Here is a 288,358-nt window from a genome sequence, read left to right as displayed (position 1 = left end):
GGGATCTACATGGAAGGTCTTTGGTGTATGCATGATCAATGGTATATGAAATAATGGAAATATAGTATCCAGTGCCTTTAGTTAATAAATTAGCTTATTAATGATAAGTAATTTTCAAAACATTGAAAAATGGAATTCAAAAGAGAATATTGAAAATTAATGAGTCAGATTAACAAATACAAAATTATAACTGATTAAAATTGGTTATAAGGCCAAGATAGCAACTGCTTAACTGCACTACACATCCCCAGGAAAGAAAGGCAAGACATTAAGGGTTCACTGGGTCTTTTAGGGGACAGTAATCTCCATTATATTGCCCATGGGAGGGCACAGAGGGGGAAAATCAGGTAATCACTGATTCCCTTGTGGGTGGGTAGCCCACATCTCCCCCCAGACGGCCACAGTACCAACAGTCCCAGCATGAGGAAACTCCTGTACTTACTGTAGGAAAAGGGACCTAGGCCAACATAGTTCCACTTGCCTCACATCAGGGTTGATCGCCCTGATACCCTGCCCACAAGTGACCTTGGCCAGGCTACACCTGCTGGCCTATTGGAGCTCAGGCTCCCTTGATCAATTTGCCCGCCAAATACATGCCACAGCCGATCCCTGCTGAGTCAAGCTTAGGCTATTCACTTACTGCTCCAGCCTCCGCAAATTCATGTGTAAGCCCAGGCCCATTGCAACTGCCCATGCAAAGTCAGGCTGTCTCTGTCTGTCCTTGAGCTAGTTCAGGTGCCAGCCCCTCCCTGTCTGCTGCACAGGCCGACCACCATTGTCCTATTGTGGATGAGCTCAGACCACTTCCAGGTCCCAATGTTTTACCATGCCAGAGATTGGGCTGCTTCAGTGCTTGGTGCCTCAATGTCCCTCCTAGCATGAGTGCAGGCAGCTTTGGCACATTACTGTGTGAGAGCTCAGGCAACATTGGTGTCCCTGCCAGGCAGGAGCTCAGGCATCTTTGGCACGTGAGAGCCAATGCCCAGGCTGCTTGGCATCTGCCTCAGGCTGCTACAGCTTCCCACTGTGTTTGAGCCCAGGCTGATCATCCACCCACCTCCTTGCCAATACACTGTGATGGTAAGAACACAGAGCAAAAGAAATAACATGAAAAACCAAATGCAAGAAAATCCAGTTAGATCACTCAGTCCTACAATGAACATCTCTAATCAAAACATAGAAGAGTCATTAGGATCAGAACACCAAAATGAAGCTATGAGCAATGCAACCCTGACCAAGCTACTGGTAGAACTTGCAGAACGGCAACAAAGAACCAATAATTGTGTGGATGGTGCCATCACTAGACTAGACCTAATAGATAGGAAAATGGAAGGAGTTCAAAGACAGTTAAGAGATATGAGGAAGAATGAAAAAAAAAAAAAAAAAAAAAGGACCTCAAAAATCAGCTGGAGAGGCTAAATAAAGACATAAAGAAATGTAAGGATGAATTCCAAGAAGCATCAAGAAAATCAAAAAATTAATGTGAAAAGGGAGCTGGACAGAGGCATGGAAATTATACATAGAAAAGTAGTAGAAAATGCAAACCTAATTGAACAAGTCCAAAACCCTCTAGAAGCTCTCAAGAATAAAGTCAGTGATGTGGAGGAGAGAAACTCTGATTTGGAAGACAATATGGAAGAAACAGTTCAAGAGTCCAAAAATTTCAGTAAGCCCAAAAGTTTCTGTGAACAGAACATGAGGGAATTGTGGGATACACATAAACGTCCTAATATCAGGATCATTGAAATACAGAAGGAGAAGGAGAAGAAATTCAGACCATAGGCATGGAGAACTTATTTAACAAAATAATTAAAGAAAACATCCCCAGTCTATTAAAAGAAAGGACCATCAATATAGAAGAAGCTAACAGAACTCCAAACAGACTGGACCAAAGGAGAAACTTTCCAAGATATATTGCCATTAAGACTGTAAACACTGACACCAAAGAGAAAGTCCTAAAAGTAGCTAGGGAAAAACAGCACACAACTTTTCAAGGTAACCCCATCAGAATCACTCCAGACTTCTCAATGGAAACCCTGAAAGCAAGAAGGGCCTGGAATGAAACACTGTAAAGTCTAAGAACCTATGGATTCCAGCCCAAACTACTCTACCCAGCAAAAGTATCCCTAATAATGGATGGTGAAAGAAAAACTTTCCATGACAAAACTCAGCTCTACAATTATATGAACATAAAATCAAACCTACAGGTTTCTTTTCAGGAAATTTTTTCACAGAGAAGAAACAAATAATCAACCTCAAATACCAATAAGAAGCAGATCTCAATACTCACAGTGGGCACAAAAAAACTCAAAGTCCATGAAAACACCAACCCACATATATCATCACAATATATCAGGAAAGAAATCAAATCTCGCAGTCATTACTCTAAATATTAATGGCCTTAATTCACCAATCAAGAGACACAAGCTAACAGGTTGTATCAAAAAATTAGACCCCTCAATATGTTTTGTTCAAGAAACTAACCTCATGACTAAAGACAGACATTTCTTAGGGTGAAAGGGTGGAAAATAATAATCCAAGGAAACGGGAATAAGAAATAGGTAGGTGTAGCTATATAAATATTGGATAAAATAGACTTCAAACCAAAAATAATCAAAAAAAGACAAAGAAGGCCACTTCCTACAAATGAAAGGAATGATCCCTCAAGAGGATATTACAATCATAAACCTGTATACACCAAACACAGGGGCACCACAGTTCATAAACCAAAACCTACTTGACAGTAAAACAGAAATAAGCACCAACACCATCATAGTTGGGGACTTCAATATGCCATTATCAATAATAGATTATCCAAACAAAACTCAACAGGGAAGTAAGAGAGCTCAACAAAACCATAGATCACTTAGACCAAATGGACATCTACAGAACTTTCCATCACAAATCCACAGACTACACATTATTCTCAGCAACCCATGGAATATTCTGTAAAATAGATGACATACTGGGTCACAAAACCTGCCTCCACATATTTAGGAAGATTGACATAATTCCCTGTATGATATAAGATCATAATGCTATATTGCTAGAAATTAACAACAAAAGACCCACCAAGAATCCCAATGGCACCTGGAAACTAAACAGCACCTTTTAAACCATAAATGGATAGTGTATGAAATAAAGGATGAAATTGCAAAATTTTTGGAAATGAATGACGATGAGAACACATCATACCAAAACTAATGGGACACAATGAAGGCAGTCTTCATGGGAAAATTCATAGCAATCAATGCCTTCATAAAAAAGACAGAGAGATCACAAATCAATAACCTAACCATCCACATAAAAGGCAATGGAAAAGCAAGAAAAATTCAACCCAAAGAGCTCCAAAAGGAAAGAAATAATAAAAATCAGAGCAGAAATTAATGAATCAGAAACTAAGAAAGCAATTAAGACAATTGACAAAACAAAGAGCTGGTTCTTTGAAAAAAAAAAAAAACAAGATTGATAAAACCCTGGCCAAATTGATCAAGCAAAAAAAGAGAGGCTTCATATTAACAAAATTTGAAATGAAAAAGGAGAGATCACAACATACATAAGTGAAATTAGGAGAATCATCAGGATTTACTTCAAAAACCTCTACTCCACAAAACTGGATAATGTGGGGGGGGATGGGTAAATTCCTGGACCCATACCATCTATCAAAGCTAAATTCACAGCATGCTAATCTCATTGAGATTGAAAAAGTAATAATAATAATAATAATAATAAAACCTTAAAAAGAAGAGTCCAGGACCAAATGGCTTCTCAGCTGAATCCTATCAAACCTTCATGGAAGAACTCAAACCAAACTTCCTCAAACTGTGCTACACAATTGGATAACAATATAAGCTACCCAACTCCTTTTATGAAGCTAGTATCACCCTAATTCCAAAACCAGGCAGAGATGCCACAGAAAAGAAAACTACCGGCCTATTTCCCTGATGAACTTGGATGCGAAGATCTTGAACAAAATCATCACAAACCAAATCCAACAACACATCAAAAGCATTATCCACCTTGACCAAGTGGGATTCATCCCAGGAATACAGGGATGGTTCGACATACAGAAATCTGTCAATGTAATACACCACATAAACAAGATTAAACACAAAAATCACATGATCATTTTGATAGATGCAGAAAAGGCCTTTGATAAGATACATTATAACTTCATGATCAAAACAATGGAGAGAATTGGCATGGTTGGTTCATATCTTAACATAATAAAGGCAATATACAAAGCTCCTTAGGCCCAAATAATACTTAATGGAGTGAAACTGGAAGAATTCCCGTTAAGATCAGGAACAAGACAGGGTTGTCCACTCTCATCTCCGCTCTTCAGTATAGTACTAGGAAGTCCTAGCTCAAGCAATAAGGAAGGAGAAGGAAATAAATGGGATACAATTTGGAAAGGAAGAAGTGAAGTTAAGTTAGCTCTCTTTGCTGATGATATGATTGTATGTAAGAGACCCTAGAGACTCCATCCCCAAACTACTGAAGGTAATTGACTCCTACAGCAAAGTAGCAGGATACATAGTCAATGCATAAAAACCAGTAGCCTTTCTATATGCAAAGGACAAAGATACAGAGAACGAAATAAGGGATATGGTCCCATTTTCAATAGCAACAAAAAAAAAAAAAAAAAAATATATATATATATATATATATATATATATATATATATATATATATATATATATTGGAATAATGTTAACCAAGGAAGTGAAAGATATATACAATGAAAACATTAAAACACTCAAAAAAGAAATTGAGGAGAACTTGAGAAAATGGAAAGACCTCCTATGTTCCTGATTAGTCAGAATTAACACTGTTAAGATGGTAATCCTACCAAAGGCAACATAAATATTTAATGCAATTCCAATTAAAATGCCTACAGTGTTCTTCAAAAGATAGAAAAAATGATCTCAAATTTCATATGGAAAGGCAGAAGGCCTCACATATCCAAACATATCCTCAATAAAAGAAATACCTCTGGAGGCATCACCATACCTGATATAAAGCTATATTACAAAGCCATAGTAATAAAAACAGCATCGTACTGGCATAAAAACAGGAGTATAGACCAATGGAATATAACTGCTTGACCCAAAGTCCAGGAGCACCCAGACTTTGGGACAAGCAATTATAGATATTTGATATTTGACAAAGGCCCTAACAACATAGGCTGGAAAAAAGAGAGCATCTTCAACAAATGGTGCTACACAAACTGGATAACCATATGCAGGAAACTGAAACTTGATGCACACATTTTGCCATGCACTACACTCAAGTCCAAATGGACCAAAAACCTCAATATAAGACCAGAAACTTGACTACCACTGGAAGAAAACATAGGTAGTACTTTCCACGATTTAGGAATGTAAAAAGACTTCCTGAACAAAACCCCAGTAGCTCATGATCTTAAACAGTCACTCAACCAATGGAATCACATGAAGCTGATGGGTTTCTTTACAGACAAGCATACAATAAGCAAAACCAATAGATTACCTACAGCATGGGAGAAAATATTTCCTTGTTATCCAACTGACAGAGGCTTAATCTCTAGAATCTACAAAGTGTCAAAGTGTCAAAAAGAAATTAATAGAAACATAAAGGAAATGGAGGAGAAACAACAAATAAATGAGCTCAATAGTTAATGGGGCCCAGATGTCCCTAGAGGGGAGGTGGTGATACCAGTACTATTCTCATGGCTAGCCTGAAAACCAGTTTCAGGGAAATGGTGACAGACACTGTGGTCACTCAAAGCTTATCAAGCCATAGATCTAGAGTTTACAGAGAAAGAAACACTATATCAGATCTCTATCTTGCCTACTAAAGGTCAGAGAGTATCACACAAGAGTGGGTGGAAAGATTGTAAGAGCTTCAGGGTTGGTGGGAATAGCCTGAGGCAGTGTTTTTCCCGATCTTGCAGAGACTGATCAAGGCTTCTTGATTCCCACAATGGAAGCAAGTAGGCCTACCAAAGTCTTTCTGCAGAATTGGGGCAGGAGTGAGGAGGTCTATGAGTGCAACCTAAAAGGGTCAATGGAAAATATTAAGAATCTGATTGAGGTCTAGTTACTAAACCTTGATATTCATCTTTCTGATCATAGTCTTTTTATATCAACTTGCATGCTATTCTTATATCCATTTTCCATAGCTTTCCTTAGCCTTCAAACATCTCAAGAATGCCCAGCAATTCTAGACTACCCAGTAACCAAACCTAGAATTAATCTCCCTGTCTTGTAAATCTTAATATTTTCCATTAAATGAAGGTTTCCCTTGAGATTGATGTTGCATAGCAAGTAATTATAAAACAAATAAAATGCTGTCTACTCAATTATACTGTACACTTCGTGAGGAAAAAAATCAATGATTTTGTTTCTATGTATATGTGTAACTCTCAATACATTTTAGTCATCTTTTAAAGTAATTATCACTCAATAATGTATATGAGCCACCTTCCATCTACTTCACATTGTGCTATTCTTCATACTAAAAAAAAAAAAAAAGTTTAGTTATTTTATATTTAGTTGTTTGGTATGTCAGCATCTCACACACAGTAGGAAGCAGGAGCTATGTATATTTTCGGTGCTATTTTTTTGCTACCATACATATTTAAAAATGTGCTAGTAAAAGGATGTTATGATATTTTTTCTTGCATGCACATTCCCAGGTATCTCTGATTTCCAGCTGTGGCTGTAATACTTCCCAGCAGGCTCAAATCTAATTTCACCTGAGAAGTATAACATAAAGTTGGTCTTAGTGTACACTGTACTCAGAGCTTCACTATGTGCACACTTTCTATGAGCTAAAGATTAGAGTGCAATTATTTCTTTCTAAACTTTAAACTTTAACAAAGTTTTAGCTATTGACCTCTACTATGTTTTGTTTTTCCATAATAACTATATAAGATGAACATTATTATTTCCTTGGATTAGACAGGATTTTAAATCTACTGCAGTTGAAATTAATGACATATCAAAGCTCTAGCTATATACAACTGTAACTGTATTTTTAAACTCACATGACTCTAGGAATGGTATTTTGAACATAACTTTTTTTTTCAGGTTTTCTTATAGAATATTTGAATATCCAGCTTCCAGTTGCACAATTGAATAATTATCAACTTAATATCTAAAAAATATTGGTTTTAAGAAGACTGTTCAATTGTGGTAGAATACTTTTCCTAGCCTTTCTGAAACATTGTAAGTTTTATACTTACTTTTCCTTATATCTTTATTTCCTGAATAATATGACTTATATGATCAAATGATTTGAAGCAAATGAATTCTTTCACATAATTAACTCTATAAAAATATGCTTTAATCTAAATCTCCTACTTGGAGGTTAAAGGAGTGCATTTTTAAAAATATTTCTGCATGACATTGTCATATGCCTTTTGAAAGCAATACAATTTTGTGACTAAGAATGCAATACCCAAAGATTGACTCATATTTGAGAAAACAAGCTAACCAGGTGAACAGATGAATTGAAAATTCTCAAAAAAATTACTTTCAAAGAAAGTAATCACAAAACTGAAAAATATATAATTTTATACCTAAGAGTATGTAAAAGGTTAAGAGACTATGCAAATATCTCAAAGTGCAAGAGAAAATAGAAACCAATGAAATCTATGAGGGATGTAATAGTCAAGTGGAAAAGAAAAACTAATAATATTCAATAAGTACTTGAAATCATTTAAATTAAAACTTAGGACTGGAGGGATTGTGTTTGGAGCAATAGTTAGAAGTAAAAATGGGGTGCTGTTTGGAGCAGGAGTTAACAGTAAAAATGGAGCACTCACTCAGCAGCAGCAAAAGCACCACAGCAACCAGGGCCGTGACCAGAGGCCAGCTGTGCATTAATATGCAAATGAGCCAACCATAAGGTGGCTATCAGCAGCCAGGATGACTGAGGAAAAAATAGTTATATAAACCACAGGAAAAGCTCAGAAAATTGTCACTCATCTCAGAGAGGCAGACTCCAAGTCTCTGTGTTGATATTCCCTCTGCAGCCTGACACTGAGTGGACAGAGCAGGACCCAGACCAGATGCTGCCCAAGGGGCAAGTGAGTGCCCCAGGGGGTTAGGCTTCTTGAGAGGATGAGAGAGAAGGGGATCTGAACTAATTAACATATGTAAAGAGTAAATTAAGTGTGGAAACTGAGTTAACATAATCCTCCACTTGAATACTAAATTTAATGCTCATGAGAGATTACTTACAGGTTAAAACACTAGCCTGCAAAGCTAAAGTCCCAGGTTAAATTCTTCAGGACTCCTCTAAGGCAGATGCACAACATGAAATTCATTTTCAGTGGCTGAAGGCCCTAGCATGCCCATTCTCTCACTATTTGCCTCTCTCTCTTCAATAAAAATAAAAATAAAAATTTTTTAAAAAATTAAAAATTAGGGCTGCAGAGATGGCTTACCAGTGAAGGCATTTGCCTACAAAGCCAAAGGATCCTGGTCTGACTCTCCAGGAGTCTTGTAAACCAGATCAAAAGGGAGCACATGCATCTGGAGTTTGGTTACAGTGACTGGAGGCCATGGAGTTGTCATTCTCTCACTCTCATTATCTTTTTCTGCCTCTTTCTCTCTCTCAAATAAATAAATAAAAACATATTTTAAAAATAAAATTAATTGCTAGGACAGAAGGAAGGATAAATTTGTATAAAGCAAATAGGGCACTGAGGAAAGATGAGTAGGAGAAAGCTGGTTGAAGTGAGTCAGAATTAAAAAGTACATGTAGAATGCTAAGAAAGAACAACTATATGTCAGTGCGCACATGCATTGAAATTGATTTTTCTACAATAACAGTTATTATAATAAAGTAATATTTCTGATTCCCAAATAAAGATTTTCAACATAAAATTTTATAGGAACATAATTCATCCTATACTCTTCACTAGAAAAAGGGATCATTTGATGTTTTAATTTTCATGTCCACTTTTCTTAATAAATGAATATAATTATAAGCATTCCATATTAGTAAAATATTCTAACTTTTCATCCTCTATCTAGAACAAATTTTATGTTTTAAAACTTTAAATATTAATTTAAATCTAAGAATATAACGACACTAATAATTATTATACCATGTTTTCTTCTAAGAAAAGTACATAAACAATTGGAAAATAATTTTTATATAAATTTAGAGTACTCAGTGGTGATATCAAGAAGATAATTTTTGACTTTTTTATTAAATGTAGATATACATATCAACACACATAGAAGTATATTCACTATGAAACCATGTATGATAAAAAAAAAAAATTATGAGAGGTGTAGTGATCTGGAGTGGGTAGGCCAGACCTATTTCTCTCCCTGCTCCCACAGCCTAGGTCTGAGTTCCTTGGGCGGTCAGTGTGTGGGCTGGGGTGGTGGTCTGGAGTGAATGGGCTGGACCCATTTCTCCTCCCTCCCACAGCTCAGTACTGAGGTCCCTGGGTGGTCAGTGTGTGGGCAGGTGAGCACTCTGTTGTGAATAGTCCAGACCCATTTCTCCCCACTCCCAAAGCCTGGGTCTGAGATCCCTGGGTTGGCAGGGTGTGGGTGGGCATGGTGAACTGAAGTGAGTAGGCCAGACTCATGGCTGCCCTCCAACAGCTTGGGTTGGAGTTCCCTGCACAGTCAGTGTGTGGGTGGGTGGGGTAGGCTGGAGTGTGTAGGCTGGACCCATTTCTGGTGCCCTGATGCAGCCTGGGACTGAGTTTCCTGGTTGGCCAGAGTATGGGGTCCTCCCACTTCCTCAGTCTATGTTGCCTGCAATGGTCCATGTCCTAGAGGGCTCAGCACTAAGTAGGCCAGATACCTGTTTCCTTACTTCTCCTAGTCCCCTGGTCCTGGTAAGTCCCATTGTGCCTTGCTCAGGGAGGCCTGACTTTTTTGTAAGCTCTGGAATCAGACCTTTTGCTCTGGTATCTTGACTGGACCAACATCCTTGTTTATGTGAGTCAGAGGATGAATGGACCAAAGGACACAATTTGCTTCCTCCTCAAGCAGAGCACAATAACCAAACTTCAATAAGGCATAAAAACTATAAAGGCCAACGGGCTGGAGAGATGGCGTAGCGGTTAAGCGCTTGCCTGTGAAGCCTAAGGACCCCGGTTCGAGGCTCGGTTCCCCAGGTCCCACGTTAGCCAGATGCACAAGGGGGCGCACGCGTCTGGAGTTCGTTTGCAGAGGCTGGAGGCCCTGGCGCGCCCATTCTCTCTCTCTGCCTCTATCTGTCTTTCTCTCTGTGTCTGTTGCTCTCAAATAAATAAATAAATAAATTAATAAAAAAAAAAAAAAAGCAGGTGCCATCATGCCTGAGCTGTTAAAAAAAAAAAAAAAAAAAAAAAAAAAAAAAAAACTATAAAGGCCAAGAAAGCATGAAACCACATAAACCACCACAACATGGCAGGTATTAAGTCAAACCTCACAGTTATTACCCTAAACATTAATGGTCTTAATTCACCCATTAAGAAACACAAGCTAGTGCTGGAGAGATGGCTTAGTGGTTAAGCACTTGCCTCTGAAGCCTAAGGACCCTGGTTCGAGGCTCGATTCTCCAGGACCCACGTTAGCCAGATACACAAGGGGGTGCACTCCTCTGGAGTTTGTTTGCAGTGGCTGGAGGCCCTGGTGTGCACATTTTATCCCCCCCACCTCTGTGTGTGTGTGTGTGTGTGTGTGTGTGTGTGTCTTTTTCTCTCTGTCACACTCAAATACATAAATAAAAATGAACAAAAAATATTTTAAAAAAGAAACATAAGCTAACAGGGTGGATTAGAAAATTAGACCACCACAATCATCTGTGTTCAAGAAACCCACCTCACCACTAAATATAGACAACTCCTTAGGATGAAAGGGTGGAAAATGATATTCCAAGCAAATGGAAATAAGCAAGTAGGTGTAGCTATACTTATATTGGATAAAATATATTTCAAACCAAAGTAATAAAAAGAGACAAAGAAGGCCACTACTTATTTATCAAGGGAATGATCCAACAAGAGTATATCACAATCATTAATCTCTATACACTAAATACAGATACACCACAATTCATAAAACAAAACCTACTTGACAATAAAACAGAAATAATCACCAACACAATCATGGTTGAGGACTTCAATACTCTACTATCAGCAATAGATAGATAATCTAAACAGAAAAAATAACAGGAAGGTAAGAGAGCTCAACAACACCATAGATCAATTAGACCTAATAGGCATCTACAGAGCATGCTACCCAAAATTCACAGATTACACATTCCACATTCTTCTCAGTGGCCCATGGAACCTTCTCTAAAATAGATCATATAGGATCATAAAGCCTGCCTCCATATATTTAGGAGGATCAACATAATTTCCTGCTTGATATCAGATCACAATGCTGTATTGTTAGAAATCAGCAACAAATGATACACCAGGAACCCAACTAACTCCTGGAAACTGAAAAACTCACTCTTAAACAATAATTGGGAGGTGGATGAAATTGCAAAATTTATAGAAATGAATGACAATGAGAACACAATGTATCAAATCTTATGGGACACAATGAAGGGGATGAATCACTGCACTAAATGCCTTCATAACAAAGACAGAGAGATCCCAAATCAATAACCTAACCATCCACGTAAAGGCATTGGAAAACCAAAGGTATTCAACACAAAAACGTTCCAGACAGAAATAAATAATTAAGATCAGAACAGAAATTAATTAATTGGAAACTAAGATATCAATTAAGAAAACTGATGAAATGAAGAGCTGATTCTTTGAAAAAATAAACAAGATTGATAAACCACCTGGCCAATTTGATCAAGTGAAAAAAAAGAAACACTTCAAATTAACAAAATTAGAAATGAAAAAGGAGAGATCACAGCAGACATAAGTGAAATTGGGAGAATCCTCAGGACTTACTTCAAAATCCTTTACTCCACAAAATTCGATAATATGAATGAAATGGATGAATTCCTGGATACATACCACTTACCACAGCTAAACTCAGAGCAGATTAATCTCCTAAACAAACCTACGACAAAAACTGAGATTGAAAGGGTAATCAAAAACCTCCCATACAAGAAGAGTCCAGGACTAGATGGCTTCTCAGCTGAGTTCTATCAAACTTTCATGGAAGAACTGAAACTAATTTTTCTGAAATCGTGTCACACAATTGGAGAACTGGGAAAACTACCAAATTCCCTCTATGAAGCTAGTATCACACTAATACCAAAAATAGACAGAGATGCCACAAGAAAGCTACGGGCCTATTTCCCTGATGAACTTAGTTGCAAAGATCCTGAGCAAAATTCTCACAAATTGAATTCAACAGCACATCAAAAACATTATCCACCTGAATCAAGTAGGCTTCATCTCAGGAACACCAGGATGGTTCAACATACGGAAATCTGTCAATGTAACACACCAAAAAAATATGCTTAAATACAAAAAAACACATAATCATCTCAATAGATAAAGAAAAGGCTTTTGACAAATTACAACTTCACTTCATGATCAAAACATTGGAGACAATAGGCATGTATAGGCTATATCTCACTATAATGAAGGCTATATATAAAGATGCTAAAGCACAAATAATACTTAATGGGGAAAGACTGAAGGAATTCCCAATGAGATCAGGAACAACACAGGGGTATCTACTCTCACTCTGCTCTTCAATGTAGTACTTGAAGTTCTAGCTCAAGCAATATAACAGGAGAAAGAAGTAACAGGGCTACAAATTGTAAAGGAAGAAATTAATTTAGCCCTATTTGCAGATGACATGATTCTATATATAAGTGACCTAAAGACCTCCATCTCAAAACTCTTAATAGTTATTAACTCCTTCAGTAAAGTTGCCAGATATGAAATCTTTGCACAAAATCAGTAGCCTTTCTATATGCAAAAGACAAAGACGCAGAGAAAGAAAGAAGTGACATTTCCCCATTTTCAATAGCATCAAAAGAAAAATAAAATACCTTGGAATAACTTTAACCATGGAGGTGAAAGATATTTATGATGAAAACATAAAGACGCTCAAGAAAGAAATTGAGGAGGACTTAAAAAAGTGGAAAGACCTCCCATGCTCCTGGTTAGGAAGAATTAACATTGTGAAAATGGAAATATTACCATATGGATTATATAGAGATTTAATGCAATAGCAATAAAAATCCCAAGATGTTTTTTCACAGAGATGGAAAAAATGATCTCAAAATTCATATGGAATGGCAGAGGCCTCAAATATCCAAGCAGATCCTCAACCAAAGAAACACCTCTGGAGGAATTACCATACCTGATCTAGAGCTATACTACTACAAAGCCATAGTATTAAAAACAACATGGTACTGGCATAAAATCAGGAACATAGAACAGTGGAATAGAACTGAGGACCTGGAAATTGGGTCAAGTAACTATAGCTACTTGATATTTGACGAAGAACCTAACAACATAGATTGGAAAAAAGACAGCATCATCAACAAATGATGCAAAACAAATGGGATAACCATGTGCAGAAAAATGAAACTTGATCCACACATCTCAACATGCACAAAAATGATGTCCAAATAGATCACAAACCTCAATGTAAGATCAGAAACTCTGCTACTACTAAAAGAAAAAAAAAAAAAAAAAATAGGAGGAACTTTCCATGATATAGGAGTTGGACAAGACTTCCTGAGCAAAACCTCAATACTCAAGACATTAAACAATTACTCAATCATTGGGCTCTCAGGAAGCTGAAAAGCTTTCTCACAGACAAAAACAATAAGCAGAGCCAATAGATTTGCCACAGAATGGGAGAAAATCTTTGCCAGATACACATAGGACAGAGGCCTAATTTGTAGCATCTACAAAGAACTCAGAAACTTAAACAATAAAAAGTCAAACAACCCATTCAAAAAATGGGGCAGAGAACTACACAGAGAATTCTCAGAGGAAGAAATAGAAAAGGCAAACACACCTTTAAGAAAATGTTCAGCTTGGCATGGTGGTGTAGGCCTTTAGTCCCAGCACTCGGGTGGCAGAGGTAGGAGGATCACCATGAGCTTGAAGCCAGCCTGAGACTACATAGTGAATTCCAGATCAGCCTGGGCTAGAGTGAGACCCTACCTCACAAAGCAAGGAAAATAAATTTTTTTTCAACATCCCTAATAATCAGGGAAATGCAAATTAAAATAGTTGTGATATTCCACCTTACCCCAGTAATGATAGCAAACACTGAAAAACTATAATGGCAACAAATGCTGGTGAGGTTATTGAGAAATAATAACTCTCTTTCATTGTTGGTGGAAATGCAAGCTGGTACAACCACTATGGAAAGAAATATGGAGACTCCTGAAAAGGATGACTATAGAGGTACCACCCATACCAAGTTATTCCCTTACCGGGCATTTACTCTAAAAGCTCCAAATGTCAGCTCAGAGATATTTGCTCAAACATGTTTCTAGCTGCTCAATTCATAATAACTAAGAGCTGGAATCAACTCAGATGTCCATCATTAGACGAATGGATAACTAAGATGTGGTATATGATGGAATTCTATGCACCAGTAAGGAAAAGTGACACAATGAACTCTGAAGAAAAATGGTCAAACTTAGAACAGACCATTCTCAACAAGTTCACCTAACTAAAGAAAGACAATCGTCACATGGTCTCACTTATGTGTGGCTCCTAACCTAAATCTGCCAATGATCTGATACTTAATACACATCTAGATGACTAGACAATAGGGATGGTGGGATGGGAGGGGAGGGTTAGAGAAAGGGGTATGTGTTACAAAATACTGGACCCAGATGTAAATGGTACCAAAATTGTTACATCATGAAAGACATACTGAAGAGTCAAACTTTAATCAGATTCTAAGGGACAATACCTGATTCACAGGGGCCTGGAGAGGGTATTATAAAAACTATCCTCAATATTCTCCTATTTTTCTCTCTCTCTCTTTTCTTTCTTTCTCTTTTATGTTACCTATGTTTTTCTTCCTTCTTCTCCCTTGACACTGACCTGTAACTCCCAGTACCAGAATTCTGTCAGAGTACTTGATGACCCATCAAAGGTTAATAGTAAGACGCTACTGCTAAAGGCACCATATGCTGTTGGAATGGAACATGAAGCAACCTGGCTGGAAACTGGAAGAGATTCAATCCCCAGACAGTTAGCTTTAGTGCCAGAAGTTGTTACATGAGTGACTGGGGGAAAATGACCAGCATCTGTCTAAGCAACTCATAGTCTAAGCTACTCAACAGCAATCAACCTGACATGATGCTCACACAAGTGCAACAGTTGCATGCAGTCATGGTGGATTACTAACTGCTCTTGATTTGGCTAACAGCTCTGCTCAGTGGAACAGAACCCATACTTGGAATGGGAAAACAAGTTAGAACCATATCCAAAAACAAACCTCCTCTCTAATATCCAGCTCCCACCATAGTGGGCTACAAGAGGGCCTACATCTATTAAATTCTCTCTAAAATAATAATGGTATCCATGTATCTTGCACTGACCTCACTCTCCACTGGAGAATTTGCTTCTCTTTTTCAGATGGACACAGAACCTGAGGAAAGAATCAGCCCATTGTACCCCACCAGGACACCAGGTGAAGCCATAGAGTTAGTGGGGTAATGAGCAAGAGATGCTTTCTTGGTGAGCCTGGTACCAGCACAAGGGTGAAAGAGACAGACACAAAGAACACTCAATGCATACCAAATCAGAAATCCAGAGACAAAGAGACGCAGAGACTCCCAAGACCTCCTGTCACTGAAATAGACCTAAAATGAGCACAACATGGCTCAGGGAAATTCACAAAAGAGGGGGCAGAAAGATTGTTAGAGCCATAATTTGGGTCATTATGCACAAAGACATAGCCTCTCCCCCATAACTGAAGGCCACCCCCACGGTACAATACCCATAATCTGCAGGGGGGATAACAGGGAGAAGGCTAATGATCATGGCTGTACACATGGCATATACATAATTAATAAAGATATGTATATATAATAATTAAAAAAGAAAAAAAAATGAAAGAACCTAATGATTAGAAAAAAAATACCAAGTAAATTCATAGTAAAATACAACTTCACATGCTGAGGCTTGTGAAAAATGTCTATAATCCTAGCTCTCAGCAATCAGAGACAGGAGAATCAGCAAAATTTCAAAGCCAAATTATTTTATATGGTGAGTTTTGGGATAGTCTTGGTTAAATAATGAGGCTTTGTCTCAAAAAAGAAAAAGAAAACAAACAAACAAACAAACAAAAACACTCAAACTATCACAGAAAGATTGCTCTTTGCAATAGAAATAGTTATTGGCAAAATGACTACAGACAGTAAGTACTGGAGGGGATAATTAAGGGAAACCTTGCACACTGTTGATAGGAAAGAAAGTTAGTAGAGCCACTGTAGACAACAGTATAGAATGTAGAGATTCTTCAGAAAATTGTAGCTACCATATGTTATAGCATGTATCTATAGACAATGACATCAGTATGTCAAGAAGACATCTGTACTTCCTTGTTCACTATGGCAATTTTCACAAATGTGAATAAGTAGAAACAGTATAAAGAGCTGCATTGATAAAGAAAATATAAGACAGGGCTGGAGAGATGGCTTGATGTTTAAGCACTTGCCTATGAAGCCTAAGGATCCCAGTTTGAGGCTTGATTCCCTAGGACCCACATAAGCCAAATACACAAGGTGGCCTATGCGTCTGGAGCTTGTTCACAGTGGCTAGAGGCCCTGATGCATCCATTCTCTCTCCCTCTCTGCATCTTTCTCTGCCTGTCACTCTCAAATATATAAATAAAATTAGCAACAAAAATGTAAGACATAAACATAGAGGTCATAAATGAATAAACCCTGTCATCTATAAATGTTCTAATGAAACTGGAAAATTAACTGAAATAATCCAGATAATCCAGACACAGGAATGCAAGTACTTTATCATCTAACTCATACATTTTGAGTTCATAAAAGGAATTGCTCAGGAGAAGCTGAGGAGAATATAGTGAAGAAAATAATAGGGAAAGATATTTAACCAGTAATAAGTTGCAGTTAGACAAGAATTTCTAGTGTGCCATTACACATTAAATATTAGTAACTTTAAATCCCTGTGCATTCTAGAAAGAAAGAATAAAGTCATGTGTGCCATAAAGCAAGCATAAATACTTCAGAATATAAATATGGTTAATATGATTTAGACATTGCACATGGTATGTTTACCAAACTACCACCGGTTATCAACCATTGACAGGTGCAAGTTCTTATGTGTCAGTTACAAATATATTTAAGGCTGGGGCGATAGCTGTATCTGTGCTTGTCATGCAAGCATGAGAATCTGCACTCTATTGCCAGTACCATGTTGTAGTAGTCACCTTCTCATTGTGAGATGAAATGGCCTAATGGTAGCATCTTTTGGAAGGAAAAGTTTTACTTCAGAGATACAAGGGGAATTCACTCTAAAAACCCAGTAAACTGGTGTTCAAATAACAAATAAACTTCTAAACCCACTCCCAGAGACATACCTCTTCTACCCTTCAAAGGCTCTACTAGCTGGAAGCCAAGAAGAAGACTTAATCACAAACACTTAAAGCTATGAGGAACACATTAACTACTACATTGTGCCCCATACACTAATAATCATATCATGTTGCACATGCATTATGTCCAAATTTAAAAGTCCAAATAGTCTTCCCAATACCAAGATGTTTGAAAGTCCCAGTGATCCCAGTAAAATAAAAGCACATACTACATATTTCTAACACATAGTGGTATGGAGTGAACACCACTGTAAGGTGAAGGCATAGCATGGATGATTGGGTCACTGCATGATACAAAAATCAGCATGCCAAGTATCAAGTCCTACAGCTACATGTATGCCAACTGTGTTTTTAGACTCCAAAAAGGATTTCTGTTCCTCTTAGCTATGCTGCTTGATTTCTATGCAGAACCACCAAAGCCAAAGCCAGCAGCTTTCCCTGGCAGATGTCCCACAGTCCTGACATCTCCAGAACTCTCAAGTTTCCATTGCAGTCCAGGCCTCATCTTCAGAGCTCCATACAATGCACTCATAGGGCTTCCTTGTAAAAGAGATTTAAAAAGCTGCATTGATAAGTTAGTTACATAATCTTAAAGGTCAAAAAATAAAATCAGACAAAAAAATATGAGAGCTAGTATTAATTAGTCAGAATTTGAAGTAAATAAAAAAATGAAAATTTTCATCATATCAACTATATAGAATAAAAGTTGTGCATATAGTAATCTTTCAACATATTTACCCAATGATAAAATTTGATAAAATATTACTTATGTTAATTATTTTCATACTGTAGAGAGATACAAAGAACAAGACAATCCAAATATATTTTATATTTGAACAAAAAGTCTTTGCAGTGCTTTGAGAATGAGTCTACACTTGCCAACATTATTAATAAAAAGATATAATATTTTGTTTTCAATCATTATGAATTTCTGAAAAAAACAATTATTTAAACAACCTGATTATAAAAGGGATCAATTTTAACTTTCCTAGCCTAAAATATTTCTGTAATTTTTTTAACCCATACATTGCAAATCATTTATTTTATTAAAAGCAAATTCTAAATGTTGGAATAAATTTTGGAAACATTTATCTGTATGATGTAAAACATAAAATATTTAGGTAAGACAGTGAAAGGAAGTGTTGTGTTAAAAATAACACAGTAATAGGGGCTGGAGAGATGGCATAGCGGTTAAGCACTTGCCTGTGAAGCCTAAGGACCCTGGTTCGAGGCTTAATTCCCAGGACCCACGTTAGCCAAATGCACAAGGGGGCACATGCGTCTGGAGTTCGTTTGCAGTGGCTGGAGGCCCTGGCACGCCCATTCTCTCTCTCTCTGTCTGTTTGCCTCTTTCTCTCTCTGTTTGTTGCTCTCAAATAAATAAATAAACAATAAAAAAATTTAAAAAAAATAACAGTAATATAAAGTAGTTTTGGATATTATTGAATGAATAATAATCCCTTTCCTAGGGAAAGCTGAATATTAACATGATATCAGTTCTTCTTCTACTAATTTAACATAATGTGAAGTAGTACTCTTCCGGACAGTTACTGGGGAAGTCCAACAATTGAAGTATGCTAATAATTTTCAAGTTTCTTTATATTCAACATAGTTTTGAAGTAATTGTAATACAGTAAGCATGATCATATTACAATGCCATGTCAATTCAGTCTTCCTCATTAGAGTGAGGGAACATTAGGGCTCTTTGGCAAGTTGTGAGTATCCTTGGAAGTAGGAGGAGGCTTTGACCTGTGTTAAGTGTAAAGAGACTGAGAAGAATCTATCAGCTGGCAAAGGGGGAAACCAGTCATAATAGTGGGAGTATATTACCAAAAGATGACATTTTTTTCAGAAAATAAATGAATGAACTCATTAAAAGAGCTGGGTTGAATCTGTTATAGTTACTGCCCAACAATTTTCTGGAAGAGATAGGAAATGATTATTAGAAAAATTTGGCTGGAGAGATTATTCACTGTTTAAGGCACATCTTGCAAAGCCTTCCAGCCTAGATTTGATTTCCCAGTACCCACATAAAACCAGATGCAAAAAGCAGCACATGTGTCTAGAATTTATTTGCAATAGCAAGAGGACCTGGCATGCCCATTGTCTTCCCTTCCTCCCTCTCTCTCCTGGTAAATAAAGAATTAAATAAATAAATAATATAATTTACGGAAAATAAACATTCTTTATCTTTTTCAAAAGAGAGTGAAGAAAAGTTTACTTATATTATAATAAAGACACTCATTAATATACTGAGAATCATCTTAGAAAAGAGATTTCAGGGAAACTAATGTTAACAGGGAATCAAGAGTGCGTTTCTAGTCCTAGAGTGGTGGCACACACCTTTAATCTCAACATTTGGAAGGCAGAGTTAGGAGGATCGCAGTGAATTGAAGGGCATCCTAAGATTACAAAGTGAATTCCAGTTCAATATATGGTAGAGTGAAACCCTACTTTGAAAAACCAAAAAACTAAAAAAAAAGAAAGAAATAAAAATATTGTTACCATATAAATCACAACTATAAAATAAGAAAGCAGCACAAAGTCTCACAGAAAGAATAGAATAATGTTCTACTTTCTTACATGGGAAAATATTACTAAATAAAGGAATAACTTTTTTTTTCACTTAAGAACAATGATAAGAGTACTCATGAGTATAGGAATATATAATGAATTAAATGTAATGAGTTATACATTTTCATACAGCAATAAAACTATACAAAGTTGAATGAGTTTGTGCATTACAAATACATGTTGGGAACAAATAACAGATTTGGACTATATCACTATACATTAGTTTCATGTCGCTGTGGGCAAAATGTCTTGTAGAAACAGAGGAGAAATTTATTTGGACACACTGTTTCAAAGCATCTCTGTGGGTAAGGCATGGAAAAGTTTAAGGTGGACAAAGCTTGTGGCAGTCTCCTCTCCTCTTGATGGACCAGGAAGCAGGGCAAAGCTAGACTGAAGCCATCAAAGGACTTACTTCACTGGCCTACTTCTAATAGCCGGGTCTCATGCCCTAAAAATCTCTAAGTATTCAAAGTATTGCCAGAAACAGCATGTTGAGCTCTCAATACAAATTTAATATTCAACCATAACATATGCTATCTAATTTATGGGATAGGTATCAATAATATAGACATACAATTTATCACTGTGGATGCTGTGGCAGGGGAATTCCATGAGTCTGAGGTAATTAAGTAATTAGTTTAAGAAGGTGATACTTTATATACTGGAAAGATCCCTTTAATTAGTTGACTATAAAACATTACTTTAGTGAAGTTATGGGATTAATGATGGAATCAGAAAACTCCCCCTGATGATAACAACAGACGTTGGATGCCAGAAGGTGGATATGAAGAAAAAAATTGGCCACAACTTCAACAAGAAACTAGTTGAAGTGATAGCTTGCTTCTTCCACTTCCTCACTTCTCCATTTGACCCTATGCCCATCCTAAAGCTTTAAAAATCCCCAGTAGAGTATAACACAGATAGCTCTCTTCTTTCCATGGCCATAGTGTAGCTAGCACCCAGGAGGACCCCCACAGGCTTGAATAAAGCATGTTCTAGATATTACGATTTCTGTCTGCTTTCTTTCAATTCCTTTAAAATCCTTTTCCTAAATATTACTCACAGATGTCTGTAAATAAAGTAAAATGGTAGATCAAAATTTTAAGATAATAAAGACAATATGGTTACAGTGGGCAGAAAAGAGAGGAGGACAGGCAGAGTGCTTGTGAAGGAGCAGAATGTCATAGCTAAGTTCAAGGTGTCAACTTGATGGTTGTGATTGCTGGTGATGCACTATATGTAAATATGTTTTGTGAAAGTGTTATTAGAAGAGATAACATTTGGATCAATGGTCTAAAGGTTTTATTCACACTAGGAAGCCTGGCCTTCCAACTCCAAGATTTTGAAGAGCAGTTTTCAAGGTTTACAGGACTTTGGTCCTGGACTCAGCAATATACAAATAGATGTAAAGTTGTCAGAACAGAGAAGCTCCTACATGTCATGGGTAAGAGAGAAAATAGGTGAGAAATTATATGGTATCCAGATATTTAAAGTTCAGAGAAAAGGGCAAGAAGTGGCACGGAAAGCTAAAAGGAATTGTCTGAAAGGGCTTGGCATAGAGGAAGTCATAAAAATATAATAACAAGAAGGTCAAACAAAGACATTATTTCAAGATACAATAAAAAATATCAATGTGTCTCATGTTCCTGAAAGAAAAAGAAAAGAAATGAAAGTTGAATATTAAGTTTTGTAACACAGAAATAATTTTTGACCTTGGTAAGACATTTCAATCTTATGTGAGGAAAAGAGCTTAGGGGAAAATATGGAAAAGTAGAAATACCATATCTAAATATCTGCCAACATTTTAGGTATCACAAAGTTCAGGTTGGAACAAGTCTGTTTTCAGTAGAAGTGGAAAGGAAGTAAAATTAAGGATACATATTAAAGGGAAAGTTGGGTCTTCTATCACTGTCCCAATATGTCAAGCACAGGAAAAAGAGTTCAGGATGATGGATGAACTGGGTCTGAATGCTTGGTAGAAATACAGGGGTGTTAATAGAAATGCATGGCTGTCTTGTGACATCATTAAGTAAAATTGAAAATGTAAGGCAAGATTCTATTTTTGGAAGAAAAAGAAATTATAAGTAATGCTAGTATTGGGAATATTTTAGTATCTACATTCTCACATTCTTTCAAAGCAAATCAGATTTATATAAATATAATTTTATAGTGATATATTTTAGAGTAACAACTAATTAAAATTAAATAGTGCTACATCTTTTTTCTACACAATAAGACTTGTTATTACTAAATTAGCCCTTTGTCCAACCCACAGAAGTAATGCTTTCCACTGCCCAAGACTGAATCAGAAGGAATCAAAGAGGGCATACTAGAAGCCCATGAATCAAATAAAATTTGCTCTTCAACTACAAAAATAAGTTTTCTATCTTTAGTATTTAACATTACATTTACTATATAGTGATTGTTACCTTTTATTTAAGCTGTTTCTAAGTGAATACCTATAGCTTAAATAAACAGTAATTACTTTTGCATTGAAAACATTTATTTTGAGAATCACAAATTACAATTATATTTACATTAAATTTGACAGGGATTTTGGAATTGTTATCACATCAACAGCATAATGTACATTCTATCATTTTCAGTAACCATTAAGAATTATTTATTTCTACAAGTTAATTTATAAAAATTATTAACTCATTTGAAAAATGCGAGCATAGCAAGAAATCTTAATTTATATTTCCTAAATTTAATTCTAATATTTAAAAAAAAATATTTATAATTCATAACCATATAACAAATTTTATGGAGTTAATTTCTATTTTAAATTTAGGTACAATCAATTTGATCTTATTTATTATTGGGTATTAGGTAATAATTTTCCTTTAATGTAATTTACTAGTTTATTAAGTTGTTTATATTTATTTTATGATATTTACAATAGCATTTTAATTATAAAGGAACATTCTATTAAATCAACCTTCACCAAGTACTTTTACTATTTACTATTGTGTTCAACAACTCTGTACTAAAACTCAACAGAAAACAATTAATCTTTTTTAGTTTTAACAGTGCATTAATAGATTTTTATAAAGGATTCATGACTAATTCATATAATTCAATAAAAGAGTACAATTATATCTTCTTTTTATGTTGAGTGAAATGCTTTTATAAGCCATGTGGAAAGTGATTTTCATTCTTTATACAAATCTAATTCCTTGTAAATTCCAAATATGTTAACTGTATTTTTATAATTAGTGTTCATATTTCATTTATCATCTTGTATCATATCATTTGCTAAGACTTCCTTTTACCTTTTTCCTTCTTAAAAATATTTTTATTTATTTGTGTGTGTAGAGAGAGGGAAAAAGTAAGTACGAGTGTGCCAGAGCCTCTTGCCACCACAAGGGAACTCCATGCACTCCTCGAAAACCCTGGCTTTGAATGGATACTGGGGAAGAGAAGGCTGTTAGGTATTACAAGTGGTCTTTAACCACTGAGAAAACTCTCCAACATACTTTTTTTTTTTTTCTTTTTCCAGTAAGAATTTTAAAAGCATGGTTGTTTCATGCATATTGCATGTTTTCATTTGTGAATTCTATTGTAAATATACTTCTTTTCATATAGTTTTTATTACTTATAGTTTAAACTTGGATTATTTATTTTTCCTTATATCACTGTTATTTCATAATTAGTAAACACCACTGGATAAATATTTCTAGGGATTTGTTTGTTAGGTAAAGTGCTTGCCATGCAACAAGCATGAGGCCCTAAGGTCTAACCCACAGTAGCCAGGTAAAATGGCAAGTGCAGTGGCATGTAACAGTAAGACCAGTGCTCAGCAAGTGGAGAGAAAGGACCCTGGTTTCATACTATCTAGTCAGATTGGTCAGATTATTGATGTCTTTGTTCAGTTCGAGACCCTGACTCAATAAATAAGTTGGAGAGTGATTAAAAAAAAAAAAAAAAGAAAGACACATGACTTTGACCTCTGGCCTCCTAAACTCACATGTTCTCAATAAAACATAATCACACTTTCAGCACAAATACACATGGGAGAGAGAGAGGGAGAAGAGAGAATACATCTTTGTATAAATACAACTTTGTGAACGTGTTTGGCTTTATACAATTGGCTTAAGTGGTTGAAGCAGTGCCTGGCTGTGTTATCTAGGATTGTGACAAACACAGGATTCTCCAGCCTCAGTTTCCAGAGTGCTAGAACTAATGGCATGAGCTCCCAAACCTGCATCTGTAGGTTTTATTTCTGCTGACACATTTCATCAATACAATTTTTTCCAATAATTTTTTGTTTCTTCTTTTTACTGTTATACAAATGAGATACACAGTAAGAATTATTTGCTCTTTCCCAACACTTAAATATATTGTGAATATCTTTATATTTCCCAATATTGATATTTTATTGTGCAAATAACTTCTCTGCTTTTAAGGAATTAATGAAAATTTGCCATTTGTTTTTCTTCTTTGAATTTTTCATGTATATGCATAGTGTATATTTTTGTCATATATACCCCCACTAATTTCTTACCCATCTCCAGCTCCTACTGAACTGGTTTGTCTTCCTACCACTTATGAGTGGCTACACACTGAAGAAAATGTCTCCACCACCAGAAAACACTGACATTTGCACCTCAGGGCAGCTATTCATGAGTCCTTTTCCATATTACAACATAGTTACTGAGCCTATGTTGTGCAAGTCTTTTGCAGGAAACCACAGCTGCTGTAGTCCACAAGTGCAATGGCCATGTCATGTCCAGAGAACAGAATCCTAAAGCAAACTTCTACATCCTCTAGCTCTTGCAATAGTTCTGTATCTTCTTCTCCAAAGATTTTATTTTGGACAGCCATGTTATTAATCTTCCAAATATTCAATGTACATAGGAAACAAAATGAATGATCACCATAAAATAATGTAATTTATGGCACAAAAATTTACATAATTTAAAGTATTACAAAATTTAACAAAATTATATTGATGGCTGGTACTTCACTTATATTTCATTTAGTTGTAAATAAATTTCGAAAAGTGCTTTCAATATATACAGATCTGTTCTCTTGCTCAGTGCACGTAGAATTATTATGAATTAATAAATTGCAAAGTTTCATTGTTGCTTTATTAAAACATGTTCTCATTTTTATGGCTTTTTAACTTGCCTGATAATATTATAAGCAATTTTGGTTTTTAAATTTATTTTTAACTTTTTGCTTACTTTTACAAGCAGATATTTTTCAGTAGATGAATTCCGTGCTTAGGTGTCAACTATTAATTAACTTAAAGTCTGTGCCCAGAGAATATTTTAGTGTACTCAATAAATTCAAACAGCAGATACCATGAAAATAATCCAACTGCATCCTATACCATTTCCCTTTTCTTGATATTCAATGTGTGCACAACACATGGTAGAAATGTACCCCTTAACTAAGACATACTTTTGGAAAAAATAAAATCAAAGAAAACATTTTGGATAGCCAAGAGGAAAACATGTCCATTATGGCATAATTTACAGGGGAATGGGTATCAATCTAAATTACAATACTGTAAGCGATAACACTGTCATCAGAGGTTTGTGGATATTAGCATCATTATTCCTAAGAGCCACAGTCAGGGCACGTCTGATACTGCCTGGGTAGACAGGCCTTAACTGTCATTTTGACCTCATAAACATTTTATAAAACATGCTAGCTAACAGCAGTAGGTATGGAGAGAATATTATAAATTATTCTCGTAGAGTTTCAGATAAATAAATTAATTTAATAATTATAAACATTATATATTATTAAATTAATTATTAAATTATTTATTAATTATTAATTATTATTAAATTATTAAATTATTAATTATTAAATTAATTTATTTTTATTGACAACTTCCATGATTGTAAACAACATCCCATGGTAATTCCCTCCCTCCCACCACTTTCCTCTTTGAAACTCAACTCTACATCATATCTCCTCCCCTCTCAATCAGTCTCTCTTCTATTTTGATGTCATTATATTTTCCTCCTATTATGATGGTGTTGTGTAGGTCATGTCAGGTACAGTGGAATCAGAGATATCCAGGCCATTTTGTGTCTGGAGGAGCATGTTATAAAGAGTCCTACCCTTCCTTTGGCTTTTTCATTCTTTCCATCACCTCTTCTGTGATGGACCCTGAGCCTTGGAAGGTGTGATAGAGACATTGCATTGCTGAGCATGCCTCTGTTACTTCTTCTCAGCACGGTGATACCTTCTGAATCATCCCAAGGTCACTGCCACCTGAAAAGAGAAGGTTCTAACCAAAAGTGAGAGTAGCATTAATATGTGGGTATGAACATTAAGAGAAGTGCTCTCTGGGCATTTTGATGAGCACACTATACACATTTAGCAGCAGATGTTACACCCCTAAGGCTTATGACTACCCCTACTGTAGGTTTTCGGTATCAGAGATGTATTCCCTACCATGGAGTGGGCCTCCAGTCAAATTATAGGGCAGTTGGTTCCCCCATAACAGATGTGCCACTATTGCACCCGTTGGTGCTTTCTCTCACTCCCATTGAACTGCATGCAGCATGGCTTTTCTCAGATTTCTGTCAGTTGGTCTATGTGGACGAGGTTTTCAGCTCAGTTCCAGAAGGATTTCTCACTAAATTTGTAGCCCAAGTATGTGGAGTCTTTAGCAATAGGGTCATACTATCTATTCCTGATGGGAAGCCAAGGGCCTTGGAAATGGCTTGTATTGTTTTGTGGGCATCAGGGACCTCCCTGGCCAACAACTCACTGGCAGGTATCCCATCCCTGGCACTGAAACTTTTCCAGTAACAATCTATGATTCCTGAGTGTTCCATTGTTCAAAAGAAGTAGATTTCCATATGATTTATGCCCTAAATTTTTATTAGCCCTCCCTCCACCTTTCCTTCACTCGATCCCTCTTCCCCAGACCTCATTTAGGCCTTTTTACCCCCATTAATCTGTTCTTCTGCTTACATATATACAATACCATCCTATTAAATCCCTCCCTCCCTTCCTTTCTCTTCCCTTTGTATCTCCTTTCTAGCTTACTGGCCTCCGCACATGAGTTTTCTTCCTACTCATACTGAAGTCCAATCATTTGTAGCTAGGATCCACATATGAGAGAGAACATTCAATATTTGGCTTTCTGCGCCTGGGTTACCTCACTTAGTATAATCTTTTCCAGACACATCCATTTTCCTGCAAATTTCATAACTTCACTTTTCTTTGTATTGTGTAAGTTTGCCATATCTTCATTATCCACTCATCAGTTGAGAGACATCTAGGCTTGTTCCATTTCCTAGCTATTGTGAATAGAGTGGCAATATACAAGACTGAACAAGTATCTCTAAGGTAGTGAGACGAATTTTTAGGATATATACCTAGGAATGCTATAGCTGGGCCATATGATAGATCTATTTTTAGTTGTCTCAGGAACCTCCACACTGATTTCCACAATGGCTGGACCAGATTGTGTTCCCACCAACCACGTAGAAGGGTTCTTCTTTTTTCACATCCTTGCCAGTACTTATGGTCATTTGTTTTCATGATGGTAGCCAATCTGCCAGGAGTGAGATGGAATTTCAACAAAGTTTTAATCTGCATTTTCTGATGACTAGGGATATAGAACATTTTCTAGATGTTTATATCCCATCTGTATTTCTTCTTTGAGAACACCCTATTTAGTTCTATAGCCCATTTTTTAATGGGTTTGTTTGATTTCTTATTATTTAATCTTTTGAGTTCTTTGCACATACTGGATATCAATCCTCTATCAGATGTATAGCTGCAAAAATTTTCTCCAATTCTGATTTTTTTATTTGTAAATATTTTAGTTCTAAAGACAGATATATTTGAATATTAATCATGAAAATGAATTAGAAATGTTCAATACTTTGTATCTTCTCCTTAAAATACAAAAATATGTTTATTAAAGCATATAATGCTCATATCTCATATACCATACCTCAAATTACGGAATCAGAATGAATGAAGTGAATTCATTGTTCAGTGATTAATTGGAGCATCACAAGACATGTACTATTAATAAATTCTGATGCAGTATCAGACTTAGGAAGCACAACTCACATATGTAGTTGAAGAAGCAGGTGCATAGCCAACATAGAGACTTTTGAAATGACTGTCACAGTTCGGATGCACTTTCTGGAGAGTTTAACTTAATAGACTCAGTTTTCCAAACCAGAAGTAATATTCTTAGTATTCATATGAATCTAAAATGAACTGAATTGGGTAAGGAGAATACAATATCTCAGCCATCATCTTTAAATACTGTTTAAACAAGGAGCAACAACCCATTAAGAATTACTGTGATGGCCCATAGGACTGTGGATAAAGTATTATATGGAGTTATACCACATCATTTTATGACAAAGATGGTTGGAATATGCATGTGCATGCTCACACATGCAAGCACATGTACACACACACACACACACACACACACACACCTAATCACCTATGAGAATTCAAGACACTACTCAAGTACCTTACATGCTTATGTTTGTTGTGAAGACCAGGCAGCTGACTGAATTCCTTTAAAACTCTTCAATTCATGAGAGAATTTTCAATGGAGAAGAGAGGCTTAAAGTCAGGAAACAATAGCAAACATGAGATATTAAAGTGGAGTAAATACTCTCACTACTCTTCAGTTGTTATAAATCTATGTCTTTTTTAAGATGAAAGAAGGAAAATTCTGGTTAAAAGGTGAAGATGGGGGGAAACAAATACAAGACTAAATCCATATTGAATTGGTACCATTAGACATATTTACCCTTAGAGCAACCAGATATCTCAGCTACTCAAAGCCAACACCCTAACAGAATGTACACATCAGTGTAATAGTGGCATTCACTTTCAGTGGGCAACCAATACCTTTCTGATTGGCTAAGAGATCCACTCAGTGTAAAGGAACCCATATCTGTAATTGGGAATCAGATCAGAATCCTTTGGAGACAAAGATTATGCTTTCCTGTGTCAACCTCTCACTAGTCTTTGGCTAAATGAATGATTGCATACATAAAATTATCCCTAAATTAATAATGCTTATCCTATTTAAACTATGTTGACTGTTGCAATCTGGTTCACATTGCTGGTAGAAATCACCCAACCAAGAACAACTTCTGGGAAAAAGAGATTTATTTTGGCTTATAGGCATGGGGGGAAGCTCCATAATGGCAGGGGAAAATGATGGCATGAGCAGAGGATGGCATCCTCTCCTGTTCTATAGTCCACCTTATGTGCCAAACACTGGCAAGGGGAAACTGGCTATAATACCCATAAGTCCACCCCCAACAATACACTCCCTCCAGGAAGCATTAATTCCCAAATATCCATCAGCTGGGAACCTAGCATTCAGAAAACCTAAGTTTATGGGGGACACCTGAATCAAACCACCACATTCTGCCCCTGGCCCCCACAAACTGATAACCATACATGATGTAAAATGAAATACATTCATCTAACTTTAAAATTCACATGGTTTTTATCAATTCCAATGATGTTCATATATCCCCATAGTCCAAGACCTTTTAACTGAGACATAATACCAAAAAAAAAATAACCTCATAAAACCCATAATTGCACAGAATAAATATTCACAACTGCAAAAGATGGCATTGGGCATAGCAAAGAAACATTCAACCAATACATGATTTAAAACAACCAGGACAAACATCAAACTCTGTACCTTCAAGTCCAACAACTCTAGCCAGTGACAAATCTCCAAGTCCAATAATTCTAACCAGCAACAAGTCTCTGGCATTCCAATTCTGCCCTTCCAGCTAGGCTCCTCACAGTCCTGGAAAACTTCATCTGGGCTGGTAGCTCTCCTTGGCAGCCATCTTCTGGTCCCGGCATCTCCACTGTGCCTCCACTGCAAGCCACTGTTTATCCTCATGGCCCCATGGGGTCTCCATGCAGGCATCCAGCAAACCTGCTTCTTACTACTCATGGCTATTTCCAAAACACAAGACTGTGTTGCAAACTCAATGGTCCCCTCTTTCCTGCATTCCTTATACTCCACAATACCAGGTAGGGGGGAAATTTGTTAATCCAGGGGGGAATAAATCAGACTTTGAAGAACAGGACACTCCTTGAGCACCCAGGCCCCTTCAAAAGAATCAACATTATTCCTGTTGCCCCAGTGCAGGTCAGCTAGCCCAGTCTCAAAGGTTGTAATCTCTCAGTTGCAGCTGAACAGGCAGCAGTTCACCCAAAGAATTTTCTTTCTGTGCCATATCCCTCTGCTCACAGCAGTTCATTTCTATGCAAAGCAACCCTGCACAACTTCCCAGGACATGGGCATAAGAGCAAGCTTCTCACACAAATGGCTAGCGCAGTCCAAGCTAAGCTCTTTCTCACCTTCATAAGCTAAACCTCACAGTCCATAGTTCTTGCTGCATTCAGGCCTTTCAACTCTGACCAGAACAGTCCATCAAGCTGTACTTACAGCACTGCAAGATGTCTCTTAGACCAAGGTTTCAAATCTTCCCACATTCCTCTTGAAAATAAGCTCCAAAAGGCCAGTGCCACACAGTCAGGTGTCTAGCAGCAACCCCACTCCTTGGTACCACTTTACTGTTGCAGTCCAGTTCACATTGCTGATAGAAATCACCCAACCAATAGCAGCTTAAGGTAGAAAAAGAGGTTTGTTATGGCTTACAGGCTGAAGGGGAAGCTCCATGTTGTCAGGGAAAAATGATGGCATGAGCAGAGGGTGGATATCACCCCTTGGCCAACATAAGGTGGAACATAGCAACAGGAGAGTGTGCCAAACACTGGCAAGGGAAGACTGACTATAAGACCCATAAGCCCGCCCCCAACAATACGCTCCCTCCAGAAGTCTTTAATTCACAAATATCCATCAGCTGGGAACCTAGCATTCAGAACACCTAAGTTTATGGGGGACACCTGAATCAAACCACCATATTGACTTTACTCTCCATTGGAGAATATGTTATTTTTCAGAAGGTAGCAAGACCTGAGGAGATAAAATGCCTCTCAAACTTCAGCCAAGCCACAGTTGAAACCATTTAAGAATTAGGGACATGATCATGAGTGCTGCTTCTATGCTGAACCAGAAAATCACACTTAATTGTAAGAGACAGCCCTCAAGGATATTCAACACATACCAAAGCAGAGAGCCAGGGATTCCTAAGAGCTCATCACTGAAGTAGATTTACAACTCACCCACCGCAGCGCCAGTATTTTTGAGGAAGAAGGGGCACAAAGATTGTAAGAGCCACAGTTTGAGACATCTTGCCCAGATGTATTCCCTCTCCTTCCCCAACACTCAAAAAAAAAAAAAAAAAAAAAAAAAAACCTGACTACTACTCCCACAAGCTGTAACCCATAAACCCATGGTGAACACCTACAACCCCATTAAGGAGTGTCCCCAAAGGAATGGGGACAGGGACGAGAGAAACGTGGGTACCAACACATGATGTGTCCAAACAAAATATGTTGTTGATAAAAGAAAATAAATGGTATAGCTAGAAAAGTGGAGCAGAAGTGGAAGTGTGGTAGGGACACTCATCCAAAGCAATATGCATATGCTCATGCAATGCACATGCCATAAGGAAACCTGCTATTCTGTAAACTAATTAAAAAATTAAAAATAATTTTCTATATAAAAATAAACAAGTACATCCACCTAATCATTGTGCAATAAATGGCAAATTAAATGTTCAAACATAACTTTAAAAATAAAGTCCCTTATCAGTTAAAAGAATTTCATTTAAGAACAGTGATGAAATAACCATGTTTTTTTTTTGATAACTAGCTGTTTGAATTGTTTTCCTTATTAACCCAGTCCAAAGAGGAGGTTCATAGAAGATTAAGATTTTTTTTGTTGTTTTGTTTTATTTCTGTCCAAAACCAAGGGAAGATAATGCTGAAGGGAAAAAAGTAGTTAAAAAGAAATAAATTAACCTTTTATAAATGTAATATTTATAAGTCATCCAGAAACTTCTAAGCATGTGATTTAAGTTTTCACATTTAACCTTCTTCTCTTGACGATAATCTTGGTTGGAAAATAAAAATCTGTAGGTGTCATTTGCATGGTAACATATAATTGCCTTATTATTGTACAGGTCACTTATAAAAATGCTGAGTACACATGACAATGATGCAGGACTCTTATAATACCAAACAGACTTCTTAATTCATTCATTAAAGCTTGCTATGGATGTTGAAACATAGTTAACACAAAGCTCATAATGAAAAATGAAATTTATAAATTCAAAAGACAAGTAAGAAAAACAATGATCAAACAAGAAAATTGACAGAACAAATTAACTGGGAAATTTGTTCCACTATCAAACAGAAAGGAACATCTTGTACAAACATGCGTTTCAGAAGTGGCTCTTTTATTAAGTATCACCATAAAGGGCTGGAGAGATGACTCAGTGGGACAGAGAAGTTCTTGTATGAGGGTTTGAGGAGACCTAAGAAACCACTGGAATTCAATCCCACATAAACATGGCCACACGTGTCTGTAACCTGTGTTCTTTGGGTAGCAGAGATTGGAGTATCACTCACACTTGTAAAATACAGCAAGATCTGGGATCAGTAAGAGATTTAGGCTCAAGTAGGATGGGACAGAAGACACACCAATGGTGATACCTGATGTTTGCCTCTGGTTGCTGAAGGTGAGTGTTCCTGACCTCCAGCACAGGTGTGTGCACAGGGTGTCTCATAGTCATATACACAACATGCATCATACACCATGCACAAATACAAACCACAGTGCATACATTTGTGCACAGAAATTTGCCAAAAATATTTATGAGTAGAGTTTATTCTGAACCTGCTTATAAAAAGCAGTTGGATTTCAGAAACAGTTTTCATATTCATTATTATCTTTAATAAACTATATTTTGGGTTTTTCAAGGTTTTTTGTAAGGTACAAAATATTTGGAGACAAGAATGAATTCATTTCTTATACCTTCAGATGTGTACCTAATTACATCCATTATCTCACTTGGATCAATTCTCCCAGTCCTTATCATCCCATGGCTGGAGACATGACTGATCTGGTTGCTAAACTGGAAAAAGGAACTGAGTATGCAATTTTTGTAATCTGAATCTTAGTGGAAGTACTCAAATACTATCACTTGGTCTCAGCTCAACATAGGGTCCCTAGAACATTCCTAGGCTTTGTATGCTATGCGGTAGCCATTTCCTCATTTGAATCAGTTCTTCCTAGAAAGGAAAAGGCCATTCTGACTCAGTAAGCTAAGGGAATATACAAGGCTCAGGGAGCTAATGGTAATGGCACTTAGAAAGCTCAGAATGCCCATTAAGTATAGTTGATTTATGGTGCTGTTGAGATCTTTTATTTCCCTGCAGATTTTCTGCTTGGATAATCTGTCTATTGAGGATAAGAGAGTTTTGAAGTCTCCACCTATGATAGTGTTGGTGTTTATTTCTGTTTTGTTGTAAAGTAGGTTTTTGTGGTACACCTGTGTTTGGCACATATACATTTATGATTGTGATGTGCTCATGTTGGATCATTCTCTTGAGAGTAAGAAGTGGTCTTCTTTGTCCTTTAGGTTACTTTTGGTTTGAAGTCTATTTTATCAGATACTAATAGAGCAACACCCACTTGTTTCTTATTTCCATTTTCTTGGAATATCATTTTCCATCTTTTCACCTTGAGGAGGTCTTTAGTGGTGAGGTGGGTTTCTTGAATACAGCTGATAGAAGGTCCAATATTTGATCCATCCTGTTAATTTGTGTCTTTTTATGGGTGATTTAAGACAATTACCATAGAGTAATTGGTGAAATGAGCAAGGCTGCTGTTTTCTTGGTGAACCTGGTACCAGCACAAGGGTGAAGGGGATAGACACAGAGAATACTCAACTCCTAGAGACAGAGAGGCTTCATAGACCTCATCACTGAAGTAGACCTAAAATGAACTCAGTACGATGTAGGGAAATTTGCAGAAGAGGGGGTTGGAAAGACTGTTAGGGCCACAAATTGGGACATTACGCACAGAAACGTTGCCTCTTCCCATAACTGATGGCTACCTCCACAATACATGACCCACAATTGCCAACAAGGAGAGTCCCTTCAGAGTGGGGGAGGACGGGGAGGAGGCTAATGATGGTACCAGCATGGCTGTTTACACATTTAGTATATACATAACTAATAAAGAAAAATATATTTAAGGTTATAACTGTGAGGTTCGATTTAATCCCTGCCATGTGCTATTTTGCTGTCCCAAAGTCACCTAATAAGCTCAATAGCTATTTGGCCCCTATGCCACATAATAATGTTATATAAAGTTATGATGGATCTCTTAAAGTTGGGAGATTCAACTCTGTCTGACCTCTAGTCTCCAGTATGTTCTATAAGCATCAAAATGTGGATTTCACCATTCTGAACCCATATATTCAGGCAAAATATAGATGGTAAAATATATGATTGAAGCAAGTGAGTTAATATTTGATACCTTGCTCTGTGTGTGTGTGTGTGTGTGTGTGTGTGTGTGCGCGCGCACGCGCGCGTGCGAGTGTGTGTGTGTGTGTGTGTTTACATTTGTTGGAGTAATATATGTGTTTGATTATGGTAAGCTGTATGTTTGTTATGGTTGTTCTTAGAGTAAAACTACTAATCAGTTATAGTTGGCATGTTTGTGCTTTCAGGTTTAATGTGTGGCTAGAGTCATCCTAAGAGAAAGGTCAGAGATATTCCTTCAAATGCTTGTCTGGAAATGTAATAAGAGAAGTTGGCTTAGGGATTCCATTGAAGCTTTAAATGCAAGGGTGACAACTCAAAAGCATTTATGAGGGGACATTGCATGCAGGAAGACTATACCTTCCAAGCTCTTGAAGGAGAGCAGGACAAAGATTGGCCCAATATGGGTGTCTTCATGCAGAATGTATGTGAGGACTGATGAAATTTGGTGCAGGATGAAATCTCCCTTGTGTATGTTGAGATGCAGGGTGAATATGTGTGCTCTTTATTAATAAGGTAAGTAGCATCATCAGAATCTACCAAAGTTAAAGGCCCTGGCTTAGGTTCAAGCTTTCAGGGAAACATGTGACTGGATTATACTGTGTTCAGGGTCCCCTCAGTTTCCTTGTTTAGAAAAAGAAAGCAGGATGAACTGGAAAATCCTAAAAGGCAGTACTTTTGATATTATTTTCTGGGACCAATATAATTTATTATTATTTATATATGATTTTCTTTGTGAAAATAAATTTCAGATAGCATTATTTTGTTAAGATAGCCTGCACTTAGTACATACATTTGATCCTAAAGATTTTGAGTTTCTGAAAGTAATCACTTTTGCTAATATAATGGATATTGAACAAATTGAATGGTGTGTATGATGATGGGCATCATTGCTTTAATGTGGTGAAAATAATTCAATGCACGTTCTTATGAATAGTTTTAGATGGACGGTTGTTCAATGTTGATTTTTTTTCATGGGACTTTTGATTTCTTAGAAGATTAACACTATTCCTTGTAAAATGTTCATGTCTAATTACTTTGTATTGCTTCAATAACCTTGTCCATATTGTGCTATTTTTATGTTTAGTATTAGCTTTCAATAATCTTGTTCATATTGTGCCATTTTTATGTTTAGTATCAGCTTTAATTTGGTATTTTGATTTCCATCTGTTTTTAAAATAAACAACTTTAATTTATTTTCTACATTTAAAATTTCAAGATATTTAGAAAACAACCCTATTAAAATTATACCCTTACTGGTTAGACAGATATTATGATGCAAATAATGTAAAAAGTAAGGTAGAAAATATGAAACAATCATGAAAGCTATAAGAAAATTAACGAATAGTATTCCTTTTAGGTACATTACTTAGCATTTGAGAAAGTTATATTTGAATGCAAAATAAACAAGGTGTGTAACAAAATGAAGACCTCAAAAGATTGTTCAGTTCATTTTTGGTCTGCTTCAGTGCTGAGGTGTTGGGGGCATCTGAGGCTCTGGCTCTCTGAGTTGGTAGGAGTTGATTTTTCTCTGCGTTGGTCTCCTTCCCCTTTGTGCTGGTATCTGGTTCATCAGGAAAACATCACCCTTGCTTGTTTCACCAATTGTCCTTAGTTTCAGTTGGGCCCCTTTTGAGGTATGTTGGGGCAGCTCTCTCCATAGGATCTGCATCTATAAATGAACCCAACATGGCTCAGGGAAATTTTGTGGAAGAGGGGGCGGAAAGAATGTCAGAGTCACATATTGGGTCATGATTTGCAGAGACATTTAGCATACCAATAACTGGGGACTAACCCCACAGTGCAAGACCCATTTACATCAACAAGGAGGGTCTAATGGGAGGGGGTAGATCATAGATGAGCCTAAACAATGGTACCAAACTGCCTGTATTTGATGAAAAGAAAACTAATAAATCAAATTTTTAAAAAAATGCAAAAAAATACAAAAAAATAAAGTTATAAAAAAGAGAATTGTAAAAAAAAAAATTGTTCAGGAAATTTTACTATCCTGTTGCATGTTTTAATTAAGGAATAGTTATGCTTACTAATAAATATATTATAGTTATTTTACTTTAAAGATATATATATATATATATATATTTACATATATGCATATACTATATATATCTATATCTATTTATCTATCTATAAATATGTATATTTATATTTTTTCTAAGCATTTCTAATTCACAATACTAGTAATTCACATAATTCACAACATCAAAATTCTTTGCTACTCTAGATATTTTTTATTATGTTTTCTTTTACAGATGAAAATAAAGACAGAGGTACAAGGCAGTAACACTTTATTTCATATGACTGGGTGCAGACAAGGTAGGATTTTTTTACAGTAAACACTATTTTTTTTACTTTTTAAATATTTCATTTATTTATTTATGAGAGGGAAAGAGACAGATAGAGAGAAAGAATGGGCACACCATGGCCTCTAGCCACTGTATATGAACTTCAGACTCATATGCCCCCTTGTACATCTGGCTTATGTGGGTCTTGGGGAATCAAACCTAGGTCCTTAAGGCTTCACAGGCAAATGCCATAACCTTTAAGCCATTTTCCCAGTCCCTTCTGTAACCACTATCTTATCTTTCCCTCTGTGTTGGAACTAACAGAAGAAATAAAGGTTATGTGGGCAAGTACACATGAGAAAGAACAGAAACAGTATAATTAAGTCATAAAAAAGAGCCATGGAAGAATTATGATTAGTGAAAATACATGATTTACTATATATTTATGAAGAAACACTTTGGTTTCTCAGTAAAGGACAGATGAAACACACAGAAGTGTGCTGAATTGGAAATGCTGCCTGAAATTGATACATAATTTAGATCATTACATTAGTTTAGATGAAGATTATAATGGGAGAAAGATTATGGAAATTACAACCACATAGTGCTATGCTGTCTAAGTTTCTTCAGACTCCCTAGAAAATGTTGAAAAATAGAAAATAATTAGCTCAAAGAAAATATGATATAAAATAACATATTTATGAAGAAACAAAACCTGTAGCTATTACAAATATAATTGCTGCACCTCAAAATTCATTACTTCAGAAAATATGTTTAACATTTTCAATAGGATAATTGTTTAGTATAATAAAATTGTACTATTCAACAAACTTGAATACTTTAAATCAGAAAAAATATCCTTAAGGAATTCATGTTTAAGTAGAAATTTGAAGCCAATTTAATTTTATGGTTATGACAAATTTAAATAGTAGCATATAACCAGGGTTGCAGTATATTATCTACAAAAATAAGTTCTTACTACATATTTTCCTTAAATTAGCCCTGGAGGAGCCCAGTACTTGGAAGAAGAGACGTCTTATGTATGGTACAAATGAGAGAAGGGAAGAAGGAACTGCTTGGTCTTACAAGAGCCAAGGAATCACAGCTAACTGAGCCTGTACTGCTGAGTTTGGTCATGGTGTATTAGATGTAACTGTGCTCATTTGGATTCTGGGAAATATCAAAGTGATGTTTAAAAAAGTCAGTGTCTTCAAAATTAATCAAATTACATGTCACAGTACCTACCAAGCCACATCCAAAGTTTTTCTATGGCAAAGAATTTGTAGACTGTCTTTCACAATTTTTATTATTTTCAAATGGTATCCAGAAAAGCAAATGACAGGTAGTTGCTCTCATTTTAATAGGTCAGCTTTTTACTTACCACTGCATCTCTGTGCAATACAGGCCCAGAAAAAGAATGAAGACCTGTTTCTGTGTAACTTAATACAGTGGAGAAAATTATAGACATTTTATCATCAAATCAAATATAACAATTCATTGATTTACTTTAGATATTAAGGGAGAGAGAGAGAGAGAGGAGGGAGGGAGGGAGGGAGGGAGGGAGAGAGAGAGAGAGAGAGAGAGAGAAAGAGAGAGAGAGAGAGAGAGAGAGAGAGAGAGAGAGAGAGAGAGAGAGAGAGAGAGCGCATTGTGGAACAATGCAATTTGATACAATTCAGAATTTTTTTTTCCAGAATAAAATGGGGATGTATTAGTGGATTACATGATCTCAAATAAGTGACAAAAGAAAGCAACAATAACATAGAATAAAATAACTAAAATAGACATACATATGTTTCATCAGATATCCTGAGAAATTGAGTGTATGATACGTTCATAATCAGGCAAACTTCATAAGGAAGGTAATTTTAAGTATAGAAAATGGAATTGGTTAGATGTTCTGAGAGGTACATTCAGTAGCTTGGCACATAGTGAAAAATTTTACTGAAATGATTTTTTGAAAAAATTTTAATAAATAACAGTGTTTAATGTCAATATTACCACCTGATTTATACATGGTGTGTCTATTTCAAATATTTCAAATATGGTATTAGAGTATATTACATACTCATACAATTGTTTTGGTAATTATATAATTACTCTCATGCTAAATTCCATTTTCTTCGTTCTTCTTTTGAAGACATAGCATATTCCTTCCACATTTGATATTCTCTTGAATATTATGAGAAACAACAACATACTTAAGAGAACAAATCATAAGGAAAGAGGGCAGGTAGGTGAAGCATATATTAAACAGACAAGTTAGAGATGCTGCGTAGCTAAGTTGAGTTGTGTAGTATTTTGCTTCCATCACAACAATGAAATCTGAAACTGTAGGAGAGCGAGGCAAAGGGCCGAGAGAGGTGAACCGAGATGTGATAGGCTTGAAGATGTAGAAGTTTTCTTACTCTTCATCCATGCCATATGACCATATTATTTTCTTCTAATGCTTTTATGGATAAAGATATAAATGGTTTTATTATTATAAGACTATGTTACATACATGCATTCCTGAGGGAGCATACAAGAAACAAAGTTCTAATGAAATATATTCTTATATTTACTCTTTGAATAATTTTACAAAAACTGAACACAATTTCATCATAAACATATAATATAGTAACAAGTACTATTATGGTTGGGACACAAAATCCACTCCCCCAACACTATCATCTGGCTTTACAGATTAAACTCATGTAAGAGGTTGACCTGAAGAACGTTGATGATTGTGGTTTTTTGGCCACTTCCTGTTTCCTTCTGTCTTCTTTCTGCCTTCCATTAGGTATACAACTCCTGTATACTCCCACCTGCACAATTCTCTTCCTCACACTTGCCTCAGGAACATCAAGTCACCAAGGGTTGAACATTCTGAAGCCAAATAAAACAAATGCTTCCCTTGAGCTGTTTTGTTAGGCATTTGGTCATAGAGACAAGAAACTAAAAGTACGAACATAGTTACTAACATTGTGTTTTTGATGACATTTAGAAGTGCCACACTTATAAATCTCAGCAACATACACTGGATCACATCCTTTTCCTCCATATTTTGCCTTTGAAGATGAAGCCTGTGTTTTCAGATTCTGATACTTCACTTGACAATTCCAGAGTTTATATCAAAGAAAACTGCTTTCCGTGTCATTACTTTCTTCCTACAAGAGAGCTTTCTAAGATGCTACTTGAGCTATATGTCCATAAGTTATGTTGAATATATGCAAGATAAATGGCCCAAGAATGAAAAGGATGTAGAGAAACTCACTCTTCCATAAATGAATGAGACTTATGATTGGTGAAGATGATGATAATTATCCTTTTTGGAGATGTAAAAATTGATCAAAGATATGCATCAATTCTATGGCAGATCCATTCCCCCACAAAGAACAAATCTCAAAGTGGCACTATGGGTTAGCTGACGCTGGGGTTTAAATCTTGAACTTCCATGAAGACAAATGTGGTAAATGTCTTGGTCCCATTCAAGTAATATTTGGAGGTATGGCAAATTTTAAGAGGTAAAATCTTGTAGAGATCTTTAAGTCATTAATCCATGGCCTCAGAAGAAATAGAAGGACTATGACCTCTTCTATTTCATTTTTTCGAGGGGGGAGGGGGACTTTCAAGGTAGAGTCTCCCTATAGCTCAGGGTGACCTGCAATTTAGTTTCACAGTAATTCTCCTACTTTTGCCTCCAGAGGGCTGGGATTAAAGGTGTGCACCAACACACCTGGCTTTCCTCTGCTCCTTTGGATTTTTGTTGAGTAATTGAATAGCTCTACCCTACCCCACACTCCAGCCATGAAATGCAGCCTTGCTGAAGACCTAAAGTAATGTGGCAAACCACTATAGTATAATTAAACAAGCATTTTTGCTTATAAATTTAATGTCTCGGGTTATTTTGTCATAGCAATGAAAAGTTGATTAACACAACATGTAATACTTATTCTCAACTTTCCACTTTAGTGTTACCCTTGAAAATAACAACCAAGATGAACAGAATGGAGATGTTGTTTATTTGAAGCTTTATTCCCAAAGATTTACCATTTGACTTCTCTGGTGAGAACATCTACTAAAAGGTTTATAATTATTGACTGTCACTCATGAGCATATAGCAGCTATGTTTCCAAAATATGGCCTACACATTATGGGGACACCAACATTCTATAATGGATAAAGGGAGGGGCTGAGGCACTTCCTTTCCGTAGGAACTAAGGATGGTTAATGGTTGCTGAACCAGGGGTGTTCAGTCTCTTCCATGGAGGACTGGAATGGGATTGGAGGTTGGTAATTTGGGATGCATATTTTCAAAATGCAAGATATATGTATGAAAATTAGTTAATAAAATGGAAAAATCCACAAGTACTAGAAAAATGGTGAATGATGCCAGATATTTAAACATCAAATTAACTATTCTCCAATAATTCTTTCAAAAGTAAGGGAGAGAAAGCTGTACCAAAGAAATCACAATACGAGCTGGGCATGCTGCCAAAAAACCAAAAGGAAGAAGGAAAGGAAGAGTAGACTACAGTCAAGTATCTCTTATGAAAGTTCAAGCAAAATATTCGATTAAATGTCATTTCTGGTAGGAAGTTAAAAAGAATTAGTCACCATGGGAATTGTGGCCAAGATATGAGGATCAATGCAGTCTACCATTTTAATATACAATGTTAACAGGATAAAGAAGATCAAAACATAAGTACACAAATTAATGCAGGTAAAACAGCCTTCAGTGATCATGGAAAAATTAATAAACAGCAATACACAGCTCTATTGACTTGTAAAAGGTATCAACAAAAATTCCACAACTAATGTTATTAATGATAAGGGAAATATCTTTCCCACTAAGAAAAAAATATACTATTGCCCTTTGTATACAACATTGACCTAAGGTGTAAGGGTGGGCTAATTAAACAATAGCATGAAACAAAAGCTATCCATGCTGGAAACAAAAGTAAATATCTAGCAGCAGGGTATACTAAACATAAAAGTTCTCTTAAGAATCAAAAAATAATTAAAAATATCCATTAGCACTAAAACTATACCCTGCCACTTGTGTTTACATGATACAAAGTCAATAGCACTTCAGATCTACTATGATAATAACATTAAAATGTGTAAAATAATGAGTGGTGTGTAAAAGTATGAGAAATCCTATTATATAGATGTTGATAATGCAAAATGTTAAAGCTTCTATAGAAAATAATTAGGGAATTAATTTCTCAGTGAGTGAGACACAGTTAGTCACTGCATCACTCTTAAATTCCATTCCTAGAAATACACTCCAGGACTGGAGAGATAGCTGAACAGTTAAGGAATTTGCCTATGAAGCCTACAGACTCACATTTGATTATCAGAAGCCAGATACACAAGATGGTGCATGTGTCTGGAGTTTATTGGATGTGGCTGGAGGCCCTGTTGCATCCCCCCCCTTTCTCTCTCCCTCTTTCTGTCTCTCAAATAAATAAAATTAAAATAATAATAATAAAAAGAAATAGATTCCAAAACTAAATATTGGAAAATTTCTTGCATGGCTTTTTCAAGCAGATTTATTCATAAAACTCAAAGTAGAAACACCACAAATATTTACCAGCACATGATCAACCATCTATAGCCATTCAATGAGCAGCTATTCAACCACAGGAGGAAGGTATCAATGCATACTGTCATATGGAGTCATGGTCAGAAAATCAAGCCCCATACAAAAGATGTCTGATGACTTCATCAAAATGTTAAGAATAGGTAATTTCATGAACACAATGGTTACCAGTATGTGAAGGATGGAATTTAGAATCACTGGGTAATGGTCTCTTATTGTGGTAAAAATTTCTTTCAATTAATATCATGGGGATACTATTTTTTAACCAAGCAAATATGGTAAAACAATTGATTATGTGCTTTTATGCCATGAATTTTTTTCAAATTTATTAATTGGCTATTATGTTAATTGTACTAATCACTATTACTTCTATCTATATGACCTCTTTGAAAATTTATTCTATTTCCAGTAGCCATAAAGTTTAGAAGGAGGGCCATTGTCTTCAAGTCTGGCTATCCTAGTCATAATGTGGAGATCCACTCTATGACTTGGTGATTATTGCCTAATATGGTTAGTGCTACATTTTTTTTTTCATTTTTAAAATCACAATATCATTAATTGACTAATTTAGAGACAAGACCTCTCTGTGAAACCATGACTGTCCAGAAACACACTATGTATGACGAAGCTAATCTCAAATATTCAGATCCTAGTGTCTTTGCCCCTGTACAGCATGCTAGACACCCATGTCACTGTGCTCTGCTTAAATGATGTAATATAGGAAAAACGCCATGTTAATACTGTGAGATGCTCAACAAATTTAGCTTAGCTTACTGTTGAGAGACATGATTCTCCTTTCTCATCCAATGTGGTTTTATGCATAAATATTTATCCTGCTTCTCTAAATGTTATTTTCAAAAGAAATTATTAATTATTCATCTTCCTTTTCCATTGCACTTATATAGTTATATTTTTCCTATAATTTATATATTTATATATGATTAATACTTATTTGCCAATTCCTTTTTGAATGGTTAGAGATATTCAGTGGCTGCACCTTATCTAGTTATAGTAGCTTTCTGGAAACAAACATCTTAAAGTCATGTGGTTAAAAACAAAAATGGCTCCCAGAAATTTGAAATACTCCTGTGTACAAACATTTATATTTAATAGAACCATAACTTATATTACAAATAATTAAGTCTTTTGAAATTGTATTCAATGGGAAATTAAATTGCATTTCACACTTTTCACCAGCATCAATTATAAAGATCCTCAAATCTGTACGACTTCTAGAAAATGTATGTTTAAGTAGGCACACAAAAAAAAGACAGAATGTGTCATTTGTCTCTTGGAGAACAAATTTTTTATGTGGACAGAAATTAGACAAACACATTTTAAACTTTTTATTGACAACTTCCATACTTTTAGACAATAAACCATGGTAATTCTTTCCCTCCCTCACTTTCCCAACACAAATCCACCCTCCATCATATCCCTTCCTTCTCTCAATTAGTCTCTCTTTGACACTGATTCTGGGTTCACTAAGTTAAACTTCTACTTCCAAGCTTAGAGAACCCTCATGCAAATAAATGATCTTTGACAGTGGAGTGTCAGACAGGATAATTAAGAGTTTAACATCATCTATGTCAACAGGAGGAGCTTGAGGCCAGAATAAATTTTATGGGACCCTTCTCAGGAAGAAAACTGAATAGCAAATAAATAAATAAATAAATAAATAATCTACTAAAACAATTCTTTGGAACCTTTTTGAGATTGTTTTGCAGAAGCAAAGTATAAGCACATAAGTATAGCATAAGCATGAGTATAAATGTAAGTATAAGCATATAAGTATAAGAATATGAATAACTGATAAATTATAAGGCTTTGCTTTATTTGGAAGCATATGGAAAATAAGAGAACACACTCTTCCCTGAATCCCTCTTTTAGGCTTCTTTAGTAATAAAGTCCTATAATTGTGGATATATACATTAGAAGTCACTGTTTTGATATTCATAGATAGAGAAAAAAATCTAGACAGTTTCCTACATTTATGAAACTTGAATCTTAAGGAAATATTCCTTCTTACACAATACAACATTCTGCATTAATGCTTCAACATTTAACACTCATTTTTCTTTATTCTTTTACAAGTTCCTCCCTTTTCTTTCTTTTTTTTTTTCATTATCTGATCTGGAAATGTATTTGGCTTTTAACAAACAAATGAATCATGGCTAAACTGCTGTCTACATTCTCCCCTTGTAAGATTGGAAGTGATATTAAAGTGGAATTTCATGACAGAACTTATATAAGCAAAGAATAATCAACATGCCCTATGACTCTTTGTGCTAGTTTTAAACACTTGATGTTTATCTTTATATTGCACTGAAATTTGCCCTTTCTTAGAAGTTTGTTTGCCATTTTACCACAAAGAAAATGTAGAGAAATTTGTAGAGACATATAAAACCTTTCACATAGAGCATTACTATGCTTTAATTGTCTTTACCAAGCTGATACCAGTTACTTTCAGTGTTATATTATGGAAAGGAATACCTATAGTCCATTCACAGTAATAAATCTGTTGGTGAACTAAGGTTGGTACCACAAACACTGCATCATTAAGTATGGCCATCATGTTTTGGTATAAGTGATCATATTACACTTAATCCAAAATTTCAATAGTTTTTCTAAAACTATTTTATTTATTCATTAATTTATTTATTTGAGTGAAAGAGAGTGAGAGGAAAAGAGAGACAGGCAGATAGATACAGAGAGACTGGGCACCCCAGGGCCTCTAACCACGGCAAAGGAAGTCCACACACGTGCACCACTTTGTGCAGATGTTTATGTGGCTTATGTGGGTACTCGAGAAGTAAACCTGCATCCTGACACTTTGCAGGCAAGCACAATAACTGCAAAGCCATCTCCACCCCACAATGGGTTTTAGAGTTAAGGATTTAAATTGAAAAGTAATAAAAATTCTAGATTTAAAATAAATAGTAATTAATACTCTAGCTTGAGTCTGTCACATAATAGAACCCTCTAGAGATAAGGAATACTCATGGGTGCCTTCCTTAACCCCTCTCTGTTGAACTCCTTTGACTTGCAATGTTCTCTTCTGAATTAAGCAAGTAGTCTTTAGAAACACAGGAGATCACATCTAGGAGATCAACCACTATACAAGACTATAGGAATAAAAAGCAAATGTTGAAAGCCAGATTTTTTAGACAATATTAATTAGAAATTAACATATTCTCTACTGGGAGGAGCTCTAGAGACTCAAGAAATCTAAAATGTCTGAGAAAAAATTGTAAGACCCCTTCTTAAGTCTATATGACTGGAAAACAACTGCTTTGAGAGAACATCTGAGTCGAACTATCTGAAAGTCTTGCAGTGTTCTCTAGACTCTCTGTAGGCCTGCAGTGAGCTCCAGAGATGCAACTTCCATGAGCCAACTCCTAGGCTAGGCTTTTTGGTGATGAGGTGTCTTTGAGTCATCCACTCTCCTGTAAGAAACTCCTCACCCTGATCTGTAAGTAATTCCAATTATCCCATTGGTTCAGTAAAACTGATTTTGGAGTAATCATATGTTTTCTCTATAGTCTATGCCTAACCTTGCATGAATAGATGTGTGTCAACATATCCCCAGGCATAAAGTTTCATGTGGCATTCATCCAAACCCCATAAATAATAGAAACAACACTTGTATTAAACAAAATATTGGATATGCCTTAGTAAAGATCATGTGCTGTACAGTCACAGCTATTGCTAATAACCTATAATCTTTTCTGAGATACACTGAGGAACTTACTGTATTTTTAAATTAATACTAGACACAAGGAAATCATTGCAAATGAAAGATATGTTTTCTTTAGCCTTCTCTAATTTAAGAGATGAAGAATGTTAAGGGTAAATATGTACAACAGTAGATCCAACTTCAGGGCTGGAGGGATATAGAAGCCTTCAAAGCCTAATGAACTGATTTGATTCCCTAGCACCCATGTAAAGACAGATGCACAAAGTGGTACATGCTTCTAGAGATTGTCTGCAGTGTCAGGTGGTCCTGGTGCACCCATTTTCTCTCCTTTCTTCTCTCTGTCAGAAATAAATAAAAATATTTTAAAATATCTGTATACCCAATTTCCTATTAAGATAAGTATTTACCTGACTTCTTCCACAGTGCAGCAGAGCTGTCTCCACATTTCTCTTTGGCAGATCAAGTCAAGAAGGCAGACTACACTTTGTTAAAGCACTACTTATTCCATGAGAGAAATGTAAGTAGGACTGCCAGTGAGGCCAACTAAGGACAATACTGATTCAGAAACACTGTAGTTGTTAGACTTAGCCATGACTTCCTGTTACCTATAGTCTGGGAATGCTACTAAGACCAATAAGTATTGACTGGAAGCAGAATCTAAAGTTCTCATGATCATGACTCTCCCTAACCTACAGTCTAGTCACTTCAAAATTAAAAGAGATTAAAAGGACAAGCTATATTGAATAAGGTCATGTTTCAAATAATGAAATTAGGTAGGTGTGGTGGTTTGATTCAGGTGTCCCCCATAAACTTAGGTGTTCTGAATGATAGATTCCTAGCTGATGGATATTTGGGAATTAATGCCTCCTGGAGAGAGTGTATTGTTGGGGGCAGGTATTATAGCCAGATTCCCCTTGCCAGTGTTTGGCACACCCTCCTGTTGCTGTGGTCCACCTTATGTTGGTCAGGGGGTGATGTCCACCCTCTGCTGATGCCATCATTTTCACCTGCCATCGTGGAGCTTCCCCTTGAGCCTGTAATCCAAAATAAATCTCTTTTTACATAAGCTGATGTTGGTTGGGTGATTTCTACAAGCAATGTGAACTGGACTGCAACAGTAAAGTGGTGCCAGCATGGGGGGGGGGGCACCCCTGTCACCCTAGCCCTTGGGAGGAGGACAGAAAAGGGTCTCTAGGATATTTTGACCAGCCAGTCTGTCTGAACTCATGAGCACCTCCATTACTGACAAACCATTTATCAAAAAATAAGGGTGAGTAGTTGGGGAGATAGCTCAGCAGTTAGTTTGCTTCTGGCAAAGCCTTCCATCCCATGTGCAATTCACCAGCCACCAACTTAATCCAGAAGGACATTTGGTTCTAGTGACAAAGAGTCTGACATATGAGACACTTACATACAAACATACACATATACACGTGTGGGTGCAAATGAATGAATAAATAATTTAAATGTAAGAGGTATCAGGCATGATGACTCGTGCTTTAAATCCTAGCACTTAGAGTACTGATTTAGGAGGATAACAGTGAATTGAAGGCCAGCCTGGGCTACAAAGTGAGTTATAGGTCAACCTGAGACTAAACTTGATTCCCTGCCTCAAGAAAATTATGAATTAATGGTTAGGGTTATTTGAACAATGGACTGTATGTGTGTGTGTGTGTGTGTGTGTGTGTGTGTGTGTGTGTGTGTATATATATATATATATATATATATATATATATATACATATACATAATAATATATATATATACACACACACACATACATATCTATCTATATCTATGTATGTATATATATATATATATATATATATATATATATATATATATAATGTATGTGTATATGTAGGTGTATGTGTGTATGTGTATATGTGTACTTGTGTATGTGTGCATGTGTATGTGTGTATGTGTGTATATGTATGTATATGATGTCATTTTGAGTGGTCTGATTAACTTTGTTTTATGATTCTAAGAATAATAAGTTTAACTCTATCAGAACAGACATTATAGTTTCAACCCATTGAAAGTTATTCATGCACATTCATAATTCAGATGATATTTTTTAATTTTTTTATTAACAACTTCCATAATTACAGACAATAAACAAGGATAATCCCCTCCCTCCCCTCTTTCCCTTTTGCAACTCCACTCTCCCTAATTTGCTCTTCCTCTTGCAATTAGTCTATTTTATTTTGAAGTCACATCTTTTCCTCCTATTATGAGTGTCTTGTGTAGGTAGTGCCAGGTACTTTAAGCTCTATGGGAGAGAGAAAACTCATAAGTGGAGATAAACAACAGTGGATACTGCAAGCTTTACGTTTGGCAAGCCAGGCCAAATGAGCCAATGGGTGCAATACTGGCATGTCTGTTATGAGGGAAACCAACCACCTGGTAAGCACTTCTCTTGATGTTCATACCAATATATTAATGCTATTCTCATTTTTGATTAGAGATATGTATACATATGCATACATATGTTATGTGTACATAACAGTGTGTATACAGCCATGTTGTACCTTTGTTAGCCTCCTCTCTGTCTTCTCCCCTACACAGGGACCCTCCTCATTGTAGAATGTAGGTCATGCATTGTGGGGATAGCCATCAGTTATGGGTAAGAGGAAATGTCTTTGTGAATAGTGTTCCAACATGTGGCTCTAACAATCTTTCCCCCCTCTTCTGCAAATTTCCCTGAGCCATGATGGGTTTGTTTTATGTCTACTTCAGTGATGAGGTCTTGGGAGCTTCTGTGTCTCTGGATATCTGGTTTGGTAGGAGTTGAATGTTCTGTGTCTATCTCCTTCACCCTTGTGCTGGTACCAGGTTCATGAAGAAAGCAGCACTCTTTCTCATTTCCCCAATTGCTCTTAGTTGCAGTTGGGACCCTGGTAAGGTGCAATGGGCTGTTTCTCTCCTCAGGATTTGCATCCACCTGAAAAAGGGAAGCAAATTCTCCAATGGAGAGTGAAGTCAACACCAGATAAATGGTGGGAACTTGATAGTGGAGAGTGGGTTCATTTTTTGGATATGGTTCTGACTTGCTTTCCAAGTCCAGTTATGGGTTCCATTCTACTGAGCAGATCTGTTAGCCAAATCAAGAGCAGTTGATTTCCCACCATGCCTGTGTGCCACTATTGGACTTATGTGAGCATCACGTCAGGTTATTTGTTGCTGAGTAGCTTAGACCATGAGTTGCTTGGACAGATGTTGATCATTTTCCCCAAGTAAGTCATGTAACACCTTCAGGCACTAGATGAGCTGTCTAAGGACTGACTATCTTCCAGATTCTATCCAGATAACTCCATGTTCTGTAGGAACAGCACTTGGTAGAATTGAAAAATTTTTGGAAGAATATATTATATCCAAATAAGCATACTTTAAATATTTTAAAGAAATAAATTAGAAAATCATATGTCCTTTATATGTATTTGTATTTTATATTAAGTATTTCCCATTAGTGTAAATATTTTTAGTATTTTTTTAATTAAATAAAGATATCAACTAATAGGTTGAATTTCTTGGATAAGATCACCAGACAGTGATTTAGATTTATTCTTATCTTAAAGACTTATTTTACTAATCAAAAAATTTATAGAGTCAAATGATAATGAGAACACAACATACCAAAATCTGTGGGACACAATGAAGGCAGTTCTAAGAGGTAAATTTATAGCCTTAAGTGCCTATATTAAGAAATTAGAAAAGTCGCAAGAAAATGACCTAATGCTTTGCCTTAAAGCCTTGGAAAAAGAAGAACAAGGCAAACCAAAAAGTAGTAGACGGGAAGAAATAATAAAGATTAGGGCAGAAATTAATGAAATAGAAACAAAAAGAACAATCCAAAGAATTAATGAAACAAAGAGTTGGTTCTTTGAAAGGATAAACAAGATTGATAAACCCTTAGCAAATCTGACCAAAAGAAAGAGAGAAGAGACACAAATTAATAAAATCAGAGATGAACAAGGTAACATCACAACAGATTCCAGAGAAATTCAAAAAATTATAGGGACATACTATAAAAGCATATACTCCACAAAGTATGAAAATCTGAAAGAAATGGATGATTTCCTTGATCTATATGACCTACCTAAATTAAATCAAAATGAGATTAATCACTTAAATAGACCTATAACAAACATGGAGATCCGAGCAGTTATCAATAATCTCCCAACTAAAAAAAGCCCAGGCCCGGATGGATTCACTGCTGAATTTTACCAGACTTTTAAGGAAGAGCTAACACCATTGCTTCTTAAGCTTTTCCAGGAAATAGAAAAAGAAGGAATCCTACCAAACTCCTTCTATGAGGCCAGCATCACCCTGATACCAAAACCAGGCAAAGATAGAACAAAAAAAGAAAATTACAGACCAATCTCCCTCATGAACATAGATGCAAAAATTCTCAACAAAATATTGGCAAACAGAATACAAGAGTATATCAAAAAGATCATTCACCCTGACCAAGTAGGCTTTATCCCAGAGATGCAGGGATGGTTCAATATACGCAAATCTATAAATGTAATACATTACATAAGCGGGTTGAAGGACAAAAATCACATGATCATCTCATTAGATGCAGAGAAAGCATTTGACAAAATCCAACATCCCTTCATGATAAAAGTCCTACAGAGACTGGGAATAGAAGGAACATATCTCAATATAATAAAGGCTATTTATGACAAGCCTACAGCCAACATATTACTAAATGGGGAAAAACTGGAAGCTTTTCCACTAAAATCAGGAACAAGACAAGGGTGTCCACTGTCTCCACTTCTATTTAATATAGTTTTGGAAGTCTTAGCCATAGCAATAAGGCAAGAGACACACATAAAAGGGATACAAATTGGAAAGGAAGAGATCAAGTTATCATTATTTGCAGATGACATGATTCTATACATAAAGGACCCTAAAGACTCTACTAGCAAGCTGTTAGAGCTGATCAAAACCTACAGCAATGTAGCAGGATACAAAATAAATACACAGAAATCAGTAGCCTTCGTATATGCTAACAACAAACACACAGAGGATGAAATCAGAGAATCACTCCCATTCACAATTGCATCAAAAAAAATAAAATACCTTGGAATAAACCTAACCAAGGAAGTAAAGAATCTATACAATGAGAACTTTAAAACACTCAAGCGAGAAATTGCAGAAGACACTAGAAAGTGGAGAAACATCCCTTGTTCCTGGCTTGGAAGAATCAATATCGTGAAAATGGCAATCTTACCTAAAGCAATCTACACATTTAATGCAATCCCTATCAAAATTCCAAAGGCTTTCTTCACAGAAATAGAAAAAACAATCCAAAAATTCATTTGGAATCATAAAAAACCTCGAATATCTAAAATAATACTGAGCAACAAAAAAGAGGCTGGTGGTATCACCATACCTGATTTTAACCTATACTACAGAGCCATAGTAACAAAAACAGCATGGTACTGGCACAAAAACAGACATGTAGATCAGTGGAACAGAATAGAGGACCCAGATGTAAGCCCAAGTAGCTATAGCCACCTGATATTCGATAAAAATGCCAAAAATACTCATTGGAGAAGAGACAGCCTCTTCAGCAAATGGTGTTTTGAAAACTGGATAAATATCTGCAGAAGGATGAAAATAGATTCTTCTCTCTTGCCATGCACAAGAATTAAGTCCAAATGGATTAAAGACCTTAACATCAGACCGGAAACTCTGAAAGTGCTAGAGGAAAAAGTAGGGGAAACCCTTCAACATATTGGTCTTGGCAAAGACTTTCTGAATACAACCCCAATTGCTCAGGCAATAAAACCACAGATTAACCACTGGGACCTAATGAAATTACAAAGATTTTGCACAGCAAAGGACACAGTGAAAAAAGCAAAGAGGCAAGCTACAGAATGGGAAAAAATCTTCGCCAGCTATATATCTGATAGAGGATTAATATCTAAGATATACAAAGAACTCAAAAAGTTAACTAATAAGGAATCAAACAAGCCAATCAAAAAATGGGCTATGGAGCTAAATAGAGAGTTCTCAAAGGAAGAAATACGAATGGCATATAAGCACCTAAAAAATGTTCTACGTCACTAGTCATCAGGGAAATGCAGATTAAAACTACATTGAGATTCCATCTCACTCCTGTCAGATTGGCCACCATCATGAAAACAAATGATCATAAATGTTGGCGGGGATGTGGAAAAAAAGGAACCCTTCTGCACTGCTGGTGGGAATGCAATCTGGTCCAGCCATTGTGGAAAACAGTGTGGAGGTTCCTAAAGCAGCTAGAGATTGATCTACCATATGACCCAGCTATAGCACTCTTAGGCATATATCCAAAGGACTCATCTCATTTCCTTAGAAGTACATGCTCAACCATGTTTATTGCTGCTCAATTTATAATAGCTGGGAAATGGAACCAGCCTAGATGTCCCTCAACAGATGAGTGGATAATGAAGATGTGGTACATTTATACAATGGAGTTCTACTCAGCGGTAAAGAAAAATGAAGTTATGAAATTTGCAGAAAAATGGATGGACCTGGAAAGTATTATACTAAGTCAGGTAACCCAGGCCCAGAAAGCCAAGCGCCACATGTTCTCCCTCATATGGGGATCCTAGCTACAGATGACTGGGCTTCTGTGTGAGAATGAAAATACTTAGTAGCAGAGGCCAGTAAGTTGAAAAGGAGACATAAAGGGTGGAGAAAGGAAGGGAGGAGGATACTTAATAGGTTGATATTGTATATATGTAATTATAATGATTGTAATGGGAGGTAATATGATTGAGAATGGAATTTCAAACGGGAAAGTGTGGGGGTGGGGAGGGAGGGAACTACCATGGGATATATTTTATAATCATGGAAAATGTTAATAAAAATTTAAAAAAAAAAAAAAAAAGACTTATTTTACTACCTTTGTAACATCCAGAAAGGCCATGTAAATGCTGCAGTTTGTTAAGTCTTTTTATTTTATTTTATTATTTTATTTTATTTTATTACTTTTTGAGGTAAGGTCTCACTATAGCTCAGGCTGACCTGGATTTCATTATGTCTTCTCATGCTGGCTTCGAACTCACGGCAATCCTCCTATCTTGGCCTCCCAAGTACTGGGATTAAAGGCATGCACCACCATGCCTGGCTTGTTAATTGTTTTTTGATTTACTTGAATACTATGTTTTCTCAAATAGGATCACTTTGTTTTATAAGAACACAATCAACAACTATATCTTCATGTTTTTTTTTTTTTCTTTATTTCTTCCTCTATTCTCCTTTAAAAAACTAAAATAAGACTTCCGGTTAAGATGGCGGCGTAGGTACCACGCCAAAGCAGCCTAGGGGGGAAAAAGACCAAAAAAACTCAGCAAAATACACGCTTTTACTAAAAATTGAGGTGTATAGGAAATTGAGGCGGCAGCGGAGAAGTAGAAGAGTTATAGAGCATCCAGAGCCCGCACAGGCGGGAAAAGTGGCTCCAGCGGCTCAGGCAGCTCGGTCAAACGCCGCAGCCGCGGCGCAGCAGAAAACCGCCAGACCAGCTCGAGCTGCAGGAAAAGCCAGGTGCGGGATTTTCCCCTCACACCGCGCTCTCCGCAACTCGGGAAACGTGAGGGGAGAGCGGCAGCGAGCAGGGGAGGAGAAGACCGTGAGGTAGAACACGTGGAGCAGCGAGACAAATAGAGCAGCCGCCTGAGCCCAGCTCCAGCGAACACGGCAGCGGCCTGGGACCCGGCCACGCCAACTTGGGCTGACAGCGGGACCCAACCAGGAGCAGAGTTCGGCAGGAACTTCAGCGGCTCCAGCACCGGTACCAGCGGCCCCAGCAGCAGCAGACCCAGGAGCGGCAGCGGCAGCAGATCCCGCAGCAGCGGCTTCGGGGGGAACAGCGGACACAGGAGCGGCAGTGGCAGCTTCAGCAGCGGTGGTGGCTCCGGTGGTGGCAGCTATGGGAGCAGCAGAGGCAGCAGCAGCGGCTCGGTTTGCCCCGTAGGAAAAGCAAGTGCCCAGCTCCAGAAATCAGAACAGCAGCCCGACGACCCAGACAGCAACTTGACTGAGACCAAAATCACCCAAGGTAACTGGGATTGCACCAGGAAAGGGTCTCACTTGGTTACAAGCTGGCTTGGATCCCTCAACAGACCAGAAATCTAAACCTCTTTGTTGATAGAAGATCTGGTCATTATAATAACTACTCTTGCATACATACTTGGGGCTGTTTTTGACTGAATGTGTTTACTTAAATTTTAGAATCTACCTGTATTTTATTCCACTCAGCCTGCTTGAATACTCCTATAGCAGGGAATCTCAACCCCTAAGAACATCTTTATAGATACTCTGAGAGTCGTAAGAGCCACACCTAATACCTTAAGGTCCTACCCTGAAAATATATTACATCAAATCAATTGATACAGCTAAGAATACACAGCTAGCTAGAAAATCCAAGCATTAACTTAATCCAAGATGCAAAAATATATACATTATAACACAAGAAACACTAAAAAGCAAGATGATATAAATCCACCTAAAAGTATTAATGCATCAGAAATGTCCTCCAGAGAGAAAGAGTTAGAGGAAATGCCTGAGAAACAGTTCAAAAGAATAATTATAAATATGTTCAAAGAGGTCAAAGAACACATGAAAACAATCAAGGAAGAAATCAAAGAGGAAATCAAAGGAATCAAAGAAGAGGCAGGACACCAATTTAATGAAATAAAGAAGGCAATACAAGACATAAATAGGGAAATAGAAATAATAAAGAAAAACCAGTCAGAATTACTAGCAATGAAGAACACAGTTAATGAAATAAAAAACTCTGTAGAAAATCTCACCAGTAGGATGGATGAGGGAGAGGACAGAATATCTAAGCTAGAAGACCAGGTGGCAGACCTAATGAAGTCCAACAAAGAGAAAAACAAACTTATAGAAAAGTATGAGTGGGAATTTCAAGATATTCGGGACACTATGGAAAGATCCAATATAAGAATTCAGGGCATAGTAGAAGGAGAAGAACTCCACTCCAGAGGCATAGTAGGCATCTTCAAAAAAATCATAGAGGAAAATTTCCCCCTAATTGGGAAAGAGGTGCCAATACAGATACAGGAAGCCTTTACAACCCCAGCCAGACAAAACCCAGAAAGAACCTCCCCTCGCCATATTATAATCAAACTTCCAAACACACAAACCAAAGAAAAATTATTGAAAGCAGTTAGAGAGAAAAATCAAGTTATCTACAAAAGCAAGCCCATCAGGATTACAGCAGATTATTCAACACAAACTTTTAAAGCCAGAAGGGCTTGGAGTGATATATTCCAAGTTCTGAAAGATAACAACTGTCAACCAAGGTTACTTTATCCTACAAAGTTATCCATTCAAATAGATGGAGAAATAAAGACATTCCATGACAAAAGCAGGTTAAAGGAGTATTTGAAGACAAAACCAGCTCTACAGAAAATACTTGATAGAATCCTCCATGCTGAACAAAAGGAAAAGCACACATATAAGGAACCTAGAAAAAACAAGCTATACTCAAATACCAGTTAACAGAAGAGAGCACAGATAGAACCAGTAACACACACACACACACACACACACACACACACAAATGGCAAACATAAATACACACCTTTCAATAATACCTCTTAATATCAACGGTCTCAATGCTCCAACGAAAAGATATAGATTTGCAGACTGGGTTAAAAAGCAGGATCCTACAATTTGTTGTCTCCAAGAAACTCACCTTTCTACAAAGGATAGACATTATCTTAGGGTGAAAGGTTGGAAGACGGTGTTTCAAGCAAATGGGCCTAGAAAACAAGCAGGGGTTGCAATCCTAATATCAGACAGGGTAGATTTTAGTCCGACATTAGTCAAGAAAGATAAGGAAGGTCACTTTATACTGATTAAGGGCACACTCCAACAGGAGGACGTTACAATCCTAAACATATATGCACCAAACATGGGGGCTCCCAAATTCGTCAAACAAACACTATTAGAACTAAGGTCACAGATAACACCAAACACAGTGGTGGTGGGTGACTTTAACACCCCACTCTCATCAATTGACAGGTCATCCAGGGAAAGAATAAACAGAGAGGCATCTGGACTAAATGAGGTCATAGAAGGAATGGACCTAACAGATATATACAGGACATTTCATCCAAAGGCTGCAGAATATACATTCTTTTCAGCAGCACATGGAACATTCTCTAAAATAGACCATATATTAGGACATAAAGCAAATCTTAACAAATTCAGGAAAATTGAAATAATTCCTTGCATTCTATCTGACCACAATGGAATTAAACTACATATCAGTAGCAAGAAAGGCTATAGAGCATACACAATATCATGGAAACTAAACAATACACTACTAAATGATGTGTGGGTCAATGAAGAAATCAAAAAGGAAATCAAAAAATTTATAGAGTCAAATGATAATGAGAACACAACATACCAAAATCTGTGGGACACAATGAAGGCAGTTCTAAGAGGTAAATTTATAGCCTTAAGTGCCTATATTAAGAAATTAGAAAGGTCGCAAGTAAACGACCTAATGCTTCGCCTTAAAGCCTTGGAAAAAGAAGAACAAGGCAAACCAAAAATTAGTAGACGGGAAGAAATAATAAAGATTAGGGCAGAAATTAATGAAATAGAAACAAAAAGAACAATCCAAAGAATTAATGAAACAAAGAGTTGGTTCTTTGAAAGGATAAACAAGATTGATAAACCCTTAGCAAATCTGACCAAAAGAAAGAGAGAAGAGACACAAATTAATAAAATCAGAAATGAACAAGGTAACATCACAACAGATTCCAGAGAAATTCAAAAAATTATAGGGACATACTATAAAAGCATATACTCCACAAAGTATGAAAATCTGAAAGAAATGGATGATTTCCTTGATCTATATGACCTACCTAAATTAAATCAAAATGAGATTAATCACTTAAATAGACCTATAACAAACATGGAGATCCGAGCAGTTATCAATAATCTCCCAACTAAAAAAAGCCCAGGCCCGGATGGATTCACTGCTGAATTTTACCAGACTTTTAAGGAAGAGCTAACACCATTGCTTCTTAAGCTTTTCCAGGAAATAGAAAAAGAAGGAATCCTACCAAACTCCTTCTATGAGGCCAGCATCACCCTGATACCAAAACCAGGCAAAGATAGAACAAAAAAAGAAAATTACAGACCAATCTCCCTCATGAACATAGATGCAAAAATTCTCAACAAAATATTGGCAAACAGAATACAAGAGTATATCAAAAAGATCATTCACCCTGACCAAGTAGGCTTTATCCCAGAGATGCAGGGATGGTTCAATATACGCAAATCTATAAATGTAATACATTACATAAGCGGGTTGAAGGACAAAAATCACATGATCATCTCATTAGATGCAGAGAAAGCATTTGACAAAATCCAACATCCCTTCATGATAAAAGTCCTATAGAGACTGGGAATAGAAGGAACATATCTCAATAAAATAAAGGCTATTTATGACAAGCCTACAGCCAACATATTACTAAATGGGGAAAAACTGGAAGCTTTTCCACTAAAATCAGGAACAAGACAAGGGTGTCCACTGTCTCCACTTCTATTTAATATAGTTTTGGAAGTTTTAGCCATAGCAATAAGGCAAGAGACACACATAAAAAGGATACAAATTGGAAAGGAAGAAATCAAGTTATCATTATTTGCAGATGACATGATTCTATACATAAAGGACCCTAGAGACTCTACTAGCAAGCTGTTAGAGCTGATCAAAACCTACAGCAATGTAGCAGGATACAAAATAAATACACAGAAATCAGTAGCCTTCGTATATGCTAACAACAAACACAAAGAGGATGAAATCAGAGAATCACTCCCATTCAAAATTGTATCAAAAAAAAATAAAATACCTTGGAATAAACCTAACCAAGGAAGTAAAGAATCTATACAATGAGAACTTTAAAACACTCAAGCGAGAAATTGCAGAAGACACTAGAAAGTGGAGAAACATCCCTTGTTCCTGGATTGGAAGAATCAATATTGTGAAAATGGCAATCTTACCTAAAGCAATCTACACATTTAATGCAATCCCTATCAAAATTCCAAAGGCTTTCTTCATGGAAATAGAAAAAACAATCCAAAAATTCATTTGGAATCACAAAAAACCTCGAATATCTAAAATAATACTGAGCAACAAAAAAGAGGCTGGTGGTATCACCATACCTGATTTTAACCTATACTACAGAGCCATAGTAACAAAAACAGCATGGTACTGGCACAAAAACAGACATGTAGATCAGTGGAACAGAATAGAGGACCCAGATGTAAGCCCAAGTAGCTATAGCCACCTGATATTCGATAAAAATGCCAAAAATACTCATTGGAGAAGAGACAGTCTCTTCAGCAAATGGTGTTTTGAAAACTGGATAAATATCTGCAGAAGGATGAAAATAGATTCTTCTCTCTTGCCATGCACAAGAATTAAGTCCAAATGGATTAAAGACCTTAACATCAGACCGGAAACTTTGAAACTGCTAGAGGAAAAAGTAGGGGAAACCCTTCAACATACTGGTCTTGGCAAAGACTTTCTGAATACAACCCCAATTGCTCAGGCAATAAAACCACAGATTAACCACTGGGACCTAATGAAATTACAAAGATTTTGCACTGCAAAGGACACAGTGAAAAAAGCAAAGAGGCAACCTACAGGATGGGAAAAAATCTTCGCCAGCTATATATCTGATAGAGGATTAATAACTAGGATATACAAAGAACTCAAAAAGTTAAATAATAAGGAATCAAACAAGCCAATCAAAAAATGGGCTATGGAGCTAAATAGAGAGTTCTCAAAGGAAGAAATACGAATGGCATATAAGCATCTAAAAAAATGTTCTACGTCACTAGTCATCAGGGAAATGCAGATTAAAACCTCATTGAGATTCCATCTCACTCCTGTCAGATTGGCCACCATCATGAAAACAAATGATCATAAATGTTGGCAGGATGTGGAAAAAAAGGAACCCTTCTTCACTGCTGGTGGGAATGCAATCTGGTCCAGCCATTGTGGAAAACAGTGTGGAGGTTCCTAAAACAGCTTCAGATTGATTTACCATATGACCCACCTATAGCGCTCCTAGGCATATATCCAAAGGACTCATCTCATTTCCTTAGAAGTACATGCTCAACCATGTTTATTGCTGCTCAATTTATAATAGCTGGGAAATGGAACCAGCCTAGATGTCCCTCAACAGATGAGTGGATAATGAAGATGTGGTACATTTATACAATGGAGTTCTACTCAGCGGTAAAGAAAAATGAAGTTATGAAATTTGCAGAAAAATGGATGGACCTCGAAAGTATTATACTAAGTCAGGTAACTTAGGCCCAGAAAGCCAAGCGCCACATGTTCTCTCTCATATGTGGATCCTAGCTACAGATGACTGGGCTTCTGCGTGAGAATGAAAATACTTAGTAGCAGAGGCCAGTAATTTGAAAAAGAGACAAAGGGTGGAGAAAGGAAGGGAGGAGGATACTTAATAGGTTGATATTGTATATATGTAATTACAATGATTGTAATGGGGAGGTAATATGATGGAGAATGGAATTTCAAACGGGAAAGTGTGGGGGTGGGGAGGGAGGGAATTACCATGGGATATATTTTATAATCATGAAAAATGTTAATAAAAATTAAAAAAATAAAATAAAATAAAATAAAATTAGAGAGAAAGAGGCAGACATATAGAGAGAAAGGGTACATCAGGGCTTTTAGCCACTGAAAACAAACTCCAGACACCTGTGCCACCTCATGCATCTGGCTTTAGGTGAGTACTGGAAAAGCAAACCCAGTTCCTTAAGCTTTGCAAGCAAGTGCCTTAAACACGGAGCAATCTCTCCAATCCTTTTTCTCCTCATTTACTTTTCACTTAAAAATACAGAATGCTTCACAGATTTGCATGTCATCTTTGCTCAGGGGTCATGCTAATTTTTTCTCCATGGTTCCAATTTTGGTATATGTGTTGCTGAAGTGAGCAGAATTTATTTATTTTGAAACATCACATTTCTGTACTGCTGAGGCTGATCTGAAATATGCTATACAGAACAGGCTGGCCTCATAGTATCAGATTCATGGCAATTTTCCTAGCTCTGGATTTCAAATACAAGCAGTATAGTTATATAGCAACATAATCAGTCATCTTCAATTTATTTATTTATGATTAAGTTGAACTTTGAATGGACATATCATGTGTTGGTACCGTCATTTTCCTCTTTTTGGCCGCATTCCTCTGAGGGTCCTCTGCCGTGGGATTGCAAGTGTTCACCATGGGGTTGTTGGTTATGAGTTGTGAGAGCAGCTGTCAGTGACATTTTTAATTTCACTGAGTTCAAATGCTGTATACAACACATTTTCCATACAGTCATGCAAAACCATCAGTACTAGAAACAATCACTACAAGCTCTAAAGAGAATATTGACTTGTTTTCCATATCATGGGAAACATTTTAGGTCATTAAGGTAGTTATTGTGATAATCAGTATTTTGTATTGTGAATATGCATTTGCTAAATAACTTTCATGGCTGTGTGTACGTAATATGTCTTTACTGAGATTTGGCATTTTAAGGAACTACTTTGACAGGGTGGTCCAGTTTAAACTTATTTTGGAAGGCTACAGATATAGTTCATTTATAAAGCACATATTTAGATTGCTTGATGCCCTGGGTTCTATAGCAAGCTCTACAAAGATAAATTTCAAACTCTTCCAAGGAAGAAACCATAAGTACTTGCCATCTTAATTAAAGTTTATTTCATCATTCAAACACCTCAGAACTGAGATGTCTTGAGATATATGCAAGCGTTGAAAGACACCATCAAAATAAATGGTTCTTATTAGGTAAGTTAAATGTACAGATCAAGGAAATTTCACAGAACTTGCCGTCCCTGTGGTTATTTTTAAAAGATATTTTATTTGTGTCATAACAAACTGTCATAGGAAGCCAGTTTTGATTAAAGTGAACAACACCCAAGGAAGAACAAATGTTCTTACTCTATTCCCTGCTGACATTACAAATATACTGAAATCTGAAAAGCGAGCATGTTTGAGTAGAATGAAATACTCCTTTAAAATAATAAATATGGGTTAGATGGTGAGTGAGGAAAACTAAAATCACTGGAGCCTTATGAAAGTCATATAAGAACCAGTTAAACTCAGAAGAAAAACAGCACATAGAGACATGTCATAACAGTCCTCATTTCTTAAGCCCCAATTTTTTAAAAATACTAATTTATTTATGAGAAGGAGAAAGAGTAAGAGGGAGAGAGAAAGAGAGAAAGAGAGAGAGAGAGAGAGAGAGAGAGAGAGAGAGAGAGAGAGAGAGAGAGAGAGATGGAGAAAGAGAATAGGCACACCAGGGCCTTCAGACACTGCAAATGAACTCCAAGTGCATGTGCCACCTTATGCATCTGGTTTATGTGGGTCCCAGGGAATCTAATCTTAGTCCTTAGGATTTGCAAGCAAATTCTTTAACCACTAAACCATTGTAATGGTTAAGTTTTATGTCAATGTGATTTCTTTAAGAATTCACAGAAGTTCCTCCTAAGTGGGTCTCTGGGGTTGCTTCCAGGAAGGATTAATTAAAGGAGGAATTCTTCGTCTAGAGTGGGCAGCCCCTCTTTGTGGGGGGAAGGGTTTCTAAGGAAGCTCTGGGAAGGAAAGTATACCCTCTCCCATCTGGCTGCCAGTGCTGCTTGCTTGCTGCTTTCCAGAGCAGACTGAAGTTCAGCATGGACTGAAGTTCAGCATGGACTGAAAAGCAGTGTCTCTCCAGAAATCCTCCAGGCCTTCATTGCTGGATTGGGATGGTTGATGCATCCAGCCTCATGGACTGAGCAGCTACCAGGTTCCTTGCCTTTCAAGCCTGCAATATGCTATTGGACTGCCATAAACTAACCCAATAAATTCCCTTTTGATACAATTCATTCTATTGATTCTAGTCCTCTACAAAACTCTGATTAATACAGATTGTGGTACCAGATTCCAGAGAAACAGAATTGTAAGGACTGATTTCCCTAGTGGGCTTGGTGCTCTCTGGTGTTGCCTTTCCAACTTCAGTTCCACCAAAGGCTCTACTGGTAATAAAGGAGAGGGCTTTTACTGGCAATAAGGACAGCACTTTTACCAGTAACAAAGAGGGCACTAATAATCTATGGTGTAAACTATTTAAAGAACTCATGAGATAGATGCATTTGGTGATCTGGAGTCATATTTTTTAAAGAGCAAGGAGTTTAGTGACTCTGTATCTAGAACTTTTTAATATTTGTAGAAAAATAAGATGAATGATGATGCTGGATAGTTTCTTCTAGCATCTCTGGATAAACTATTAAGACAAAAGCAGAAGCTCAGAAAGGAAATTTCCAAGCTTAATATGCACATGCATCATCTAAATGTTTCTAAGGGTTCCCAGGAAAAGAGTCTCCTCTCTATCCAGAATAGGGCTCAAATTGCAGAAAACCAAACCCAAGCTCTGATTGTAAGATTGGCAAACTTGCAATGTAAGCTCAAATATCAGCCTCACATGCTATCAGAATTTAAAGTGAGTGCACTGATTGGAAAAGAGTGGGATCCTGTGACTTGGGACTGGGATGTGTGGGAAGATCATGAAGAATCTGGAGACATTGAACTCTGATTCTGAAGAAGGTGTTTTGCATGAGAATAAGATCTCTTTTCCACTAGGGACAGTTGAATCCCCACCCCCAACCCCTGAAGTATTTTCCTCTCCACCCTTGCCTGAGGGAATGAATTCTTCTTTGAAGGACCAGCAATGACCCTCCCTGCAGTGCCTATCCATCTTTGCCTTTAGACCTATAACTATACATAATGCTAGGCAGACCACTAAAGGTGAGATAGAAAGCATGCCTGAAGAGGAAGTGAGGTACAGCCCTAAAGAACTTCAGTAATGTTCTGACTTGTACAGGCAGAAGCATGGGGAATATGTGTGGGAATGGATTTTTATGGTGTGGGATGATGGAGAAAGGAATATAAGATTAGATCAGGTTGAATTTATTGAAATGGGCCCATTGAGCAGAAATTTCAGACTTAACTCTGCAGCTCATTCCATTTGGAAGAGGTGCCAAGAGTTTATTTGATTGGCTGGCTGAAATATGGATCCAAAAATGGCTTACTATAACTGAGCTCCAGCTGCCTGATACCTCTTGATTTAATGTTGATGAAGGGATTAAAAGGCTCAGGGAACTTGGAATGCAGGAGTAGATTTGCCATGTAAACTCATCTTTGCCCCCACAATGGAAGCATCCAGAAAATGTGTCCTTCACTGAGACTATAGAAATGCATTTGTGAGGGGAGCACCAGCATACTGAAAGGTACCAGTAGTTGCCATAACATGTAAAGAAGACATTACAGTGGGAGCCACAGTTGCTGTATTAGATGACTTAGTGTAATGGGGAAATTGGGGTTCTGAGGTGCTTCTTGGAATCAAAAGCCCTGAGTTTATATCTGCAAAGTAATCAAAAAATTAGCAATTCCAGTTTCAAGAAAATAATTTTTTTAAATGCCACAGTTTATTCAGATTTTACAAAGAGGTGCAGAAAGGGCAAGGCTAAGAGGTAAGGGCAGATAAAGTGAGGAAAGAAAAGTACACTAGATGGAGCCCAAAAGGCCATGTGGGCCACATGTAGCTCAGTAGTCCATGTGATCAGATATCAATCTTGGGGGAAAATGTGGAAAAAAAGAGAAAAGAAAGTTCAAGGAGCTCCTGTCATGTGGAGATCTGGAGGTGATAACAATCCATGTGCATAGTAAGGGCTAGTGGGCCCTCCCGCCTGGGCCTGAGTCTGAGCCTGGGCCAAGCCAAGGGAAAAACTCACCCACAGTTTGAAATTCCCATGTGATCAGAGAGAGTGCCTGTTCTCCCCTTGCAGCAGTATATATAGCCTTAGGGTGGTAGGTTATCTTTTGGGCCAGGTGAATTAGAGGGCCAGCTGGTTGTTTTGGACTAGGGGTTGTCTCAGGAAGAGATTAGCTCTGGCACCATGTTCTGGGGAATGAATTTGACCAACCACAGTGTTTAAATCATGTGAAAGACCTCCCTCCCAGGAGGGGTCCTGTCTGTGGACAAACAGTTCTACGGAAGTAGGCAAGAGAGATAAGAAATCAGATCATCTTTGATTTCTAGCAAGTGCAAACTTTCCTGCCTTTTTCACTTGCAGTGGTCCATTCACTCTAACTCTACTCCACCTTCATTCTCCCCTCTTATGAGAAAACATTGTAACTGCTGTTAGAGGACAAGGAGTGATGACATCAGATCATTAACTATTTCTACTTGAATGGGCCACAAAGTTGTGGCAGTTATAGAGTTTCTCCCAGAGAGGTGTTGGCCAAGTAATTTTTTCTTCTTTTGGAAGCCAGGAGGACTTATTTCTCTTCAATTTTTACTCTTCAGAATATATAATTTTTTTTGGATGGGGGGGGGCTGTCTTTGTATCCTCTAAGATCAGGAAGACAGGTGACTTACCAGTGGGCCAGTGTAGAAGTGTTCCATCATCTCCAGTGGCCTCATGGCCTGGGAGCACAGACCAAAATATTGGCTTTTTGATTCAGTGATTCCAATTGGCTTTGGCTTCTACACAGGTGATTAATACACTTGGAAAGGATGTTACACCAATCTGGAAAGTCATTTTATTCAACCTTTTAAAATTTGGTTTTCCTGTAGCAGCATAGGCCATATATGAGGCATAGAAACTAGGCACATCTTAGTCTTTAGATATATAATAGTTATAAATACAGATACAACCCTGTTATCAGACTTAAAAACAATATAGATCTAACCAATTAATTTAACCTAGAAATTGTCAACAAAAAGACAAGCAACAGTATAAAGTCTTAGCACTTGTGTTTGAACACATCTTTGATTAGTCCAGATACCTATGTTGGTACTAGTTATCCACAGGACATTGGAAACAGATCTACAGAGCTTGAAGTTATTTCTATCTGATGAGGACCATTGTTTGAGCATGAGGCTTGTGGTGGTTTGATTCAAGAGACCCCATAAACTTAGCTGTTCCTAATGCTAGGTTCTCAGCTTATGGAGATTTGGAATTAATGTCTCCTGGAGGTGCTGTATTTTTGGGGGCAGGCTTATGGGTGTTATAGCCAGTTTCTCCATGCCAGTGTTTGGCACACTCTCCTGTTGCTATTGTCCACCTTATGGTAGCCAGGGGTGATGTCCACCCTTCTCATGCTATCATTTTCCCCTGTCAGCATGGAGCTTCCTCTCAAGTCTATAAGCCAAAATAAATACCTTTTTCCCAAAAGCTGCTCTTGGTCAGGTGGTTTCTGCCAGGAATGAACCCTGACTGCAACAGTATACTTGGTACTGAGAGTGGCATTGCTGCTAGACACCTGAATATGTGGCATTGGCCTTTTGGAGCTTAGTTTCAAGGGGAATATAGAAGGATTTGAAACCTTTCCCTAAAAGATGTCTTGCAGTGGTATAATTACAGCTTGATGGACTATTCTGGACAGAGATGGAAGACCTGAATGCAGTAAGGACTATGGACTGTGAGGTTTGGCTTGTGAGGGTGAGAAAGAGGTTTGCCTATACTGGGCTAGAAGCAGTTTGTGTGAGAGGCTTACTGTTAAGCCCCTGTCCCAACAATCTATACAGGGATGCTTTGTGCAGAAATAGACTGATGTGAATAGAGTGATAAGGCACAAAAATGACAACTTTTGAGATTGGGCCAGTTGGCATGCCCTGGGGCAACAGGAAGAGTATAGACTCTTGAAGGGACCTGATTGCTCAAGGGGTGCACAGTTCTTCACAGTCTGCTTTATTCTTCCCTGGATTAACAAATTGGCAAATACCGGGTATTGTGGAGTATAAGAAATGTGAGAAAGACAGGGTTATAGAGTTTGTAACACAGTCTTGTGTTTTAGAAATGGCCATGGGCAGTGCGAAGCAGGTTTGCTGGATGCCTGCATGGAGACCTGATAGAACTGTGAGAATGGACTCTGGGTTTCAGTGGAGATTCCAGGACCACAAAATGGCTGCTAAGGAAAGCTGCCAGCTATAGATGAAGTTTTCGAGGACTGTGAGTAGCCTAGCTGGAGGGGTCGAGGTAGAACACCAGAGACTTGTTGCTTGTTAGGATTATTGGATTTAGAGACTTGTTACTGGCTAAAGTTTTTGGTCTTAGAGCTACTGAGTTTGATACTAGCCCTGGTTGTTTTCAATTTTGTATTGCTTGAACATTTCTTTGCTATGTCCAATGCAATCTTTTGCAGTGTGAATGTTTGTTCTGGTTCTTTATAGTAGTATGGCTCTGTTAAAAGACCCTGAATTATAGCAATATTTGAACATATTTAAGATTGATAAAATTTATGGAGGCTTCCAAAGTTTGACTGAATGCAATGTGTTTTAAATTTTCTATGGTTACCAGCTTGTGGGGTCAGGGGTGGAATGTGGTGGCTTGATTCAGTTGTACCCCATAAACATAGGTGTTCTGAATGCTAGGTTCCCATTTGATGAGGTGGGCTTATGGGTGTTACAGCCAGTTTCTCCATGTCAGGGTTTGGCACACTCTCCTATTGCTATTGTCCACCTTATGTTGGCCAGGGGGTGATTTTCACCCTCTGCTCATGCCAAATTTAAGTGTTTTTAGATATCCTATGTCATTTCTACATACAAACACTTTCATTCACATACTTTAACATTATAATTTTTAAGAATTTTAAGAAACTTTCTATGTCCAACATTGAAAAGTTTCTTCCCAATTCCTTCAATCATCTCATCTGAACCCATAATTAACCATTGTCTTATACGACTATTAAGAGAAATTACAGAAAATTGATTAATCATATTGCCCAAAGAGTTAATTTTCTTACTGTTGGAAATTTGTAGAGAAACAGCCTTACCAGAAATGTTTACAACTTCCTCAGTATCTATGTCACCAAAAATCTCTATTTGACAACCAGACTTAGAAATGTTTTTATTAGGAATAACTAAAGCATTTTTTGTTTGTATGTTTTTGCCTTGAGGCAAAACTTGAAACTCAGGCCAGTTATTTCCTTCTTTTAAGTAACAGGGCACTACAATAGGCTTTAGTTAAATCTCATTTTAAATACAAAATAAAAAAAATTGAAAAATAACTTGAAATAATTCAAATGCCAACAAAAACTTTAGGAGAGACCTGTTGGACTATTGGGATTAATAAAGATATCTATAAAAATCTTATTTGTTTAAAGCCAAAACAAAATAGAAAATGTCAGGCACAGTTCAAATTAAAATTATGTTTAAGCCGGGCATGGTGGCTCAAGCCTTTAATCCCAGCATTTGGGAAGCAGAGATAGGAGGATTGCCATGAGTTCAAGGCCGCCCTGAGACTACACAGTGAATTCCAGGTCGGCCTAGGCTAGAGTGAGACCCTACCTCAAAAAACCAAAATAAATAAATAAATAAATAAATAAAATTATGTTTATCAAGCAATTTAAAAGCCACACAGTGTTAAAATGTGGGGTCAGGCTATCATTGGTGATTCTCCTTTCTCAGCTTCCCAAGTAGCTAGGATAATAGGCCTGTGCCATCAGGCCTAGCTCATTTCAGTGCTTGTAATACCAGTAGTAATAAATAATTTACAGTTATGCAAAGACATATTCATCATAGAGCACTATAGCAATTAGTGAGCACCACCAGGCATATCTTTCCCATTGTGTCCCTATCCTGAGGCAAAGACAGCATGATTACTTCTCACACTCAGTCGACATAGTTTCAGGCCTCAGCTCCATAGGTGGGAGAAAGAATGTGGTTGGGACTTAGGCCTGTTGAGAAAACCTTTCCAGCCATTAGGCTTGGGGCTTTCCTGAGCATTTTTAGTCACCTCTCATTTAGGCAGCCAGAGACTCACAGTCTCTAGCTGGTCACCACCAGGTCTAGGGGAGGCCACAGTTTCCTCTGAGGAAGGATGAGACTAAGCTTAATATTAAAACTTTGGGGATTGTAGGAGTTTCCCTTCTTGAGGGGATCCAGCCACCCTTCAATCAAGGGGCTCAGGATCTATAAACTGGCTTATGTCTGGAAACTGGTTAAGAGGCCTTGATTCTCTTTCAAGAATTCAAAGTGGCCTTTTGTTCATTTCCTCAGGAACTTTTCTACTTTGGCCCTTGGTACCTTTTTGGGAGGTGAGGCAGGGCCTATGTGGGTGGAGAGCAAGGCACAGCCTTAGTGATAACAGTTATGGTACCAACCTCCATGCAAGTCAGGTTTTTCTCTCAGGGAATCCAGAAGCGGTCAGATAAGGACCTTCCCCTGCGGTGCTTAGCCTTGCACCCACGTTGGTGACCATATCACACTCACTTTATTGTGAGCTGATATGTATAGGTCTGAATCCTATGTAGCTCCTAAAGGAGGGGTAGCTATTTGGCCAAGATAGGTAGAAAACAGCGATAGCAGAGGTGTAGAGGACAGCAGTATAGTAAATAAGTACAGAATGTAAAACCAAGGGAGAGTGACAGCTGCAGGTGGTAGGTCTTCAGTGGCAACGCCTCAATCAGCCAGCTCCAGTCTGTGATATTGGACCTGTAAAGGCTGCATCTTAATGGCTTTAATCTGTTGACATATAAAAGACATAATTTTAATCATAATAATGGGTCTGATTGTGAGTGAGAGGATTAAGATAAGTAGAGGTCCTTCCAGCTTTGTCCTATTAGGAAAAAAAAGGAGATTTTCTCAGGGAAGTGTTTCTTCCTAGATATGTGAGATGTCAGTGGAGAATCATCAGCTTGTTTTACAAGTCTCTCTGGCAGCCATCTTGCAGCATTTTCTTTGGTGTCAGACAAGCATACTGATCCTTGGCCCCAAATGAGTACTGGGTCTGGGCCATTCCATTTTAAAGTTAAAGGATCTTTCCACATGGCTTTGGCAAAGGTATTTTTTTAATTTATGTGTCAAAAGCGATCAGCTGCTGACTTTCCTTGAGCATCAAGGGTTAAAAAGTTTAGGACAAACAGTGTATGATGAAGAATATTTCTTGGAGAGCCTTTTATGGGATATAAATCCCCCGTCTTTAACTTTTGGAGGGTAAATGGACCCAGAAGAGGGGGCCCTCCTGCCAGAACATCCCAATGGGTGTAAAGTCAGTGGCACAAATGACCAGGAGAAGAGGCTTTTTATAAGAGATAAAAGTGACTCTGGCTCAGAATTGTAGCCTGCACGATCTTTAGGGATTCTAGGGCAGGGGCTGTTAATGAGCGGCCTGAAGCAGGATCTGGGTCTCCTTTTAGGATGTCAAACAAGTGTTTAAGCTCACCAGTAGTTAGCTTAAGATAAGGCCTGAGCCAATTGATATCTCCTATGAGTTTTTGAAAATCATTTAAAGTTTTTAGATGGTTAGTCCTAAGTTGAATCTTTTGTGAAGGAATTTTGTTACGAAAAATTTCAAAGCCTAAGAATAAGTAAGGAGGTCTTAATTGAATTTTATCAGGAGCTATCTGAAGATCAGCCCCGGTAAGGGCCTCAGAAAGCTCTTGAGAGCTAATAAGGAGTTCAGTGGGATCAGGACCAGCCAGGAGGATGTCATCCATATAATGAATGATATACAAAGAAGGCCATTTATGTCTAAATGGATCTATAATTTGGGCCACAAATTTTTGACACAGGGTAGGGCTGTTAGCCATCCCTTGGGGCAACACTTTCCATTGGAATCTCTGTATAGGGCCTCTAAAATTTACCACAGGTAAACTAAATGTAAAATGCTGACAATTCTCAGGGTATAAGGGAAAACCTAATCTTTTAGGTCAATAATATTTTTACAATATCCTGCAGGAATTGTTACTGGAGTGGGGAGGCCTGGTTGTAGGGCTCCCATAGGTACCATGGCCTTATTAATATTTTTAAGGTCCTGGAGCAATCTCCATTTTAAGGGCAATTCAGAAACACTCCACTGTGGGGGCCTCTGACCTCCGACCACCTGTTTAGATAAACCTATCATTTTAAAAGTTTTAAAGTACCATTGTTTGCTTAGCCCATCACAATGGAGATTACCTTATCCTCAGTGTTTTTTGACCGAGCAGGTTTCTCTGTTTTAGATTCTCCTTCTTTTTTATCTGTCTCTGGCCATCAGTGGACAAAATTCAGGGAGAACTAGGATAAAGTCTGAGAGAGCCAGGGTATGTCCTATAGTGTATAGCTTGGACCTCTGTGCGAACATTTACAATAGACTTTATTAAACACTTGAAGAAAGGAGGCAATAAGCATAAGAGAAGCAGAAGGCAAACTCCCACAGCTGTAAAGTTGCCTATCCAGGAACTTAGAGAGTCCCAACCAGGCAACACAGACTTAATTGTAGTAAATAAATCATTAGCAGCCTTAGTAGCATCAAAATCAAGATAACTGTTTTTATATAGTTAGAATTTTTGAATGTAAGTTAACCAAATCTAACAAAATGTTATCATGGTGCCAAAATTGAGACAGTTACTTTACATACAATAGAGTAGAATTTGGTATTTTCTGAGCCTAAACAGCCCTTGATAAAGTTTTTGAAAGAAAAATATTATTTGACAACCAATGATTTTGGCTTAAACTTGATAGCTATTGATTTTTATGTACCACAGAAATTTTTATTAACATAAAACAATTTGATGTTTTACCCATGAATTAAATTTGATAAGGTTTAAGTAAGCTATCCCAACAAATCCCAGGAAGATGAAAGTTATTATTACTGAAATTGAATCACTTAAACCTAAGTGATTAAGCCTAGTTATGACCATTCAATAAAATTAGTATAAGTAAGACAGAAGCTATCTGTAAAGTCACAATGTCTTTAGGTATGAATACTTTACCTTTGGAAATTAAACATTTCTATGTGAGCCTTTATCTTTAGAATAGTTAAAACCTTGATGAAAAGAGGAACCTAATTTACTTTACTGAGAGAGTCTTAAAGCCAGTTTTATAACCCTTAAATCATAACAAATTAGCATCAGTGACCTGTTAATGAGTTATTATAAGACTCAGTTTATCTATTTAACATTTTGTCTAGTGAGAGACTTTATCTAACAGATGTGACTTTAAGTGTTCATAAGAAATGAACTAAAGAGAACCACAGTTATATGCTGTATTCCTTTTTCCTTGTCAGAGACAATTGGCCATTTTTGTCTCTAGTCAGAGTCTGCGGGGGACACATGGCTTAAACTTGCATGGGGTTTGAGATAAAGGTGGCTCCATCTGTTTTTTTTTTTTTTTTTTTTTCCAGAGTCCAGCTTTCCATGAATTTAGGTAGCATATGTTGGAAAGCGAGAGCAAAATGAAATTACAGAGCAGGGCGATAAGCATTCTGACATTTCTTTTCTATTCCAAAGTTGTTTGTTTTTACAGAGCAAATTTACCCATTTGCAAAACACAAGGTGATAGACTCTTGTCTATGTTTAAATTGGTTAAACCTCCAATTACACCTGTACTTATGACTTTGTGACCCACCTAACATAGGCATCACCTGTGTCTAATGTAAAATGAATTTAGATTAAGATTATGTACCTATATCAAACTTTTAGAGTATCCTTAAGAGTCTGTAAACAGTTGAAGAATCTCTAACTTTAGGCATGGCATTTAGGTTTAGCTTGAAAATTCATTCCTACATACGCACATCTTTATCCACATACTTTAACATTCTCAGTTCCACTCAAAAAGCATTTTTAACGAGAATTCTATGTCCCAACATTGAAAAATTATTTCCCAGTTCCTTTAATCAATTCATCTCACCCCATCATTAATTATCTTTTCTTTTCCTTTTTTTTTTATTATTCCCCCAAGGGTGTGCACCATTCCTGGAAGTACTGCAATACCAGGTTGATGCGTGGAGTGGACGGAGCAAGCTCCTATTCCAACTCCAAGCTCCAAAAATCCATTTAATATACTGTCCTTGTATAGAGAAGTATCAGATATTAAGCTGATAAGAACAGATACTACATTTGATCTTAGCCAAAAGGCCGAGAAGCAATTATCTTTTGTATAAGGCTATTAAAAAATTACACCAAATTAATCCTATTACTCACTAACAAGTGAATAGTCTAACACAATTTTATGTCATTAATATCAATAAGACACTAAACTAAGGCAAATATTGTTGCTATCTTGAGGTTGGCCTAGAAGTCAGGTCAGTTACCTCCTCCTTATAAGTAACAGGACATTACAATCTTTTTTAAAATATCTGGCAAATTATCAGTTACCTCTTAGAGGAAGTTTTGTTGTTTTTAATAATCCTCTACGTAAGGTGAACTTGACTTAGAACAAATATCTGGCAAATTTATTCCTGTAAGAGATATTTAACTTTTCCTTTTTAATTTCAATGCTTAGGTGTTTGATTTCCTTGAAATGGTTCTCTAGAAGAGAAAGGAATGTCACCTGTGTTCATCTCATCTCTTTAGTCACAGTCACAAACATGACACGGCTAGCAAGCACAATGAACACACATAAACACATACACACACAAAAAAAGAACCAATCCTCCTGATAAAATCAAAAATTTTGCTTAAGGAACTTGAAGCAATCTTAATTCCTTGTGCTTTTTAAATATCTTTTACTATGGCAATTAGCTCCTTTTTACTCTTTTTTAAATCTTTTTTTTTTTTTTTCCTTAACCCATGTTCCCTTTGCCTTGAGAGAAGTATTAAGCCTTTTAACAATTTATGCTTACTTAGGGTCTGTCCCATGATAGAAAAGGAAAGAGGAGGAACGGCAAGACCAAAGGGCAACATTCCCAGATGGAGAACCGGCATGGGGGGTTTCCCCGATGCGCCTGCCTGCAATTTTAAGAACTGGAAGCCACTCTAAGAGCATTTACTGGCTGTTATGTACCCAGTTTTGATGATAGGAAGAAAGGCTAGGTAGGAGGTCATTGCCAATGCCCGAATGGGCTGTTGGGATTCGCACAGGGAGTTAGGAGACTTCAGCCAATGCCAGAGGGTAACCCTGGTCAAGAGGCTTCAGTTGCCCTGTTGCTAGGTTGCAATTCCATGCCAACTGTAAAAGGAGGAAAAGAAGTGCCAAAAGAAAGTCCTGCAGTTCTTGTGCCTTGAAAAAAAATTGACTCAATAGTCTTTACTTTAATTGCCTAAAATTTGTCACTTACCTCAAACTGATCAGTTTTGCAGGCGGGCTTTTCTGCATCAATCACGGTGCAGGTCAGTATTACAGGTGAATTGCCTATAGTGACCTCTATGCAGACCTTCACTCACCCCTCCGATGGGGTGGCGGTCTAATGGCTGGGACGGCTGTCCACTCGAGTGACGCCCAGGTCACACTTCGTACCTTGGGCCCCACATTGGGCGCTACTTGCCCCGGCCAGTGAAGAGTTGAACAAGGACTCAAGCAGAAGCTAACCTGGGTAAAAGAAGACAAACAGACACAAGAAGGAGACCATGCTAGATGTTTGTCACAGCCTTGAGAGTTTATTCTTACATGTAGGTTTATGTAGGGTTGTAGGGGGAAGGGGATGTGGTCAGGGCAAGGAGTTGTAGGGGGAAGGGGACATAGTTATGGCAAAGATCACAGAGTTACTGGTTAAACCACAATACCTTTGTTTCTTCATCAGCTACCGGCTAAATGGGGGAGTGTTTGGCCAGGTGTATGATCCCATTGTTTCTGGTAGTTGAATATTAGGTAAGGAAGTAAAAACTTAACTTGCTATATGGCAGTCTCTGTTAACATGGCTGAGTTTTGGTTCATAGCTCCCAACAACTTGGCCCTTGTTACTCAGAGATCCAGTTAGATACATTACATCTAGTGAAGGGGGTAGACACATTACATCTAATGTAGGGTGACAGGACCTCTGAAGATGAAAAGGGCAGGAAAGTTTACACTTGCTAGAAATCAAAGATGATCTGACTTCTTATCTCTTTTTTTTTAAATTTTTTTTATAAGGAAAGCCATTTCTTTTCTTTTTTAAATTTTTTTGTTTATTATTTTTATTTATTTATTTGAGAGTGACAGACAGAGAAAGAGGCAGGTAGAGAGAGAGAGAATGGGTGCGCCAGGGCCTACAGCCACTGCAGACGAACTCCAGATGCATGCGCCCCCTTATGCATCAGGCTAACGTGGGTCCTAGCGAGTTGAGCCTCGAACCGGGGTCCTTAGGCTTTACAGGCAAGGGATTAACCGCTAAGCTATCTCTCCAGCCCTGACTTCTTATCTCTTTTGCCTAGTTCCATAGAACTGTTTGTCAACAGTCAGGACCCCTCCCAAGAGGGAGGTCTTTCATGGGATTTAGACATTGTGGTAGCTCAGGTTCAGCTCCTGGAACTTGTCTCTTCCTGAGACAGGCCCTAGCCATAACCCACCAGCTAGCCCTCTGGTTCACCTGGGCCAAAAGACAGCCAGTACCCTAAGGTTATAAATTCTTTGCAAAGAGAAGGCAGGTTCTCTCTCTGATGATTTGGGAACTTCCAGCTGTGGGTGAGATTTTTCTTTGGCTGGGCCTGGGGTGACTTAGCCCAGGATCAGGTCCAGGCTCATCCAGGAGAATGCCCTAGCTTTTACTCTCTACATATATTCTTTATCCCTTCCAGCTACCCACATGTCAGGATATCCTTGAACTTTTTTCTCTTTCTTTCCATGTTTTTCCCCCAGATCTGTATTGATCACATGGACTCCTGAGTTACGCATGGCCCACATGGGTTTTTGGGTTCCACATGGTGTACATCTTTTCTCCCCACTTTATCTCCCCTTAACTCCCAGCCTTCCCCTTTCTGTACTCATTTGTAAAATCTGAATAAAAGGTGGTATTTTAAAAATCATTGTCTTAAATCTGGAATTGTCAATTCTTTGGTTAGTTTGCAGATATGAACTCAGGGCTTGTGGTTCTAAGAAGCACGTCAGAACCCCAATTCTGTGATTACATAATGGAGATCTCAACAAAATACCTTGAGACTGATTTTTATACAAATAGCCACATTTTTATTTGGTTTGCCCATCTTACTTTTATGAGCTGCTGACACATTCCAGCCACTGTTCCTATTGGTTCCATGGGTACTCCATATCCTTTGTGCTTAAGTAGTTTCTGGGAGTAAAGAACTCAACACAAATTTTTACTCATTTCTTATAGCTTCACACTGAGGAAGATAGAAACTCAACATAAATTAGATTTATGTTTTCATTTTGCATGTTCTCTCTCTCTTTCTCTCCCTATGTCTTTCTCTATCTCTCTTGACTAACTCTGAAATGCTCTATGACTATACAAAAAATTCCAGGCCTATGCCTGACTCACCTTTCCTTCTTTCATACTTAGATTAGAATGTGTCTTCCTTTTCTTGGGAATACTTAAATGTATCACTTAGCAAGTAATAATGAACACATTGTTAATTAAAAATGGTGTCCATAATGTGTCTTTTCCCTAACCAAAGATGGCACAGACCATGTGACTTTTCCTCCATCAAAGATGGCATCTACCATATGGTCTTCCCAGATGGAACAGTAGATTTTCCTTCTGAACTCTAATTTAATAATCTCTAAGACTAACTTAAGGGGATTGGTACAGGATCACTACACTCCAAGGAGAAGGTGAAACCATCAAGCTTGTGGAAACTTGCAGTTTCCACAGTATTGGCCAAGGAGAAGTCCATCACCTGGCAACTGGCATCAGGGTTCACTGTCTTCCTGATTTAAGGTGATACTCCTGATACATGACAAATATAGCCATCTCTCCAGACAAAGCCCCCATCTTAATTTAAACATGTACCACAGCATATATCAAAGCAATAAGAGATGGAGCTGTATACAGTTTCAGTAACAGTTTTCTACAAATAGGAATATTAAATTCAGAAATAATGTCACTTATGCTCTGAGGTAAACTTTTGATATCATAAAACTTTTTATACATTTATGTGTGAAAAACACTATTCAAAGAGTATGCCCAAAATTTTCTGGTGTCAGAACCAAACATGGGCTAAAGAAGCCTATGAAACACAAGTTTCACAAGACTCCCTGAGGTTATAAAAGCAATAAATATTTGCCAGAGTGGAGAAGACTATTTGGTGGAGTGGTCTAGAAACTCTGCTAGGATCTCCTGGGAGAGACATGGTGAGTCATCACCTATGCTGAGTTTGGCTTCTTTTTGTGATGGTGCTGCCTTTGTGCTTCCCATGTATAATCTCAATTTTCTCTTGATTCACCAAGCCAGGCAGATAGAATTATTTCTTTGGTCCATCATCATTACCTTATTTTGAATGAAAAGAGACATGGAAAAACTTACACAAGTGGCCCTCAAAATAGTAAAATCCTTAAGAATGAATCAAGCTGTGGATAAGAAAGACTTGCTCAGGAAAACTATAAATCAGTATTGAAATAAAAGAAAGGAAACATGTGGAGAACTTCATTTATCTGTTCATTGGTACAGAATCTGCATATATCTTGCAAACTGAGATGGCATTTATGAATTTATATACAAAAAGTTGTGCCAAAATGCTGTAGCCATTAGAAGTAACAGACCACCACCAATACAGCATTTTTTAAGCTTACATGCTACAGCAGTCCTCCCTCCCTGTTAGCATTCCACACTGTACTTGTGTAGCTGACACACAGGCCCTGCCACTGAGAAGTGACTCATGCTGCATTTGATCATCATCCCATTATGAAATTCTTAAGAATTTTAAGCAAAGAACTCCAATATAATTTAATTCCATTGGTCATGCTAACTATGTAGAAATTATGGTCAAAAGTTATTATTTCATAATACTCTAGACAAATTGTTCACACATTTTAGAAATATTCTCTATTGTTTCTGCTTCTACTATTTGTTATAATACATATTTGAGGAACTCATTTGAGTTTTTTGACTCTTTATTGCTTATCCCAAATTCTGAGAATGATATACCAATCTTATTTCCAAATATCCGTGTGTGTGTGTGTGTGTGTGTGTGTGTGTGTGTGTGTGTGTGTTTTCAAACACATTCCTCCTAAAACACTGCTAATATGATCTCTTTGGATATCTTCTATTATAGATGCATGATTGCTTCTGAAAATCTTGACTGTATGAAAGAATTTCACATGTGTGATTCCTCACTACTTATTCTTAAGCATATGGCACTTAGATCTAAGAGTATTTTGCCCAATACCTCTTCTATGTCCTATTTCAAAACCTGAATGTTCCAGATGTTCTCCACAGGCATAATTTTTCCAAAGTGTCATGTTTAAGTAAAAGTAATACAAAGAAGGTTTATATCATATATTCCAAAAAGCACAATAACTTGATAATTTTGACAGCAATGGATATAATATTAATGACAATCTCAGGGCAATCAATGGATCATGGCTATATTCTCAACCAATAGATTTAGAGTCTGGTCCCTAACTCTAGAGTATGTATTGTCTGATAATTCCCTTAAGTTAATTTTTAGTCATTTCCCCCTAAAAGCTTGTATATAAAAATCATTGATTACTTATTGGCCAAAATAAAAGTAATTCCCACATGTACAATATGATGATGACTTACCACAACTCCATCTAGATAACTCATCTTTGGAAAGTTGACCAGTTATTTTTTTAATGAACAGAATGGGAAGTACAGTCTTGTTTTGTAGCTCAATTATAGAGACCAACATAAATATTTCAAGAAATTTAGCAGCTCCAACATATACATAAAGTCAACAATGGGAGAGTGATTATCCAACCTTATCTAATATTATGGATATTCAGAAGTTTTATGTATTTCTTGAATATTATAAGAGTATGGACACTTTATTCATTTATAACTTTTAGCAAAATTCCAAACATATACTAAGCATTAAACTTTCATTCAACAAACTCAAGTAAAGGTGATGTACTTTATAATCTTGTCAGAGGATCATTTCCAGATTTACTGTGAGAACATTTATTTTCTTATGAATTATCATTATTAATCTCATTACCATATATATATATATAATTTGTGATTATGGGTGGCATTACAAGTAGTCACAAAGCTGATGCCCAGAAAAGACAATGCACACTGGATTATAGAAGCAATGGGCTGTGCACAGTTGGTTATACATTGTGGCATAAGTATAAAAAGTAGCCCATGAGATTGACAAACACTTGTAATTAGCACAAATGAAAGTGTGCCTCTAAGGAGCTAATGATGTTTAAGGATGGGATTATGGCCAAATGCACTGAAATCTAACAATGTGCATTTGTTGGACTCAAATATAAAGAGCTCCTTTTCACTGAACCAATTAGTACAAAGCAATTGAAAAAAAAAATGTCAGTCCCAAAGGAGCATAAGCCAAATTAAACAATAATATTTTATGCAAACTACCTACATTAAGCAGATTAAATAGAAAATATTCTTGTTTTTGTCTTTTGTTGGGGCATATATTACATAAATTATTAAAAGACAAACATAAAATCTATTCTAGTTTTAAAAAGGCTAGTAAATGTTATCAAGTCCAAGTGACTTAATGCTTGAATAATCTCAAACTACATGACTATGTCCTGTGTTGATTACCTGATAAAGCCAAATATAGTTTGTTATTCTTAAACATGCTTCAGTTAGTGTTTAAACATTTATAAAACATGTTCTACTCTATTGCAAAATAGTTCCCTGCCAGAGAACTTGTTTTCATCTTCTACCATTATCACTGCTTTAACATTGTCCTTCTCATTATGGAGAGGAAAGAAAGGGATCTATTTTCCAAGATCCTTTTCCTCACTGGATATAATATGTAAGTTTACAAGTGCATGAAATACAGGAGGAGATGACAATGGTGAAGGTCATTGTTCTCTATAAATTCTTTTGGTCAGACTTAATGACAGCCATAGTTTATACATAAGTGGTATAAAAGCTCAGTGAAGATACAAGACTTTTTGTTAAATGGATGTAAGACTGGTGTGGTGAAGTAAGACTATTTGAAGATATTTTTAATTTCTTGATGATAGTTTGATAGCACCTCATAAATGATTTCTTAAATGTCTGAAGTTACAACCTCTACCCAGAACAAGTTTTTCCAATGGGAATCATAGAACTTAAAAAACTGATGCAAGCCCTTGTTGAGAACTGCCATACATTCACTGCTGTTGACATTCCTGTGACAATGTGTGTCATATGTCCCTTCATAAAGAAACACAGGGCACACTCTTGTCCGGTATGTGCAGGGAAGGGCTGATGAATATTTGGAAATGATTCATACATCTATCTCAATGTACCAGGTAAACAAATTACTAAGGGATACAAAACAATGAATTTTTTATTATGAAAATCTTTAGATCCAAAAGTAGATAATCTGAGATTATGACTGATTCTTACCTAGAACTGAATCCCAGTCCAATGCATATGCACCTGGGTCTTATGAAACTCTTGTAGGAAAACATGGTACATAATATAGTTAGAGTATGAAGGTGTTTTTCAAAGTATCTGGAATAATCTAAGCATTTTACATATTCTTATCTCTATCTTTTAGCATAACGGACACTTAATTATTTATTTGATTATTTTTTCTACAATATGTTATAACATGTTTGTGAAAAAAAGCTTAAATAAAACCCATCTCTCCACTCCACTGTAATTCTCCTATAAAGAAGCATTACCATTTTCTTTCAGATTGTCACTATTGTTTTCACAGAATCATTTCTTGCTTTGTATGAGAAATTCCCACTTTGCTTAAAACTAACCAATTTGCATCTGTAAAGAACACTTTATTTACCAAAATATTCAGAATTAGCTTGATTTATTTATTGTGAGTAATGCCTTGGATTGTAATGGTATTTGAGATGTCAGGTTATATTCTGTATGGCAGCATAACAGTGGATTAAAGAGCCAAGTCCTTTATTCTTGTGGAATCCATATTTCCAAAATGAACAGATTAGATTTTATCGGTCCTAATATAAATAAAAAAATAATGAAAATGCAGCCAACTCAGGAAATATTAGGGTTTGTATCTATTACATAAAGAATCCAGAGATTGCACTTCACTCTTAATTAGGGGGTATGTGATAATTTTCTATGCTAAACCATTAAAATTACTGGGGTAAAGTGATATACAGTGGGTAAGGTCATCATAAAAGCAAACAATTTGGTATACACTTGGTTAGTTTCAGGAAAAGTGAGGTCATTAGTTTTTCCAGAGTCCAATTTTTGAGGGAAAGAATGGTAGGATGAGCCACCAAGTGCAGAGCAAGTAGTTTAGGGAATCATAAGGAATTTAGCTTTTTAGTAGGATAGAAGTGAGAACTATATCAGTGTGATAAATTAAAGGAATCTGACCCAACTTAAACTGTAAAATTTTACTAGCAACAGTGTAGAATATATTAGAAGAAGTGTCAACATGGGGCCAGTGAGGAGGCTAAAGGAATCATACAGATGATTGGTAATAGAGGTGATTGGCAATGGTAATATGAAATGAGATGAGGTGGAGGGAGGAAGACAGAATAAAGCTTGGCAATGTTTTCGATTATGAGTGTTTGTTGAAGTTGTGCATGTGTGTGTGTGTGTGTGTGTGTACTCAAGAGAATTAGAAGAAGATGTTCAAATTTAGGTCTGAACAAGGGACACTCATTTACTTTACATATTATATCAGAATTAAATAGCTTCTGTTCAATGATATCATACCAATTAAGGTAAGGGATAATTTTAAAATATTGGAGTGCAAAGAAAGGGCATGTTGGAGAAAGGAAATAGATGCAGTATGGTTGGGTTAATTTAGAAATGAAAGTTTTAGTGAGGAATGAATCCTCTGGTCCTCCACACTAATTGCACAAGGAACATTTACTGAATGTTGGGAGGAATGGGAGTATCTGTAGTCCACGCATGCTTATACTTTTGCATTTCAGAATTATGAGAGTTATAGCAGACTTAGATGTTGGGGAGAGAAGTCACATAAGGAAACTGGAGATAGGATCTTTAATATGTACATAATTTTCATATATAATCAAGATGAGACAAAAAGGCTAAACAAAAACAAAATTTTGGGATGGCATGGGCATGTGAGAGACTATAAGAAGTTCGGGCTGTAGAAAAAGACAGTGTGGCAGAAAGTGATATAGGAAAATCAAGCATGTTTGATTTTACAGAGTCATGGTGAACCACATTGGGGTATCTAAAATGTGTATGAGCTATGCATTGTGAATTCTATATTACAAAAGTTTTGGGGCAGAAGTGTTGAACATCTGTGAGAGAATGACTTCATCTGTGTTGAATAGGCAACAATAAGATCACAAAATAAAGCAATTAGAGATAAAATGGCTTGTAAACATATGCAAAATATCAAATGCATGTTACATTTAGGTGCAATTCAGTCAGCAAATGATGAAAATTATTTGAGGAAACTCTGCTTTCTAATTTTAGATGCTGAGAATAGTTTGGATTACCAGGTAAATATTTAGCTAAGGTTCGAAACATAAGATTGGGTGTGGTTTAAGGGACAGATCAATGATCTAAGCTTACAATACTCTAATATTTATAATAAATTGTTACTTTAATTTTTAATTAACGAGGATATAGTAAGTGAAAGTTCAAATACTTTGGAAATAAGATGAGAAATTCTTATTTGAGGCAATAGAAATGAAAGGGCATGCTTAATATCCTTAGTGGCCTGGTAAAGGAAAACGAATTAAGCAATACTGGGGACTGTGGTACTATAAAGAGAAATTCATGATAGGTGAGAAAAGTTTTAAGAAGTGTCCTTGAAATCTTGAGAACCTAAGATAATATAAGCCATTAAAATGAAGAAAAGCAAATATAAGCAAGTAACCATAACAGTAAGCACAGAGCTCACAAAAATGTTGGCTAATGACTAACAAGTGTGTGGTACAACTAATTGCTCCCCAGCATGGATTAAGTAGAATGCATGCTTCACCTTGTTGTTTAAGTCCTAGAGTCAACACCTCTGTTTTTTAGGTGCTGGGGTGGGAAACAGGGCCTCATGCACGCTGGATAAGTGCTCTACAACTTTTTCTGCAGCTCCGAAGACCAGGGGTCAGCTCATATTGTCTCCACTTTACCCTTGGCTTTCACACCATTTAATCAATTTGCAAAGAGTAACGAAATGGTGACATAAAGGGTAGAATATATAACTTGCATCTGTACTTGCAAACCTTTTTCCTCTTTATTTTTCATCAAACTATATCAGACACCAGACAAAACAAATAAATCATTGTTACAAGAAAAAAGGAGTCTAAAGTGAATGCAATGCAGGAGATTATTTAATGCAAAATTTCATTTCTTTAATCAAAAATAAATGACATTTGGAAGAGTTGCAATTTTAGAGAATAAAAGGTTCACATATACATACTTCATTTGACACATGGAAGCAATAACCTGTTTTACACATGCACACACATACTTGCTTCAGAACTTGAGGAGATTTATCATCATAGTGATTCTGGGTGGACCATTCTGTAAAATATTTCTATGTCCATCTAGTGAATGTCTTAAATTTAATTCTGAATTGGAAGAAGAAACAGAAGGATAGTGACTGAAGTAGTTATTGACTGAAAATAAAGTCTCCTGATAAGGATACTAATCTATTTTTATATCTTTGGATTTTATTATTTCTTTTTAATACCTGTTATTGTGTGAGAGAGAAAAAAGAGAGAGGCAGAGAGTTAAAGACAGAGAGAGAGAGAGAGAGAGAGAGAGAGAGAGAGAGAGAGAGAGAGAGAAAGAGAGAGAGAGAGAGAGAGTGGGGATGGGTACACGAGAGCTTCCTGCCTTAGCAAACAAACTCCAGATGCATGTAGCACTTTGTGCATCTGGCTTTATGTGGGTACTGTAAAATTAAACCCTGGGTATCGGGTTTTGTAACTAAGCATGTTTAATGACTGAGAAATCTCTCCAGCTCCTTCCACTGACTTTTTCAATGGCATTGCTACCATGTTCTTTCTAACACTATCCCTTTCTACTTTTTGCTCCTATACCATATGTGAACTTGTCAAGAACTTGGGACGGTATGTGTTGGAGGTGGGGACATAAAACAAAAAGGAAAGGTGTACATTGAATACAGTAACATCTAGTACATGAAATAATATAGATAATCCATAGATATATAAATTTGTATGTGATGTGGTCATTGCTATTTAGAAATATATTGTTCAGCAGAAGGAAAAGTAAGTAAGCTAATAGTAGAGGACAGTACAATTTATAAAAGTATAGTCATATATTATCCAAAGATCAAAAATAGGAAAGCACTGACATAATTAATTACATATAAACATCTCTAGAGGTGTATTCATAGATAAATCAAATTTATACTGAATATTTCAGCTACTAAATGGTTAATATTTAAGAGATGTTAGTTGTTATGAATAGCAAAAGGGAGAAAATGTATTCCTAAAGTATTCCTACTGAAGTAAAATTCACTGAAAAAAGCTTTTTTAGAATATTCAGAAAGGAAGAGAGGCCAAGAATAAATATAAGCTATAAGTAAAATTTCACTGATATGAAGAAATATTGTGTGTTCCCATAAACTGAAATGAACCACAGAATAGGTTCTTCTTGGCTATTATGAAAGTCCCAATAAGAGTCCAGAATTGAATTGGTGGCATACCCTCTCTTTTCTCTGAAGAAAAACAGTACACTGACCATTTCTGTTTCCTGTTGTCTGCATTCATCACTATGAGTCCAGAGCTGAAGAGGCTGAAAGACTGGAGGTATTAATCAGAAGTCAGTACAACAAATAATGTGTATGTCTTCTAACTGTATTTATTAACTTCGACGTATATGAGTGTATGGTGTGATGTGCATGCATGTATGCATGTGTGTTCACCTGCATGTGGAAGCCAGAGGTTAGGCATTTGGTATCTTCATCTCACCCTCCAATTTATTTACTAAGGTAGGTCTCTCACTTGAATCCATATTTCCTAGTTTGACTAGTCTATTCAACCAGCCTGTCCTAGGGATTGCAGCTCTGCCACCCCTCCTCAGCTCTGATAGTACACAGGCTACTTTGCTTGCCTAACATTTATGTAGTTAGTGTGTTTCTGAACTGTCAGCACATTAGTCCTCATAATTTCTTTGTAAGATATTTATGTACTTCAGAAATCTTCAACTTTTTTGATCATTAAATTTACAGGTTAACACTTTTTTTTGTTTTTTTGGTTTTCAAGGTAGGGTCTCACTCTAGCTCAGGCTGACCTGGAATTCACTATGTAGTCTCAGGGTAGCCTTGAACTCATGGCAATCCTCCTACCTCTGCCTCTCAAGTGCTGGGATTAACACATGTTTAAATAGACTCAGGATTATATACCACTATAGATTTTGATGGGATGGTCAAGTGACTGGCAACAATCTCTTTGAGTACTGACCTTGGGAATGGTTCCCTACTTTACCTTGGCAGTTACACTAATGCAGCCAAAAAAAGGTGGATTGTGAAAGACATGAATATGAAAGACATATTCTCATCAAACAAGCCAGAGGAAATCTACTAAATGAAGAAGTTTGCATTATATTTGAGAAGACAGACAGCCTCTAGATGCATATGTTATATACCTCATGTACACATGCACATGCAAACACACACACACACAAATTCTTCATGCAGAATTCTTTAATATGGATATTTCAATTAGGAGACAAATATCTTGCTTATACATTGGTCTCAGATGTATTAGTAGAAAATACTCTAATCAATTCCTGACACTACCTACATCTCATGGCTCGGAGTGGTTGTTGACTCTGAAGATTCTAGATTGTTATAGTCCTACAGTCATGCTTGATTCTGAGATGGCTGGCTGTTCTCCTTAGATGAGGTCAGTGAAGCAGTTATTTCAACTACTCCATATATGGAAAAAATAACCTACATACTGACTAAGATTTAAATTCAAATTGGAGAAAAACAAGTATCTCAAGGCAAACTGGTTTACAAATGAAAAACTTACAAAAGAAACAATCATTAATTGAATTGTCTGTATATGCTTAAAAATAGATTGTTTAATTTGTATATAATTACAACTGTCCATGTCTCCATGGCAGAGATTTCCTCATATCCCAGAGTTTCTGTAGTGGCCTCTGATGATGTTATGGAGGACTTCTCAAGCCCTCATATTTCTAAACTCTACATCATTTTTAAGAACCGAAAAAGTAGGTACCAAAGTCCATATCCCATTTTCTATGTATGTTGTGAAGTTTTATTGTGTGATTTTTATCAGATATATATATCTGTTGCTTACTTTTAAATGGCCTCTTTCTACTGTACTCTAAGTTCTGCAAAGCCCAAACACTCAAAAAAGATTCTCAATAAATGTCTTCTTTTAAATATCCAAGACAACATTTTATGCGTAAGTACAATCTCGGGTTATAAGTGAAACTATTATGCCACAATAAGTAAATGATTTCTCTGGATATCTACAACTAGGTTTAACATGAGGCCTCTGGATTGAAATTCAGTGTCTCCCACTATGTTATATCTGCTGATGTCATGGTGTACTCAGCTCTGTCCTTGAAGAAGCACTGAACCTTGTCAAGTTACTTGAGCAAGAATGGAGGAAACTCAGGGAGTGAGGGAAGAATATTTTCATGGCTCTGAGTAATATGTGTAATAGGATAATCTTTCTGAAAAAAAGTCAAAAAGAAAAAATTCTTCTTCTTAGCTACAAACTAAAGCAGAATCTTCTTTAAGCTAAATTGACTTTTAATGAACCTAAAACTATCTTACACACAATATGTCCTTTTTCCTCTTCAAAATGAACTATCACCAATGTCAGGACATTTGTATTTGAAAGTAAAAAAAAAAAAACCAAAAAACCAAAAAACCAAAAACTATAAGCTAGTCAATCTTAACCAAATGAGCATATAAATCAGCACATTTGGTAGAAAAGTATATTTTATATAATTGAGAATTAGTATCTGATAATTTAATCCAAATGCCAGCCTCTTTCTGGTAAATGAGTAAACAATGCATTATTTTTTCCTTAATCTCCAGGAATGGGATGCTGACTTTATGCTAAACTTACACATAGATGATATAACCCAAATTAAGTACACTTTTAGAAAGAATTGTTTTTAAAAGTTGATAAAGATAAAATACATATGAGTAGAAAAAAATGACTTAAAAACACAAAAATATACAAGTGTTAAGAAAGAATGTATTAAAATGAAAATAGGGGAATATTTTTAACTTATAAAATCTAACTAAGATAAATTACATAAGCATCAACATTTATGCTTGTATAAATATAATCATTCAAATTAATTAAAATTTAAAGAAAGGATATTCTAATAAAACCAAAAGCTTGATTCAAAGGGTAGCTTTGTCCTTATTTTGGAATTATTGTACTCTTTATGGGATTTTTCAGTTAAATTCATTTGTGTACTTCTGTGGTTGTGTTGTCTCTTTCAAGAGTGGCATTGACTCAGGTCAAGATGGAGCCCAGTGGCAAGTTTATAGGCCACCAGTGCTGCTGCATTTGGAGGTCAATGCTGGTCTGCTGGAGTGGTCTTTCAAGACAGTGCAGAGTTACATGTCTGAACATGACCCTGATCTGTCTTTCTATTGTTGGCTTTCTTTAAAACAATGAGAAAACTTGCTCTTACATGTGCTTTTGCCACCTTGATGCCAGAACTATGTCCTGAATCTTCAGAATAGTGAGCAAAATTAAACTATTTTATAATCTTTGTGTGTTTTGTGGGTGTGGTGTGTGTTTATGCATGTGTGGACACAAGTTTGTACATGGATATATATGCACATATGTGTGGAGGCCAGAGGTTAAAATTTGGTATCTTCCTCAATCATTCTCCACCTTGTTTTCTGAGATAGATTCTTTCCCTGAACCTGGAGATAGATTCTCTCCCTGAACCTGGAGATCACTGATTTAGCTAGAAGAACTTGATAGAAAACTCAATGGATTCTCATGTCTCCACTCCCTGAGCACTGTGACTAAAGATGTATACAAGCATGTCTGGCTTTTCTGTGGATGCTAGGGATTCCCACTCAGGTACTCTTGATTTTATGAAAAGGACTTTATGGCTGACTCAGCATTCTGTTACAGAAATGAAAAAAAAAAAATGACCTAATAAGTACATCAACTATATACAACTGTGTTCAATCTTTATATTCAAATCAACTACAGTGACCACTACTCACCATGAGGGAAAACCTCTAAATAGCATTTTGAATAATATTCATAATTTTTAAGTCACCTTCATTATCAAAACTCAAAGTTCATGAAATACAAACACTTAACCACCACATTCTAGATTATTTTATCTGCTGTCTACATAGACTATCTTCTTCCAAACCAGTTTCTAAGATTTTATCGGTGTTTTAGACAAGAATGATTTAATGGAATTAGGAGTGATGTTCAGGGACAAAGCAGACAGTACTGGAAACTTGTCTCTTCCACTGCTATTACACTCAGTCCTACACACAAGACTTGAAACCAAACAATTCTTCAGACTTACACTGCAGGCTGATCACTTTTTAAGCATTTTTTCAAGAAATCACTGCCATGAACAATGTTTCTCCCAACATGAAGGCAAGACTCTTCAAATTGTGCTTGGCTTGCAATTAGCTGGGACAGTTTCCCCAAGCATTCATCGATTTATAGATTGTACATTGAGTTGACCTTCCTAGACCATGGTCAACATGTGTACTTCTCTTGCCACTGGAAAATGACTTCTCTTGTAATTGTTAGTGTATTGCTCCTACAAGTGTTCTTGGGAAACCTCAAGGAACTTCATGTCCTTTGGCTTGATGATCTAAACAACCTAACAGATTTAAAGCAATGGTGGGTACAAGTCCAGATTGGCCACAATTCTGAAAGCAGGTCAGTAGTTGGCTTTGATGAATTGCCCAAGATCACAAGAAACATATTAACTGGAGAGCTTTTATATGCCCCTTTCGATTAACATGGATCCTGGCTACATATGTCATAGGTTCACTTTTATATACAGCAGTTTTATAGTAGAATGAAGAAGAGGAGGAAAGCACCCTCTAGTTCTGTGTATCTGAATCTTTCCTTCCCAAACCCCAGTTGGGGCTTGATATTTGTTCTCTTAAGAAATAACCACTACCCATTGATGACTTCTCTGCAACTGGTTTCTAAATGTGTCTGAGTTGTGAATATACACTTACCAGGCATCTGAATTTTCTTTTACAGTAGTGCACAGTTCCTTCAAGAAGAAAATATGCTTTTCAGGATGTCTTGAGACAAATACTGGTAAATGGTTTTGGCAAAATACTTTGTTTAATTCAGCAGTGGAAAGTATCTAGCATAACATTCCCAAATGACATAAATTTGGGCTGTTTACTATCATTGCTTTGCAATTATACACTTTACCCAGATCGAGTATATGACAGGCAGGAGCAAAACAGGGAATGAAGGAATCTTGTCCAGTAAGGTGTTAATTGCACATGCTCTGTGGCTATGGTAATTCTTTGCTTATGATACCTTTCATTCAGCTTTTTAGAACACAAATGTTTTCTCCACATGGGAGATTCTTTGAAATAACCATGATATGACTTCCTCGGCTAAGTCAGCAACCATGCATTCTTTTTGTATACTTGATTTTTTGATTTTTTAAAAACTATTTTAATATTTATTTGAAAGAGAGAGGGAGAGAGAGAGAGAGAGAGAGAGAGAGAGAGAGAGAGAGAGGGAGAGAGAGAGAGAGAGAATGAATTGGCATGCCAGGGACTCCAGCCACTGCAAACATACTTCAGAGACATGTGCCGCCTTGTGCATCTGTCTAATGTGGGTTTTGGGGAATTGAACCTAGGTCCTTTGGTTTGCAGACAAGTATTTTAACTGCTAAGCCATTAATCCATCCCAACCCTATATATTTAAGGAGTGAATGAGGAAGAAATGTTGTTAGCTTGGAGAAGAAATATATAGAAGAATAAAAAGTATGTGAGTATACAATCAAGGCTTTTTTGTAAGGATCAGAAAATTGGGAACATAAATATGTAAAGATAAAAAAGCTGAGACATTTTGTACTAGGCAGCATGTTAGCTGTCGTCTGAAGGAATGAACCTCACCCAGATCACTGAGTAAAGCAAGCACTGGCAAGCATTGTAGAAAATTTCTAGATAGTAAATATTGCAGACTTTTAGGGAAGATGTTATGTCTGTCATATAATATTCTTTGCTTTACTACCTCTCATCATTACTTATGAGAAAAAAAATAATTAAAATTCTTAGTGTGAAGGGCTTATAAAATTGGCCAAAGGAAGGACACTACATGCAGTTGCATTGCAGGCAGAAGTTCCTGTACTAATTATCAGGGAATGTATTATATAAGGAAAATATTTAATAAAATTGACATCACATTCAGTAAAATGGCATCATAGGTATGGTACAAACAGTTTTTCTTCAGCAATTCATGGAGTTCAGTGTCTAGAGTCTACATTCTTCACTATGTGGTTATGATTCTATGGAGATCTGAGAAACAGTGAGGTGTAGATGAACAAATAAATGCTGTATGGTAGAAAACAACTATGTGAATGCTTACACTCTTTAAAACAAGTAAATAAACTAGTTTTTCTTTTTCTTTGTTATACAAATTTCAATGTTTGGATTTGATAAAAGCATCTGTCCATTGTTTTTTATTTGTAAAATATGTATCGATAATTCTTTGAAGTCATTGAAAAATAATTTCAGAATCTGCAGTTTTAATTTCCTTCTACAGATTAAATAAAAATAATTCTAGTAGTCAAATCCTAACATGTAAGCTCCCAGTACATCTAGCCTTGTAATTTCTAAGCCAAAGAATTGCTCTGAAAGAAAATAGTGAACTACAAAAAAGATATATCAAAAGTAGAAAAATTCTCAAGCCAGAGTTTACCTTATTTGCTTTATGGATTCGCATTTAAATACTTGGTTTAAGTGAATAAACAGTTGGATACAAGTAAGGAAAGGAAAAAGCATGAAAAGGAAGAATGACAGGATCATCAAGGGTCAGATTCCAAGACCATCCTAATTGTATTTTAAAATTTGATTGGAACATGGGAGGCTTTAGAATAGGTGAGAAATGAAAATATTTGCTGGTCACAGAATACCCAGAGTTAGTTCACCAAAATTACCAGGTCATTCTCTGCCATTTGATAATCCATTTCCTTGGAAGAACTGGGAGGAGATCCTGTCCAGTATCTTCTTTGTCCACTGAATCAAAGCACATTCATTTTTTGTTAGAAAGGAAATGCAGTATAGAAATGTAAGAGCACAAAATCCATATGCAGGCCTGCTGAGGTTGAAGTTTTGAGAGACTAATACAAAGGCAACAGCCACACTAAAACAGAGCTCTGATCCACAGTTAGTGGCTACCAGACCAGAAGGAAGGACCAAAGCCCTTACAGCAGCTACCCAGGATGGCAAAACACATGATGTAGCAATTAGTCTCAAGAAGCCATGTGATAGCTGACAGTACCATGTTATAGCTGACAGTGTTCCTAATTATTACTACTCCTAAGAACCATGGGGAAAGAGACACCTATACTCTCTATATCAATCATCTAAGAATCCCTCTTTAATTGTTTATTTGTTTTCTAGAGACACAGGGATGAAGGGAGAGAGAATGGGAACACCAGGGCCTTTAGTCACTGCAAATGAACTCCAGATGCATCTGCCACAATGTATATCTAGTTTATGTGAAGCCTGGAGAATCGAACCTGTGTCCTTAGGCTTTTCAGGCAAGCACCTTAATAGCTAAGCCATCTTGCCAGCCCAGAATTCCCTCTTTAGTTAACATACTTTTAGACTTAACCATCAACAGCCTTCCAAGACTATGTGAAGCCTTCCCACATGCCCAGTATACACCTTTGCCACTCTTTCCTGTGAGCCTCCATACAATCAAAGTGCTGGTAGCTGACAACCTTTTTGTAACAAGCTTTAAATGAATATACTTTCTTTGCATTTGTGCAGTCTCTATTTTGTCAAACTGAAATAAGTTTAGATTAAACTATCATCTGTACTTGAATGATAAGCTTTGATCTAAAGTAGTCTAAGTACAAAGTGGATTCCAAAAGCTTTTTTTTTTTTTTTTTTTTTTTTGGTTGTTCGAGGTAGGGTTTCATTTTAGTTCAGGCTGACTTGGAATTCACTATGGAGTCTCAGGGTGGCCTCGACCTCACTGTGATCCTCCTACCTCTGCCTCCCGAGTGCTGGTATTAAAGGCATGCACAACCACAACCACACTCAGCTCCAATAGCTTCAAGTGCAAGATAAGCTGTAAACTAACACAAGTGTGTACTCATGGACCTAGTTGGCTCAGCCTCAGCCTCAGCCAACAATAGAGGTGGCATCCAGTGAAGCGAACGCAAAGCCTATAAAATTAAGCTTAAATAAAGCAAAGGTATAAATGTACCAATTGTGTAATATTTACAGGGTATTTACTGTCCATCTGGCCACTGGAAAGAAAAGAAAGAAAGAAAGAAAGAAAGAAAGAAAGAAAGAAAGAAAGAAAGAAAGAAGGAAGGAAGGAAGGAAGGAAGGAAGGAAGGAAGGAAGGAAGGAAGGAAGGAAGGAAGGAAGGAAGGAAGGAAAGAAAGAAAGAAAGAAAGAAAGAAAGAAAGAAAGAAAGAAAGAAAGAAAGAAAGAGAAAGAGAGAAAGAGAGAAAGAGAGAAAGAAAACTCAATACATTCATGACCCAGTCATTCTGAACCATCTTTAGTTTGCGTGTCAGCATACCCTACAACCTTTGAATTCCTCATGTAAACTTGTTCAATTTAGCTAGTGTCAGATGCTATTTCACATAATTTGTACATACATCCTGCTTAGGAGTTGTGTCACTCTGAGAAAACAGTGTTTGTTTACTTTCTTGCTTGATCTCATTAAGTATTGAATTTGTTATGTAGTTTAGGATAACCTAAACTGAGAATCCTCTTGTTTCCACACCTCACAGGCCAATATTACAGGTATTCACCACCATACCAGGCTCAACTCTGAGAATATGGCTCATAATATATATTCTTTCCCTGTGGAGTTTCCATCTAAACTTAATTTGTTCAAATCAGAACTATTGATTACAATCATCTTTATCATGGTCTTTCTCATACCTATAACAAGCATCCATTTATTTAATAATAATTTCCAATAAGATAACTTGCAAAATATTTTCTTACATTAATTTGTTTTGTTAAATTTTGTTTATTCTCAAAGATGTAATCAGTCAAACAAACTATATTTTAACATCATTAATTCTATTAAATCTTCCATCTATCCTCCTGTGGTTAGTTAATATTTGAAAGTTCTCTAAGTATATGTATACTCTAAGTATATGTATACTTAGCATAAAGGTGGTTGGTTGGCACTTGAAAGACTAAACCTACCAGTTAGAAATAACTACTAAAACATTTAAACAGTCTATTTTCCACTAGCTTGGGTACTTTTGCATTTAGATAAGGAATGTTAGAAATAATACTTTACTGGCTTAAAATATTGTAGTTCAGAAATTCTGCAGGAAGTCTTGTTACATCCATTCTCTCTCTCCCTATCCTTTTCTATCTCTCTCAGATAAATAATAAAATAATAAATAAAAAATTAAAGATATTAAACTTCCTATTAATAGGAGCAGATCTTGAGTCCAGCACTAAGGTGTGTGTTGAGAAGCAGCTACTACTTGCTGGTGCTTGTTGTCTCTTGGCAAGGGCTATGTGGTGAGTGAGCCAGCTCTCTCCACCATGATGAAGCTTCCCCTGGACTGTGAAAGCTTGAAATAAATGCTTTTCATACCCTAAGCTACTTCTGGCCCATGTTTGTCCAGCAACAAAGAAGCTACTGGAATAGCTGTAGAAAGGATTTTTGGGTTGAAAAATAAATCTCTGTTATCTAGCAAATTCCTCCGAATTGAAATATTTTCTCCTGAAGAGAGAAAGGAGACTCAGGAAGTCAACAAGTCTGAGAACGTGTTGCAAGACCCCACCATAAGGCTGTATAAAAACAAACCATTGCTTGGAGGGAAACTCTGAGCTTCCTGCAAGTCATGTTGTGTACTCTCCAGCCAGGAGAACTCCAGAGTGGGAGCGTCTTAGTCGTCACCTATGTTGGGTGGGATTTTTGGTGATGCAGCTGCCTTTCAGTCATCTATTGGTCCTGTAAGCAACCTCTCAACCTGCTCTGCAAGAGACCCCAATAAATTTATTGGTTCACCAAAACTGGTTTTGGTGTAATTATTCTTTGATCTGTTCTCCATGCCCTAGCTGGGGTGGAAAGACATGAGTTTGTGCCCCCCCAGGGGTAAAGTTTCTTGTGACAATCTCTCCAATGTAAATAGTGAAAATTTTGTAATTAGCCATATAATAGTTTGTTATTAGGAGTAATATCTGTCTTTTACTATGAATTTTGGCAAGCAACTTCTAATTATTGCTAATATTTCATTGATCTTTAGATATAATACAATCAACCTAAATGAATTTGCCTTTTTTTTTTTTTTCAAGGTAGGGTCTCAATCTGGTCCAGGCTGACCTGGAATTCACTATGTAGTCTCAGGGTGGCCTTGAACTCATGGCGATCCTCCTACCTCTGCCTCTTGAGTGCTGGGATTAAAGGCATGCGACACCTCGTCCGGCCGAAATTTGCCTCTTGAAACATGTTTGACTACAGTAGTTTTACATACATTTCATTTATGTATATAAGCAATATGTTGTATTTAGTTTATAGTGAGAAAGAGAAGTGTATATAAATATTATAGTTGATATTAGTTGCCACATGGGTAATGAGGAAGCAGCTTTCATGAATAAGATCAGTGGGCACAAATTCCTTGCCATTTGCAGCATGTGAATACCCAGGGAGAGTGCATCTCTGAGGAAGGTGTGTCTCTGTGGGACTGCAATTATAGACACCCTTCATGGACTTCCCAGACTTAATCCTCTGAGAATTGAATTTATGCTATTTAAATAATGCAGCTTATAGTAATTAATAGGACAGCCTAAATAGACTAAGATAATAAATATAACAAATTTATAGTCTAGAATCTGATTTATTCCTTCTATTTCTATAGCCTGCATTACAGAAGTAAATCTTATAAAATTTTTATTGTAAACTCTGCATTCCATGTTTTGTTTGTTTGTTTATTTTGTTTCTTCTTGTGATACTGTCTCACTGTAGTCAAGTCTGACCTGGAATTCACTATGTAGTCTCCAACCTCTGCCTCCCAAGTGATGGAAGTAAAGCCTGACCCTTTTTACTTATACTTATTAAAGAGAAGATTCTGTAAAACTACTGCTTTGTTCTAGTATTATTAAAGAAGGTAAATATTACCGGCAAGAAAAAAATGCTGTATTACATACAGTAACTACACCACAGGTATGAACTAAAGAGCAGGCCATTTATAAAGTGACCAATCAGACACTAATACCACGTATAGCTTGTCAATGTGGATGAGAAAGCAAGATGATATTTTGAGACAGTATCAAACCTACAAGTCTTTGATACAAAGACAAAGTAGTTAAAATTATTCATAATTAATTGAAATTTTGTTGATCCAATATTAGAGATGTTTTTCTCATCAAGTTAATTTCTGTAGGAAAATAAGAATAAAAGCATCTGGAAAGTGGTACAAAATTTCATTTATAATTAAAGGATAGCTCTACAAAATTTTTGTAGTGAAAAATCAAAGATCCTCAAGGTAATTTCTCTACCTTGAACTTTTCAATTAAACTGAATAAATAATTTCAGGATGATGAAGTTGTGATAAAATCACAGTGTACTAAAGAAATTACATTCCATCAATATGAATAATAAATTTTGCATATTGTTCTTTTTTGTAATTTGGGGGGGACAGAGAGAGAAAGAGAGAGAGAGAGAGAGAGAGAGAGAGAGAGAGAGGGGGAGGGAAAGAATGGGTGTGCAAGGGCTGCTAGCCACTGAAAATGAACTCTAGATGTATGTACTGCCTTTCATGAGTACTGGGGAATCAAACCTGTGTTCTTAGGCTTCACAGGCAAGTGTCTTAACCACCAAGCCATCTCTCCAGCCCATGATTTTTTTAAAATGAGCAATTAATTTTGATTTTTTACCAAATTTTAACAAATAGATATTTCTTTATATTTATTTTTATATTCCGTGTGTGTGTGTGTGTGTGTGTGTGTGTGTGTGTGTGTGTGTGTGCATGCATACCATGATCTCATGTTGCTTCAAAGGAATGCTTGTCAGATTTATTGAGCTGATGAATCTTACCAGACCTGGTAAACTTTGCAAGCAAGTGCCTTTAACCTCAGAGCCATCTCTCCAGCCTCCAAAGAGAAGTATGTTAATTGAAGTTGTTATCAATCCTAGGTAGAAAAAATATTTTTATTCACAGTTTTATCAAATTTTTGATGTTTTAAATAGTAGGCAGACATACTCAGCATTTGGGACCTTCCAGGTTGTCAACAATCACAGTAACTTTAGGCTTTTCCCCTAATTTTGAATAAACTATTGGCAGAAATAGTAGTCTGATACTAATAATATTATAATAAACTTGGACAAATTCATATTTGTGATAATGGAGATCTTATAATACGATCTACTCATTGTTGTAATAAATTTTATTTGGAAAATCAAAACTAGATAATATTAAAAGTGAAAATTTCATTAATGTAGTATACTTGTGTAGAAATGAATCCTCTTTGGGATACAGTATCCTAGAGAAATAATTGGTATTAGTAACACTATAAATAGTACTTACTGCTGTTCAGACTCAAATAATTAATAGCTTGGAACCAAGTCCATGAGTTATTATCACATCATTTTCATAAAATATTTGTTCACTGTTTACAAACATGTCTTTAGAATTATCTCATTGATAGTAATTTTTGCTTGGTATTTACCACGGCATTTCAGATATGATACTATAAAAATTCATAGTGAATTTTAACCGTCAGATTGGATTGATATTGCCAGAAGAGTATGGTTTTATTGTTATAAAGGACATTAAGCCATAAGGTACAGTGGCTAATGCCTAGAACTCCAGCACTCTAGAGGTATGATAAGAAGATCAGCATGAGTTCAAGGCTAACCTGTGCTATACAATGGGTCTAGATCATCTTGGGCTATTATGAGACTGCCTCAAAAAATAGAATGGAACATTAAGAAATTCAAGCCAAAATATTATTTCAGTGTTTTTCTCCAGCTGTGTTTCCTGGTAGATTGCTAAACCTCTGTTTCTAACGTTGATCTGAGAATCAGCATCAGCACTTTCCTGATTCAAGTGCTAACAAATTAATTAAATGTTTGATATGCACTTACTATATGTCTGTAAGATTCAATTTTTAAAGATATGACATATGTAGATATGTATGTGTGTATTTTCTTAAGTTAAGTAGAAACTTTGTGTGGACACATCATGTGTTGCTCCCATCATCTCCCACCTCCCCATTCAGCTGATTGCCCTCCTCAGTGGGATTGCTGGTACTCACCATGGGATTGTGGGCTATGAGATAAGGGAGCATCAGTCAGTTGTTGCAATGATGGGGTCAATTACTTTAGACATTCTCTTCTACTCTGGGGCTCTTAGAATCATTCCTCTCCCACTTCCACAAAGTTCACTGAGACTTAGCGGGTGTGCTTTAAGTCTACTTTAGTGTTTTGTTTTTAGCAGTTTCTGGGTTCTGCTTTGGTACGTTTTGAGTATCCTCAATGCCTGTCTCCATCACCCTATCATAAGCTCTCAGTCTCACTGTGGAAGCAGAACTCATCTTGCCAATTCTTCTGTGGTTTGACCTAGGTCTTTATGTGAAAGGGGTGCTTTAAGTCCTCAGTTCTTGCTGCCTTCAAAAAAGAAAAACAAGTTCTCCAATGAAGAATGATGTCACCATAGATTAAATGGGATGAGCATTGTTGATTAAGAGTGATTTTGATGGATGTCAGTTGTCTTTTGTCCAAAGAGTAGTGGGAGGTTCTCATTGAAGTCCATGATCTTGGGATCCATAGGATTTTAACTCAGTTCCCAGTTCCAGCTATGGGCTCCTTTCCACTGAGTGAATATCTTAGCCAATCAGAGAGTCATTTATTACCCAACTAGGCTGAGTGCCACTATTGCACAGGTGTGCACATCTTGTCAAGTTTGTTGCTTTTGTACAGCAGTGCCCCTGATAGCACACATAATCTTTGGCCAACCTACCCCAGTAGCTCTCGTAGAGCTTCCAAGCCCTATACAGGCAGATAATCTTGGAAGTGGCTTCCTTCCAGATTCCAGCTGTTCTGTGTGAGCAACATGTAGCGACTTCACCAATAAGGTGCTATCATTTTCCTCAGGCTTTGGCTCAATGCCAGTTGTAAGCTATTTCTAGTACTGGGAATAAGAAACCAGAGCCAAATGTTTTAGGAATAGGCTTCATACCACCATCTCTAGGGTCCTTCATGCCACCAAATCTCTCTGCAGGGTTTTGTCTTTTAGTTGGCTATCCAGGAGAAAAGTTTCTAAGGTACTAGTTCATTTATGTTGTAGTTTTGTGTGTATCTCCCCCTGCCCTCATATTTCCCTTCCACCAAACACTTCAATTATCTATCCCTGAAATTGGCTGTCAGTATTTCTGAAGCTCAAGCTATTCCAGGTTAGGAACCAAGGATGAGGGAGTCCATGTGGCATTTGTCTTTCTGTGCTTATGTGATTTCACTTATTATGGTCCATTCCAGGTCTGTCTGTTTTCCTACAAATTTCATTATATCATTTTTCCTTGCTGCTGAGTATAATTCCATTGTGTATATGTATCACATATTCATTATTCAATCATGAAATGGTGGACATCTAGGTTAATACCAGAGTTTAACTATTGTGAATTGAGCAGCAATAAGCATGGTTGAACAAATATCTCTGTAGTGAAGATTAGAGCCTTTAGGTTAGATACCCAACAGAGGAATAGCTGTGTCAGGAGACAGCTCTGTTTTCATCTTTTTCAGGAGTCTCCATATTGATTTCACAGGGGTTGTACAAGTTTATATTCCCATAAGCAATGAATAAGGGTTGCTCTTTCCCCATACCCTCACCAACATTTATTGAGGGTTGATGTTTTTAATGATTGAAATCTTTACTGGAGTAAAGTGGAATGTCATAGTTGTTTTAATTTGCATTTCTCTGATGGTTAAGGATGCTGAATATTTTCTTAAGTGAGTCTTAAGACTTTTTTTCAATGATAATTCCTTATTCAGTTCTCTGCTCCATTTTTTTGAGTAGATTGATATTTTTCTTACTTAGTTTTTGAATTATTTGTAGATTATAAATATTAAGCCTCTGTCAGTGGCATAGCTGGTAAAGATTTTCTCCCATTTTGTGTGTAGTCTGCTGACTCTATTTATGGTATGTTTATTTGTACAAAAGCTTTTTAGCTTCATGCAATCCCACTAGTTGAGTTATTATTCAATTTCCTGGGTTACTGAGGTATTATTCAGGAAGTCTTTCATCACTCCTCTATCATGGAAACAACCCTCTAATTTTTCTCATGGCAATGATGAGTTTCAGGTCTCATGTTGAGGTTGTGATCCATTTGAAGTTGATTTTGTTTTTGGTGAGATAAGTGGGTCTAGTTTCATTTTTGTCTACATTTTCTATACAATTTTACCAGCACTGTTTGTTGAAGATGCTGTATTTTTGCCAGGGTATATTTTTGGCTACTTTGTCAAAGGTCAAGTAGCTGTAGTTGTTTGAATTAAGGGTTGATTCTTCAATTCTTTTATGTTCCATTGGTCTATATGTCTGATTTTATGCCAGTACCATGCTATATATTTGTTACTATGGCTTGATAATATAGATTTAGATCAGGTATAGTGGTACCTCCAGAAGTGTTTCTTTCCCTGAGTATATTTTTGGATGTCTGTGGCCTTCTGCCATCCCATATAAATTCTGAGATTTCTTTTTCTGTCTCTGTCAAAAATAATGGCTGGACTTTTATTGGTATTGCATTGACTCTGGTGTATATTGCTTTTGTTAGGAATGCCATTTTTACAATATTAATTCTACCTATTCCTGAACATGAAAGTTCTGTCCATCTTTTCATGGCCTTCTCAATTTCTTTCTTGAGTATTTCTAGGTTTTCATTATATAGGTCTTTAAGAACCTTGGTTAGTGTTATTCCAACGAAGGTGTGTTTGTGTGTGTGTGTGTGTGTGTGTGTGTGTGTGTCTATTGAAAATGGGAAACCCTCAATGATTTCTTTCTCTATATATTTATCTTTTGCAAGTGGGAAACCTACTCATTTTTGTGCTGATTTTGCATCCTGCCATTATACTAAAGTCATTTTCACCATTATATGTTTCTTGCAAAGTTAATCAAGTAACTGGTGATGAGAAAACAAATGCTAGGAGAGAAGAATGGCCCTTTTCTCAAAGTCACAATAGGCAGGTTTACTGTCTGGGTGGATTTTCTTTTTGCATCATTTAAGGTATCAGGATCCTGAGTAGAAATGACTGAAGTTTAAAGGTATATGATATTATTAGTGAAACTAATTTAATCTTAAAAGAAAAGATGCCACCTTTTATTAAAAGAATGCCTGCCTCAAACACACCCAGTACAATTTATTTCTCATTAGGGTTGCTTCCAGATATTTTATGTGTGAATATTTTACCTGTAGGGAGCGGGTGTGGCAGCCATTCCAAGATGGTGCCGGGGACGGCTTCCAAGTCATATGATTTGCACCTGACTTCCTTATACACCCCTGAATAGCCACGTCCATGGTGCACACTGCACAGACTCGTTGATGCAAGATCAGACCATCTGACGTTATACTGATGTGTGCCTATTGAAGAGACTTACGTGGCAGACTCTGAGTGGTGCAGGCTAGGGATTTAAGGATGGACTGGGAAGGGCTTGGGGTTCATTTTTTTCTTTCTTTGCATGCAGTTAAGGTTCCTGAATAAACTGCTTTGAGAAGAACATTGTGTGGCGTTGTTCCTTTCTGCTGGTTGGACTGAGAAGCGACGAGTGGTGGCCCGTACAGGGACGTTCAGAACTCATCGCAGTCAGGGAAGCTAACTGGTAAGTTCCCAGGTAAGTGGGATGAGGGCAAGTTCTTGGCAAGAGACAATAAGGTTCCCAATTGAGGGACAAGTTGCACAAGCACTATTGGAAATTTATATGATGTGCTGGAATGCTTCTGAGCATCAATTGGCTATTGTTGCCCTCATGCCTCGGTATGTTCCCTGGCCTGTGGAGGCTCCTTCTGCTGTGACCTTGTTTAGATCTAAAAGAGATTTTGGCATTACTGCAGCCATCATTACAGCCATTGCTGTGTCAGCTACTGCTGCCACGGCCGCCACAGTGGCGTTAACCACTACAGTACAGACTGCAGCTACCTTGAATAATCTGTCAGCAGGAATAGCAGAGGCCTTAGATGTACAAGGTAATGTAAATAGCCAATTAAAAGCAGGTATCCTTTTGCTTAATCAAAGAGTAGATTTAGTCCAAGAACAAGTGGATGTTTTGATGGAGTTAGTGCAGCTAGGGTGCCAATGGCATTATCCAGGATTGTGTGTAACCTCTGTTCCTTTCCATAATGCAAGTGCTGCTGGTAATCTTTCCCGAGAGCTTTCTAGCTATCTTACAAGTAATTGGTCTCGCGAGCTGGATACCAAGCTGAGGGAACTGTGACAGTCTACTGTCCACATAAATTCAACCAGAGTGGATGCCTCTCTAGCTTCAGGATTAACCAATTGGAATCTTCAATCAATGTCTCATCGAAGGAATGGGCTGGACTGGGGGTGGGTGGTTAGCCCTATGCCTGCTCCTCATCAGTTGCCTAGCATTCTGGTGCATATGTAACATGAGAGTTCGTCAACAAAAGAATTAAGCCTTGCTTATACAAGCATTTGCAGTGATGGAGATGGGACAATCTCCTCAAGTGTGGCTTGGCATGCTAGAGAAGTAGTCAAAGACGGGTAAGACTCCCTGGACGTGCTACCAACCTAAGACAGGGATTAAACCAATGCTGTTTGACTCCCCATGACAGGTAAGGAGCATTGTCGCAGGGGGCAACCTAAGACAGGCATTCTCTCTGCCATAAACAATAAAAACAGGGGGAATTGTAGGGAGCGGGTGTGGTAGCCATTCCAAGATGGTGCCCGGGACGGCTGCCAAGTCATATGATTTGCACCTGACTTCCTTATACACCCCTGAATAGCCACGTCTGTGGTGTGCACTGTGCAGACTCATTGATGCAAGATCAGATCATCTGACATTATACTGATGTGAGCCTATTGAAGAGACTTATGTGGCAGACTCTGAGTGGTGCAGGCTAATGATTTAAGGACGGACTGGGAAGGGCTCGGGGTTCATTTTTTTCTTTCTTTGCATGCAGTTAAGGTTCCTGAATAAACTGCTTTGAGAAGAACGTTGTGTGGCGTCGTTCCTTTCTGCTGGTCAGACTGAGAAGCGACATTAACCTGCTGTGAGGAATATGACTTCTGCACTTTAACTTGTAGCACTACTTGCTGCATGAAGGTCCAATCATAGTTATAGTAAAGAACATGCCACAACTATCTTCCTTTTTTTTCTTCTTAGATAATTGGGTTTCCATTTGTCCATCTATGGATTATGCTTCACCACAGCATAAACTGAGATAACAAAAGGAGACTGAGATACACTTACTTAGCCTTCACCCACTGAAATCAAGAATTAAGCTGGTAACTTCTAGTTAAGATGGCGGCATAGGCACCACGCCAAAGCAGCCTGGGGGAAAAAGACCAAAAATCCCCAGCAAAATACATACTTTTACTAAAAAGTGAGGTGTATAGGAAATTGAAGCAGCAGCAGAGAAGTAGAAGAGATCCAGAGCGTCCAGAGCCCACACACGCTGGCAAAAGTGGCCCCGGCAGCTCCGGCAACCGCAGTGGTGGCGGCGGTGGCGGCGCACCAGAAAGCCGCCAGACTTGGCTCCAACCACATGAAAAGCCAGATAGGGGAGCTTCCCCTCACACTGGTGCTCTCCGCAACTCAGGACACGTGAAGGGAGAGTGGCAGTGAGCAACGGAGGAGCAGAACGTGAGGTAGAGGAACACATGGAACAGTGAGAGAACCAGAGCAACTGCGGCTCCCTCCCCTCACCCACTGCCTGAGCCCAGCTCCGGCTAACAGAGCAGTGGTCCCGGGACTGGCCATGCCAACTTGAGCCGACAGTGGGACCCAGCAGCTTCAGCACTGGTAACAGAGGCCCCAACAGCAGCAGACCCAGGAGCGGCAGCAGCGGCAGACCCAGCAGCAGCAGCTTCAGCAGCAGCAGTGGCTCCAGAAGTGGCAGCTACAGCAGCAGCAGCAACAGAGGCAGCAGCAGCAGTGGGCCCAGCAGCAGCAGCCTCAGCAACTGACAGACCCATCAGAGGCAGCTTTAGCAGCAGCAGTTCCAGCAGCAGGGGTGATGATCTGCAGGGCCAGTTGCCAGGCTCAGTTTGCCCCATAAGAAAAGCCAGTGCCCAGCTCCAGAAATCAGAACAGCAGCCCGATGACCAGGCACAACTTGACTGAGACCAAAATCATCCAAGGTAACTGGGATTGCTGCAGGGAAGGGTCTCACTTGGTCACAAGCTGACTTGGATCCCTCAACAGACCAGAAATCTTAACCTCTATGTTGATAGAGGATCTGGTTGTAAAAATAAGTACTCTGGCATACATAATTGGGGCTGTTTTTGATTGAATGGGTACAGTGTTTAGTTAAATTTTAGAATCTACCTGTATTTTATTCCACTCAGCCTACTTGAATACTCCCATAGCTAGGAAACTCAACCCCTAGGAACACCTTTGTAGATACTCTGAGAGTCTTAAGAGCCACACCTAACACCTTAAGCTCCTACCCTAAAAATATATAACATCAAATCAACCGACACAGCTAAGAATACCCAGCTACCTAGAAAATCCAAGCATTTACTTAATCCAAGATGCAAAATATATACATTATAACACAAGGAACACTAAAAGGCAAGACAATATAAATACAACTAAAAGTATTAATACATCAGAAATGACCTCCAGTGAGAATGAGTTAGAGGAAATGCCTGAGAAAGATTTCAAAAGAATGATTGTAAATATGTTCAAAGAAGTCAGAGAACAAATCAAAGGAGTCAAAGAGGAACTTAAAGAGGAAATCAAAGGAATCAAAGAAGATGCAGGACACCAATTTCATGAAATAAAGAAGGCAATACAAGACATAAATAAAGAAATAGAAATAATAAAGAAAAAACAGTCAGAATTACTAGCAATGAAGAACACAGTTAATGAATTAAAAAACTCTGTAGAAAACCTCACCAGTAGAATGTATGAAGGAGAGGACAGAATATATAAGCTAGAAGAAAAGGTGGCAGATCTAATACAGTCCAACAAAGAGAAAGAAAAACTTATAGAAAAGTATGAGTGGGAATTTCAAGATATTCGGGACACTATGAAAAGATCCAATATAAGAAATAGGGCATAGTAGAAGGAGAAGAATTTCACTCCAAAGGCATAGTAGGCATCTTCAACAAAGTCATAAAATAAAATTTCCCCCATTTTGGGAAAGAGGTGCTAATGCAGATACAGGAAGCCTTTAGAACCCCAGCCAGACAAAACCTGGAAAGAACCTCTACTCATCATATTATAATCAAACTACCAAACACACAAAACAAGGAAAAAATACTGAAAGCAGTTAGAGAGAAAAATCAAGTTACCTACAAAAGCAAGCCCATCAGGATTACAGCAGATTATTCAACATAAACATTTAAAGCCAGAAAGTCTTGGAGTGATATATTCCAAGTTCTGAAAGATAACAATGGTCAACCAAGGTTACTTTATCCTGCAAAGTTATCCATTCAAATAGATGGAGAAATAAGGACATTCCATGACAAAAGCAGGTTAAAGGAGTATTTGAAGACAAAACCAGCTCTACAGAAAATACTTGATAGAATCCTCCATGCAGAAGAAAAGGAAAAGCACATATATAAGGAACCTAGCAAAAACAAGTAATACTCAAATACTAGTTAACACAAGAGAGCACAGGTAGAAGCGGAACCACACAAACACACAAATAAAGCAAACATAAATACAGACCTTTCAATAATCTCTTTTTTTTTATTTTTTATTTTTTTTTATTTGAGAGCGTCAGACACAGAGAGAAATACAGATAGAGGGAGAGAGAGAATGGGCACGCCAGGGATTCCAGCCTCTGGAAACAAATGCCAGACGTGTGCGTCCCCTTGTGCATCTGGCTAACGTGAACCAAGCCTTGAACCGGGGTCCGAAGGCTTCACAGGCAAGTACTTACCCGCTAAGCCATCTATCTCTCCAGCCCCAATAATATCTCTTAATATCAATGGCCTCAATGCCCCAACGAAAAGACACAGGTTTGCAGAATGGGTTAAAAAGTGGGATCCTACAATATTTTGTCTCCAAGAAACACACCTTTCTACAAAGGATAGACATTATCTTAGGGTGAAAGGTTGGAAGACAGTGTTTCAAGCAAATGGGCCTAGAAAACAAGTAGGGGTTGCTAACCTAATATCCGACAAGGTAAACTTTAGTCCAACGTTAGTCAAGAAAGATAAAGAAGGTCACTTTATACTGATTAAGGGCACACTCCAACAGGAGGACATTACAATCCTAAACATATATGCACCTAATATGGGAGCTCCCAAATCCATCAAACAAACACAAGTAGAACTAAGGTCACAGATAACACCAAACACAATGGTGGTGGGTGACTTTAACACCCCACTCTCATCAATTGACAGGTCATCCCGGGAAAAAAATAAGCAGAGAGGCATCTGGACTAAATGAGGTCATAGAAGGAATGGACCTAACAGATATATACAGGACATTTCATCGATGCTGCAGAATATACATTTTTTGCAGCAGCACATGGATCATTCTCTAAAATAGACCATATATTAGGACACAAAGCAAATCTTAACAAATTCAGGAAAATTAAAATAATTCCTTGCATTCTATCTGACCACAGTGGAATGAAACTACAAATCAATAGCAAGAAAGGCTATAGAGCATACACAAAATTATGGAAACTAAACAATACACTACTAAATGATGAATGGGACAATGAAGAAATCAAGAAGGAAATCAAAAAATTTACAGAGTCAAACGATAATGAGAAGACAACATATCAAAATCTCTGGGACACAATTAAGGCAGTTCTAAGAGGCAAATTTATAGCCTTAAGTGCCTATATTAAGAAATTAGAAAGGTCGCAAGTAAATGACCTAATGCTTCACCTAAAAGCCTTGGAAAAAGAAGAACAACGCAAAACAAAAATCAGTAGACGGGAAGAAATAATAAAGATTAGGGCAGAAATTAATGAAATAGAAACAAACAAACAAACAATAAAAAAATCCAAAGAATTAATGAAACAAAGAGTTGGTTCTTGGAAAGGATGAACAAGATTGATAAACCCTTAGCAAATCTGACCAAAAGAAAGAGAGAATATACACAAATTAATAAAATCAGAGATGAAAAAGGTAACATCACAACAGATTAAAGAGAAATTCAAAAAATCTTAGGGACATACTATAAAAGCATATACTCCACAGAGTATGAAAATCTGAAAGAAATGGATGATTTCCTTGATTTATATGACCTACCTAAATTAAATCAAAATAAGATTAATCACTTAAATAGACCTATAACAAACATGTCGATCCAAACAGTTATCAATAATCTCCCAAATAAAAAAAGCCCAGGCCCAGATGGATTCACTGCTGATTTTTACCAGACCTTCAAGGAAGAAATAACACCATTGCTTCTTAAGCTTTTCCAGGAAATAAAAAAAGAAGGAATTCTACCAAACTCCTTCTATGAGGCTAGCATTACCCTGATACCAAAACCAGGCAAAGACAGAACAAAAAAAGAAAATTACATACCAATCTCCCTCATGAACATAGATGCAAAAATTGTCAACAAAATATTGCCAAACAGAATACAAGAGTATATCAAAAAGATCATTCACGATGACCAAGTAGGCTTTATCACATTGATGCAGGGATGGTTCAATATACGCAAATCTATAAATGTAATATATTATATAAACGGGTTGAAGGACAAGAATCACATGATCATCTCATTAGATGCAGAGAAAGCATTTGACAAAATCCAACATCCCTTCATGATAAAAGTCCTACAGAGACTGGGAATAGAACGAACATATCTCAATATAATAAAGGCTATTTATGACAAGTGTACAGCCAACATATTACTAAATGGGGAACAACTGGAAGCTTTTACACTAAAATCAGGAACAAGAAAAGGGTGTCTACTGTCCCCACTTTTATGTAATATAGTTTTGGAAGTCTTAGCCATAGCAATAAGGCAAGAGACACACATAAAAAGGATACAAATTGGAAAGGAAGAATTCATGTTGTCATTATTTGCAGATGACATGATTCTATACATGAAGGACCCTAAAAACACTACTAGCAAACTGTTAGAGCTGATCAAAACCTATAGCCATGTAGGAGGATACAAAATAACTACACAGAAATCAGTAGCCTTCCTACATGCTAAGAACAAACACACAGAGGATGAAATCAGAGAATTTATTCCCATTCACAATTGCATCAAAGAAAAATAAAGTACCTTGGAATAAATCTAACCAAAGAAGTAAAGAATCTCTACAATGAGAACTTTAAAACACTCAAGCGAGAAATTGCAGAAGACATTATAAAGTGGAGAAACATCCCCTGTTCCTGGATTGGAAAAATCAATATTGTTAAAATGGCAATCTTACCAAAAGCAATCTACACATTTAATGCAATACCTATCAAAATTCCAAAAGCATTCTTCATGGAAATAGAAAAAACAATCCAAAAATTCATTTGGAATCACAAAAAACTTCGAATATGTAAAATAATACTGAGCAACAAAAATAAGGCTGGTGGTATCACCATACCTGATTTTAACCTATACTACAGAGCCATAGTAACAAAATCAGCGTGGTACTGGCACAAAAACAGACATGTAGATCAGTGGAACAGAATAGAGGACCCAGATGTAAGCTCAAGTAGCTATAGCCACCTGATATTCGATAAAAATGTCCAAAATACTCATTGGAGAAAAGGCAGCCTCTTCTGCAAATGATGTTTTGAAAACTGGATATATATCTGCAGAAGGATGAAAATAGATTCTTCTCTCTCGCCATGCACAAGAATTAAGTCCAAATGGATTAAAGACCTTAATATCAGACCTGAAACTCTGAAACTGCTAGAGGAAAAAGTAGGGGAAACCCTCCAACATATTGGTCTTGGCAAAGACTTTCTGAATACAACCTGTTGCAGTCCGGTTCACATTGCTGGTAGAAATCACCCAACCAAGAGCAGCTTCTGGGAAAAAGAGTTTTATTTTGGCTTACAGGCTCGAGGGGAAGCTCCAGGATGGCAGGAGGGAACGATGGCATGAGCAGAGGGTGGACATCACCCCCTGGCCAACATAAGGTGGACCACAGCAACAGGAGAGTGTGCCAAACACTGGTATGGGGAAACTGGCTATAAAGCCCATAAGCCCGCCCCCCAACAATACACTCCCTCCAGGAAGCATTAATTCCCAAATACCCATCAGCTGGGAACCTAGCATTCAGAACACCTAAGTTTATTCGGGACACCTGAATCAAACCACCACACAACCCAATTGCTCAGGCAATAAAAAAACAGATTAATCACTGGGACCTCATGAAATTACAAAGATTTTGCACTGCAAAGGACACAGTGATAAAAGCAAAGAGACAACCTACAGAATGGGAAAAAAATCTTCGCCAGCTATATATCTGATAGAGGATTAATATCTTGGATATACAAAGAACTCAAAAAGTTAAATAATAAGGAATCAAACAAGCCAGTCAAAAAATGGCCTATGGAGCTAAATAGAGCATTCTCTGAGGAAGAAATACGAATGGCATATAAGCATCTAAAAAAATGTTCTACGTCACTAGTCATCAGGGAAATGCAAATTAAAACTACATTGAGATTCCACCTCACTCCTGTCAGATTGGCCACCATCATGAAAACAAATGATCATAAATGTTGGCGGGGATGTGAAAAAAGAGGAACACTTCTACACTGCTGGTGGGAATGCAATCTGGTCCAGCCATGTAGAAATCAGTGTGGAGGTTTCTAAAACAGCTAAAGATTGATCTACAATACGACCCAGCTATAGCACTCCTAGGCATATATCCTAAGGACTCATCTCATTTCCTTAGAAGTACGTGCTCAACCAAGTTTCTTGCTGCTCAATTTATAATAGCTGGGAAATGGAACCAGCCTAGATGTCCCTCAGCTGATGAGTGGATAATGAAGATGTGGCACATTTATACAATGGAGTTCAACTCATCAGTAAAGAAAAATGAAGTCATGAAATTTGCAGAAAAATGGATGGACCTGGAAAGGATTATACTAAGTGAGGTAACCCAGGCCCAGAAAGCCAAACGCCACATGTTCTCTCTCATATGTGGATCCTAGCTACAGATGACTGGGCTTACGTGTGACAATGAAAATACTTAGTAGCAGAGGCCAGTAAATTAAAAAGGAGACATAAAGGGAAGGGAATGGAAGGGAGGAGGGTACTTAATAGGTTGATATTGTATATATGTAAGTACAATGATTGTTATGGAGAGGTAATATGATGGAGAATGGAATTTCAAAGAAGAAAGTGGGGGGGAGAGGGAGGGAATTAACACAGGATTTTTTTATAATCATGGAAAATGCTAATAAAAATTAAAAAAAATAAATTAAAAAAAATTAAGCTGGTGGCCAAGGGAAGTAGGGAGCTCTGCTTCACCCCAACAGTCCGTGCTCATCTATCTTCATGTTGGTCATCATTTTCAAAAGCTACCATGGGAGAAAAAAAGAAAAGGTTCATTAGAAAAGGTAGCTTAGCCAACAGAAATTTATCCCTCATAATTTTGGAGGCCTGAAACCCAAGATAAAGAGTTGTTAGGATTGACACTATTGTCAAACTTTGCTTCCCACCTTTTGCCTTCTAGTTCCTATCTGCTCTCAATGAGGACCATTCACATGCTTTCTGCTTCTGACACTTTCCTGGTACTTTCCCAATGCAAAGAAACTTTCACAAAAGCTTTTATTATTGTGTTTTCACACTAACTATAATATTACTTGTCACTGTGTATAAAATGACTGAAATGGTCAATGCAAAGGGAGGAAATACTTATTTAGCACATTCTCTCAAAGGATTCATTCCATCATGGTGGGGTCATGGTATAATATTCCATCATGGTGGACAAAAAGCACAATGATCTTATGAAAGAGATCAGAGCAAGGCCTTTTGCTATCATTACTTGGCCAGACCAATACTGTCAACCATGTCAGGATTAGTGCTCTGTGTGGAGGTTAGCTAATGCTTGAAAGGTGTTTTTCCTCACCATCAGTCCTAACACAGTTATTGTAACAGTCACATGTTTTTGGCTTAAAAGAATTAAATTCGCTCTGTCCAGTTGTACCACTAGAGCCAGTAGAAAAAAAAAAATGCTGATAAGGGTTTATCTACCATGTAGAGTAAGAAAGATCCTCATTAGCTTTTTCCACATACCTCTTACTCTGTCAGAGTTGTCTAGACACTGTTTAGATTTCATAACATTTCTGTTTATTGTTTACAACAGTAAATAATTGAAAATTTAAAACAGAAGTTTGTATATGAGCTGTCAACAGCATGTTCTGCTGACAACCCTGAAGACTCTGTCCTATAGGGCTAGAGATGCATGCCAAGGTCACCTGGCAGGCCATATTGGCCACAGCCAATAGGGGAACTGTCATGTTAAGCTGATTCCCTTTATAAACACCCAAAGTGACACCATTAATATAGTTCATCGAATGGGAAATAGGGATAAGATAAAAATATCCTGAAAATTGGCTGAGCAGGGTGGCACAGCCTTTAATTTCAGCACTTGGGAGGCAGATCTAGGAAGACCATAATGAGTTTGAAGCCAGCCTAAGTAAATTTCAGGTCATTCTGGACTAAAGTGAAACCCTATCTCTAAAACCAAAAAAACAAACCAACAACCAAAAAACCTCCTGAAATTCAAAACCAGGAAAAAGATCTTCAAACTAATTTCTTAGATGTTAATAGATACTACGTTAAATGTTAAGAGCAGAACAAGACTTACAGTATCAATGAAGGGGCAGCATGTGCTTCAGACCATCACTGAGAATGAGAGGGAAATTAGCATGGTGAGTAGAGAAACCAAGAGGTCTTTGAAATGGAAAGTATTACAGACTGTCAAAAAATAACCCAAAGGACATGAAACATCCTTTGGGCTTTAATTTCCAAAAGCTTCAACATGAACTTCTATGGCCCACCTGAGCTAGACATTGTCATGGTCCCTTCTGTAACTGTTGGTTATAGGTGGCTGTGATTGGTCCTTTTTTTTTTTTTTTTTTTGTACTCGGTGAATACAGTCAAGTTGGTACCATTGTTAGCCTCCACCCCTCCTTCCCTCTCCACACGGACCTTCCTTGTTGGGGTATATGGGTTGTGCATTGTGCGGTTAGCCTTCAGTTTTGGGTAGGAGAAAATATCTCTGTGTTATGACCCAACATGTGGCTCTGACATTCTTTCTGCCCTCTCTTCACCAAATTTCTCTGAGTCATGTTGGGTTTATTTTAGGTCTGCTTCCATGTTAAGATCTTAGGAGCTTTTGTCTCTGGATATCTGGTTTGGTAGGGGTTGATTGTTCTCTGTGTCTATCTCCTTCTCCCTTGTGCTGGTTCCTAGTTTGAAAAATAAATAAATAAATAAACAGCATTCTTGCATATTTCCCCAATTATTCTTAGTTTCATCTCAGGCACTTTTGAAGTATGATGGGATGGTTCTCTCCTAAGGATCTGTGTCTATCTGAAAAAGAAAAGCAGATTCTCCAATGGAGAGTAAAGGTAGCACTAAGTAAATGTGATAACCATTGTTTTTTACAGAGTTTAGTGGAGAGCAGAGAGCAGGTTCACTTTTGGATATGGTTCTGACTTGTTTTCCCAGCTTCAGCTGTGAGTTCCATTTCACTGAGCAGATCAATTAGCCAAATTGAGAGGAGTTGGTTTCCCACTGTGGCTATATGCCATTATTGCACTTGTATGAGCATCAGGTCAGGTTGTTTGCTGCTAAATATGTTAGACCATGCATTGCTTGGACAAGGCTGAAGACAAGCCTGTATGTCCAGGGACTAGACCTTTTCCCATCCTCACCCCCACTAATCCTACTTCCTTCTCTCTGCTGGGGAAGAGGAAACACTGTGTACCTACCTTTTGGACCCTGTCTTCATGTTAGAAGTGCAGGGACAGCCTGAGGATGGGCAACAGGCAGATTAAGAGACTTCCCAGAGTACCAGTTGTTCTAAAATAAACCTGTCTTGCCCAGAGAAGAGGCCCACTGTCACACCAAGTTCCAAATGTTTTGGCCTCCTTACTACTCCAGGCTCACTCTGCCCTAGCCCCGTTCCACAGCTCCCAGAGAAGGCAAGTCCTCAAATGAAAAAAGACCAACCTGCTTCCACCTGGGGTTCCCATGGCCAAGGGAGCAGGCTGGAGCTCCCTGAGAAGATGGCCACCCCAGAGAGAATCTTTGAAGATGACACTGAAACCGCTAAGGAGGGCCTGTGCAGTTGCTGGAAGGCCTTGCTGGGGAGAATCCAATGCTGACTGAGGAGGCAGTTTCATGGCAGGCCTTCCCAGAACTACCACCTAATCAGGAAGTGTGTGTCCCCAGTGAAAGCAGTGAATGGCTGTGAAGATCATTAAGGGCCCAGCAATCTACAGCACAGTCAGGTGTGTGGACATCCTTGTGGTTGTGCCAAGAAAGGGAAGAAAAGATCCTCCTAAGCAGTCTTCCTGTGACACCTTTGCTGCAACCAGCCTTCTCCCTACTTCTCCTTCAACCTTCCCACCCCCTTGCTGCAAGCTCCCCTCCCTGCTACTCCTTCTGTAACCTCCCACACCCTCCTTCTCCCAGAGCCTTGAAAGAATATGTTTGTGTTCATTTAAAAACAAAATCTGAGCTGGGTGTGGTGGCACACGCCTTTAATCCCAGCAGTCAGGAGACAGAGGTAGGAGGATCACCATGAATTCAAGGCCACCCTGAGACTACATAGTTAATTCCAGGTCTGCCTGGGCTAGAGTGAGACCCTACCTCGAAAAAAAAAATAAATAAATAACAACAACAAAACTGTGTGGAATACATATCTTGGATATATGTTTGTGAAAGTATAGACTGAGAAAGTATATTCTTTTCTATTACAATAAAAATGCCATGATGTGCTCTCTCGCTCGCTCTCTCTCTCTCTCTCTCTCTCTGTCTGTCTCTCCCTCCCTCCCTCCCTCTTGTCTCTCTCAAATAAAATAAGAAAAGAAAGACTGAGAGTGGAAGGGGATATGATGGAGAGTAAAATTGTTTAGGGGAAAGCCAGGGGAGAGGGGATTATCATGATTCATTGTCTACAATTCTGGAAGTTGTAAATAATAAAAAATGAAAGTTAAAATTAAAAAAAAAATACTTTTCTCAAGAATTATCTGCTTAATTTGAATCATTCTAAATCTTTTCCAGCTAAAAATATTCAGACAATTCATTGTTGTCGAATGTTGTCCTTCATGTATAACAACTATCTTCATTTGCGAAGCTGGGTCTTTTGAATTTCCTTCACAGGAGTAGGGAAGGGTAATCAACCCCTCCCCTGGGATTGCAGCTCCTCCTGGCCAGCTGTATGCAATTCTGACTCTGTTTCATGTGGTCTCTCCGGGTGCTAGAGTATATAGTGTGTGGAACATTAACTGAAGGGGGACTCATCCATGAGGCTATAGGGAGGTCTTACTGCATTCATGAAGGCGTGACAGTTTGCAGTCATGTAGCTACTTAGGGGGTCACATCTGTAGATAATCTGATACCTGTGTCATTACTTCTGTCAGTCAGCCTATTAAACTCATTGGTTTACTAAGAGGGACTTTGGTGTTATCACACCTATTATACCTGTACCCTATTTAGAAGACCAGATGCTTGCTTACGTCTCCCCATGTATATGTTTATGTATGAACATGCATAGTAAAGCACATAGTATAGCACTATGTCCCAGGAGATACTTAACCATTATTCTGGGTTTCTGAGTAATTTGAAAATTACTCAGCAAATTACCTACCTGAAAATAATGTATAACAATAATGTATAATAATGATAATAATAATGTATTCATTTTGGAAATTTGTACCATGCAAGTGAGCCTGTTTGTTACTTAAGTTAGCTTATATCAGTTGAAGTTATCTTGACCTCAAGAGATACACTTTCTGAGAGATATGTAGACAGAAGCTAGCTACTGTGGTCAACAAAATCCATGTAAACAAGTGCCAATAAAGTCTGTAGGCAGTGAGACCTGGCTGGTTGGGTACAATTGACACTGTTTGACATGTTTCACTGGCAACATTTCCAGTAAGATGAGCACTGTTTGTGATTCACCAGAGAGGAAGGGAACTCTCCATGAGCAGTAGATTCTGCTCCATGTACCTCTTTTTCTGTCATTTTAATATGCTGACTTTTCACATACTAAAGCATAAGTCTGGCTTTCATAGCTTCTAATAATTTCTACTGGATATTCTAATGCATGTGTAAATTAGATAGTGGCGTTTAGACAGGAGAATGTCAAAAGATGTCAGGAATAAGAGTGGGCTGGAGCAAGAGGATTGCCACGATTTGCCACCCTGGTCTACAATGTAGATCCTGGATAAAACAAAAAGCAGAAACAAAAACAATCAAACAAAAACAGTGAATGACAGCTGGAGAGATGGCTTACTGGTTTAGGCTCTACCTGTAAAGCCTATTAAGGATCCAGGCTCAATTCCCCAGGACCCACATAAACCAGATGCACAAAGTGGAACATACATTTGGAGTTCAATTGCAGTGTCTAGAGTCCCCAGCATGCACATTCATTCTCTCTCACTCTCCCCACATCTTTCTCTCAAATAAATAGGTAAAAATAAAAAACAATGCATGAACAAATACATCAAAAGAAAGAAGGAAGGAAGGAAGAATGAAGGATAACTAGAAAAGGAAGTGGGAGTGGTATTATAGAAAGTTACTTTGTTACCTAACTCTGAGATTATATACATGTGTGTATATTTTGGCTATATAGTTTTAAAAATTCCTGAATTAAACTAACTGTACATATGAAACACTGAGAAAGCATATGGGTATAATGTGAAATGTCCTATGTTCAAACCTTTATGCTACAATAAAAAGTAGTTCATAATCTGAGCACCTTAATATTATTAATTTTATATTAAATGCATTATTTATACCCAATAACTTATTTAACAGTTTTCTTATTAACAGATTTTTATTTTAATTTCCAGGGGTTTACTATTCAGACAATGATGTAGCCAATATATAAACAAATATATTTGTGAATGAATTCAAGTATAATAATGTTGCATAAATAAATGGACATGAATTATTGAGCAAATTATTTTGATTGTTATAACCAAATTGCTTCTATAAATACTTTATAAATTTTTTATGTAGTTATTATATTTTAGCAATATTAACAATAAGTATTTTGTAAGTTTCAGTGTTTTCAAATTCTTTGAAGCAAAGTATCTAAGCTTTTTAAAAGTATACATATTTCTTCAATATTGTAAATATATATTTATTTATATTTCTTTTTTTCAATCTTTGAATTATAGTTTTTTTCTCAATTTTTATTAACATGTTCCATGATTATAAAAAGTATGCAATGGTAATACCCTTCCTCTCCCCACCCCCACTTTCTCCTTTGAAATTCCATTCTCCATCATATCCCCTCCCCATCTCAATCAGTCTCTCTTTTATTTTGATGTCATGATCTTTTCCTCCTCTTGTGATGGTCTTGTGTAGGTAGTGTCAAGCACTATGAGGTCATGGATATCCAGGCCATTTTATGTCTGGAGGGAGCACGTTGTAAGGAGTCCTACCCTTCCTTTGGCTCTTACATTCTTTCTGCCACCTCTTCTGCATTAGACCCTGAGCCTTGGAAGGTGTGATCAAGATGTTACTCAGTACAGCAGTCACTTCTTTCCAACACTATGATACCTTCTGAGTCATCCCAAGGTCACTGCCATCTGAAAAGAGAAGATTCTCTACCAAAAGGGAGAGTAGAGTTAATATAAGGGTATAATATTAAGAGAAGTGTTTACTGGGAAGTTTGATAAGCATAGTATATACCTTTTTTCAGACATCAACAGATGTTACACCCCTAGGGCTCATGACTACCCCTGTTTTAAGTTTTCAGTATCAGGGATGTGTTCCCCCCATGGAGTGGGCCTCCAGTCCAATTAGAGGGCAGTTGGTTTCCACCATGACAGACGTGCCACTATTGCACCTGTTGGATAATTTAGGCTGACTGGCCAATTATAAGGCTTTCAGTGTCCACTGTTGAGTATCTTCACTGTGGGTATCTCTTTCTCCCATTGAACTACATGTAGAATGGCTTCTTCCAGCTTTCTGTCAGCTGGTCTACATGGAGTAGGTTATCAGCTCACTTCCAGAAGGATTTCTCAGTGGCCTTGCAGCCCAAATGTGGAGTCTTCAGCAATAGGGTCTTACTATTTATTCCTGGTAGGAAACCAAGGGCCTCGGCAATGGCCTATAATGTCTTGGGGGCATCAGGGACCTTCCTGGCCAACAACTCACTGGAGGTTTCCCATCCCTGGCACTGAAAATTTTCTAACAATGATATACGGCTCCTGAGTGTTCCATTGTCCAAAACTGGAGGATTCCATATGATTTATTTGCATCCTTTTAGATTTTGATTAGCCCTCCCTCCACCTTTCCTTTTTATTATATTTCAGTATAGGGTTTCATGTAGCTGAGGCTGGCCTTGAACATATGTGTAGTCAAAAGATGACCTCAAACTTATTCTTCTGCTTCTATTCCCCAAGTGATGGAATTAACTACAGGTTAAATTTATGGGTGCTCAAGATTGAGCCCAGGGAGTCACTCATGCTTGGCTAACACTTGCCACTGAGCTATATCTCCATTTTATTGGTCAGATCTTTCAATATTTCCATGATTAAAGCTTGCCTCTGATTTAATGTCTGATTTTAAATTATGTAACTAATATAGCTATCAAAATTTTAATATGTACTTTCTATGTCATATCATTTAAAGAAAGCAATGTTTTTCATATAGCAAGATAGCCAATAAGCAGTGTTCAATGCAGAAGTTCTTCAAAAAGTAGTTATACTTAACTGCTTTTGCAGTATGATAGTTATATTTATGCAAGCATATGTTTTTAGATTCTGGTGCATTGCATTGTACTATTAATGTTCCACATTATATATTTTTTCCCATAATTTGATGTTTGAATAAGGAAATTTATCAAAACCATTAATCATTAGAATGAAACTGGAAATTTTCATACTTTGGTTTAGTACATACAATGGATGTATTTTTCTAATTTAGTACAATTCAAGACTTTCAACCTTAAAATTTTGAGTACTAGTTATGCATTCACCAAGAAGAGTGATTCTATTCTTACGTATATTTGAACACAGAGGAGTTAAATTTCCATTGCCCACAAAGCAGTGTTGTGTTCACCTTTCTCAACAATATGTGGAAGGATATCTTAATCTCTATATGAATCCAAAGGTATATATAACATATTGTATTATGTTTTAAAGACTCGAGAGGACATAATATTGTATTTGCTTTACTTGAATATGGATCATCGATATATTTGAAAGTGTCTTTACATCAGTTCAGTTTCTAAACTTTTTCTCTGAGTAATTTTCTATCATTTTATTTTATTAAAATTTTTGAAATAAAAATCAATCTTTCTAAATTTACAATTTTGTTTTCTATGTATCCCTAGTTATGTATCTCAAATAATTCTCTCTCTCATATATATATATATATATATATATATATATATATATATATATATATATATATATACCTTAATAATTAGTTTGCTCTTTTTACTCAACCAATTATCTCATTTGACATAGACTTTAACATATTCTGATCTAATATAGTTATTTTATTATTTTCCTGGCATTTATTTTAGTATATTGTTCTTGCTTATTAAAACACTTAATTTATTTTCCTTTATTTTATTGTAGTTACTTCTTTAAAAACAAGCTCCTTCTTCTAACTTATTATTTTCCTAGTTTAAATCTGCATCTTCACTGTAAAGGGCTCTTATTGTAATTCATTTCAAAATAGTCCATAAATTATTTGTTTTCTTATTAAGCCCTTAACTGCTAAGCCATCTCTGTGGTCCTCTCATTAACTTAAAATGTACTTTCAAAGGGAGGTATGCATGTTGATATGCATAATGTTTGCTGTCTTGGACTAAAAGCAACATTGCATACTTGAAATTATATAGTTCTAGAAAACCTACCTCCAAAATTTTAGATTATTTGTTATCAAATAAAAAATACATTGAAATTTTAACTAATTTTAACCTTCATGTCTCAATAAGTTTTTACATTGCTTATTGTCATAAGAAAGTACAACAATCTTGAAAAGTAATCATTTTAACTTGAATGTCTTAAAACAATAGATACCCAAGTTTACCATAAAAACTGTCACTTCCTGGCAGGGGTTTCAGATAAACACCTGCTACATATATTGGCAGGTGACACTTAGGTGTGTTTCACATCCTCAAAGAGCTGAATAGCTCATACTGAAGCATTGCCAATCAATAGAACTCCACTTTATAAAACCAATTTTGACATATAGCTAAGAACAGAAGGAGAGATTACTATTTGGGGGGAGGACCAAACTCATGTTTTCTCACCTACGTAAGTGCAAAAAATGTCTTTATTATATATTACTACAAGGCACAGTGATAATACTCTAAGAATAATTAGGTGAGTGAAACTAATATTTTATTATTTTTCTGAACATTTTATATATACAGAGTCATTTTCACTAGTAAACACATCAAATTATTTATAAATTCTGTACATACTTGTAACAAGTCACCAAACTTTTGCCATTATTAACATATGTCTGATTATTTTGAGTATATTTATCTTCTCAAAAATCTTTACACAGAAATCTATTTTGGTAAATATGTTCATAGAGAAACGTTTTACTTTACTTTTTATAGATTTTTACGCAATGCAAATTTTCCCAGAGTGGTGCTTCATGGTTTCTGTCATGTTTCTTCTAGTTGATGTGGAAGTGTTTAAAAAGTGCATTTTAGGTTGTAATTCACAATAACAACTATTTAGTAGAGTAGTAAAAATATGTCTCCTCTAAAATGTTCGCATCTCTCAGCTATAGCTAGCTGTTACTCATCATCATAATTAGCTGCCACATACCAGTAAATTCAAAATTAAACTCTAGGGGAGACTCCAAACTTGAACTCTAAGGGAACTCTATGGGAGACTCTCATCTCCAACTTTATAAATTGCACCAGGCCATACTCAGGATTACCCTAAGATGGTGCAATGACATTGGCTTGAGGTAGAGTAAAATTAATCAGCAGTTTGCATTACTCTTCAGATGGTTTAATATGTAAACATCCTTGCATATGCAAACATTTATAGGTAATTATTCCTTAACAGCAGGTGTGAGTCTATGTGTTTAACCTTTCTATCAACAATCGGGCCTCCCACTCATTAAATATGTTTGAAAGTTTTGTATTTTATTTTTTTTGTGTGCATGACAGCAGGGGTGGGGGTGTGGAAGGCTACCTGTTCTTAATGACCTCACCTGCAGTGGCCAGAATTGAACATAGGGTGGCCACAGTCTTTTATTATCCCAAATGCTTATCTTGCTTTTTTTTTTTTTTTTTTTTGCTTGCTTGTTTTGTTTTTTTGGGTTTTTTGTTTTGTTTTGTTTTCATGAGCTGCTGTGATTCTCCAATTTCTGTTCTCTTATTGGACTGGGATACAGGCATACTTATGTGGGTTTTGCAGAAATGAATTTGTTTGGTCCCAGTCCCTCTTCAGGCTCTCATGATAGCACAGTGACTGCATTAACCACTGTGGCATCTGTCCTGCCCCAAAGGTTTCTTTATCAAAATGTCCGTGTATAATATGTGTTATTCCATGATAGAGAAATGACAGACAAGAAATTGTGAATCATTGTGAGTATGTTATTTTCCTTGTCAGAACTGGATATATACTCTTTCTGTATAGTTAGTAGCTCAAAAATTGAATGAGGATGAAAATAGGACAACATTCTAGTCAGGAAACTTGAGCAATACAACCATGGCCAGGGTTCATATCAATGGTAAGATCAGATTACTAGAATTTACCTCTGATATAATGAGAGGAAAATGACAACTTGCCATAGATTTTCTTATCAACACATATAAACTGATTATAACTAAGATAAAGAATCAGAAAATACCAATAAGTGAACATTCTGCAAAATACATGACAACTTAGGTAACCATCACACAGAGAATATATGAGAAACCAGTGTGACCAAATGATAAACCAGGACTAAATGTCATGTTATATCCTGAGCGAGTGACTGAAACCTTGGAAGGACAATGAACAATTGGCCAATATAAAACAAATGTAAACAGAATGCACATGAGTAGTAATATGAGTAGTTATTTATGAATTTTAACAAATGTATGTCACTAATTTAAGATGTTATTTGGGAAATTTCTGTACTTTTAAAGCCATTATATATTATATAAATTTCTTTCAAAACATAAAGAAAACTCCCCAAGCCCATTGACTCTACTTTAAGAAGACAATATTAGGTTAATTTTTCATGTAAATGGAATAGGTAGTTGTGAAATTAATTAGTTTCTGAACATATTTTAAGTGGCAATCCCAATACGAAATAAATAGACATAATTTTTAGATGTGTTATTGTGAAGATGAAGTCTAAGTGCACAAAATTTAACAAAGCTATATTTATCAGATGTTCACAAACTATTGAGGTACTAAGAATTTTGTGAATTATTGTACTCAGTTATCTTTAGCTAGTAGCCTTCATCTTTCACTTCCTGAAGGGTAAAACCTAGAGAAATGTAAAATGTATCTCTCAAAATCTCTGTGTTTTTTCTACCTTAGGGTTAAATAATGCTTTGATTTTTTTGAAATCCTATACATAGAAATATAACAAAATACACTGTCTCATGCTCGGAAACAATAATCTTTCTTACATCAGATCTAACATACTAGGTGTGCTGAGAGTTATGAATAAATGTAACCTCAACCTGTATCACACTGCCCTCTTTACTGGAAACCTCTGATGACTTCTATTTTCTGTCATACCAGATGAATTTCTGATCATGACATTCAAATTTCTTTCATTTTCTTTCCAGAAATGACCATAATTACTTTTAATTTTTGATGAAAATGTTTTCTACTCTGAGAGTTTACACTGTCCATTTGGATGCCTCTCTTGTTATCATTCTTCTAGTGTTAGTTTTCATTATCTTTGACTCTCTCAGTCTTTTATTACAATAATGCTTTATTTTCCCTAACTAGATTCTGCACTTAGCATTTTTTATCAAAATTCCATTTTGTGTAGTTTAAATAAAATATTTAACTCAGTTATATTATACTTCAAATGTTACTAAAATTTGAATACATTTTTTGCAAAACATCCTATTTTAACTTATTTTCAAATTTCTGCCCTCCAACAAGGAAGTCTTCATGAAAATTTAAAAACCTCAAGAGACACACACACATTGGTATGAATAAATTAAAATGCATTTAGACCACTACAGGGACAGATTTTGTTTTGAGAAAAATTAGTGGATCCCAGAGATGATAGGAAATTATGTTGAGAAGAAATAGTCCAAACTTTTTGAAGCCTAGAGATGGGCCACTGAAAAGCAATCATGGAGGCAGGAAAATTCTCCTTGAGGATTCACTGGGCACCAATCTCCTGTGATCTCCTGTGTAATTTAAAATGTGTGCCTCTAGAATCTGCTCAGACATTAAAAGGAAAGATTGATTAAGTGCCTTTTTGTGCTCTTATATTTCTTTGTTCTTCAATTGTTTATGCTTCCTAATGATCAAGGAGTTGAAGCAACAGGTCTATGTTCTATGGAATATCCCATGGGAATGGATAACTTTAACGATTTGCCCTGAAAAATTGCTTCAAAGAGATGTAAACCTGGATCACATGGCCAACCATTGAATGAGGTCCTGACTTGTGAACTGATTCTTGCATTGTTATCAGATACATTGTCATCTGCCCTACATGATGCATCTTCACCTCACTATCACTGAAAATTAGTGGGTATATAATTTCAGGTAATGATAAAAGTGCAAAAATAACAGAAAAATTCAGAATTAACATCTACTGCCTACCAGCATGCATTTTCTTAAATTACCAAATGCACTTGGTTCCCAAACTGAATGATTTAAAACTTCTCATTCTCGAAACAATGCTATAAACTCTGTAAATTTCCCATGTCTATCACTGTATTTAAGACATTGCAGTGGGCAAATGCCTGTGAGATGAGAATACCACTAACAATAAACATGTCAAATTATTAATACAAGGATCAGGCTGTGGTTATGAAGAAAGATCACTCCTTTCATTTAGCTCTTCCCTCTACTTCACCGCATCTGCAAGAAGTCTAGAGATGTAAGAAGTATACCCAATAATATAGGATTCATTAGATATTTAACTTCTAATATTACTGTTGCCTAAAAATGGGCAATGATATTTGTGTAGGGATGGACTGCATGAGGAGAGTCGAGAGAAGAGGAGCCAGGCTCATGACTACATACAAAGTTCATCAGAAATGCAGGATTTGATGATGTTTGTGGGCATAGATACACATAGAGAACAACAGATGTGTAACTGAATGTCTAAAACAAATACCATATGCAGGATACAATTAATTTTACAATATGATTAATACTTATTTGTGATCTAGGTCTTAGTGTCTGGCTTGGTGTTTTACTTCTCAGTGAGCATGCTAGATATTTAGTACTGAAAGGAAGCACAAAACAAGCTTATTTTAAATCAATTAAACTACTTGTTCTGAATTCTTATCTTCTTTTTCCATAGTTCTAATTATGCTTATATATTGTAGCATCCCTTAAATTGTGGCCAAAATGAATTTCACATACATTGTTCTCTTAGCAACTGCTTCCAAATTATTTTCTTTTTATGTTAAGCAATTTATTTACAGAAAAACCAGCCAAGGCTAGAAAAGCTAATTGTTGCTATTTATTATTTAAATAAACTGGCTTCCCCACATGAACTGAAGTTGAGAGTTATCAGAGAACCAATATCAGATGTCTATGAAGCCTCTGGATTTTTATCTATTCACGGACCTGCATCCTAATATTTTTTTTTTTTCTCGATGACATGCTCTTTTTAAACTAACATTTCTGAAATCTGTATAAACATCAGGGCTTTCTTGTGAATATTCCAGAATTATGTGATAATCAATTTTCTTTGGCAAACCACAATACATAGATAATACAACTTTTCTCTCCCACATCATCCAGCAGAGACACAGATGATTATCTAATTTTAAACCAAGACACTTGGGACAGTATGGACAATCTCATGGGTTAGTGGACACAAGTGAGGACTTCCCACTAACACCGTCTTTGTGCTCACTTACCCAGAACTTTATCTTCACAAGGTGATGTAAACAAACTAACTGTTTATTCAAGATCCTTCCCATAAAGACACATCTTGGCAATTAAGTTAATAACAATAAAATTATTACCAAAATAACATTTGTTTCTAAGAAGAGTGACAAATATGCTTTCAGTTAATATGAAGATGCCAAGTTTAGTAAGAAATTAGTGAATTGATCCTTTTGTATTTTATATGAGGAAATTTGTCACCTGCAAAGCTCAAATTGGTTCTGCAGATATTTCTTTTCTTTTTAAAAATATATATTTATTTATTTATTTAAGAGAGAGAAAGGGGGTGGGGGAATGGGTATACTATGGCCTCCAGCCAGTGTAAACAAACTCCAGATACATGTGCACCTTGTGCATCTAGCTTATGTGTGTTCTGGAGAGTCCAACCAGGATCCTTTGGTTTTGCAGGCAAACACCTAACCACTAAGCCATCTCCCCAGCCCCTGCATATGTTTCTTTAATCAAACTAAGAGAATCTGTGGTTACAAAACATTTAAATATAAGGCAAATTTATATTCACTTCTATAAGTCTGGATGAAAACTATTTGCATAAGCTAGCATTTGGTAGTATACATTGATATTACTATTTTTGATTCTTCTCAGTTTTACTCATATTTCATGATACCCTTCTCAACTCTGTTTTCCTGATGGCTTCCGTGAGTATTCTCCCATGGTTGAAAATTTGAGAAGTAGCAATTGGAACAAATGTAATAACCGTACAATAATATAATATATACAGAACCAACAACAACAACAACAAAACACATTAGATAAGATGGGGATGTGAAAGTAAATATTAGTTTTATCACAAACTATATTCAGTTCTTGTCATTTATACTGAATTTCAACCAAAACAGCTTCCCCTAGATGTCGGCATTTAACAACAGACCACGCTATAAAAGCCAGAAGGGTATACACAGTGAAGCAGTGGTACAAGGGTTCCTCCGATGCTTACATCTTACACCAGGTTCCCAAGTCTATACCTGAAATGAGATGAAAATCTCCTCAAGAGATTTCATCTTTTGGATTTTTAGAAGTGGACTTTTCACATCATCCTCATATGGCAGACATAAAGCATGGAAACAAAAAAGTTAGGAGGTAAGCTCAATTATAGAAATGATCACCAGTGTTAACCTAAATGCTAGTGTTATATTTAAATCTGCTTTTTAATTAGAAGAATGCATTATTAATTGATATATTTTAAAACTTAGTACTGGGTGTTATCAGAAATATAAGTATTATATTTGATTTAGGTTGTTTTAATTAATTTTTATTCACCCATGAAAAGTAAAATAAAGAAAACATGACTCTTTACCTATTGCTAAATATGGTATATACTTCAAGGTTTCTACCCTGTAACAACCTGCTGCATGCAGATACACCTGGCTCTCTGCACCAAAGAATCAACAAATTATGAAACTCTTCTAACTCCTTGGTTTTCTAGTACCATTCTCAACATTCCAGAGCATTATTTTCACCAAAGTCTTTTATTATGGAAACAGTTGAGTAATAAATTTCTTATGAAATTAATGTTACTGTGATTAATCACATCATAGACATCTGATCAAATATTTGTTTAAATGTTACTAAAGTCTTAGTATTTTGTAGACACTAGTGATAAATATAAAAAGTATTACTGTATGAAATATACCATAAAATATTGAGTAATTAATATATTGTAGCATTCTTTTTTTAATAATAGGACAATAAAGTTTCAAAATTAATGATCATATTTATGAAGAAAACTTGTCAACTAATTAATCCTTTGCTAGTGCTAGGGTCTTGTAGAATGGAGAATCCGAACTGGAGATTCATTAAAAAAAGTCTTTCAAACTTAAGATTAGAAACTATCCATTAGAGAAAGTATAGAATCATGAAAAAAAAAGGTGACAGTGACTTAACCAATAAAAAGTATAAAGCAAATGACATGAGGAGAGTTGTAACACATAGCTGAGGAAAATAACCCACTGTGCAACCAAGTAAGTAAAGTGGGAAGAAGTGGTAACAGTTTCATGAGGTCTTTGTTTTCTTGAGCATTTTCTCCTTGTCATGCAGTCAATAATGAATAATAGGAAACTTAAAAAAAAACATAATTAAATGTAATTTAAAGAAAATAAATCTAGAGTTCCATAGTAAAATATGATTTTGAACTATATTCTAAAATGTACCTGGTAGGTATGAAGTTAAGATGTCCATTATTTTAATGATAATAGTCTATCATATAGTAAAAATAACCTTTTATTTCATTGGCAATATATTAACATCACTGACAAAATAATTCTAAACTTTAGTGATAAATATAGCATAGAATAAAAGCAGAGGAACAGGTTATAGGAGAAAGAAGGTACTTTTAACTCAAGGCATCATACAGTCAAATCTTTGACCACTAAATCCATGTATGAATGTTAATAAGACGTGCTTATTTTCTCAAAACTCAAAGTATCATTTCAGAAGATGAGTAACAATGAAAATAATTGTAGTGGAAGGTCAGAAAGAAAGAGAAATAAATGAATATACAGATTAAGTACATCTCTGTGCAAATACCATAACTCCTCTCACTTATATATTTAAGTTAAGCTTATTTTTAATTTATCCATAAATGTAAGTTACATGCATTTATAGAAAGGCATGTGATGTTTTTGAATACATATTGATTATTTAATGTTTAAATTAGGTAAAAATATCTATTTCATTATAGCAACAATTTTCAAAATATTCTTTCCTAGCTTTTTGAAATGTACAAGACAGCATTGTTATCTGTAAACACTCTACCCCACAATAATAACCCAAATCATCTTGTGCCTATCTTACAACTTTTCATTTCTTCCTAGACTCTCTTCACCCAAGCCTTTACCAACCAACCACCATTCCATTCTCAACTTCTCTGAAATCAATAACTTTATAATAGATATTTTAAAATATTTATTTATTTATTTGACAACAAAAGAGGGAGGGAGGGAGGAAGGGAGGGAGGGAGAGAGGGAGAGAGAGAGAGAGAGAGAGAGAGAGAGAGAGAGAGAGAGAGAGAGGGAGACAGAGAGAGAGAGAGAGAGAGAAAGCACACCAGGGCCTCCAGCCATTGCAAATGAACTCCAGACACACTTGCCCTCTTGTGCATTGGCTAATGTGGGTCCTGGGAAATTGAACCTGGATCCTTTGGCTTTGCAGGCAAATGCTTTCTTTCATTGCTAAGCCATCCTGCCAGCCCTGAAATCAATCATTTTAGATTTCACATCTGAGTGAAGTGATGTGTTACTCTTCTTATTCTATTTAGCATATTTACCTCCAGTTCCAGCCATACTGTGGTACATGACAGTGTCTCATTACTTTTAGCAGCTTAGGATCCTGTTGTGCACATGTTCATTTTCTATGTCCACCACGGCATGATCCAGGCTACTTTTGATAGTGCTGCAGTAAGTATGTAGTGACATCAGTATCTTTGACATGCTAAACCATTTTCTCTAAGCTCTATACCAATGATAGGAATTCTGGATCATGTGTTAGTTATATGTTAATTTTTATGTGGTCTTTTCATACTATTTTTCATACTCCCAAGATTGTGCAAGGCTAACCTTTTTCAATATTCTCATTATATTTTCTTGTTATTTGAATGTAAAATACAACCCTTGACTCCCCCCACCCCATCATGGCTGTGAACACTCATTCCTCATTAGGTGGCTGTTGCAGTCCGGTTCGCATTGCTGGTAGAAATCACCCAACCAAGAGCAGCTTCTGGGAAAAAGAGGTTTATTTTGGCTTACAGGCTTGAGGGGAAGCTCCATGATGGCAGGGGAAAACGATGGCATGAGCAGAGGGTGGACATCACCCCCTGGCCAACATAAGATGGACCACAGTAACAGGAGGGTGTGCCAAACACTGGCATGGGGAAACTGGCTATAAAGCCCATAAGCCTGCCCCCAACAATACACTCCCTCCAGGAGGCATTAATTCCCAAATATCCATCAGCTGGGAACCTAGCATTCAGAACACCTAAGTTTATGGGGGACACCTGAATCAAACCACCACAGTGGCTCTTTCTTGGAAAGTTGTGGAAACTTTAAAAAGTGAAACATTACAGAAGGAAGGGGGTCACTGGGGACAGGACTCAAGTTTTAACAGCCTGCCCTCCTTCCTGTCAGCCTGCTACTTACTGCCTCTGGTGTCAGTCTGATGGCCTGACTTCCTCCTGCTGCTGCCATGTCTTGCCAGCTGTGACAGAAGGTATCTCCTCAAAACTGTAAACCAGAATAAACATTTTTCTTCCTTAGATTTCTTATTGTCAGGTGTATTTCATACTAAAGAGTAAAATAATTAGTGTGCACTTGTCATTTTAAAAATACTCATTTCTATTTTGATATATTTGTTCTATTTTTAATTTATCTGAGGTGTATTCATACTGTATTTTATGTTTACTATACCAATGTGCAATCCCAACTACAGTGTCCTAGGCTCCCCTTTTCAACATTCTCACTGGCATGTAGTTTTGACACTGACTTCATTTGCATGTTATTATTAGCGAAAATGAAAACTTTTAATACGTGTACCAGCCACATTTGTATCTTCCTTTGCTAAATGCTTACACAGGCTAACTGACCATTTCTAAAGTCAGATATTTTATTATATCTACTAAGTTTGTGGTATTCTATATATTGGCATTGAATGAACTGTCCCAGACAGTGGTCTTTACTGTTTTTCCCAAACAATAATAAGTTACAATAAAATTCCAGGTACAGTCAAAATTAAAAGTTGTTAGGACCCATGATCATTCCATAAAATGAGTTTTTGATGATACTTAAAATGTAGATAGGTAGATAATGACTTTCCCATATTCTTTTTACTAAGAACATCTTGGGAATATAACAATTTATAGGCTTCCTAACATTTTATATCTTACTGAAACTAATAAAAATTGCTTTTGAACTTAGAGTATGTCATTTTAATTGGCTTAACATGAGCTTTGTTGAATTCCTCAAATATGCAAATTCAAATGAAAAAGATGCATATAAATACAATATAAGTAAATTATATTTGTAACTGACTGAATTGGATATAAAAATTTAAGCATGCAACACTATGATCTCTGAAATAGATGCACTACTTCTTATTGGATTAAAAAAAACAACTAGGTTATATTTATTTTTTCCATATCTACCTTTCCTACCTCAATGATATGGAACTGAAAGAATAAAATGTTTCAGTTAATACTGAATTTGACATTTCTAGGATCACAGAGACCAAACTTTGCTACTAGAAATGGGATGCCTTAACTCCATTCATATGCAGAAATATTTATAGTTTTATTGTTATTTTGTGTTGTTGAGTATCCCAAAATTTTATGCTCATTTCATTTTTGAATTATCAAGAAATTGGCAATAAATGCTTTGATTTCTAACCTTGTAGAAAGACTTCAAATATATATTAAATATATATTTATAAAGCTATTTATGTTATATGTAATATATGCTTATATCTGTATTTAGATAATTATATGCCTATATGAACACAAGTATATACATATATTCACACACATGTAGTTGTGCATTATGGATAATAGATGTGTAAAAGTTAGCAAAATACCTATATGAAAGAAGATAGAATTGATCTTTCAAGTATAGGCAGCAAGAAGCTGTCACACTTTCCTAGGCTCTGTACCTTGTTGAGTACATGTAACACAAACATATCTGACTGGCAGAGATGTCACCTGAAAAATAAGTTACAGATATTTCATAGTGTTATACACACTTCTCAGACAGAAGAGGCCAGCCCTAAATAATGGTGCTATTTGGATAATGTGTTCTGAGTATAGATTAGTATACAAGTAATACTTTATATCTGGTTCTTTGTTCCAAAACATTAAAACTTGACTCCATGCTTTCAGTAAATGAGATGCCTTAAAAAGCTCTTCATTCATGTCTGTGTATTCTTCTCTTGAATGATTTTGCAGTCAGATCACTTCCTCTGTACAGGATATAAATTTGTTTGAATCAAAGTTTTACTATCATAGGAAGGTAGACAAACATTTATTCTAACAGTGTGAAAAATGGACTGAAATTATATATTTTCTCCTCAAAACAATAATTTTTCTTCATTCTTCAGCTGTATTTTGGATGTAGACAATTTGGGAAGGTTCAGTTTAGCTGACAGAAGTGTCATAGCTCTCTAGGATTTTGTGTAAATTAACTGGTTAAAATCGATTATTATGTGAACAGAATTTGAGGAGAAATAAGTTTTTGGAAGGAAGGCCAGTTCCATAAAACTCATAAAAATTAAGAAACACTAGCAGCTTAATTTGTTTTCCTAAGTTGACATAAAATTTGTTGCAGTCAGGTTCCCATTGCTAGTAGAAATCACCCAACCAAGTTCAGCTTGTGGGGAAAAGGTTTATTTTGACTTACAGCCATGAGTAGAAAGATACATGATGACAGGGAAAATGATTGCATGAACAGAGAATGGACATTACCCTCTGGCCAACATCAGGCAAACAATAGCAACAAGAGAGTGTGCCAAACACTGGCATAGGGAAACTGGCTATAATAACCATAAGCCTACCCCCAACGATACACGGCCTCCAGGAAGCTTTAATTTCCAATTGCCATCAACAGGGGAACCTAGTATCCAGAACACCTAAGTTTATGGGGGACACATGAATCAAGCCACCATATTTTGCCCCTGGACCCCATAAACTGATATCCATACATGATGTAAAATACAATGCATTCAGTCCAACATTATAAAGTCCCATGGTTTTTATCAATTCTGATGATGTTCACACATCCCTATAGTCCAAGACCTTTTAACTGAGACATGATACCAAAAAATCCCCCATAAAACCATAATTACACAGAATAAACATTCTCACTGCAAAAGATTGCATTGGGCATAGCAAAGAAATACTCAAGCAATGCATGATTTAAACAGGGCAAAAACAAACTCTGTAGTTCCAAATCCAACAACTCTAGCCAGTGACAAGTCTCAAGAATTCCAATTCCACCTCTCCAGGTATGCTACTCATAGTCTTGGAAAACTTCATCTGGAACCAGCAGCTCTCCTTGGCAGCCATCTTGTGGTCCCTGTATCTCCAATGGGTCTCCACTGGGTCTCCACTGCAACCCATGGTTCATACTCATGGCCCCATGGGGTTTACATTCAGGCATCCAGCAAACCTGTTTCACACTGCCCATGACCATTTCCCAAACACAAGACTAAATTGAAAACTCAATGACCCTCTTCTTCTTGCATTTTTTTTTTAAATTTTCCATAATACCAGGTAGGGTGCCAGTTAATCCAGGGGGGAATAAAGCAGGCATTGAAGAACAGGACACTCCTTGAACACTCAGGCCCCTTCAAACAAGTCTACATTCTTCCTGTCATCCCAGTGCAGGTAAATTGTCCCAATCTCAAAGGTTGTAATCTCTCAATTGCAGCTGAACAGGCAGCAGTTCACCCAAAGATTTTTTTTTTTTTTTCTGTGCCATATCCATTTGCTCACACCAGTTCATTTCTATGCAAAGCAACCCTGCACAACTTCTCAGGACAAGCAAGCTTCTCACACTAACTTCTAGTCCAGTCAAAGCAAAGCTCTTTCTCACCCTTATAAACCAAATCTCACAGTCCATAATTCTTACTGCATTCAGATCTTTCTACTCTGACCAGAATAGTTCATCAAGCTGTACTTACAGCACTTCAAGGTGTCTCTTAGGCAAAGGTTTCAAATCCTTCCACATTCCTCTTGAAAATCAGCTCTAAAAAGCCAAAGCCATGCAATCAGGTGTCTAGCAGCAATCCCACTCCTTGCTACCACTTTACTATTCAGTCAGGTTTGAATAGCTGGTAGAAATCACCCAACCAAGATCAACTTATGGGAAAAAAAAAAGAGGTTTGTTGTGGTTTATAGGCTTGAGGGGAAGCCCCATGATGGCAGGGAAAACTATGGCATGAGCAGAGGGTGGACATCAGCCCCTAGCCAACATCAGGTGGACAATAGCAACAGGAGAGTTTGCCAAACACTGGCATGGGGAAGCTGGCTATAATACCCTTAAGCCTGACCCTAAAAATACACTACCTCCAGGAGGCTTTAATTTCCAATTGCCATCAGCAAGGGAACCTAGCATCCAGAACACCTAAGTTTATGGGGGACAGGTGAATTTATTGAAATTCAATAAGCAATGCAAGGGAAGAACTTTGGAAATAGCGAAGGTAGCTAATAGTAAGTTGACTTTGGATGACATTTAACAAGCATGACGGAAAGGTAAAGATGTGGGAGAAATTTTAAATTAAAGGCTGCATTTAAAGAAATACATATGCAATATATAGTACTTTGCTCTTATAAACAATATCAGGACTTGGGAGTCTTAAGCAGGGCTTAGCTTGGGCTACACAGCAAGACTGGTTCAAAACAAAACAAAACAAATAAACAGAAAATACTATAAGAGAAATATGCTTCTTTATGAATTTATAATTACTTTTCTGATATGGTGGAACAGCTTTTGTTAAATGAGATTCTTATGTAAACACAAGTGCTTGAGAGGGCCTGACACCACCTGAGGTTTAATTTCCAGATCTCACAGAAAGATCTGGGCATATCCACATAAGCCTATTACCCCAATTTCCCAGAGTGGAGCAGATATCAGGGACTTGCCCAGGCTTGTGGAAAATACCAAGCTCTAGCATCATTAAGAGACTCCAGATCAAAATGAGAATGGGCAGAAAAACAGTGTACAGTGCTGTAGAAATTCTCTGGGGAGAGCACTACAACACCAGTATGAGTGAAAGCTGAGTTTATTTCCCAGGGGCCAAGGAGCTTGAGGTAGCCTTCAAATGAAGCTCTGACCCTGAGCTGAGATTTTATTTCCATTTTATGATTTTCATAACCAAGGGGAGGGATAAGTGAACAAGCAAGATGTGACAATTTGCATATCAATTATTTCTGTACTCAGGCTACCCTAACAATGAGCTTCATTTTACTTTGTTTTAGCCCAAACTGTCTTTCCTTCTTATCATCCCTTTGGGCCCTTTCTGGCAATTCCTTCTTAGGGATTTTTCCATCTGCTGACAAAGATAAGTTTTAGCTCCTCAGCAATTAACTCTTACAGTAACTCAGTGAATCAGTTCAACTTTTAGCTTCTTTTCTACAACAGTGGGATACCCAAATTTACATGCAATGAATTTCAGCATTTTAACTTTTTAAGAAGTTTCTAAACTCTGGCACAACCCTTGAGCACAAAGTTTCCATGTCATTTTTTTGAAGCATATCATATTGACTCTGAAAATGTGTCATCAATACATCTTTATGTCATGGGGGATTCACACAATGTAGTGCTATCTGGTTATGTAGTGCTGTCTGGCTATGCTGGTAAATCTATGTGTAATCCTTCCATTATTTCCACCTCCTATTCTGCAAGGTTCCATATATTTTAAAAAGCATGCTTTGGATGATCTGTTTTTAGGCCTGAGCATGAATGAGTTACCTATTCTTTGGAATTTTTTCATCTATGCATCTCTATATTCACTCATACCCTTTCATGAAGGAACTACTGAATTCAAGGCTTCAAGCAGTACCAATTGATGAGAACAAACAGGTAAGTAGTTAATAGTTTGACATGTTGTCCAATTCATATAACCACAGTATTGGGTTCTCCTTAGGGCCTAAATACTAACCCACAAAATTTTTGCAATAATTATAGAATGAGGTATAATTTTCCCCTGTAGAGTGGGCCTCTATTGCAATCAGAGAGCAGTTGGTTACTCCCATAACTCCTACCACTACTGCACAAGTGGACACATCTTCTCTTTGGGTTGATTGTAAAATAGAAACTGTCAACAGTTGGACAGGATTGGTAATGTCTTTCTCCTTTAGAAACTCATAACATCTTCTGGCATGAAGTGAGCTAGCCATTAGGGGATAAGCTTCCAGCTCAGTCAAAACTTAGTTTCTTTACTTCCAGAAAACAAAGAACTTTTTATATTTAACAATAGAGTCTTATTGTATAATTTTGGTGGGCTGCCAAGAGCATTAGCAATAGACAATCTTGTTTTACAGACCTCTACAGACTCCTGGACAAGCAAGTCATTGGAAGGTATTTCATCCTTAACATTGAGATGTTCACCTGAAACTCTATGACTTCTGGAAGCAGTTTTGTCATGTAAGTACTCTTCAAAAGTTTATATTTTAAATTGGCTTCCAGGTATAATGTTTCCATATAACTTCATGTCCTTCATCCCCATCTTTATTACTATATATATGTATTTATCACCTGTTTTAGCACAAGCAAAAAGACATGTATGGGGACAAAATAAAATCAGATGGATAATAATTTTGACAAATGTACTACTCATAGGTGGTGTCTCAGTCTTTGAACATGAGTGGGTGTGACTAAGAAGCATGTATAATGTAGCATAATGAAGTAATGACTATTTTATTTCTATTTTAGTCTTATTATTTTTCTTACTTTTCCAGTTTGAGAAACTCAGAACTCAAGAATGTTCTGTTGTGGCACATTCTTCAATATTACTAAGTGAATTTTAGTTTTCCTGATAACTAGCATGCATGGAATTTACAAGAAGAAGCTTGAAAGTCTCAGTTCTTTATACCAGGTACACATTTGCTAGATTTCCATGTGAACTGGAAGAATGTTAGCATAAACACATGTCTGTACAAGTGCTCAAAGTTGTATGTATTTGTAAGGAGCCTTAAGCAAATTAATTCAATAATATTTATTTTATTGAAGAATAATTAATTTAAGCAGATAGTCTGATGGGCTTCCCAAGGGAAATAATGATGGCTTATACAGTTTTCCCAATGATATTAGAAAGGTTATAATAGGCCAATGTGGTAAAATAATGCTCAGTTATTCTCTCTGTTTATGTCGCCACCTATTTTTTTTCTCCCATTGTCTCCTTTCCCCTATATATATTTTACTAATTCTGCCTCACTCAATTACTTCCTTAAGATAGTTCCTCAAAGACAATATTGCTGGGTATAGCAAGAAGAAACAGTAGGTATAGTGTAAGTCTTGCATGAGGACCTGAATTCAAATTCCTAGCACCTGTATAAAATGCTAGGTAGGGGCTAGGGAAATGGCTTTGCAGTTAAGGCATTTTCCTGTGAAGCCTAAGGACTCTGGTTCAACTCCCGAGGATCCAGATATATAAGGGGGTGCATGCATCTAGAAATCATTTGCAGTGGCTGGAGGCCCTGGCACACCTATTCTCTCTTTGTCTATCTGCCTCTTGCTCCCTCTCTCAAAGAAATAAAAAATAAAAGAAAAGAAATAAAATATTGTTTAAAATTCTAGATATGGTATTGTGTGCATTATAGTTCCATTTCTGGGGAGGCAGAGACAGGTGAATCCCTAGGGCTTGCTGACTAAATAATTTAGTCTAATTACTGAGCTGTAGTTCAGTGAGAGACCCTGTCCCAAATCTGGATACTTAGCTTCAAAAAGGACATCTAAGCCACTCCCTCACCACTCAGAGAACCTTGTGAAAGAGGGATCTGAAGCAACACAAGAGCGAGAGGAGAAGCAAAAGACCTGGAACCAGCGTCATCTGGATATGGCCTAGAATTACTCTCATGAAATTTCAGCAGCCCTGGTTTCTAGGACAAGACTACAACTATAGACACTTTACCACAAATGGAGGAAGGATACATGAGACCCCACCTCTTCCAGATTATCTAATGTTAGCTAATGTTTGCTGGGGAGTGGGGAGAGTCAGGTTAATCAGTGGTGCAGCCAATGGTAAATTTCCCTTTCTACAGTAAATAAGTTTACATCCATTATCATGCAAGCAAACAGCCTTTAGCTTAATGGATGACAGAAATGGCACGAAAGCTTGATGAGGATTGATGGGGAACAAAAGAGTGTTAATGAAAAAGGGAGGGTGAAAAAATAAATTAACTGGGGATATAAGATAAAAATGCAACATATACCTGCATGAAAATGTTAAAAAAGAAAAAAATAATAAAATATATTTTCAAAATACAGTGGAATATAACTAAGCATGACATTCAACCAACATTGATGTGTTTCCTACAATGATGTACATGCATATGAATATACACATATATGTTTGCCCACACAGATGTGGACATACATGCACACAGCTCACAGATATACATGAAAGCCACACATACATGAAAATATCAGAAATGTTGCTCATGTTGAATATGCTCAAGACACTTAGAGTAGGATCTCCTCTGAGTGCATTTAGCCAAGTCACAATCCAACTCAAGTCATATTTTTTCTTACAAATGGCAAAAAGCACGACAGTCTCCCATCTCTCTCTGTGTCTTAATCTCTTTTTCTCCCCTTTCCCTTTCCCTTTCCTCTCACTCCCTCTCCTTCTCTCTTCCCCAACTTCCTTCTTCCTTTACTCACTCTTTTTCTCTCTCTTCTTTTTTTCTCTCAGTTGACAGTTTCCTAGAAACAGGTACTATAATTTTCATTATTAAGTTTATCAACTATGATGGGAATTCATGAGTGCCAATATAGTAGTTAATTTCATGTTAAGTAATATATTCTGTTACCAGGGTCTTTCATAGTCAATATGCGAGCAACGTTCTATTCTGTGTCCAATGTTATTTTAAGATAGCTTAAGATAGCTCTCTCATACACTGAGAAATCATACTCTTACTCCTTTTGTGTTCTTGCTTATGCTACATACTCATGCAAGCCTACCTAGCAGGAGAGATTTATGGTTTCATTTTTACTTATTCATTTCTAGATTTCATTTATTCAGGCCATATGATCATTGCCAAAATCTGAACAGATAGATTAGGTGACTCTATTTCTAGATAATTTTAATATAATACTTTGCTATATGAATTTCACCCAGTTCAACACTTTTTTAACCAGACACTTATAATATTGAGGGGATTTTTAAAATCTAAATTTTACTGAACTCTCATCAGCTTCATAGTTTCTTTAAAAAAAAAAAACAGTTTACTTAGATCTTTACAAGCAGAAAGAGAGAGAGAGAGAGAGGAGGGAATGGGTGTACCAGTGCTTCTTGCCACTAAAAACAAACTCATGTGTTACTTTATGCATCTGGCCCTGTGAGGGCACTGTAAAATTGAACCAAGACGGTCAGGCTTTGTAGGCAAGTTCCTTAAATCATGGACCCATCTCTTCAGCCTCAGCCTCAGCCTCAACTTCAGCCTCATATTTTTCTGTTTTTATGAGTTTTTAGTGTCCTCAGTGCCTACTGCCATCATCCTAGTGAACATTGTCTGGCTACCCATGATAGGACACTCATACTTAATCTGCCTCTTCCTCCATGATGTTTATTGGATCTGTTCAGGAGAAATGGAGATAATTCATCTCATGTGAGGCTTTCAAATTTTTGTTGTCATTCTGATGGGTCCTGGGTCTCTCTGGTATTCAGTTCCATCTGTAAAAAGCAGGCTGTCTAACCAAGAGTGAAATCAGTATTAATCAAAAGGATAAATATCTACAATATGAAGACTTTACCTTCCCATTGAACCATAGAAGAGTGTAAGCTTTCCTCAATTAACCATTTTCTTCTAAGCCATACACTAACTACAGACCCTGAATTTCCTTCCACTGAGCAAACCTCACATCCAATCAGAGAGCAGTTGATTACTTCCATAACTTATGTTTTATTGTTGCACTGGTAGGTTCACCTTGCCTTGATGGTTGCTTTTGTAGCTTGCAGGATCCAGTGCTTGTTCACACAGTTAGTGACTTTTATCCCTAACAGCTTTCATAGCGCTTTCCAGAAAGTTGGCTTTGGCTTCTATTTGAGTATGATCTTGCAATGTCCTGTGACTTCAGATTGTGGTGTCTTCAGCTGTAGGTTCATATCTCTAGTTCTGGTGAGTGACTATCCTTTGGCATTGACTTCATTGTTTTGGAAGCCTCATGGACCTACCTCACCAATAAATTACTGTGAGTGACACAATTCTGGTGCTGAGATTCAGCTGTAACACTCTGTTTTCAGGATAAAGCTTTGTCCCAGCAGAAGGGGAAAAATCATTCTCTCTTTTACACACACACACACACACACACACACACACACACACACACATACACATACACATACACACACACACACACACACACACACACACACACACACACCTCTCTATCTCTCTGCCTCTGTGTGTCTTTTAAAGACAGTGATGTATTTTAATTGACTAATGGAAAAGTAGGTTTCTGGAGTGCTAATTCATGCTAATTTTAGTTTTGTTTGCCCCTCTTCTCCTCTCCCTCACTTTGTCCTGTCCCACCAAGGACCCTTATGTCCCTTGAATCCTGTCCATCCACTTGTATGCTTTGTAACCCTTCCTTTTAACCCTCCCTGCTTCTCTCTATAAGCCTCACACTACTTCCTAACCAGTACTACTCATGTTTACTAGAAAGTAAACAAATCTGATTATTATATGTTAGGAGCCACATAGGAGAGAGAATATAGGGCATTTGTCTTTCTGACACCATGTAACTTATTTAGTACAACTTTCATGGTCCATCAATTTTCCTGTGAATTTCATATTTTATTTTCCTTATCACTGAATATCAACTCTATTGTGTATATGTACCACATCTTTATTATCTGTTCTTCAGTTGATAGGGGTCTGGGATGATTTCACATCCAGTCTTACTGTAAACAGAGCAGCAGCAAATAAGCCTGTGCAAGTATCACTCTAGTAAAGTGTAGTCTTTAGTGTATATGCCCAGGAGTGGTACAGGTGGGCAAAATGTTAAATAGGTTTTGAAATTTTTGAGGAACTTCTATACTGATTTCCATAATGGCTATATAAGTATACATTCCCATCCTCAGTGGATCAGTTCCTCTTTCTCTTCAACTTTGGCAGTGTTTGTTGACATTTTATTTGTTGGTGGTAGCTATTCTGACCCAAGTGAAGTGGAATAACAAAGTAGTTTTAATTTACATTTCTCTTAAGGACAAAGATGTTGAACATATGTTTAGATGTTTGTCGGCCATTTGTATTTCTTTCTTCAAGAACATTCTGTTCAATTTCCTGCCTCATTTTTGAGTGGGTTGATTGACTTTTTTATTGCTTTTTTTTTTTTTGAGTTCTTGGTGTATTCTAAGTATTAAACCTGTGTTAGATGTACAGTTGGCAAAGTGTTTTCTCCCATTCTACAGGTTTTCTATTGATGCTGTTGATGGTTTGCTTAGCAGTACAACAGCTTTTTAGTTTCATGAATCCACAATGGTTGTATGTTTGTCTAACTGTCTGGGCTACTGTGGTCTAGTTAAGAAGGTCATTCCCAATGCCTATATCTTGTATGTTACTATTAAGTAAACTTTAAGAAATCATATGGATTCTTCTGTACTGTGGCTTCTCTACTAAGAGTTTTTGTATTTTACTGACACTTATGCAGTCCATGTTAGTAGTTATTTAAGTAAACTAAATATATTTTCATTAAATGCTTCTTCCACTATTTCAAAAGAGCTTTGAGTAAACCCTTTATGAAAGATGGCAGAATAGGACTATTCAGTTTCTGTTGTTTCAAAGACATGTCAGTGTTAACAACTATATAAGTGCAAACCTATCTTCAAAGGAACTTTTCTAATGTCAGGTCAAGGTAATATATCGCATCTCTTTTCTATGGGTTATAGGCTTGTCTGCACTGCGACAATTTCTCAGGTTTGTCTGATTTTTTTATTTTTTATTTTATTGTAATTTTATTTTATTTTTCTCAATTTTTTAAACATTTTCCATGATTATAAAAAAAAATCCCATGGTAATACCCTCCCTCTGCACCTTTTCCCCTTTGAAATTCCATTCTCCATCATATCTCCTCCCCATCTCAATAAGTCTCCTTTATTTTGATGTCATGATCTTTCCCTCCTCTTATGATGGGCTTGTGTAGGTAGTGTCAGGCACTATGAAGTCATGGATATTGAGGCCATGTTATGTCTGGAGGGAGCACATTTTAAGGAGTCCTACCCTTCCTTTGGCTCTTACATTCTTTCTGCCACCTCTTCTGCATTAGACTCTGAACCTTGGAAGGTGTGATCAAGATATTACTCAGTATACCGTCACTTCTTTCCAGAACCATGATACCTTCTGAATCATTCCAAGGTCACTGCCATCTGAAAAGAAAAGATTCTCTACTCAAAGTGAGAGGAGACTTAATATAAGGGTATGAATATTAAGAGAAGTGCTTACTGGGCAGTTTGATATACATAGTATCTACATTTTTTCCAGACATCAGCAGATGTTACACCCCTAGAGCTCATGACTACCTCACTACCCCTGTTTTAAGTTTTTAGTATCAGGGATGTATTCATTCCCTTGGAGTGGGCCCCCAGTCCAATTAGAGGGCAGTTGGTTTCCACCATGACAGACGTGCCACTATTGCACCCATTGGTTCATTTGGTCTGGCTGGCCAATTATAAGTCCTCCATGTCCACTGTTGAGTATCTTCACTGTTGGTATCTCTTTCTCCTATTGAAATGCATGTAGAATGGCTTCTTCCAGCTTTCTGTCAGCTGATCTACACGGGGGAGATTATCAGCTCAGTTCCAACAAGATTTCTCAATGGACTTGCAGCCCGAGTATGTGGAGTCTTGAGCAATAGGGTCTTACCATCGATTCCTGGTGGGAAACCAAGGGTCTCAGCAATGGCCTGTAATGTTTTAGGGTCATTAGGGACCTCCCTGGCCAAAAACACTCTGGAAATTATCCCATTCATGGCTAGTTTTCTAGCAATGATCTACGGCTCCTGAGTGTTCCATTGTCCAAAACCGGAGGATTCCATATGATTTATTGATATCCTCTTAGATTTTGATTAGCCCTCCCTTCAACTTTCCTTTACTTAATCTCTTCCCCGACCTCACTTTGGGCCGTTTCACCCCCATTAATCTATTCTTCTACTGACATATATACAATACCAACCTATTAAGTACCCTCCTCCCTTCCTTTCTTTTTCCTTTGAATCAATTTTTTAGCTTTTTGCACTCTGCTACTGAGTTTTTCCTTCTCACACAGAAGCCCAATCATCCTAGCTAGGATCCACATATGAGAGAGAACATGTGGTGCTTGGCTTTCTGGGCCTGGGTTACCTCACTTAGTATAATCCTTTCCATATCCATCCATTTTTCTGCAAATTTCATAACTTCACTTTTTCTTTACTACTGAGTAGAACTCCATTGTATAAATGTGCCATATCTTTATTATCATCATCAGTTGACAGATATCTAAGCTAGTTCCATTTCCCAGTTATTATAAATTGAGCAGCCATAAACATGGTTGAGCACATACTTCTAAGGAAATGGGATGAGTCCTTAGGATATATGCCTAGGAGTGCTATAGCTGGGTCGTATGGTAGATCAATCTTTAGCTGTTTTAGGAACCTCCACACTGATTTCAGCAATGGCTGGACCAGATTGCATTCCCACCTACAGTGTAGAAGGGTTCCTCTTTTTCCATATCCCCTCCAGCATTTATGATCATTTGTTTTCATGATGGTAGCTAATCTGACAGGAGTGAGAGGGAATCTCAGTGTAGTTTTAATCTGAATTTCCCTGATTACTAGGGACCTAGAACATTTTTTAGATGCTTATACGCCATCCATATTTCTTCCTTTGAGAACTCTATATTTAGCTTCATAGCCCATTTTTTTTATTGGCTTGTTTGATTTCTTATTATTTAACTTTTTGAATTCTTTGTATATCCTAGATATTAATCCTCTATCAGATATATAGCTGGCGAAGATATTTTCCCATTCTATAGGTTGCCTCTTTGCTTTTTTCACTGTGTCCTTTGCAGTGCAAAATCTTTGTAATTTCATGAGGTCCCAGTGATTAAACTGTGGTTTTATTGCCTGAGCAATTTGGGTTATATTCATAAAGTCTTTGCCAAGACCAGTATGTTGAAGGGTCTCCTTAATTTTTCCTCTAGCAGTTTTAGTGTTTCAGGTCTTATATTAAGGTCCCTCCATGGTAGACTGAATTCCATCTTTAAATGTGGGCCAAAATAAACCCATCCTTTCTTAAATTGCATTTGTCAAATCAATGAGAAAGTCACAAATAAGATAGATTGTCCCATTTCATGAAAATAGAGTATATATGTAATTATTCAGAATCTGCATAGAAAATTTGTCCCCTTTTCTACATTAAATGCCTAGATGAAATCTCATTTCAGTAATGTGCATTTGTTATAAATTGTATTACCAGCTGATAACCTGCCATTTAGGAATTTCCACAGATTTCTAAACTGGTTATTAGGAGCTTTTTCCCCCCTGTTTGTTTGTACTATGTACTTTGATATGTCCCAGTTATTTTCCCCTTTATTAAAGAATTTTTTTTATCTTTAATTTTGTTACTTCATTTTTATGAGTGATAGAGAACAAGTGAGAGATATATAATCTGTGTGCCAGAGCCTCTCGCCACTGCAGTTGAACTCCAGATGTGTGTGCCACCTTGTGCACATCTGTGAACTTGTGAGCATGCACCACCTTGTGCACATGGCTTACAAGAGTTCTGGGGAGTTGAACCTGGGTCTTTAGGCTTTATAGGCATGTACTTTAATTGCTAAGCTGTCTCTTGAGCCACAGATTTTATAATTTTATTTTTTTAATTTTTGTTTATTTTTATGTATTTGACAGCAACAGACAGAGAGAAAAAGAAGCAGATAGAGAGAAAGAAGGGGCATGCCAGGGGCTCCAGCCACTGCAAACAAACTCCAGACATGTCCACCGCCTTGTGTATCTGGTTAAAGTGGGTCCTGGGGAATGGAGCCTCGAACCAGAGTCCTCAGGCTTCACAAGCAAGCACTTAACCACTAAGCCATCTCTCCAGGCCCAGATTTTAGTTTTTGACACTAAAAAATGCTTCAGATACATATAGTGTACTTTCCCAAGCTCTCAGGTAAGCCCTTTCTCCAGAGACCAAGTCTACTTAAACTTAAAAAAAAAAAAAAGGGTGCTCTGGCCACACCATTTCTAAAAGTCATAAATTATACTTTAAAAGACCAGACAGTCTAAGTCCCCAAATACTGTCAACTACTGCTTTTGCTGAAATTTAGCAAAGCCTGTGTTGTTTTGAATAAATTCATTTCATTCCTTGCTCATTTTAATTTAACTAATATCATCTTGCTATCTTCAATCATTTCTTATCATTTGTTGGGGGTAACTTATTTTTCTCTTCTATAAAAAGTTTAGCAAATGTCTTACAGTCTTGTATACATAGCATCACCAGCTCTATTTCCTCATGTTCTGTCAAGGGTATTGGCATAGTGCTGAGATTTTTATGCTCTCAAGATGAAAATGGCTTAGTTTAAGGCATGTTACATTTGTTTTTCAAATAGGTGTCCTTTATTCAAACAGAATTGAACTGGAATGTATTAGATATCTGAGAATTACAGAAAACCTTTTATCTACAATTTAATATTAAATGTAATTATGTCAAACAGTTTACATAAAATGTCATCTAAATTTTATTCCCAATGTGAAAGAAAGTTATAATTATGCATCATAACTTTCTACAATGTTATACTTCATAATAAGAAATAATCTTATTTCTTCCATTGCTTACCATATTTTATTCAAATGAATTGACTTCATTCTCTCTCACAATAGGAGACAAAGAGAACACTGGGTTCTTAAAATTTACTGATCACTTTAAATAAAAATTGAGGTATGTTTGAAAATCTTCCTCTTACCAACCACTCAGTTAAAAACATATTTATCACATTTGTCAATTAGTGGGAGAAACATGTTAGAGGCGAAAGACTCCTTCCTCACCATAAATTTTGATGCCAGGAAAATAATCAAGGGTTCAGAGTAATCTAGAACTGAAGATTCCTGAATGTGCAGACTTGGCAATCTTCTTTTCAGGAAGGAAGCATTAATGAGAAAGGAGTTTTCCTAATCTTAGTACACATGGCAGAAATTGAAGCCCAGTGTTAAAAGCAATCAAATTGAAATGTGAACATACCCTACTCCCCAGTCATGCAATCACAAAAGCCGTGATTTCATCTTTACTTTTCTGAAGTATGGCAAAATGGACATGGAAGAAGCAGAATTCCTTTCTCAGTATTTTTAAAGAAAGATTATAGGGGCAAAATACATATTTACCTCACGGCCAGTTCAATAGTATGTCTGTACATTCAATGCTATCTATCAGTAACAAGCATCTAATACATTCCCCTAAAGTTCTAACATGCATTACAACGTACTTTTAGTATAAGGAAATGACATGTTTTCATATATTTTTTGAATTTTACTATCTTGAGATTTTTCTATATATGCAATTGTTATCCATGTACACACAATAATTTCCTATTGCCTGTATATAATATATATTAGGGAGCCATTGCTTTCAATTTCCCATTTGTTTTCCTCCTAGAGCAACACATTGTCTGAAATTATCTTGTTTGCTTACTTGCATTTTTGTTAGCAGCCACAGTTCATTGAAATATTAATTATATGTGGTTGATATAAATATACTCCCATATCTAGGACAATGTGTGACTAAAAGAAAGGAACCAAGAAATGATTTTCAGTAAAGTATTGAACCAGGAAAGTGACCTGTCAAGCAAACAAGAGTAGCAGAGTTCAAGTATTTGATAACTAGAAGACAGATAGGGAAGCATAGAACATGCGTGCCCAGGTAAGGTAGGTACTCACACGTAAGATACAAATTGCTGCTTACCAGAGCTCTAGGCCCCCAGAGGGAGATTTTACATTTCATGAATGGTTATGAATTAAGAGTGCTTGACAACTTCATTTCAGCCTGACATTTACAGTTAAGAAATAGAAATTATAGCCTTAACTTCATTGAATTAAAAGTTTTTAAAGTGGTGCTGGGCGTGGTAGCACACACCTTTAATCCCAGCACTCAGGAGGCAGAGGTAGGAGGATCACCATGAGTTTGAGGCCACCCTAAGACTACATAGTGAATTCCAGGTCAGCCTAGCTAGAGTGAGACCCTATTTCAAATATACAAAAAAGAAAAAATAATTAAAAGTGGAAAAGAGACAAATAAAATGACAGATGATTATAAAAATATGAGATGAGCAGATATTAGTGGTAAACTTTGGGGTTATGAGGAAAAATAATCTGAACACGAGTTAAGCACAGATTTACATATGCACCACTCACTTTCTTATTTCTGGTAAAAAAAAAAAAAAAAAAAAACCTGAACAGAAGTAATTCATGGAAGGAAAATGGCTTGATTGATCTTACAGTTCCAGAAGTTGAGTCCATCATGGTGGGGAAGGCTTGGCAGGCCAGAGCTAGATGCCATCCCCACCATAGCAGATGTGAAGCAGAAGCACAACTGAAATGTGTGCTAGAATACAAAACCTCAAGGTCTACACCCTACAAGGTGACCCACTTCCTAAAATACATGCTCAAACCAGCATAAAACAGATTTTCAAAATAAATATGTTAAGCATTAATTTCAAATTCATTTTATGAACTGATTCTCATCTTATAAATCATTCGTGTCATCTTCACAGAAACGATTTGGCCCACCTTCTAGCTCTGTAGCTCATTTCAAGCATGTACTGGATCTTCTCTTTGTAATCCCTTCAACTGTTTCTCTTCATTCATTTGGAGTATTTTCCTCTCTATGCTGTATTCTAAGCCATAATATATAATTATCTACTTCATTAATCCTTTTTAATCTATTCTAATCTGTTCTCTGAATCCATTTCCAAATTGGACTTCTAAGGATTTTGATTGTAGACATTGGATTTTGAGTACAGTGTTCAAAATTAATGAGAGCACATACCCCTTTCTTCTTTCAAGTCAGTTATTTCACTCTTTTACTAATTTTCTATGTCTTATTTAAAATTAAAATTTATCATTTAATCCTTTAAACACAGTATATACGACTACTTTAACATCTGTGTGTGGTGGCTCATCCCTTTAATCCCTGTACTTGAGATGTTGAGGCAGGAAGGTGCCATGAGTTTGAGGTGATCCTGAGTTACAAAGTAAGTCCCAGATCAACCTGGGATAGAGTGAAATGCTGACACAAAATACACATAAACAAAATAGCTTTCTGGTTAATTCTATCATGTGAATCACATATCAGTCTATTTATTCAGATTATGACTCCTAAAACTTCATGTCGCCATAATCTTGGTCACTGGCATAGGTAAAAATGCAGAAGAAAACATGTAAGTGCTGCCAGTCACAGTACAGGGCTGACACATCCACGCTGAAACAGGCAGGAAGTACTGAGGCTCCTCAAGGTTGCAATTACTTACTTTTGGCTCCTTCCAGCTTTCATGTTCTTTGTCTTCTTTCTCTTTGGTTTTTATCTCCTCTTTTTCTAAAGAATGTTTGGAGTAAATTAAACTTCAATTTATTGTTCATTTTCTCTTTTAATCTACAGCTGTTTAGTGAAAGCTTTATTTTCAAAAGTCTGCAATAATTTCCACATTGAGTTTTACCTCATATAGTTGATCACCTGAAGCCTATGAGTGTATCCTTAAAATTTATGTTAGAATACTCAATTTGTAAAGGAGAAATATTAAATATGAGTAATTTAATTGGTCTGTAAATTCTCGGTATTATATCCCAGTAATCCAGATGTTGCAGTAAGCTACAGGTCCTTTTCAGCAGCTAAAAGCAACAAAATTCAGATAATACATAATCCTTCAAACTGATTTTCCTCAGATTTTTGAGTATTATGGAAAGGAGATGGAAAAGAAAGGTTTAAAAGGAAGGGGAAATGAAGAGAGGGGAGGAAAAAGGAAGGGACGCTCCTTGATTAACTGATAACCTCAGGCATGTTGATCAGTATGTGATCCCCATTCCATATAGCAGTATCTTCCATCAGTCCTTACACATTGTATTTACTTCAAATGAATTATTCTATTTTCTTTACAAAACAGACAATCATCATTATACTTTCAGGCTTATTCTATAAATAAATAACAAGAAATTACATTATGAAAATACATCCATCCCTTTTGTTCTGTTTCATTTAATTGCCAAACTATTCTTCTTTTGATTTTCTGGGACATTATCCAACACAAAAACAATAATGAAGGTAAAGCATATGAAGATATTTTTATGTTATCTGTATTGAGGGGAGATGAAAGTAGATGTCAAAGTGGGAAATCTGTCGAGAATAATTAACTCCATCTCTTATATTTATTCATTTACTTCGGGCACTTTAAGTCTACTCTTGCACAGGAACTTTATGTGATGTTCCAACAATGAGTTTATGTTACTTTGGTAAAAAAATATATAAAGGATCTGTGCATGTTTTGTTGATTATGTAAAAAAAAAAAGGGGTAACATACTGAAGATAAGACCACTGATTTGAAATCAAATTTGGAATGTAGATAGCAAATAGATAAATTATGCCTTTAAAATGAAATTGCTTTCCTGTAACATTCTGGAATGTTGTATAGGAGATTATAAGTTCCTATCACAGAAAGCAGAGAGAATGATGATGTCACTTTGTAAGTAAAGACAGGAGGACCAGGAATGACGTATAAATAAAGCTGCTAGAACTAAAACTCATACCTATTAATTCTGTCCCCCATCCCTAGTAGAAAGCCATAGTAAAAATATAATGACTCAATAGATAGTTGCAGATTCCCTGGATGGTTTAATGATCATAATATTGTTGTTTTGGTTTTTTTGACATAGGGTCTCACTCTAGTCCAGGCTGACTTGGAACTCATTATGTAGTCTCAGTGTGGCCTTGAACTCATAGCAAACCACCAACCTCGGCCTCCCGAGGGCTGGGATTAAAAGCCTGTGCCACCCTGGCTGCTTCACAATATTAATTTTAATAAGAAGCCAGAAGCCAATAAGAATCTCTCTGATTATTCCTTACTCTGTGTGTGTGTGTGTGTATTTGTTGTCACTAATATCCTAACAAAAGACAAAGGCAGAGGTCATAACAGTGACCAAACTGATATTTTCTAAATTGTTTTGAGTCAGGAGAATTTTTAAGTTTATTTCTTTATTTATTTGATACAGGGAGAGAGGGAAAGAGGCAGAGAGAGAGGGAGAGAGAGAGAAAGAGAAAGGGTGAACTAGGGCCTCCAGCCACTGCAAACGTACTCCAAGCATATGCCGCCTTGTGCATCTGGTTTATGTGGGTCTTGGGGAATCAAACCAAGGTCATTTGGCTTTGCAGGCAAATGCCTTGGCTGCGACGCTCTCTCTCCAGCCAGGTAGTTTTGTTTGTTTGTTTGTTTGTTTTGTAATGCTTCTGCATGTCCATGCCTAGGTGAGTTGAAATGTTACATGAAATGCCACAATGCCACTCTTCTGAAAATCCCTTCTTCCTTGGGAAAATGGAATGCAATGGTAAATCCCAATTGTTAATTCGATTGGCTCTAGAATAACTAGGAAGAAAAATCCCTAGATATGTCTTTAAGGGAGATTTTAGATTCAGATAATTGAGGTTAGAAAGATCCATCCTAGCTTGTGGGCAGTGAATGAAACAGGAAAAAATAGACTAAGAAATGAGCATTCATTGCTCTCTGTTTCTTAACTGTGGATGCAATGTGACCAACTGATTCATGTTTCTGCTCTAGGCCTTCTACACCATGAAGGGCTGCATCATCTTTATCTATAAGCCAAAATAAATCATTCCACCACTAAAGTGCTTCTTGTTGGGTATTTGGTCACACCAACAAGAAAAGTGGCTAATCCAGGGTGTGGTGCATCCATCCCAGCTATAATAGACAATGCTTCCCTAATTCCCAGACAGTCCTTCATTAGAAAAGAGTTATGAACAGGAATCTTCAAAACAACTTACGTGGTAAGAGGAAGAAGACAAGGAACTATAGAGAGGAGTGGAATATTAATGAGCATGTTAATCATTAAAAAAAGTTTCTTAATTTTAAGTTCTAAAGGTATTGAGGAGATGTGATGGAGCAGTGTTTAAAAATAAAACTAAATGTGCTTCCAGGAGATAGGTTCAATGATTAATAAACTTAAGCCTCAATCTGAGTTTTCCCTTCATACTAGTTTCCTTACCTGCAGATAAATCATAATTTATTTTAAAGTTATCAAATAATAGTGCATGCCATGACATAAAGAAGGGATTAGTTTTGCCTTTTTATTAAGTAGCTGGAGGCAGATAGAAGTCATGGATTTTCAGTAGTGAGTGGATCAACAGATGCTGCTGGAACTGCAACAAATATCCATCCTGTGCCAACCATGCCCATACACTATATTGGACAGTGGAACCTCATTACTATTACTATTTATTACTATTGCTATTGCTATTGCTATTGCTATTGCTATTGCTATTACTATTACTTTGCAATGCAAAGATAAATTCCATATCATTTCTTCTGAGAAAGCTTTTCAGAGTCTTGTCTGTATTGATACTGAAGAAAAAAGTTTGATAAGATACCTAAAAGCAAGGTTGTTTGTATTCTTAGACATCAAGTTTGTTTGGACCTCAACCTAAGAACTCAAGGTTTAGTTGAGAATTATATTTCCATCCAATTTCCTAGGGAGAAAATAGTTTTATTCTGCTTTTCCAAGGAATAACATTTCAGTGTAGCTAGTTGCAGATTTATTTCTGTTAAATAAGCATGCATAATTTTAATAATATTAATGTTGCATATTCCATAGAGTCTCACTTTGGTACAAAGTTCTTTGTCATCATAGATAGAAAGAAATGGACACAGTGTCTCCTTTGAATAACAAAATATAAATTCTGAAATTTACAGAAAATTCACTAACATGATGTGTCGTACCTATTAGTAAAATATTTTTCATTTATTTATTTCCATTTGTTTGTTTGAAAAAATTTCGCTATATAGATCATGCTGGCCTCAAAATTGCATTTCCTTGCCTCCAGAAAGCAGAGATACAGGCATTGTCATATGAACCTTATCTTCAAATAAAAATCTCCCTCTTCATCCAAAGCCTACATTTCTACCTCACCCATTCAATAATAAGTTAACATAATAACTAAAAATAACTTAATTTACAATAGCAGTAACTCATTTAGTAGCTATATATCAGTGACTATTGCTGGTATTTGTAAGAGTGCCAATGAACTCTATGTTATATTAATGTATCAAAAAAAAAAAAAAAGAAAGGACTTCTGTTGAAGTACCTGCCTGAAGTACCAAATAAGATCCTACTGCTGAAGACATCAAACGCTACCAACACAGAACATGGAGAGACCTGGCTGGAATCTGGAAAAGTCTGTCCCCAGACAACCCATCTAGTGCTAGAAAGACCTACATGAGACACTGGGGGAAAATGGTCAGCAACTGTGTGAGCAAGCAGGCTTCTAAGCTACTCAGAAGCAATCAGCCACACACACACACACACACACACACACACACACACACACAAAGTGCAATGGTGGCACACAGCCTTGATGGCTTTCTGATTGGTTAAGAGATCCACTCAGTGGAAAGGAACCCATATCTGGAACTGGGAATCAGGTCTGAGTCCTATGGAGACAAAGATTATGCTCTCCAATTTCAAAGTCTCACTAGTCTTTGGTTATAAAAGGGGATATATTCATCAAACTCTTCCTAAATTAATAATGCCAATTTAACCTATGTAGATTTTACTCTCCACTGCAAAATGTTTTGCTTTTTCAGGCTGTAGTGAGAACCAAGGAGATAAACCACCCCTTGCTTCTCAGTCAAGGCCCATCTAAAACTACAGAGGAGGGCCGGAGAGATGGCAGTTAAGCACTTGCCTGTGGAATCTAAGAACCCCACTTGGAGGCTTGATTTCCCAGGACCCATGTTAGCTAGATGCACAAGGGGGCACATGTGTCTGGAGTCTATTTGCCCTGTCTGGAGTTCATTTGCTGTGGCTGGAGGCTCTGGTGTGCCCATTATCTCTCTGTCTCTCTGCCTTTCTCTCTCTGTGTGTCACTCTCAAATAAATAAATAAAAACAAAGAAACAAAAAAATAAAACTACAGAGGAAGTGGGGAGATGAGCAAGCGTGCTGCCTCCATGGTGAGCCTGTCAGGCTAACATAATCCATAGGAAACACTATCCATAGTGGAAGAAGCTGATTTATGCCCATAGACATATACAGCACATAGATACCTCTGAACAACGAGCAAACAGGAACAGCCAGAGCTCCAGCTTACCCTTAACACACCTTATGGTTGGACTACAAATCTGTCCACAGTGATACTTTGTCCAGCAGACTACCAGAGTCTTAAGTAGAAATCTTAACCATAATCAAAAATCCCTGAGGCTATGGGGATATACATTCACATTCTACCCACTCTGCACCTGCACCCACTCATCTACATGATCCAGAATAAATTCAAAATAAATGCTGTGGATACCAAAATTGCACTTAGAGAAATGAAATATCACTTTTAAAATTGGGTGAAAGACACCCTTGCCTGTCAAATAGTAAAATGTCCTTTGGTCGAATGAAGAATAAGCTTAAACAAATTATTCTGAGCCTGATCCTCCTCTTACGTCCCCTTCCTCTCTAACATAAATCCCTTAAACAAAATTTCCTGAGAAATATTTTCTGTAATAATATGAAAACTATCTTCTTTAAGATGACAAATTCCTAGTAGTACTGATTAACACCAGTCTCTTTACTCACTAGGGGTAGTGCAAACCATAAAATTAGAGAATATTGCACCACAAAAAAATACTGAGGATTAATCCTGTTGTTGTTTTTGTTATTGTTGTCTCTTTGTTTGTTTTGAGTCAGGGTCTCAAATATCCCACCAGGCTGATCTCCAACTCACTGTATTGCAGAAGATGACTTTGAATCTCCTTTCCTCCATTACTAGAATGGTGGAATAAGGTGTGTGACACAATACACGGCTCTGAAACGCTGTGCTTTAATCACTAACCTCGGTAAGTCTGTGTGCCACTACTCTGAGAAAAGATATAGCAATTTGTATGTCTGGGAATGTGAAACACATGTACATTTCATTGAGATACTCATTCTCAAATTGTCAGCCATATCTCTGCTACCTAAAAACAATGATCTTGGCTAGTTGTCTTTATTTCTTCACAACATGACCAAAGCTTATGCCTGCAAGTAGTGTTTTTAGTTCACTTCCACGTCTTCTACAGATGAAAAAATAACAAAATAGCCTGCATGAAGAAGGCATTTTTTTGAATAAAGAAGCATGATCGGACCATAACTTTAAAATATTTGAATATATCAACTACTCTTAATGTAGCAATTTTTTCCTTTGTCTTCTTTAGAAATATGTGTTTCACTTTTACCTTATTCTGAGTATTTAATATTGAGGATATAGCTTCTATTTATCTTGCTTTATTTTCTGTGATCCATTTCTCTATGTATTTTACAAATTGATTCTCTTTCCTACTTAGCTGTGATGATTCTTTAAAGCAATGGATTTATTACAAACCCAATGAAAGCTAGTCTAATTAGCTATGATTTTTTAAAATATATATTCAAGTCAAATTGCACTTGGCTCTGTGTGAAAAAAGCAGTGCATGGATTTTCTTCAGCCCTCATCCTTGGGGGCACACACGTTCCATGTCTTCTGGAATGCCAGGACAAATATTTTTTTGTCTTTTTAAGACTTCTTTTGTGTGTACAAAATGCATGAGTCAATACCATGTGTCTTGGCTGCAGAAAGCTAAGAATCTGCTTTGGAATGAGAACATAGCCCTTGGTGAACCAGTTCAATAAAAAGCTTTATATGGAAAATGAATACATAACCTGTGAAATGCTCCACAATTGAATACTATTAAGTTAAACAGGCTTGTTAAGAGTCTTGAAACAATCGTAAGTACTAAGCTGAATTTTTTTGTCACTTTCTTACATCCATCCTCAAATTAAATTCAATGGAAGCTACATGCTTTTGGCTATGGGCAGAATGTGGCCCATTTTGAATAAGAATAGCATCTGCAATTATACTAGCTGAGATAAAAATTAAAAGCTCCATCAATCCTCATGCTTCAGAGCATAAGATTATTACCAGATGGTGCCAGAAAGTTTCTGCCGGGCATGATGACTTGCTAATGGACAGGTGCAACAGGACAATTTTCTCTTGGCGTCCCTCCTCATCATGTCGCCCATACACACAGATGTGCCAAACACAGGGCATCCAAACAAATGGGACATTTGCATTTTACTACGATGAAAAACTCCCGTGACTTAGTCATAATGAGGCTTCAAAAATCCTAACCCAGATGGGATATTTCGACAAAAGCATTCCAGAGTCCAACTCAACAGCAACAAGTTATCGTCTATGTCTAGACTGTCTGCCTTTGTTTGTACTTGTGACCTAACAGTTTATTTAAATACATTCAGGTAAGTAGCATCAGTTTTCAGGAGGAAGGAAGTCAAGATATTAGTCGAACTTTAGAAAATTGTATTCTAGATGTAAAAATTCAAAGGGTTTATGTACATTCATTAAAGTAGTTACTCTATACTTCTTGGTTTTTGAAAAACGCAGAAGAAAAATGATGATTGTCAGAGACAGTTCCATGATGCTGAGATGAACATCCAACAAAACACAGTTTTATGTGATAAAGGGATTTATTTTAAGTTTATAAATCCAGGGAAAGTCCCATCAATGGGAGAAGAAGCTGGCTGCCATTCATAAAACCAAGCAGAGAAGGAAACCACCTCCATCCAGCAAACATCACAAGAACAAACCTGCAGCAAGCAGAACCCCCAGAGCTCAAACCTCTGTGCATAACTTTGAACTAGAATTTAAATCCACACCCCAAACACAATTTTGGGCTGGACTACAGGTTCCACCCAGTGACACTTCCCCCAGCCAGGCAGCTGGAGACTCTAGTTAGAAGCTTTAATAAGACACTTAAATATACAGGAGGCATATATTCAAACTACTACCATGATTGACTTGAAGTATGTGAAAATTCTTCTGTGGAGCTAAGAATGTAAAAGATTAGTAATGATTAGATGCTTTTGTTTATGAATTCAAAAGTATCCCAGAATCAAAGTGCTGTAGTTGAAATATATGACTTTTATTAAAATTGAGTTTGCAATATCAGCCCCTAACAGACAGATCCCTGCCCAAAGATTTCCAGCCCAAAGATATGTGGAGAGACAACAGTTTGAGTTCTGGTGGTTCCTGCTTACTGAAGTTGTTTCTCTGTGTTTGGATGTATGGAAGTAACCACTTCTGCCATTCATGGAATTTTCCTTGGATCTGGACTCTAAGTATAAACCCATTCCTCCCATTAACTGTCTTATTGGATATTTCTTCTAGCAATATGGAGCTAACTCAACCACAGAGCACAACAATAATGACAGGAAAGTTTTCTGTATATAGTCAGTATTGTATAGTACTAAAAGGGATACAATTGCATATATTATAATTTTTGAATGCAAGTACCCATACAGGTTGAAATATAAATATGGCAGAACTGCAAATGTCTAAGTGTGCTAAAATGCCAACATATTGTTATTCATTCATGCAATTTACTAAGAACAGTAAATTGTTTTGTTTGTTTATCTTAAGATAAGTGTATTTGAAGGTTGGCCTCAAACTTGCATTGTAGCCAAGAATGACCTTGAACTTCTGGTCCTTTTCTATCTACTTATTTGTCCCGGGACCTCAGGTGTATGCTACCTTTCTTGGTTCTATTTTGTTTTTAAAAGCTACATAAAATGCTCTGGTACATACTTAGTGATTTTATTTAACATTGTATATTTCAACAATCTTATAAAATTGCTTTTTATTATTTGTTGTGGTATTCTTTAGATCCAAGTGTGAAAAGGAATAGCATATATAATTTCATACATTGTAGAATTAGCAATTTTAGTTGAACCTCCTTGTTTTGGAGAGTGTGGCAGTTTGAATGAATATCCCCAATATATTCACGTATTTGATTCAAGCTTGTAATCTAGAGCCACAGCCACCTGAATGAGTGGGTGTCACTGTGGGTAGATCATAGGGCTCAGCCCTGAAGTAACTCTGAATTCTAGCCTAAGATATACATAGTGTTGGAGTTCTTCCATTATGGGTTCCTGAAGGGTGCTGGTGCTGGTGGTGGTTTGTTTTCTCTCTGCTTGGACCTGTGAAAGTGGGCCAGATTCTTTGGCCATTGTTTAACTTCCCCTTCATGTGTAATTTTCAAATAAATCACTTCTTTCCACCTGACGGCTAGTGCTGCTTACTGCCTTCCAGCATGGACTGCAGACCAGCATGGACTAAAGACCAGAGCAGACTGAAGAACAATGGCTCTGCAAGAAGACTTCATGCCTTCAGTACTGGATTGGTACTGCTGGGGAATCCAGTGTTGGGGACTTAGCAGCTATGAACTTCCTTGATATGGGCCTGAAAACTGTTATTGTTGTATTACTCTAAGATAATTGAATAAATTTCCTTTGTAATACAATTCAATCTATTTCTCTAGAGAACCCTATCTACTACAGAGAGAATAGTATAATGTTAATCCGATTTTAGTGCACAGAGCTAAGTGCATATTCTTGAACTATTTAATCATCTGTTTCTTTTTTATTTATTTATTTTTTTAATGGAGAGCCCAACAGTCTGTACTTTTTATGCAAGGTAGGGGAAGAGAAAGAGCAAGAATTGGCAGGTCACAGCCTACAGCACTGCAACTGAACTGTAAATGCATGCACCCCATTGTGCTCATGTGAGATTATGCTTGCTTGTATCCCAGTATATCTGGCTCACATGGGACCTGGAGAGTCAAACATAAGTCCATAGGCTTCACAGGCAAGCATCTTTACTGCTAAGCCATCTCTCCAGCACAATCATCTGGTTCTTATAATGATAACTTGATGTCAGTGGCTTCACAGTGTCCCTTCTTGCATCTATGTAGGCTCAGTTCTTTGAGGCATTGTTCATTAACATCAATCAGAACATATTTTCTGCTCTACAAATGTAATTTCATTTCCACATTCACCAAGCACTTACCTCATGTTATGTTTGCAACTTTTTTCAATTTGAGAAGCAACATCTCTTCCTTATTGTATTTTCATGAAATTTCATTTTTAGCATAGAACTTAACAATTGCAGCATGTCTTAACTTCTTTCTATACTATTAAGTGTTTCTATCTTTTCACTTACAAGAAACACTTTATGGATCTCTCTGTGAGGTATCTAAACTTCAAACATCCCTAATCTTTTTTTATTATTAATTAATTTTGTATTCAGAAAATACAGTCGATTTGGTACCATTATTAGGATCATTTGTGACTTTCCCCCTCCCCTTGGCCCTTCCTTGTTGAGGTAATGGGTCATGCATTGTGGAGTTAGCCCACAGTTATGGGTAAGATAAAGGTCTCTGCATATCATGATCCAATATGTGGCTCTGACATTCTTTCAGCCCCCTCTTCTGCAAAATTTCCCTGAGCCATGTTGGGTTCATTTTTGGTCTGCTTCAGTGATGAGGTGTTGGGGGGCCTCTGGGTATCTGGATCTCTCATTTGGTAGGAGTTGATTTTTCTCTGTGTTGATCTCCTTCACCCTTGTGCTGGTATCCAGTTCACCAGGAAAACAGCACCCTTGCTTGTTTCTCTAATTTTTCTTAGTTTCAGCTGGGGCCCTTTTGAGGTATGATGGGGTGGCTCTTTCCTTAGGATCTACATCCCTATTCTTGAGTCTTGTGCTAAGGAGGACCTTGTGACTCAAACATAAGTTGAAGTAATGGCATAATTACCCAGACTATTATAAAGCGAAAGAATGATATTCCAAAAGGAAGACCCACCTGATAAGCAGCACAGAGCAAGATGGTGCAAGGTTACATCATGCTATTCAGAACAGCACTTAGAAATTATTTATTTCTTGAGTTTTCTCATACCTGTAATCAATGAGTTTATTATAAAAATTTGGTGTATTGATATGCCACATAAATTTAACACACACTAACTTTCTAATAGAAACAATTAAAAACAAAATTATCCTGCAGACTCTGTGCTCACTGGATGAAGGAAAACTGACAATGTAGGAAGAACAATGAATCCTGCCTTCCCTAGCATGTATAGCTTGCATGGAGACATGTATATTTGACCTTGAACATATGAATTATATACAGCCATACTTTCAGTTTCTGTCACTTGAGTTTGTGATAGAAAGTCTAAAGACAAAATCAGTAATTACAAGATATTTATGTTTTTAGTATATGGAAAAATTATCTTTATTGAAATAGCTAATTTCTACCTATAGCAAATATAATTACTTGAATATATGTCTATTTAAAGGAATCTAATTATTTGTTTATTTTATTTACCTGTGGATTTTATCTACTAGTCTTATTAAGCTTCTTCACAGCATATTTTAAAACCTTTTCTTATCTACAATTTCAGTCCTCCAAATATGCATAAACATATTTGAGCATTTCAAAATTTTAATTCATTATAACATGATTGTTAACTTTATCTAAACCAACACCTTTCTTACATACTTAAGTATGTAAAATCATTTTTTTGCAAATAGAATGTTAACTATGTTTTGAACATTGTGAAATATGATTACTTTTATCATAAATAAATGCAGTTTTTATTCATATAGCTTCTGTTTGCCTTCATGCATTGTGTCAGAGTTCAGTGTTCCCACATCAATGTTTTATCTCTAACACCACTAGGACCAATCACACAATCATTCCAGAAGTAGGAGAGGATAATGGCAGCCTGGTGGTGCTACCAGTACTGCACAGTGGTTTGGAATGAAGTATAGGGGCAGGATTCAGGGACCAGCAAGAAAAGAGGGGTCTCAAGCCTCTTTTCTTGTCACCCTAAATCACAATTTTAAGTGCTGTGCTATAGGACTTATACATGTATTGTTATTTCATTTTTATTAGGTCCCTCAAGATTCTGCAGTAAATACTTTAAAAAGTATATTAATATCTTTAATTTTTGCTTGTTTATAAACATAAACAGTAGACTGTTAAATTATTAGTGCAGTTTGGGCACTGTGATTCTAGAACTAAGTAGGAAAAATGAAATAATAAAGAGAAGGCCCATCTTGAAAGAAGAAATAGGAGGGCTGAAGTGATGGCTTCGCTGTTAAGGCATTTGCCTGCAAAGCCAAAGAACCCCAGTTTGATTCCTCAGGACCCATGTAAACCAGGTGCACAAGGGGCGCATGCACCTGGAGTTCCTTTGCAATGGCAAGAGGTCCTGATGCTCCTATTTTTTCTCTTTCTCTCTCTCCTTCTCTCCCTCTCTCTGTCTCTCTCTCCTTCCATATCTCTCTCTCAAGTAAATAAGTAAGAAAGAAAGAAATAAGAAGCTATAAAAAAAAAACCAAAAAGGTTTGCCATCATGCTCTTCTTACAGCCCAGGGAAGTGAGAAGTGACTTGAAAATAGTGACTTGTATTCCAGAGCTTGAATGGTTTCTCTTCCATTGTGTTATGAAACATAATACATTTCATGATGTTAATTTTTAAAGTTTTGTCATGAATTTTTATAGTAAAATTTTAGATATGTTCAAAGAAAGACTAATATTGTTGGTATTTTTTGTATAAGTACAGGAATGGTGATGTGTTCACTTTGGTTTTAAAACTTTTTTTTCCCATCCACGTGTGGTGGCACATGCCTTTCATCCCAGCACTTGGGAGGCAGAGGTAGGAGGATTGCTGTGAGTTTGAGGCCACCCTGAGACTACGAGACTACATAATGAATTCCAGGTCAGCCTGGACCAAAGTGAGACCCTACCTTGAAAAAAAAGGGAAAAAAAAAAGAACACCTTTTTTTTTTTCCATGTGAAGTTTACACAGCTAATTTTTAAACATACCTTGCTAGCTCTAGCCTGAAGTTTGACAATTTGTGGTGGTTTTGGAAAAATCCATTCAGATAGGCAGATCTACTATATCCAGTTAATTCACATGAAACAATTTATCATATTCCTTTTGGTATCAATCCATACAACTAAATTAGGAAAAAAGTTAGTTAGTTTTGGCTTCCAGACTAATGTTGCTGTTCAAGTATTATAACTATTTTAAAAGGTTCCACCTCCAAAGATTTTTGTGTGTGGTCTGTCATCTTTTTCTAAGTTTGTCATTTTTATACTATTTTTTATATAGAATTAGTATTTATTTGGAGTAGCAAAATTGTTTTAAAATTCACAACTGCAAAATCTATGACTAACTCACTAATGGCTTATTGACAGGTAGGCTTGCTATAGAGTTACAGTGAGTGCATTATACAGCACTTTATTAGTATGGTGCAAATAACTTTTTAAAGCCCTAAAGATTCTCTATATGTATTCTAAGTTTTGAAATTTCATCTAATTATAAATATTATGTTTGTCATACAAATTTGAGTTATATCTAGGTAGACATAAAATATGCAATGCTAAGAAGCATTAACAAACAGCACCTGATACTGTTCAAATCATTCACATTGTTTCATTCAGTTAAAATAATGAATCATTAAATCATGAAGGATAGCAGATCAAATGAAATAAATCAAGGGAATATTATACTAGCACAAGGAAACACTCCCATTTGTAACTCCATTATAAATTAGTTATAAATTCTCTAAATATATCATTTACTAATATAAAATAGATGAATGAGGAGGAGGAAGTATTCATAGTTTGGGCTTGGCTAATTCAAGATTTCATCTCCATTACCCAGGCCTCATTGCCCTCCAGTGAGCCAATTCTACTTCTTAAATGTGGGGTTTATGATATAATGCCTACAATTAACTGAATCTTGAATGCCTGCGTGGAGCCTGTCTGATGAAGCAATCACCTGAATTGAAGATGTGGGCAGTGCCTGAATGCACACAGCTATAGCAGCTGAGTGAAAGATGGCATGTGCCAGCAACTCCATGACATTTCTTTTTCCTCTATATAATAAAAAGGTGTACATGATTATATTACTTAGTCTTTGTGACAATTAATGATAATGTTTATAGATACTTTAAAAACCCTTAAAAATTTAAAAGAATTTTGCTGAGCCATCTTTAATACTATCGATACTGTAGGATGAAATATGGGCAACCATAGGCTTCCTCTAACATCTTTGTATGACCTGCCCTGTTTGGAATATAGAACATTCACCCTAGAAATGTAAATGGATTTATTTGTTTGGAAACAATAAAAGTAGAACCTGTAGGGTAGAGAGATGTCTCAGGGGATCAAGTACTTGTCCCCAACATTCTAGGACCTTACTTTGGAGCATCCATACCCATGTAAGTACCAGGTAGGCTTAGTACCTACTTATAATCCTAACACGTGGAAGATGTAGACAGTATACTGAGAGAAAGCTAAATAGCTTGTGTAGGCAAATATGCAAGTTCAAGTAAGAGACTACCTCAGTAAATCATGTAGAAGTGAGTGAAGATAACCAATCTCTACCTTTGGGCTCAACAAGCACACAAACTTGCATGCACACTCACACAGAGGTGCTTCCACACACATATGATCATGCATGCACACTTGGGTATGATAATACACATGTAGAGTAAATGAATAAATTATAAAATAAGAAACTGGTGGGGCTAGGGAGATTTCTCAGTGGTTAAGGAATTTGCCCACAAAGCCCAAGGACATGGATTTGAATCCCCTGTACCCACTTAGAGCTAGATGCACAATGTGATGCATGTGTCTGAAATTTGTTTGCAATGGCTAGAGGATCTGGTACACCCATTCTTTTCTCTCTCTCTCTCTCTCTCTTTCTTTATCTTGAATAAATAAATATTTTTAAGAAACTGGTGCTCATTAAAATTATAGCTACCACTTTCTACATAAAAATAAGCTTGCAATATAAGAAGTACACTTTGACAGGAGCCAAGTGCTCAGTTTGCTACAGTTGTTAGGACTCCTTAGACCACTAAAGCTAGCACATTTCATCTGTTTAGGGCATTAATTTCACTTATTTTAAGAATTTGAACAGTACAGGCCTAACACAATCCCACTCAGTAACAATCGTATGTTCCTGAATATTGACTCTTTTGATGATTCATTCATTCATTCACTCAATCAATAATCCAATGAGAAAACATGTGGAAAACCTCTTTTTAAAAGATTTTATCTATTTAGTTAGTTATTTGATATCAAGATAAGAAAGAGGCAGATATAGATGATAGAAGTATGATAGGTAGATGATAGATAGATAGATAGATAGATAGATAGATAGATAGATAGATAGATAGATAGACAGATGAGAGAGAATGAGTACGCCAATGCCCCTGGAGACTGCAAACAAATTCCAGATGCATTAACTACCTTGTGTATCTGACTTATGTGGGTTTTGGGGAATTAAACCTAGGTCCTTAGTGTTTGCAGGCAAACACCTTAAACCACTAAGCTATCTATCTGGCCCCAACTTTTTGATTTTTTTTTAGGTAGGTTCTCAATCTAGCCAAGGCTGACCTGGAATTCACTATGTAGGCTCAAGCTGGCATTGAACTCACAGGCTCTTTCTAACTTGGCCTCCTGAGTACTGGGATTAAAGGGATGTGCCACTACTCATGGTGAGGGATAACTTCTTGACAGTCACTATATGCAGATTAATGAAGAGAATATTTTATTTAAAGACCTTAATATTTAGAAGACATAATATAAAGAAGGACTGAAACACCATTTAATAAATATCATTTTAAAATACTTACTTTTATTAGCATATAAAGAATAAGATTTCATTACATTTTATTTCAAACAAGTATTGTATTTTGTATCCCTTCCTCCCTCTCTATTTTCCCAGTTGTGCGCTTCCCAGAACATATCCTCATTTTGCATTCATCATCACATAAGCAGGCAGACACACAGCTCAAAATGGAACACAGTGCTGAGGTGAACTACTGAATCCAAAAAACAAAAACAAAATAAAAAATTTCTCATGAATGAGGTCAATAGCCATGAAGTAAAAGCCAAATGAAATGAAAGCATTACTCTTGATTTTTATCTTATTGTGTTCTTCAATGACTTACTGAGAACATATTTCTTATGTGGAAGAGACAACATGCAAATCACAAAGGCTCATCAAGTGACTGCAAGGTTGGAATAAATGGGCTGACAAAATACTATGGTTCAGGAAAAGTGACATAGAGAACAGCATTGAGGGAATCTAAGTAGTTACAACTAAAAATAAACGAGAGTGTTGAAATCAATGCACCTGTATTGGCTAATGATGAAACATCAAAAAAAAAAAAAAAAGTGGACCCCTGGGAGATGAAAGAGTTGATAATTGATGAAGCAAGGTCAGCAAAAATGGAAAAACTAGGGACTTATTGTGCAAATACAAAATAATTTTTCTGCAGAGAAATAACTCTTTTCAATTTGACAGCTGGCTAGGACATGTTAAGAATAGCAATAAGGACTGGACAGATGGCTTAGTACTTAAGCGCTTGCCTGTGAAGCCTAGGGACCCCAGTTCGAGGATCTATTCCCCAGGTCCCAGCTTAGCCAGATGCACAAGGAGGCACATGCATCTGGAGTTTGTTTGCAGTGGCTAGAGGCCCTGGCACACCCATTCTTTCTCTCTCTCTATGCCTGTTTATCTGTCTGTCACTCTCAAATAAATAAAAATAAATTTAAAAAAAGAATAGCAATAAGTGAAGATAGGATTATTGTATAAGGAGAGGGTAAGGAATTAGCTCATTTTCATTAGCTGTTTTATTTAAATATTTTGAAATGATAAGCCCCTGAAATTGAACATGTCCGAAGATAAAGCAGATCTTTTAGAATATGAGTTCCAATCTCAGAAGTGGCAGATAATAAGAAGCATTCATATTATGGAGTTGTTTTAGTAACCCTAAAGTCTACAGATTATTCTGCATTGATCATCAATTTGCATATGTAGGTAGTGGCCAAATATATGAAAGTTAATACTTACTAAGCCCTTACTAAGTACTGAACTTTTTCTGAGCACTTTAAGTTACCTTCCTTCATTCCTTTGATAAAAGCACTATTACTTTCCCATTGTAAACACGGAAATCAAGACATGCAAAGGTAAATAATTTAATCAAATTCATATTTTTGTAAATTAGAAGAAAGTAAACTCAGTTTACATCAAAAATTTATAATTTTAATGACTATATTCCTATATTCTCTTTCTACCTCAAAAAAGTGCATGTTTCTGCAAATGGGATTACTAGTTGAAATGCAAACAAACAAACAAAAAATAGGTTCCTCTAACAATCTTTCTTCCCCATCTTCTGCAAAATTCTCTAAACTATGTTGGATGTGTTTTAAATCTACTTCAGTGATGGGCTCTTAGCTTTAGTAGTATTGAGTAAACTTATTGTCTTCCTCCTTCACCCTGGCATTGATTATTGGGTTCACCATGGAAGCAAAACTCTTGCTCATCACCCCAATTCCTTTGTGGTTTCAACTGGGGCCAGGCTGAAGTGCAGGGTTAGTTTATCTCCTGAAGTCCTTCTCCAATCTGAAAAGGAGAAGCAGATTCGCCAAGGGAGAGTGAAGTCAGCACAGGTTAAATGAGATATGCATTACTCATTTAGAGAGAATATGATGGACAATGGAACACTCAGAAGCCATAGATTGTTATTAGAAATTTTTTAGTGCCAGGAATAGTATAATTTCCAGTGAGTTGCTGGCCAGGGAGGTGACTGATAACTCCAAAACATTACAGACCATTGCTGAAGTTCCTTGTTTCCTACCAGGAATAAATGGTAAGACCCTATTATTGAACACTCCACATACTTGGGCTGCAGGTCAATGAGAAATCTTGCTGGAGCTGAGCTGAAAACTGTTCTTTGTAGACCAGCTGACAAAAAGCTGGAAAAAGGCATGCTGCATGCAGTTCATTGGGAAAGAGAGAAGTCACCAACAATACTCAACAGTGGACACTGCAAGCTTTAAATTTGGCCACACAGGCCACATAAGCCAATGGGTGCAATAGTGGCATGTATGTTATGGGGAAATCAATTGCTCTTTAATTGGACTGGAGGCCTACTCCATGGGAGGGAATACATGCCCGATACTGAAAACCTACAACAGGGGTAGTCATGAGCCATAGGGGTGTAATGTCTGCTGATGTCTTTCTAAACGTATATACTATGCTCACCAAACTGCCCAGTAAGAACTTTTCTTAATGTTCGTACCCATATATTAATGCTATTCTCACTTTTGGTTAGAGAACTTTCTCTTTTCAGATGGCAGAGACCTTGGGATGACACAGAAGGCACCATGGTGTTGAGAAGAGTGACAGAGGAGTGCTCAGCACTGAAATATCTCAATCACATCTTCCAAGGCTCAGGGTCCATTGTGGAAGAAGTGGCAGAAAGAATGTAAGAGGCAAATGAAGGGAAGGACTCCTTACAACGTGCTCCTCCAGACACAAAATGGCCTGGATATCCATGACTTCACAGTGCCTGACACTACCTACACAAGACCATCATAATAGGAGGAAAAGATCATGACATCAAAATAAAAGAGAGACTAAGAGGGGGAAGCAATATGAAGGAGAGTGGAGTTTCAATGAAGAAAGTGGCAGGAAGGAAGGCATTGCAATGGGTTATTATCTACAATTATGGAAGTCGTCAGTAAATAAAATTTTAAAAACATCATTGTCTGAATAGGATTCTGACCTTTTCCCCATTTCCAGATATGGGTCCCATTCCACTAAGCAGATCTCTTAGCCAATCAGGAAGCTATTGGTTACCCACCAAGTCTGTGTTCCACTATTGCACTTGAGTGTACATCACACCAGGGTGTTTTTTTCTGAGTAGCTTAGACCTCAGGTTGCTCAGACAGTTGTTGGCCACTTTATCCTCTTAGCTCATGTAGTGCCTTCTAGCAATCCATGCCCAGAGGCACTGCCTCTCCCCAGGAATCAACTGTGACCCCAATGAAAAGGACTACCTTCAGAAATAGGGAAGGGATGAGGGAAAAAATTGTTCCAACATGTGATGTTTCCATACTAAGTATGTTCATAATTAATTAATATTTTTAAATGAACATATTTAAGTGTTTGAGAGTAAATCATTCTACATTCTTGTATACCTTTTATCTGAAGTGTCCAGATAATGGTGGATGGTATCTATGATGAAGAATCAGTATTTTGAAAAAAATGAGAGCAGTAAGTATTGGTGTGGGGGGGGGGAGGGGGGGGGGCAAACCAACTGTTGCATGACTGGGCAGCCATAAACAGATTGCACATGAAGGTAAATAGGGCTACAAACACATGATAGTTTCTAAGAGAAGTGTGGATTGATACAGCAAAAAAAGAAAAGAAAAGAAACAAGATAAAAAATGAATCAAATTAACTATGAGAATAATATGGACCACTATAATAATTTATGATTTTAAGTAGAGAAAATCATATTAAAATTCAGATTGTACCTATGAGTATAGGTTAAGACTGTTGAATCAGAGAACATAGAGATCTTATTGGTGGGACACTGATAAAATTAGAGACACAAAATAACTTGTTGTACATAAAAATCATATATTTAAGTGATTCTGTAAAATGACAGAATTTGATTATGTAACTTGTATACTAGTACTCAATAGTGATACTAATGAAATTTTCTTCTTTAATTTTTTAAAAACAAGGAAAGATATCAAGTTTATTATTTTTTTTTTAAATTCAGTTTAGTACAATCAAAGCACACCCATTTGAAGCCAGAGTATTGTTAATAGAAACATAGTGATCAGCAATAGGTAACAAAAGTGCTGTGTACCAACAAATATAATCAAATCATTATTACAAGACTAATCTTAGTCTTTTTAAGCTTCAGATTCCTTGCTGCAGGAAAATAGTAACTTTGGAAGACACTTGATTATAACCCAATAGCAATATTTAATTCTTTTATTCTTAACAGACTTAATTCACCAAAACAGAGATCAGCTAAATATAACATTCACTTGTTAGGAGTCCTCACTCCTAAAGATTTTTTTTTTTTTTTCATTACTCAGCCAACGCCTGTTCTTTAGAGTAGCTGCTAAGAATAGAAGTATGCTGCAACAATGGTGATTTCATCTGCACTTATATGCTCAAGACAGCGATTTTATTTCCTTTGTACTTATTCCCAATAATATAATTGCTGAATATAGTAATTCAAGCTATATTTTGAGGAGCCTCCATACTTGTTTCCACAATGACTATGTAAAGATACAATTCTACTTACAGTACAATCATTTATTACACTTGGACTGGGAATGTAGCTCAGTTGATAAAGCGCTTGCCTAGAATGCATGAAGCTCTGGGTCTCCAGCATTAAGTAAATTGGACATGGTGCAGTATACCTGTAATGCAGCTATACAAAGCTGGAGGGCTGAGGATCATAAGCATAAAGGTCATCAGCTGCATAGTGATTTTTTTTTTATAATTTTTTATTTATTTATTTGAGAGTGACAGACACAGAGAGAAAGACAGATAGAGGGAGAGAGAGAGAATGGGCACGCCAGGGCTTCCAGCCACTGCAAACGAACTCCAGACGCGTGCGCCCCCTTGTGCATCTGGCTAACGTGGGTCCTGGAGAATTGAGCCTCCAACCAGGGTCCTTAGGCTTCACAGGCATGCACTTAACCGCTAAGCCATCTCTCCAGCCCCTGCATAGAGATTTTGAACAGAAAGGGAGAAAGAGAGAGGGAGGGAGATATTACTGTTTTTAACATCCTCTCCAATATTCATCATTTTGAAGCTTCTAGTAATAACTATTCTAGAGGCGTGGAAAAATTTCTCCCTGTGGTTTGAATTCGGATCTATTTGATGATTAGTAACATGTTTGTTTGCTTTTTTCCCCCATAGGTCTGATGACCATTTCTTAGTCTTCCTTGGAAATATCTACTCAGGTTTTGCTGGTGTATTAACCAGAGTGTTGATATTATTACAATGACTATTGAATTTGAGTTTCTTGTATATTCTTGATATCCATTTGTAATATACACATATACATTCATATAATTTGAAAATACTTTTTACTATTGTTGTTTCTCTGATCTGGTGATTGTCTCCTTTGATATCGAAAGAGACTTTGGTTTATTGTACTCCTGTGAAGGCTAATCTTAATATCCTTTGTTTCCCAGCCTTTGTTTATTGACAGCTTTTAGATATGCACAACATACCATGGTCATAATCCTCGCCCATGATCCTCTCTTATCCACCTCCCCTATTCCTCTCTACTGAATCCCTTTTTTTCAACTAGTTAAAACAAGATTGAGAATGACCTAGATTAATAAAAGAAAACACAGAGTGTGTCTTTGAGAGCATTCAAGAATTTTAGAGCATTAAGAGATCATGAGTTCTGATCTAATGGATGGATTAATCCATTGATTGGTTCATAACAAGATTATGAAATTGAGAGGTGGTAAAAACTGGGCTTTAGTTGGGAGAAGTAAATCTCTGGGATCATATTCCCCAGTGATTATATCGTTCTTTGATAACTTTGCTATATTCTCTTTTTGTGATGCCATTATATGAACAACTCTGCTACTCTCCACTAAGTCTGCCTTACCATGTTAGAGTGACACCTTCAAAACCAAGAGGCAAAATCATTTTTCTCAGGTTGTTCTCATAGGTACAAGAAAACAAACTAATAAAAAAATCTCAATTGTCATGGTTTGCTTTTACTGTCAGTGCTTCTGAATTCTTATTCTAAAATCCTTGCTTGCTCTGTCCCATATCATGGAGCAGATACCCTATATTTTCTTCAAACGATATTTAAAGTATTGTGACACACAAAAGAAAGAAAGTTGAAAATAGCCTGAAACAGACTGCTCCAAAATGAACTTTTAATTGAAATAATTGTATACTGTATAGTTTAATCCACTTTTTTTTGTGTTACTCAGTATCGTAGATAGTGCCTTGCTTTTGCCATGTAAGTGTTCTCTCTCAACTTCATGCCCATTCTGATTAATCCATATCTTATACTAAAATCCACTGAACTGTATATTAATCTTATAACTTTTTAATGACAACACATATGTACACAATGTATATTCTATATACCCTGATCAAAGTCCTTTCCCACCACTCTGTTTCCTTCCTGCAATTTCCCCTTCACTGAAGCCCCCCTTATTTCCAACTAGACCCTCTTCTATTTTGATGACAATTTTTCTCTCCTTCATCATTCATGACAACATATTTATGGACCCAATATTATTCAGGCATTTGCAAGTTGTGGCAGTTGTTATGGTGTTTTAATGCAAGGCCATGGTGCTTCTCAAAGACAGTATTCTAAGGCACTTCATTCATCTTTGTGGCTTACATTCTTTCTGCGACCTCTTCTTTAATGGTCCATTTGCCTTGGAAAGTGTGATAGATATGTCACATGAACACTTAACTGTCCCTTCTTCTAACACTGGCAACTTTTGGCTCTCTTCACTAGTCGCTGCCATCTGAAAAAGAATAGCTTCTCTAACCAAAAGTAAAGCAATGCTAATATATGGGTATAAACATAAACATATTGAGAGGGAATTTGGGTGAACAAAATATATCAATTTTGCCAAACAACTAAACCAAAAGAGCTTCTTCTCTATAACTTATGATCTTCACAGCTTATAGGCTTTTACTAAGTTTTAGTAGCAATCATGAAATTCCTTCTGTGTAGTGGGCCACAAATCCCATCAGAGAGCTGTTCATTATCCACAGAGTAGGCATAATATTACTGAATAGTAGCCACATCTTTCCTGGCTAGCCTGGTATGCAGTTTTTAGTGTCCACCAATGCTTAAGACTGTTGGTGACATTTCTCCTCTAGCAGACTGCATAGCACTTTTTAGTATTATGACAGGTAGGCAGCAGGAAAGAGTCTGCTAGGTCAGTTCTCACTTGATTTCTCAGTGTCCTGAAACTGAAGCTTGTGATATCTACAACAATCAGATCTTATTTGGCATTTCTTGTGGGAATCCAAGAGCTTTGACAAGATCCTGATTTGTTTCAGGGGCTTAAAAGACCTCTTTGACCAACAGTTCATTTGAGGGTGTCCCAGTCCTGGCACTGAGACTTTTCTGTAACAAGTTATGTGTTCTGGGCTAGCATTATATACCCTCCTAGGGTATTTCTACTCAAAATCTCTCTTTATAAAACTATATATTTCAATTATCTAACAAATACACGTTTCCATATGGCTTATTCATAGTATTTTTTATTATAGCAATTTTTTCTTTATTAGTTATGTACATACTCTGTGTAAACAGCGCTTTTGGTACCATACCCTTATCCCTGTCCTTCCCCTTCTGCAGGGACCCACCTTGTTAGGGATTCAAGTTATGTCCATGGGGATTGTGCATTGTGCATTGTGAGGGTGTCCATCAGTTATGGGGAAGAGGCAAGGTCTCTTTGTGTAATGTCCTAATTTGTTGCTATTTCTTCCCCCTCTTCTGTGATTTTCCCCAAGCCATGTTGGGTTTGTTTTAGGTCTGCTTCATTGATGAGGTTTTGGGAGCCTCTGTGTCTCTGGTTTGGTAGGAGTTGAGTGTTCTCTGTGTCTATCTCCTTCACTCTTGTGCTGTTACCAGGATCACCAAGAAAGCAGCATCTTGCTTATTTTTACTAAACTTCCTTCTACCTGCTACTCTCATCCACCCCCTTCCTTCACCCAAATTAGGCACTTCCATAATTAATAAGATATTGTGTAACCTGCAGTCAAAAATTATAGTCAAGCAACTTGAGTTAATAATAATATAAATTGTACTCTATACATTCTATAGTAATTACTTTAAGTTATTTTCATTAGTTTTATGTGATACATAAATAAAATACAGCCCACAATGTATCCTACATACAATATAACACCATATTATCATAATAGACTCTTGCATACGTGTTCCTTAAAATTAATTGTTGATTTGTACTTTATGGAAGTCATAATATTTGTTGACTATTCTTCACAAACCATATAAAAGAAAACAGAAGAAGTTCTATAACAGAACTAAGAAAAGATATGAGCAATTATGAACAATTATAGTTCTGTAGGTTTACAAAGCAATGGCAAATTCTTAGTCAAATAATAAATTTTTTAGTAAAAATATAGAACATCAAAATTGTTACCTTTAAAATATGACCAAGTGTTTACATCTTCATTTTGTTAAAAGTGATCCTCCTTACAAAATATTACAATATATTTTCAAGTACAAATAACTTTAAAATAATAAGATTAATAGTCTCTAGTATCCAAGTCTAATATGTATTTGCAAAATAATATCATTTACACTGAAGAAAAAAATCCTCCTCTTTCTGCCTGAGTCACACATCTTACATTTTAAATACAAACTCCAGAAGCAATTAACAGTGGCATCTCTTGCTCTGTAGCTTTGAAGTGGAAAATTAGAATACGGCTAGAGGCTCTGAGCTACATAACAGCATTTTTAATGCTCCGTCTTGAACTATAGATCCTTAGGCAAGCAAATAAATGTGCTATTTGGGTACTCCAGCCTACTTCTAGGAAGATGATTGAATAATCATTTCAGGGAAAATGCCGAAGTGTTTTCCCAGCAGATACTGGTAAGCTCAAAGCACAGCTGCAAATACAAATGCTTTGTCTCTTCCAACTATGACTTTAGCCCTGAGGTTGGATTTATGTTCTTCTTTCAATTCTTTTTGCAAACTGAGATTTAGTACCTGGAGACTGGTTTATGTTTCTTTGAAACTGGTAGATAGCACAGAACATAACCAATAAAAGGGAGCATACCAACTCCTATACACATTAAAATGTTGTATTGAAAGACTGCAATTAAGTTTTTGGTATAGATAATTGAAATGACTCCTAGAACAGCTCATATATGTCTCAGTTGAGTACCTAGTCAGAGAAATGAAGTGGTACATACATAAAACATACTCATCACTGGTCATTATGAATCATGATAAGCTAATCTAAAGCAATTCAATAGTGATAAGGTCAGAGCCAGATAGCTTCATTGGTGATGTTTAGTAAACATCCAAAGAAGAGTGATTATGAACAGTCTTTAAATTCTTGAAAAATTTCTGACCTTCTGAAGCCAGGCAGAGGCCAAAGGAATAAAAGAAAACTGCAGACCAAATAATTTGATGAGCACAAATTCAGGGTAAATTTAATAAAAAATTTAAGAGGACTTTTATAGAAATAAAAAGCTTAAAATTCATGTGAAATATAAATTTGTCCAGATTCCCAAGGTAACCTTGGAAAAGAAGAAGAGAACTTCACACTTTTTTTATATATTTTGTGTTTTTATATTGTAAAAATTATGTTTATGTGTGTGTGTGTGTGTGTGTGTGTGTTAAAAAATTGTAACCAAAACAATATGGAAATGGAATAAAGACATATAGTCCAGGCCTGGAGAGATTGCTTAGTGGCTAAGTGTGTTTAGCAACAAGCATGAGAGCCCGAGGGAGCCTGAGATCACCCAAGTTCGAATGTGCATAACTTATGTGAACAAGAGGGTGTCTATGCATGTCATGCATGTCTATAAAATCCAGTCCTCTGGGAAACATACAGGAGACTCCCCGGGGTTTATAGACTGAAAGCTAAAGAATCATTAAAAGCAAAGAAAAACAAACAGCTGAGTGATGGGGACAGGGCACCCAATGTCTTCCACAACATCAGAACATACATCTGTGTATGCCACAAACACATCACACTGCACATACTAAATAAAATCAAAAGAAGAAAATATGGTCCAATTGAACAAAATAGAGTCTTCTAATAAACCTTTGTATCTGCCATCAACTCATCTTTAATAGTGAAACTGAAAAGAGACAAAAGTGAAATTGTCTTTTGCACAACTGATAATGGGAAAATTGAAGGCTTATGTTTATAAAAGTGGACCTCTATCACATACTATTTATATATTTCAACTAAAAATAACAAATAAAACCATGAAGTTGTAAAACTTCTTAAAAACAACAACCAAAGCTGAGAAGATGGCTCAGCAACTAAAAGAATTTGCTTGCAAAACTTGCTGTTTAATGTCCCAGTAGCCAGTTAAAGCCAGATGAACAAAGTGGTATATGCATCTGGAGCTCATTTTCAGTGGGGCAAGAGATCTGGTATGCCCATAAACTATCTCTCTTTCTCTCTGGGTTGAAGATATGGCTTAGCAGTTAAGGCACTTGCCTGCAAAACTAAAGGACCTTGGTTTAATTCCCCAGAGCCCACATAAGCCAGATGCACAAGAGAGCACATGCATCTGGAGTTTCTTAAAGGGCTGAAGCCCTGGCATGCCCATTCTCTCTCTCTCTACCTGTCTATTTCTGTATCTATCTATCTATCTCTCTCAAATAAAAATAAAAATAAATAGAGGGCTGGAGAGATGGCTTAGCGGTTAAGCACTTGTCTGCGAAACCTAAGGATCCCGGTTTGAGGCTTGATTCCCCAGGTCTCATGTTAGCCAGATGCACAAGGGGGCGCACGCATCTGGAGTTTGTTTGCAGTGACTGGAGGCCCTGCCATGCCCATTCTCTATCTATCTGCCTCTTTCTCTCTCTGTCTGTTGCTCTCAAATAAATAAAAATAAAAAACAAAAATTAAAAAAAAAATAGAAATGAAAAGGACTGGCAATGATGTGGAGAAAAGGGAACATTTCCCACTTCTCATGAGTATGTAAATTAAAGAGTCACTATGAAAATCAGGACACTTTCATCCAAAAAAATATAATGTGAACATGACATGATTATCTAAATTTTAAGTATGTCTCCAAAGGCATTGAAAGCAAGTTTCAAAGAGGCATCTGAGCTTCCATATTCATTGCAGTATTAGTCTCACCTGCCTAAATATGAGTGCAGTAAAATAACCTTTAATGTGAATATAGTAAAATCATAGTATATACATAATATGAGCATTTGTAAAAACAACCCCACTAGTGACAGGGATGGAAACTCAGGACATGACACATGGTGACATAAACAAGATGCATTCCATATTACACTTGAACAGGGATCCAAAAAAGAACAGCTGTAGCTTCCAGAAGCTAGGGAGAGTAGGAGATGGCGCAATGTTGGAAACATGGATAATGATTGTTACATGGGATGATCAAAGCCTGGAGATCTATTTTTAAAACATGGTAATAAACCTTAAAAGTGCACTACACACTGTAATTTTATGAGATGATGGATCTCAATTTTTTTTAACATACACATAAAAATAATGATAAACGTATAGAGGTGATTTCCATATACACATTATATGTATATGATAGGTAGGGTGTTAAATTCATTTTATAATACATGGGTATATAAAATATCAAGTAATTCTCAAGTATGCAGTATTAATATTTCAAATACATTTGAATTAAATTTTAAATAAAGAAAGAAAATTTGTCAATTAAAATGAGAACCAGCATACATGATTCCTCACCCCCATGAAAACTTTGGAAGAATAAAATGTCCATATCTGCTTGGACACATTTGAGTTCTTAAATAATGAGTGTATTAAAGTCTTGAAAATAAAATTAGTTATTTAATGTGAATGTTTGAAGTGTGATAAGTTATCTTACAGGGAAGGAATTGACATTGGCTCTTTTTATTTGCACTGCCATATACATATTGAAACTCAAATGTATGTGAGAATTTTGTTATTCTGGAGTCAGACTGGGGATGTAGCTTAATGACAAAGCACTTGGACTTGGGGTCACCTCATTTCATTTTAGATTCAGTTTTGGGCTTAACGTAACTGTATTTTTTGAGAGGTATACTGTGTATTTATATAGACCACGTTTTTTTCTAGTCCCGTTTGTTTTCAGGATTCCTGGAAATTCCTTTTGGATATGGACTGTGGTTCACTAGCTCTCTAGCCTGTTACTTCATAGTATAGTTAGGCTCTCCTTTTCACCTTGGTTGCTGTAGTTCTTTCTTACTGATGGTACATAGAATAAGTGGATTAAGAGAGTGACAAGCACTGAGATTATTCCTTTGAATCAAATGAAGACCATGTACAAAACTGTAAAATTATTTCTGATAAGCCATTTAAGCATTGTTTATGCCCCTATGTCTTTTTGCTTCAGCTACATTTTATTTCTCCCTTTTTCTAGTTGATTTAAAGTCTTGTCTTCTTTCATATAATTTCTTGAGTAATTAACATGATAATGAATGCATAAAAGTGGCTAATTCATTTCTGTTTAATTGAATTAAGAATTTCATCTACTGGAGTAGAAAATTGATCTAAGAAGCAAATATTTTCTTCTAGTCTCTACTGCTAGTAAACATTTCATTATCAATTTTGCTTATTTTTAATATTGGTATTATTTTAACTGGATTTACCTTAAAACTATCTTGCTTGTAGAACTAGTAAAAGATAAATCCAAAGAACTTATTTTGCTTTAGATTTTGATAATTTATATTAATGTACACATTACATTCCCAGAAGTTTTTATTCCCATCATTTATGTCACTATATTTCCTTTCAAATATATCTAGTCATGATGGTTGAGGAAATTATTTTCACATTTATCTGTTTTGTTTGTTTCTAAGACATCATAACAGTTGTTATCATAATTTTCTGTCTATGAATCAAATATGCATATAATATCCTTACCTCCTCACCTATTATGATAAAGATGCTAAAATAAGAAATATTTATATTGTGTGAGGGGGAGGTAGGAAAAGAGAAAGACACATTTATTTAATTATAATTTTTCTAGGTGTCAAGATTTCTTCAATATACACATTTTGTTTTGATTTGCATAGAAACCTAGTTTTCCTCTTAAATTCTTTGTGCTGCTTTATTTTATAGTGTAGTTGGCAATAAAAGGTACAGGGGCTAAGTTGTTTCATTATTGTAATTGCAAAGGAATACCTGCCATGGGCATTTTATCTCCCCGCAGTCACACCTGAAAGTTCAAAATACCCAGCAGCATTTCAATTGATGTTATATATCTTCAGGATAGGAGCTTAAGGTGTTAGGTTTGGCTCTTAAGACTCTCAGAGTATCTACAAAGGTGTTCCTAGGGGTTGAGTTTCCCTGCTATGGGAGTATTCAAGTAGGATGAGTGGAATAAAATACAGGTAGATTCTAAAAGTTAACTAGGCACTGTACACATTCAATCAAAAACAGCACCAAATATTTATACAAGAGTAGTTATTATAACAACCAGATCCTCTAGCAACAAAGAGGTTAAGATTTCTGATCTGTTGAGGGATCCAAGTCAGCTTGTGACCAAGTGAGACCCTTCCCTGGTGCAATCTCAGTTACCTTTTTGGATGATTTTGGTCTCAGTCAAGTTGCTGCCTGGGTCATTGGGGTGCTGTTCTGATTTCTGGAGCTGGGGACTGGCTTTTCCTGCGGGGGAGCCTGGCAACTGTGACTCTGCAGATCGGCACCCCCGCTGCTGGAACTGCCACTGCTGCTCCTGAAGCTGATGCTGCTGGATTTGTTGCCGCTGCTGCTAAAGCTGCCACTGTTGGGTCTGTCACCTCTGCTGGGTCCACCGTTGCTTTAGCTGCTGGATCTGCGGCTGCTGCCTCTGAAGCTTCTGCTACTGGATCTGCTGCTGCTGGGGCCACTGTTGCTGGTGCTGGAGCCGCTGATGTTGCTGCAAGACCCTGTTTCTGCTTGGGTCCCACTGTCAGCTCAAGTTGGCATGGCCAGTACCGGGACTGCTGCTCTGTTCGCTGGAGCTGGGCACAGGCATTGGTGGAGGGGAGGGAGCCACAGTTGTTCTGGTTCTCTCGCTGTTTCACGTGTCCTTCCACCTTGTGATCTGCTCTTCCATTGCTCACTGCCGCTCTCCCTTCACATTTCTTGAGTTGCGGAGAGCGCTGGTGTGAGTGGAAGCTCCCCTCACCTGGATTTTCCTGTGGCTTGAGCCGAGCCTGGTGGCTTTCTGGTGCGCTGCCACTGCTGCGGTGGTCTGACCTGCCCGGGCCGCTTTTGCTGGCCTGTGTGGGCTCTGGATCTCTTCTACTTCTCCACTGCTGTTATGATTTCCTATACACCTCGCTTTTTAGTAAAAGTGCGTATTTTGCTGAGTTTTTTCAGTCTCTCCCCCCCCCCCGCCCTTGGCTGCTTTGGCATGGTACCTAAGCCGCCATCTTAACCGGAAGTCCCCCAGCAGCATTTCAATACCCAATGATGAGCAACGTGTTAAGGTGGAATATCTCAACAGGCATATATAATACTGCTTCATGTCCCTTCTCCTCCAGGACAGTGGGCTCTGCCAGCCAATGAGACTGGGCACAGCTTCTATCCACAGTGTCCATACTCACTGTATCTTTCTAGAAGAGAACAGATAGCTTTCTTCTGTGTGGTCCTGATGGGAGGTAATGTTGAGGTACATTTATTTTCTGTGGAGTGATCCTATTTTGATGTTCATTGCACATACTTGGTATGGTCAAACTTGTTTAAAGAACTTATCTCTCCCCTGGTATGGAGAAGAAATTAAGCACTTTTAGTGCACCAGTAGTGTTTGCCATGTTCATTATTTGTGTTAATGATCAATTCACCACACTCATATTAGTAAAACCTCCTGACATCCATGTTCCAGTAAATAAGCATACATGTTTGGAGATGTTCCAATTTAACTCCCTAGGTATCAGATGTTAGAATCACACTTCCTTGTTGCCTTGATCTAAAAGACTAACTTAACCAGACTATAGGACACTCGTAATCTATTGTCCCAGCTATCAAGATACAACCACAGCCAGGGAGGTTTGTAAAGGTCTGTACCAGGCTCTTGCCTATTTCGAGCCACAGTGAACTGTAGATGATCCTGCAACCATTTCTACCTAGGGAAGAGTGAAGCGGATTACCCTGCTGTAGCAGAGGGATGCTGTGAGTGCTTGCTGAGATTGTTACAAACATCTGTGATTGGTCCAAACAGTGAGATTTTTGTAAGCAAACATCTGTGATTGGTCCAAACACTGCTTTTTGTGCTATAGAAACAGGCTTCTCTGGTCCACTTTTTAAATTTTTGGGGGCACATGGCTGTCCTGCTTCCCCTAATATAGCAACATCAGGCCAAATAATTCCAATAATTAAGCCTGAATACCTACAGTAACCAAGGGCTGAGGATTCCAATGTCCAAGGCCAACAAACGAGCTGTAACTTGTATGGAGCTGTGATCAAATACTCCAGGCTCGCGATGGGAATGTAACACTACAGGGTGCTACTTCTTACTGCTTGCACTTGCTTACTGCCTTTGATCACTGCTGCCAAGCTCCAACCTCCAGAGACCAGCACTTACAAGCTTCTCCTTGCCTACTCCAAATTTCTTTCCATCTTACTGGTAACAACAATTCTATGGGATTTTAGCATCTTTAGCTAAATGTATGAAAATGATAGGTTATTTTTGTCAATACATTCATTTTTAAATGTAATATTTTAAGACTCCTCTTGAGTACTTTTTAAAAATCTTTTTCTCATATGGATTACTGGATTTGTTGCTTGCTCTCCTGAGCCATATTTCTTTATGTTCATTTTAGACATATTTTAGTTTCTTGTCTGTGTTGCTTAACTTCTTTTTTTAAACCAGGTTCCCATGCCAACCTAAATTCCATTGAGAAGGCATTTCCAGTTTAGGCCTTTTTTAATGGCTATAGTTTTGCTTTATGAATATAGAATGTTTTGCATTTTGAAAATTTTATTCAGTTTCCTTCAACTTTATAAATATATTCTATATCTAGACATTTTTCTGTATGGAGTGGATAACATTTTGATGATAAAAAAGATACAGGAAGAAATGACAGATAAAAACATGGTCTCTAGGGCTGGAGAGATGGCTTAGCGGTTAAGCGCTTGCCTATGAAGCCTAAGGACCCCGGTTCAAGGCTCGGTTCCCCAGGTCCCACGTTAGCCAGATGCACAAGGGGGTGCACGCGTCTGGAGTTCGTTTGCAGTGGCTGGAGGCCCTGGCGCGCCCATTCTCTCTCTCTCCCTCTATCTGTCTTTCTCTCTGTGTCTGTCGCTCTCAAATAAATAAATAAATAAATTTAAAAAAAAACAAACAAACATGGTCTCTATTTGGGAACAGTAGAAGATAAATGAAAGGGGGAATTCCTGTCAAAGTAGCAAGGACAGAAATACTACACTCCTTTTTATGTAGTATGTATCAAATGAAGTTAGAATAGATTGTATTCTGAAGTTTTTGCCCTATCCAAAGCCATTGGGTATGAATAAATTCTTCAAGGAGTTCTTGGAATATTTCTTGGTGAAATGGGTTACCTTGACCCATAATTGGTTTAATTCTGAAAAATTTAGTAAACCACCAAAAATTTAGTACAGTCTGAGAACCTCATTAATGTAAGGAAAAGGTGGCACATTTCCATATAATTTTCAAATGGGTGCTGTGACATGGCCAGAGGCAAAAGCATTTTTTTGTGTGTGTGGCTTAGGGTCTCTCTCTGTGATATGTAATAATTCCTGCTATGACAAAATAAGGAGGCCAGAATTAAACTGAGCTTGGCTGGGGAGCAACCAAAATAGACACAAATTTATTTTTTGTTTTATAATTCCCTGTGTAGTATAGAAAGTATCAATCTAGAGTCTGAGAAACTAGTGTACAGGAGAATTGTTAATAAAGCAGAGATGTTTCATATAAATTAGGAGCAAATTGGCATTTACATATAGCGGTAAATCCTTGGATTACCTTCAGGTCTGATTATCATTGATGAGCTACTATATTTCATAATTACAGCATATCTTTTACTTTCATCAGTTTTGAGCTGGGACATGGTGGTGCACGCCTTTCATCCCAGCACTCAGGAGGCACAAGTAGGTGGATCACCATGAGTTCAAGGCCATTCTGAGGCTACATAGTGAATTCTAGGCCAGCCTTGTTTAGAAAAAGACCCTACCTGGAAAAACAAAATAATAATAATAACAATGAAGCTAAATATTAAAATTGAAAAGTATCTTTTATTGCAATGGGTTAGTTTTATTTTCATCATTTTTTATTTGCCTCTGGAGCATTGAATCTTCTAGCAACCTTTGTTTTAGTCCTTTCTAATCTTCCTACTTTGTTCAGTCTATCACCCAGTAGCCACAGACTTTGTGAATTTTGGAAAAATTAATATATTTCACAAGTAATATAAATATGACTTGGGGACTTGGGGGGCGGGGTTCAAGGCAGAGTTTCACTCTAGCTCAGGCTGACCTGGAATTCATTATGTAGTCTCAGGCTGGCCTTGAACTCACTGCAATCCTCCTATCTCTGCCTCCTGAGTACTGGGAATAAAGGCATGCATCACCATGCCTGGCTAAATATGACTTTGAATTAATAATCTGATTGAATAGTGCTTTTTTCGGTGCCTGTGGTGCTTGTGTATATGGATGTATATTTGTACGTATGTGCATGGGAGCACATGTGGGTATTCTTGGGTACTTTTATGGATGTGCATGTGGCGTCTAGAGATTGACATTGAGTGTCTTCCTTAATCACTCTCCACCTTATATTTTAATTATTAAATGATTATATTTTTTGAGGGAAGTACAGAGCCAAGGAAAGGCACCAAAATTGCTAGAGATTCCATGTGGAGGGCCTGGAGTAAAAGTGTGGAAAGGGTAAAAGAAAGTTCAAGTTGCTCCTACAATGTGGGGAAATGGAGGAGGCAAAGGACGCCCTGTGGAGAGTAAGGGCTGGGGGAGGGGGGTCTTCAGGCTGGACCTGGGCCTGGGCCTGGGCCTGAGCTAAGTCAGCCCAGGCCCAGCTGAGGGAAAAGCTCACTGGCAGCTGGAAGTTCCCCAGTGGTCAGATATCCTGCTGTCCCTGGCAAAGGTATTTATGACCTTATAGTGGTGGGCTCTCTTCCAGCACTGGTGAACATGGACAGCTGGTTGGCCAGGGCTAGAGGACATCTCAAGAAAAAGTTAGCCCTGACACAAAGTTCTGGGGGCTGAATTTGAGCAATCACAATGTTTAAATCCTATGGAAGACCTCCTTCCCTGGAGGGGCCCTGGTTGTTTGCAGAAAAACAGATCTAGGGAACTAGGCAAGGGATAAGAATTCAGATCATCTTTGATTTTTAGCAAGTGCAAATTTTCCTGCTTTTTTTTTTTTTTCCTTCAGGGGCCCAGTCCTCTACACTATACTCCCCCTCTCATGAGAAGACACTCTAACTGCTGTTAGAAGAAAAGGGATGATACCGTGAACTATTCCCTGCTGAGTGGGCCCTGACTTGTGGCAGTTCAGAGTCTTTCTCAGAGAGGTTAACTGTTCTAAAGGACCGAGAAAATGTATTGATGGAGTACAGGAAAATATTCCTGGAAGAAAATATTGACAAACTTATTTTTTTTTTGAAACAATGTTTCTGCACCCAGAGCTCACTAATATAGCTAGTTTAGTTAGCCTGCAAAGCCTAGGGGTGGATGTTCTTGTCTCCACCTCCCACATGCTCAAAGTAAGCCTCTTCCACTGTTCTCAGCATTTTCTGTGGATTGTGGGGATCTGAAACCAGGTCTTCATGCTTATGTGGCAATCATTTTACTGGCGAAGCTACCTTGATTATTTACAGTGTTAACTATTACTTTTGAATTACACATAGGAGATATGATTAGAAGTGCTAAAATGTAAAATATCTTCTAAAAAATAAACAAACAGGGCAGTAGCCTTCTGAATGTGACTTATTCATTTTACTTTAGAACCTACCTATATACATTGACTTCCATCTTCTCTTTCTGTCCATCTTTGTCTCTATCTCTTGCATGCACACACTTACATACACGCACATATACACATATACATATTCATACATACTCTTCATGTCTCCCACTTTAAGACCATGAGCACTGAACTTCTCAGGCAGTAAATAAGGCTGGTCATTGCTCAATTTCTAAAAGCATTCAATTAGGATTATTTACCAAATGGTTTAAGCACTCATTTCAAAAATGGGAATTAAAAAAGCTCATTTGGAAAAAGTTCCAATTATTGCAAAGTAGTCCACCATTCTTGAACTCTGAAATACTTAGCATCATTAAATTTCCTCCTTCAGCAACAAAACACCAGTACACTCATCTGCTGAGTCATTAAAATAGAGCATTAAGAAATGGTGAAATGTTGATTCACTTTCACTTTGCCCTGTAATAGAAGTTGATGCTTAAATTTTGCATCTCATTTGTTTTTGTTCATATTCATGAGCTCCTGGCTTCTGTATACCTTTTAGAGCTTGCTCAGTAACACTTTTTCAGAATTAACTACAAACTTGATAGCATTCTTAATTGACTGAAGCAAATAGTAATGTAGGAGTATCCCTAAAGAAAAACAGTTATCATTATTCTGTGAGTGTTAAGTTCCTCCAATCAAATAGATTTCTATTTATGTTTCTTTTGCTTTCATATATAACTTTCTTCAGAGCATAAGTGTTCAGCATAGTACAATGGTGATTTTTGCAGACTTCCATTCACACATAGTGTCCTGGGCAGTACAATTGATTGGCTAAGAAATAAGGCTAGTATTTAGGTGGAAATTGAGGGGTCATAGTACTTTCTTATATATATATGAAAATCATTGCCAATAGTTCACTCTATTTCCCTTTGGAGAAATGCAAAAGATGGTACCTTCTACATTGGCCATTAATTACAGAAAGTCATAGCTTGGGGAGAAAACTAGTATTACTGCAATCCAGGGTTAATGGGCAAAATTGTGCTCATGTGCCCCACTACATACTTCTGTAGAAATGCTGCAGATGTCTGGATGGGTCATTGGTATTTAATGTAAAAAGAAAAGACAGTTTGGTAACTAAAAAGGCACCACAAAGTCTGTTGAAGAAGAATACATGTTATTTATTCTAATTTTTGCAATATGTGTAGAGACCAAGCACAGGGATTTAATGAGACTTGTGGAACTTGGGAAAGCAACTCATTACTATTAAGGACATTTTATGGAATTGGCCAATTATGAGATGTAAAAACTATACAGAATTTAGTTAGTATGAAAAGGATATGTGTACTACTTTGAGCAGTGAGAAGTGTGATTAAAGAGAAGAGTTGGTGATGGGAGTGAATGTGTTTAAGTAAGATATATATGTGCATGAACATATCTAGGCAAAACATTATATTCTATAATTAATCTATGCTAATCAAAAAGACAACTAATTTTCTAAAACAAAAAGAAAGTTATCTTGCTAGGTGAATTATTCTGCAAATATACTCAGGTAAAACACAAAATTAATTATTCTATTTGTATCCTGAAATTAAAAATGTGGTTTAAAAGTTATATTTTTATCATATTATGCTACCAATAAATATTTCAGATACAATTAAGATTTGATTGCAAAATTGTCACAGAATAGCACCTGCCTTTTTATAATTTTTTTTTCATAAATATTTATAACTGACTTACTGTTATATAAATGTTATTGGTAGCACATTCATCTGTAGTTCGTTTGCAGTAGCTGAAGGCCCTAACACACTCATTCTCTATATACCTGCCTCTCTCTCTCTTTTTCTTTCAAATAGATAGATAAAAATTTTAAAAAACCACAAATGTTTATTTGGTATGAACTTAGAAAATATTTGTATTTTAAAATAAGGCATGTGGGACTTCCTGCCAAGATGGCAACCTCCTAGCTGTGCTGCAAATACCGGGGAAAGAAAAGCAAGACATGAAGAGTTCACTGGGTCAGTTAAGATGGCGGCAGTGATACCACGCCAAAGCACCCTAGGGGGGAAAATAGACCAAAAAAAAAAAAAATAAAACTCAGCAAAATATACACTTTTACTAAAAAGTGAGGTGTATAGGAAATTGAAGCGGCAGCGGAGAAGTAGGAGAGATCCAGAGCATCCACAGCCCACACAGGCTGGCAATAGCAGCCCTGGCAGCTCCGCCAACTGCGGCAGTGGTGGTGGCGCAACAGAAAGCTGCCAGGCTCGGCTTGAGCCACAGGAAAAGCCAGGTGAGGGGAGCTTCCACTCACACTGGACATCTCCGCAACTCAGGAAATGTGAAGGGAGAGCAGCAGTGAGCAACAGAGGAGCAGACCACGAGGTAGAAGAACAAGTGACACAGCGAGAGAACCAGAGAAGCTGTGGCTCCCTCCCCTCCCCCACCGTCTGAGCCCAGCTCCAGCAAACAGAGCAGCGGTCCCGGGACCCAGCCAAACCAACTTGAGCCGACAGTGGGACCCAAGCAGGAGCAGAGTCTGGCAGCAACATCAAAGGCTCCAGCACAGGTAAGGGAGACCCCAACAGCAGTAGATCCAGTAGTGGCAGCAGTGGCAGACCCAGTGGCAGCAGCTTCAGAGGCAACAGTGGCAGATCCAGCAGCAGCAACAGCTTCAGAGGTGGCACCAGCAGTGGACTCAGCAGCAGCAGCTTCAGCAGCAGCGGTGCCTCCAGCAGTGGCAGCTACAGCAGCAGCAGAAGAGGCAGCAGCAGCAGTGGATGCAGCAGCAGCAGCAGAGGCAGGAGTGGCGACAGACCCAGCAGCGGCAGCTTTAGCAGCAGCAGTTCCAGCAGTGGGAGTGCTGATCTGCAGGGCCACACTTGGCAGGCTCAGTTTGCCCTGCAGGAAAAGCCAGTGCCCAGCTCCAGAAAAGAGAACAGCAGCCTGACAACACAGGCAGCAACTTGACTGAGACCAAAATCATCCAAGGTAACTGGGATTGCACTAGGGAAGGGTCTCACTTGATCACAAACTGACTCAGATCCCTCAACAGATCAGAAATCTTAACCTCTTTGTTGCTAGAGGATCTGGTCATTATAATAACTACTCTTGCATACATACTTTGGGCTGTTTTGATTGAATGTGTTCACTGTTTAGTTAACATTTAGAATCTACCTGTATTTTATTCCACTCAGCCTACTTGAATACTCCCAGAGCAGGGAAACTCAACCCCTAGAACCACCTTTGTAGATACTCTGAGAGTCTTAAGAGTCACACCTAACACCTTAAGCTCCTACCCTGAAAATATATAACATGAAATCAATTGATACAGCTAAGAATAACTAGCTAGCTAGAAAATCCAAACATTAACTTAATCCAAGATGCAAAAATATATATATTATAACACAAGAAACACTAAAAAGCAAGATGACATAAATCCACCAAAAAGTATTAATGCATCAGAAATGACCTCCAGTGAGAACAAGTTAGAGGAAATGCCTGAGAAAGATTTCAGAATGATTGTAAATATGTTCAAAGACATCAAAGAACAAATCAAAGAAGAAATCAAAGAAGAAATCAAAGAGGGAATCAAGGAGGAAATCAAAGAAGATGCAGGACACCAATTTAATGAAATAAAGAAGGCAATACAAGACATAAATAAGGAAATAAAAATAAGAAAGAAAAAACAGTCAGAATTACTAGCAATGAAGAACACAGTTAATGAAATAAAAAAAACTGTAGAAAATCTCACCAGTAGAATGGATGAAGGAGAGGACAGAATATCTAAGCTAGAAGACCAGGTGGCAGATTTAATACAGTCAAATAAAGAGAAAGACAAACTTATAGAAAAGTATGAATGGGAATTTCAAGATATTTGGATCACTATGAAAAGAACAAATATAAAAATTCAGGGCATAGTAGAAGGAGAACAATTCCACTCTAAAGGCATAGTAGGCATCCTCAACAAAATCATAGAAGAAAATTGTCCCCAAATTGGGAAACAGGTGCCAATGCAGATACAGGAAGCCTTTAGAACCCCAGCCAGACAAAACCTGGAAAGAACCTCTCCTTGCCATATTATAATCAAACTTCCAAACACACAAACCAAAGAAAAAATATTGAAAGCAATTAGAGAGAAGAGTCAAGTTACCTACAAAAGCAAACCCATTCAGAATTACAGCAGATTACTCAACACAAGCTTTAAAAGACAGAAGGTCTTGGATTGATATATTCCAAGTTCTGAAAGATAACAACTGTCAACCAAGGTTACTTTATCCTACAAAGCTATCCATTCAAGTAGATGGAGAAATAAGAACATTCCATGACAAAAGCAGGTTAAAGGCGAATTTGAAGACATAACCAGCTCTACAGAAAATACTTGATAATATCCTACATGCTGAAGAAAAGGAAAAGCACACATATAAGAAACCTAGAAAAAACAAGCAGTACTCAAATACTAGTTAACACAAGAGAGAGCACAGGGAGAAACGGAACCACAGGGGAAAAAAAAATGACAAACATAAATACACATCTTTCAATAATATCTTTTAATATCAATGGCCTCAACGTCCCAACAAAAAGATAGGTTTGCAGACTGGGTTATAAAGCATGATCCTACAAATTGTTGCCTCCAAAAAACCCACCATTCTACAAAGGATGGACATTGTCTTAAGGTGAAAGGTTGGAAAATGGTGCTTTAAGCAAATGGGCCTAGAAAACAAGCAGGGGATTCTATCCTAATATCTGACAAGGTAGACTTTAGTCCAACATTAGTCAAGAAAGATAAGAAAGGTCACTTTATATTGATTAAGGACACACTCCAGCAGGAGGACTTTACAATTATAAACATATATGCACCTAATATGGGGGCCTCCAAATTCATCAAACAAACACTATTAGAACTAAGGTCACAAATAATACCAAACACAGTGGTGGTGGGTGGCTTTAATATCCCACTCTCATCAATTGACAGGTCATCCCAGGAAAAAATAAACAGAGAGACATGTGGACTAAATGAGGTCATAGAAGGAATGGACCTAACAGATATATACAGGACATTTCATCCAAAGGCTGCAGAATATGCATTCTTTGCAGCAGCACATGGATCATTCTCTAAAATAGACCATATATTAGGACACAAAGCAAATCTTAACAAATTCAGGAAAATTGAAATAATTCCTTGCATTCTATCTGACCACAGTGGAATGAAACTACAAATCAATAGCAAGAAAAGCTATAGAGCATACACAAAATAATGGAAACTAAACAATACACTACTAAATGATGAATGGGTCAATGAAGAAATCAAGAAGGAAATCAAAAAATTTATAGAGTCAAACGATACTGAGAACACAACATATGAAAATCTCTGGGACACAATGAAGGCAGTTCTAAGAGGTAAATTTATAGCCTTAAGTGCCTATATTAAGAAATTAGAAAGGTTGCAATTAAACAACCTAATGCTTCACCTTAAAGCCTTGGAAAAAGAAGAACAAGACAAACCAAAAATCAGTAGATGGGAAGAAATAATAAAGATTAGGGCAGAAATTAATGAAATAGAAACAAACAAACAAAAATAATCCAAAGAATTAATGAAGCAAAGAGTTGGTTTTTGAAAGGATGAAAACGATTGATAAATCCTTAGCAAGTCTGACCAAAAGAAAGAGAGAAGAGACACAAATTAATAAAATCAGAGATGAACAAGGTAACATCACAACAGATTCCAGAGAAATTCAAAAAATCATAGGGACATACTATAAAAGCATATACTCCACAAGTTATGAAAATCTGAAAGAAGTGGATGATTTCCTTGATTTATATGACCTACCTAAATTAAATCAAAATAAGATTAATCACTTAAATAGACCTATAACAAACATGTCGATCCGAACAGTTATCAATAATCTCCTAACTGAAAAAGCCCAGGTCTAGATGGATTCACTGCTGAATTTTACCAGACCTTTAAGGAAGAACTAACACCATTGCTTCTTAAGCTTTTCCAGGAAATAGAAAAAGAAGGAATTCTACCATACTCCTTCTATGAGGCCAGCATCACCATGATACCAAAACCAGGGAAACATAGAACAAAAAAAGAAAATTATAGACCAATCTCCCTCAAGAACATAGATGCAAAAACTCTCAACAAAATACTGGCAAACAGAATACAAGAATATATCAAAAAGATAATTCACCCTGACCAAGTAGGCTTTTTCCCAGAGATGCATGGATGGTTCAACATATTCAAATCTATAAATGTAATTGCATTATATAAACAGGTTGAACAACAAAAATCACATGGTCTTATCATTGGACGCAGAGAAAGCATTTGACAAAATCCAACATCCCTTCATGATAAAAGTCCTACAGAGACTGGGAATAGAAGGAACATATCTCAATATAATAAAAGCTATTTATGACAAGCCTACAGCCAACATATTACTAAATGGGGAAAAACTGGAAGCTTTTCCACTAAAATCAGGAACAAGACAAGGGTGTCCACTGTCCCCACATTTATTTAATATAGTTTTGGAAGACTTAGCCATAGCAATAAGGCAAGAGACACACATAAAAGGGATACAAATTGGAAAGGAGGAAATCAAGTTATCATTATTTGCACATGACATTATTCTATACATAAAGGACCCTAAAGACTCTACTAGCAAACTGTTAGAGCTGATCAAAACCTACAGCCATGTAGGAGAATACAAAATAAATACACAGAAATCAGTAGCCTTCATATATGCTAACAACAAACACACAAAGAATGAAATCAGAGAATCACTGCCATTCACAATTGCATCCAAAAAAATAAAGTACCTTGGAATAAACCTAACCAAAGAAGTAAAGAATCTCTACAATGAGAACTTTAAAACACTCAAACGAGAAATTTTAGAAGACACTAGAAAGTGGAGAAACATCCTTGGAGGAATCAATATTGTGAAAATGGCAATCTTACCAAAAACAATCTACACATTTAATGCGATCCCTATCCAAATTCCAAAAGCATTCTTCTTGGAAATAGAAAAATCAATCCAAAAATTCATTTGGAGTCACAAAATCCTCGAATATCTAAAATAACACTGAGCAACAAAAATGAGGCTGGTGGTATCACCATCCCTGATTTTAACCTATACTACAGAACAATAGTAACAAAAACAGCGTGGTACTGGCACAAAAACAGACATGTAGATCAGTGGAACAGAATAGAGGACCCAGATGTAAGCCTAAGTAGCTATAGCCACCTGATATTCGATAAAAATGCCAAAAATACTCATTGGAGAAAAGACAGCCTCTTTAGCAAATGGTGTTGGGAAAACTGGATATATATCTGCAGAAGGATGAAAATAGATTCTTCTCTCTCGTCATGCACAAGAATTAAGCCCAAATGTATTAAAGACCTTAACATCAGACCTGAAACTCTCAAACTACTAGAGGACAAATTAGGGAAAACCCTTCAACATATTGGTCTTGGCAAAGACTTTCTGAAAAAGACTTCCTGAACAAAACACAATAGCTCAATATCTTAAACCCAACCAATTGGATCACATGAAGCTGAAGAGTTTCTTTATAGACAAGCATAAAATAATCAAAGCCACAGAATGAGAGAAAATATTGTGGGTTATCCAACTGGTAGAAGCCTAATCTCTAGAACCTATAAAGAACTGACAAATCTCAACAGTAAGAAGTCAAACACCCTACTCACAAAATGGGGCAAAGAGTTGAACAAGAATTTCACAGAGGAAGAAATACAAATGGCAAACACTTAAGAAAATGTTCATCATACCTAATCACCAGAGAAATGCAAATTAAAACAAGTATGAGATTCCACCTTACCAATAAGGATAGCAAACATCAAAAAATCAAATGAGAATATATGCCAGCGAGGATGTGGAGAAGCAGGAACACTCATCCACTGTTGGTTGGAATGTAGGATGGTACAACCAGTTTGGAAAGAAACTGGAGACTCCTGAAAAAACTGACTGTAGAGATACCAACAAACCCAGAGATTCCCTTACTGGGCATCTATCCTAAAACCTTCAAACCATAGACCAGAGAGATTTGCTCAACCATGTTTGTAGCAGCTCAATTTGTAATAGCCAAAAGCTGGCATCAACCCAGATGTCCATCACTCAAAGAGTGGATAACTAAGATGTGGTATATCTACACAATGGAATTCTATATAGCAGTAAGAAAAAAATGACACAATGAAATCTGAGGAAAAATGTTTGAACCTGGAAACGATCAATCTCAGTGAACTTATCCAATCACAGAAAAAATTCTCCACATAATCTCACTCATCAACAGCACCTAACCTGAATCTACCCAAGATACCTAACATACCCAGCAAGCAGTTCAAGGACTAGAGAGTAGGATGGGTAGGGTGGGAGGGGAGGGCAATGGAGTGGGTAGGAAACACAAATCTAGACCTAAACAGCAATGGTACCATAAAATTCTACTTCCTAAGAGGCAGACCAAATGGCTGAACCTTCACCTGGCCCTTACAGGGAACACCTGAACCACAAGACATTGGAGAGTGTAGGATCAAGGCTAGCCTTAATTTTCTGCATCTTCCCTCCCTCCCTTTCCCTTTCTCTCTCTCATCTCTCTAACTCTTGTATATTAGTTATCTTTTGTCCTCATTTTCTTAGTGGTCTCTGACCTATAACTCCCAATACCATCATGGGGCTATCATCCACAATGAGCTTTTGATCATAGAGACCTACAAGTTTTCCTAAAAGAAAGACAGATTGCTGTCAGAGTACTTGATGACCCACCAAAAGTAAGTGGTAAGACCCTACTGCTGAAGACACCATATGCAGTTTACAGGTAAAATGGAATGGCATGGCTGGAAGCTAGAAGAGAGTCAGTCCCCAGACAGTCAGTGCATCTAGTGCCTGAAGGTACTACATGGGCAACTGGGGGAAAATGACCAATATCTGTCCAAGCATCTTATGGTCGAACCTACTTAGCAGAAAATAACCTGTTGTGATGCCCATACAATTGCAATAGTGGCACACAGCCTTGGTGGGGAACCAACTGCTCTTGATTTGGCTAACTGATCCCCTCAGTGGTACAGGACCCATAGCTGGAGCTGGGAAACAAGTGAGAACCATATCCAAACATAATACCACTCTCCAATATCAAGCTACCATCAATCATGGGCTACAAGAGGGCTTATACCTATTAAATTCTCTATAATAAAAAGTAAGGGTTATCTCATTTGTCCTGGTGCTAACTTACTCTTTGTTGGAGAATCTGCTTCTCTTTTTCAGATAGATGTAGATCCTAAGGATAGAGCCACCCCATCATACCTCAAAAGAGCCCCAGCTTAAACTAAGCAAAATTGGTGAAACAAGCAAGGGTGCTGTTTCCCTGATAAACCAGATACCAGCACAAGGCGGAAGGAGACCAACTCAGAGAAAAATCAGCTCCTACCAAATCAGAGAGCCATAGCGTTGGAGGTCACCAACACCTCATCACTGAAGCAGACCAAAAATGAACCCAACATGGCTCAGGGAAATTTTGCAGAAGAGGGGGCTGAAAGAATGTCAGAGCCACATATTGGATCATGATATGCAGAGATATTTATTGTACCCATAACTGTGGGCTAACTACAATGCACAACCCATATACCTCAACAAGGAGGGGCCAATGGGGAAGGTGTAGGTCATGGATGAGCCTAATAATGGTACCAAACTGACTGTATTTGCTGAATATAAAACTAATTAATAAAAAAACACAATTTTTATAATATAAAAACATACATCAAATAAAAAATAATAAAATAAAATAAGACATGTGGTTGCTAGGAACATTACCTCTTCAGTGTATTTTTTCCAGAGGCAAAAGTGCACTTTTACTGCCTTAGCCACATAGTAGCTACCTTATCTATTCTTTCTCCTCTCTTGACTATCTGCTTAAAAATATTTTTATCTCTCCTCCATTTTTCATACATTTGAATCTGTTTCATTGCTAAAGATCCATTATGCCCTGGGCTACTCTGTTCATTAGCTTAGCATGTAGCTGTCAATGTCATTACCAGTTGACCAACCAAATAAAAACATTTAATCTCCAAAATTACATGCTTACCAAGTTTCCAGAATTATCACAGCATGTTTTACAAACCTATTTGACATCACCAGAAACATACAATTTTGATACTATTTAAAGTAAAATGATTATCAATTAAGGCTGGGAGTGCAGATCAGTCAGGACTTGGGATAGAGTACTTGCTTAGCACTCTTAAATTCATTTTGGCTTGAATCGCTAAGACACACAAGTTAGATCTACAATAGTAGCCTAGTTTTTCAAAGACCTTATAAGTTATAGAAAATCAAATCATGGTATGAAAAAATGTAAAGAAGTATAACACTATGCACTGTGATAGACATTCAGAAGAAAATGGAACACATGGTAATAAAGATGTAATTATGAAATGCAAATGTTGTTTCAGAAACCCTGCAGTGAATCTGAGAAAGGGAAATGAATGTAATACCTTAAATAATGGTAGCATTTAAATAGCCAAAATCAGTAAACAGTGTTCAATGGAGAAGTTATCTGATTTTAAACATGCTGCTCCTAGAAACCAGAGATTATTATAGGAAAAATTATATAACAGAGTTGAGAAACTGCCCTTCCTTACTTTGAGGAACTGGGAGGTCATTCAGACACCCCATACAATACAAGCTATTGCCACTGCCCTTGGGAACCCGACAAAATTAGATAGTGATAAGGCCCTATTACTGAGTTTACCTCATGTTGCAGTTTGAGGAAACTTAGCAATCAAGCTGGAACTGAGCAAGAAGAAGGCTTTCAGCTGGAGAGTTGTTATAGTGATTGTAGGTACTATGTAGACTGCAGAGGGAGAAAAGTATCAGTTATCTGAACCAGCAGTAGACCCTGTGAATATCATTACCTGCACAAGATCTACACAATAATTGGGCCTATTAACATTCCATAATGGAGCCTCATATCTCCTTGTGTTGTCATTGGCAATTCATGGTTACTAGGGTGGGGGTGAACATTTTCTTCACTGGTATATCCACAGGGAAGTTTTATGTGCTCTTGTTACAGAAACAGGGAGAACTCACAAATCAGGCACCAAAGGGCAAAATGGAAAATCAGGAAAGGTTTATTACAAGCTAGAGTGAAGTCTAGAAGAATTATTTCTCAAGCTTCATCTCCTGAGCTCTAGTAGCTGGGGCATACATAGGCCTTTTTGACACCATCCTGGATTCTTTACAATAGCAATGGGTCTGAAATCCTAGTCTATTCAACCCAAGTCACACAGAGGGATTTTCTTTGCATTTGTAAAAATTATAGAAGCAGAAAGCTGTTATGCTTGAGAAACTCAGATTGCTGCTAAAGAGTGAATACACAGAATGGTGTGTAGAGGCAGGAGCAGAAATGTCCTTGGAACAGGGAGGCATAGGACCCTTAGATTTTCTGGCTTAAATTTTCTCCACCAGCACACTGTTAAATAATCTTCCAACCATACTCATGAAACAACCCTAATTACACTCAGTGGGGCTCTGTATCTCTCTGTTTGTCTCTCTTTCTCACTCTCTCTCACACACACACACATACAAGAAACAAAATATCAAAGAAGTAGAGGGGATAATTGGGAAAAAAAAAAAAGGAGTTTAGTAGGAGGGGTTGGGAAGGGATATGAGAAAAAGCAATGACCAAAACACGATGCAACATGTATATAATAAATTTTAAAAGTACAATGAGATAGCTCTACTCAGCCATATATATACATATATATGGATTCCGATTTAAGATTTTTCAATTTTCCCAACTCATTTTATTGTATTTACTTTCATGTATAATTTACTTTGCACTATATTTCATATAAGTATTTATGAGAAATTTTCTTGTTCCATTAAGGAAATAGTTCCACAAAATTGCTTCTGATATCTGAAATATTGATATGATTTCTAATGTTAGGATTTTTTTCCATTTAATTAAATTGTTCAATACAGCATCATTGTTATCATATTTTCACTTGTGTACTTTATATCACCCATAGTTTCTCTATTTCTGTAAAATATGTGGATGGAGCATGTATCCTGGGACTTTACGAAGGTTGCTCAAAAGAGTGTTTGGATGAGGGGCATCTCAGCCTCACTGTATCCCAGCACAGATAGATGGTCAGCCAGGAGTGACACAAACTCCTGGGAACTGAAGGCTGTTAAGGATTTTTATCTTTTTTTTTTTTTTTTTAATTGAAGACCTTATTGTAATGTGAGGGAGGAAAAGGGAGGTGGGAGAGAGGACAGAGAATGGAGGGAGAAAAAAAGGTGGTGTGTTCAGTTGACAGAAATAGAGCAAGGAGGAAGAGAAGGTGGAAAAAGAGAAGAAGGGAAGGAACAGAACAAAGTGGAGGAGGAAGAGGAGCAAGATGGATTAAAGAGGAGGGAAGGATGTTCTATCTTATCTAGGCAGTTAGCAGAGTCTGGATGAAAATTCAGCAGAACAAATCTGAAGGAAAAGCCAAGCAGAGTACAGCTGTGGTCATCTGGTTCTATTGTTTTCATTGTTGAAGAGACTTATGTCATAGCTTTCCAGATCTGCATGTTGTATCTTTTTAAATGTATTTTATTAAAGTAATACTTGGGCACATGCACATCAGTACCAAGTTCTACTTGACTCTTGCTTCTGTTTAGACTTACTAAGAAATTTTAATACATGATAATTTCCTTGTTCTTTTTTATCCAAGGCTTTAAGGTGAAGCATTAGGTCATTTACTTGTGACCTTTCTAATTTCTTAATATAGGCACTTAAATCTATAAATTTACCTCTTACAACTGCCTTCATTGTGTCCCTGAGATTTTGGTATGTTATGTTCTCATTATCGTTTGACTATATGAATTTTTTTTTTTTAAATTTCCTTCTTGAGTTCTTCATTGACCCATTCATCATTTAGTAGTGTGTTGTTTAGTGTTCATGATTTTGTACATTGTCTATAGCTTTTCTTGATATTGATTTGTAGTTTGATTCTTTTGTGATCAGATAGAATGCAAGGAATTATGTCAATTTGCCTTTATTTGTTAACAATTGCTTTGTGTCCCAATATATGGTCTATTTTAGAGAATGTTACATGTACTGCTGAAATGAATGCATATTCTGTAGCATTTGGATGAAATGTCCTGTATATATCTGTTAGGTCCATTCCTTCTATGACTTCATTTAGTTCAGATGCCTCTGTGTGTGTGTGTGTGTGTGTGTATATATATATATATATATATATATATATATATATATATATATTTTTTTTTTTTTTTTTTTTCCTAGAATGACCTGTCGATTGATGAGAGCGGGGTGTTGAAGTCACCCACCACCACTGTGTTTGGTGTTATCTGTGACCTTAGTTCTAATAGTGTTTGTTTGATGAATTTGGGGGCCCCCATATTAGGTGCATATATGTTTATAATTGTAATGTCCTCCTGTTGTAGTTTGCCTTTAATAAATATAAAGTGACCTTCCTTATCTCTCTTTACTAATGTTGGACTAAAGTCCACCTTGTCAGATATTAGGATAGCAACCCCTGCTTGTTTTCTAGGCCCATTTGCTTAAAACACCGTTTTCCAACCTTTCACCTTAAGACAATGTCCATCCTTTGTAGAACAGTGGGTTTCTTGGAGGCAAGAAATTGTAGGATCCTGCTTTATAACCCAGTCTGCAAACCTATCTTTTTGTTGGGGCATTGAGGCCGTAGATATTAAGAGATATTATTGAAAGGTGTGTATTTACTTTTGCCATTTTTTTATAGTTCCAGTTCTACCTTTGCTCTTTTGTGTTAACTAGTATTTGAGTATTGTTTGTTTTTTACCAGTTCCTTATATGTGTACTTTTCTTTTTCTTCAGCATGGAGGATTCTTTCAAATATTTTCTGTAGAGCTGGGTTTATCTTCAAATACTCCTTTAGCCTGGTATTGTCATGGAATGTCCTTATTTATCCATCTATTTGAATGGATATCTTTGCAGGATAAAATAACCTTGGTTGACAGTTGTTATATTTCAGAACTTAGAATACATCACTCCAAGCCCTTATGGCTTTTAAACTTCGTCTTGAGTAATCTGTTGTAATCCTGATGGGCTTGCCTTTGTAGGTAACTTGATTTTTCTCTCTAACTGCTTTCAATATTGTTTCATTGGTTTATGTGTTTGGTAGTTTGATTATAATATGGCAAGGAGAGGTTTTTTTCCAGGGTTTGTCTGGCTGGTGTTCTGAAGGATTCCTGTATCTGCATTGGCACCTCTTTCCCAATTTAGGGGAAGTTTTCTTCTATGATTTTGTTGAAGATGCCAACTATGCTTTTGGAGTGAAATTCTTCTACTATGCCCTGAATTCTTATGTTTGATCTTTTCATAGTGTCCAGAATATCTTGAAATTCTCACTCATACTTTTCTATAAGTTTGTCTTTCTCTTTGTTGAACTGTATTAGATCTGCCACCTGGTCTTCGAGCTTAGATATTCTGTTCTCTCCTTCATCCATTCTACTGGTGAGATTTTCTACAGAGTTTTTTATTTCATTAACTGTGTTCTTTATTGCTAGTAATTCTGACTGTTTTTTCTTTATTATTTCTATTTCCTTATTTGTGTCTTGTATTGATCTCTTTATTTCATTATATAGGTGTCCTGTGTCTTCAATTCTTTTAATTTCCTCTTTCATTCCTTTGATTTCCTCTTTAATTTATTTGATTTCTTCTTTGAATTTTTTGAACATATTTATAATTATTCTTTTGAACTCTTTCTCAGGCATTTCCTCACTTTTTAGCGACAAAAGTGTGTATTTTGCTTTTTTTTGTTTGTTTGTTTTGGCTTTTTCTCCCCTAGGCTGTTTTGGCCTGGTTCCCACATTGCCATTTAACCAGAAATACATGATAATTTCATTTTCACATATGAAGTATGAGAAACATATTCATTTTCATCTAGGATTAAAGACTGTTTTCATTGGACATTTATAGAAATTATTGTGTTCCATAAGGTCACTGATATGACTCTTACTGGTTAGACCATAGTAATTCTACTTAAAAATCTGTTTTAAACTATCTAGCATTTTAATTTATTTGATTTCTTCTTTGAATTTTTTGAACATATTTATAATTATTCTTTTGAACTCTTTCTCAGGCATTTCCTCTAGCTCATTCTCACTGGAGGTCATTTCTGATACATTAATACTTTTTGGTGGATTTATATTGTCTTGATTTTTGGTGTTCATTGTGTTATAATGTATATATATTTGCATCCTGGTTTAAGTTAATGCTTGGATTTGCTAGTTATCTGGGTATTATTAGATGTATCAATTGATCTGATGTTATATATTCATGGTAGGGGCTTAAGGTGTTCAGTGTGGTTCTTAAGACTCTCAGAGTATCTACAAAAGTGATCCTAGGGAATGGGTTTCCCTGCTATTGGAGTATTCAAGTAGGCTGAGTGAAAAAAAAAATAGAGATAGATTCTAAAATTTAATTAAACAATGTACACATTAAATGAAAATCCACACAGATTATTTATGCTAGAGTAGGTATTATGACAACCAGATCCTTTATCAACATGGAGGTTAAGATTTCTGGTCTGTTGAGGGCTACAAGTCACCTTGTGACCAAGTGAGAACCTTCCTTAATGTATAACAGAAGAGGAAACAAAGCCACTGTAAACCAAGAAGCAACAAATAACAAGCCCAAAATATAGCTTAACATATAATTTATCTTGATATGGAAGGTGCAATTAACACTTCCAGCTCAAGGCTATATACCAGGTTTATTAGGTGGGTACTGACCTGGTGTAATCCCAGTTACCTTTTGGGATGATTTTGGTTGCAGTTATGCTGTTCTCCTGCTTGGATCCCTCTTTGGTGCCCTGTGGGTTCAAGTGGGCTGGGTGGGTCGCTGGACCACTGTTCTGTTTTCTGGACCTGGGAAATGGCTTTTCCTGCGGCTCAAGCCAAGCCTGGCAGCTGTGGTCCTGCAGACCTGGCATCACTGCTGCTGCAGCTGCCACTTCTCCTGCTGTAGCCATTACTGCTCCTGCTGAAGCTGCTGCTGCTTGAGCCACCGCAGTTGCTTCTGGAGCCGCCGCTGCTGGAGCCACCGCTCCCACTGCCAGAGCCACTTTGGCCTGCCTGTGTGGGCTCTGGATGCTCTGGATCTCTTCTACTTCTCTGCTGCAGTTTTAATTTCTTATACACCTCACTTTTTAGCGACAAAAGTGTGTATTTTGCTTTTTTTTGTTTGTTTGTTTTGGCTTTTTCTCCCCTAGGCTGTTTTGGCCTGGTTCCCACATTGCCATTTAACCAGAAATACATGATAATTTCATTTTCACATATGAAGTATGAGAAACATATTCATTTTCATCTAGGATTAAAGACTGTTTTCATTGGACATTTATAGAAATTATTGTGTTCCATAAGGTCACTGATATGACTCTTACTGGTTAGACCATAGTAATTCTACTTAAAAATCTGTTTTAAACTATCTAGCATTTTAACAAATTCAGGTGTTATGTATCAGCTAACCTTGATTAAATATAACATTTGGTTCCAAAGAATATTATTCCAAATGCTACTTAATAATGGTGATTATAAAATTGTATTGGTAAATACAATAGTAATGGTCATGGAAATACTATTTGTCTTGTTACTACTTATACTATTATAATCTGGTTTTATAATGCATTTTAAAAGAAAGTAAAAGGAAGTTTAGTGTGTTAATAATTAGGCAATCATTCTATTCCAAGGAAACAATTCATTTGACTTTTACCTGATTTCTTTTTTACTATACAAATTTTCTTTCACAACAATTAATTTAGTTTAATTTAATTTAAGTTTAATTTAAGTTTAGTTTAATTTAGTTTAAGAAACAGTAAGCCTTCTATATTTTATGTTTCAGAAGATTATAATAAGTATGCATCTTTATGCAAACAGATTCTGATTTTACACAAGTAGAATTCAAGTCTCATTCTTAACTTTAAGGAAGCTTTAAATTTTTCTAAAAGATAATTTTAGAAATGGATTACAACCAAATTCAGATAGTAAATGAACAGAAGCTACTTGTATCTCTTAAAACTAAACCCCCAGTTGGACATTGATTGTTGACAAATTGGGAGAAAATTTGTGACACAAAACCCAAGGGTAAATGATACAATTGCATTACTCACAGCATTTGTTCAATGAGAAATTCTTTTTGGAAAACTACTCAATTATTTAAGCCTGTGAATTGATTAGATTCCATTTCATCTTTATTTCAATTAATTTTTCTCTCTGATCAGCAATAGAAACTTGGAACTGAGATTTGATATTCGTAGACCAATCACAGGCAACATGACTCTGTCAAGCAGCCTCATTTTGTACTAAGAATGGTCATCTCAAAATGGTCAAGGATGCTTAAAGAATTTGAGTGACACAATTTGTATGAACCCCATACTTTGGGAAGTAGACCTTCATTTACATGTGCTGATCACTGAAAGGATATAATCATGACTTTTGCAGATAAGATAAGAGGAAATTTCCAGAACTTTCTTCCTGAAGATATGTAATATTTGAAATAAAATGTTTGAATTAACCTTCAGTAATGCAAAATAGAACTTAACACTAAATCTTAGAAACCTAGTAATTCTCTATTTGCCAAAAGTTGTCTTCACATTTTAATCTTGCAGAAAAGCAGAAAAGAAACATATCTAAGATATGGACTTCTCACATATGTTCTTTGATTTGTTCTCAGTAAGATTTTTCATATATACTTTGTTGGATTACCTAAAAGTGTAGTCAAAACTTATACTCATTGCTGTGTTAACTGGTTTAGTTTGGGTTCTGTTACTATCAAAATACCCAAAATAACCAAGTTATAAATAGAAAACATAAACTTTGGTTCACAGTTTCAGATTTTCCCATATTGGTGTTTAAACTCATTGATTTGATTACTGTACCAAAGCATCATACACAGAAGAGAACATTATGTAAGAGAAAGGCCCTCATCTTAGGTATGGAAAGCCAAAGTGACAGACAGAGGAAGGGTTCAAATCCCCCAGTCCCTAACAAAAGAATGCCCCAATCACATGAATATTTCTGCTAAGCCTCACTTCTAAAAGGTTCCACTTTCTATTAGAGCTATATGTGGGAATAAGCCTTTAAAACATGCCCCGTTAGAGACCCAGATTGAAACTGTAGTGCTATTCATTTCAAATTCATTATGCATAAAAATATTGACCACTCTGGTCAGGTCCAAATATATCAGATTCATCCTGAGGCATGAAAGATTATAATTTTCTTAGAATAGAATAAGATACATGACTTCCTCACAATCAAAAATGGTATTTCTTTATATATCTATATATTTTAATATCTCCTAGTGATTCTCTTTCACATCTGTGGACAATGTCCTACAGATGTGAAGGAGAATCCCTTGACCATTCATATACAATGGGGACTGAAAGTGAGAGAAATAAACTCCTTCATGGTCTGCATGTACAGTTTTGAGTACTGATGACCATGCATATTTCTAAGGCCTGTGTACACAATGATTTAAAAAATGGAAAGAAAAACATCAGACTCCAAATAACATGGCATGCTTATCGGAATGGTCACACATATAGTTAAAGCAAAACCAGGGGAGTAATGCAAGAAAAGGATGAAGATTTGTAAAACTATTGGGAAAGGAGAAACAAATGACATGATTCCAAAAAATGAAAATTCAGCTTCATGAGATCTCAATGTCTGAGTGATTGTTTAATTTCCTGAGATACTGGTATTTTGTTCAGGAAATATTTTCCCACTCCTATATCATGGAAAGTTCCTCCTATTTTTTTTTTCTTCTAGTAGTAGTAGAGTTTCTGGTCTTATATTGAGGTCTTTGATACATTTGGACTTGATTTTTGTGCATGGCGAGATGTGTGGATCAATTTTCATTTTCCTGTATATGGTTATCCAGTTTGTCTAATACTATTTGTTGAAGATGCTGTCTTTTCTCAGCCTACATTGTTAGAGCCTTTGTCAAATAACAAGTAGCTGTAGTTACTTGACCCAAAGTCCAGGTCCTTGATTCTGTTCCACTGGTCTATAATCCTGTTCTTATGCCAGTACCATGTTTTTATTACTATGGCTTGGTAATATAACTTTAGGTCAGGTATGGTGATGCCTCCAGGGGTGTTTCTTTTGCTGAGGATATGCTTGGATATCTGAGGTCTTCTGCCATTCCATGTGAATTTTAGATCAATTTTTCTATCTCTATGAAGACAAGTGTTTGAAAATTTATGAGTATTACAATAAATCTGTATATTGCCTTTGGTAAGATTACCATTTTCACTATTTAATCTGCCTGTCCATGAACATGGGAGGTCTTTCCATTTTCTAAAGTCCTCCTCATTTCTTTCTTGAGCGTTTTTATGTTTTCATTTTATAGGTCTTTCACATCCTTGGTTAATGTTATTACAAAGTACCTTTTGCTGTTATTACTATTGAAAATAGGACAATGTTGCTTATTTCTTTCTCTGTGTCTTTGTCTTTTGTATACAGAAAGGCTACTGTTTTTTTGTGTGTGCTGATTTTGTATCCTGCTACTTTGCTGAAGGAATTAATCACCTTTAAGAGTTTTGAGATGGAGATCTTGCAAGGGTAAAGGATATAGACACAGACAACACACAACTCCTACCAAACCAGTGATCATTAGATACAAAGGCTTCCAGGATTTAATTACTGATATAGACCTAAAACTAACCCAACATAGCTCAGAAGAAATTTGCCAAAGAGAGGGTGGAAAGATTGTTAGAGCCACAAGTTGCAACATTATCCACAGAGACATTGTCTTTTCCCCATAACTGATGGCTAACACCACAATGCAAAAGCCATTTTCCCCAATGAGGAGGATCCATGCAGAGGGGGTAGGATAGGGAGGAGGCTAACAATGATACCAACATGTCTGCTTATACACTGTACATAACTAATAAAAGAAGTTATCATAATTAGCATTAGAGTTACAAAGAATTTTTCATGGATTATATTTTTAGTATGATGGTAGTATCTTTATATCTTTAATTGAAAATGTTCATATTGAACATAATTTAATTTGATCATAATGCCCTCTCAATACCTTCTTTTTCCTCCCCCTTTCTCCCTTCCACTAAATCTCTTTTCTTTCAAGGTGTCATTTTCTATTTTGATGAGTTTTTTAGAGCCTTCATCCATCCTCCATGTCAAAATGTTATTGCATTTAATGCTGTCCTAATAGTGTCTTTTGATACATGGAGGGTTTCTCTTATTTATTTATTATTTCAAAGAGAGAGAGAGGGCAAGTGAGAGAATTTAGCCACTGCAATGGAACTCCATATGTTCATGTAACCTAGTGGGCCTGTTGTCTTTGTGCTTGCCTAACCTTTGTGAGTCTAGCTTATGTGGGATTTGGAGAGTATGACTTGGTAATTTAAAGTCAAAAGGAAACAACTATTTTAAATCCATAAGATAGGTGGATGTTCCAAGCCCTAAATTTTCATAATTAAATATTATTAATTAAAATATTAGCATTTCTCATTTCATCATTCCATTAATTCAACTGAACTAATAAAAACTTCTAAATTACTATTGTTTTCAACCTATCATTTTAGATGATACAGTTATAGTAAGCATTTTACCTTACATTAACCCAATATATGACATTATCTCTGGGCATGCTTTATATCTACATATGGCCTTACCAAAAACATAAAGACTTTATATTAGTTGAGGGAACATAGTTTTTAAATCTCTTACTTTCTTCTCCCAACTTTTCCTTCCCAGTTTTAAGACTAATCTGTTTGTGTCTTTCCATTGTTTCTTTCTAAAATCTCTTTATTCGGACAATGGAACACTCAGGAGGCATAGATTGTTACCAGAAAATTTTCATTGCCAGAGATGGGATACCTTTCAGTGAGTTGTTGGCCAGGGAGGTCACTGACGCCCACAAAACATTACAGGCCATTACCAAGACCCCTGGTTTTCCACCAGGAATAGATGGTAAGACACTATTGCTGAAGACTCCACATACTTGGACTGCAAGGCCACTGAGAAATCCTGGTGTAACTATGCTGATAACCTCCTCCATGTAGACCAGCTTGCAGAAAGCTAGAAGCCATTCTGCATGCAGCTTAGTGGGAGAGAGAGAAATCACCAGTGGACACTGCAAGCCTTATAATTGGCCAGCCATGCCAAATGAGCCAACAGGTGCAATAGTGGCACATATGTCATGGGGGAAACCAACTACCCTATAATTGAACTGGAGGCCTGGTTCATGGGAGGGAATACATCCCTGATACTGAAAACCTGCAACAGGGGTAGTAATAGCCCTAGGGGTATAACATCTGCTGCTGTCTGGCTAAACGTATATACTATGTTCACCAAACTGCCCAGTCAGCACTTCTCTTAATGTTCATACCCACATATTAATGCTACTCTCACTTTTGGTGGAGAACCTTCTCTTTTCAGATGGAAGTGACCTCAGGATTACTCAGAAGGCATCATAGTGCTGGGAAGAAGTGACAGAGGAGTGCTCAGCACTGCAATATCTCTATCACACCTTCCAAGGCTCAGGGTCCAGTGTGGCAGAGGTGGCAGAAAGAATGTAAGGGCCAAAGGAAGGGTAGGACACCCTACAATGTGCTCCTTCAGACACAAAATGGCCTGGATATCCATGACCTCACAGTTCCTGATACTACCTACACAAGGCCTTCATAATAGGAGAAAAAGATCATAATATCAAAATAAAGGAGGGACTGATTGAGAGAGGGAGGGGCTATTATGGAAAGTGGAGTTTCAAAAGGGAAAGTAGGGAGAGGGAAGGTATTACCATGGGATATTGTTTACAATCATGGAAGTTGTTAATCAATAATAATAACAAAGTGAAAAAAATCACTTTCACTTTTGCAGGATAGTCTCGTTAACTCAACTGCAGCTTCAAATCCTCACTGGAACAATATTTCATTCTATTTAGTGTATAGCCCTACATAATGTTTTCTCCAGACAGCAGTAAAAGTGACCTAAAATTTCATAGATCTTTCTCTAAACAGTCTATGAAGAAATATTCCTTAAATTTATATATTTTATTATTATAAACCATCTCAAATTTCCTTATATAAATGTGGGGTTCATTTTTTTAAGCCTCTTGATAAGTCCTTGGTTAACTTTCAGAAGTGTTTCTGTGGGAAAGTTTTTTTTTTTTTTTTTTTTTTTTATTCCTAGTAATATATCTAAATAACAGGTAAGTAAAGTTAACCTGTTAGGTTAAGTAATTTGACAATTGCAAATAACATTTCTGACTCCTTTATATTCACAAATGTAATAATTGTAATCATCAAATTTGTCTTAAATTCTATGAGATTATCAGCACATGATTTTGAGATGATTTTGGCCAAAGTTTAAAATCTACCTACTTAAAGAGGAATAATGGTACAAAGAGGGATGAAAGGGGATCACTCAACTGAACTTGAAAACTTCTTCAAGTTGCTCAGCTATGGTATGTTACTGTCTATAAATAGAATAATATTTTTCATCTTTGAAAGTTTATTATGTAATTAGCACTAAATAATGTAGTAGGGAATTTGGGACACACACACACACATCATTACTTGGACTGAAGATTTCTTTAAAAACCAAAGACTGGATATAAACTTTTTTAAGTTCATGAAAGGCAAAAGGATCTTCTAATATGTTGTAGTTACATTCTCATTGCTGGTACAAAGCACCTGACCAAAAGCTGATGAGAGAATTTTTTTTTTTTTTTTTTTTATTTTGGTTTGCAATCCTTAGGGGAAGCTCCATGATGGCAGGGGGAAGCATGGCATGAGCAGAGTCTAGACTTACCCCTGCCGTAGCAGGTGGACAACAATAGCAAATGAATGAACCTAACTCTAGCAAGGAGAAGATGGTTATAACACCTTATGCCAATCCCAAACAACACACCTCCTCCACCAAGGTTCCACCTCCCAAATTTCCACCAGCTGCGAAGCAAACATTCAGAACACGTAAGTTCATAGGGAACATCTGATTTACATCACCACAAATATGAGGGAATAATCTGATTGAAGGGACCTCCATGCCTATCAAACAAAACTGTCTAAATCATCAGACTTCAGAGTTATTTGTTTTATACCTTGCTTTGGTACAAATGGAATCCAGACCTCTTCACTTATTAGTCAAGTGCTTGACCTTCCCAGGCAGACAAGAGATTTCTGTTTTCAAATCCTCTTGCAACTTGAGAATAATACTGAAAATTACAACACAGGAAAAATATTCAAATAAAACCGAAAAGTACAATAATAAGAATAAACTTAATTGAAGAAGTAGCATATACTTTGTGGAGGACTTGCTGATTTCTCACACTTTTTTCATAAAGTTCTGTTATTTTTTTTCAAATAATACATGAACATTTAAAAACTTCAGCCTCAGGCAATGATTTAATTTTTATATTTTCAAGTTTCTCCCTATATTTACAATTGCTTTGTCTTGTTTAAATTGACTTGATAGGCTAGGGATGAGAAGAAGACCATGTTGTCTGGGAATGCCAAGGTCACTACTGGAAATTCACATAGATCCACAGATAACTGAGGTGGAACATCTACCACTTATCAAATGCTTGAATGAATAGATGAATAAATAAATGAATAAAAAAGTAAATATATAATATGAGTCAAAGACTGGTTGAGAAATAATGGAGCTGAGAAGATAATGAATAGTATGGAATAGAGCTGAACAGATGGGAACAGAATAATGAACACTTGCAAAGCAAACCTGAAGTGTTTGCTTTTTACTTTGTTGACTTGCGCTTCCTTTTATTTACTTTGGAGCAGTGGTTAGTACTTATACAAGTTGGATTTAGAATGCTCTGCAATGATCTGTAAGGTGGAGAGGTGATCTATGGATGTATGGGGAAGTAAGGAAACCTTTACTAGAAGGAGGTCAGGTCAATGGGTATGCCCTTGGTATGTATGTAGGAGCCTTATTAAATCCTTTTTTCTTCACTTTAAGGGAAGTTGGAGGTGAATAGGCTTTCTTTGCCTTGTGAGTCAATCACCAGATGCTGCTTCATCGTTTCATCTGTCCTGAAACCCGAGCCATAGAGTCACAATACCATTGAATGAAACCTCCAAAATCATGTACTTAAATGAGGCATTTCGCTATTTTAAGTTAATTATCTCAATGATATTCAGTGTTGGCAATGCAATTAACATGGACATGCAAAAATCCTTTTAGCTATTTTTACCTTCTGCTTATTTTTAAGTCATGATCTTAGTGGGAATTGTTGACTTGTATGTTGAAAATTCTCCATTACACCTTTGGCAAGTCTAGTGAGTAACTAGCTTACTTGCTTCTAACATATAGGATTGTGAAACTCTATTAGATAAAATATAATTAATTATGTAGCTGAGATCTTAAATGAAAGTATCTTGTGAATTCTCTCTATGCAGACTCTCAGGTATAAAAGGTGCTGGCCAGAGGCATAGTAATAAGTTGGCAAAGACATAAAACTTGAGGGTACCAGGATGTATCTAAAGTTATATAGAATGTAAGAAGCATCACACCTGGAGCTCTTAAGTTATGCATGGCATAAAGTATTATATAAAGTAATAATCAACCTCAAAAAAGAGAAAGATAAACATAAGATCTAGAAAATATATGTGACCCTTGGTATTGTTACTTCTAGTAATTCTATAACCATTACATATTGCTCTGCAACTCTGGATGAGTGAGTAATGCTCATTATATCTTATTTTTATCCCCTAGAAAATTAAATTTATTATTCTAAATGTGTCAAAGTAGAGAACAGGAATAGCTGACTCTTTATTCTGTAACACTCTGAAAGTTATTTGAAAGAGAAGATATTTTTGAAAAAGAAAAGCACAAAATGATTGTTTTATGGCTTAGCTGGGATTCAATCTTTTTCCTACTTTTTCCCACTACTTTTGGCTAAATTGATCATAAAACCTTATATAAATGTCATAGCATAGAGTTAGTACATGGCAACTATGTTCTCCAATAAACTTCACTAAATTAACTTTTGTTTTCATCTTAGTTCTTTTTTAAAACTTTAACCTTTTCCAAACTTCAATTTGAACAATTTTCATAATATGTCTAGTTTCCTTTTTTTTTTCCTCTTCGAATGGTTTTAAGTAAATAAATCTCTCTCCTAAAAGCTTGTAAAATTAGATGAACAAACTCAAAACAGAAATCCAATTTTAAGAAGAAAGTGTTAGACATACCAGGTGGCAGGACTTTGGATTTTGTATTGTCATACAGGAAAATCCTGACACCTTGAAAAATTTTCTTGCCAATGGCAAACAGAACCTGCAATGCTGTAGAATCCATTACATCAGGTTAATAAAGGCCAAGTGAAGCACCGCAGCAAAGCAGGAAACCCATGATCCTCAACAAATTTCCCAGAACCTTTTCATCTGCATCATGCCTAGCTCCATACATTCACAAATAGGAAAGTTCAGGTAACTGTCTCATAACTAGGCTTGTCAGAGCTGCTGTGTACCTCTTATACCCTGGCATCTCAGATTCCATAGTATTTCATCTATGTTTTGATGGTGATAAATGCTAATTGTGAGGCTGATAAATATAATAAAGTTTAATCAGTGATACCATTGGTATTTTATGCAAAAACACTCAGAATTGATTGAAGAGGAAATAAGAACCAGTAAAGAGCTGGAGAGGAAGGTTAGTGATTAAGACATCTGCCTCCAAAGCCAAAGGACCCAGCTTCAATTCTGTTGGACCCACATATGCCAGATACAGAACGTGGCATTCATATGTACTAGCTAGAGGCCCTGGCATGTCCATTCTCTCTCTCAGTCTCTCTTTTTCTCTCTCTCCACCTGTCTCCTTCCTTATCTCTTTCAAATAAATAAATAAAAATAAAATATTTTTATTAGAAAAGAACCAGTGAAGTATCTAAAGATGAGGTTAAATTAAATTCACATTTTAGAACACTTTCCCTAGGATCCATGAAAATGTTCATTGAAATGTAGGCAAAGATAGATTCATGAAATAAATTAAAATAAAAACTGTTTCACTCTTGTACAAGCCCAAGTGAAATGGAGAACTCAATTGAGGCTGTAAGAAGGTAAATAAATGAAGCTAAAAAGTATGGGAATCAACATGAATTAGAGCTCAAGTACAAATAACAAGTAAGGCAGAATATGAGCCAAGAATATGTCCCAGGGTTTTGGAAATGTTGTTGTTAAAAACATTAAGCAAACTATAACTTTAATTTTAGGTTTAAGAAATGTGCCATCTCTATAGGTCATACAAGAAAGTGGTCAGCATTATGAAAAACAAAAGGAAGCAGTGTTTTTATTAGGGGAAACCAATTGTTTACATGGGATTAATTCAGTTGAAGTGAAGGGTGAACATGTTTTACTTGATAATACCCACCCTTATTTAAACATTTAGCTTATTAACTTTATAGGTGAGCAGATCACTTTAGAACATCAGATCTAACTTCACAAATAACTTCTTCCCAGAGATAAGCAGCCACAGAACACACGAAAAACTTTATATTGAATTATTTTTACAATGAATCATATGTAAAGCCTGGTAACCAAGTGTATGTTTTTCCTTGGCTTCAAGCTCTAAGTGCCCATATGTACCAGTGTATGGACACAGGAATCTGATTTGCATGCCTAGTGCAAAGATGCATGTGAATATACATTTATTTGTGCTTAGCTTATTCATTTAAGCATTTATTCAATCAATCACAAATTATAAATAATTTACTACAAATTTAAGAACAAGCATATACTCTGATCTTCCTTAATCCACTTCCCTATGTCATATAGTATCAAAAAACTTCTTAATCAGGCTTTATTCTTAATTTCTCTGACTATCTGGAGCATTTCCGTTGCCCCTGATGTCCTATGCTAAACTCTAGAATGACAATATAAATGTTAATAAACTTAATGTCCTACCAAACAGCATGTGTTCTGGGAAATACTGTTGGTCTTGCCCATTTTCAGCAGGTTTGACTTCTCAAGGGAGATATCTTATATTCAATCAAGCTTCAAATAATATTTCTGTTTATGTTACTATCGTCTATGTAAAACATCAAGGTTATTCCCTTAAAAGACATTTATTTCTATTCATTTTACTTTTAAGTTTCAGAGACTTCTTAAACTTTTGGTTAAATCTTTGCAACACTTCTTTGATTTTAATATCCCTCATACATAGGAATCTCTACAATATATCTCTATACGTAAAAATAAAGAAAAAATGCTTTTGGCAAGTTATTATAATCAAAAAGCATGTATACACACAAACTACTTTTTGTCTGTATAGAAACATTTAATCCTTTTTTTCCCAGAAGAATGGATAGACTCATCTACTTCTTTATTTTCTCTTTCATAATAATACTGTAACTTTTGCTAGAGCTTGACTGAAACACATCATTAGCAAGCATTATTTGAGTCTGATGTGTTCTTATAACTGAATTTTGGCCCATTAGGTGTAATGGGAAAAGTCTTCTGGCAGCATTCATAAACCTTTAAAATTGAGGCACATGGCATTGATGGAGACATAATTGTTAAGTAATGTAATTCTGGAATAAAAAGACAAATACTGCAAGATTTTACTCATATCTTAAATCTGAAATATCTGACATTGCTGAAGTATAGAATAAATGAGTGGTTTGTCTGACTGGGATAGTATGACAAAGTGAAAGATAGTGAGTACAAAATTATAGCCAGATAGGAAGAATAAATTCTGATGTAATACTAGAGATATGATAATTATAAAGAACAAGAATGATATTGTGTAATTAAAATAGCTAGAAGAAATAATTATGTGATATTCTCATAACAAGGAGATTATAAGTACTTGTGATAAAGGGAAAACAAGGCATCCTGAGTTGACCAACATACAATGTATAAGTGGACCCAAACTACCCATGATACACTTGAATGGTTAGTTGTCAAGAAAGGTAAAGTGATGCATTAAAATAGAGAAAGCCACTAAATCTGCTTTGTCGTTGTTGCCAAATGGATCCTGCAACATTGAATGTAGCAGCTGCTCCTTTGAAACTAAAGGGAAGATAGCAAGCTGGAGTCAGTAAAGCCAACAGAAAGGAGCCTTGTGCTCCAACAACATAGTGAAGAAATAGCAATAGTTCATCTCTTAACATATGTAACAGTAAACTATTCCATTTTCTTTATGATATCAGGCACTGTGTTGTTAATGTTGCCTAAAGCTCTGCAGTTTTATACTCTTTGTAAACATATTAAGAGTTAAAAGGTCAGTCTCATCTTAAAGCCATGAATAAATAATATACAGGTATAAAGCTAAATACATTAAAATTAGGAAAATTAAATTTAACCAAAATTGGTTATTAAGTAGCAAACAAAACTACAAATAAATCTGATAATTAAACTTATTGGTCACCAAATTATTATGTTTATTTTATTTGCTATTTTGAGACAGTCTTTTATATAAAAATGGTAATTTTACCTTATAGCCAATTGTAGAAATGCTTTGACCTTTTCTCTATTTAGCACTATATTGGCTACAGGTTTCTCATATATACCCGTTATGCGACTTCCATTACTAGTTTCTCCATTTTTTTTTAATTATTAAGGAATATTAAATTTTATCAAAGACCTTTTCTGCATCTGTTGAAATAGTCACCACATGATTTCTGACCCTGTATCTAATTGTGTGAGGTACTATATTATTTCTTTTATGGGAGGAAAGGGTTTATTACAGCTGACACCCTAGAGGGGAAGCTCCTTAAGGGTAGGGGAAAACATGACATGAGCAGAGGCATCACCACCTGGACAATATCAGATGGGCAACAGCAGCAGGACAGTGTGCAGAGCACTAGCAAGAGGAAGCTGGCTGTAACACCCATAAGCCCTCCCCCAACAACACAACTCCAACAAGTTTACAATTCCCAAATTTCCATCAACTGTGGATCAGGCTTTCAGGCCACATAGGTTTATGGGGGATGGCACCTGAATCAAACCACCACAAAGAGCAAGGACATTAACCACTGAGAAATCACCTCCCAAATTGCCATTCTTTTTCCAAGTCTAATTAAGTTAGAGGGAAAGGTACCAAGGTCATCAATTCTTTGTAAATATATCTTGATAATAGTGATTTGGGTGTAGGAGTGTGTTTGACCATGAGTATTGTTAAAGTCTGACAGTCTTCTCATGCTGAATCTCTATGGAACCTTCTTGTGATGGTTTGTATTGGTTGCTGACTTGACAAGACCTAGAATCACTTGTGAGGTATTATGTATATTAGGTTACTTGATGCCCACATTAAACATATTCCATGGGATAGGGTCCCAGACATATGAAAAGGATGTAACTTGTTAAACATCAGCAGTAATGGCTCTGCTTCTCCCTGTGGACTGAACTAACCAGCTTCTGTCACCTTTTTTTTCCAGACTCTTCTCAGGCTTAGATAAAAACTGAAGAATCAGTGCTTAAACTTCTGTGCAGTCTCCCCAATGATTTCCTTTTAAAGGTATATCCTAGTATTGTCAATCTGTGTTATCTTCTTGACAAGCATATCTCTCATTGCTGTGATACCATGTTGGCCATTCTGTCACTCTGGTCATTAATTGCAATTTCCTGTGGATCCTAAAGACCTATTCTTATGCCCCATCTGTATCTAGACTAGCCAAGCTCATCTATTCCTCCAGTTCTAAGAGGGTATAATTTGTGATTCACCCCATCTCCTAGGGCTCCAGTTTCCTACTGAGATAAATGAGCACACATCATATATTTACTTTTCTTTCTTCCCTGTTTTACCCTCCATTCTCTGTCTCTCTCTTTGTTGTGAATGCACTTAGTATGGATACATCTTATGTTACTACCATCCTTTCACTCATCCTTGAGACCATTCTGTTGGGCTCAGTGGAATGGCTGGAATTCCCCATGGTTTGGGGGTTATGTGTTATGAGAGCAGAAAGGAAGATATTGTGTGGGGGTCAATAAGTCCGGGTATAATGTCTCGGTGCATGGCTCTTACAATCTTTCTGCCCCCTCTTGTACAAAATTCCCTGAGCCATAGTGGGTGAGTTTTAAGTCTACTTCAGGAATGAGCTCTTAGGAGTCTCTGGATTTCTGCTGTGGTATGTGTTGAGAATCCTCAGTGTCTGTCTCCTTCACTCTGCTAACCATGGAAGCAGCACTCTTGCTCATACACCCAATTCCTCTGTGGTTTCAGCTGGGTCAAGGCTGAGGTACAATGCATGTTTTATTTCCTCAGGACTTTCTACCTTCTGTAAAAAAAAAAATTCTCCAGTGGATAGTGAAGTCAGCACAGGTTAAATGTGATAGGAATTATTAATTTAGGGAGAATGTATCCCCTTTTATCAAAAGATTAATGGGAGCTTGACATTGGCTTTGTCTCCATAGGCTTCTGGCCTTTTTCCTAGTTCCAGATATGGGTTCCTTTCCACTGAGCAGATCTCATAGTGAATAAAGAAGGTATTGGTTACCCACAAAGGCTGTGTGCCACTATTGCACTTATATGTAGATCTTGTCAGGGTGTTTGCTTCTACGTAGATTAATCCTTTGGGTGGTCAGACCTTGTGGGCCACCTTTTGCCAGTAGTTCATGTAGCTCTTTCTAGCAGTGGAGAGGCTAGTTGTCTCACAACTGGCTCTCTTCCAAATTCTAGCCAAGTCTGTCTGTGTTCTGTGTTGGCAGCATATGGTATCTTCAGCAATAGGGTCTTACTTTTTACCTCAGGCAGGTAATCAAGTACTTTGACAGAAGTTTGTCTTGTTTTGGGAACATCAAAAGTCTTTTCAATCAACAGCTCATTGTAGGTAGCAACTGCTTACTGGTAATGGGAGTTGCAGGTCAGAATCCACCCCCAAAATTTTAAGGTTAGGTTTTATCTCATCCTCTCCAGAGCCCTTATTTTCAGATGTTCCCCTCATACTCCTGATGAGAGTTCAATCTTTTAGTCTATCTTCAAGAATGAAGCTTTCTATGGTACCAATTCATTTTGGATTTCATTTTGTGCTTTCCCCTCATCATCTCTTTCCTCTCCCTTCAAGCCCTTCCATCCCTATTGTCTGGGCATCAAATTGCCAATCAGGTATTCAGCAACTTTGTATATTTTGGGTCTGCTCTGGATTTGGTTATTATAATCTTCTTGTTGGCTTATGAGATTGGTTGTTTGACACTTCTGTGTGGAGAATTTTCTGAAGTATTACGTGTAGCATTGGTCTTGTGGTCACATAATCAGAGCTTTTTTTATCATGGAAAGTTGTTTCATTTTGACATCTATTATGAGGGATAATTTCACTGAGTATAGTATTTTAGGTTGGAAGCCATATTATTTAGTCTTTGAAGTTCTTCATTCCAGGCTGTTAGGGCTTTCTAGGCTTCCATTGAGAAATCTGAGTTAATTTAAATGGGGCTGCCTTTGTACATAATGTGTTATTTCTCTCTTGCTGCTTTTAGCACTCTCTCTTTGTTTTCTTTGTTTGGAGTTTTAACAATGATGTGCCAGGGATAGTTTCTTCTTTAGTCAAGTCTGTTTGGAATTCTTTTGGTTCTTGTATCTTGATGAGACTCTGTTTTGAGAGGATTGGAAAGTTAATTTGATAATTTTGTTGAATAAGTTCTCCATGCTTTTGGTCTGAAGTTCTTTCCCTTCTGGAATACCGATGATCTGAATGCTAGGATCTTTTAGGGTATCCCACAGTTCCCTTATGTTCTGTTCACAAGATTTTGTTTTGAACTTACAGTTTTTGTCTCCCAAACTGTTTATGATGTTCTATCATCCACATGATTACATTGTTCTTGAGGGTTTTAAGACAGGTTTTCACTAGTTCAATTTAATTTGTATGTTTTGTTGACTTTTTCTTTGTAGTATATATGCCTTTGTTGAGTTCCAATTGCATGTCATGTTTTGATTTTCATAATACTTTTTGGAATTCATTATTGCCTTCACATAGGTCTTCATTAAGCTTAACCAACTGGTTATTAAGATCCTCTACTTTTTGTCTCACCTTCAGTTTTTCTGGTTTGAGGACTCTGTAATTTTTGTTAGCTCAAGCCTGATGAAGACAGCTGTGTGGATTTCATTTATGCAATTGATGATTTGTTTTTTTTTTTTCTGATTTGCTAACAGTTCTGCAATTTGCTTGGAAAGGTTCACATATCTTTTGTATTCATTTTGAGGTTCTATTCCTTTTTGTCTCTTCTGTTTTCATTGAATACTTCCATTGAAGGACTAAGCAACCTTGTTGGAGATCTCTGTTGACTTGTATTGTTTCTTTTGGTGTTGTGTTTTAGTGTGGAAGCCTTATTTAGTGGAAGCCTTTGTGTGGGAGCCTTATTTAACTAAGGGGGAAGCAAGAGTTTTCCCTTACAGTGTCTTCAGTAAGTGATCTGTTTTATGTTTAAATGGAATAGGCTTGTGATGGCTTTGTATTTTGGGATGTACAGGTTGTGTCCCAACAGCTCTGGGCTGGTGCTTACTATCAAGTGGAGGGTTGGAGGTCTGAGATCCCTTTGATCTGGTATTTCCTCTTTCTTGCCTGTGGCTCTGGGGCTGTAGCACTTTCCCTTGTTCTCCTACTGAACCCAGATTGGCATATTCTGGAGAACACAGTAGTTCTCCCTGTCAGGTAATTGCCTGGTATTCTTCTGTTCCACTTCTGTGGCAGAGCTTATGCCCCAAGTAGTTACAGGGATGTGGTGGGCATTACAGTGTTGTTGGGCAACCCTGGGTACCATAGCCCAAGCTAGATCAGGGAATTGGCTGGTGTGGGCAATAAAGGGCCCTGGCCAATGGTCACACCCACAGGCACCTATTGGTGGCACAGGATGTGGAGGGTCTACAAGTTGGGGTAAAGAGAAAGCCTGAAAGGAATCCCACCAAGTAGACAAAACAGGGAAAGGTGTGCAGTTAGCAAAGGATCCTACAAGAGTGCTAGATACACAGGAGGTGTTTCTTTTTCTGAGGATATGCTTGAATATATGAGGCCTTCTGCCATTCCATAAGAATTTTGAGATAATTTTTTCTATCTCAGTGAAAAAAAATGTAGCCATTTTCACAATGTTAATTCTTCCTATCCAGGAACATGGGAGGTCTGTCTATTTTCTCAAGTCCTCCTCAATTTCTCCCTTGAATGGTTTTATGTTTTCATTGTATAGGTCTTTCACATCCTTGGTTAATGTTATTCTAAGATATTTTTGTTGTTCCTATTGAAAATGGTTATTTATTTCTCTGTATCTTTGTCTTTTGCATATAGAAAGGCTACTGATTTTTGTGTGTTGCTTTTGTATCCTGGTACTTTACTGAAGAAGTTAGTCACCTTCAAGAGTTGTGAAATGGAGGTTCTTGGATCTCATATGTATAGAATAATTTCATCTATTAACAGGGCTAACTCAATTCTTCCTTTCCAATTTGTATCCCTTTTATTCATTTCTCCTGATTTATTGCTTGAGCTAGGACTTCTGGTACTATGTTGAAGAGCAGAGATAAGAGTGGACACCACTGTCTTGTTCCTGATCTCAATGGGAATTTCTTCATCTCCCCATTAAGTATTACTTGGGCTTTAGAAGTTTTATTTATTGCCTTTATGCAGTTGAGATGAAAACCATCCATTCCTACTCTTTCCAATGTTTTGATCATGAAGTGATGTTGTATTTTGTCAAAGACCTTTTTTGCATCTATCAACATGGTCATGTGTTTTTTGTGTTTAAGTTTATTAATGAGGTGTATTACATTGACAGGTTTCCATATGTTGAGCCACCCCTGCATTCCTGGGACAGAGCCTACTTGACCAAGATAAGTAATGCTTTTGATGTGTTGGTGAGTTCTATTGGTGAGGATTTTGTTCAGGATCTTTGTGTTTAACTTCATCAGGGAAATAGGCTTATAATTTTCTTTTCTTGTGGCACTTCTACCTGGTTTTGGTATAGGGTGATATGAGCTTCATAGATGGAGTTGGGGAGCTTTCCTTGTTCTCCCATTGGGTGGCACAGTTTGAGCAAAATGGTTTCAGTTATTCCATGAAGGTTTGATAGAATTCAACTGAGAAGCTATCTGGTCCTGGACTCCTTTTTTGGGAGGTTTTTGATTAGCCTTTCAATCTCAGTGTTTGTGATAGGTTTATTTAGGAGATAAATCTGCTCTGAGTTTAGCTTTGGTAGGTGGTATGTGTCCAGGAATTCATCCATTTCCTCCATATTATCCATTTTTGTGGAATAGAGATTTTAGAAATAAGTCCTGACAATTCTCCCAATATCACTCATGTCTGTTGTGAGCTCTCCTTTTTCATTTCAAATATTTTTTTTTTAATTTGAAGCATCTATTTTTATTTTATTATTTTTTTGATCAAAACGGCCAGGGGTTTATCAATCTTTTTGATTTTTTCAATGAATCAGCTCTTTGTTTCATCAGTTTTCTTAATTGTTTTCTTAATTTCCCATCCATTAATGTCTGCTCTGATTTTAATTAGTTCTTCCCATCTGGAGCTTTTGGGGTTGGATTCTTCTTGTTTCTCCAGTGCCTTTAGGTGGATGGTTAGGTTATTGTTTTGTAATATCACTGTCTTTGTTAAGAAGGTACTTAGTGCTACGAATTTTCCCCAAGTACTACCTTCATTGTGTCCCACAAGTTTTGGTTTGTTGTGTTCTCATTTTTATTTATTTCTAGAAATTTTGCAATTTCATTTTTTTTCTTTATTTTGTCCACTACCCATTTATTGTTTCAAAATGTTTTGTTTGGTTTCTAGTAGCTGATGGAATTGTTGGTGAATCTTTGTTGTTAATTTCTAGCAATATAGCATTGTGATCTGATATCATGGAAGAAATCAAGTCTATCTTCCTAAATGTAGGAAGTCAGGCTTTATGATTCAGTATATCATCTGTTTTAGAGAAGCTTCCTTGGACAGCTGAGAAGAATATGTAGTCTCTGGATTTTGGGTAAAATATTCTGTAGATGTCTGTTAAGTCTAATTGATCTATGGTTTGTTGAGCTCTCTTACTCTCCTGTTAATTTTCTGTTGGAATGATCTATCTACTGCTGATAGTGGAGTATTGAAGTCCACAACTATAATGGTATTGGTGGTTATTTCTGTTTTGTTGTCAAGTAGGTTTTGTTTTATGAATTGTGGTGCACCTGTGTTTGGTGCATAAAGATTGATGATTCTGATATCCTCTTGTTGGTTCATTTCTTGATAAGTAAGAAGTGGCCTTCTTTGTCTTTTTTGATTAGTTTTGGTTTCAAGTCTATTTTATCCAATATTAGTATCTCAAACAATTGCTCAAGATGTTATCTACCTAACCTGACCTCACTTTCTGGGGTAGGAATGGCAAGACCTTTAGGGTTGATTGTCCTTTTTTCAGGTTTTCAGATTCTAGTAGACCTCTAGTTGGAGGTCGTGGAGGAGCAAAGTAATGAATCCACTGATTCCCATGCTCTCAGGTAGCTCACCCCAATCTCCACAAGCAGTCATTCTAGCCACAAACCCAGCTGCAGGTTTCTCTTGCACTAATCACAGGCTTAGTGGAACCAGACCAGCAGGCCAGCTTAGTTCCCCACACAAATGATGTACCAATCACAGCTGACCCCCAAACCCCTGTTTCCAGACCCAGACCAGCAGGCTAGTATTCCACCAATGGACCTCGATGCTTGAGCACCTTTCCACTCACTGATGACCTCCACCCCAGTGCATGCACCTAGGCCAGAAGGCTAGCATTTCTACAGGTACCTTCATGTGTGTGATATCCCCATATCACTACCCTGCCTTGTCATCAGACCCAGAAGTCCCAATCACCCTCTGGTACATGATCCCAGGTGGCCTGCTGCCCCATCCCTTCAACCCTCAGCATCTTGTAACCACCCACCCCCCTTAGGCAGCCCAGACCCAACACCAGTCTGCTTTATCCTATTCCCCCCTGCCCCCTGTCTTGGGCCACCTGACCATGCAGTTCTATACCCCAAACAACAGAACAACCAGCCTCTTTATCAGGTATCTGGGCCCCCACCAGAGCCTAATGGGCTCCTTCCCTCTTAGCTGGCAGACCCCATTGCCATAAGAAGCCTAATGGAAGCAAACATAAAAGGGAATAGCCACTGAAGGGACATCAAGGATTGATTGCAGCTTCCTCCTAAATTAAATAAATTCCTACACTGTGATGGGCAGACAACAGTACAAAGGGAATAACATGAAAAATCAAATGCAAGTGAATCCAACGAGATAGCCCAGTCCCACAATGGATGTTTCCAATCAAACATAGAAGAGACAATAAGATCAGAACAGCAAAATGAAGATACAAGCTATGTAGGACTGACCAGGCAAATAGCAGAACTTGCAGAAAAAAAACAAAGATCCAATAATTGTATGAATGCGGTCCTTGCTAGATTAGACCTAACAGAAAAGAATCAGGAAGGGTTCCAATGATCTGATGGAGAGCAAAATTAAAAGATAAAATAAAATAAAAAGAGGGCCTCAATAACCAACTGGCAAAGCTAAATGAAGACATAAAGAAATGCAAGAATGAATCCCAAGAAGCATTAAGAAAATAAAAAAGAAAAGAAAATGACATGAAAAGGGAACTGGATGAAAGGATGGAAAATATACATAAAAAATAGTACAAAATACAAACCAAATTAAACAAGTCCACAACTCTATAGAAGCTCTCAAGAACAGAGTCTATCATGTGAAGGATAGAAACACAGAACTGGAAGATAAAACAGAAGAAACAGTTTGTGAGTCCAAACCTTTTTTTTTTTTTTTTTTTTTTTTTTTTTTTTGTGAACAGAACAGAAGGGAAATGTGGGTTACCCTTAAATGTCTCAACATTCAGATCATGGGAATACCCGAAGGGAAAGAAATTCAGACCAAAGGCAAGGAGAACTTATTCAACAAAAATATTGAAGAAACTTACCCACTCTCTCAAAAGAAAGTCCCATCAAGTTACAAGACACTAACAGAACTCCAAACATCCTGGACCAAAGGAGAAATTCTCTAAGATATATTATCATCAAGACTATAAATGTTGATAACAAAAAGAAATTCCTAAAAGCAGGTAGGGTGAAACAGCACATCACATGTAAAAGTAACCCCATCAGAATTACTTCAGACTTCTCCATAGAAACCCAGAAAGCCAGAAGGACCTGAAATGGAATACTGCAAAATTTAAGAACCTATGGCTTCCAACCCAAAATATTCTACCCAGGAAAAGTATCTCTCATAATAGATGGTGAAAGAAAAACATTCCATGATAAAACTCAGGTTTACAACTATATAAGCACAAGGCCAAATGTGCAGAGTACTACAGGGCATTCTCCACACAAATAACCAACCTAAAATGTATGGTTCTTTTGTATCTATTTTCACTTGTTTTTGAATTCTCTTTTGCCAATATTAGAATACTAATACTTACCCCCCCCCCCCACACACACACTTGGTTACATTTTTTTGAATGCCATTTTTCATTCTTTCATCTTGTAACATTATCTGAATTTGATGGTGAGGTATTTGTTTAAGACAGCAAAATGTATCCTCAGTGTCTTTCTCCATCACACGGGTACAGGTTGTCAGGCTCGTCATGGAAGCATCACTATGATTTATATCACTAATTCCTCTTAAATATGGAGATGGATCTGATTTTCTAATCCAGCCTGTTAGTCTGGGTCCTTTGGTAGGACGATTGATATTCAGAATTGTTATTGAAACAAAATGAGTTAATTATTTTGGGGTTGTTGATTTTATTATATTTGGCATTTTTTTAGTCTTCATGTATTTAACAGCTATTTCAGCATTATAATTTTTCCCTATAGCTGATATAATATGTTGTTCCTCTTCCATTGAAAGCATATCTCAAAATATCCTCTGTAGCATTGGCTTAATGTTAATTCCTTTAGCCTGCTTTTATTTTGTAAAGTTGTTATTTAACCTTCTACTGCTAGTGATAATTTTGTTATGTATAGAAGTTTGGGTTGGAGGATGACTACTTTTAATAATTAAAATATCACTCTAGGACCTTCTGGCTTTTAGACTGTCCTGTGAAAAATCAGCTGTTATTCTGAGATTGACAAAGGGTAATGTGTAGTAAATGTGATGAAGATGTATGTATGAAAATGTCAAAAGGCAGAGGTGGAAGAAACTGTGGCAAAGGGAAAAGGTAAGCAATGAGTCTACAAAGCACAACACATAGAAAAGGGTTTTTTGGCCATGCAAGTATGTATCTTTATTAAAGATGTTTTACTTATTTCATTTAATAAATAATTAACTTACTTATTCCTCCTATTTTTATTTTTTATCTTGTTCTAAGGTATATGATGTTTACCCTTTTAGGCTTTGAATTGATCTTTAGTTTGAAACAGGGGATCTTCATATCTTAGGAGGTCCATGGCCTGACTTGCTTCTCAACTGGAGGGACAGGACTGAGCAGGACAGGAAAGGTTGCTGACAATCAACTATATTATTTGCATAAGATGAAGTGAGCATATTGGTATTAATAATATTCATCTGTCCTAGACATGGTAAGCACTTGCTCTTACATCTTTGGTGATTTGAGTCATATGTTCCGCATAAATGTGTGTATATTTAATGCTTGCCCCCCAGCTGACAGCAGTTTGGAAAGTGAAGTTTTTCTGGAGGAGGAGTATTTAGGAGTTGGCTTAGCAATATTATAGACAGCCCCTCATTGCTAAAGGTAGACTCAGACTGTATTTTTTTTTTTAATTTAATTTATTAGTTTTCTTTTCAGTAAATACAGGCAGTTTGGTACCATTATTTAGGCTCATCTGTGATCTACCCCCTCCCATTAGACCCTCTTTGTTATTGAAAATTGGTCGTGCATTGTGGAGTTAGCCCCCAGTTATTAGTATGATAAATGACTCTGAAAATCATGACCCAACATGTAACTCTGACATTCTTTCCGCCCCCTCTTCCGCAAGATTTCCCTGAGCCATGTTGGGTTCATTTTTGGTCTGCTTCAGTGCTGAGGTGTTGGGGGCCTCTGAGGCTCTGGCTCTCTGATTTGGTAGGAGTTGATTTTTCTCTGCATTGATCTCCTTCCCCTTTGTGCTAGTATCCAATTCACAGGAAAACATCACCCTTGCTTATTTCGCCAGTTGTCCTTAGATTCAGTTGGGCCCCTTCTGAGGTATGCTGGGGCAGCTCTCTTCTTAGGATCTGCATCTATCTGGAAAAGAGAAGCAGATTCTCCAATGGAGAGTAAGTTAGCACCCAGAAAATTGAGATAACACTTACTTTTTTGATAGACAGTTTGATAGGTGTAGGCCCTCTTATACCCCGTGATTGATGGTAGCTTGATATTGTAGAGTGGGCTTGTGTTTGGGTATGGTTCTGACTTGTTTCCCAGCTCCAGCTAAGGGTCTAGTACCACTGAGTGGATCAGTTAGCCAAATCAAGAGCAATTGATTCCTCACCATGGCTGTGTACCACTATTGCACTTGTGTGGGTATCACATCCGGTTAATTGTTGCTACTTAGGTTAAACAATGTGTTGTTTGGACAGATCTTGGTCACTTCCCCCAGTCGCCTATGTAGCGCCTTCTGGCACTAGACACGCTGACTGTCTGGGGACTGACTCTCTCCTGGCTTCCAGCTATGTCATTCCATTTTACGTGTCAGCTGCGTATGGAGTTTTCAGCAATAGGGTCTTACCACTGGCCTTTGGTGGGTCATCAATTACTGTGACAGAAGTCTGTCATTGTTTTGGGAAACCTTGTAGGTTTCTCTGATCAAAAGCTCATTGTGGATTGTAGGCCCAAGCTGGAAGTGGGGGTTACAGGTCAGTGTCCACTAAGAAATTGAGGAAAAAGATAACTAATATACAAGAGTTTGAGAGGAGAGAGATAGAGGGGAGAGGGGGAGAGGGAGGGAAGGAAGATGTAGGAGATTTAGATCAGTCTTGATCCTACCCTCTCCAGTGTCTTGTGGTTCAGGTGTTTCCTGTAAGGGACTAGTGAAGGTTCAGTCATTTGGTCTATCTTTTAGGAAGTAGAATTTTATGGTACCATTGCCGTTTGGGTCCGGATTACTGTTTTCCACCCTTTGATTCCCTCCCTGCCCTCCCATCCATCTTATTGTTTAGTCCATGAGGTACTTGCTGGGTATGTAAGGCATCTTGGGCAAATTCAGGTTAGGTGTTGCAGATGAGTGAGACTATGTGTCGATTTTTTTCTGTGATTGGGTAAGTTTGCTGAGAATGATCTGTTCCAGGTTCAACCATTTTTCCTCAAATTTCTTTATGTCATTTTTTCTTACTGCTGTATAGAATTCCATTGTGTAGATATACCACATCTTTGTTATCCATTCTTCTAATGATGGACATCTGGGTTGATTCCAGCTTTTAGCTATTACAAATTGAGCTGCTACAAACATGGTTGAGCAAATCTCTCTGGCTTTTGGTTTGAAGGTTTTAGGGTACATGCCCAGTAATGGTATAACTGGGTCTGTTGGTATTTCTATAGTCAGCTTTTTCAGGAGTCTCCATATTGCTTTCCAAAGTGGTTGTACCATCCTGCATTCCCACCCACAGTGAATGAGTGTCCCTGCTTCTCCACATCCTTGCCAGCATTTATTTTCATTTGACCTTTTGATGTTGGCTATCCTTATTGGGGTAAGGTGGAATCTCATAGTTGTTTTAATTTGCATTTCTCTGATGATTAGGGATGATGATCATTTTCTTAGGTGTGTGTTTGCCATTTGTATCTCTTCCTCTGTGAATTGGCTGTTTAACTCTGTGCCCCATTTTGTGAGTGGGGTATTTGTCTTCTTATTGTTTAGACTTTTGAGTTCTTTGTAAATTCTAGAGATAAGGCCTCTATCAGTTGGATAACCTGCAAATATTTTCTCCCAGTCTGTGGGTATTCTATTGGCTTTGTTTATTATATGCTTATCTGTAAAGAAACTCTTCAGCTTCATATGATCCCAATGGTTGAGTGACTGTTTAAGAACTTGAGCCACTGGGGTTTTATTCAGGAAGTCTTTTTCCATTCCTATATCATGGAAAGTACTTCCTAAATTTTCTTCCAGTAGTTTTCGAGTTTCTGGTCTTATGTTGACGTCTTTGATCCATTTGGATTTGAGTGTTGTGCATGGTGAAATGTGTGGATCAAGTTTTAGTTTCCTGCATGTGGTTATCCAGTTTGTCCAGCACCATTTGTTGAAGATGCTATCTTTTTTCCAGTCTATATTGTTTGGGCCTTTGTCGAATATCAAGTAGCTATAGTTGCTTGGCCCAAAATCCGGGTCCTCAAGTCTATTCCATTGGTCTATACTCCTGTTTTTATGCCACTACCATGCTGTTTTTATTACTATGGCTTTGTAGTATAACTTTATATCGGGTATGGTGATGCCACCAGAGGTATTTCTTTTGCTGAGGATATGTTTGGATATGCGAGGCCTTCTGCCTTTCCATATGAAATTTGAGATCATTTTTTCTATGTCTGTGAAGAACATTGTAGGGATTTTAATTGGAATTGCATTAAATCTATATATTGCCTTTGGTAGGATTGTCATCTTCACAATGTTAATTCTGCCTATCCAGGAGCATGGGAGGTCTTTCCATCGTTTCAAGTCCTCCTCAATTTCTTTTTTGAGAGTTTTTATATTTTCGTTGTATAGATCTTTTACTTCCTTGGTTAACGTTATTCCAAGGTATTTTATTTTATTTTTTGCTATTGAAAATGGGACTATGTCCTTTATTTCTTTTTCTGTGTCTTTGTCATTTGCATACAGAAATGCTTCCGATTTTTGTGCATTGATTTTGTATCCTGCTACTTTGCTATAGGAGTTAATCACCCTCAGGAGTTTTGGGATGGAGTCTCTCGGGTCTCTTACATATACAATCATGTCATCAGCGAATAGAGCTAACTTAACTTCTTCCTTTCCAAATTGTATCCCTTTTATTTCCTTCTCCTGCCTTATTGCTTGGGCTAGGACTTCCAGAACTATATTGAAAAGCAGAGGTGAGAGAGGACATCCCTGTCTTGTTCCTGATCTCAATGGGAATTCCTCCAGTCTCTCTCCATTAAGAATTCTTTGGGCCTTTGGAGCTTTGTATATTGCCTTTATTATATTAAGATGTGAACCGGCCATGCCGATTCTCTCCAATGTTTTGATCATGAAGTGATGTTGTATCTTGTCAAAGGCCTTTTCTGCATCTATCGAAATGATCATGTGATTTTTATGTTTAAGCTTGTTTATGTGGTGTATTACATTGACAGATTTTCGTATGTTGAACCACCCTTGTGTTCCTGGGATAAATCCCACTTGGTCAAGGTGGATAATGCTTTTGATGTGTTGTTGGATTCGGTTTGCGAGAATTTTGTTGAGGATCTTGGCGTCTATGTTCATTAGGGAAATAGGCCGATAGTTTTCTTTTCTTGTGGCGTCTCTGCCTGGTTTTGGGATTAGGGTGATACTAGCTTCATAGAAGGAGTTGGGTAGTTCTCCCTGTTATTCAATTGCGTGGCACAGTTTTAGGAAGATTGGTTTGAGTTCTTCCATGAAGGTTTGAAAAAATTCGGCTGGGAATCCATCTGGTCCTGGACTCTTCATTTTTGGGAGGTTTTTTATTACTTTTTCAATCTCCATGAGCGTGATGGGTTCATTGAGGTGGTTGATCTGCTCTGAGTTTAGGTTTGGTAGATGATATGCATCCAGGAATTTATCCATCTCCTCCACATTTTCCAGTTTTGTGGAGTAGAGGTTTTTGAAATAAGTCCTGATGATTCTGCTGATTTCACTGATGTCTGTTGTAATCTCTCCTTTTTCATTTTGAATTTTGTTAATTTGGAGTCTCTCCTTTTTTTGCTTGATCAAATTGGCCAGAGGTTTGTCAATCTTGCTTATTTTTTCAAAGAACCTGCTCTTTGTTTTGTCAATTGCCTTAATTGTTTCCTTGGTTTCCAATTCATTAATTTCTGCTCTGATTTTAATTATTTCCTTCCTTCTGGAGCTCTTTGGGTTGGATTTTTCTTGTTTTTCCAATGCCTTTAGGTGGATGGTTAAGCTATTGATTTGGGATTTTTCTGTCTTTTTTATGAAGGCATTGAGTGCTATGAATTTTCCCCTGAGGACTGCCTTCATTGTGTCCCACAAGTTTTGGTATGATGTGTTCTCATTGTCATTCAATTCCAGGAATTTTGCAATTTCATTTTTTATTTCATCCACTATCCATTTATTGTTTAAGAGTGTGCTATTCAGTTTCCAGGTGCCGTTGGGGCTCTTGTTGGTTTTTTTGTTGTTGATTTCTAGGAATATAGCATTATGATCTGATATCATGCAGGGAATTATGTCGATTTTCCTAAATATGTGGAGGCTATCTTTGTGACCCAGTATATGGTCTATTTTAGAGAATGTTCCATGGGCTGCTGAGAAGAATGTGTAGTCTGTGGATTTGGGGTGGAAAGTTCTGTAGATGTCTGTTAGGTCTAAGTGCTCTATGGTTTTGTTGAGCTCTCTTACTTCCCTGTTGAGCTTCTGTTTGGATGATCTGTCTATTACTGATAATGGTGTGTTAAAGTCCCCAGCTATGATGGTGTTGGTGGTTATTTCTGTTTTATTGTCAAGTAGGTTTTGTTTTATGAACTGTGGTGCCCCTGTGTTTGGTGCATACAGATTTATGATTGTAATATCCTCTTGATGGATTGTTCCCTTTACAAGTAGGAAGTAGCCTTCTTTGTCTTTTTTGATTGTTTTTGGTTTGAAGTCAACTTTATCTGATATTAATATAGCTACACCTGCTTGTTTCTTATTCCCCTTTGCTTGGAATATTGTTTTCCACCCTTTCACCCTGAGGAGGTTTCTGTCTTTAGTGGTAAGGTGGGTTTCTTGAAGGCAGCAGATTGAGGGGTCTAATTTTTTGATCCACCCTGTTTGCCTGTGTCTCTTGATGGGTGAATTAAGGCCATTAATGTTTAGGGTGATGACTGTGAGATTTGATTTGATCCCTGTCATTTTGTGGTGGTAGAGGTGTGTTGGCATTTCCATGGAATTTTTTTTTTTTTTTGTATCTACTCTGGGTTTGATTGCTGTGATCTTCTTCTTGTAGGCATTTGTGTTTGGTTATTTGTTTCTTCTCTGTGGAGAATTTCCTGGAGTACTTTCTGTAGGTTTGGTTTTGTGTTCATATAATTGTAAAGCTGAGTTTTGTTATGGAAAGTTTTCCTTTCACCATCTATTATAAGGGGGACTTTTGCTGGGTAGAGTAGTTTAGGTTGAAAGCCATAGTTTCTTAGAGTTTGAAGAGTATCATTCCAGGCCCTTCTAGCTTTCAGGGTTTCCATTGAGAAGTCTGAAGTAATTCTGATGGGGTTTCCTTTGAAAGTGGTGTGCTGTTTTTCCCTAGCTGCTTTTAGGATTTTTTCCTTGGTGTCAATGTTTAGAGTCTTAATGATAATATGCCTTGGGGAGTTTCTCCTTTGGTCTAGTCGGTTAGGGGTTCTGTTTGCTTCTTGAATCTTGATGGGCCTTTCTTTTAAGAGACGGGGGAAGTTTTCTTCAATTATTGTGTTAAATAAGTTCTCCATGCCTTTGGTCTGAAATTCTTCTCCTTCTGGTATTCCAATGATTCTGATATTAGGACGTTTAAGTGTATTCCACAATTCTCTCATGTTCTGTTCACAGGAACTTTTGAACTTACTGAAATTTTTGGACTCTCGAACTGTTTCTTCCATCCTGTCTTCCAGATCAGAATTTCTATCTTCCACTTCGCTGACTCTATTCTTGAGAGCCTCTAGTGAGTTTTGGACTTGTTCAATTAAGTTTGCATTTTCTACTACTTTCCTATGTATCACTTCCATTGCTTTGTCCAGCTCCCTTTTTGTCTCATTTTCTGATTTTCTTGATGATTCTTGGAAATCATCCTTGCATTTCTTTATGTTTTCATTTAGTGTGGCCAGCTGATTTTTAAGGTCTTCTTTTTTTTCATTCTCCCTCAACTCTCTTAGATCTCTTTGAATTCCTTCCAGTGTCTTATCATATTGCTCTAGCTTAGTGATGGTAGCATCCATACGATTATCTATCCTTTGTAGCTTTCCTGTCAGATCTAGCAGTAGTTTGGTCAGGGTTGCATTGTTCATTGCTTCCACTTGATGTTCTGATCCTGAACACTCTTCTATGTTTTGGTTTGTTGTGATCCTTGTTGGACTGGGTGATCTGTCTGGATTTTCTTCCATTTTATTTTTCGTGTTATTTCTTTTGCGCTGTGGTCTACCCATGTCAGTGTATGGGCAGGTAGGTGGGTGGAGCAGCCTGGGATCTAGCTTAATGCAAATCCAAGGCAGCCTGGGGCAGTTGTAAGCAGCCTGGGTTTTTGCTCACTCTTGCCAAAGCCGCCTACCTATAGCCTGACAGGGGCACCAAAGTTGCCTGAATTCTCACCCAGTAATGCACCTAAGCTGCCTGCCTTTGAGCTTGAAAAGGGACTGAGGTAGCAAGCCTTGAAGGTGCCTAGATTCTGGCTGGGTACACTGGGGTCTGTAAACAGTCTGTGCTCTTCCGCCTCAGGGGAGTGGGGGATGGGTGGCAATGTACAGGTAGGGGATGGCACCTGCGCTGGCGCTAGTGACTCACTGTGGACTTATGTGGCTCTTGCTGTGGGACTGGGCCCACTGCACGTGCAATTGTAGTGCAGAGGCAGATGATGTGGGTTCGGAATCAGGACACAGCAGAAACTGACCGGCGGCAAGTGATGTGAGAACAGCAGGGCGTGAGGGGAGGGGGGGCAGCTAGGAGCGTGTGGCGCTGTGGGATACCGTGGGGTGCTCTGGACTCGCAGGGGGGGAGGGGGCAGATTGCGGGGGGGGGGGTGAGGGGGCCCAGGGGGTCGCGTGTAGCGCTGGGGTCTGGAGCACGCTGAGGTAAGATGGAGTGCTGGATGCTGCGGGACGCTGCGGGGCAGTCTGGATGCGCGGCGGGGGTGGGGTGCATGGGGGGGGGCTCGAGGAGCGTGGGGGTGGGGCGCGGGGAGTCTCGGGGCACGCGGGGGGGCACGGGGCACACCTGGGCGCCCGGGCGCTGGACGCTGCTGTCGCGTGTGGGTAGGGAGCGTTGGGCGCGCTGTGGGGGGAGGCGGGGGCGGTGCGCGCGGGGGGGGCTCGAGGCGTGTGGGGGTGGGGCGTGGGGGTCTCAGGGCATGCGGGGGGCACGGGGCATGCCTGCTGTGTGTGGATAGAGAGCACGGAACGCGCGGGGGGTGGGGCGCGCGGGAGGGTGGGGCGGGCGTGGGGTGGTCTCGAGGCACGCGGGGGTGGGGCGCAGGGGTCTTGGGCGCGCGGGGGCGCGGGGCAGGCCTGGGTGCCCGGGGCGCAGGAAGCCTTGGTTCGCTTGGGCCACGTCTGCCGTGTGTGGATAGGGAGCGTGGGGCACGCTGGAGGGGAGGGGCGCGCTGGGGGGGTGCGGGGGGTGTGGCAGGTGTGGGGCACGGGGGTTGTGGGGTGCACTGGGCCGTCGGGGCGCGTGGAGCTTGGTGTGCACGGGGCACCGGGCCACTGGGCGCGGGCCGCGCCCGATGCAGTTATTCGCGGCGGGCGGGGTGGCGGGGCGTGGGTCGCTGGGGTGTGTGCTTCCCTCTTTTATCCCAATCTGTGCCCTCCCTCTTCAAAAAGTTCCTAATTTCCCTTGAATACTTGCCTTTTTTTCCCTCGTTGTTTGTAGTGCAGCTAGGCGGTCGCCATCTTGACCGGAAGCCTCAGACTGTATTTTGTCACTGTTTTCCACCTGCTGTGGCAGAGGTGATGCTTTTACCTAACTCATGAAGCTTCTCTTCAAGACTGCATGCTAAATAAATGTTTCCTTCCTATCAACTGCTATTGGTTGAGGTCTTTTGCCTATTTATGAGAAGATAGTACCTGCAACACAATCAAAACGAGAATTGTGGACATGCATTTTCATGACATTTTAATCAGGCATCAATATTTTTGTATGACAAATGATTCCTGGAAATTATCTTGCTGAAAGTGGTCCTTGCATTTCATTTCTTTCTAACTAACCTTGCCTATTATGAAGAAAACTTTGACTAGAAACTACTATAAGCAGGAAGAATTCTTTTTCAGCAGAGAAAGCAGTAATCATAGAACAATGAGATGTCCTTTAGAAATAAAATCAACTTCTCCTTCACTCATTTCAAATGACTCACTAGTCAAGAATATCACTAGTAGAAATCTGCCATTGAGAGAAGAATCATTTTCATAGAAATATGGTGGAAGTGAGAAGGGTGGCATCTATAAAATAACAAGAGAAAATCCTGGGCTGGAGAGATGGCTTAGTGGTTAAGGTGCATGCCTGCAAAACCTAAGGACTCAGGTTTGATTCTCCAGGTCCCATGTAAGCCAGATGCACATGGTGGCATCTGCGTCTGGAGTTCATTTGCAGTGGCTGGAGGCCCTGGCACACCCATTCTCTCTTGCCCTCTCTATCTCCCTCTATGTCTTAAATAAATAAATAAATCTTTAAAAGAAGAGAGGAAGTCTTGTCCCCAATATATGTAGCTTCACATGTGTCTATTCAAACCATATATGGTTGACAGGTTCTGAGTTCAACAATGCCATTAGTCTAGTTAAATGTCTGGGTTTTGCCTTTAAAAAAAGAAGAACCGGATGTTTATTTGTCATTGTAATTCATATAGCATGAAAAATATACTTGTGTACATGATGGACTTTTGTATAATCCTATCTCAGATTGAATATGACTCTTCCATAGTTTTCTAGAAAGAATAGACAACAGCAAAGGTAATTTTTAAAGTTGGGAAACATTTTTGCAAAAGTATTTCAGTTCAAGGTAAATGAATCCAAACTGTGAGTTAAATGGAGTTTTAGAACTTAATTGTATCTAAGAAGACACTGTAGTTTAGTCCATAAATATCATCTTTTGTTTTGCAAAACAAACAGTGCTGCATAGGACAAAGTTGGCCATTGTGATTCTTACACAGCATCACATGCTAACTCAGATGTTGTTTACAATTGTTCCTGAAAGGAATTTTGCTTTTCTCCTAAATAAATCCTTTCCTTGAAGAAGGACAAAAAACATAAATGAAGTTTTTGAAGAAAGGTCCAAGTAGCACCATGAATAAAAACAATGTAAAATCATTCAGTAAATTAGCATAGCAATGCTGCTTGTTTATAGTACAGAGGTTTTTCATTCTAACATTAATAATAGTGATCACATTTGTTCTTTAGTGTGCCTGGCTTCAATATATTTCATTATTATTTTTGTTTGATTTAAACTGTTAGTAAGTTTGGTATGGTTTAGTGTTACTATTATTTATTATTATTATTATTATTATTATTATTATTATTATTATTACTTCATAGTCCTACTTTCAACCATCTGTTGCCAGAATAATTTATTTCTATGTATAATAAAGTTGAATTTCAAAAGAAATTAAATCTCTTTTCTGTGTACTCATAGAATTAGTTAGCAAAACAAAGACCTACATACATATCTACTGAATTAACTTAGCACACCATCCTTCTCCTCGGCCTGCTGTGGTCTTCTGTGGTACATGGTGCTCCAGGCATTCTAGAAGTTTTGAAAGAAAACTGTAACTTAGTCCTATGGGCACACAGACTAACTGTCTCCCTCTCTCTCTCCCCCCCAACCTCTCTCTCTCCATTTTTTTTTTAAGTTTAGTAACTTTTGTCCATTCAATTTACTAAAAAACAATAATACTGATATCGTGTCTATTGCAGCTTCCTGACTTGTTTGGTATTTGTTGTTGGCTTTTGTGAGGAGGGCATTAGCTTCCTTTTATAATCTGATGTCATAGTGTACTCACAGGTGTTTTTCTGAGTTTATCGAGTTCAGGTGAAGGCTGTTCAGCTTCATTCTTACAATACACTTTCACCATCATGAGTCAGTGATTTACTACATTCTTGGCTTAAAACATAATTTGTGTTCTTGATCATTCTGACTTCTACTTTATATGTTGAGATTTTCCATAGGACAGTATATTGAGAGGTTCATTTCCACTGTTCACAGTTGAGAAGCAATGGGCTGTAAAGTTCAAACCAGCCTCCAGTGGTCTTTAGGCTACTGCATATGTACCTTGAAAGTATTGTAAGCCTCTGGCCCCTTCTTTTTCTTTTGTTCCCTGGAATATGGCATAAGTAGTTTGGCTCCATAATGTATTCATAAAGTGTTCTTCAGCACCACAGATTCAAAGCAATGGGGAAAATAATTATAGATTATAACCTTTAAGATTATAAATCAAAATAAACCCTACTTATGTTATTACTTTGGATACTTTTAATGTGGGAGAGAACTCTGTAAGATACAATATTCATACAAGCTGCTCTCAAGCCTTGGGTTCTTATCCACATTACCAAAGAATTGAAAATGAAAACTCAAAGGAGGGAAAACTAAAAAGTATGAGATTTATTTTAGGGAAACATAAAAGAGAAATCAAAGCACAAATGATCAAGGCAAAAGGAACTCCCCACCTTTCCAATTATTCTGGAAAGGGGTGGAGAGAAAAGAAAATCCCCCTCACATGAAGACTGGTAAGGGGCAAGAAGAGAGAATTCACACCTGTGGCCCAGGTCATATTATGTCAAATCTGGCATCAAATTAGAATGAGCCTCATAACCAGACAGAAATATGTAAAGGAGAGACTTGATTTGTTGGTGAGCTCAATAAACTGACTCAGGAAGGGCCAGTCTACTACAGGTGCTAAACCAGGGAAGCTAATAACTGGAGTTGTTACTGACAGCAATCTTGAATGGGAACAATACCCAGACTAAATCAGATGCAAGTTCTAGTCTTACCAGAGCTGTCAAGGTGGAATCTGTGGGCTAGTTTCTAGCTGATTCCCTACCAGGAGAAAGCTACCATGTTCCTAATGCATATCATTATCATATTAACATAACATATGCCTTTCATTTTGATAGAAACATATCACATTGATTTATTTCTATAAACTTTTTGCCTGTATTGAAATATATCACTCTTTTATAAAAGAGAAGTGTTACAGGGGTTCTGTTTGGTTCTAAATAACTACAAATTCTCTTTTATGGTTCTCTACATAGTACATACATGAAATCACAATTACATTTGACTTTCACTGAAAGCAGCTTCACCAATAGCATTTTTTTTCCTTGCAATAAGTTAAAAAGTGTTGAAAAAGACTACAGCATAGCTATGTTGCTAATTCCATAACAAACTTACTGTTGCAAAAATTTAGAGATTAGTGTGGATTTTGCTTTCTCATTTGATTACCATATTTTTTTATATGAATGTGGGAATTTACTTCTTACAACCCAATCTGAATCACCTTAAAGATCTGATCATGAACTTCTCATAAAAAGAAGTACAGTAACAAAATGAGCCTTGTCAATTATGTTCCAGAAGCATATAAATATTATGGTGTCTGTATTCCTCAACTGTTTTAGGTCTTGAAGTTATTTGATTTGTACTCCAGAGTTGAAAAGGAAATAGTAAGTTGAATTTGCAAGTATGCTAGGGTAAAAATAATTATGAATAATAGTTATGATCAATGAATAATTATTTCTTTATGATAGACAGTTTTTAAATAGAGCAGAGGTAGTCATTTTTAACAGAGAAGTGAGTATATGATGGGGATAATGACTCAAAGTATCCTCCACAAACACTGGGATTCCATGGTTTCACAATATTCTTGCTCCTTCAGGGTTCCCAGGATAGCTTCAATTATAAGGTTGGGAATTTGATTCCTACAGAACCTCTATGCACTGGAGAACAGGCAAAGGAGATGTGATTTGAATCAGTGGGGGTTGAAGCACTATGATTCAGAGAAAATCTAAAGAACAGATATGCCATGAATATGAGAGATTAACATCAATCACAGTCTTTTCTGTGCTAAGTTCCTAGCTGCTATCTTGAGCTGGCTTCACTACCTGCAGTCTGCCTTCCTGTTTATTTTCTACAAGTTGTTTCTTCTGTTTAGTACAGCAGGCACTGTCAAGAACACAAGCCCATCTACAAGGTAGATATTAGAGAATAAACTTTGCTGAAACCTGTATTTAAACTCAATCTGGGATACTCTTCTGCAGTTTTACAATAGGATAATGGATCTGAAAAGGGAGATTTTATTTGATTAGTATTTTAAGTCTGAGACTGGTTATAACACAACAGTAAAGTGTTTGCTACGCAAGAATGAAGACCCCAGTTAAGATCTCCAGCACTAACTAGTCTAGGTGAGCCATTAAAACCTGGGGTACATGAGAGACTCTGTATCCAAAAATGAAGTCAAAAGCAATTGAGGAAGCTACCCATTGACCTCTGTCTTCCACAAACAAGTGCAAATATATGAATGCATACCAACCCACACACATGTGTACATGCACATATGAACACCTGACACCTGTAAACACATGTATACAACACACACACCATTTTAAGTATATCACTATTTTGGAAAGCAAATGAAATATTAATTTGAACAAAATGAAACTCAGCATTTTATGAAAATTTTGCAACTGCCAAAATGGAAAATTTTTAAAAAGTCATTACTGTACAGGCCAGCAGTTCTTCTAATACTAGTCAAACTAGTTTAAAGCATCCTATTTCTTTTTCCCCCTTGAATGGACCTCTGCCCAGAATGCATATCAAATATCTGAAGTGTTACAGTGCTTAGAAGTGAATGTTCCTTAGCCAGAAAAAAATTATCATTGTATACAAACATGGATTCACCCACATTCACAGGAATGTCATAGACTGTTTTGTTCTCCAGCAAAGCTAGTGGAATAAAGACCTCAAAAATATTAGACATATAAACACAAGGAAAAAGTCTGAAAAATTCACTTGAAATATGACCAAAAATAATAAAATAAAATGTAATCACATTCTATAAAATAATATATTTTTCCCATTGCATCATTTTCGGTAGAGAATAGGATAAAGTCTGATGAAAGAAAATAGAGTACTAAAAAAACTCATCCAAATATGGACAGCATAAAATCCACTGGATCTGTACTATTGTGTTTCTAACCAATATTATTGAATTATACTGGTTTCAGTCTTATAAGTTTTGAATCAATTAAAATGAGTGAGATTTTAGAATATTATAGAATTGGTATTATTGTTAGTTTACTTATTTCCAACACTTCATATGTTATATGAGGAAAAATTTAAAAAATGGTATGAAAGTAACTTGTTCAAGCTCACAGATAGAGGAAGTTTTCTCACTAGTCCATGATCTGAAAATTTCATCCCTTACTGCTATACTATTTTCTCTATCTCCATCCTTGAGTCCTATCCTTCCATATGCCTTGCAAACCTGGAAGAGATGAATACACATATTAACAAATGATGCATGTGTGAGATTTGGCTTGGCACAGGAGATCCAGGGAGACGTTAGGGAGACATAGCACCTACTGAATATGTGTTTATCAATACACAGAGAAGTATCTATATTTCTGAAGGTAGACCTGCTTTTCCTCCTCCTCCTCCTCTTCTTCCTCCTTTTCTTTCTTATAATGTATCTTCCTTTCTTCCTTCATCCTGTAATATCCTGATTGACACAGTGAGATTTATTTTCTATAGTTCAATGTATGGCAACAGAATATCATGCTTACATAAGCCATTTATTACTACTTTATAGAAGTCATTGGTTCTCTGACATAGAATTATATATGTAATGGAGCAGAAAGAGAATGTGAAGAATTCATTGACTCTCTGATAAAATACAACAACAAAAAAAATTTAAAAAGAAAGGGCTGGAGAGCTGGCGTAGTTGTTAAGTGCTTGCCTGTGAAGCCGAAGGACCCCAGTTCAAGGCTCGATTCCCCAGGACCCATGTTAGCCAGATGCACAAAGGTTTGCATGCATCTGAAGTTCATTTGCAGTGGCTGAAGGCCCTGGTGCACCCATTCTCTTTCTCTATTTCCATCGCCTCTTTCTGTCTGTCACTCTCAAATAAATAAATAAAAATAACAAAAAATTAAATAAAAGCAACAAAAAACTTCTCTCCCAAACAACTTTCAGAATTATTTATTCCATGCATGGTCTGCATAATTATGTAGTCCCTTTTACAGAGACAATTTGACATTTGCATGAGTGGACCAATTATTTAGTTATTGTAGAGACACAGGTTTAAAGAGTGAACTTTGGAGCTGGAGAATAGAATCTCAGATCTTCCTCATCTATGTGGATAGTACAATAAATAAATAAATAAATAAAATGTCTCAGTACCTAGTTCTTCTCCCAGCTTTCCTTTAGCTAAACAATATAAATACAATATGATACAAAAGATGTCAATCTCTTTTATTTAATTGCCTGTAGTTTCCTAGTCATCAAATTAAAATTTACGTGTTTCACAGATATTACAGTTCTTTTTTTACATTTATTTTCAAAATTAAAGACAAAGTCCTCTATGCTGTATCATCTTCAAGGTTTTGCATTTCAGTTTTAAAGGTATATGCATTCATCCCTGTGTAAGTGATACTAATATTATTTTAATAGCAACAATATAGTTAATATAAAACTTCAGAAATGAGCTGGGGAGATGGCACAGTAGGTAAAGGCACTTGCTTACAAAGTTTGACAGCCTGTATTTGATTTCCCAGTATCCACGTAAAGCCATGTGCAAAGTGTTACATGCACCTTGAGTTCATTTGCAGCGACTAAACGTCCTGGCATAACAATTATCCCTCTTCCTTTCTTCCTCTCTCTCTCTCACTCTCCCTCTCTGTTTCTCTGTCTACCTGCAAGTAAAATAAATATATTTTTAAAACTTCAGAAATATGAACCATATACAAATTATGGAAAACATACACATATTAACAAAACTCTGGAAACAGAAGAAAGTTGATTGACTTGCTAGGTACCTAAAGTTCATGACTACAACTTTTTAGCAAATATCTCCTCTGCATTCTCAGTTTCCAATTTGGTGACATAATGATCAAAATTTATACACATAGGACAGTTTAAGAACAAAATGGAATTATAATTGTACATGTATGGAATACACATGTACTTTATTAGAATCTTGTTGATTCAGAGTGTTTCTGATTATATTACTATAGTAATTATAATAAAAAAATATTTCAAACATGTTTACAGAAAAGGAATGGATTCAGCATCATGAAAATGATCATGTTTTTGGTACTCTTATAGCCATACATATAATTGATAATATTATCAGAGAGCCATTTAAGCTCTGTTTAAATATGGTACTTAGCTTGATGATCACATGTGCATAACACACACACACACACACACACACACACACTTATATATATATATATATCCACACACACACACACACACACACACACACACACACATATATACATATATATGTGCATACATGTGTTTCAATTCATGCATGTTTTAAATTTTTTTAACTTATTTATAAGCAGGGAGAGATCAGAGACAGAGAGAGAAAGAGACAAGTGAGCACCAAGGCCTCTAGCTGCTGTAACAAACTCCAAATGCATAAGCTATTTTGTGCATCTGGCTTTAGGTGGGTACTAGGGAATCAAACTTGTGTCATTAGGCATTGCGGGCAATTGCTCTAGGTTCTCAGTCATCTCTCTAGCCCTTACATATTTTTCAGTGCCAAATCCTAACATCCAGAAAAACCTATCATATATGCTATTTAGTTTATGCTATTGTTTCTGAAGTTCATTGTGTTTTTTAAATGTTATTTTATCTATCTATCTATCATTTATGAGTAAAAGAGGGAGAGAGAAAGAGAGGGAGAATGGGTATGTCAAGGCCTCTAGGCACAGCAAATAAACTCTAGATGCATGCACTACCTTATGCATCCTTGCTTACGTGGGTATTTGAAAATCATACCTGGGTCCTTAGGCCTTACAGCTACATGCTTTGCTTGCTAAGCCATCTTTCCAGTCCTTAAGTTCAAATTAAAGTTGACTGAGAAGTGCACAAACAAGTCCTTTAGTATTTATCAAACACCTATTCTGTAAATACGAGTTCAAATTCTAGCATTTTTTCAATTTATTGCATGTGTTCAATCATCTAATATATTTTAGGTGAACTGGAAGATGTGGGTAATCCATTTTCTGCTAAACTTTTTGCACATAAATAATACAACAGGATTATTCAGGCCAAAAGTTTTGTTCTGAATAAATTGTTATAATTTTTCTCCCTTGGAAACTCATTTTGTGTTTTAAATTTCTATAAAGACAGAAAATTATGCAGATTTTAAAAGACACATCAATTATTCCTCCACATAATTCTTATGCTATTCTAGACTAAAAGATTAAAACTTCCATAATGAGGGCAGTACTTCCCATTTAAGCAGACTAGAAGGCCATTGAACAATATAAGTATACATGAAATAAGCTTTATTAATTAAGAAAATGGAATATGAAAGCTAGAGTTAACCTCAAGCTCTATAGAGTGACATACTCAAGAAAAGCTTGTTTTCTTATTTGTTTAAGAAGTTAACTTTTAAAATAACTTTGACTTACAGGAAAAATAAAATATGTTCTTTTCTCTGTTTAGAAAATGCATACTAAACACACTAAAATTAATAATGAAGTTAGACAGTGTATTTCTGAACAAATTCAATTTAAAACATTCCACCAGCATTTGTTAGTCTTTAAATATCCCACAGATCTTTAATGCCATTGAAAAGTATTTTAGTTGCTCTTGCCCCTGCTTTCTTTACATTCTCATATCCAACCATATTCCCTTTCATCTGACAATCCTAGCCAAACATTTTTACTTATGTTTATATTATATTTGGTCCCTTCAATTGCAGGTCCTATCCTGGACACTCTGTTTCAAAAACATGAAAATTTATCATCAACTTCAGTTTTTCACTATCAGTTAAATACTACTTTCCCAAGGGTGCTTTCCTTCAACATTCTGACAGATTATCAGAACCTCATTCTACTTATTTGAAAAATTATGCTTATTTGCAAGATTAGTTGGTCATTCTGTTTTCATTGCTACAGCACTTGTTTTTCTCTTTTTATATTTTTCTTTCCCTTCACTTACTAATCTTTCCACCCCTGTCCCCTCCCTCTCCTTTTCTTCTTCCCTTTCCCTTTCTCTCATGATCTTTTCACCCACCTCCCTTACACCTTCCCTTTCTCCCTCACATGTTACCTTCCTAGTATATTGTGCTTGCAAGCAAGTACCTTTAGACACTGAGCAACATGTCCATCCCATTTTTACTAAAATGATGGGTGGGATGGAGGATTAGCTGTTTTATGATGGGGGAGTAAGGAGTCTGGCTGGAATTGGAATTATTAAATATTCTCCAAATATGTGATATACAGCCAGTAGGTTTACCTCAAATCATTTAACTATACATCTAAGTCCATGATTTTGATGATATAGAAATTATACCTGTAAAAAGAAAAAAAAAAAGTTCAGTGGGACCTTCCATGCTGTAATCCCATTTACAAAAGTTTAATTTCTGTCTCCCTGTTAAGAACCATGCTGGTGCTTGCACTGATTTCCTTAGATCTTCTTTGTGTGTTTGCCGTCACAGTTTCTCTGGCCCTTGCTTTAACAGTTTTTACTTGAAACTGTCTCTAGAATATTCCCCTGGGTGCTTGAATAACTTTTGTCCCCACAACAGAAAGGAGTGTCTTCAACTTTACAGTCCCTGAGGCATGCCTTATTCCATTGATGACTTGTTCAAGTGGATGAGACCTGAGCTTTTGGGGAACTAAATCTGAGCTGCAGTTATTCCTCTGTTCAGATTGCAGACACTTTCCCAGAATTTTACCCATAAGTGAAATTAGATATGTTTCCCTTTCTTCTCATCACCTGGTCCTGGATCTGAGATTTCATGCTTGAAAGGTCATTTTTAGCACATTCTCAGCATGTGCAACTGAGTCTCAAAGTTTGTTGTTACAGAACCTTCTCCAAGCTGCTGTCCCTTTCATGGCTTCCTGCTTTGAAGAACTGAGGCTTCAGAAGAAATGCAGAACAACTGAGTGGCATTTGAGTGCTTCATAGTCTCTTGAAAGTCCAGGCTTCTTCCTATGAGCTTGCTTTCATTCTTTAAGGGTGCTTGGCACTCTCTCTGCACTCTTCCTCTCAGATCCAAGATAGACATTACCACAGCCTTGGAAGGTATTTTTCTTAACATGCCATGTGAATTGAGTGTTCATCTTCTGGCTCTATCTTATCCTGTGCCTCCATTTTCATAACCTGTACTGCACCTCATAGAAATTAACTACTCCTTCATGTTCTCTGCTTCTCTACTGTGTAAATTTAAGTGCACAGAGTTCAACTTTTAACTTTTGTTGTCTGAAGCCTAGGAAAACTTCTCAAATATAGTAGTAATATAATTTAAATACATATTTATTAATACATAATTCCAGTTAACATTTTAATAAAGTGACACACCATTTTACACACACACACACACACACACACACATAAATTATATAATAATATAATATAATACATACATATTGATAAACACATGTTTAAAAATATTACTATGTATTGGTGGCATGATGTAATTTAGGATTCATAATTTAACCACATGAAATAACCACATGTAAATACTAAAGAAATGTAAGAACAAAAGGCAAAAAAGAATACAAATACTAAGCATAACACTATAAATAGGCTTTGTCAAATGCCAGGAGAGGGAATGTTTTCTGTGTGGTAGGTCATAATTGTGACACTGTTCTGATAGTGTTTGGTAGGGTGCTGGTCGGTTTCAGTGACATCCTGACATGCACTGAATTTTCAACATAATGGTAGGATTGATTTCTAAAAATTGCTAAGGTATTAAAAATAATTCAAAAACCTTTTAGATAATTGTCATACCTCAGCATGCAAACTTAAAGAAACATGTATTTATTTATTTATTTATTTATTTATTTATTTATTTATGCTAGCCACAAATTACACAATGAGGCAGCAAGACAGAGAACAGTCCTTGGACCCAGGTATAATACCTCAAGCACCATCCACCCCTCTCAGGCAGGGCTCCACCTCCTAAGTTGTCACAGATGTACTGAGCAGTATCACCGCTGAGGATGACATACTCAAACATGGGGAGAATTTGACATTAGATTTCCATGGTTACCATATGAGTGGCTAATGTTGCTTTGTTTCCATTACTCTTGATCATTAAAAAAAATCTAAAATTGAGACAACACAATTAGCAGAACAAAATCACCCAGAATATGTCTCAAGAAGAGCATATGGGGAACATACCCAGAGTTCCACTGGGAAAAGTCTGTGCAAATCCTCCTAGTTGTGAGACACTCTCCTTGTGCACATCTCACCTGGGATGCACAGGACTTCACTAGCCAAACCTTTTCACTGTACATTGTGGACTGTCAATCCACAAATGTCAGATTTTAAATGCTGCTGCACTCTGGCAATAATGGTGAAAAGTAGAGTGATTTTTTTTTTTATTTTTTGCAATTCTATTTGTTAGAATAAAATATGTAAGCCTCTGATAGCTAGAAAACAAGTTTTTCTCTTAGGAACTATTGGGTAACAAAAAAATCAGGCTATCATTGAGTAAAAATTTTCATTTCCTTCCTTTCATTTCTTTGTTTCTTTCACTACTTGTATTTTGTCTTTTCCCATAATTTTTCTTCCATTTCCTCCTCTCACATTGGGTATTATACTTTCTCTGACCTCTATTCATTCTGCCCTCTATCTCTAGTCTCTGCCCTTTCTTTACTCCCTTCTTTCTTTTCTTCTCTTTTCCTCCAAAGTCCTTCACTTCCATTGATGCTGCTTCTTTCTAAAATGGGTCATTTAGTCTTACCAAAAAAACTTTTCCAGATAGCTCATTCAATCTCAGAAAACAATATTATTTCACATGGCCACATTCATTCTGATTTAGAAAAGTTAAGATAGAAACATCATATTTTATAATAAAAAAATGGGTGGCACAGTACATTAAGCAGCAAATGACTTGTTGCTAATTTGAAGACTTTAGTAGAATGGTAAAAAGAACAATTAGTACAGTTGATTTGAGAGGCCAATGGTTCTTTCCTCCACTTTCTGTTCTTTTGAAGTTACATGAATCTTAGTCTTTCTGCAAATCTCAATTACAGTATGCATCTATGGGTGCCAAGGAAAGGGTGCATTTTCAAAATTTCACAAGTGTTTTTAAATTGCATTCTTTGTTAAACATGATTCATTTCTATTACTGTATGGGACAAATCAGTAACACATATCTTTTGCCTGATTTTCATATTAATAATAATCAGTCAATAACAAGGATATAATCAAATGGTACATTAAGACTAATCTAGAAAAACTAAGAGTCATCCTCATTCTGATAATCCCTGACTGACTCATGGGAGCAAGAGGAAAAAATGAGGAGACAGGCAGGACATGGTGGTGCACACCTTTAATCCCAGCACTTGGGAGACAGAGGTAGGAGGATTGTCCAGAATTCAAGGCAAACCTGAGACTACATAATGAATTTCAGGCAGCCTAAGCTAGCGTGAGACCCTACTGTAGAAAACCAAAACCAAACAAAAAATAAAATAAATAAATAAATGAAGAGAAGAGACATTTGAGTTTTCCTGTTTGCTTTCTTCATTATGCTCCTCTCTTACCTGATCTCTGCTTAAAATAGCTGCCATGTCTTCAGTGATGGAAGCTTTGAGTCATTAATGATTCTTCAGAATTGAGTAACAAACCACCAAGGAATTTTATGAAAGTAAATTTAGGGGTCAATGATTCTTCAGGGCCAAAATTCTGTTATTGTCAGAAATTTCTCTATGATAAAGACATTAATCCATAGGCTAATTTTTGAATTACAATAGCCAGAAGTACTTACCAATGCCTGTTCCACACCTTTCTTTATACAATGGTTTAAAATTCTAGCATTCTTTGGTAGTTCATTAGGTCAAATGTTCGTATGTCTATTGCATATAACATATGTACTGAGAGATAAGGAGACAGAAAGACAGGCATAGGCTCTGATTTTGAGGACAAATGATAATGTACTTGGGAAAATCATATTAATTTTGTGCAGTTCAACTGATTGGGATGGTGATAAGGAAAAGGAGAAGTAGTTCAATAATATTATTGTAAAGCAATTAGTATGTGATACCATATGCTTGCCTATTGAAGGACAAAGTGAAATGGAGTTTCAAGGAAAAGAATATTATATATATGATATATAGATAGATGGAATAAAATGACATATCATACCCATACAACTTAAGAAAAAAAAGGATTTATTCTGGCTTATAGTTTCAAGGTAATACTTTCTGGCTCCAGAGGGAAGCCATAGTAGCGAGAGACAAAGGCCAGCTCATCACATTACAAGGAGACACAGGAAGCAGAAGGTAGATAAAAAATGAGGGTAGGCTACAGAACCTGCAAAGCCTGTCCCTAGTTATCCACTTCTTCAAGTAATGAGCCATCTCCTAAAGATTCCACACCTTTCCCAAATAGAACCACTAGTTGGGAACCACACACACACACACACACACACACACACACACACACACACAAACACACACGTCTGGCTCACAAACATCTTTTTCTTAATTAATTTGTAATAGTCTAGCTAACGTGGAACTGACTAATGACTTCTTAGAAAGTAAACAATTAATTTTAAATCATTTATTTTCCTTTTCATGGACAGCTGATTCACAATGGGGATATCATATGAGTATGTAGTGGGGATATTCATGTTCTAAGTAAGGAACCTAAGACACTGAGAAGTGGTTTAATCATTTTCTTTTGGTTGTTTTTGTTTTTGGAGACAAGGTCTCCTGTAGCACAGCCTGACTTCAGTCTCTACTTGTCACTGGAGGGCCTTGTACTCTTAATCCTCCTGCTTGTGCATCTCCAGAGCTGGGATTCCAAGTTTACACTGCCATGCTCTGTCACTGCATATGTTTATTCTCATAATGTGAAATTGCTTGCACTTCACTGCCATGTCAGTTGATGATGACTTATTCTGTCTAGTTTCCAAGAATATCACCCATTATTTATGATGGTGCCATGAAAGTAGGAAGAGCCTGAGAATTCAAACTGTGCATATTTTTATACCAAAACATCCATGCATTCATTTCTAGGAAGGCACTGGAAGCTTTATTGAAATATGTCAATTCAGTACTTCAAGTATTTGACTGATACAGACATTTTAAGAAATAATAATACCATTACCATACACTTAACATCAGTGTGCACATTAAATTTGTAAAAGTGTTTTAAAATGACTTCACAATATAATCTTTGATTATTATTTGGAGGTTAAAATTACCTCAGTATTTGATATTTGGAGGTTAAAATTACCTCAGTATTTGATACCTTAGGTACTACAATTTAAAACAATCAATTTGTACATTTATTTTCTATTTTATGTAATTGCTTTATTTTTTTCCCAAGTTATCAGTGGTTTTAAATAAATACACAGGGTAAAATTGTATTTAGTGAGGTCTAAAGAGGCTTTCATGAGAGAACAACTTACTGATCTGTAATTTGATTTTTTTTATATAAAGGCATGTTGTGTGACAAGTTTACTTGTTGCAAATTTTGAGCCTGTCCTTTCAGATTCACTCTTTTTCTTCTACTTTGACCCCTAGACATTGTCAGTTGTTTTTATTTTTAGGAGATTGTATACTAATTAAAAAAGAAAACTTTTCTTATACCACTATTTAATTTTCATTACTTATTATGGATGATATTTAAATTTTATATTCATTTAATCTTGGGAAGAAAAGTATTTTTTGTATGTTTGCTAGCAGGTGCTATTTGTTTGAGTTAAAGATTTATCCTCAAACAAATATGTGGGCACTTTACTAAAACCCATTTGGCTCCATTTTTATCATTTCTTATAAGAAAGTAATAAACCATATTGCAACTATATTTGGATAGTAAGAACAAACATCTATAATATATTGTGTTAAATCAGTAATAAGCTTTTGCATATGGTATCATTTGTTATAAATAATAACAGTAACATATGTTTATAACAAACTCATCACAAAGGCTTTGTCATACTTTTTTCCATTATATAAGGGTTAATTATTAGAGAGATATTCAATTATTTTAAACATGATAGCTAACTAAAACACAACACCTCAAACAAGGTAAAACCAAGACTTCTTGAGTAAATAGTATATACTAACAAACAGGACTTGTACAATTTAGAAGTGCAAGTTATTTGTAACAAATAAATTTTGAAACTCCCTCAAAAATGGCAAATGGAACATCAGAATTGTTCAAATGTAACTTGGCCCAAAGGCAGTAAAATGTAAGGCCTGTAACCTACATGTATTATGTTTCTAGAGCTGCTGTAATACAGACACAGGCCTCCTCTGTACTTTCTGTAGGCTAAATGCCTGAGATTGAGTGTTAGTGGGTGGGACCTTGTTCCTCAGAAACCTCTGCACTGAAATCCAGTCTGTTCTTTCACACTTACCAGTAATACTTGGTTTTATATGGTCTTTGGTATTTACTTTTTCACTTTTTTTCATCATGTGATTCACATTCCCTCCATAGTTAGTTTTGTCTTCACTGGACTATCTTCTTATAGTATACCAATTTTATTGGGTTATACTATATTAACTAATTTTATCTACAATAATATTATGTCCAAATAAATTGATCTCCTGAGGGACTGCAGATTTGTATGCACATATATATCTGTGCATGTATACTATACATTTATAAAATGGACCCATAAAAAATTTCCTTTATGTATATTAATTAATTATGACCTCCCAAATGAAAACCGCATTGAAAGTGATCAGATAATCACCAAGTCTTAGCCATGCTAGCACAAAATCCCAGAAAAGCATCTTATCATGTTCATATGTGAATTGGGCTTAGGTATGCTGAATTTCACAGAAAGAGCTTCTCTGTCCATAGACCTATGACTTCTCTAAAGTGAGTCATATGTTTAAAAAAAAAAAACAAACAATGATTAGACAAACATAAAAGTGACACACTCATTCCAGAAAAAAAAGAAATAAATTGTAAGTAAATGCAGATAAAAATTAAAGCAAGTTTAAAAATCAAATTCCTCCAGGTTTTAAAGCCTTAAGAACAATTCTGCAGAACAGCATTCTATTATTTAGGCCTGTAAAGGCAGACACACACACACACACACACACACACACACACACACACACACACACACACTGGAATTGGCTCAATTTAGCGTGAAGGGGTCATGTGTACCCAGAATCCTGGACATATAAGCTCCCCTCTCAGAAGCATTCTCCCTTAGCTTGATCCATTTGGTAGTTTTCAGCTTGTGCAGTACTACTTCTGCTAGTATTAAATTCCTCCCCCAGAGTTGGGCTGTGATCCAAATCAGAGGAAGACTTAGCATTATGAAGAAGAAACCTAAATCAGCACTAGTATCCTAAACTCTTTATTTCTGGCTTTAATATGTGAAGCTCAAGGCTAACCTCATCAAAAAATTATTGTCAAACATAGTCTCATTCCTAATGCTAGAGAATGCCATATGGGGATCCTGAGAAATGTTTAAATCATTTGCTGGTTCTATTTCCTGACATTGCTGTGGTTATTTTACTTGTTCTCTGAATTTTCTTATCATCACCGAGGTGAAACCAGGCCACTCTGTTCTTGGAATCACCTCAATTAAATTTCCAAATTCATTGCTTCCCAATTATACTTTCCATTCAAAAGAATACAATTTGTTAACAATCTCTGCCACTTTATAGCAACAACCAACCTTTCTGTACGTTTTAGAGACATGTCTTAACTTTCAAATCTCCTCCCTCAGCAGAATCATGGATGGTACCTCTGTTTATACTGTCTGTCCAGTTTAGCCTGGACATTTTCTCTCAACCAGTTCCAAAATCTTCAAGCTTCTGCCAATTATCCAGTCCCTAAGTACACATGGCATATATTGTTCAACACTACACGCAGTCAACTAGAATACTTGCTTAGTAAGCAAACTCAACACCTAGGATTACATTTGTGGCTTGATTGGGGACAAGAGCTTCACCTGGCACCTAGAACTCATATCATGAGGGTATATAGAGGTGGGTTGCCAAGTCTAGGAACACTGCAGATAAGTAGAAAACCCAATTATCAAATCAGTTCAGGATGCAAAAGACGCTACAATATAATACAAGAAACTTGAAGAATCAAGACAATACAGTCCCACCAAAAGCTATAAATCCATCATAAATGATCACCAATGAGACCTTTTCAGATGAAATGCCTGACAAGGGTTTGAAGAAAATAGTGATATATATGCTCGAGAAATCAGAGAAGAAATGAAGGGAATCAAAGAAGAAAACAAAAGAATTAAAGAAGAAACAAACTTCTGAAAGAGAACACAGGAAGCCAGCTTAATGAAATAAAGTGGTCATTACAAGACATGAGTAAGGAAATAGAAATACTAAAGAAAAAAACAGGCTGAAATTCTGGCTCTGAAGAATACAGACAATGAAATAAAAAATACTCGGTGGAAAGTCTCACCAGTAGAAAGGATGAAGGAGAGAACAGAATATCTAAACTAGAAGACCAGGTAGCAGATCTAATACAGTCCAAGAAATAGAAAGACAAGCTAATAGCAAGGTATGAATGGGAATTTCAAGACATCTGGGACACTATGAAAAGATCAACCACAACCGAAGGAGAATTTCAATCCAGAGGCTTAGTAGGTGTTTTCAACAAGATCAAAGAAGAAAATTTTCCCCAAAGTGGGAAAGAAATACTAATGCAGATACAAGAAGCTTTTAGAACACCAAACAGACAAAACCTAAAACAAACCTCTCCTTGCTATGTTATAATTAAACTACTAAACACAGAAACCAAAGAAAATATATTTAAAGCAGTTGGAGAGAAAAAGGAAGACACCTACAAAGGAAAGCATATCAGAATAACTGCAGATTATTTAACACAAACTTGAAAGCCAGAAGGGCTTGGAACAATGTATTCCAAGTTCTGAAAGGTAACAACTGTCAACCAAGATTACTTTATCCTGCAAAGTTATCTATCCAAGTTGATAGAGAAATAAAGACATTCCACAACAAAAACAGGCAAAAGGAATTTATGGCAACTAAACCAGCTCTACAGAAAATACTTGAAAGAATTCTTAATGCCAAAGAGAAAGCAAAACACACACAGGAGGAAATAGGAAAAAATAAACCATACTCAAATAATAGTTAAAACAAATGAGAAAAGGGAAATAAGGAAACACTACAACATAAGAAGAACGGTGAGAATAAATGTATCTTTCTATAATAACTCTTATTATCAATGGCCTCAATGCACCAACTAAAAGACGTAGGCTTGCAGACTGGATTAAAAGGAAGGATCCTGCCATTTGTTACCTCCAGGAAACTGATTCCTCAATAAAAGGTAGACACAGTCTTAAGGTGATAGGGTGTAAAACAGTATTTCAAGCAAATGGGCCTAGGAAACACGCAGGGGTTGCAATCCTAATATCTGACAGGATAGACTTCAATCCAACATTAGTGAGGAAAGATAGTGAACTAATTTAAAAAAGAATAAAGAAAGAAAGAAAGAAAGAAAGAAAGAAAGAAAGAAAGAAAGAAAGAGAGAGAGAAAGAAAGAGTAAAAAACAAACAACCAAAAGTTTCCTAATCTCCATCTACAAACTCATTGAAATTTGAGGTAGCATCTAAGTGTTTCAAGTTATCCTGGAACTCATTTTGTCCTGCTTCAAATTCATAGTAAGCTTTTTATTCTCTCTAACAAATGTAAAAAGTATAGCCTTGTGCCACCATACCCTGTATTTCGGGCTATTTTTAATCTTTAATCTTAAATCTGTACCTTAACAAGATATGACTTAATATAAATAGAAAGTCTATATCTTAAACAAAACTTTATGGAAGGAGAACACAGATAAAGAAGCAATATTGTTTTGTATCTTAATACTACATTGTAAGTTTTAATCTTAAAATATAAGACATTAAGTTAAGACAATAACAGAGCCATCTTTTTATATATCGATAGGTTTACTTAGATTTTGCATATCATTGTTTTCTGGAATTCAATCTTTTATAATCTCCACTAAGAAAAGTAATAAATAAAAAATTCCTAACAAGCACATAAAATAAAATTTTACATTTGGTACTTGTACCTCATTAGAGGAAGTTTAGTGTATGTTTAGTGATGTTTTGATATTTTATATTTTTTTATTTTTTTATATTTTTATATTTTATATTTGTTACCTAGAAAAGTGGAATAGAATTGTTGTAAAACCTGTTTTAGAAAGAAGTCAATACCAAAATTTATGCATCCAATATTATTGTCTATAGCCTAATGAAACTTCTGTCTTATGATCCCAATGTATTTTGTATCACTTCAAAACTACCATTTATGGTTTTATAAACCATATAGTAAACCCCCAAATAACAATTTTGTAGGTTTTGAAAGTTCATATTATATGAATTTATGAATATGTACTTATAAGGTCTTTTGATATATCACTAATACATTCATTTTCACACACATTCACACTTTAAGTTGGTATACCAAAAATATACTAAATGCAAAACTTGTAATAATAAAAAAATTGAAGTGCCTACAAGTTTTATATATTTTGAATTTTATGTTGCTATTTTCTATTTTTTATAAGAAAACAAAACAGATATGAAAACATTATGGACACACTTGACAAATATATAAATATTAGGTGCACCTTGAGGAAATTTGAGTTGAAATTTTATATCTTTTGGAATGTGAGACTCAATAACATCAAAGATCTCTGGTGAATTTTCTTATGTAGATCTACAGTAGATAATTGTCTATTTGCTTTTCAGAGCTAAAACCAAAGATGGGAGAAGTTCTTACAGATGGCCAGAGCCTTTTAAACATGTCAAAGTTTTTTAAAGCGAGGGAAACCCAAATACCTAATGAGAATCCATAATTGTAGACTAATGAAGCTTATAGCAGGGAACTATTATAAGAAAAGCAGTTTTCTTTTTATTATTGTAAATCCATAATGTTCTACTATAAGAGTAGCTCTCCTATGGTGTTTCCATTTGTTCTCTTGAGGGAAGGTGTGTGGTTAGAATATCTGGGGAATCAGTCTGAATATGATATCCTACCATAAAAGCCATTCATTGTAGAAAGAGGTAAGCAAAATTATGCAACACATGTCTGAAAGAGAGAGAGAGAGAGAGAGAGAGAGAGAGAGAGAGAGAGAGAGAGAGAGAGAGAGAGAGAGAGGAGATTGCTATTTGCTATGGCACAATGAAAGAGGGCAAGGTAGCCTCCTTGGGCCCATGCAAGGTGCTGTGTAATAGTAACTGCTTAATGGGAAGAACAAACAGGAGGAGGACCTAAATCTGAGCAGAACTGACAGAAAGCTACAACATTGGGTGTCCTCATTGCATGAGCCCATCTTATACTCTGTCTCTACCCGAACCCTCAAGGCCAGATCCACTGTGCCATTGTTAGGAAACAAAAGGTTTGAATCAAGTACTGTCTGCAACAGCTTCAAGAGTTAGTTCTTCTGAGACTTCAGGCTCTGGTGATTTTAAAAAATGTTAAAAACCCTTAAGACACTCTTTCTATTTTGTGAATAAAATGTTCATCCATGTCCCCCTGCATGCATTACTCTGGAGTACAGGCCGCATATTCTCCATTACTTATGGATCCACTGTAGAGGCTCACCTTTGTTTTATTTTATTTTCTTACAAGTTTCGTTGGCTTTTTGTACCTCCTGCAGTTATAAGTTCTCTGTTCTGGATGTCACTTGTACACACAACCCAGTGGTGTTGGGATGAACATGAAATGAACACACAACACAAAACATTATGATTTATTGTAGTGTCAGGGGGATGTATGTAAGTGCTCCCCAAGCTGACTATACTCACAGATTTTATTCAGTTTCAGACAGTCAAGGTTTTGGGGAGTCTGAACATAAGTCTGAATATAAGACATTTCATGAGTTCCCATCAGATCAGATCATGAGTTGTTTATGCTTATCATGAAAACTTTGGATAAGCTGTGAGCTTCCTATCTTCAAGAAGCTCCACCCAAGGTGCATAGTCTTCTATGTCCCCAGGTTTAGCCTGTGAAAAGATTAGTCTTTTGCCAATTAGCTTGATCTCCACACATATGAGTCAACCAGGGCTTTGTTGAGTATTTGCTTTTGAGAGCTAAAACAAAGAGGGATATTGAATTGTATTCTATGAATTTCAGATCATGTGAAGACATTTAAAAAAATTGTTTATCTTTTATTTATTTGAGAGTGACAGATGGACAGAAAGACAAAGAGGCAGAGAGAGAGAGAGAGTAGGTGTGCCAGAGCTTCCATCCACTCAAACGAACTACAGATGCATGATCCACCTTGTGCATCTGGCTTACATGGGTATTGGGGAATCGAGCCTCGAACTGGAGTCCTTAGGCTTCATAGGCAAGCACTTACCTGTTAAGCCATCTCTCCAGCCCCATGAGAAGACATTTACAAGGAAGTATTCAACCAAGTTAAGAGAAAAGGCAGATGAACAGAGGGCATAACATCTCCTAGGTTTACGTTGAGATCAGATGTAAAATCTCTCAGATTCAAGTGTTGGCTAGAATGAAGCTGCTTGAAAAATCACTTTGCAAGAGACTCACAGTTTCCTGCTAAGACAATAAGATTGTTCCAACATCTGTCAGTAATCAGTTACACTTTGATGCCTAAAAACAGAGCTCAAAACTCTAAACAAATCATCAGAGCACCTCATTTATTTTAATAATTTTATGTAAAAGGTCCTCTTCAGACCTTGAATGCAGATCCAATGGTACAACCAAATACTATCTCTGATCTGACATTAAAGGACTTGTCATTTTTGACTTTAAGAAAATATGTGCTTGTAAAATATATGCTCTGGTCCTGAGGCTAAATATTGATTAAGAAACATTTTACAGTCTGTGTTTTCTGCTGAAATGAAGAAACATGGGACGTGACAGCCTTGTCTTGGGATTCAGGATTTTTAGATTGGTTATTTATAAATCAGGCTATAGAAATTGTATTTACATCTTTTTTCTCCTGCACTGAAATAAGGCTGCGTTTGTCCTAATTCAGCTCAATAAGAGGTCATACCACATGTTCATGCTCTTTGATCTTCCTTTGTCTGTATTTTACAACTACTTTCAGTCCACATTGCACCTGTCCTCTGTTCCGCATTGAAAATGCCATCTCCCTCTCAAGGCTTTTTGTAAAGGAATAACACATTATTTTCTTGCTTAATTTTCTAATTTTATGATAAATTTTATGTATAAATTTTAATGATTGTCTCATCATTGCTGTAAAGAATCATCTCTGAAGATAGATAGGTACATGTGGAAATCCAGATCACTAGCATGTGTCCCTAGCAAATCAGTTAAAATCTTTTAATCCTCAATTGTGCATTTAAAAAACAAGGCCAACAATAGTAGATAGTCCCACACTTTTGGACATTAAATAATGTAGCATTTGTTAATGATTTATTAAAATTACAGGAAAATATAGATTTTCTGTTGATGACATCTTTATTAACATATAATCAAAATCATTTTTTAATAAATTTAATTATTAATGAACAAATAACACATTTTATTCCATGATAAAAACTGAAAAATAAACTAATTCAAGTTGTGCACAAATTATAAACTAGGTGATCAGGTTTTCCAAGATATAAACTCCACAGAGACCATTCTATTAAAATAATCCCTACACATATCACTACCATTTTAACTGTGATTGATGTATTGTATAAAGGCCCTTTACCATTCTAGGCAGGCTCCTTGCAATTCCTTTCAACTTAGCAGTTTCAGACCATTATGTTTCATTACACATTCTGATGTGTCAAATAGGAAAACACTTCACTGAGTTGATGATGAAAATTTAATGTGTCATTTATGTACCTATTTCTAGTTCTTAAAATGGTTTCTCAAGCTCAAATAATACAGTAAATAAAAGTGATATAGATATGTGGTTTGACTTTTTTTAAGGAACAGATGACTATTCGAAACAATTTCTGATGCTTGCAAACCATGTACTTAAATCAAAGGAGACATATATGAATGGTTACAAAAGCAGGACAAACCCTTTTGCTTAGAAACTTTAAATTATAGTTACAATACCAGCATTAAAATGTCAACCATCTTTTGGTTTTTAGGGTACCCACATATTAATTAAAATTTTCACAAGAGTAATACAAATTTCCACCTTAACCAATTAAAATGTTGGCTGGCAAACTTGAAAATATTTAGCAGAAAATTTTTAAAGTGCAAATCAGAAATGACCTAGAGAAAAATGGACAAAAGTCAGAAATACATACTAATTTTTCATGAAAGATATTGTTGTGGTTTGATTCTGGTTTTCCCTCGTAGATTTAGGTATTCTGAATGCTAGGTTCTCAACTCATGAAGATTTGGGAATTAATACCTCCTAGAGATAGTGTATTATCGGGGGCAGGCTTAGGGTAGTATAGCCAGTTTCCCCTTGCCAGTTTTAGACACACTCACCTGTTCCTGTTGTCCACCTGATGTTGGCCAGGAGGTGATATCTACCCTGTGCTCATGCCGTCAATTTCCCCTGCCATCACGAAGCTTCCCCTTAAGCTTGTAAGCCAAAATAAACCTATTTTTCCACAAGCTGTTCTTGGTCAGCTAATTTCTACCAGGAATGCAAACCCGACTGCAACAGTAAAGTTGGTACCAGAAGAGTGAGATTGCTGTTAGACACCTGTATGACTCTGAACTTTTGGAGCTGATTTTCTGTGGGAGGATTTGAAACCTTGGCCTAAGAGATGCTTTGCAGTACTATAAATACAGCTTGATGGACTATTCTGGTCAGAGTGGGAAGACCTCAATCCAGTAAGAACTATGGATTGTGAGGCTTAGTTTATGATGGGGAGAAAGAGCTTTGCTTGGACTGGGCTAGAAGCAGTTTGTGTGAGATGCTTGCTATTATGCCACATCCTAAGAATTTGTGTGGGGTTCCTTTGTGTAGAAATGGACTGATGTGAGTAGAGGGACATGGCACAGAAATAAAATGTTTGGGCTGAAACTTCTGCCTATTTAGCTGCAATTATATGAGATTACAACCTTTGTAACTGGGCCAGCTGACCTGCACTGGGGCAGCAGGAGGACTGTAGACTCTTTTGACGGGGCTGAGTGCTCAAGGAGTGTCCTGTTCTTCAAAGTCTGCTTTATCCCCTCCCCCCCACTGGAATAACAAATCGGTGCCCCACTTGGTATTGTACAGTATATAAAATGCAGGAAAGAGAGGGTCATTGAATGTGCAACAAGGTCTTATGTTTTAGAAATGGCCATGGGCAGTGTGAAACAGGTTTGCTGGATGCCTGCATGGGGACCTGATGGAGCCATTAGGATGAATGGTAGATTGCAGTAGAGACCCAGTGGAGATGCCAGGAACATGAGATAGCTGTTAAGCTGCTGGCCCCAGAACTTTTCCAGGACTGTGAGACACCTAGCTAGAGGGGTAGAATTGGAATACCAGAGACTTGTTGATAGTTAGAATTATTGGACTTGGAGAATTTTCAGACTTGGAGCTACAGAGTTTGACATTTGTCCTATATAAATCCTGCATTGATTGAATTTTTCTTTGCTATGCCAAAAGCCATCTTTTGCAGTGTGAGTATTGATTCTGTGCTATTATTGGGCTTGGGGGGGATTATTTTGGTATTACAGCTCAGTTAAAAGTCCTTGGATAAGGAGACTTAAAGGATTCAAGCATGACCAGAGATCACAATCATCCCAAAAGGTAGCTGGGATTACACCAGGTCAGTACCCACCTAATAAACCTGGTATATAGGCCTGAAACAGAAGTGCTAATTGTACCTTTCATATCAGGATAAATTATGTATTAAATCTGATGGATTTAATACAGACTTGCCATTCTTAAATAAGCTGTATTTGGGGCTTTTAATTTGTTACTTCTTGATTTATAGTGGCTTTGTTTACTCTTCTGTTATACATTAGGGAAGGGTCTCACCTGGTCACAAGCTGACTTGTAACCCTCTACAGACCAGAAGTCTTAACCTCCTGTTTTCAGGATTAAGGGAGTGGGTGAGACACCATACAGCCTAAGGGACAGACAGAGGATCTGGTTGTCATAATACTAAATACTCTGTCCTGTTTTTCATTGAAAGTGTACATTGTTTAGTTAAATTTTAGGAACTATCTGTATTTGGTTCCACTTAGCCTACTTGAATGTTCTCATAGCAGGCAATCCCAATACCTAGAGTTACTTTTGAAGATACTCTGAGAGTCTTGAGAGTCTCATCTAGCACCTTAAGCTCCTACCCTGAAGATATAAAACATCAGATTGATTGATACATCTCATAATACCCAGCTAACTAGAAAATCCAATCATTAAATAATCCAGGATGCAAAAACATAATAATTATAACACAAGAACACCAAAAAGCAAGACAATGTAATTCCACCAAAAAGTATGAATGCATCAGAAATGAACTCCAGTGGGAAGAAGTTAGAGGAAATGTCTGAGAAAATTTCAAAAGAATGATTATACATATGTTCAAAGAACTCAAAGAAGAAATCAAAGAAAGCAAAGAAGACAAAGGATGCCAATTTAATGAAATAAAGAGGTCAATACTAGACATAAATAAGGAAATAGAAATAATGAAGAAAAACCGTTAGAATTATTAGCAATAAAGAACACACTTAATGAAATCAAAAAACTCTGTAGAAAATCACACCAGTAGAATGGATGAAGGAGAGGACAGAATATCTAAGATAGAAGACCAGGTAGACGATCTAATACAGTCCAACAAAGAGAAAGACAAACTAATAGAAAAGTATGAGTTGCAATTTCAAGATATTTTGGACACTAAGAAAAGATCAAATATAAGAATTAAGGGCATAGTAGAAGGAGAAGAATTTCATTCCAAAGGCATAGTAGGCATCCTCAACTAAATTATAGAAGAAAACTTCCCACAAATTGGAAAAGAGGCACCAATGAAGATACAGAAATCATTTCGAAAACCAGCCAGACTAAACCTGGAAAGAAGTTCTCCTTACAATATTATAATCAAACTACCAAACACACAAACCAAAGAAAAAATATTGAAAGCAGTCAGAGAGAAAAATCAAGTTATCTACAAAGGCAAGCCTATCAGGATTACAGCAGATTACTCAACACAAACTTTAAAATCCAGAAGAGTGTGGAGTGATATACTCCAAGTTCTGAAAGATAACAACTGTCAGCTAAGGTTACTTTATCCTGTAAATCTATCCATCCAAATAGACAGAGAAATAAGGACATTCCATGACAAAAGCAAGCTAAAAGAGTATTTGAAGACCAAACCAGCTCTACAGAAAATATTCAAAAGAATCCTCTATGCTGAAGAAAAAGAAAAGCACGCATATAAGGAACCAGGAAAAAACAAACAATTCTCAAATACTAGTTAACACAAAAGCAAAGGTAAAACTGGTAGAACTGCAAGAAAAAAATAAATAAATGCACATCTTTCAATAATATCTCTTAATATCAACAGCCTCAATGCCCCAACCAAAAGACATAGGTTAGCAGACTGGGTTAAAAAGCAGGATCCTTCAATTTATTGCCTCCAAGAAACCCACCTTTCTACAAAGGATAGATACTATCTTAGGTTGAAAGGATGGAAACTGGTGTTTCAAGCAAAAGGACCTGGAAAATAAGCAGGGATTGCTATCCTAGTATCTGACAAGGTAGACTTCAGTCCAATCTTAGTCAGGAAAGATAAGGAAGGTCACTTTATATTGATTAAAGGCACCCTCCAACAGGAGGACATTACAATCCTAAACATATATGCACCTATCATGGGGAACCCCAAATTCATCAAACAGATGCTATTAGAACTAAGGTCACAGATAACACTAAACACAGTGGTAGTGGGTGACTTCAACACCCCACTCTATTCAATTGACAGGTCATCCAAGCAAAAATTAACAGAGGGACTTCTGGACTAAATGAGATCATAGAAGGAATGGACCTAACATATATATAGAGGACATTTCATCCAAATGCTACAGAATGTACATTCTTTTCAGGACCACATGGAACATTCTCTAAAATAGAACAAATATTAAGACACAAGCAAATTTTAATAAATATAGGAAAATTTAAATACTTCCTTGCATTCTATTTGACCACAATGGAATAAAACTACAATTTAATAACCAAAATGGCTATACAGCATACATAAAATCATGGAAAGTAAAAAAACACACTACTAGCTGGTTGTGGTGGTGCATGCCTTTAATCCCAGCACTCAGGAGGCAGAGGTAGGAGGATTTCCATGTGTTTGAGGCCACCCTGAGACTCCAGAGTGAATTCCAGGTCAGCCTGGGCTAGAGTGAGACCCTACCTTGAATAACCAAAAAAAAAAAAAAAAAATGAAGGCAGTCGTAAGAGGTAAATTTATAGCTTTAAGTACCTGTATTAAGAAATGAGAAGGACGCAAGTAAACGACCTAATGCTTCACCTTAAAACCTCAGAAAAAGAAGAACAAGGTAAACCAAAAATTCAGTAGACAGGAAGAAATAATAAAAATTAGGGCAGTAATTAATGAAATAGAAACAGAAAACAATACAACGAATCAATGAAATAAAGAGTTGGTTCTTTGAAAAGATAAACAAGATTGATAAACCCTTAGCAAATCTTACCAAAAGAAAGAGAGAAGAAACACAAATTAATAGAATTAGAGATGAAATAGGTAACTTCACAACAGATGCCAGAGAAATTCAAAAAATCATAGGGACATACTATGAAAGCATATACTCCACAAAGTATGAAAATCTGAAAGAAATGGATGATTTCCTTGATTTACATGACCTACTTAAATTAAATCAAGATGAGATTAATCACTTAAATAGACCTATAATAAACATGGAGATCCGAACAGTTATCAATAGTCTCCCAACTAAAAAAAAAAAAGCCCAGGCCCAGATAGATTCACTGCTGAATTTTACCAGACCTTCAGGGAAGAACTAACACCATGGCTTCTTAAGATTTTCCATAAAATAGAAAAAAAAAAAAAGGAATCCTACCAAATTCCTTCTATGAAACCAGCATCACCCTGTTATCAAAATCAGGCAAAGATAGAACAAAAAAAAGAAAATTACAGACCAATTTCCCTCATGAACAAAGAGGCAAAAATTCTCAACAAAATATTGGCAAACAGAATACAAGAATAAATCAGAAAGATCATTCGACCCTGACCAAGTAGGCTTTATCCCAGAGATGCAGTGATGGTTCAACATATGCAAATTGAAAAATGTAATGCATTATATAAACGGACTGAAGGACAAAATTCACTTGATCATCTCCTTAGATGCAGAGAGCATTCGACAAAATCCAACATCCCTTCATGATAAAATTCCTACAGAGTCTGGCAATAGAAGGAACATATCTCAATATAATAAAGGCTATTTATGACAAGCCTACAGCCATCATATTACAAAATGGGGAAAAACTGGAAGCTTTTCCACTAAAATCAGGAACAAGACAAGGGTGGCCACTGTCCCCACTTTAATTGAATATGTACTGGATGTCTTAGCCATTCCAATAAGGCAAATGACACACATAAAAAGGTATAAAAATTGGAGAGGAAGAAATCAAGTTATCATTATTTGCAGATGACATGATTCTATATATAAAGTACCCTAAAGACTCTACCAGCAAACTGTTAGAGTTGATAAAGTCCTATAGCCATGTAGCAAGATACAAAATAAATACACAGAAATCAGTAGCCTATTAAAAATGGTCTATGGAGTTAAATAGAGAGTTATCAAAAGAAGAAATATGGATGGCATATAAGCATCTAAAAATATTTTACATCCCTAATTATCAGGGAAATGCAGATTAAAACTACATTGAGATTCCATCTCACTCCTGTCAGATTGGCTACTATCATGAAAACAAATGATCATAAATGCTGGTGTGGTGTGGAAAAAGAGGAATCCTTCTACACTATTGGTGGGAATGCAATCTGGTTCAGCAATTGTGGAAATCAGTGTGGAGGAGCTTAAAACAGCTAAAGATTGATCTACCATATGACCCAGCTATCCTACTCCTATGCATGTATCCTAAGGCTTCATCTCATTTCCTTAGAAGTATGTGCTCAACCATGCTTATTGCCACTCAATTCATAATAGCTGGGAAATGGAACTCAGTAGTAAAGAAAAATGAAGTTATGATATTTGCAGGAAAATGGATGGATCTGGAAAGGATTATACTAAGTGAGTTAACACAGGCCCAGATAGCCAAGCACCACATGTTCTCTCTCATATGTGGATCTTAGCTACAGATGATTAGGCTTCTGTGTGATAAGGAAAAATTCAGTAGCAGAGACCAGTAAGGTAAAAAAGAGATATAAAGGGAAGAGAAAGGAAGGGAGGAGGGTACGTTATAGGTTGGTATTGTATATATGTAAGTAGAAGAATAGATTAACAAGGTGAAAAGGCCAAAAGTGAGGTCAGGGGAAGAGTTTGAGTAAAGGAAAGGTGGAGGGAGGGCTAATCAAAATCTAAGAGGATATAAATAAATCATATGTAATCTTCCAGTTTTGGACAATGGAACACTCAGGAGCTGTAAATCGTTGCTAGAAAATTTTCAGTGCCAGGGATTGGATACCTTCCAGTGAGTTGTTGGCCAGGGAGGTCCCTGATGCCCCTAAAACATTATAGTCCATTGTCAAGACCCTTTGTTTCCCACAAGGAATAGATGGTAAGACCCTATTGCTGAAGACTCCACATACTTGGGCTGCAAGGCCACTGAAAAATCCTTCTGGAACTGAGCTGATAACCTCCTCCATATAGACCAGCTGACAGAAAGCTGGAAGAAGCCATTCTACATGCAGTTCAGTGGGAGAGAGATATACCACCAGTGAAGATACTCAACAGTGGACACTGCATGCCTTATAATTGGCCAGCCAGGCCAAATGAGCCAACGGGTGCAATAGTGGCACGAATATAATGATGGAAACCAACTGTCCTCCAATTGGACTGTAGGCCTGCTCCATAGGAGGGAATACATCCCTGAAACTGAAAACTTAAAACAGAGGTAATCATGAGCCCAAGGTGTGTAACATCTGCTGATGTCTGGATAAATGTATATACTGCTTACCAAACTGCCCAGTAAGCACTTCTCTTAATATTCACACCCTTATATTAATGCTACTCTCACTTTGAGTAGAGAATCTTCTCTTTTCAGATGGCAGTGACCTTCGGATGACTCAGAAGGTAACATAGTGCTGAAAAGCAGTGACTGGCTTACTGAGTAACATCTTGATCACACCTTCCAAGGCTCAGGGTCTAATGCAGAAGGGGTGGTGGAAAGAATGTAAGGGCCAAAGGAAGGGTAGGATTCCTTACAACTTGCTCCCTCCAGACATAAAATGGCCTGGATATCCATGACCTCATAGTGCCTGACACTACCTGCATAAGACCATCATAAGAGGAGTAAAAGATCATGATATCCCAATAAAAGACAGACTGATTGAGATGGGGAGGGGATATGATGGAGAATGGAATCTCAAAGGGGAAAGGGGAGGAGGGTATTACCATGAGATATTTTGTATAATCATGGAAAATGTTAATAAAAATTGATAAAAAAAGTCCTTGGATTATGGGGATGTTTGACCATCATTAGGTTTGATAAAAACTATGAGGACTTTTAAAGATGGATGGAATACATTGCATTTTACAACATGGATGGTTATCAGTTTATGGGGGCTGGGGTAAAATGCCATTGTTAGATTTAGGTATTTCCTATAAACTTAGGTGTTCTGAATGCTAGGTTCCCAGCTGATAGAGATTTGGGAATTAATGCCTCCAGGAGGCAGTGTATTATTGGGGGTGGGCTTATGGGAATTATATCCGATTTCCCCTTGCCAGTATTTGGCACACTTCCCTGTTACTGTTGGCGAGGAGGTAATTTCTACCCTCTGCTTATACCATTGTTTCCCCTGCCATCATGGAGTTTTCTCTTGAGTCTATAAGCCAAAATAACCCTCCCCCCTCCTCCAAACCACTCTTGTTGGTTGATTTCTGCCAGTCATGCAAACCTGACTGCAAAAAATGTCATAATGCCTTCTATGTAAAGGAGTGAATTGATATCCTGTCATTGTAAATCATCTGGTGTGGCCAATAGTTAACATGTATCATCATTTTTAATATATTTGTTAGCACCAATAACCTGGATTGGAGGATTGAGTAATGAAAATCTAATAGATTTCATTCATATTAATAGCTATTAAAGAGAGTCACTTTTAAATATTAGCTATAATAAGTGTGTTACATATAATTCTACAAAAATCTAATCCTAGAGTGATGCTCAATGAGTACTCATATATTAATTGAAATTTGGTGTAATTTAATTCACCTAGTAATTTTTTTTAAATTTGTTGTGTTTGTATTTATGTGCATGACTGCAAATTCACACCTGTCGTAGCATGCTCTTAAAGATCAGAGGACAATTTTAGGTGTTGATCCCTCTAACTTCCTGTGTAGGTATCATATCATTCATTCTTATTTATTGCTTTGAATTATTACATTTTTGTAAATGGATATCACTGAACTTTCCTAATACTGATCTACTCATTTCATTCTCTTGTCTCACTCACCTAACTGATTTCCTTTCTCCATCCCCAAGAAAGTTCCCAAGGAAGTTCTCCTTCACCTTTCCTGTTCATATAGTGCCCTCTCTCTACCTCTGTCTTTCTCTCTCTCTGTCTCTCTCTCTCTCTCTCTGTGTGTGTAAATATATATATATATTTACATATAAGTTCTTGTCTGCCACATATGCTCAGACTTGGCTGGCTGTTACAGTGCTCAACGAGACAAACTGGCTCAGGGTGTGTGCAATGAAAATGTAGGCATATTAGATAATAATTCTTCCACCAGCCTCTTGGAAGAGAACCTTCTGTTCTCCATTATTGCTTTCCTCCAGATTAAGAATGATAACAAAACTATGGTACTACCTCCCCGTCTTCTACACTATTGTTCATGCCTGTGAGCTGATTTCAGAAATAAAAGCCTATAATCTATGTTACATGCTTTAACAGAGAATATGTGCACTTATTAATATTTACAGCAGGTAACTATAGGAAGCAGAAAAATTTCTCATTACACATCATGGGCTTTGGATCATTATGTTAGCAAGAATATAGAGGACTCAGTGTACCACTCTTTTAGTCAGTGTACATGGCTAGATCACAAAAAAAAATTATATAACTCCATTGTCATTTTCAGTTGAGCATTAGATTACAAATATGAATAGTTTTCAGCACAATGTTTGAATCTTTCATACAACTATAATATCTCATATTTTAGACAACATATTTTTAGTTGAGCCATAAAATTTGTAGATATTGTGGGGAAAATATGTCAATTTGATGTATTTGGTAACATAAGGATGATATCAAGACAATAAGCATTTTTTCTCCTCAAACATTAATCTTTTGTTTGTGTTGAGATTTTTTTACAGTCATAGTTTTAGATATCTCATTGACAATTTCAAGAATAGTTTCACTACTCTGTTGTACACCAGAACAGATTGTTGTATCTGTGTTTGAGGCTTCTTGTCTAACATAGTCACAGCACCCTGAGCCCATCTCAGCCGCTGGTTACCACTATTTCTAAGATATTGACTGTTTGCTACAAATGAGTGAGAATATACAGTATGTGTGTTTCTGTGTGTGGGTTATTTTATGTAATATAATGTGATCCTGATCCATCAATGTTGGTTCCAAATGATATTTTATGGCTAGATAATATTGTCATTTTATATATACCATATTGTCATTATCAGTCAATGGACAATTTGGATGACTCTATATCTTGGCTATAGGGAATAGTGCTGCTATAAATGTAGATTTACAGGCATGCCTAGGATGGGTTGATTTTATTGTATTCCTTTGGGGATTTACACCTAGTGATAGGATTATGAGACTTTATGGAAGTTGTTTTTAATATTTTTAGATAAGTCCCATGCTAGTGGCCACATTTGCTGCCCTAATTTACATTTTGATCCAAACCAAGTCCCTGAAAGTCTCCCTTTATCTGCCTCCTCCCTGGAATTCTTTCCTTTAAGTCTTTGTAAGAATTTCCATTCTCAGTATGGTGAGATCTCTATGACACCTTACTTTAAAGCCATTATAAAAGATACAGTTTAGAGGTTAAAGGTTACGTGCACACTAAACTGGACTATCAGACAAAAGACAAGATAGATGATTTTAAGAGACCCACTACAAATCTATATTTGTCAAAGTGAATTATATTGAGTCCTCCTATGTGCTGTGGAAGAGGACCACATTTACACACTTATGTCACACCTGCAGAAATCCAGTGTAGCAATGTGTACAGAAATGTGAGATTTTAAAAACACACTGACTTGAAGAGAATATAAGATTCTTTCCTGAAGAATGTTATACTAAATAAATTGAGAAATTCAAAAGTACAAGCAAATTTTCCAAGATATTTTACCTGTACAAATAAAAATCATATACTTTGGGAAATTTTCATCCACAGATAATACACATAAAACACTAGTTAGAATTTCTATACTGTCTAAAAATAACTATTTTTATATATTTTATTGTGTTGTAAGATACTAATATTATATAATAAATAGTAGGTAGATATAATATATTTATATATGTCTAGATTCCTCTATGTAGCACATAGAGAATTTTATTGATAATATTTCCTTCTCACCATCTCTGTAATTTGACATTGTAGTCCAAGTGACAAAAATGAATGAGAGAATTTCACAAAGCAATTATATATAATGAACATAATAAAGGCAATTCTTAGTTTATATAAATATTTACTTTAAGTAAATATCACATCATCACATATATGTATCTGTTAATTAATGCCATGATATTAATGCATAAGGATATGTTTAAATTATAAATGAAATATTAAATTCTTACTGAGGAGTTGCTTAATTCAAGGATGAACAAGATTTTTATAACATGGCTGAAATCACATTGGACTAAGACTTTTTACTTAAAATGCTTAATTGTTACTCACCAGTTATCTTACACATCTTCTCTCTTTGGTAGGGATGACATTCCTATAAAACTAGGTGGATTGACAGAACTGGTTTGGCACCAGATCCATGTGCTCACCTCCCAAGACTGGCCAGACTTTTCAAGGGCTGTTGAGCTGGTTTCATCTGATTAGCTTTTGATGGATTCCAGTGGCACCTGACTGAACCAAAGGGGCTCTGCAGATTTGCTGTCACCGCACTTGATTCATTATTGATTAACTTCTTATCTCCCAGACTTGTCAACTCAAGGCATTTTTGCCTCACTCCCCACATCAGTCACCCTGGTCAATAGTCTCTCATGTTTTTGAAGGGCTTTATGGTCACTTCCTTAACAAAATAAATAATCTGGGCACTTAGAAGGTCTATATTTTCCATGTGGGTTTTGTATTTTTTTTTCCTTTGACACTGTTTCAATAGTTTAAAGTAATCCATAAAGGCTTGCATTTACAAAAACTACTTTTTTTCCTACAAAATAATAAAATTCAAATATATTGGCACTTTTTTTCTGTGTTATTATTTTCATATTTTTTATGAAAACCACCTAGGAAAGTAAGTATATCAGTATGTTATTACAAAGGAATATTATGTAGCTAGTTATAAGTATTGTTTTATAGTATGCTTTCATTTTACTTGTACATGCTTTAAATAAATGTTTGTGTGTTAGATATAAGAGAAATGTGTTACAGTAATTTATTATTTAATTTCTGTTTGTTTTTCAATTATCCTATATGGCTACAAGCTTGGGTAACACAAACATACACACACACACACACACACACACACACACACACACACAACAGTATCACAATGATTAATGCAATTTTGTACTTATTTTTGTTATAAGAATGATATGATAGAACTGACCTTTGATTATATACATAAAAATGTCTAGAAAAAATGTTCTCCAACATATAATGAGGAGTTCAATTTATGCCCATGATACATAGGCTAAAATCTACACTGGTATTATGCATTTCTACATAGACTTCTCTTGCACCGGTTCTTTTACGCTTAGCAAAGTAGACTCAGAATATTTCAGATATGGGGGATTAATACAGCATTCTTCATAATTCATGCCCTATTTTATCAATTCCTTTCCTTTTCCTAGGTTTCAGATTTATTTATTATTCTTTATGATCTGTTTTGACATTTTTCTGCTATTCACAGATGACATGATTCTGAATGTAAGAGACTCAAGAGCCTCCATTCCAAAACTCTTATAGCAGATAAACTCCTTCAGCAAAGTAGCAGTATGCAAAATCAATGCACAAAAATCAGTAGCCTTTTTATATGAAAATGATACAGATACAGAAAAAGAATTAAGTGACATTATCCCATTTTCAAGAGCAACAAAAATAACAAAAATAAAAAACCTTGGAATAATATTAACCAAGGAAGTGAAAGATCTATACAATGAAAACATAAAAGCAGTCAAAAAAGAAAATCTCCCATGCTCCTGGATAGGAAGAATTAACATTGTGAAAATGGCAATCTTTCAAAGGCAATCTACAGATTTTATGAAATTCCCATCAAAATCTCAACATTGTTCTTCACAGATATAGACAAATTGATCTCAAAATTCACATGAAAAAGCCAAAGAACTTAAATATCCAAGCATATTCTCAGCAAAAGAAACGCCTTTGGAGGAATCATCATACCTGATCTAAAGCTGTATTACAAAGCCATAGTAATAAAAACAGCATGGTAGTGGCAGAAAAAAAAAAAAAAACAGTATAGGAGTATAGGCCAATAGAATAGAATTGAGGACCCAGACTTGGGGTTAAGTAAATACAGCTACTTGACATTCAACAAAGGCACTAACAATATAGACTGGGAAAAAGACAGCACCTTTTACAAATGGTGCTGGACAAACTGGATAACCACATGCAAGAAACTTGATCCACACATCTCACCATGTATAACAATCAAGTCCAAATGGATCAAGACCTCAATATAACACCAGAAACTCAGCTATTACTGGAAGAAAAGTTAAGAGGAACATTCCATGATTTAGAAATGGGAAAATACTTCCTTAACAAAACCCCAGTAGTATAGGATCTTAAACAATCAATCAACCAATGGGATCTTATGAAACAGAAAAGTTTCTTCACACACAAACATACAATAAGTAGAGCCAATAGATTAACCACAGAACGGGAGAAAATACTAGCTGGATATCCAACTTACAGAGGCCTCATTTCTAGAATCTACACGGAACTCAAAAACCAAAACAATAAAAAGTCAAACAACCCACTCACAAAATGGGGCAAGGAACTGGACAGGCAGTTCACAGAAGAAGAAATACAAATAGCAAACACACACCTAAGGAAATGTTCATCATGACTAATCATCAGGGAAATGCATAAAACTACTATGAGATTCCTCCTTACCCCAGTAAGGATAGCAAACATTAAAAAATCAAATGCAAACAAATGCTGGAAAGGATGTGGAGAAATAGAAACCCTCATGAACTGTCAGTGGGAATGTAAGATGGTACAAGCACTTTGAAAAGCAATATGGAGACTCCTTAAAAAACTGACTATAGAGTTACCAATAGATGCCGTTATTCCCTTACTGAGCATGTACTCTAAAAGCTCCACACCACAGCTCAGAGATATTTGCTTATCACTGGACAAATGGATAACTAAGATGTGGTATATCTACCTGATGGAATTCTACACAATGAAATTTGAAGAAAAATGGTCAAACCTAGAACAGCTTATTCTTAGTGAACTTTCCCAATCACAGAAAGATAATCACTGCATAGTCTCACTCATCTACAGCTCCTAACCTGAATCTACCCAAGACACTGACATACCTACCAAACATCTTGAGGACCAGATAATAGGGAGGGTTGAAAAAGAGGGAAGGGTAAGAAAAGGATGGGGGGGGGCACAAAACTGGACCCAAAAGGTTATGGTACCTTAAAATTCTACATCCTGAAAGACAGACCAAATGGTCCAACCTTCACCAGGCTTTTAGAGGGAACACCTGATTCACAAGGCTCTGGAGAGGGTACAACAAAAACTGGCCATTGTCTCCTCCCATTTCTGCTTCTTTCTCTATCTCTTCCTCTTCTCTCTCATCTCTCTCTCTCTCTCTCTCTCTCTCTCTCTTTCTCTCTCTCTCTTTTATATCAATTATCTTATTCTTCCTTCTCTTCTTGGGCACTTCTCTATAACTCCCATTACCAGCAGGTGGTTCTCATCCATAATGAACTTTTGATCACAGAGACCTACAAGGTTTCCCAAAAGAAGAGAGATTTATGTCTGAGTGTTTGAGGACTCACCATAGATTAGTGGTAAGTTCCTACTGTTAAAGACACCATACACTGTTGGTATGTATCATGGAGTGACATGGCTGGAAGCTGGAAGAGAGTCAGTCCCCAGAAGGTTAATACATCTAGTGCTGGAATGTGCTACATGAGCAACTGGGCGATAGAACAATATCTGCCAAAGCAACACATGGTCTAACCTACTTAGCAGCAAACAACTTGACATGATGCTCATACAAGTATAATAGTGGTGCATAGCCACGTTGGGAAACCAACTTCTCTTGATTTGGCTAACTGATATGCTCAGCAGAATGGAACACATAGCTGGAGTTGGAAAGAAAGTCATAACCATATTCAAAAATGAACCTGCTGCCCACTAAACTCTCTCTAAAAAACAATGGTTATCACAGATACTTGATGCTAACTTTACTCTCCATTGGAGAGTTGGCTTCTCTTTTTCAGATAGACCTGATCCTAAGGAGAGAATCACCCCATCATACCTCAAAAGGGCCCCAGCTGAAACTAAAACTAATTGGGTAAACATGAAAGAATGCTGTTTTCTTGGTGAACCAGGAACCAGCACAATGGTGAAGGAGATAGATTCAGAGAACAATCAACCCCCACCAAACCAGAAATCCAGAGACATAGAGGTGCCCAATATCTCAGCATGGAAGCAGACCTAATATGAACCCAACATGGCTCAGGGAGATATGTGGAAGAGAGGGCAAAAAGAATGTCAGAGCCACACATGTTCCCCTACCCCCCCACCCCAAACTAAAGGCTAACCCCACAATGCACAACCCATATACCCCAACACAGAAGATCCCTGTGGAGGGGAGAGGACAGAGAGGAGCTAACAATGGTACCAACTTGACTGTATTCACTGACTACAAAAATTTAAAAAAATGGTCAACATGGAACAGATTAGACTTAGCAAACTCACATAATCACAGAAAGACAATCATCGCATGGCCTCACTCATCTGTGGTTCCTAACCCAGATCAGCCCAAGTTGCTGAATTACCTGATAGACAACTGGATTCCTGGACAATATGGAGAGTAGGCCTTGGGGAAAGGGGATGAGTTGGGGAGGGACACAAAACTGAACCTAAATTAAAATGGTATCATAGAGACCAAACCTAGAAGTTAGACTAAAATGTTGAACTTTTAGTTCAATAATAGCCTGGGGGGGGGGCACCTGAAAAGAGGGCTTTTGGACAGGGATGAAGCCTAACCTTAAATTCCTCTTGTTTCATTCTTTTCTTTTTCTTTTCCCTTGTCTCTGAGCTATAACTCCCAGTACCAGGATGTTGTTAATATGCACACTGGGCTGTTGATTGGAGAGATGTATGATGTCCCCCCAAACAAGACAGATGTCTATCAGAGCACTTGATTACCCACCAGAGGTTAATGGTAAGACTCTACTGCTGAAGACAGCATATGCTGTCAGCTCACAACATGCGGCTGGAACCCACAAGAGAGCCAGACCCTGGGCAGTTAGCCAATCTAGGGCTGGAAGGTGCTATATGACCTACTGGGGGAAAGTGGCCAACTACTGTCTGATCAACCCAAGGTCTAAGCTACTTAGAAACAAGCAACCTGATGTGATACTCACACAAATGCAATAGTGGCACAAAGCCTTGGTTGGTAACCAACTGCTTTTGGATTGACTAAGAGATCCACTCAGTGGAAAGGAACACATATTGAACTGGGAAACAAGTCAGAATCATGTCCAAATAATGACATCACTCTACAATATCAAACTCACACCAACCTTGGGCTATAAGAGGGATGATACCTATTAAATTCTCTCTATATTAATAAAGCTTATCCCATTTAACCTGTGCTGACCTCACTCTCCATTGAAGAGTCTGCTTCTCTTTATTATGCAGGAACAGGACCTGAGGAGATCAATGACCTATCACACTTCAGCCCAACCGGAGCTGAAACCACAGAGGAATTGGGGAATTGAGCAAGAGTGTTGCTTTCTCAGAAAACCTGGTAAATAGCATAAAGGTGAAGGAGACAGACACTGCAGACACTCAACACCTACTATAGCAGCCATCCAGAGGCTCCTAAGAGCCCATAACTGAAAGAGACTGAAGACACACACAACTCAAGGAATTTTGTCGAAGAGGGGGTGTAAAGATTGCTACAGCTAGGGCTGTAGAGATGGCTTAGCGGTTAAGCGCTTGCCTGTGAAGCCTAAGGACCCCGGTTCAAGGCTCGGTTCCCCAGGTCCCACGTTAGCCAGATGCACAAGGGGGCGCACGCGTCTGGAGTTCGTTTGCAGAGGCTGGAAGCCCTGGCGGGCCCATTCTCTCTCTCTCTCTCTCTATCTGTCTTTCTCTCTGTGTCTGTTACTCTCAAATAAATAAATAAAAAATTTAAAAAAAAAAAAAGATTGCTACAGCCAGAAGTCAGGAGTTTTTTCACAGATGCATTGCCTCTCCCCAATAATTTCTGCTCCCACAATGCATGATCCACAATCCACACAGGGATAACATGCATCCTCAATGAGGAGGACCTCTTTAGAAAAGGGGCACTAATCAAGGGAAGGATGGTACCGTATGTGTTGTTTCCATACTAGGTATGTCCATAACTAATAATAATAATAATACTTTTTTTTTTTTTTTTTTTTTTGGTTTTTCAAGGTAGGGTCTCACTCTGGTCCAGGCTGACCTGGAATTAATTATGTAGTTTCAGGATGGTCTCGAACTCTTGATGATCCTCCCACTTCTGCCTCCCAAGTGCTGGGATTAAAGGCATGCCCACCATGCCCAGCCCAAAATAATACTTTTTAAAAAAGACTTGTTTAGGGCAAGAGAGATGGTTTTGTAGTTAAGGTGTTTGACTGCAAAGCCCAAGGACCTCAGTTCAACTACCAGGACCCATATTAGCCAGATGCATATGGTGGCTCTTGCATCTGAAGTTCGTTTGCAGTATCTGCAAGTCCTGGCATGACCATTCTCTCTCCCTGTATTCCTCTTTCTCTCTCTCTTTCTAGTAAATAAATGAATGAATTTTCAAAGAAATTTTTTTTTAATTTGAAGACGTAGAATTCTAGGCAACTTTTTCAAGTTTCTTTAGTATATGGAGGGACTTTTATGGAGTTTTTTGACTGGACATGAGAGCTGTTTTAATATATCCAAATTAATTTATGGAAATGGTTTGTAAGCTAAGGTTTCCCTAATTCCTGTTTTCCTGAGGTCTGTTTTGTTAGGTGGATATCTATATCTCAAGTTGTTTTCTTGGTAATAACATTTCCACAGATGATCATAATAGAAAAAGAATAGTACGCTATCATAGCCCCAATGGCTGCCAATATTTTCTACCCTGTAGCATATTGAAACATGAAATGCCAAGAAGCCTCAGATTTCACTGCTAAGTTGCATTTGGCTTTTGTTTTATTGTTCTTTTACTTTTACTGACAATTAATGGTTGTATAGCAACAGGATTGCAATGTGATGTTTCAACACACACTGCATGAAACATCCTATGGGACTAATTAGAATGTCCATCACCTTAAAATATGTGTTATTTCCATTTTGATAAAACATTGAAATTCTTTTGAGCTGAATTCTTAAATGCTAAAACAGAAAATATCTTCTGCAAATATATGCTTATTTCTTGTAAATGCAGATCTCAAGCACTGCAAGTGTTTTTATTTCTAGTCCAACACAGTCCAGTGTGAAGAAAGATTAGCTATAGGTATGAAGATGAGGGCTGAGCACATATATATACTCCTTGATTTCTCCCTCACTGCCTCCCTCCTTCTCTTTTTTCCTCTGCCCCTTATTCTTTTCCTTCCTCCCTACTTTCCTTCCTGCTTTCCTACCACTTATTTTTTCTTTTGCAAATGTACTCTGTGATTCTATTACAGCTGAATATATTAGACCTTCTTGGATTTTACTCAGTGGCTCATTCAGTATTCATATTTCTCTTAGAACTTCAATGCAATTTTCTACCTAATTAGCAGATATATATTAAATAAAGTACAATATTTTGGTACTGGATATATAGGGAAAACAGTATAAGACTTTTGTTTTTGCTCAAAAGTAGTATTAAAATATTTTGGTACTGGATATATAGGGAAAACAGTATAAGACTTTTGTTTTTGCTCAAAAGTAGTATTAAAATGCTTATTTTACAAATAGTTTCAGAAGATTTTTTTGGAATTTTTCAAAATAGAAAAATGAAGAAAATATGTACAAAACTTTGTTAAAGTATGATAATCTGAAAGAAGTAAAAGAGTATTAAAGTCTCATACTGTATGTATCACAGAAAGCTTCTGGGAGATGGTGTGCCTTATTATTTCTGTATCTGTAGCTAATTCGTATCTATTTGAAGATTATTAGATAAACTATATTCCATAGTCACAGAATAATTTGCATGTTTCCCTGAAGTTCCATTTTGTAAAAGCAGAATGTAGAAAGATGAAAATGTTATGAGAGAGGATTAGCAATCATATACAGTAACACATGGATGTGGAAAATAAATGATCAAATAAGGAGGTTCGGGGATTTTTCAGATATTGAGGAAGAGGAAAAATATGTCTAAAAGAATTTGTGATTGAATGCAGGAAAAAAAATCGCTCAGACATGAATACATTCATGATGGATACATTGGCATAATAATAATTTTAAGGTTTTGGCTGTACAAACTCTATCTTTGGTGGTTTGATTCAGGTGTCACCCATGAAGTTATGTGTTATGACAGCTTGATCCCCAGTTTATGACAACTTAGGATTTTGAGCTTTTTTGGAAGTGTGTTGTTGGGGCAAGCTGGCTTTCCCTTGGCAGAGTTTGGCACTCTCCTGATGCTGTTGTCCAGCCTCCACTCACGCCACATTTTCCTCCCATCATGGAACCTCCCTCTGAGTCTGTAAGCCAAAATAAATCCTCTCCTCCCACAAACTGCTTTTGGGTGACTGTTTTGTGCCAGCAATATGAAGGTGATTGCAACAATAAAATTGATACCAAAAAGTGGGGTCTTTGGTTCTATAAACTTGACTATGTAGATTAACACCTTTTTCAATTTATTTGCCAGATGAATGTGGAAGGATTTGAAACTTTGGTGTAAGAGACACCTTGCATTGTTGAAGGCAGAGTTTGATGGAACATTCTGGTCAGAGTTGAAATACCTGAATTCAGTAAGAACTGTGGAATGTGAGTTTGGGCTTGTGAGTGACATTGTAAGGACTGGGTTATAAACAGTTTATGTGATAAGCTTTGTGAATTCTGCCAACCTGTGTTCTGAGAACTTGTACGTGGTTTTGTTGCACAGAAATGTACTGGTATGAGCAGATGGATTTGACAAAGGAACAAATCTATAGGATAAAAGAAATACTCGATTCAGCTATCATTCCTTGATAGATTACAACTATTGAGATTGAGGCCAGCTGGTATGAATTGGGACTGCAGGACAAATGTGGACTCTTGAAAGTAAGTGGCTTGAATGCTGAAGAAATATCAAATGCAGAAAAGAGAAGGTCATTGTTCATTGGATATACACTCTTTTTTAAAACTTTTTTAGTGTAATCATTTTATTTACAGAATAAATTGCAAAAGTATATCATCACATTTAGTACAAATGCAACTAATAATAATTAGATTTAGATAATGCTTTGTAAACTTTGCATACCTTTGTAAAGTAAACCTATCCAATTTAGTTATGAGTTACTTGTGTGTGCTCATGATAGTTACCAGAAATGGTGAACCAAAGAACACTTTAAAATATATAATATATTTTATTTATTTATTTATTTGAGAGGTAGAAAGAGGAAGAGAGAGAGAGAGAGAGAGAGAGAGAGAATGGGTGCACCAGGGCCTCCAGCCCCTGCAAACAATCTCCAGATGCATGCACCCCCTTGTGCATCTGGCTTAAGTGGGTCCTGGAGAATTGAACAGGGATCCTTTGGCTTTGCAGGAAAACACCTTAATTGCTAAGCCAACTCTCCAGCCCCTACAATATCCTTTTAATTTTTATAAGTGGTCAATGTGAAGCAGAGTTGTTGAAAGTCCCTGCCTAGAGGCCTGATGGTTCCATGAGGATAAACCCTGGGTAGCATTAGACATCCCCAGGACTATTTGAACCACCAAGCCTGCACCAAATGGAGTATACCTTGGGCTATAAACAGCTGAGCTAGATAGGTAGAATTGGAACTCCAGAGATCTACAAAAAAAAAAAAAAAAAAAAAAGATGTTAACAAGATAAGTTATCAGAAACTTTACCAAATTTAAGAAAACATATTGCAGTTAATGTTACTATTGTTTATAACTTAAGCTTCCCTCCAGAGTCTGTGCTATCTCAATCCTTTTCTGGGCTTCTGCATATCCCAGTCTTTTCCTTGCTTTTCAGAATGTGAGCTCTTCTCCAGTTCCTTCCATGACTGAATTTGCCTTTCAGAACTCAACAAAACATGTCACATTGTCTAAACCAGAGATCACTAAAGAGATTTTTATATGTCCCTAGTATATAGCCTTATTAAATAAGTACTCAAATCAATTCCTGGTAAGAAATCATAAACAAATTTATTTTAAATCAATTTTGGTAAACATATAACTTTTTCCATTTATAGAAGACAAAAACAAAGTTTCATACTAGAATGATGGATATGCTTCTTTATTTTTACATGTAGAATTCCATATTGGCTGAACATATAATATTTCAGACTTTAGAGAATTTTCAGTGGTTTCAAACTTGATTTTGAATTCATAACCATTAATGAGACTTCTACTTTGGATATATAAAGAGTATAAAATGTCAGAAATATATTTAGGGCTATTTCAGAATTGTTTAACTTTTTTTCCTAATCTCAAGCCAAAACATATTCAATGAGTTTTATCAAACTCAAATCAACTATTCAAATAGCAATTATTAAAATCAAACACTCTATCACAACACAACCCCACAATTCACTAATTTAATGCATTTTGAGGAATGATGATCAGAACATATTTAAAGTCCTTGTTTTTCATAATTAAGAAGGTATATTTCTGTCACAGCAGATCATTTCTATGAGGAGTAAATAAATCATAGTTCATAATACACAATAAACTTGCCTCTGAGTCCAGGTGCTTGAGGCAGCATTCATTGCTGCTGGTGTTGGAGGCATAATGATATTCAGTGCACTGTGTTAGCTGAATGTTCACACCCAAGGCTGTGGTGAAGTCACACAACACCATACCAGTGAGTGCCTCAAGAAACACCTTGGATTCATTATTGTTTTAATTTTGATTTAATTGGTGATCACTGAAAGCACTGAAACCTCTTACCATAACAAACCTTTTGTAATCCCTACAAGACGATATCATGAAGTACTACAGCCTACAGTTTAAGAAGTTGGGGGTCCAAATATTCTTTACATTTATTCCTCTTTAATTCTCTTCACTGTTCAAAGAAGTGATTGGTAATCTTACTCTCAATGAAATGTCCAACTCCTTTTATTATATTTTTATTCTATTGTTGTGTTCTTACCTTTAAGTAGTTCTTCCTTTCTTGCTTCATTTCTACCCATTCTTACTCTTTCCAGATCAGTGTATCCAGGGGATGCACTTTTTGACAGTAAATATAGTAGACAGAATTATACACTAATTACTATCTGCTCACTTATAGAATATCACCTGTTCACCATTTTGGAGGGAGTTCATGCCTGGGATTGAGTTAAAATCCTATGGCTTGGAAGTTCATACATCCTAGAGAGAATCATTCTTTATTCTTTGGCTATGTGGGGATGTTTTGTCATCCAAGTGTATATTTTCATACCTCTGATTAATGCTATTCTAATTTTGATTACAAATCTTTTTTAAAATATAGATGGTAGGGGATACTAGGGAGACAAAAGATTCATCAAAATGACATGAGGAGAATATTTGTTGTAGCTTGAACGTATGTGACACATTGACACAGATGTTAAAATTAAATTTGTAATTTTTATGTTTAAGCTTGTTTATGTGGTGTATTACATTGACAGATTTTCATATGTTGAACCACCCTTGTGTTCCTGGGATAAATCCCACTTGGTCAAGGTGGATAATGCTTTTGATGTGTTGTTGGATTCGGTTTGCGAGAATTTTGTTGAGGATCTTGGTGTCTATGTTCATTAGGGAAATAGGCCGATAGTTTTCTTTTCATCTGGCGTCTCTGCCTGGTTTTGGGATTAGGGTGATACTAGCTTCATAGAAGGTGTTGGGTAGTTTTCCCTGTTCTTCAATTGTGTGGCACAGTTTTAGGAAGATTGGTTTGAGTTCTTCCATGAAGGTTTGATAAAATTCGGCTGGGAATCCATCTGGTCCTGGACTCTTCTTTTTTGGGAGGTTTTTTATTACTTTTTCAATCTCCATGAGTGTGATGGGTTCATTGAGGTGGTTGATCTGCTCTGAGTTTAGCTTTGGTAGATGATATGCATCCAGGAATTTATCCATCTCCTCCACATTTTCCAGTTTTGTGGAGTAGAGGTTTTTGAAATAAGTCCTGATGATTCTGCCGATTTCACTGATGTCTGTTGTAATCTCTCCTTTTTCATTTTGAATTTTGTTAATTTGGAGTCTCTCCTTTTTTTGCTTGATCAAATTGGCCAGAGGTTTGTCAATCTTGTTTATTTTTTCAAAGAACCAGCTCTTTGTTTTGTCAATTGCCTTAATTGTTTCCTTGGTTTCCAATTCATTAATTTCTGCTCTGATTTTAATTATTTCCTTCCTTCTGGAGCTCTTTGGGTTGGATTTTTTCTTGTTTTTCCAATGCCTTTAGGTGGATGGTTAAGCTATTGATTTGGGATTTTTCTGTCTTTTTTATGAAGGCATTGAGTGCTATGAATTTTCCCCTGAGGACTGCCTTCATTGTGTCCCACAAGTTTTGGTATGATGTGTTCTCATTGTCATTCAATTCCAGGAATTTTGCAATTTCATTTTTTATTTCATCCACTATCCATTTATTGTTTAAGAGTGTGCTATTCAGTTTCCAGTTGCCGTTGGGGCTCTTGTTGGTTTTTTTGTTGTTGATTTCTAGGAATATAGCATTGTGATCTGATATCATGCAGGGAATTATGTCGATTTTCCTAAATATGTGGAGGCTATCTTTGTGACCCAGTATATGGTCTATTTTAGAGAATGTTCCATGGGCTGCTGAGAAGAATGTGTAGTCTGTGGATTTGGGGTGGAAAGTTCTGTAGATGTCTGTTAGGTCTAAGTGCTCTATGGTTTTGTCGAGCTCTCTTACTTCCCTGTTGAGCTTCTGTTTGGATGATCTGTCTATTACTGATAATGGTGTGTTAAAGTCCCCAGCTATGATGGTATTGGTGGTTATTTCTGTTTTATTGTCAAGTAGGTTTTGTTTTATGAACTGCGGTGCCCCTGTGTTTGGTGCATACAGATTTATGATTGTAATATCCTCTTGATGGATTGTTCCCTTTACAAGTAGGAAGTAGCCTTCTTTGTCTTTTTTGATTGTTTTTGGTTTGAAGTCAACTTTATCTGATATTAATATAGCTACACCTGCTTGTTTCTTATTCCCATTTGCTTGGAATATTATTTTCCACCCTTTCACCCTGAGGAGGTTTCTGTCTTTAGTGGTAAGGTGGATATACAACATCACTTCATGATCAAAACATTGGAGAGAATCTGCATGGCCGGTTCACATCTTAATATAATAAAGGCAATATACAAAGCTCCAAAGGCCCAAATAATTCTTAATGGAGAGAGACTGGAGGAATTCCCATTGAGATCAGGAACAAGACAGGGATGTCCTCTCTCACCTCTGCTTTTCAATATAGTTCTGGAAGTCCTAGCCCAAGCAATAAGGCAGGAGAAGGAAATAAAAGGGATACAATTTGGAAAGGAAGAAGTTAAGTTAGCTCTATTCGCTGATGACATGATTGTATATGTAAGAGACCCGAGAGACTCCATCCCAAAAATCCTGAAGGTGATTAACTCCTATAGCAAAGTAGCAGGATACAAAATCAATGCACAAAAATCGGAAGCATTTCTGTATGCAAATGACAAAGACACAGAAAAAGAAATAAAGGACGTAGTCCCATTTTCAATAGCAAAAAATAAAATAAAATACCTTGGAATAACGTTAACCAAGGAAGTAAAAATCTATAGAACGAAAATATAAAAACTCTCAAAAAAGAAATTGAGGAGGACTTGAAACGATGGAAAGACCTCCCATGCTCCTGGATAGGCAGAATTAACATTGTGAAGATGACAATCCTACCAAAGGCAATATATAGATTTAACGCAATTCCAATTAAAATCCCTACAATGTTCTTTACAGACATAGAAAAAATGATCTCAAAATTCATATGGAAAGGCAGAAGGCCTTGCATATCCAAACATATCCTCAGCAAAAGAAATACCTCTGGTGGCATCACCATACCCGATATAAAGTTATACTACAAAGCCATAGTAATAAAAACAGCATGGTACTGGCATAAAAACAGGAGTAGAGACCAATGGAATAGACTTGAGGACCCGGATTTTGGGCCAAGCAACTATAGCTACTTGATATTCGACAAAGGCCCAAACAATATAGACTGGAAAAAAGATAGCATCTTCAACAAATGGTGCTGGACAAACTGGATAACCACATGCAGGAAACTAAAACTTGATCCACACATTTCACCATGCACAACACTCAAATCCAAATGGATCAAAGACCTCAACATAAGACCAGAAACTCGAAAACTACTGGAAGAAAATTTAGGAAGTACTTTCCATGATATAGGAATGGAAAAAGACTTCCTGAATAAAACCCCAGTGGCTCAAGTTCTTAAACAGTCACTCAACCATTGGGATCATATGAAGCTGAAGAGTTTCTTTACAGATAAGCATATAATAAACAAAGCCAATAGAATACACACAGAGTGGGAGAAAATATTTGCAGGTTATCCAACTGATAGAGGCCTTATCTCTAGAATTTACAAAGAACTCAAAAGTCTAAACGATAAGAGGACAAATACCCCACTCACAAAATGGGGCACAGAGTTAAACAGGCAATTCACAGAGGAAGAGATACAAATGGCAAACACACACCTAAGAAAATGTTCATCATCCCTAATCATCAGAGAAATGCAAATTAAAACAACTATGAGATTCCACCTTACCCCAATAAGGATAGCCAACATCAAAAGGTCAAATGAAAATAAATGCTGGCGAGGATGTGGAGAAGCAGGGACACTCATTCACTGTTGGTGGGAATGCAGGATGGTACAACCACTTTGGAAAGCAATATGGAGACTCCTGAAAAAGCTGACTATAGAAATACCAACAGACCCAGTTATACCATTACTGGGCATGTACCCTAAAACCTTCAAACCAAAAGCCAGAGAGATTTGCTCAACCATGTTTGTTGCAGCTCAATTCGTAATAGCTAAAAGCTGGAATCAATCCAGATGTCCATCATTAGAAGAATGGATAACAAAGATGTGGTATATCTACACAATGGAATTCTATACAGCAGTAAGAAAAAACGACATAAAGAAATTTGAGGAAAAATGGCTGAACCTGGAACAGATCATTCTCAGCGAACTTACCCAATCACAGAAAAAAAAATCGACACATAGTCTCACTCATCTGCAACACCTAACCTGAATTTGCCCAAAATGCCTTACATACCCAGCAAGTACCTCATGGACTAGACAATAAGATGGATGGGAGGGCGGGGAGGGAATCAAAGGGTGGAAAACAGTAATCCGGACCCAAATGGCAATGGTACCATAAAATTCTACTTCCTAAAAGACAGACCAAATGACTGAACCTTCACTAGTCCCTTACAGGAAACACCTGAACCACAAGACACTGGAGAGGGTAGGATCAAGACTGACCTAAATCTCCTACATCTTCCTTCCCTCCCTCTCCCCCTCTCCCCTCTATCTCTCTCCTCTCAAACTCTTGTATATTAGTTATCTTTTTCCTCAATTTCTTAGTGGACACTGACCTGTAACCCCCACTTCCAGCTTGGGCCTACAATCCACAATGAGCTTTTGATCAGAGAAACCTACAAGGTTTCCCAAAACAATGACAGACTTCTGTCAGAGTACTTGATGACCCACCAAAGGCCAGTGGTAAGACCCTATTGCTGAAGACTCCATACGCAACGGACACGTAAAATGGAATGACATGGCTGGAAGCCAGGAGAGAGTCAGTCCCCAGACAGTCAGCGTGTCTAGTGCCAGAAGGCGCTACATAGGCGACTGGGGGAAGTGACCAAGATCTGTCCAAGCAACACATTGTTTAACCTAAGTAGCAACAATTAACCGGATGTGATACCCACACAAGTGCAATAGTGGTACACAGCCATGGTGAGGAATCAATTGCTCTTGATTTGGCTAACTGATCCACTCAGTGTTACTAGACCCTTAGCTGGAGCTGGGAAACAAGTCAGAACCATACCCAAACACAAGCCCACTCTACAATATCAAGCTACCATCAATCACGGGGTATAAGAGGGCCTACACCTATCAAACTGTCTATCAAAAAAGTAAGTGTTATCTCAATTTTCTGGGTGCTAACTTACTCTCTGTTGGAGAATCTGCTTCTCTTTTCCAGATAGATGCAGATCCTAAGAAGAGAGCTGCCCCAACATACCTCAGAAGGGGCCCAACTGAATCTAAGGACAACTGGCGAAATAAGCAAGGGTGATGTTTTCCTGTGAACTGGATACCAGCACAAAGGGGAAGGAGATCAATGCAGAGAAAAATCAACTCCTATCAAATCAGAGAGCCAGAGCCTCAGAGGCCCCCAGCACCTCAACACTGAAGCAGACCAAAAATGAACCCAACATGGCTCAGGGAAATCTTGCGGAAGAGCGGGCGGAAAGAATGTCAGAGTTACATGTTGGGTCATGATTTTCAGAGACATTTATCATACTAATAACTGGGGGCTAACTCCACAATGCACGACCCATTTTCAATAACAAGGAGGGTCTAATGGGAGGGGGTAGATCACAGATGAGCCTAAATAATGGTACCAAACTTCCTGTATTTACTGAAAAGAAAACTAATAAATTAAATTAAAAAAAAATAAATAAATAAATTTGTAAGTAGATCTCCAGCCACTTGGCCTGGCAAGATTTCATTAAAGATGGTTCCTAGAGTCCAGCCCTAAGTTGTCACTGGAGGTAAATCTGAATTCCAGCCTAAAAGTGCAAGGAAGCAGTTTGAGCTTAGGTTCTTGCTTGCTTCAGTTCATGCTTGCTGCATTTTGGTGTTTTCTGGCTCTTGGTGGTTCCTTTTTCTGCTAGGATTTATGAATTAGAGCCAGTGTCTTCTGACATTTTTAGAAAATCACCTGGATCTGTAAGCTTGAAATAAACCCTTTCTCACCATAAAACTCTGTTTGGTTGGATGTTTATCCCAACATTATGGAGCTGTCTTAACTACATTGCTTAGCACTGGATGAGTGACCTTCATCACATCCACCAGGGCTCAGGGAAGATTGCAGAGGAATATAGGAATAGTCTCAGTGGTGGAATTGGTGGTAGATACGGAGGAGAATAAAATCTAATCAAAGCATAAAATAAGATGCTAAGAACCCAACACTAAAGGAGATATCTATCATACCCTCTAAGGGTCAGAAAACACTGTGGAAGAGAGGGCAGAAAGAATGTCAGAGCCAAAGGATATCAACGCATACTTTGGAGCACTCCCCTGTGGACCTGAACCAATTGGTACATTCATGACCCATCTGTGGTTACTGATACCCACATAAGACCTTCACTATTCTGAATCCATCAAAATTTGACATTGAAAATGCAGGAGGACAAAATAAAGGAGGCATTAAAATGAGAATTACTACTTTGGCAGAGGATACTCCTAAAAGAAACTCATCTTAGGGGCTGGAGAGATGGCTTCACAATTAAGGCACTTGCCTGCAAAGCCAAAAGACCTAGGTTCAATTCCCCAGGACGCACGTAAGCCAGATCACAAGGTGGTGCTTGCATCTGGAGTTCGTTGCAGTGGCTGACAGCCTTGGAACTCCCATTTTCTCTCTATCTTTCTCTATGTCTCTCTCTCTCTCTCTCTCTTGCTCTCTCTCTCTCTCTCTCCCTCTTTCCCTTTATCAGATAAATAAATAAAATATTAAAAAATAAAAAGATAGAAAGAACAAAAGAAACTCAGCTTAGCAATAAAGATAAATACTACCGTAGGGTGAAATGATGGAAAAAGATATTCTGAGCAAATAGAAAAAGAGAAAAACAGTGGTAGTTATATTAATATCAGACAAACTAGAACACAACCCAAAAGTAATAAAAAGAGACACTCATCAATGAATAATACAATAAGAGGATGTTATAATCATAAACCTAAAATATACCAAATACAGTAGCACCAAATGCCTACACCACAAAAGCAGACATTTCAAGATAATAACTTAACCATCCACCTTAAGATATTGGAAAATTAAGAGTAATACAAACCCAATGGTGCCATATGCAAAGAAATAATCAACTATAGAGCATAAATCAATGAACTGGACATTAGAAAAACAATTTTGAAAATTAATGAAAAAAAGAGCTGGTTGTTTAAAGAATAAACAAGATAGATAAACTTTTAGCCAATTTGGTCAAAAGGAAAAATAAGGCACAAATCAGTAAGATCAGATATTAAAAGGGAGATGTTACAACAGATCCTGATAAAATTGGGAGAATCAGCAGGAAATATTTCAAAGTTCTATAATCCCACAAAATTGGGAAACCTGGAAGAAATTGATGAATTTCTTAAGTCACACAACCTAACCAAACCCAGATGACATGAACTACCTGAACAGAGCTATATCTTCAAATGAGATGGAAAATTTGATTAAAAATCTCCCAATAACAAAAAAGACTGGACCCCAATGTATTCACTGCTGAATTCTACCATACCTTCACTGAAGAACTAAAGCCAAAATATCTCAAGCTACTCCACAAAATTAGAATGATGGAATTGCCTCCTGATTCCTCCTATGAATCCAGTATTATATTAATACGAAAACAAGACATACAACAAGAAAAGAAAATTATAAACCAATATCCCTGATGAATGTAAAGGCAGAAATTCTCAATATAATTCTTGCAAAAAGAATTCAAGGACACATCAAAAGTATCATCCACCTCAGTCAATAGGTTTTAACTCAAGAATGCAGGGATGATCCAACATACAGAAATTGATAAAAACTAAAGCATCTCATAAACAGATATAAAGTTAGGAATCACATGACCATCTCAATATAAGCAGAACAAATCTTTCACAAAATATAGCATACCTTCATGATTACAGTACTGGAGCAAATAGGAATGTAGGTATCATATCTCAATATAATTACAGCAATTTACAACAGTCCTTCCCAAAGCCTGCATAGTACCAAATGGGGAAAAGCTTGAAGCACCCTTATTAATCTCTGGACATAGACATGTGGCCCACTCTCAGCCCTGCTTTTCAACATAGTACTTGAAGTCTTAGTTCAAAGAGTAAGACATTACAGACAAATAAAAGGGATACAAATTAAAAATAAATAATCAAACTAGCCTTATTCACAAATGATATGATTCTACACATAAGATAACCAAAAAGTTTCATCCAAAAACTTCATGAAGTGATTGGCACTTTCATCAAAGTGGCAGTATACAAAATCAGCACATAAAAGACACTAGCCTTCTATATACCAATGACCAATATATAAAAAGAGAAATTAGGAAAGCTGTCCCATTTATAATAACCACACAAAAAAAAAAACCTTGGAATCTCCTTAACCAAGGAAGCAAAAAATCTATGCAATTAAAATGTAAAAGTAAAAATACTGTAGACTTAAAACTCACCTACCATAGCTCAAGGAATTTTGTGGAAGAGAGGGTAAAAAGATTGTAAGAGCCATAGGTTGACACATCATGCCTGGAGGCATTCCCTCCACACACACATACACACACACACAACAACAACAATAACAATACAACAAACAAAAAAACCTGCTGTTACCACAACACATAACCCATAACCCCTTAAGAATTACCAGCAACCCCACTGAGGGGGGACCCAAGTAGAGTGGGGACAGGGGCCTCGGAAAAGAGGGAACCAACCAATGATATTGCCATACAAAATAAGTTGTTCATAAAAAATAACACTGAAATAACACTTACTTTTTTGATAGACAGTTTGATAGGTGTAGGCCCTCTTGTACCCCATGATTGATGGTAGCTTGATATTGGAGAGTGGGCTTATGTTTGGGTATGGTTCTGACTTGTTTCCCAGCTCCAGCTATGGGTCTAGTACCACTGAGGGGATCAGTTAGCCAAATCAAGAGCAGTTGGTTCCCCACCATGGCTGTGTGCCACTATTGCACTTGTGTGGGCATCACATCAGGTTATTTGTTGCTAATTAGGTTAGACAATGAGTTGCTTGGACAGATATTGGTCATTCCCCCAAGTCGCCCATGTAGCACCTTCTGGCACTAGACACGCTGACTGTCTGTGGACTGACTCTCCTGGCATCCAGCCATGCCATTCCATTTTAAGTGTCAGCTGCATATGGAGTCCAGCAATAGGGTCTTACCACTGGCCTTTGGTGGGTCATCAAGTACTCTGACAGAAGTCTGTCATTGTTTTGGGAAACCTTGTAGGTTTCTCTGATCAAAAGCTCATTGTAGATGGTAGCCCCAAGCTGGTAGTGGGGGTTACAGGTCAGTGCCCACTAAGAAATTGAGGAAAAACATAACTAATATACAAGAGTTAGAGAGGAGGGAGGGAGGGGGAGAGGGAGAGAGGGAAGATGTAGAAGATTTAAGTTAGTCTTGATCCTACCCTCTCCAGTGTCTTGTGGTTCAGGTGTTTCCTGTAAGGGTCTAGTGAAGGTTCAGCCATTTGGTCTGTCTTTTAGGAAGTAGAATTTTATGGTACCATTGCCATTTGGGTCCAGATTACTGTTTTCCACCCTTTGATGCCCTCCCCGCCCTCCCCATAAATCCTATTGTCTAGTCCATGAGGTGCTTGCTGGGTATGTAAGGTATCATGGGTAGATTCAGGTTAGGTGTTATAGATGATTGAGACTATGCATCGATTTTTTTTTTTTTTCTGTAATTGGGTAAGTTCACTGAGAATGATCTGTTCCAGTTTCAACCATTTTTCCTCAAATTTCTTTGTGGTGTTTTTTTCTTACTGCTGTATAGAATTCCATTGTGTAGATATACCACATCTTCATTATCCATTCTTCTAATGATGGACATCTAGGTTGATTCCAGGTTTTAGCTATTATGAATTGAGCCGCTACAAACATGGTTGAGCAAATCTCTCTGGCCTGTGGTTTGAAGGATTTAGGGTAGATGCCCAGTAAGGGTGTAACTGTAAGTGTTATCTCAATTTTCCAGGTGCTAACTTACTCTCCATTGGAAAATCTGCTTCTCTTTTTCAGATAGATGCAGATCCTAAGGAGAGAGCTACCCCAACATACCTCAAAAGGGGCCCGACTGAAACTAAGGACAACTGGAGAAACAAGGAAGGGTGATGTTTTCCTGATGAACTGGATACCAGCACAAAGGGGAAGGAGACAAACACAGAGAAAAATCAACACCGCAGCACTGAAGTAGACCAAAAATGAACCCAACATGGCTCAGGGAAATTTTGCGGAAGAGGGGGCGGGGGCGGGAAGAATGTCAGAGTCACATGTTGGGTTATGATATGCAGAGACATTTATTGTACCAATAATTGTGGGCTAACTCCACAGTGCACTAACCATTTACACCAACAAGGAGGGTCCAATGGGAGGGGGTAGATCATGGATGAGCCTAAACAATGGTACCAAACTGCTTGCATTTCCTGACAAGAAAACTAATAAATAAAATTTAAAAAAATAATAATACTGAAGAAAGAAATGGAAGAAGGCATTAGAAGATGGAATGACCTCCCATGCTCAGGGGTTGTAAAAACTAATATTGTTAAAATGGCCACATATGGTAGTTTCAATATATGGCCCCATACACTCTGGTGTTTTATGAAAATTGTGTGTACAATTTCAGCCCATAGTAGGCAGACTCCTGCCAGAGGGTGGCGTGTCAATGGGGTGGATCCAAATTCCCACCCAAAGGAGACTAGAGAGCAATTTGAGCTCTGGGTATTCTGCATGCTGCCAGTTCATGTTTGCTTGCTGTCTGTTTTTTGCTTTTTGCTGCTTTTTTTTTTTTTTTCCTTTCTGCTTAGACATATGGAAATAAACAGCTTCTTCTGCTATTGATGGAATTTCCTATGGATTTTTAAGCATGAAATTATATTCCTTCCTCTCCTTAACTGTGTATGGTTGAATGGTCATCCCAGCAACATGGAGCTGACTGCATCACAATTTGGTACCATAGAGTTTGGGTTGTTGCTGTAATGAATATGAGCATGTAGATATTGGTTGGACCAATATATATCGGTCTGCTGGAAAAATGTGCATAGACTTGCTACTTGTGAATGAAGAAGACGTATACAATGGTAAGACAAATTTTATGGAAATTTCCGGTAAGATTTTGGAAATGTTAAGTGCATAGAGAATTGTGTTGGCTTGTAAACTTTCAATGAGGAAGGAAAGACAGCAGAGAACTTTGTTGAGACTGAGCTACTGGTATAAAGTGTGGCTGTATTCTGCTGCCCAAGCCCCAAGAGTTTTAATAAGGTTGAATTTAAAGGTAAAAGACTGGTATGCTTGTCAGAAGATAAAGAAGTAAAAGATAGAAATTTCGAAGTTGGAAAAATTCAAGTAAGTTTAACATTACTGGCACAAAGACATACTGACTAAAGCTGCTATTATAAATCAGATTACCACCCTCATGGGCAGCTCAACTGCTTTACACTGAAACAATGGACAGAATTCTTGAGGAGATGTCCACCAAGGAAAGGCTGAAATAATAGGAATGCAAACTCTTTTGAAAGTAGATGGCTAAAAGGAACAATTCTGCAATGTCAACCTGCTCTTTGGGTCAAAACATATTTCACCCTGGATTAACAGTATGGGTGAGTCACTGTATACCTGGTATTGGATTTTTTTGAAGCACAAAAAAATGCATAGAAATGGTCATGAAGTGCACACAATTCACAGCTGAGGTGCAGTGTGAGAAGCAGGATGATGTTCTTCTATGCCACTGAGGCCATTGTCTGAAGTGGAGTAGGAGGCACTGCTGAAATGTGGCATGGAAATCAAGATAATATTTCGATATTGAAGGCCAAAAAAGGTAATTTTAAGATGAAATGCAGTTTGCAGTGGAGACCTGAAGGTGCCTTCTGTATCCTGAGACTGCAAAGACCACCATGTATTGTTGTTGGCACAGGATGACAGGCTGCTCAGCTCATCTGCTGGGATGAAATTGGAAATCCTGAGATGATGGTCATTGGTTATAATGTCAGACTTACACTGCAAGTGTTTGATGTTTACCTAATAGTTATTGATTTTACATTGGTCCCTCTTCTCCCATATTGCACAAAAATCACTCCACATACACTAAGGACCTCAATATATGACCCGATACTCTAATAGGAATAGGAGAAAACAATGTGGAGAACACTCTAAGATATAGGCCTTGAGAAAGACTTTCTGAATAAGATTTCAGTAGCCCAGGGTATTATAAAAACATAACAGAGACCTCATGAAATTAAAAACTATGGTACCCATTAGTGAACCATAAACAGAGTCAATAGACAACCTACTTAATGGCATAAAATCTTCATCATCTGTACCTCTGACAAATGTTTAACATCTAAAATCTACAAAGAACTAAAAACTAAACATAAAAATATCAGTCATCTCAATCAAAAAATGAATCAGGGAATTGGACAAAGAGTTCTCAAAAGAAGAAATACAAATGGACATTAAACATCTTGAAAGATATTTAATGTCTCTACTGTTACAGTCAGGTTCACATTGCTGGAAGCAATCACCTGAACAAAAGCAGTTTTTGAGAAAAAAAAAAAAAAGGTTGATTTTAGTTTATAGACCCAAGGGGAACTTCTATGATGGCAGAGGAGTTCAATGGCATGAGCTGAGGGTGGACATCAGCTACTCATCATAACATGGACAACATCAGCAGGAGAGTGTGCCTAATACTGGCAAGGGAAAACTGGCTATAATATCCATAAGACCACCCCCAACAGTACACTGCCCCTAGGAAGTGTTATTTCCCAAATCTCCATCAGCTGGGAACCTAGCATTCAGAACACTTAAGTTTATGGCAGACACCTGAATCATACTACATATTCCACCCCTGGCCTGCATAAACTGATAACCTTACATGATATAAAATGTAATGCTTTCATCCAACTTTAAAAGTCCCCAAGTTTTTAATCAATCCAAATGATATTCAAACTTTCCCATAGTTCAAGATATTTTAACTGAGCCTTAGTATCAAAAAAAAAAAAAAAAAACATCATTTCACAGAATAAACATTCACACTGTAAAAGATGATATTGGGCAGAGCAAAGAAATATTCAACCATACAATATTTAAACAGGGTAAACATCAAACTCTGTAGCTCTAAGTCCAACAACTCTAGTCAGTGACAAGTCTCCAAGCCCAATAATTCTTAACCAGTGACAAGTCGCTGGAGTTCCAATTCTTCCCCTCCAATTGGGGTCCTCTCGGTCCTAAAATCATCATCTTGTGCCAGCAGCTCTCCTTGGCAGCCATCCATAACCTTTGCATCTCCATTAAGTCTCTGTTGCAACCCATAGTTCATCCACATGGATCCATAGAGTCTCCATGCAGCTAATCTAACAAGCCTGCTTCATACTGTCCATGGCCATTTCCAAAATACAAAACCATGTTGCAAATTCAATGACCCTCTCTTTTCTTCATTTATACTCCATAATACCAGCTAGGCTGCCAACTTGTTAATCGGGGGGGGGGGGGGAGGGGTAAAGCAGACTTTGAAGAATGGGATACTCCTTCAGTGTTCAAGCCCTTTCCAAAGAGTCTATATTCTTCTTGTCCCAACGTAGGCCAGCTAGCCCCATTTCAATGGTTGTCATCTCTCAAACAATTTAACTTGAGTAGGCAGAAGTTGTAGCCCAAATATTTCATTTCTGAACCATATACCTTTGCAAACACCAGCCTGTTTCAATGCAATGCAAGCATACACAAGTTCTCAGGACACAGGCATAAAAGCAAGCCTCTCATGCAAACTGCTTGTAGCCATTGCAGGAAGAGCTTTTTCTTGCCCTTATAAGCCAAAGTTCACAGTCCATAGTTCTTAATGCATTCAGGTCTTTCAAATCTGACCAGAATAGTCCATCAAGCTGTACTTACAGTGCTGCAAGGCATGTTTTAGGCCAAGGTTTCAGATTCTTTCCCTTTCCTTCCTCAAAAATCAGCTTCAAAAAGGCAAAAGCCACATACTCAGGTGTCTAGCAGAAATGAGCTCACTTCTGGTACTAACTTTACTGTTACGGTCAGGTTCATATTGCTGGGAGAAATCTCCTAACCAAGAACAGCTTGTGGGGAAAAAGGGTATGCTTTGCTTTACAGACTCCAGGGAAAGCTCCATGATGGCAGGGGAAAATGATAGCATGAGCAGAGGGTGGACATCACCTTGTTGCCAACATCAGATGGACAATATCAACAAGAGAGTGGAGAGTGTTCCAAATACTGGCAAGAGGCTAGAGCACCCAAAAGTCTGCCCCCAACAATACTCTACCTCCAGGACATGTTAATGTCCAAATTTCCATAAGATGAGAACCTAGTATTCAAAACACCTAAGTTAATTGGGGACACCTGAATCAATCCACCACATCTACTCATCAGGAAAAGGCAAATTAAAATGACTTTTAGATTCTACCTCACTCCAATCTGTATAGCAAACATCAAAATATCAAATGAGGCACATGCTGGCAGGCATGTGAATAAGAAGGAACCACCATCCACTGCTGGTGGGAGTGCAAACTTGTGCAGCAACTATGAAAATCAGTATAGACTCCTCGAAATACTGAAAATAGTACTACCATTAGGTCTACCCATAACTCTTTTTGGAATATACTCCAAAGACTCTACCATTTACTAAAGAAACTTGTACTCAAACATTTTTATCCCTGATCTTTTCACAATAGCTAGAAACTACAATCAGCCTAGATGCCCACAAATAAATGAATAGTTAATGAAGATGAGACACATATACACAACAGAATTCTGCCCCATAGTAAGGAAAAATGAAGTAATAAAATTTTCAGGAAAATGGATGGATGTGGAAAAATCCTATGAAAGTAGGTCACATAAACTCAGACATTCAAATGCTTCATGTGCTCTCTTTTATATGGCTCCTAACTATGATCAGCTTCAGTTGATTATAAGCAGTAATAAGCATCAACAGTATGGATATAGTACTAGAATGAAGCTAGGGATACAGGGAAGGAAGGGTTACTAACAAGTAGAGGGTCAGCAAAATAATAATAATTAATAATAATAATGACAAGAAAGAAAAGAAGGAAGGGAATAGAAAATTCTGGGGGCAGGGAGAAGTAGGGACAGGGACTTAATTACATAACACCAATGGCAACATGAATCAATTCCATAGAAACCTTCCTTCTGGAAGCATTACTCCCAATTAGGGTGAAGAGTGGCCCAAGCAGAAAAATACCAATAAGAGATGGAGAAAGCTCAATACTCAAACCATGGGTTTGGGCTGAAAAATCTCAGGGCCAGAATTTCATTGTCCCCGCAGTGAGCTGTTGTTTAGTGAGACACATGAAGTCCCTCAAATAATGCAGGTCACTGCCAGTGATCTTGTTTACCTGCCAGAGATAAAATGGGAATACTAAAAAAAAAAAAAAAAAAAAAAAAAAAAAAAGCAAACAACAACAACAAAAAAAAACAACAACCTACAACCTGTGGTTATAGAACATCAGGATACCATTCTTGAATTGAGAGGGAACCAGTTCCCTCCTACCTAGTCCTCACAGTGCTGGCAAGTGCTAGGAAATAACAGTTGCCAATAGATTGAATAAGCAGGAAAGCCTGAAAGACATGAATAAAAAATTCAAGGCAAGAAGGATACATCTGTGCAATAGTGGCACACAGCCTATGCAAGTAACCAACTACTCATGGATTTGACACATGGAGTTTAATTTAACAATCATGGAAAATGAAATAAGACATTTGTTAGAAATTGGATTTAACTGCAGATCATCATTTTAGGTGACATAAGGAAACCTCAAAAAGACAAATATCACATGTAGTCTCTCACATAAAAAAGTCTGCATTAAACAGGCGTAAGAGTGGACATGGGGCTGTGAGTCTGGAGGAAGAAGCAGGAAGGGAAAGGAAATCAGGAAAATGAGAAAAGGTAGTGGTGGTATGAGGGACACAATATCACATGTACTCTGCCAAATTCAGAATCCAGATCTCCATATGCATAAATCCTGAAAGCAGATGGAAGGCTCCCTAGAAGGGAAGGTGACTATCCAGTGGAGGGAAAGAGGGGAGCTGGATATATGTAAATTTTCTTCAGGGGAAAGTCACATTATTCTATCTCCCCTTCTACTCCAGAGAATGGTAGATTTTCTCTGTGCCACAGAGAAAGGACATGTTTCTATCATAATAGTTAACTGCAGAATTAACTATTCCTGGGAAAGGAAATTTAAATGACATGAGTCATAAGACATTCTCATCAGGAATTTTTTGTTTCTTTAAATTAGAGAAACTGAATATTTAGTGACCGGCAACAAGCATCAACCTGAGGTTCAGGAAAGCAGAGCACTGGGGATTGAAATCTACCCTGGTGCTTGCCTGTCTAAGGTGCATTCCTACAGCCCCTGTCTAAGACTTGTGTCTGAAAACTTAAAGAAAGATAGGCAATGCTGATGACATTCTGCACCTTCTTTGTTTTGCTAGCTTTCCAAATGAATCCTTGTCCATGCTTTAACAACTTGTCCTTGTTCCAGTAGTTGGAAATGAATATGGGTTATCACCATATTTTACATAGTGTTACATTTATGCATAATTGTAGTTATGAATAGTTAGAATAGTTGTAACCATCCTAACAGTTCTTTTACAACACAAATTTGAGTTTATATCAAATCCTCAACATACTGGACATGTAATTTTGGGACAGTCACTTAAGCACTATATTCTTGTTATCTACTTATAAATTGAAGATGAAGTTATTTTAAAATTCTTAAAATTATAGTGAACATTAAATGTGATTATTTCTGTGAAATATTTTTCAAATCTGAACATTCTGTAGGCTGTAGGCGACATCTGTAATTATGTTTTTGAAATGTGCCATTCACTATATGTATCTAAAGAGAGAATGACATGTTATTTATTATTCCTTTCATTATATTTAAGGAAATGTTTATTTTCACTTGGATTGTAAACTGCTGAAGTACAGTAAGGATAGATTGAAGCTTATTTTCATTTGTAGAGCAACAAAATGCCTGTCACAGAGGAAATGGATATCTATTTACTAACTAAATAATTGACCAGAGAAAGGATGATTTATCTATATTGTTGTTGTTTATAGGCAATGCATATGAAGCCAATGTTCAAATAGTGGTCACCAGGTACATGGGTTCCATTAGCATTTTTCAGAGCCAAGATACCAGCATTTTCCCCAGCTAATATCACATGACTTTTTAAGTTTTAAAGTCTTAGAAAGGATCTTCCTCTATTCAAATGTACTCTTTTGTTTAATTTCTTTTTTATTCAAGTCAGGCTGTTAATTTAGCCCTGGCTGATTTGGAATTCACTATAGCTAGATTTTAGTGACACAAATTGAAATTCCTAGATTATAACACATTAAAGCAGTTTTGGGGTTATTATTATAATTTGCAGACACACACACACACACACACAGAGGAAAGAGAGAGAGAGAGAGAGAATGTGCCTACTACCTATAGCCATTGCAAACAAACTCCAGCTGCATGTGCCACCTTGTGCATCTGGCTTATGTGAATACTGAGGAATTGAACCTGGGTCTTCAGGCTTCCCAAACAAGTACCTTAATTGATAATCCAATTTTCCAGCCCTATTACTCTTTGTGTTGGCTGGGAACATAGCTTCCATCATGCTACACAAGTGATTTCCCACTGAGATACTTCTCAAGCGCACTGCTGTTTCTACTTATGGGTGGAGGATGTACCAAAAAATGAGAAGAAACATTAGGGCATTCAAAGAGTGACATTTGATTTTTGTTTAGAATGAAGAGAGTGAGAAAAAAATATTATTCTATCATAAAAGACCTTCCATAGATACTGAAGGATTTACATAGACTTAGGTAATACTATAAAATTTGTTTGTGTGTGTGTGTCACACAAGTGCATGTGCAGTGCTAAAATGTTGCTAGTGCATAAAATTAAATTTTACTAAATTTTCATTGAATTCAAAATCTAAGTAACAATGCACTGTAAACAATACCTGAGCAAAGTAACACAGGAAAAGAGTGTTGGCTTACAGATTCCAGAGGAAGTTTGGTCATGGTG

At 36.9% G+C, this 288,358-nt stretch overlaps 2 non-coding genes across 2 annotated transcripts; both read right to left on the bottom strand.

The window, feature by feature from the left end:
* Nucleotides 1-60,033: 60,033 nt before the first annotated feature.
* On the bottom strand, nucleotides 60,034-60,140 carry LOC123461875. The gene has a single exon (XR_006637934.1). It is a non-coding gene; the product is annotated as a U6 spliceosomal RNA (small nuclear RNA).
* Nucleotides 60,141-71,919: 11,779 nt separating this feature from the next.
* On the bottom strand, nucleotides 71,920-72,109 carry LOC123461735. Its single transcript, XR_006637817.1, has one exon. It is a non-coding gene; the product is annotated as a U2 spliceosomal RNA (small nuclear RNA).
* Nucleotides 72,110-288,358: the final 216,249 nt, after the last annotated feature.

This window comes from Jaculus jaculus, chromosome 6 (assembly GCF_020740685.1).
Source record: "Jaculus jaculus isolate mJacJac1 chromosome 6, mJacJac1.mat.Y.cur, whole genome shotgun sequence".
In the NCBI taxonomy this organism is placed as follows: Eukaryota; Metazoa; Chordata; class Mammalia; order Rodentia; family Dipodidae; genus Jaculus; species Jaculus jaculus.
Note: the sequence above shows the minus strand (reverse complement) of the source record. Positions and strands in the feature narration are given on the sequence as shown.